The sequence below is a fragment of the Marmota monax genome, unplaced genomic scaffold (assembly GCF_021218885.2).
Source record: "Marmota monax isolate L192 unplaced genomic scaffold, Marmota_monax_Labrador192_F-V1.1 WCK01_AAM20220418_F8-fsc00006, whole genome shotgun sequence".
In the NCBI taxonomy this organism is placed as follows: Eukaryota; Metazoa; Chordata; class Mammalia; order Rodentia; family Sciuridae; genus Marmota; species Marmota monax.
The window spans coordinates 17,796,576-18,084,933 of record NW_026693712.1 but is presented as its reverse complement, the minus strand read 5'-3'; the positions used below and the strand labels follow the sequence as shown (position 1 = coordinate 18,084,933).

Sequence of the window (288,358 nt, the reverse complement as noted above, 5' to 3'; positions counted from 1 at the left end):
CACAACAGCTCATGTGGTCAAAATTCTGGGGGTCAGACACTAAATGTGTCATCCAGGAATTTAGAAGCCAGATTAAGGTGTAATAAAATTAATCATGAGACTTTAAAAAATTATTAAAAATTTGAGAGCATACTTGAGAAAAGAGTATTTTACTTATACTATTATCTAAAATAATGGCCACTTATAGGCATTTTAAAATTTTATATTTGTAATTTATAGTAGAAAGAATCTCTGTGTAATAATATAAATTAAACCCTTTTCAGATTGGGATAAATTTGTTTTTATTAAATATAATGTGATCAATAAAAATACATGGAGGGAGAGAGATGATGGCAGAAGGGAGTTCAGCATCAGTTCTCAATTCCACAACACAGAAAGGAGGTGGTGAATAAAAAGCAGAATTGAGAGTTGGGTGACAAAATAAATGTTCTAAGGTTCAATCCTACAAAGTCTGATACCTGGAGAGACTTGAGGATCGGTTATCAGAGTGGAAAATAAGCAGAGTTCCCTAACCCCTAACCTGAGGTGGGGGAGGGGCAACAGAGAGCATGCATGCATGCACACACACATACGGAAAGACTGTTAAGCACAGCCACTTAAGAACATTTGGAAAGGCAGACAAAACTTAAAGTGTGATAGAAACAACAGGAAGCAGATCAAACAGCTTAAAACCAAATATGAAAAAAAAGCTGTGCTGGGGACCTGTAGCCATTTTGTGGATCCCTCAGCCAAATAGTTACCTCCCTAAATCAACATAGCATTTTCCCATACCCAGACATCTGCAAATATAGCAGAGGGAAATCCTCTGCAGTGGGATCTCTTAAGAATCTGGCTAGAAAGAACTCCTAGAGGGGTCACTACTAGCTTAAAATTGCCAAAACCCCTCCCTCACCATGAACAAGGAGAGTGGTGTGGAGCAGACTTGTATGGGGAAGTATACCTAACCCAGTATTCTGCTCAGCCTTCTTGTAATCCAGGCAGAGGCAGAAAGCTCTGTGTAGCCTCTATGGGACCCAGGCAGAGATAAGCAATAAAGCAGCTTTGGCCCTGGGCAGAGGAAAGTGAATCTATCAGGACCACTCCAGCACCCAGTGACATTGGGGGGGGGGGAAGTACCATGGAAAGCCTAGGGACTGTTCCTTGATTTCACGGCTATATCAGCGGGAAACTGACTGAATTTCCAGTGAAAGAGACTTGGCTCCCTGTTTGTGTCAACCACCAACAGATGGCCACTGGGAGAAGTTGCCTGAGTACCCCAGGAAATGTAAACAGAAGGCAACTACAACCATAAACAGAGTTAAGGCATAAAATGCCTTATCCAGGGCAGCTGGGAATGACTGCTCCCAGCCTTATCCAGAGCCCAGCCTGATCCTGGTTACATCTGATGAATGAAAGCATTTGACATTGGCTGGACCTCACATCAGTCACTGTAAACAGAGGGAATTTGTGCCCGTGTTCATAACCTGAGGCAGTGGAAAATAGAACACAGGTAAACCACCTTATTTTTACTATAGCACCCCAGAGAGTGGCTTCAGTTCAGGGAATGCTTCTGTGCAAAAGAACACCCATGGGAAAACCACAACCAGAGGATCTATGCTTATAGACAGACACTATGCACTATGCCACCATGAAAAGGATCCTGTAGAGGGAAGGAGGTACATGGTGACTCACAACAATCACAGGGACACTCCTGAGTCTATCTCCTGAATTCCTGCACACAATAGAAACAAAATCTAACACTGCACCTGCTAAGCAATCAACTGCAGGCCCCTGACTTGACAAATCAGAACCAGCTTGTGGAAGGTCCACATCAACTAGGGAAGTGGTACCTGTTCCCCACTAATTCTGGAGGGATCCAGCCAAAGAGTGATGAACATATGCTAAAATTCCAAATCCCAGTGAAATCCAAACCAAGATTCATCAAAAATTATCTTCACTTTGGCATAGTTTACTACAATAACTTTAATATCAATTTTGGTCATATATGTCACTATTTAACTGATTGATAGTTGTTATTCTAACAGCTAACATTGTACCTTTAATATATTTGAATGTATTTCTTCTAATGTATAAATTAGAATTATAATTTAGAATTAAATTATTTTCTTTTAAAGCATAATTAGAATCAATATTACTATCTTTGTTTCCTAGCTCTAGTTTATAATTTCTCCTCTTATTTCCTATCCAACATCTTATATTATCTGCTACTACCTCAAATACTCACCATCCATCTATTGCTCCTTTCTTCTTTGGTGTGTATTATTTTTCTGTCTTTTTTCTCTTTCTCTCTTTTTTGTCCCTCCTTTAAGCCCTCATTTAATGTCATTCCAATTTTACTAAATTTAATAACTAAATTTTGATTTATTCCAGAATTTTACTACAAGTTTATGCCTGAATTTGAAGAACAATGGAGAATAATATCAACAAGCTTTTCATTTTTCATAAGGTTGAATTGTATGAGGCTTGATTCTGAATTGATTGTAGTAAATAATGCTCAGTGGCATCTCTCAAAGTGGTCCTGATATTGGGATCAGCAGAGATTACACATTGAGTCAAATTATCAATATCCTGATATCTGCCCAACATAAGGTTCTTAGGAGAAAGAAGCTCACAAAGTAGTACCTTGCTTAAAAGAAGAGGTGATAGCTATCCCAGTAGATGAGTAGACATACAAACAATATGAAAAATCAAGGGAACACACCATCCCAAACAGCCAATTATGCTTCAACAACTGACTCCATCAATACCACAGTTCAGGAAAGTTCAGATAAAGAATTTAGGAAGTTCATAGTTAAAGTGTTCTATAAGCTACAAGAAGTTATAAGGGGTGAAATTATAGGGAAAATAAAGGAAGTGAAAGATCACTTCAATAGATTCTGAAAAAGAATCAAACAGAAATCCTAGAAATAAAAGACTCAATAAACCAAAATTTAGAGTTCAATGGAAAGCATTACCAATAGATTAGATACTCTGAAGATAGATATTTTTGGCCTCAAAGACAAAGTATGTAATCTTGAAAATAAAGTTGGCCATAAAGAAAAGATGTTAAGAGGGGCTCAGAGGTAGAGCACATGTCTAGCATGCATGAGGCACTAGATTTGATCCTCAGCATCACATAAAAATAAAATAAAATAAAATGTCTTGGAAATAAGAACAAAAGTATAAACTAGAGCTAGGATACAGAGATAGTAACATTGATTCTAATTTATGCTTTAAAAGAAAGCATAACTTAATTCTAAATTATAATTCTAATTTATGCATTAGAAGAAATACATCCAAATGTGTTGAAGGTACAATGTTAGCTGTTAGAATAACAACTATCAATCAGTAAAATATTGATATATATAATCAAAGTTGATGTTAAAGTTATGTCCACCTACAACTAAAAATAATTTCTTTTAAAAAAAAGTTGAGAAGAGACAGTGACAAGAATTTTGAAGTATCATGTTCAGTCACAAGGCTGGGATCCTAATTAGAATAAAATATACTCCATGTTCATATAAATATGTCAAAATAGACTGTACTGTCATGTATAACTGAAAAGAATGAATAAAAATTAAAAATAATAAAAAAGCAAAAAAAGAGAAAGAAACCTGGAACATCAAGAGGCAATCGAAAATTAAGAATCATTGGGATAGATGAAAGCTCTGAAAAATAAGCTAAAGGAATGCACACTATTCAATGAAATAGTATCAGAAAATTTCCCAAACCTTAAAAATGAAGTGGAAATTAAAATACAAGAGGCATATAGAATTCTAAATATGCAAAGTCACAATATATCTATTCCAGGTACATAATAAAAATGTCTAACATACAGAATAAGATTTTTTAAATCTATAAGAGAAAAATGACTGGTCATATTTAGAGGTAAACTAATATGGATTTCAACTGATTTCTCAACCCAGACCTTAAAATCCAGGAGGGCTTGGAATAATATAAACCAAACTCTGAAAGAAAATGGATGCTAACCAAAAATATTTTACTCAATAAAATTAAGCTTCAGATTTGAAGATTGAAAAAAAGACAGCCTTCCATGACAAACAGAAGCTAAATGAATTCATAACCAGAAAACTTGCACTACAGAACATAATCATAATGAATAGTTCATAATCAGAGATATTTTATGAAGAAGAAATTAAAAAATAAAAATGAAAACCAGCATAGGTGTAGGGCATGGCTGCCTGCTTCCCAGTTTTGGGGCCGCACATGTGGCTGGGATGGCTCCTGACGATCAGCCAGGAGGCAGTGCTGTGGGTGGTGACAGAGGAGGCGGACCACCTCCAGGATAGGTCCAGAACTCTTCCTCCCTCGCGGACAGCTCGTGCCTTCCCTTACAGACTATGGGATGGGTGTACATGTGAACTTGCTCCACCCCTCTGACCTTTATTCTGATTGGCTTCTGTGCACTATATAAGCTGTGTGTACTTCCTTATTAAACGAGATCCTGCTTTGACTGTTCTCCTTAGCACATCTGATTGTCCTCTCAGGAGGGAGGGCTGGGTGTGGGTGGCCAGTCAACCGTTAACTCTTTTGACTCATCTTGGTCAGAGTGTGCTTTCCCCGCTTCTCCTGCCAGTCAGGAGAAGATGGGGGGCTAAAAACCCCGACACATAGGAATGAATTAAACTAGAAGAATAGCCAATGAAAGGAGAATTGAGTCCAATTTAAACACTAAAAATACATCACAATGACATGAAATAAACAGTATCCCTCCATAATAACATTGAATATAGATGGTCTAAACTCTTCAAACATAGATTTGCAAATTGGATTAAAAACAAGACCCAACAAAATGCTGTTTTCAGGAGACTCAAATCACATACAGACATCCACAGACTGAAGATGAAAGAATGGGAAAAGAGATACCATGAAAATGGTACTCATAAACAAACATGGGTAGATATTCTCATATCAGACAAAGTGGATTTCAAGCCAAAATGAATCAGAAGAGATACGGTCGATTTATACTGCTTAAGGGAATCATACCACAACAAAATAAAATGATTGTAAGTATTTATGCCCTAAACAATTGTGCATCTATGTGCATTAAACAATCTTTTTTCAATATTAAGGATCAAATAAACTGCAGTACAATAATATTGGGTGACTTTAACACACCTCTATCACCACTAGATAGATCATCCAGACATCAACTATATAAAGATTCTATAGAATTAAAAATATAACAGAAATCTATAGAATATTTCATCCATCAATGACTGAATTCACTTTCTTCTCAGCAGTACATTGAACATTTTCTAAAATAGACCATATATTAGGCCACAAAACTCTTTGGAAATACAAAAAAAAAAAAAAAAAAGGAAATAACACCTTGCATTCAATCAGATGATAGTGGAATGAAATTAGAAGTCAACCATAAGATAAAAAGTAGAATCCACTCTAATACCTGGAGACTAAGTAATACACTTTTAAATGATAAATGGATAGGAGAAGAAATTAGGATGAAATAAAAAATATGTAGAGATAAATGAGAATAATGATACAACATCAAAATATCTGGGACAGTATGAAGGCAGTTCTGAGAAGAAATTTTATAGCATTAAGTTCATAAATAAAAACATAGAAAGATACCAACTGAATAATCTAACATTATGTCTCAAGGCCCTAGAAATATAAAAAACAACCAAATTAGTAGAAGACAGAAATTAATTAAAGTCAGAACCAAAATCAATGAAATATAATATAAAGAAAACATTTAAAAAGATCAATAAAACAGAGAGTTGTTTTCTCAAAAGGATAAAGTTGATAAACCCTTAGCCAAACTAACCAAAACAAAGAAAGAAAATACCCTCAAATTAACAAAATTAGAGATGAAAAAGCAAATATCATCACAAACACTACTGCACTTCAGAGAATCATAGAAACTACTTTGAAAATTTATACTTCAATAAGTTATAAGATCTTGAAGATATTGACAAATTTCTAGAGACATATGAATTACCAAAATTGAACCACAAAGATATAAATACTTAATATATCTATATCAAGTAATAAAATTGAAGCAGTTAACAAATATAACTTTTATTTCCAACAAATAAAAAGAGACAAATCAGAAGAGATGGGGCATTAATATCTGAAATATAGAAGAACAGGACTGGATGGATTCTCAGGTGAGTTCTACCAGATTTTTAAAGAATAAATAATACCAATCCTCCTCAAATTATTTCATGAAAGAGAAAATGACAGAACACTGACAAATTTATCCTATAAACCCAGTATCAACTGATACTCAAACTATAACAAAGATTTAAAAGAAAGAAAAATTCAGGCCAATACCCTTAATGAACACAGATGCAAAATGTGTTAATAAAATATTGGAAAACTGCATAAAAAAGCCCATTAAACAGACAATGCACCATAATCAAGTGTGTTTCATTCCAGGGATGCAACATATGTTGATTCAACATACAAAAATCAATAAATGTAATTCATTGTATAAACAGACTTAAGTTTAGGGCTAAAATAATCATAGTATAAGGGGAAAACATTTGACAAAAAATTATTTTAATGTGGTGCTGAGGATTGAACCAGTTCCTCAAATGTGCTAGGCAAACACTCTACTGCTGAGCTACAACCTCAGGCCCCCCATTTATGTTTAAAACTAGAAATAGAAGGAACTTACCTCAACATTATAAGGGCTATATATGACCCAAGGCCAACTTATAATGAATGAATAAAAATAAGGAATTTTCTCTAAAAACAGAAAAAAAGAATTCTCACTTTTATCACTCCAATTCAACATAGTGCTTGAAACTCTAGCCAGAGCAATCAGGCAAGAGAAAGGAATTAAAGATATATGAATGGGAAAATAAGAGCTCAAATTATCTCTGTTTGCTGACAACATGATTCCATATTTAGAAGACACCCACTCAAATCCACTAGAAGACTTCAAGAGGTGATAAATTAATTCAGCAAAGTAACAGGATACAAGATCAACTTTCATAAATCAATTATGTTTTTATACACCAATAATGAACCTGATGAAAAAGAAATTAGGAATACTATCCCATTCACACTAACCTTAAAAAAAATAATAAAATACTTGGGAATCAATCTAACAAAAGAAGTACCTCTACAATGAAAACTATAGAACATTAATGAAAGAAATTGAAGAAAAACTTAAATGATGGAAAGGTCTCCCAAGTTCTTGGGTAGGTGGAATTAATATTCTCAAAATGACCATACTACCAAAAGTGCTATACAGATTCAATAAAATTCCCATCAAAATACCAATAATATTCTTCACAGAACTAGAAAAATGAGTGCTGAAATTCATTTGGAAAAATAGAAAATTCAGAATAGGGTATTTATTTTGAATATCCAGTATCTCTTCCCCAGAGAGTGCATAAATATCAGAAATAATCCTTAGCAAGAAAAGTAAAGCTGAAACATCCAATACTGGACCTCAAATTATACTACAGAGTTATAGCAAAAATAACAGCGTGGTACTGGCACCAAAACAGACATGAAGACCAATGGAATAGAATAGAAGACACAAAGACAAACCCACATAAATGCAATTATCTGATACTGGACAAAGGTGCCAAATACATTGATTGGGAAATAGATAAACTTTTTATCAAATAGTACTGGGAAAACTGGAAATACATATATAGAAGAATGAAATTTGACCCCATCCCACACCCTGCACAAAAGCCAAAGTGGATCTGAGACCTAGGAATTAGATCAGAAAATGCAAACTGATAGAAGTAAATGTAGACCCAATACTCCAAAGTGTTGGTAAAAGAACTGAATTCCTTAAAATTATAAAGCACAAGAAGTAAAATAAAAAATCAACAAGTGAGATGGCCAAATTAAAAATATTTTGCACTACAAAGGAAAAAATTATGCATGAAGAAAGCCTACAGAATAGGAGAATATCCAGTATCTGTTCCCCAGAGAGTGCATAAATATCAGAATGTACAAATAACACAAAACACTTAACCCCGCCCTAGAAAAAGATACAAATGGCCAATGAATATATGAAAATTATTCAACATGTCTGGCAACTAGGAAAATGCAGATCAAATCTACATTGAGATTTCATCTCACTCCAGTCAAAATGGCTATTATCAAGAATAAAAATAATAAATTTGTGAGCATGTGGGAGAAAATGTACACTCATACATTGTTGATGGGACTGCAAATTAGTACTCTGGAAAGTAGTATAGAGATTCTTCAAAAATTAGGACTAGAACTATCATATGCTCCTGCCATCCCACTCCTTAGTATATATCCAAAATATTTAAATTCAACATACTACAATGATTCAGCCACATCATTTTTTATAATGGTTGAATTCAAAGTAGTCAAGCTAAGGAACCAACCTAGGTGCCCTTCAACAGATGAATTGATCAAGAAAATTTATATACACACAATGGAGTATTATTCAGGCATAAAGAAGAATGAATTATAGCATTTGCTGGTCAATGGATGAAATTGGAGAATACCATGCTAAGTGAAATAAGTCATTTGACCCAAAAGCCAAAGGACTAATGTTTTCTCTGATGTAGAAAAGCTAATCAAAAACAAGGGGGATGCTGTTTTAGTTGGATTTTTCACTGCTGTGATCAAAAGGCAAGAAAAATTTTAGAGAATAAAAATCTTATTTGGGGGCTATGGTTTCAGAGAACTCAGTCCACAGAGAGTTGGCTCCATTCCTTGGGGCTTGAGGTAAAGCAGAACATCATGGAATCTTGGGAAAAGAGTAGGGTGGGAAAACAGTTGGGAAAATGTCAACAGGAAGGGTCGGGGAGGAAGAGAATGTTCCACTCAGCCAGGACAAAATATATATTGTAAAGGCATGTGACTAGGGGCCCACTTTCTCCAGGCTTAATCTTCCTGCCTATAGTTACCAACCATTTAGTTCCTAGTAGGGGATTAACACACTGAATAGGTTAAGGATCTCAGAATCCATATCACCTCTAAACTCTTATCATTTTACACAACACAGGTGGAGAAAGAGAGAAAGGAGAAAAGCAGAGTGGGAATTTCATCAAAACAGAGGAAATATCAGTAGCATAGATAAAGGCAATTAAAGGGGAGGAAGGTGGGACAGGAAAAGGGAAGAATAGTGGAATGAATCTGATAGATCTTTCATGTGTACATAAATATAGCCCTGTGAATCTGAACATCAAGTATATTCATAAGATGCTAACTTTTAAAAGTATAAATAATTGCAGAAATATTAATAAAATGGAGGGTGAGAAGTAGGGAGACAGATAAGGGGAAGTGCTGAGGAGTGAAATAGGACAAATTATATTCCATGTTTTTGTGATTATGTAAAAATGTATCCTGAAGTTACATATAACTAAAAAGAATCAAGAAAAAAGTCATTTGATCATAAAAAGAGAAGAATTAGGGATCACCACTAGTAATGAATATCCATTACCCCAGCGTTAGAGAACTCATACTGGTGGAAAAAAGAACAATAAATTAAGACATATATATTAGTGTCATTTAATTTAGTTGTTAGTACACCTTAGTGAATTTACATTGATGAGGTAAAATTAATGTTGAGAATGTGAGCAAATTTTACTGTTTGCATGTTAATACAAGTAGATTTATAGTAGTAAGAAATCCAATGAATATAAGGAATGCAGAATGTATTTAGAAGCAATTGAATCTATTTTGCAAATCAGAGAATTCATACTGGTTGTAAACTTTAGAAATTAGGAATTGGAGAATGCTTTTATTGTTTGTGGACAAATTACTCAATATCAGAGAATTCATACTAGTGAGAAATTGGATGAATGTAAAAAATATGAAAGAGATTTAAAATTCATAACTTACTATTTATTAGAGAATTCATACTGGTAAGAAGCGTTATGAATATAAGAAATACAACAAGTTCTTAATTATTTGTGCATAACTTACCCTATCTCCTAGTATTAAATGGATGAGATATTTCATAAATACAAGAAATGTAAAAAGGTATTTTTACATAATTGAATTCTTCTAAAAACTGGATAATTATACTATTGATAACTTTATGAATTTAAAGACTATGTAAAGAGTAACCAGAGAATTCATACTGGTGAAAAACTTGATGAATGTAAAAAATGTGAAAAAATATTCAGACTTGACTATATCCTCACTCTATATTAGAGAATTCATACTGGTGAGAATTCTTGTTAATGTAAGAAATAAAATCAAACCTTTTCTGTTGGAATAATTTGAATATAAAAACACTTTTAAATTTTTTGAATATTAAAAAACACTGTTTTTTAAAACCTCTATGAGTATAAGGAAAGTGGAAAAGCCTTTAAGGTGCATTGAAATGCAATTTACTGGAGAAATACAAATTATTGGAGATTAGAATATTCATATTTTTGAGAATGTCTATAAATGCAAGTAATGTGAAAAAACTTTTAGATATAATTTAAACCTTACTATATTTCACTGAATTTATACAATGGTGGAAATTATGAATGTATGGAATATGAAAAAAATCTCTAATTAGGTAAACATCGTGAAATAAAAAAGAGAACTCATACTGATAAATATCCTATAAATATGAGCATTGTGATGCAAATTTAATGTTCATGAAATTACTCAAATTAGTTTAATTTAATTTATATCAGAGAAAATTTTATAAATGCAAAGTATGGTTTGTCCATTTCAGAAGTCTCAGTGATTTCTTGAAATCATTCATTCTGTTAAGAAAAAACATATAACACAGAGAAAGTCCAATGGGCAAAACACACATATTTCTCCACATTGAGAAGTCTTAGCATAATTTAATTGAACTGAGCATATATTTACTTTTTATATTTGTTTGTAGAATATCATAATATACATTCTAAAAGAAAATTTGGAAAATATAGAAAATTCACATGCTACTTTAATCTCATGTCACTAAATGGCACATTTTACTAGGTACAATTGTGAATTACAGAGAGCACTGTGAAAAACATCTGATTTGGAATTAAATTTATACATTTGAGATGGATCTTATGGACGAAAAGTGAATTTATAATTCTGCTTCCCCAGTGGTGCGTTTTTCTCAATTTGGATGAAAAAGTTTTCAACTAAAATCTGGACTTTAATGCTGGGGCTGCTCATTGGGGGACTTTTTTGGCTCTGCCCACGTGACCCAGCCAATCGGCCTCAAGAGCAGGAGGATGGGGGGAGGTGGGGAGGCTTGTGGTTGAGAGAGAGGCTTGTGGAAAGCCGGTGTTGGCAGTTGAGGCTCTGAGGGTTTTTCCTGAGAGGCTGTTTTGTTTGGCGTGTGTGGTTCTAAAAATAAAGTTAGTTTCTTTTGACAAGTGGCTCCTGATTGTGCCCAGCCAGACTGCGGCACTTTAAAATTGTTTCACTAAATAAATCCTTAACTAAAGCAAATGGGAAATATGAGAACCTTTCAATGGACTCTTTTGTAGATCCATGAAGCTCATTCTACTTCCTTGCTTATATCTTCTATGCTTTCCTTCACTTCCTTCACTCCCAAAAACTTGCTTTACTTTCATGGATTACTAACTTTTAGTTCTCATTCTTAACTCAAATTGAGATAGAGGGCTCCATCGGGAGAGAGAAAAACAGATCCTGAGTATATAGAGCCCTGGATCTTCAAGAATGTTCAGTCACGCATGACAGTTTAGTTAGATGAACAAAACCTCCATGGTTTGCTTATAGCAAATTGAATATAACAAAAGCATAATCAGTTTAAATAGCATATGTTACTTAAGAGATAATTGCAGATGAATAATGGTCAGCCTATACTGGCTTCTCCCTGAGATTGAATTAAATCAACAATTGTGCAGATACATGAAAAAATAAGGGAACAGTGGGCAAGCACCATATTCCAACTCAAAGAATCATTGATTATCTAAAGCACAGGAATTGTTATTATTAAGAATAATATAAAAGAAAAAAAAAGACACATTGAAAGACTACACCTGTCCTGGAGGCTTGGCCATTCAGTGGGGGAGGAGAAACTCCTTCCTAGAGAATTGAAGAAAAGAAATAATAAATATTTCAAGAAATTTTAGCCTCCACCATCAGGTCAATAGGCATATAGCGTATAAAGCAAATTTACTATATAATGAACCAGTGTGACTAAAGGGCAGATCTGCACTTGCTGCTGGAATCATTTTTGCATTTATCATAATTGCTATTCAAAGTGGTGTAAGGGATTGATTAAAGCACTTTGAACAAGTTCAGTGGTTAAATACCCCAGAGTTAAATCTCTGGGTCCTCTGGCACAGAGATATAGTGCTGGCTTAGGACATATAGTAACATGAAAGCAGCCTACTATAAAGTCTTTATAAGACAGTAGGAGAAGGGATACATTTCAGATCATGGGCAAACATAAATGTGAGAAATCAAGGAAACAAGATGTCTCCCAAAGTTTGCAAACTCCTGCCGCAGTCTGGCTGGGCATAAAATAACTGAGCCACCATGAGGCACTTGTAGGTTCAAACAGGAACTACTTTATTGTCCGAACTGTCACCGGCACTCACTCGCACACTCCCTGGGGGAACTCTCTCTGCCCTCCACACGGCTCCGAGAGAACTCAACGGGAACTCTGCGAGAACTCAAAAGTAGCGGGCACCCGAGGCAGCAGGAGCCACCCTATTGCCAGACAGCAGGGGTCTATATACAACTGAATGCCCAGGCTGTTTCAATCCAGCATCATCCAGTCACAGCAATTATACACAGCTTAACTTAAATATCATCATCTTAATGGCTTGCTGGCATCACCTCTCAACCACTCCTTCTGGCAAAATGCCAGGTACCATCCCAACTTGGCTGTGGCTCTCAACATTTCCCCCCTTCTGTTTAATTAAACAAGCATGTGGCTTAGGGAATGTGCCTGTCTTAGGTTGTCCAATACTATATATGGTCCTTACCCATCATCGGATGAGCTGACCTCAAGGCGTCAGCCTCCTGTCTTAGGTTGGTACCATTGCAATTGGATCTTACCCATCATTGACTACCAGCCCAGCATACAGCCATACTTGTGGATAGGCCTTTGCACCAGTGGGGAGGTGAAGTTCTTTGCCTCACCTCTGTTGGCCCCCAAATTTTAGCTGAATGACCATCACAAGCAGAAGGGAGGAGGATACAAAATGCCACAACACCAAGCCAATTGACGGCTCCTTTTGGAAAAATTGTACCACCAATGACACCATCAGCAAAAATACCCTGGCACTACCACAAGTCGCTGCACCAACAGATAGTTCACAATGCATACAAGTGATACATAGTCCAGGCAAGTTCTGCAAGTAGTTCAAAGCAGAGGAATCTATTAATATGTCCATTTCCTCCCAAAGTAAATCAACTTCTTGATTGAGCATCACTTGTTGAGTTACGTTATTCATTGATGCATCAGTTTATACAGTTTGTTGTGATAGCTATCGCAGAAGTTGTAGTTTGGTTTTATCTTTGTCTTCACCGGCACTAGGATGAAGATAGGAATTATGGCAATGATGGCTAAAAAAATTATGTAACATTCCAGCAGGCATTAAAAGAAAGCAATTTTCTAAACAATTTAGTATCATGAATGGAATTAGATATAATGAAAAGGAAAGGTGAAAGTAAACAAACAGATCTGTTAACCTCCTTTTTTGTTCACATATTAAACAATCCTCAACAGCTGTTTACCCAATTTAAATTAAACCATTTAAATCACGTGAATAAAAAAAATTTGGATCCATTTTTTCATGAGCACTCCTCATATATGATATGTGGACATACACACATACAGACATACAACACAAAACAGAAGTGTGCACACATAATACAATACATACAACACATAACATAATAGTAAAGGCCTTGTAGCTTTTCACAGGTGAAATCCCCATTGCAATGCTCAAAAACTCCACAGTCAAAAAATAGAACTGATCAGAAAAACATTAACCTAGGTCTGTATGAGCTCAAAAACAAAATAGAACTTCATGATGTGGGAAAAGGCAATAATAAAATAGATATTTAAAAAAGCATTCTGGTTACCACCTGGGTTTGACTCTTCTTTTGATATCCCATCCTTCTTTCTGTAACTTGCATATGGGTTTGAAGTTATTCCCACAAGAAAGCCCCAAGGTTTTTTACATTTGAAATAGGCCTTAATGGTGTTCATTATTCATTAGCCTCTAGGTGTGGGAGAACCACTGTCACAGATGTAAGGATAGCTAAACTGAAGTTCTGGATATCAGCTGTTATGGATTTGAGCCAAATCATCTTCTTTTTGGTCTGTAGAAATTGCTTTAGTTAGTCTCTCTGGAATCCAAATTGGCTGCTGTTCTCCCTCCAGGCTTCAGGCGTCCCCTGCATGGGCCACCAAATGCCATAGTCTGACTGGGCACAAAATAACCGAGCTGCCATGAGGCATTTGTAGGTTCAAACAGGAACTACTTTATTGCCCGAACTCTCACCGGCACTCATTCACACACTCCCTGGGAACTCTCTCTTCCCTCCATAAGGCTCCGTGAGAACTCAATGGGAACTCAAAAGTAGCGGGAGCCTGAGGCAGCAGGAGCTTCCCTATTGCCGGAGAGCAGGGGTCTATATACAACTGAATGCCCAGCCTGTTTCAATCCAGCATCATCCAGTCACAGCAATTATACACAGCTTAACTTAAATATCATCATCTTAATGGCTTGCTGGCATCAGCTCTCAACCACTCCTTCTGCAAAATGCCAGGCACCATCTCAACTTGGCTGTGGCTCTCAACATCCTCCCAAGCATTGAATTCACAAATATCAAAGTGGATGAAATTTCAGATAAATAATTCAAAAAGTTGACAGTTACCATGATCAATGAACTAATAGAAGATCTAGGGAATAAATTAAGATAATAAATAGAAAAGGTGAATCAGTTCAATAAAGAGAGATTCCAAAAGAATCAAACAAAAATCCTGGAAATGAAAGACATAATATATTAAATAAAAAATTTTGTTGAAACTCTCTGAAAGAAAACTGGCACAGAACTGATTACACACACATCAAGGCAGAAACAGATTTATTGCCAAGCACCTGTCAAAAATGCTCTGCATGGGGCTGGGGATGTGGCTCAAGCGGTGGCGCGCTCGCCTGGCATGCATGCGGCCCGGGTTCGATCCTCAGCACCACATACAAACAAAGATGTTGTGTCCGCCAAATGCTAGAAAATAAATATTAAAAAATTTCTTTCTTTCTCTCTCTCTCTTAAAAAATGCTCTGCATAGAGAGAGAGTAGCAGCAAGTGAGGGACAGAAGCAACAACTCCCCTCGGGGGTTACTTTTTCTAGGCCAGAATAATGGCCGCCTGTTAGGAGCGGGTTTAGTTCTTGTGACTAGAATATAAAGCATCACCTCATTTAGCAGAAGGCAAGTTTCTGCCTTTGGGGAACAGAGATGGGCAAGTATTTATATCTTAAAGAGAGAACAGAGACCAGCAAGTCTCTGTCTCTCAAGGAGAGAACAGAGACTGGCAAGTTTCTGTCTCTCAAGGATGGGCAAGTTTCTATTTCTTGAGAATAAAAACAGTATTCATAAAGTAGGATGGGGAAAGGAAGATGGCTGTAGTTATGGCGACACTCTCACCAATATATTGAATCATGCAAAAGACAGATTTTCTGGACTTTCAAATACAAGGTATTTGTATTTGAACACTCATTCTACAATAAAGATAAAATATAAAGAAACCATTATCAGAATATATAAGAAATCTTAGACAAAATTAAGAGTGCAAACTTAAGACTCATTGGAATAGAAGAGGGATCTGAGACACAGCCTAATGGCATTGATAATCTTTTCAGTGAAATAATTCAGAAAAAAATATATAAAATAAAAAAACCTTTATGATACATTGTAGTTAAAAATGCCCAACATATGTAACAAGCAGTTTTAAAAAACTATTTTGTAATCTTCATTCACATGTCTCAGCTCCTAATTTTGACTCATTTATTTTAATATTGACTCTCTTCCTCTCTGCCCCATCTTTCTTTCTTTTCATAAACACACACACACACACACACACAATTTTCTTCTGAACATTTTAAGAGTAAATAATTTAAATCATGTACTTTTACCCTTAAAATACTTAAGTCTGTATTTCCAAAGGAGAAGAGTATTTGCCAGGTGAAGTTTCACATGCCTGAAATCCCAGCAACTCAGGAGGCTGAGGCAGGAGGATTGTACATTCTAAGCCAGGCTCAGCAACTTAGTGAGGCCCTAAGCAATGCAGTGAGACCCTGTCTCTAAATAAAATACAAAAAGGACTGGGGATGTGGTTCAGTGGCTAAGTGTCCTGGAGTTAAATCCCTGTGCTAAAGAGAGAGAGGGTGAGGGAGAGGGAATTCTTAGGTAACAACAGAACAGTTATTAACCTCAAGCAATTCAACATTGATGTAACTACTTTTATAGTCTAAGAATAAGAGCTTTAAAAGCTTCAATTGAAAAAAGTCAGCTCACAATTAGAGGTGTGCTTATCAGAATTACTTCCGAATTCTCAGCACAAAGGCTAAACTCTAGAAGGGCTTAGAAAGGTGTGTTTCAATCCCTGAAAGTAAAATGAGGTCCAAGCCATGAACATAAATAACAATCAACATTGTTATATCCTCCAAAGCTATCCTTCAGAATTGAAGTAGAATGAAAAACCTTCAAAGATAAGTGTTATGGTTTGGATATTATGTGTCTCCCCAAAGTTCCTATTAGTTAATGCAGGAATGTTTGGAGGTGAGTTGATTATGTTGTGAGAGCTATAATCTAATCTGTCCGTTTTAATTTGAATGAATGAACTGTGTGTTAACTGTAGGTCGATTGTGGTTGGAGCAGGTGAGCCACTGGGGGCATGCCCTAGAGGTTTATTTTCCCTAAAAACCCTTACTTCCATGTTTCTTGGCTGCCATGAAGTAAGCAGCTTTACACCATGGTGTTCTGTTTCACCTTGGACCAAAAACAATGGAGTTGACTTACCATGGACTGAATTTCTGGAACTGTGAACAAAAATAAACTTTTCCTCCTCTATGTTATTTTTGTCTCAAGTACACAAAAATGACTAACGCAAAAAATGGTGCTAACAAGTGGGGTCATTGTTATGAGTAACCTGACTGTCGCAACCCCTTGCCGGAAAGGGAAAACACGACACAGGATTCTTCTTTCAGCAGTTTATTCAGGCCTTGATTCAAGTATCATCTTCTAGTGACCCCCCACCGAGCGCCCAAGCACAGCCTAATAAAGCCTCCCGCATACCAATCCTAAGCTGCCACGTGGATCTTTCTCATAGGGTGGTAAGGGATTGCGTGCCAATTCTCCATAAAAGGAGTTGTTTATCACAGGCCACAGTGGAAGCCGGCGCCATCTTCTAATGGCGGCCACGGTCTAATTAGAACGGCTCACCACAGTTCCCCCTTCTGTTTTATAAAACAATGCAGGCGAAAGTAGAGGTCCTATCCCACTGTGCAGAAGTGGCTGCAATGTATGGTTCAGTCCTAAGGAGGGCCCTTCCCTAGACCTGGTCCCATATCAGCCGACGCCTTTTTTCGTAGGGCGGGGCATGGACGTCAAACCCGCATGCAATAGGACATGCTTTCCTTGAGGTCCATTGAGGGATCACTCAAGTGCAGTGCCTTGCCTCGCATCTTGCATCGTGACGACGGCGAGAAGTAGGATAACACAGGTAGCCTGGTAGTAATGACAAGATTTGAGTTGGCAACACAATCCCTAAACCCCAGAGGAAGGTAAAAGGTCTATAGCTGAGAAGAAAGACCAGTCCTGAAACCCATCTGCATGCAATGGTAACAAGACCTGCAGAGTGCAAGGGCTATTCAGCACTGGAAGAGAATAAGGAAGAGGACATTCCAATCCCAGTGCAATGTGAAACTAACTTGGGGTGCAATGGTCATGCCCAGAAATCACTGTTTAAGATGTGCAAGCCAGATTTGTGGAGAAATGCCATTTTCTAAGGCCGCAAGAGCCTTACAATCATAGCCTTTTCTTGTGCATGGCGAGTTTTAAGGCGACAGAGAAGCCACAAACAAAGTACAACACCAAAGCAACACATTGCCCCAAAAATGCTTATTTCCACCCATTCCTTAAAAAAGGAAAAGGCAGAGGATAGCCAACTGGTGAATTGACCCAAAGTCACTGGTTCGACACAGGTACTATTCAAAACAGCAATCTGAGTTAGTTGAGACTGGATCAAGTTTTCTGCTTCCATGGACCAGGTTCCGGATAGATACTCTCCGATGATGCGGGAGGCATTTCTGGAATCATTAAATCTGACAGAGGTTATACATAAATGTGCACGTTGATCAATACAACCCAAATGTACTAGGTCAGACAATTCCTCAATTTGAGCTTGAAGCAGATCTATCCTTTGATTAGCAGCCAGAATCCCAGATAAAATATGTTGATTAACTCTACTTTGAGATTCAAGTATGGTGGATGTTTGTTGAATAACCTGATTAATAGTGGCAGCAGTTTGTACCTGGCTGGCCATGGCTATTCCAGCTGTAACTGCTACAGCAGCAGATACCGCCACAGCTGTCACTATAGCTGCCGTAATTCCAAAATCTCTACGGGCTCTAATCAGTTCTACAATAGGAAAGGATTCTGGATCGGCAGTAACCGGGATCAGGACAAAGGTTGGAATTTTCATAACCACTGCCGTAGGCCAGGAGCCGTTCCAACACTCAGACAAATAGCAGGTAATATTAGAACAATTAAGCATCCCCTGTGATGTATCATTAGCCAAAAGAAACAGGAACGGAGATTGGAGACAGACTGCTGCGGAGGGTAATGTAGCATTAGATAATTGTGAATTATTTGCAGAAATTTTAAGCCTCCTACTTCACTCTGAGTCTTGGGTACTGCCAGAAACATTAAACAGCCAACTTTGGACTCCTCGTAATTGAGCCAAAGCGGAAATATCAGCTGTGGCTCCCTTTTCATTGGAAATCAACCATTGAAACCAAGACCAACCTGCTCCTATAGAGGAATTATTGTTGGAAGAATTATACAAGTATCTTTTAAGAGAGGGTGAAAGGGAGAAACCTTTAGCGACCTGATGTTTCTCCCAAGAATGATCTTGGCAAGGCGTGAATATTGGAGGGAAGCCATACTCAGGGGTGCAATAAGGAGAAGCCTTAAAATGAGTGGCATTATAGGTCTGATTAGAAGGAGACAACGGAATCAACACCTGGGAAGTAATGACCAAAGTGGTTATATTTAACTCAGATGTATTTGTCGGGACTCTTCTTGTCAGGCGTTCTGGAACCCACACCGGCTCCGTCCGGTCCCGGCCCCCGGCGGCGCTCGGCTTTCTCCGCAGCGTGAGCCCGCTCCGCAGCAGTGCAGGCAGGTCCTTCAGCCGTGGCCGCAGCGACGCCGGCGGCTGCTTGCGCTCCAGCTCGGGGGCGCTGGGACTGCGGCGCAGAGCGCTGTCCACTGCCGCCACCGCCGCGGCCAGGGCCGGGTTCTCGCATGGCGGCTGCATCTTGACTGAGCCCACTGCCATCCTCATGCCCAGACCGCGGCCGTGGCCCCGGTAGCTTCTCTCAAAAACATCTGCAAAGTGCTCTGCTTTACTTTAAGTCCTTTTGAACGTAACAACCCATCTAGGGCCAACAAAATTGGGCTTGAAGAAGTAACGCCCATAATGTTTTCAAAACTATAAAGAAAGTGAAAGTACAAAAATCCCCGCTCTCTTCCTTTTACAGGGGAGCGTTCCATTCTATGAATTTCCCGCTCTCTTCCTTTTAGAGGGGAGCATCCCTTTTCTCGTTCTCTCTTTCTTTACCGAGGAGCATCCCGCTATTAGCTTGCGGATTCCCACTTTACCTGGGAACTTACCGGTGCACCACCCTGACTGCTGAAAGTTCTGGATCCTGGGTTTGAGGAATATAATTCCCCATACGGGCCACCAATTGTTGCGACCCCTCGCCGGCAAGGGAAAACACGACACAGGATTCTTCTTTCAGCAGTTTATTCAGGCCTTGATTCAAGTATCATCTTCTAGCGACCCCCCGCCGAGCACCCAAGCACAGCCTAATAAAGCCTCCCGCATACCAATCCTAAGCTGCCATGTGGATCTTTCTCATAGGGTGGTAAGGGATTGCGCGCCAATTCTCCATAAAAGGAGTTGTTTATCACAGGCCACAGTGGAAGCCAGCGCCATCTTCTAATGGCGGCCACGGTCTAATTAGAACGGCTCACCACACCTGACCATGTGTTTCAAAAGCCTTTGTAACTGGTTTGGGAAAGTTTGAAAATGCAGGTTGGAGAAGACTTAGAATGTTGAACAATTCACATCAGAGCTCAGATGTTACATCCTAGCAAAAACTTGTCTACATTTTGCCCATGTTCTGAGACTTGGTGTGAGACTGAATTTAAAGGTGTTGAACTAAGTTTTAAGGCAACAGGGAATTTGAGCAGTAGCATGGATACTTTTATAAGCTTTTAGACAGTTTTTTAAAACCAAACTGTAAATTATTTTATTAACAATAGATAATACTAATTTTATTTAAAAACCATGAAGGGACTAGGTTGTGGCTCAGTGGTAGAGTGCTTGCCTAGCAGGTGTGAGGCACTGGGTTCAATCCTCAGCACCACATAAACAAACTTAATAAACAAAATAAAGGTAACGTGTTCATCTACAACTAAAAAATATTTGAAAAATAAAAATAAAATCCATGAGTATCACACTGGTAAGTATACAGCTCATGAATAACTTAAAAAAGTATTTCCCATTTTTAAAGGCAACACACAGTATACAAAAACAATGAAGCTGTAATATGAATGATTGATGTTTATAAAATAATATATATATAGTACAATATTAATGATATGATCAGTACATTTTCTATGACTCCCTTCATGTTTCACTTTCCTTAGAAAATGAATTTTGAACTTTCTCTTGTAAAATTAGTACAATCAGGTTATCCTTCAACATCAAATTATATTTCATCATGAGTTTAGTAAATTGATGACATAAAAATGTTTCATTTTTATATTCATCAAATATCTGCCAGTGATGAAAATAAGCATGTGAAAATATTCTGTAAATTTTACAGTATAGTCATCCTAGTTTTTCTATAGATGAGTCTTTTATGCTAATACTGCTTTGAAAATATTTATTGCTATTCAGAAGTCATGAAGCATAATCAAGTGTGTGTCTAGAATACTCAATAGCAGGACACTCTTTTGGAGTTTTATGAGCTGCCCAAAGAAAAATCCATGGTTCATTTGCTATTATTTGGTACATGTATCTGGATGGCATTCCCTCTAAATTTTGACAGAAAGTCCATTTAATTTAGAATTGCCTTAAATGTTCATACTTCCATACACCTTCATCTTGGCCTTCAGATGGTTCATGAATTTTGTCAGTATTGGAGGAATATTGCCTCTATGTTCTGTTGAATATATTGCTGGACAGCAAGTGTGCTGTCCATTTCCTCAAATGATTCATTTGGCCAATTATAGAAATCCCGAGCTTTGATTCCTCCTCAGCATTACTGTCCCTGCCACCATCACTATAGTGTCAGTCTCTTAGACAGACTTAGAGCAGAAATTAGAACTGAAGGAATAAAAAAACTTTCAGTATGAACGGAAAATGCATGTAAAACCAGGGACAAGGAAGACGTTGTTAAAGAGATTACAGTAACTAAAAAGGTGCTAAGTATCTTACACAGAGATAATTGGAGAGATGACTTGAAGCCATCTTTAGAATTTGAAAGACTATACTCATTTCAGACCCATGGATGTAGAAGAAAAAATTTGAGATGAGATCATGGGGCCTTGCTTACTTATGAACTTGTTTCATCATGCTCAGCCTTGCAGCCACTCAGAAGCTACTGAAGCCATGATTCCAGGGTCCCAGGTACTGAGGAAGCTGATATTAGATCTTGGCATCATCCATGTAATTCTGGTTAATCAAGAATGCAGAATGCTGGAGTTAGGGTATCATGAACACTTCCACTGAGTTTTAAAAGAAGAGCCTACAAGATCAGACAAAGTTTAGCAGGGTTGGAATCTCTGCCTCTGAAAGGGTAATGCATAAAGATGTGAAGGTAAAAATGAAACTAGAATGGTAACCTGGAGAATTAAGATGTGCCAGTAATATGGAATGAGTACAGAGAAAAGCTGCTGGCTATGAAGAGACGAGGCTAGAACAGAACCCATGGTGATACAACTAGCAAGGCCAAAGAGATAGGGCTGCCAAGCCTTTTGGAGAGAATATCTAACCATAATGTGCCATAAATGATATATGTGGAGTTACAGAACCTGTTTGCCTACCTGAGGTTCAGTCTTACTTTGGTTCCATCTTTTCTTTCTATACCACTGTTCCTCCCTTTGGAATGGGAATGTTTACTCTGTGCTATTCTATATTGCGTGTGAGTGTGTGTGTGTGTGTATATATATATATATATATAACTAGCTTTTGATTTTTTATAGGGGCTCATAGCCAAGAGTTTTCCTTGAGTCTCAGAGGAGATGATTAGGACATAGACTTCTGGGTAATACTGAAACTTTTAAGACTGTGGGATTCTGGAAGATAAACTAAATACCTTTTGCATTGTGAGATGGACCTGAACTTGGGGAGGCCTGGGGTGGAATACTGTGGTTTCAATATGAGATGTTATATATATATATATATATATATATATATATATATATATATATATATATATATATATATAAATGTATAAATCTTTGAATGTGAGATGATGAGATGATAAGAACTATAACCTTATCAGTTAGTTTGAATGGACTGACTTGTGTTAACTGTAGGCATATACTGGAAATGTTCATGTGCTCTGTGGCCACTTTCCCCTCAGCCATTTCCTCTTTCTCTACTTCTTGGCTGCCATGAGATGAGCAGTTTTCCTTCCCCACCATCCTTCTACCACCATGTTTTGCCTTACCTTGGGCCCAAAATGATAGGGTTGACTAACCATGGACTGAATCTGTGGACCCAGTGAGCCAAAATAACCTTTTTCTCTTTGACATTCTTTTTGTTGGTTGCAATGAATAAAGTTGGTTGCAATGATGTGAAGTTGAATAAATAAGCATTAATTTTAAAAATTTACGGGTTCTAAATCAGCATTATATAAAATACAATAAGGAATACCACACAGAAAAAATAAGTAAAAATTAAACTCTGAAGCTTGTTAATGGACAAGTCTCATTAGAAGAGAAGCTAAGCAATTGATTATTAGGACCATAATAAGCACTAGAAATAAAGTAGTACACATCTTTATACAATAACACTGATTTTATTTATTCATTTAAAAAATATTTTTTTAGTTGTCAATGGACCTTTATTTTATTTATTTATATATGGTGTTGGAGATTGAACCCAGTGCCTCACATGTGCTAGGCAAGTGCTCTTACCACAGAGCCACATCCCCAGTCCCTGATTTTATTATTTTATTGATGCATTATAGTTACACATACCAATGAATTTTGTTATATATCTGTACATGTACACAATATAATTTGGCCAATATCATTTGTCAACATTTCTCACCTCCCTCCCTGCCTTTCACCCCTTGGTCATTTTTATCTTTTGATCTCCCTTTGTTTTTTTTAGGAGATCAAACACCGCCTTTGTTTTCTTTCTTCCACTCTAGCTTTCACATATGACCTTAATCTTCTGAGTTTTACTTATTTTGCTAAATATGATGGTCTCTAGATCCATCAATTTTTTTCTGCAAATGCCATAATTTCATTTTTTCTTTATGGCTAAATAAAACTCCATTAAACAACACTGCTTTTAAAGGTCTCATCCCTCCACTTAAAATACAGACTGCTTCAGAGGGTTTCAAGGTCATTTTCCTGGCTGCTCCATGGCATGTGACCAAGAAAGCAGATATGCAGCTTCTCAACTAGGTGAGTTAACAAAAAAATGGGTGAGGACTTCATTGGAAGTTTAATATTGAACATTCAAAGCATATCAGGGACTCAGGAGGTTGGAAATAATAAAATAAGGAAGAAATCCCCAGCACCACTGCCATTGCTATGTCTGGAGGCACAATCCAGAGTGGTCCCTCCATAAGCACAGTGGAGGGATAAAGTAATTAAAAGAACCAGCATTTTTCAGAGGCCTGAAGTGTGTTTGCATATGGAGAGTTTATAAATAAAAGACATTGACTTACTAAACTTGAAGGCATGCTGCAAAATATCATTGGGTGGGAAAAAAAGCCACATCTCTCCCAGCTGCATGCAGAGGACAGAGGAAGGAACCATTTTGTAGCTGCAGCTCAAAAGCTGGAAGCTGGGGAGCTAATTTTTGACAAACCCAAGCTTCGCTCAAAATGCAGTCCTGGAAAATCCACACTGCAAAACATAGAGTGTGCCTAAGTGACCAGGATAAAATTAAACATGGAGAGAGTTTTACACAAGGGACTACTGGTTGTGAAAACCCACCCAGCTCTTCTCCTCTCCCTCAATTCTGGCTGCTTAAAGAACTGGCTGGGAGAGACCTGCATGGCTGGGAGTTCAAAAGGGCAGGGATGGGAGAGATTGAGTTTGAAGACTGAATCTGAAACCAGGAAATGCAGTGTCCACAAGTGACATAGTGGATTAAGATGGGCTTCTACACCACATGAGTGTAACCCAGGGGAGATCTCTGTCGTGGCGTCTTCCAGCATGGATGGGCAATTGCTGGGCCCTGGATGTACACTGATTTAAAATCTAGAGGCCAATTGGAATTCAGTGAAGATCCTGGAACATACTTAAGCCTAAACCCTGCCTCTATTGTTCTGCTTGCAGAATTGCCTTTTTCACTCAAGCAACCCCACCCTGAGAGTGAAGCAAGCATCACACTCCAGATGACCCCACCTTCCACTGCTGAGAAGAGAAGCTAAGAATTGTTTGAACTCCAACAAAAATAAATCTTTATCTTTCATTGAGATCTTTTCATCTCTTCTATGTTTAATCATGACCTTAATAGTTCATGAACATTTATACATATTCATATATTTTAAAATCATTTATAGCATTTTTGAAGCCAGTTATTTTTCATGGATCAGTATTTTGAGAACTAAGATGTTTGATTAGTATTTTCAGTACTGTTTTGTATCTCTCTCTCTCTCTCTCTCTCTCTCTCTCTCTCTCTCTCTCATTTATCTGTTTCTCTGGATACTCTTCTCTACATTTTTCTGCTAACAGCCAATTCTATTATTCTTCCTTTCACACTTCCTTTAATTTTTTACTTCTACCTTCTCTCCTCCTCCCTCATAATCATCATATATTACATCATTTCTGTTCTCTTCCTACTATTTGAAATTGTAAACCCTTTTACAAACTCACTGTTTTACTGTAGCCAATAAATGATCATTTCATTTCTGTTTATTGTGACAGTTAACATTCTAGATGTCACAGCAGGAACTATATAATTTAATGGTGCATATTGTTTGCATTCGTAGTTGTTATAATTTGTCACCCCCTAAACAGTGAGGTACTGGAAAATTTATATAAGTCCACAGTGTAGAAATTCTCCTGGTTCCAATCCATACTCTTAGATGGGATGACACATAAACAACATAAAACAGCAAAGGAATAAATCACCTCAATCACACCAAGATACTTCAATAAAAGAATTGATCAATATCACAGTGGAAGAAATGTCAGAGAAGAAGCTTAGAATGTACATAGTTAAACTGATTTGTGAGGTAAAGAATGATGTAAGGAGTGAAATCATAGAGAGAAAAACAGGATGTGAAAGATCACTTCAATAAAAACATAAAAATCCTGAAAAAAATAAGCAGAAATCCTGGAAATGAAGGAATCAGTAAACCAAATTAAAAATTCAATAGAAAGTATTGCCAACAGACTAGGTCACTTGGAAGACAGAGTTTCAGGCAATGAAGACAAAAAATAATGTTAAGCATGGAGAAAAGATGTTAAGAGACCATGAACAGAACTTCCAAGAAATAGAGGATAACCTGAAAAGACAAATCTAAGATTTATCAAGATTGTTGGAGGCTCAGAGACACTAACCATAGAAATGCACAATCTTTTCAATGAAATAATAACAGAAAATTTCTGTAACCTAAGGAATGAAATGAAAAATCAAAAGCAGGAGGCTTATATGACCCCAAATATACAAAATTACAACAGACACACACCAAAACACATTATTATGAAAATGTCTAATTTACAAAATAAGGATAGAATTTTAAAGGCTGCCAGAGAAAATAGCAGTTCATATTTAGAGGGAGACCAATCTGGATCTCAGTTGATTTTTCAACCCAGACTCTCAAGGCTTGGGGGGCAAATATATATATATATATATAAAAGAAAAGAGACACCAGCCAAGTGTTTATACTATACCCAGCAAAATTAAGCTTCAGATTGATGATGAAACAAAAACCTTTCACAATAAACAAAAGTTAAAAGAAATTACAACTAGAAAGCTTGCACTACAAAACATACTCAAAATATTTCATGAAGAAGAAATAAATAAAAGTGAAACCAGAAAAGGGAGGAACTACACTAGAAGAATAGTCAATCAAAGGAGAAACTAATTCATATAAAAACCAAAAGGAAATCAAAATGACAAGGAATAAAAATCATTTCTCAATAATAGCATTGAATGTAAATGACCTAAATTCTCAATAAAAAGATGTAAACTGATAGATTGGATTAAAAACAAGATCTGATAATAGGCTATCTCCAAGAAACTCACATCATATGCAAAGACATTCACAGACTAAAGGTAAAAGAATGGGAAAAACATATCATGCACATGAATCTTATAAACAAGCAGGGGTTTTTAGCCTCATATCCAGATAAAATGAACTTAAAGACAAGGTTAATCAAAAGGGACAAAGAAGAACATTTCATAATACTTAAGGGAATTATACATCAATAAGACATAACAATCATAAATATTTATGCCCCAAACAATGGAGCATCTACATACATCATACAAATCCTTCTTAATTTCAAGAATTGAATAGACTACAACACAATAATACTGTGGTGACTTTGACACCTCCTTCACCACTGGATAGAATATCCAAACAAAAACTAAACAAAGAAGCAATAGAACTAAAAAATATTGTTAATAATTTAGACATAATAGACCTATATAGAATATTGTATCCATCAATGAATTAATACATTTTCTTCTCTAAAATGATGCAAAGTTCTCTAAAATCCTTCTCTAAAATGATGCAAAATTCTTAGACCATATTTTACGATACAAAGCAACTCATAGAAAATACAAAATAGAGATAATTCACTTCATTCTATCAGATCATAATGGAATAAAATTAGAAATAAATGATAAAATAAAAATAGAGGCTACTCAAATGTAGTATAAGACAGGAGATAATTAAAACCAGAGTCAAAATCAAAGAAATTGAAGCAAAAAATTTTAAAAAAATAACAAAACAAAAAGTTGGTTCTTTGAAAAAATAAATAAAATTGATAAACCCTTAGCTAAGCTAATGAAGAGAAAGAGAAAACTCAAATTACTAAAATTTATGATGAAAATGAAATATCATGAAAGACACTACTAAAATGCAGATGATCAAACTATTTTAAAAATGTATACTCCAATAAAATAAGAAATCTTGAAGAATCAGCAAATTTCTAAAGACACATGACCTACACAAATTGAATCAGGAGGACATAAAAAATTTAAGCAGATAAATTTCAAGTAATAAAATTGAAAATTCTGTCAAATGCATACCAACAAAGTAAATACCAGGACTAGATGGAGTCTCAGCTGAGTTCTACCACATCTTAAAAGAAGAACTAATACCAACCCTCCTCATACTATTCCATGAAAAAGAAAATAAAGGAATCCTTTAAAAATTGTTCTATAAAGATAGTTATCATACTTACACCAAAACCAAAGACACATCAAGGAAAGAAAATTTTAGGCCAATATCCTTGATGAACATTGATGCAAAATTCTTAATAAAACACTGGCAAATTGTGCACAAAAACATATTAAAAAGATATTACACCATGATCAAGTGAGGTTCATCACAGGGATGCAAGGTTGGTTCATCACACAGAAATCAATAAGTATAATTCATCATATCAATAGGCTTAAAGATAAGAATCACATGATTATCTCAATAGATGCAGAAAAAGCATTTGACAAAATACAGCATCCATTAATTCAAAAGTAGTCCAACTCTCTATCATGTCAGCTTAAGAAGTGAATTCATCAACAAGACTCTGAAAATGCAAGAAGTAAAATCAAGAATCAATAAGTGGGATGGCATCACACTAAAATACAGCAAAGGAAACAATCAAGAATATGAAGAGAGATTCTACAGAATGGGAGAAAATCTTTGCCATATGCACCTCAGATAGAGCATTAACCTCCAAGATACACAAAGAACTCAAAATAACTTGACCCAGCTATCCCACTTCTTGTTTTGTACCCAAAGGACTTAAAAACAGCATACTACAGGGACACAGTTACATCAATGTTTATAGCAACACAACTCACAATAGCTAAATTGTGGAACCAATCTAGATACCCTTCAGTAGATGAATGGATAAAGAAAATGTGTTACATATACACAATGGAATAGTACTCAGTATTAAAAGAGAATAAAGTCATAGCATTTGCAGGAAAATGGATGAAGTTGGAGAACATAATGCTAAGTGAAGTAAGCCAATTCCTCCCCCCTCAAAAAAAAACCCAAAACAATTGCTGAATGTTATAAAGATACTGATCCCGAATGGGGATGGGGGTGAGCATGGGTGTAAGAGACGAACTTTAGATGGGGAGGGGAAAGGAGGGGACATGGGGGTGGGAAAGATGATGGAATGAGATGGATATCATTACCCTAAGTACATATGAAAACACAAACTTTGTGACTCTACTTTGTGTACAACCAGAGGCATGAAAAACTGTACTCTATTTGTGTTATATGAATTGAGTTGCATTCTGCTGTCATATATAATAAATTAGAATAAATTAAAACCAAATAACCCAACCAATAAATATACAAAGAAACTGTACAGACACTTCACAGAATAAATACAATTGGTCAACAAATATATGAAAACATGTTCAATATCTCTAGCGACTAGAGAAATACAAGTTAAAACTACACTGAGATTTTATCTCACTCCAATTATCAAGAATACAAGAAATGAAAAATGTTGGTGAGGATGTGGAAAAAAAGGTACACTCATACATTGGTTGTGACACTGCAAACTGGTGCAACAGCTTTGAAAAGCAGTATAGAGATTTCTCAGAAAACTTGGAATGGAACCACTATTTGAACCAGTTATCCCACTCCTTGGACTATACCCCAAAGACTTAAAATCAGCATAGTATAGGGATGAGGCCATATCAATGTTTATAGCATCTCAGTTCACAATAGCAAAACTATGGGACCAACCTATATGCCCTCAAAAAGATGAATGGATAAAGAAAATGTGGTATGTATACACAATGAACTATTACTCCACCAGAAAGAATAATCAAATTATGGCATTTGCTGGTGAATGGAAGGAACTGGAGAAAATTGTGCTAAGTAAAATAAGCCAATCCCAAAAAGCTAAAGGCCAAATGTTGTCTTTGATATGCAAATGCTAACACAATAAGGATGAAGGGAAGGAAGAATAAATGTTCATTGGATTAGACAAAGGGGAATGAAGTGAAGGGGGTGATGGGAACAGGAAAAACAGTAGAATAAATCAGGCAAAACTTTCCTATGTTCATATATGAATATATGACAAATGTAACTCCACATCATGTACAACCACAAGAATGGGAAGTTATACTCCATGTATGCATAATATGCCAAAATACACTCATTGTCATGTATATATAAAATGAACAAATTAAAAATAAATAAATAAAAATAAATGCAACAGTGGATATTGAATTCTCCCACTATTATTGTTCAATATTATGTCTACCCTCCCTTTGAGCAACCTTGATTCATATTTTGAGGCTCTATTATGTGTATTCATGGCTGGGCATGTGGCTCAAGCGGTAATGTGCTCGTCTGACATGCGCGGGGCGCTGGGTTTGATCCTCAGCACCACATAAAAATAAATAAAGATGTTGTGTCCACCAAAAACAGAAAAATAAATAAAAAAAAATGTGTATTCATATTTAATTTTTAGAACTTCAATATAGACTGAAACATTTACCAATATAAAATATTTATTTTTATCTCTAGTAACATTTTCATATTCAAGTCTATTTTGTCAGGTATAATTTAGTTAATTTAACTTTTGTATATCAGCTGTTTGCATATATCCTTTGCCAATCATTTACTTTCAATGTATTTTTATCTTTGATTCAAAAGTGTGGTCTTGTAGACAACATGGTTGGATTATGGTTTTTAAAAATTCCATTTTGTCAATTTCTGCCTTTTTAAAATTGATTTTAAAAAATAACAGCAGAATGCTTTACAATTCTTATTACACATATATACCACAGTTTTTCATATCTCTGTTTGAACATAAAGTATGTTGACACCCAATTTGTGTCTTCATACATGTACTTTGGATAATGATATCCAACACATTCCATTATCCTTGCTAATCCCCTGCCCCTCCCTTTCCCTCCAACCCCTCTTCCCTATATGGAATTCATCTATTCCTCCTATGCTCCCCCTCCCTACCCCCACTGAGTCAGCCTCCTTATATCAGAGAAAACATTCAGCATTTTGCCTTTTGAATAAATAATTTTATACATTTATGCAGGAAGCCATCTGTGAAAAACATGAGACCCTCGTCTTGGCATGGAAGCCAGGGAAGGATAGGCCTGGCATTGGGAATTTCTCGTGGCTCTCCACTCAATGCTCTTGACCTTCCCCTCTGCTATGCTAGAAGGGTTCCTCATAGTGGCACCGGAGATAGGCATAATCCATTAGGAACTAAACAGCCCAACTTTAACCTGTTTTGGAAATGAACATTCTATAGAATCTCTTTGATGTCTCCCAATATAAATAAAGCAGGCATTTTGTCAGAAGCTGGATCCTTGAGCTCAGCTTGCTCATCCTGCCACCACTTTTTAAAGTACTTTCTGTGCTCTATGATTTTTTTCACTATTCTATTTTTCCTAGCTTTTATTTCTCAGCCAGTTTATTTCACCAAGCAGAACCCCATGCCCACCGCCCAGAGGGAACATGGGTGGAACATTTATAGTTAGGGTAATTATGAATAAAAAGGACTTCTGCCATTTTGGTTTTTATTTTCTATATGTTTAATAGCTTTACCCTGCTCATTTATTCCAATACTGCCTTATTTTTTGTTTAGTTGATTTTTACAAAGTAATAAGCTTTGATTCTCTTCTCATTTAATTCTGTTTATATTTTTTAGATATTACCCTCATGAATAACATGAGAATTACATATAACATATGTTCTATTTTAGGTGTGTCCCCCCCCAAATTCGTGTGTTGGAAATTTAATTCCCAGTCCAACAGCATTGGGAGTTGGAATATAATAAGAGTTGATTAGGTCATGATAGATCTACTCTCATTAATGGATTCATGCTATAGACATTGGAATTTGTTAGCTATTTCAAGAATGGTATTATGTTTTGGATGTGAGGTGTACTTCAAAAGCTCATGTGTGAAACAATGCAAGAAGTTTCAAAAAAGAAATTATTGGATTGTAAGAGTCTTAATCCAATTAGTGAATTAATCTCCTGATGAAGATTAACTAAGTGGGAATTGAAATGATAGGGTGTGGTTGAAAGAGGTAGAAATTAGGGACCTGGTTTTGGGGTATATATTTGTATCTGGCAAGTGGAGACCTCTCTTTCTGCTTCCTGATCATAATGTGAGCTAATTCTGTTCCTCACACTCTTCCACCATGATCTTCTGCCTCACCCTGAGCCCCTAGGAATGAGTCAATTTTCTATGAACTAAGACTTCTGAAACTGTGAGACCTCAAATAAACTTTTCCTCCTCTACAATTGTTCTGGTTGGGTCGTTTAGTCAAAGCAGTGAGAAAGCTGACTAAAACAACTGGACTAATTATAAAAGTGAGTTTGACATACTCCTGCTTTTATGTTCTCTTTCACTTTATTCCTAATGGGATGATGTAGTATAAAGACTTTCTCAAGATGTCAGCACCTTGGTGATGGATTTCCAAGCCTCCAGATCCATGGAACAACTAAACTTCTATTGTTTATAAATTAGCCAGTCTATGGTGTTCTTTTAAAGCAAAACAAAACAGAGTAAGGCATTATCCTAAAATTATAGCCATCTAATTGATAGCGATAACAATTTAATTTCATTCATAACTCCTCCTACAAAGCTTTACTTAACCTTTATATCATTGATGTTATATATTATATCTTTTTTTTAATATTAGAGATTGAGCCAAGGCCTTTCACATGGTAGGTTAGCACTGAGCTGCATCTCCAGCCCTTTTTATTTTTATTTTGTTATAGGGTCCTACTGTTGCCCAGGCTGGCCTTGACTTTTTGATCCTCCTACCTCAACTTCCCAAGTAGTTGGGATTACAAGTGTGTGCTATCATACCTGGATACACATTATATCTTTATTCATTGTGTGTCCAATAACATATATTTATAATTATTTTATGTATTTGTACCTTGAAGACTATAGAATACAAAAAGTGGGTTTACAAACCAAAATTACAATAATATTTGCATTTATATATGTCTATGTTATTATCTTTCCTGGAAATTCTTATACCTTCATTCAGATTGGGGTTATTGTGCAACATTCTTTTATTTAAACTGAAGCACTTCTTGTACAGCAAGTTTAATGGGAATGAATTCACCCATCTCTTATTTATCTTGGAATGTCTTAACTCTCATTCATTTTTGAAGGACAGTTTTGCTGGATATGGAATTATTTTTATAAGTTTTTTTCAATATTTTAAATATATCATACCATAGCCATATGGCTTCCAATATTTTTTCAAATTTATGGTAATTTTTTTATTCTAAAATAACTCATCATGTTCAATGTACTTTATTCAAGATATCCTACTAGGCCAGAGAAGAAAACAATAACTTCCTTTGGAAACACAAACAACCCAGACAAGAATCCAGGAGCCATGTGAAATTAGAAGGTCTCCAGGAAGGGAACGTAAAATGTAGATGCAACTGGCTAAATGTATAGGAAGATCAGTAAAAATAAAACAGAAACAAAGAAGGAAAAGAAGTAATATTAAACATAATGAAAGGTCGAAGAGCACTAAGAAGCCTCAAAATTTCTTCAAGGGAGACTGCTGTTTCTAGGTTTAGAGGGCAGGAAGATAAAACCACTAGACAATGAGACTACCACAGTGAGGGGTTACCTTGTCTCAGGATTCCAGAACTTCCAAGGAAACCCAAGCAAGCACAATAGGAAGGCTGCATTCCTGGAGGTTCAGAGACAGATAACAATAGCAGAAAGGCCATTGCTGTGCTGGGATGATACTTACTGGGCAAGTGAACTCTTAACATGCCTGAGAAAGGGAGAGGGGGGGTAAGACATGTGTCATGGCTTTAAAAATTTTCCAGGGATTGATGTTGATTGGCATTTGACCCAGAGTACTGCCCATGGGCAAGGGTACAGCCTGAGTATGGGTAGAAAAAACAGCATCCTGCTCTCCCCCAGTTAAGCTTCTGTGAATCCTCCAATCCAATGCCTACCTCCAACTTTACCAGTAATCCCAAGAAGGTGAAATGTCTTAGGGACAGGATGTGTTGCTCTCTCAATAGTCTCCTGATTCTCAAAGTTGAAGGACAAGGAGTATTTGAAGTTCTGAAGTCTCTGTTTCTTTCCTTGCATTCAGCTAATATTTTGACAGAATTTCTTGAATTCCAAGAATGGAAATAGACAAAAACAAATAAAAAAGTGAGGGTTGGGAAGGGGGGAGAGAGAGAGAGAGAAAACAGCTACCTCTCCCAGTTTTAGCAGATTGTATCTGTGATATCATATTTCTTTACCATAGATAGGCTTGTTTTAAACCTAGGGACCAATCAAAAGTGAAACCTAAAATCTTCTCAGTACTTTTGTGTAGGTATTAATACGGATCTCTAAATTCCACATTATATGTAGCTGATTTAGAATGTCCTGATTTGTGTAAAAAGCCTCACTGCAACTTATCTTATGGGTGTTAGGTGGTCTTTTTAATGTCTCCATACATAATCTCTTGCTTCAGTAGTCTCTTGGTTTTTAATCAACCTGTAGCTTCCAAGAGCATTTCCTATCAATTTGTCCACCTATATTTCTAGTTAACAAACAATAAACACCTTGTGTTAGTACTTCTGATGTTTCCTAGAAGAGGCAAATTTTAAAAATTTGCAAATAAGTTTTTCTGTTCTTTCTGGTTCAAGGGAGAGAACTGGAAATTTGGATGCCACCTATTCAAGACCAAGTTTGATGCTGTACTAGGGAGTGGTTGGGGAAAGGACAAATTAAAATACCACAAAACTTTCTCACCAATTTGTTTCTCTTTTTATATTTTTATTAATTAAATTTATTTGAGCTAGTACATAAAAAATTAAAATATGCACACTAATGGGGTGGTATTATGTGACGTTTTGATACATGTAAACATTTCACAATGTTTAAATCTTGTTGCACATACTTTATCACCTCAAACATTTATAATGTCTTTATCGTGAAAACATTCAGGATGAATTATTCTTGATTAGGCATTTGCCTGGTTTCTGAAAACATTTATTTTCCAGAGTTGCTGTGAGTTTAGTTCAGACTGCTTCTGTGGTTTTTATGTTTCCATTGTGGAATGAGTTTGGATAGTTCTAGTCCGCTATTTTGTTGACACAACTCCTGATTTTATAATTGAAATTGTATTTGAGATAATTGTAGGTTCACATGCAGATATAATGAATAATTATCCCACATATCCTTGACCCAATTTCCATCATATAACACTTTGCCAATCCATAATACAAGATCACATTCAGTATATTGATTGTATCAAGATACAGGGCATTTCCATCACCACAAGGATCTTTCATATTGCTCTTTTATACCTTCACAAGTCTACTCAGGTCCACATCCCCTCCCAGACCCATCTCTTTCTTAACCTCTACAACCACTAATTATTTGTTTATTTCTAAAATGTTACAATTTTAAGAATGATGTATAAATTGAATAATACGATATGTGACCTTTTGGGATCAAGTGTATTTTTTTCATTTAGCATATTTATTTGGAAATTCTCCCAGGTTGTTTCATTTATCAATACTTTATTCCTATTTATCACTGAATAGAATTCCATAATATGAATGTTCCATAGTTAAGTTTTATCATTTACTCATTGAAAGATTTCTGGGATGTTTCCAGTTTGGGGATATTATGAATAAAGCTTCTTTTATTTTTTTAATATGTGTGTAAAGATTTTGTGTGAATGTAAGCTTTAGTTTCTTGGAATAAATGCCCAAGGATGCTATTACTGGATTATACATCAGGTGAATCTGTAGTTCTCCCCAACTTTTTTTTTTGGTACTGGGGATTGAACTCAGGGACACTCCACCACGAGCCACACCCCCAGCCCTATTTTTGTACTTTATTAGAGACAGGGATTCACTGAGTTGCTCAGTACCTCACTTTTGCTGAGGCTGGCTTTGAACTCAGGATCCTCCTGCCTCAGCCTCAAAAGCAGCTGGAATTACAACCTGAAGTTGTACATTTTTAAAGAAAATGTGATACTGTTTTATAGAGTGGCTTTGGTATTTTACATCCTTCCCAGCAATATTTGAGTAATCTAATTTCTCTGAAATTTTGATAGTTGAATGTGATATCTCATTGTAGTTTTCATTTGCATCCTCAGCAGCTACTAGCATTGAGAATACTTTCATGTGTTTCTTTGTCATCTGCACATTTTCCTAAGCTGTCATTGCTTTTTTACTGCTGAGGGTTTTTTTCAGTACTAGGGATCGAACACAGGAATTTCACCACTGAGCTACATGCCCAGACCTTTTTTATTTTCTATTTTTTATTTTGAGCAGGATCTTTCTAAGTTTGTGAGCATGTCCTCAAACTTGAGATTCTCCTCCCTCAGACTTCCAAGTAGCTGAAATTACAGGTGTGTGTCATTGTGCCCACTTGTGTGTATAAGACAGAACATTCAATCCTTCACTTTTGGAATCTGGCTTATTTCACTTATCATGGTGTTCTCCAGTTGCATCCATTTACCAGCAAATGTCATAACTTCATTCGTACTTATGACTGAGTAAAACTCCATTGTGCAAATAAAATACATTTTCTTTGTCCTTTGATTTATTGGTGGACACTTGGACAGGTTCCATAACTTGGCTATTTTGAAATGTGCTGTTATAAACATTGATGTGCCTGTATTGCCACGATATATGGATTTTTAATTATTTGGGATAAATACTGAGGAGTAGAATAGCTGAGTTACATGGTGGTTCTACTCCTAGTCTTTTGAGAAATCTACACAATTATTTCTAGAGTAGTTGTACTCATTTTCAGTCCCACCAAGAATGTATGATAGTATCCTTTTCCCCACGCCCTTACCAGCATTTATTATCACTTGTATTCTTGACAATTGGCATTCTAACTGGCATGAGATAAAATCTCAATGTAGTTTTGATTTGCATTTCCCTGATTACTCAAGATATTAAATGTTTTTTTTATATTTGTTGACCATTTGTGTTTATTCTTTTGAGAAATGTTTAATTCTTCTTCCCATTTATTGATTGGTTTTATTTTTTAGTGTTGAATATTTTGAGTTCTTTAAATATCTTGATATTAATTCCCTGTTAGAGGACTGCATGGACCTATTTTTATATTAATGTGTCATGTTTATCTACATGTCTACTCATCTGCCAAATAGCACATAGTCTTGAATACCAAAGTTATATAATAAAATTACAAAATAGAGTAAACTGATTATTCTTACTTTTTGTTTTTCTAAAATTGCTTTAGATACTCTAGTTCCTTTGTTATTCCACAAAAATTTTAAAATAATCACATCTACATCTATATAATATCTTGCTGGCATTTTGACAAGGATTATTTTAAATCAACATATCAATTCAGGGAAACCTGATGTCTATTTGTGACATGTTGAATTTTCCAATTCATGAATATAGTATATTTGTCTGTTTATTTGGATTTTTAAAAATTTTTCTTTCATTAACATTGTTTAATTTTCAGAATAAAACTCCTGTACATTTTTTGTTACATTTATTTCTAAGCATTATTTTTGTTTTGTCAATAGTATTGCATTTTTAATTTTTTGGGGGGTGGGCGGAACTGGGCTTTACAAATGCAAGGCACAAACTTTGCCACTGAACTACATCCCAGGTCTGCATTTTTAATTTTGATATCTATCGTTGTATTGTTAGTATGAGAGAAATTATTTATTTTTGTATGTTCATCTTGCTTTCTGTGACCTTGAAAAATTCACTTATTCTAGAAGATTTTTTCCCATTCTTGGTATTTAAAATATATTATATATTAATATATATTTTATATGTAATTGTATTATTTATAAATGGGGATATCTTTCTTTCTGCCTTATATTTCCTTTCATGTATTATTGCATAGAGTAGAATTTCCAACAGTAAAATGAGTAAGAGTGGGGAGAACAGATATTTTTGCTTTGTTGCTGGTCTTAGTATTCAGTTTTTCACAATTATTATATTGTCCACAGATTTTTCATACATGCTTTTTATTAGGTTGAGGAAGGTCTCCTCTATTGGTATTTTTTCTAAAAAATTTTAAGACAACTTGGTATTGCATTTTGTGAAATGTTCTTTTCTGCACTGATTAATGTAATCATATGACTTTTCTTCTGTTGCCCATGGTATGGCGAATTATGATGATTTATTTTCAAATATTGAACCACCATTGCATACCTAGAATAAAAAGTCCCATTTGGTTATGGTGTATAATTCTTAGAACTTTTACTTTTAAATCTGTGTTTATGAGAGGTATTCATTTGTATTTTTTTCCTTTTTTAAATACTGGATTTACCTATTTTGTGTTATAGTGATACTAGCCTCATAGCATGAATGGAGAAGTGTTACCCCCTTTTATATTTTCTAGGGAGAATTTGTGGAATTTATATTAAATTTTCTTAACATGTTTAATAAAATTTCAGTGAAATCATTTGAGCCTAGAGATTTCTTTTTCAGGAATTGTTAAATCATGAGTTCACATTTTTAGTTATGGGGTTTCTCAAATTATATACTTCATATTGGGTGAGTATGGAGGTTTTTGTTTTCAAAAGAATCAGTCCATCTCACCTAAGTTGTCAGATTTAGTACAGCATTTCTTTCCTATAGATATCTTCAGGGTTTGAAGTGATGCTCCCTGTTTCATTAATGATAATGCTGAACAATGTCTTCTCTTAATTTTTCTTTGGGAGTCTTGCTAAATATGTTAATTTTACTGATTTTTTCAAAGAACTGTCTTTTCACTTATTTGTTTTTTGTTGTTGTTGTTTTAAATTTTATTGATTTCTGAACTCTTCCTTTTGTGTATTTGCCTTTGGTTTGTTTCACTCTTCTACTTCTAGCCTTTTTTTAAAAAGTTTTTTTTTCATTGTAGACACAATACCTTTATTTTATTAATTTATATTTGTGTGGTGCTGAGGATTGAACCCAGTGCCTCACATATACCAGGCAAGTTCTCTCCCACTGAGCCACAACCCCAGCCCTATTTCTAGACTCTTAATTTGAGAATTTCTCTCTTACCAAAGATATTTATTTATTGCTTGCTATGGTGTCCATGTCCCCTCAAACCAATGTAATTTGTCATTGTGACAGTACTGAGTGGAATTTTAAGAGAGGATTAGGTCAAGAGCTTCTGATTTGCATGAATGAATTACTGCTGTTATCACAGGAATAGGTTAGTTATTTTATTTTATGTAGTGGGTTTCTGACAAAAATATAAAGTTCAGTTCTTCCTATCTCTGTTTCATATGATCACTTTCCCTTCCAACTTATGCTTTGGGATGACAGAGCATGAAGGCTCTCACCATTTATTGCCATTCCCTTGAACTTCTCAGCCTCTAGGACCATGAAATGAGCAAACTTCTATTGTCTATAAATTACTCAGATTGTTGTATTCAGTTATAGCAACAGAAAATGGACCGAGACAGCACTATAAATTTCCCTTTCTGCAATGATTTAGCTTTGTTCCACAGTTTTTGCTATGTTGTGTTTTAAAAAATCTATAACCAGTTCAATGTTTTTCTTTTCTTTCTTTCTTTTTAAAAATAGTTTAATGTATTTTAATAGCAAACTTACAGGAACAACACAGAAGACAGAAGACTACTTGCATGTAGGACAACTCAGAAAAATATAGTGAATGGATGGAATCTACTGTATGATAAAAATGCTACAAACAACATTTAGTTGCTGTCAATAAGAAATCTGCTTGTTTAAAAAGTCCAAATGCTGGCATTTTCCAGAAAAATTTAACAGTTGTTTTATAATTATTATAAAGTTGAACTGCTGAATTTGTTCACTGAAACATTTTGACTTGCATTTATACTAAAAATTTACACACAAATGAAAGGGAAAAAATGGCCAATGCTTGATTTCTGTCTCCTACTTTTCCACTCACAATTATATACTTAGGTAACTTTTGACCCCATGGAAAAAAATATCTAACGTTCAGAACTACCAATAACAGGAAAAAGAGGAAAACCCCCTTTTTTGAGAATGAAATGTTTTCCCATCATAGTGAATTTTTAAGCATGTTTTCCATGTATGAATTGTGCTAGTTGGATGTCTTTTGGCATAATTGTTACATGTTTGGCATGGATAGCACATAGGTTGGTGTCTTCAAAAAGGCCAACCAGATAGGCCTCACTTGCCTCCTGCAAAGCACCTATAGTGGTGCTCTAGAATTGCAGACCTGTTTTGAAGTTCTGAGCAATCTCTTTCACCAGCGACTGGAAGGTAAGTTTGCAAATCAGAAGCTCAATGGACTTCTGATAACATCTAATTTCATGGAATGCCACCGTATCAGGCCTGTAAAGATCAGGTTTCTTCACCCCTGCAGTAGAGGGCATATTCTGTGAGTGGCTTTTGTAGCAGTTGTTTCCTGGGTGTTTTACCTCTGGTTGATTTGTGGGCAGTCTGCTTTTTATGAGCCATGGTAGAAAGACTTCTTCACTTATCCCCCTTCTCCTTTGGCTGGAGTTCGGCAATCTAGAGATGGGACTGGCGTTAGAGAGCAATGGCTGCTAGGCGAGGCAGCTGTGAACACAACTGAAAGATGTCTCTCTCTCTCTCTCTCTTTTTTTTTTTGAGCAGTCCTAATACATGAATTATTTTAAAAGTATGCTCTTTAGCTTTCAAGTGTTTAGAGATTTTTCTTTTATCTTTCAGTTAGTGGTTTCTAATTTGATTCCATGTGATCACAGAATACACTCTGATTTCAAGTTTTTTGAGTTTATTAAGTTTTGTTTTATGATCTTGGGTATGATATATTTTGGAAACAACTCCATGGCACTTGAAAGAATGTATACTTTTTTGTTGTTGTTGTTGTGTGGTTCTATAAATGTCCACTTGCTGCTATTGGATGAAGGTGTTGCTGAGTTTTTCTCTATCCTTGTTGATTTTCTCTTAGTTGTTCTATCAGTTGTTGAGAGAGGAGTGTTGAAATATTCAATTTTAATTATGGATTTGTTTATTTCTCCTTTCAGTTCTATCATGTTTGCCTCATATATTTTCCATCTCTGTTGTTTAACAATATGCATTTAGGATAGCTACATCTTCTTGGAGTGATTTATTATCATTTATAATTTCCCCCATCTTTAGTAATTTTCTTTGCTCCAAACTCTTATGTGATAGATACTCCTGCTTTTCTTCAATAGTCGTGTGATGTATCTTTTTATTTAAACTTTCTTATATTGTTAATTTCAAGTGAGATTCTTATATATAGCAGATAACTTGGTCATATTTACTTTCTCAATCATTATTTGGTATATTTTACATTATTCACATTTCATGTAATTACTGACACATATTGGCTTAAGTATGTTATTTTATTTTTCTTTTGTTTTCTTTGTTCTTTTTATTATTTCATTTCTGTTTTCTTTTTCCTGCCTTTATGTAGGTTTCTTGAACATATATTAGAATCCCATTTTTATTTACTGACAGTATTTTTTGTGTTACCTCTTTGCATAGCTTTTTATTGGTTGCTGTAGATATTACATTATGTACACATCAGTCTACTGGTGACTATAAACTTTTGTTATAGTCCATGAGGTTCTGTTCATTTTATCTTCTTTTAGTCTAGTTTCTCATTTTACCAGTTAAAATAAAATTTAGAATATATAACTTCTTTACTCTTCTACCCTTTAGTTTTTTTAAGAGAGAGAGAGAGAGAGAGAGAATTTTTTAATATTTATTTTTCAGTTTTCGGTGGACACAACATCTTCATTTTATGTGGTGCTGAGGATTGAACCCAGCGCCCCACGCATGCCAGGCCAGCGCGTTACTGCTTGAGCCACATCCCTAGCCCAACCCTTTAGTTTTTATAATTTTTGTAAATGCTTTCTCTACTTTTCATTTAAAATCACAGGCAACAGTGTTTGTAATTTTTTGCTTCAATTACTAAATAATTTTTAAATCTGAAGAAGAGAAAATATTATTTTACTTACCTACATTTCTGCTTACTGTGTTCTTTCTTCCTTCTCTATCTCCCAAGATCTTTTATCATTTCTCTTCTCTTTAGGGAGTGATTCTTTTTTTAGTGATTCTTTTAAGGTAGGTCTGCTGGTGACAAATTGTCTTGATTTTCCTTCATATGAAAATTTTCTATTTACCCTTCATCTGTTACTCATACTGAGTCTAGGATTCTGACTTGACAGTGATTTTCACTTATTACTTTAAAAATATTGTGACACTTCTTTCTGGCTTTCATACTTTCTCATGGGAAATTCACTTAACTAGAATTGTTCTTCCTATGGGTAGGTAAGGTGTCCTCTCTACTGCTGTTCTCAAGATTTTTTCTTTGTGTTTTATTTTCAGAAGTTTGCTTATCATGTGTCTTCTTTATGTTTATCGTCTTTGGAGTTTACTCACCTTCCTAAGTTGTTTACCAAATGTGGAGAATATGTTTCTCATTCCTGAGTACTCTATCATCCTCTTCCTCTTTCTTCTCTCCTTCCATGACAATAATGACTAGATCTTTCATTATAGTCCATGAGGTTCTGTTCATTTAATCTTCTTTTAATTAATTTCCTCTCTATTGTTCAGATTGGGTCGTTTCTATTTTTCTATATTTTAGCTTACTCATTTTCTTTTCTTTTACTATTCCATTTTTCTACTGAGATTTCATTTTGGTTATTGTATTGTTTCTATTATAAAATTTGCATTTAGTTTTTTAATCATCTGTTTCTTTGCTGAGACTTTCTAGTTCATTGCCGAGGCTTTCTATTGCAATGGCGAATATACTTAAAACAAATAAATAGGAAATTAGGTTAATGAAAGTTGCAGAAATCTTTTTCATAGAACTCTAATTCTCTGGCATCTATTCAGTTGTCCTCATCTTATTCAGTTGTCCATGCGGGTATGTTCCCAAACCCCCAGTTCATTCTTGAAATCCTAGACAGTACAGGACCCTATATGTATTTTTTTCTAATACATACACAGCTATGTTTAAATTTAAGTTAGGCACAGTAAGAGATTAACAAAAACGAATAATAAGATAAAATTGTAACAATATACTGTAATAAAAGTCATGTGAATGTAGTCCATTTCTCTCTCTTTTACTATTCTTAGATCTTACAACCTCAGTATACAAATTTTTTATAACATCAAGAACTTTCTTGTATTCACTGAAAGGAATCAACTTATTGCTTTCCTTTGGAATATATGAATGGCTAGCAACATAACTCTTGCACTTCATTATTTTTTTTGTCCACATTGAGGATTGAACCCAGGGCCTTGTGCATGCTAAGCAAGGGTTCTACCACTGAACTACAACACCAGCCCATACATTAAAATACTTTGAGCACTCAAATGTTGACAGTGTTGTCTAAATCTATTTTTTGTCATTAAGCAGTAATCATTTTTATTGTGTGCTTTCTTTAAATACTATACATACATTAATTCAGCACTTAGAACAACCCTATATGGGAGAGCTACTCTTATCTTCATTTTATGGGGGAAGAAACTGAGGCATAGAAAGCTTAAGTATTTTTCCCATGGTCATACAGGTAATAACTGACAGTGCCAGAATAAACCCAGGCATTTTGGCTTCAGGGCCAATACTCAAACCAGAATATTATACCTGCACTTAGCTGATGTCTACTATGCATTCTGCACTTTTTTTAAAACAAAAAATGACCACAACTTACTGTCTGAAATCCATGAGCAACAGAACAATGGAGCAATTTATTTAAAATTCTGAACAAATTAAAAGAAATTGTTAATCAAGAATTGTCATCAAGGAAAAAATATATATTTAAAAACGTAAAAATGAAAACAAAAACATTTTTAATAAAACAAACACTGTGTGAATTTAGCACCAGCAGTTCTTCACTATAAGAACTATTCAGACAGAAGAAAAAAATGATACTAGATGAAAGCATGGGTCTATGTAAAGAATTAAATAGCACAGAAAATATATGTAGACAAACAAAATGTATTTTTTATTAAAAAGAATTCTTTAGCCAGGGTGCTGTGGCACATGCCTGTGATCCCAGCTAGTTGGGAGACTGAGGCAGAAGAACTGCAAGTTTGAGGCCAGATGGGCATCTTATCAAGTCCCTGCTCAAAATAAAATTTTAAAAAGGGACTGGGTGTGTAACTCAGTGGCAGATCTCTTGCCTAATATGCATGAAGCTCTGGATTTAATATCCAGTAAAATGCCCCCCCCACCAATTCCCAAGCAATAACCAAATATTTACAGCAAAAAATATGATAGCTATGAGATTTATAACATTTAGAGGCAAGATGTAACGAAACAATAACACAAAAATACTAGCAGGAAGGAAGGGAAGGATGCTGTTTTGAGGTTCTTATATTTGATGTCACCTGATATATATAGTTTTTGGAGATGCATATTGTAAACCTGACAGCTATCACTGAAAGAGTAAAACAGAGTTATAGTTAACAATCCAACAGGGCAAAGGTGTTAGTTTACTATTGTTGCTGCAACACATATTATTCACCTACCATACTCCATCCTAATCCCCAGTGATTTATACCCATCCTTTAAACAAAATATTTACCTTATCCCCATGTTGTGAAAAATCCCGCATTATAACGTTAGTACGAGCCCTCCAAATCTCATCTAGGTTTTATCAGCTCAAAAGTCCCAAATTTCATGATCAAAACCCCCTAGATTGGTATGGTGAGCCTTTGGGTACAATGCTAATTTTATTGATACTGGCAAGGAGCAGCGGCAAACGCCTATAATCCCAACTACGTAGGAGGCTGATCAGGAGGATTGCCTGTTCAACTTTGTCATCCCGTTTCAAAAATTTAAAGAAAATTTAAAAATTTAAAAACAGGCCTGAGGATGTGGCCCAGTGACAGAATGGTGGCCCTGGGTTCAATCCCCAGCAGTGCAAAAATCAACCAAACAACAACAAAAAAAATTTTAGGAAGTTTCCAAATTCTAAACTTCCTTCATTTTCGGAATAAGGGTATTTATGTATCTTATATTGCCATACATTTTGTAGTAAGGTGGTTTCATCGAACTACTATTGAAACACACAAACTGATATTTCTTTAAAATTTTTTTAGTTGTTGATTAGACCTTTATTTATTTACTTTATTTATTCATATGTGGTGCTGAGAACCCAACCCAGTGCCTCACACGTGCCAGGCAAGTGCGCTACCGCGGAGCCCCAGCCCACAACCTAATTTTTTTAAAGCCCCATTTTTTTTCTTTCATACTTTAAACAAAGATTTTGATTTCCTACGATGAAGACATAATGGATTAAATAATCCTTATTCATGTTAATATTCTTTAATATTCCACTCCCTGGCCCACCTGGGGTGCCAATGAGTGCAGAGCTCAGGACGCAGGTGGGCGCTACTGCTCTCTCAGCACTGTGCAGCCGATTAGCCCCGTCTCTTATCACGTGACCAGGGCGCCCGGAGTGTCCACGTGACCTGACAAAATCCAGACTTCTGTGCCTAGACTCCTCCGGAGTAGCTAGTAAGTATTCCAGGCCTGCGATTCCAAGACCGAAGGCAGTCTTGAGGTCCTAGCGCCCACCAGCGTTGCTAGGTAGTGGATAAAGAGAGTGGCAAGAATGTCTCAGCTCTGGCTTCCTTTCACGCCCCATGTCTTTTTCCAGTCTTCTGGCTTCTGTGTCCAGAGCTAGATTCTTTTATCCTTTGTGATGTCTGATGATATTCCTGCATCTTATCTCAGGGCTACTCTTTTTCCTTCGAGAAATCCCTTCTACCCTTCTCATCAAGACCCAAAGCAAACCCTGTTTCCTAAACCAAATAGGACCACTTATCTCTCACTCTTATCACCATCAGCCCAGAGTCCTGGAACATTTCTGGCCTGGACTATTGCTGCAACCTCGACTCCTTTGCTATCCCCTACTCCACTCCCCACCCAGTAATTAAAGCACCCTTAAAGAATGGTTCATGGGTCCTCTGCCACAAAATTGCTGATGGCTTCTTGTTGCTCTGGAATGACAAACTCTGGTAAGTGCCTTACCTCCTCTTATAGCTCATTTCTCAAAGGCCCCGGGATCTTCTTGCCTTGGAGCACAGCAGTTGACACAATGCAAACAGTCCATTTTAAATCCAGACACTACCAACCACCACTTCTACATTTTCCAGAATTCCTTTAAACTTTGTATGCCTCAATTTCCTCATTTGCAAAATAAGAATCATCAGTGTTACCCACCTCCTGGGACTCTTGAGAGAATTAAAGGAAAGAATTCAAGACCACCACTCAACCTTATTAGAGTAGGGGTATTGGATCATAAAACTTTTCCTCAAGAAAGCTCTTCCTCCATCTAAATGAGAAGAAGTCTCTTTATCCTATTTTTAAAATGTGTTGTGTTCTGTAATTACTTTTGAAATATTTATGCATTTTATGGGTGAAGTCTTCAGAATCAAGGCCATGCTTATCTTGCTCCCTGATGAGACTGACAACAAGCAGATGTTTGTTGCACACATAAATATGCAGCCTCTGTTCCTCCAGTGGTATAGCTATAATGTGGACTTCCAAGGACAGGGGGTAGGTTTGGCGAGCAGGTGGGACACAACTGCCCTCATAGTCTGTTATCAATTTCCATTAAAGTGCATTAAACCATCAATATGCCAGAAATTCTAACATTAGTGGAAAGAACAAAGGGAGGGATTACTGTTCAGGTCACCTGCAGGGCATGTTTCCTCTGACTAGGTTGGCCAGACTTGGGGAAACAGAGTAGTGACTAAGTGTGATGGACCTAAGACTGCTATGTTGCTCAAATTGGCTTCAAACCTGAATCTACTTGCCTCAGCTGTTTGAGAAGCTGGGATTATAGGCATATGCCACCTTGACTGGCCAAAGTGTATTCTTTTAAAAAATAACTAGTGAGTTTATTCTGACCACATTTTTTAGTCAAATTTTGATGTAATTGTGAGATTCTGATTATGAATTGCACTGAAGGTAAAAAGAGGTTTATTAATAGGTTATTCTCAGATTATTTCTTCTGAAAACTTAATCATTGCACTAGATTTACATTTTTCATTTTGATTGTGAACTGTTATGAGATTTTTCAGTTTGTGTACCGGATAGCAATTCAATATTCTTATAATTTTTGTTGAAATGTGATAATGTTTGATAATGTTTGATTTAGCTATGACTAAAATTTTGATGTTAGAATAAAGATCCAATTGATATTAATTCAATTTGGAATAATGACTTTTTGAAGTCAAAGTTAGAAATTCAAAACTTAGGTCATTATGTTATATAACAAGCAATAGGGGATATCCCTAAATATCTTCATTAAAACATTTAAAGTATCAAAAAATGATGACTTTTTTTCAACACTGAGGAAATTTTAAATGTATTTCAGAAATCTTTCTAAAAGTGTCATATGTAAGTCTTGAAACCCATATATTTATAAATACATATAAGTATAAATTTATCACTTAAATAAATAAGCTGTTCTAGAATAAAGTGAACTTTAGTGGTCAAAGTGCATTGTTTTAAAACTTCGGTATACATTTACTTATTTAATAATAAAACTATGTGAGCTGCTAAATCATTTTAAATACAATGATGTAATGAGTGGCAAAGCATATCCCAAATGTTCTCAAATTCAATTGTAATACGTTTGTGAAAATAACTAAAGGAAAATACTGAACTAACTTCAAAGGAAATTAGAAAATGTCCTAAATCTTTAAAAATTTTTTTTTTTTTAGTTGTAGATGGTTGCAACACCTTTATTTATTTTTATGTGGTTTGGAGGATTGAACCCAAGGTCCCACACATGCTAAACAAGTGCTCTACCACTGAGCTACAACCCCAGCCCCTTTCCTGGATCTTTAAAGGACTTAAATTGAAAATAATCTTATTGCGTAAATCTCAAATGAATATAGAGACTGTACTTTGAAAAAAATCAATGAATGGATGGAAAATTCACATTAGCCACATGATGTCGCTGTATACCACAAAGTCTAGTCGATAGAAATAAGGTACCCATCACTAAAAGCTTTTAAAGGAGGAAGCTTCATTTTGTCAGCATCGGAGAGAAGACAAAAACGATAAGGAGATACATGATTGAAAATATGAAATAAAAAAGTAAGATTGTTTAGTAAGGTGAGAACAGAAGGAAAGCGGTAGTGTTTTTGCAATGCTGTTTTTCAGGCGAGGAGGCCTGGGATACTTGCTACTGCTTCTCTTGCTTCTCTCGGTCTGGGAGACCCCGAGCAGTCAGCTCCATTACTCGGTCCCTGAAGAGGCAAAACACGGCACCTTCGTGGGCCACATCGCCCAGGACCTGGGGCTGGAGCTGGAGGAGCTAGTGCCGCGCCTGTTTCGGGTGGCGTCCAAGGGCCGCGGGGATCTTCTGGAGGTAAATCTGCAGAATGGCATTTTATTTGTGAATTCTCGGATCGACCGGGAGGAGCTGTGCGGGCGGAGCGCGGAGTGTAGCATCCACCTGGAGGTGATCGTGGACAGACCGCTGCAGGTTTTCCATGTGGAGGTGGAGGTGAAAGATATTAATGATAATCCACCGGTTTTCAGAAGCAAAGAACAAAGGATATTTATTCCTGAAAATAGACAGTTGGATTCTCGCTTTCCGATAGAGGGCGCTGATGATGCAGACATTGGTGCCAACGCTCTTCTAACTTATACCCTCAGCCCCAGTGATTACTTCTCCTTGGACATACAGGCAAGTGATGAACTGAGCAAATCTCTTTCACTTGAATTGAGGAAATCTTTGGACAGAGAAGAAACACCAGAACTTCATTTATTATTGACTGCCACTGACGGGGGTAAACCAGAACTGGAAGGTACAGTTCAGCTGCTGATCACTGTGCTCGACGTTAATGATAATGCCCCACTGTTTGAGCAAACTATATACAGAGTCCATTTATTAGAGACAACAGCAAATGGAACATCAGTGACCACATTAAATGTATCTGACGCTGATGAAGGTGTAAATGGGGAAGTTGTCTTTTCTTTTGGCAGTGATGTTTCTCCTAACATTCAAGAAAAATTCAAAATTGATTCTATTTTAGGAGAAATTAGAGTAATTGGTAATCTGGATTATGAAGAGACAAAATACTATGAAATCCAGGTAAAGGCAGTTGATAAAGGAAGTCCTTCCATGTCAAATCACTGCAAAGTTTTAGTGAAAGTGCTGGATGTAAATGATAATGCCCCAGAACTGGCAATCACTTCATTATCTTTGCCCATCCGAGAGGATGCTCCACTTAACACGGCCATTGCTCTGATTAGTGTGTCAGATCGTGACTCAGGTGCCAACGGACAGGTGACTTGCTCCCTCACACCCCATGTCCCCTTCAAGCTAGTGTCCACTTTCAAGAATTACTATTCTTTGGTACTGAACGGAGCCCTGGACCGTGAGACCATATCTGACTATAAACTGGTGGTGACCGCCAGGGATGGGGGCTCACCTTCACTGTGGGCCACCTCCAGCGTGTCAGTGGAGGTGGCAGACGTGAATGACAATGCGCCAGTGTTCCCGCAGCCCGAATACACAGTGTTTGTGAAGGAGAACAACCCCCCAGGCTGCCACATCTTCACGGTGTCCGCAAGGGACGCGGATGCTCAGGAGAACGCGCTAGTATCCTACTCTCTGGTAGAGCGGCGGGTGGGTGAGCGTGCACTGTCGAGCTACGTGTCAGTGCACGCGGAGAGCGGCAAGGTATATGCGCTGCAGCCCCTGGATCATGAGGAGCTTGAGCTGCTGCAGTTTCAGGTGAGCGCGCACGACGCTGGTGTGCCACCCCTGGGCAGCAACGTGACGCTGCAGGTGTTCGTGCTGGATGAGAACGACAACATGCCAACACTCCTGGCACCTGGGGTGGGTGGCGCCGGAGGCACTGTGAATGAACTGGTGCATTGGTCAGTGGGCGCTGGTCATGTAGTGACCAAGGTGCGCGCGGTGGATGCTGACTCTGGCTATAATGCGTGGCTTTCTTATGAGCTGCAACTGGTGGCAGGTAGTGAGCGCAGCCCGTTCCGCGTGGGTCTATATACTGGCGAGATCAGCACAACGCGTGCCCTGGATGAGGCAGATTCTCCGCGCCAGCGCCTACTGGTTCTGGTGAAAGACCATGGTGAGCCGGCACTGACTGCCACAGCCACAGTGCTCTTATCCCTGGTAGAGAGTGGCCAGGCTCCAAAGGCCTCATCACGGGCATCGGTCACTACTGCTGGCCCTGGAGTGACCCTGGTGGATGTGAATGTGTACCTGATCATAGCCATCTGTGCAGTATCCAGCCTATTGGTTCTCACGCTGCTGCTGTATACTGCATTTAGGTGCTCTGCGGCACCCACGGAGGATGTGTGTGTGCCTGGGAAGCCTACACTGGTGTGCTCTAGCGCAGTGGGGAGCTGGTCTTACTCCCAGCAGAGACAACAAAGAGTGTGCTCTGGAGAGGGCCCGCCCAAGACTGACCTCATGGCGTTCAGCCCCAGTCTGTCCCCAGGTTTGAACACATCAAACAGAAATGAACATCCAGAAGCAAATTCAGATCTTTCCGGTAATGTAAGTCAAACTTTTAAGCTTTGCCTTAAATTTTTTTTTTAATTAGATCTAACTTATCTAATGAGCTTTTCAAATGTCACTTTAAAAATATGTTCACGGTGTTCATTGACATTGAAACAAATCTTACCATTTAATGTAGATGCTCTATTAAATGTAGGTATGTGTTGAATAGAACCAGGAAACAAAAGCTCTAGGGGCAAACTATCATATACATTGATTTAAATGGTGGCATACTTTTAAAAATACTCCAACACTAAGTAGTGTTTGTGATATTTAACAGTATGTCAATGGGGTCGTATACAGTGATATTTTCAAATTTACTTATTGTCTTATGTCCCCTAGTGAAATGTCAAAACTCTTTACAGTTAATTGCAGGCCAATTATAGAAACCATCTGCCATCTCTTCATGTTGCTAAATTTCAAAGTGGGCAATAAACAGAATACTTTTAAGCCCATGAAATTTAAAATATATTTATTAGGTGATACTTTAAATTTGCAACTAAAAATTTACAATCACTTCATTGTCACTATGAGCAATTTCTTGTTGCCATTAATCTTGACTTCCCTGTGTCTAGAAGGCTTAATATTACATGAATTTGTTATTTAAAAGATCCAGTTAGGAAACACAGCACACCTCCCATTTACTTGCTAATGTTCTAAACCCTTAATTTTTACCTCATTTAATTGAGGTTAATCATCAGCAATGATTTTGCAAGGTGAAGCTTTATAGTTGAAGTGCTGAGGCTCAGCAGAACCGTATTCAGCATACTTACTAGATTTTCTTTAAATTTCCCGATGATACACAAAAACTTGTTTGCTCTAATACATTCCATTGCCTTTTATAAAACATGTAAGGTAGCTTACAAAGGAAGAAATTTGCAAAAGCAAATTTTAATAATTCTGCTAAAAGTCAATGTATAAAGATCAAGACAGAGGAGTGAGTGATTTTTCAAAAATCAAGCAGAGACCGAGTGCAAATTTTTACACCATCTTCCTGGAAGTGAATACAGAAATATAAAAAAAAATTAAAAAAGTACTCTATACCCATTTTTCAGAAGGGAAAAATATTTTCTTCCTGCTATACAATCAAGGAAGATTTGATTATTGATCATTATGTTGATCAATATATTTGTGCACTGTAATGGACAGTATGTTTTATAGCAGTTTTGCAAAATCACTTGATATATATTGGATATAGACTTCATTGAATTTACTAGTCTTTGAGCCCCAAGCAAAATGTTATGTTTTGTTTTCTATGTTTAATTATGGTTACATGAGTACCAAATAAAAATATCTTTGTTTACCAAATGTTCAAAGAAACATACAAAAATGTTCCATATAAGTTTCCTTATGAAAATATTCTAAGAGAAATTAATATAATTTGCTAGTTAAACTTTCACAAATTTGAGCTGGTACAGACCCATTGCTTAGAGAATTGTTAAGAATTAAAATGAAAGATGTTTCTTTATCTTTCCAAATACTAACTATCATACCTAGTCTTTTGTTAATCATCAGCAAAAAATAATAATAATTTAGGGTCCTGATGTCAAGAAAACATCCCATTTATTCTATATATGAGATAAATTTTTCAGGATTATCAAATTGGAAAAGATAGAGTTGGAAATCACAAAATAAAATTTCTTCCCAACTCATGCTATGTCCCCCTAACTACATTTGTTAACAGTATTAATGACCAGGCTTCGGATTAACTCTATGGACATTCAATATTTAATTATTATTGATTCAACAACCACATATTGAAAGCTAGCACAAACTAAGCCCCATTATAGAATCCTAGAGATGCAGCAATGGTGAAATAAGGTAGCAAGGTCCCTGGCTTCAAGGGGACAATATTCCAACCTATTTAAAATAACAATTGGGCTATAAAACATCTTGGATTTGATGTAATATTGCTTTGCAGTTTTCTTTGTCAAACCAAGGTGTCCATAGAAAAGGATCTCATTCTATTTGTGACTTTAAAAGATAAGCAATAAGTCTGAGCATTTTAAGTAAGCTTCTTTAGGAAAAAAGGCAGACTAAGACATTTTCTTTTAATAAAATATTGCTCAGAAAACTGTGTGTAGGGCTAGGGGTGTAGCTCAGTGGTAGAGCTTGCTTAGCATTCAGGAGACCATGGGTTCAGTCACCAGCACTAGAAAGAGAAAGTGGTGTGTAATTATCCTTGCTAAAATACAGCAGAAAATATCAACTAGTTGGAAAATGCCATGAAAGGGGCAATTAAATTGATTGAATGATTAAGAGGGATAGAATGAACTATGGTTTGAGGCCAAAATGAAAATCATACGTGGTATGTAAAGAATAAAGATATATTTTTTTCATTACACCAGAAAAACTGGGGCTAGTTGTTGACATTTAAAACTACAGTTTCACAACTCATTAAAGAATTTATGTAGTTTGAAAAAGCAATTATCTCACAGCACTTAAATGAGAGATTAACCATAAGATTATTAATGGAACTGAGCATCTTTTGATAATACCAGTAGCCTTTTAACGGCCTAATGGCATTCATTATATACCTTCACACAAATGCATTGGAACCACCCTCAAAAACAAAGTTTTAGATTAGTACATTATAGATCTAAGAACAGATAATTCCTTCTGTATTATAATGATTGTTGTAAAGATTAAATGTTTTCTGGGTTGGTTGAAGGCATTAAATTGGAGGTGAATCTCAAATATTAATCACTATTAAATCAAAAGACATGGGTCACTCCTAAACAAAATATATTAATTCATCTCCTATTCTTCATAAGATGAATCAGTTGCTTTATTTTCCTACTTTTCCATCTGGTCTTTCCTATGATTCATTTGTTACATTTACTATTTTAGTATTAAGAAGAGCATAGAATAATACAGATTTATGGAAATTTGTTCTTTAGTGCTTATTTCACAATATGTTTACAATTTAAATTAGACAATCATTTAGGAAATGCACTGATGATTTAAAAGTGGTCATATTCTTAAAAGTTGATATTATGAAGACTGAGAGCTTATTAGCAGATTATAATCATTGTTATATAATATAATTAATTTTGGTTAATCTTTAGTATCAAGGGCACTGCTTATTGTCTATCTGAAAAAAACTCGGCAAGGGTGATTGTGCTGTGCATATTGGGAAACACTGTATTATTATCATCTTTCTGTGGAGTCTACAACTTTCAAATGAGCCAATGGGAACAAAATATCACTGATTTCAGTAAAATCTTGATAAAATATGAATTTTTAATTTGAGATTATTTTACTTCAAAAATTAGTTTTGGTTTCATGATTATGATTTTAAGAATGGTAATTTATTTTCAAGCCACCTTGGTATGCTGATACCAATGCAACTTATTTTTTTTAAAGATTGATGTGATTTTTTTATATGTTTATTTTATTTATTTATTTTTATTTGGTGCTGAGGATCGAACCCAGCGCCTCTCACATGCTAGGCAAGTGCTCTACTGCTGAGCCATAGCCTCAGCCCCCCAATGCAACTTAATTTTTAGAAAAATATTTTTTACACTTCCTGAAATAAAAGGCAGAAAACTTGAGAAGATTTTATTTTTGTATGCTCCTTCTCTTAAAAATTATCATTCTGAACATTAGAATTGCAGTTCTATATTCTAATATAATAATAAATAATTAGAAAAGTGAAGTATCAGCCGAGGCATCTGAGACTGCTATTCAGTAAAATATACAAATAGGCGAGAATGAGAAATAGTTGTTTACTTTGGTAGCCACTATCAATATTTCTGTGCTCTTCCTTCTTTTTTTTTTATTTGTTGTTTTTAGGTATACATGACAGTAGGGTGTATATTGACATATCATGCATACATGGGGTGCAAACCATTACAATTTTGATCCTTGTGGTTCCTGTTCTCCTCCTACTGAGAACACTGGAAGATTTCACTTCTCTATTGCCTTAATGTAGTATGGTTATGTGATTTTCTTTGGCCAATGAAATGCAAGTACATGTCTCTTTCAAACAGTTATGTAATGGCCAGTGCAAGACTCTCTTCTCCTATTTTTTTCCTGTTGCAGCAATTACAGAAGCACAGGTTGACATTGATATTGAGATGCCATAAGAAACCTGGGATGCTAAGCCAACATATGGAGAAAAGCTGTCATAGGAGTCTTCTATAACTACAGATAACTTTGCAGGAGCATGAAATAAAATTTAAGAGTTTATTTGAGACTAAAAAATGAAACATTGAATGCACAACAATATATTAATTTGTGTTTCTGCCATTAAATTACTGTGAAAAGGATACATTTTAATACATTTAATAATTAACAACAGGTAATACAAGTGATAGAACATTATTATTGACATTTTAATCAATGCAGCTGACCATTAGGCAGATTACATAATGGCTTTTATGGAAAAAGTTTTCATTATGATTTCTTTTTTTATGATTTCTTTTTCTTATGTATAAAATGTAGAAGAAAATAGCAAAGTGAAATTTAAAATGGCATAGGAATACCTTCTTTTTTCTTGCTCATTATCCATTTTCCCTTCTTTTTTCTTCTGGGTCTTTGTAGTACTTTTGTGAAAGATCGGTTTGAAGGTTTATCAAGAGTGAATGCTCAGGCTCATAAATATTATGGAACTTGGTTTGTTTTGGTAGGTGCAAAGAGTACAGTTTCACTAGTGTGTATTGTATTAGTTTCCTTGGGTTGCTGTAACAAATTACCACATATTGGTGACTTGAAACTAGTGACTTAAAACCAGTAAAAAATGATCTGTTTTATATATAAGCCATTAAATGATGCTTTACTTTTTTTCCTTAAGTCAGTTTATGTAGGATTCTTTGTGAGAGTATGATTAATATAAATGTTCACTTCCATAGACAGAGTTAAGTACTTTAAGATACTGGATTCTAGGAAAAAGTTAAAATAGGGTTCCAGCACCAGGAAAAGCTAGTTTTTCTTTAATTTTTTTTGCTTTCCTCTAGGAAAATCACCCTTTATTATGGATTTTGAACATTGTCACAACTCTTGATTCATTTTGTTTTCATCTCCATGTTATTTTATTGTTTTCACATTTTTCCATGTGAAGGGACCAGCTAAGAATTACTAAAAGATAGTTTCAAATAATTAACATTAAAAAGATTAATTGTATTGTTCTTGCATAAAATTCAAATGTAACAGAAAAAGAAGTATCCCTAAATTAATAATTCAAATGAGAAACAAATAAATTATTAATGTTCAAACATCTGTAAACAATTCAAAAATAAAAATTAAACCACAAAACAGCAGTATACAATTGAGTAAAATACCCTTTGATACATATGTGCTTCCTTTGAAGAAACAGTTAAAAATGGTAGTATGCCTAAAAGAATTGAAAGCAAGATATTCAAGAGAGTTTTGCACACCTGTGTTTGCAGCAGCACAATGTACAATAGTCAAGAGGTGTAAGTAATCTAAATGCCCAAGAATGGTTGAGTGAATATACAAAATATAGTACATACACACAATGGAATATCATTTAGCTTTAAAAGGCTACACATGGATGAACTTTCAAGACATTATGTAAGTCAAATAAGCCAGTCCCCCAAAGCAAATACTGTTTGATTTCACTTATAGGAAATATCTAATGTAGACAAACTTATAGAAACTGAGTAGTATGGTGGTTACCATGGTGGGGTAGTGGAAAATAGGAGTTTTCTAATTGGATACAGAGTTTCAGTTTTACAAGATGAAAAATTCACAACAATGTGAATATATTTAACTACTGAACTACAACACTTAAACGTTGTTACAATGGTAAAAGTAGAAACTATGTTTCAGCCACATGATGTCGCTGTCTACCACAGAGTATTCTCTAAGAAGAAAAATACCTAGAGCCCCTTTGTTACTCCAGATAAACGGAACATTAACAGAAGCAGCAGGACTTGATCAGAGATTAGAATATTTAAAAATTTGCAGAACATGATCCTTTAATTTGACCAACTCACTGAGGATTAGTAATGGTGTCCTCTCTGCGAAGGGGTCGAGAGGTCTGGCAGTGTCCTCTGCTCTCCCTTCTGCTATTGGCAGCCTGGGAGGTGGGGAGCGGCCAGCTCCACTACTCGGTCTCCGAGGAGGCAAAGCACGGCACTTTCGTGGGCCGCATCGCCCAGGATTTGGGACTGGAGCTGGCAGAACTGGTGCCTCGTCTGTTTCGGGTGGCGTCCAAGGACCGCGGGGACCTTCTGGAGGTAAATCAGCAGAATGGCGTCTTGTTTGTGAATTCTCGGATCGACCGGGAGGAGCTGTGCGGGCGGAGCGCAGAGTGTAGCATCCACCTGGAGGTGATCGTGGACAGACCGTTGCAGGTTTTTCATGTGGAAGTGGAGGTGAAGGACATTAATGACAACCCGCCGGTATTTTCAATAACAGTTAAGACTATCCGGTTTCCTGAATCTAGGCTGCTTGACTCAAGGTTTCCTTTAGAGGGAGCATCTGATGCAGACATTGGAGTAAATGCTCTTATCTCCTACAAACTCAGCTCTAGTGAGTTTTTCTTTCTAGACATCCAGACGAATGATGAATTAAGCCAATCCTTGTTTCTTGTGTTGAGAAAATCTCTGGACAGAGAGGAAACTGCTGAGATTAATTTGTTACTGGAAGCTACGGATGGGGGGAAACCTGAACTCACCGGCACTGTTCAAATACTTATTAAGGTTTTAGATGTGAACGACAACGAACCGACTTTTGCTCAATCAGTTTACAAAGTGCAATTGTTAGAGAACACTACAAATGGAACTTTGGTGGTTAAATTAAATGCTTCTGATGCAGATGAAGGATCAAACGGTGAGATTGTGTATTCACTCAGTAGTGATATATCTTCCAGTGTACAGACAAAGTTCAAAATAGATAACAGCTCAGGGGAAGTCAGAACTAAGGGGAAATTAGATTATGAAGAAACAAAATTCTATGATATTCATGTCATTGCATCTGACAAAGGAACCCCATCAATGTCAGGACACTGTAAAATTTCAGTAAAACTTGTGGATATCAATGATAACACACCAGAAGTCTCAATAACATCACTCTCGCTTCCTATCCAAGAAAATGCTCCACTGGGCACCGTCATCGCCTTCATCACAGTGTCAGATCGGGACTCTGGTACCAATGGGCAGGTGACCTGCACGCTAATGGCCCATAGTCCCTTTAAATTGCTGTCTACTTTCAAGAATTACTATTCCTTGGTGCTGGACAGCGCCCTGGACCGAGAGACCATAGCTGATTATAAGCTGGTGGTGATTGCCAGGGACGGGGGCTCCCCTTCACTGTGGGCCACAGCCAGCGTGTCCGTGGAGGTGGCAGACGTGAACGACAATGCACCAGTGTTCGCGCAGCCCGAGTACACGGTGTTTGTGAAGGAGAACAACCCGCCAGGCTGCCACATCTTCACGGTGTCGGCACAGGATGCAGATGCACAGGAGAATGCATTGGTGTCCTACTCTCTGGTGGAGCGTCGGGTGGGCGAACGTGCGCTGTCGAGCTACGTGTCAGTGCACGCGGAGAGCGGCAAGGTATATGCACTGCAACCTCTGGACCATGAGGAGCTTGAGCTGCTGCAGTTTCAGGTGAGCGCGCGCGACGCTGGTGTGCCACCCCTGGGCAGCAACGTGACGCTGCAGGTGTTCGTGCTGGATGAGAATGACAATGCTCCCAAACTGCTGACACCTGGGGTGGGTGGGACAGGGGGAGTGGCGAGTGAGCTGGTGCCATGGTCTGTGGGTGCAGGCCACGTTGTGGCTAAGGTACGCGCGGTGGATGCAGACTCTGGCTACAATGCGTGGTTGACCTACGAGCTGCAAGTGGCGGCGGACGGTTCCCGCAGCCCGTTCCGCGTGGGGCTGTATACCGGTGAGGTCAGCACCGCGCGCTCTCTGGACGAGTCGGATGCGCCACGCCAGCGACTGGTGGTACTGGTGAAGGACCACGGCGAGCCGTCACTGACCGCCACAGCCACAGTGCTGTTGTCTCTGGTGGAGAGAGGCCAAACGCCAAAGGCCTCTTCAAGGGCATTGGCAGGCGCTGCTGACCCGGAGATGGCGCTGGTGAACGTCAACGTGTACCTGATCATAGCCATCTGCGCTGTATCTAGCCTGTTGGTCCTCACACTGCTACTGTACATGGCATTTCGGTGTTCCGTGGTGCCAACTGAGGGCGCCTGCAAGCCTGGGAAACCCAGGCTGGTGTGCTCCAGCGCGATGGGGAGCTGGTCTTACTCGCAGCAGAGGAGGCAGAGGGTGTGCTCTGGCGAAGTCCCGCCTAAGACAGACCTAATGGCCTTCAGCCCCAGCCTACCTCAAGGTCCAGACTCCGCAGAAGGGCAACCACTTTCAGAATCAAAATACTTCGGAAAGGTGGGTTTTTAAATTTCTTTCCAATTCTAGAATTTTCCATGTTTTATTCTTTAGGAATTCTACTAATTATTTAGATTCATAGCTCTGCCTTTATTTTGAATCATCATTCTACCATCCAACATTGATTATGTATTAAATATCAATAAAGAGCAATTTTTATTAAATTAGAGATTAATAGAACAACTTTCTTAAGTGTTATTTTTATTTTTATACTTTGGCTTTTTCCTAATTAAATCTCTCCATTAAGAAGGATGAAAACACACTTGAGCAAAAATTTACAATTTAACATTAACTATACATATTTGAATCTCTTAAAATTTTAAAATCAGAATTGGAGAAATTTTAAGTACATTATTACATAATATTTCCAGTTTATACGATCTTTTCATTCTATTGGAATATGTTTGGAATAAGGTTATATTTGTTCTGGACATTTCCTATATTGTTCTTTGGACCAATCATATATTTGTTTTTATCCATTCATGCAAAAGTAAGTGAGTTGCTTTTTCTTACCTTGTATTGGAAAGCATCATATGGGATTGGCCTGGTGAGACCTTTTCTTTCTATAATTGGAGAGTTCTCTAACCCAATCTTTGTGTTAGTGTTTGATTAAATCATCGTTCCAGTATCATTATCATTAGTCTAGTGCATGCAGGTCTTTCACAATACAAACTGGGAAGCTTCTGCCGGCACCTTACTGTGCCTGGGATTACATCACTGTGAGTTCACTCAGTTTCACCAGGTGACATTCATATTCTTAATGAAACTGAAGTTTCCCCAGAAGGTAAGGCCTGGCATTGGATGATTACATTTTCATTAGAATATACTATAATGGGTAATTGAAACACTGACCTTCCCCAGTAAATTGATAACTGAGAAGGACTCTTTTTGTTTTGTTTTGTTTCAAACCAAAGGGGTTAAATCTAAAACTGTCTTTTGTTATTTGGTTATCAGTTATTTGCTCTTTTTCCCAGATAATATGTGCATATTGATGAATCATATCATTAACTTCCACTAAGTGATCTTGGCCTCAGTCACTTCATAGGTAGTCCAGAAGTTTTATATGGAATATGCTTTTAAAGGAGCTGGGAAGTTTGGTGGATAAATCTTGACCTATAGTCAAGCAGAGTCTATGCCTACAGGAAACTTACCTACTTAGAGTTGATAAGTCTCATCATGCAAAGTATACATTTCCTGAAAATCAGAAAATTTCGTTTAAGGTTTTACAGAGAAAAATGAATGATTTGAACAAATGAGGATGAAGCTCTTCCCTGGGAGTTTTATCCTACCTAGAGTATTGCATGCAGAATATATGAGTGGTCAGGTGGAGTCTGTCCTACTGGAAGTCTGGTCATTATGTTTCTACTGTAGGTAAATTGTAACCTTTAAAAATTATATTCAGATGTACCTAGATCTCCAAGAGTTACAATCTATGGTTCAATAAATTCTTATTCTTATTTATATTTTTCTTGGTTAATTTGCTTAAGGAGATAACTAATAGAAACTATTCCCTGATACTTTATGCACACATTGGTCCAATCTTCTAAACTCATGTTCCTTTAACATTATCTTATCTTCTAATAATCAGTACTGGAGTCTACTCTGCTATAAATTTTCTGTGAGGCATTCCATCTTTCAGTTAGTGTAATTCTTAAAAGCAATGCAAGGCCCATAATATTACAATAAATTGTCAAAAGTATCTCATTAATATGAAGTCTGTGATGATATAAAATTTTAATTTTGTCTTTCATTTTCAAACTAACTACCACCTTTCAATATTCATCAAAGTTATATCTGGCATTGTAATATCTATACTTATTTTCTAGATCCATGACATTCACAAACAATTCTTTAAAGTTTACTTTCTTCTTCATGAGCTAGCACAATATAATCAGTTAGAAATTATGAAAGTTTTATGCTAATAAATATATTAATATAATGCTTTACTTATCTTGCTTGAGAAAGTTAATTTCAAACATTTATTCACTAAAATTAATTGATAATATATTCTATTATAAATATAAATGATGAACTATGAGTAAATTGTATCATGGCTTCCCTTTAGTAAAACACAGGAAACAACAACTTGAATGAAAACGGTTCTCCAAATTCTTAAATATTGAATTACATTTAATAATGGTCAGGCTATATGCAAGGAGTTGTAATATTCCTATTGTTCCTAATTCTCTACAATAGACCTTTACCAAAGAATTTTGTTATTTAACTTACAAATGCTCAGGGAACTCATGACTTTCACCAAATTCAGAGAGATCTTTGAGATATTTCATCACCTACTCTTACCTGTATTGACTGGTGACTCATGTTCGAAGGTTGCTTTTCTCTCTTTTGTCATTGGTTAAGTCACCAATTCTTTCAGATAAGAACTTTTAAAGCAATGGAAATCTAAAAATTCATCCAGAGTGGATTTTTTTTTCTGGTACTGATGATGGAACCCAGATATTCTCTACCACTGAGCTATATCCCCTACCCCTTTTATTTTTATTTTGAGACAGGGTTTTCCTACATTGCTGAGGCTGGCCTCAAATTTGAATCCTCCTGCCTCAGATTTCCAAGTTGCTGGGATTATGTGAGTGTGCCACTGTGTCCAAACAGAGTGGAGGCATTTAAAAAACAAAATTATCACATTTTGTAAATGCTTTAGTATATACAGGTAAATTGGAAAACATAAAGATGTGAAAAATTTAAAAACTAGTATGTTCTTATTTGTTGTGGTACAAGTATAACAAATATCCAATTACACAGTGTTGTCCTGCAATAGGAAATAAATTGACAAAACAACTTCACTGGAAAATACTGATTTCTTACATCTTTATTTAAATAACCGGTAAGATAGTTAACAAGAATATAATTCTTGAATAAGGGACATATGAGTAATTTATAGATAGCCTAGAATTAATAAATATAAGGGAACCTATTTTAAATATTGATAATTGCCATAATGATGTGTGTGTGCGTGTGTGTATACACACACACAAACACACACACTTTATGTATACAGACATTTTTACCAATGTTTCCTTTTTTACGTTGTGGTGGTCACAAATCTCAAAAACTCTGCTTTTTCCATAAACTGTAGTCTGAGAGGCTAAGTGATTAAAGGAATAGCATCTTAAATCAGATTGACATCCCACCCTTACACTAATAAAGTCATTCTTAAGTTACTTAACTACTGTGTTTGTAAAAAGTGAAGCACATTCATATATTTTTGATAAGAACACAAATAATAATAAATTCTGGCAAGAATGTGGGGGGAAAGGTACACTCATACCTTTTGGTGAGATTGAAAACTGGTGCTACCACTTTGGAAAGCAATATGGAGATGTCTCAAAAAAAACTAGGAATGAAGCCATCATATTACCCAACTATCCCATTCCTTGATCTATATACAGAAGAACTAAAATCAGCATGCTATAGTGATAGACAAATCCATATTTATAGTTGTGCAACTCAACAATAGCCAAGATAATGAGCCAGTCCAGGTGCCTGTCAATAGGTGAATGGATTAAGAAAATGTGGTATATATACACAACAGAGTTTTAATCAGTTACAAAGAAGAATGAAATTATGGCATTTGCCAGTAAATGGATGGAAGTTGAGAACATCATGTTAAGTGAAATAAACCAAACTCAGAAATTCAAGGGTCAAATATTTTCTCTTATATACAGAAGCTAGAGCAAAGTAAGGGGAAAAAAGAGTGAAGGAGTGTTTGAATATCATTAATATTGAAGGAAAGTCAGTGGAGTAAAAGAAGGAGACTGAAGAGGAGGGAAGAATGATGGGAAAGGGGAGGAAATGAGGAATAAACTTAACAAAATCATAGTATGTACATGTATAAATATACCACAGTGAATTCCACCTTTATGTATACCTATAAAACACCAATCAAAAATAAATAAATGAGAAAGGTAGACAAGTAGAGTAGAGAAAGGGGAATAGGGAAAGGGAAAAGAGGAGGGAAGGGGAGAGAACTGGGGACTGAAATGGATCAAATTAAGTTTTATGTATGTATGATTATGTCAAATTGAACCTAACTATTATGTAACTATAAAGCACCAATAAGAGGAAAAAATCCTACTCATATAAAAAATGCCTTTCTGAGAGGATATTTGTGAGAATTTAATGGAATGATTCCATTAAGACAAATATAACAGTGCCTGTCATGGGAAACATTTTCAATAGATGTTCATTGTTACAACAGTAAATAATCGATATCTTACTGTATGTTATGAATCGGAAAAATTGAAATTGATGAATTAGTATAAACTTTCTAAGGACAGCTTGATAAACAAATAATTGAGTGAGTACTCAAAGTATAATTGAACAGAAATTTAAAATTTTGAGAAAGTTCAATGGTCATATAAGGAAAAGAAGATAAATATATTTAATACTTACATATTTAGCCACATGATGTCGCTGTCTACCACAAGGTCTTTCTCCACAAAAGCAGTCCGCATTACGTATTCACGTTGAAGCCTTTCTTCATCATCTCTGAAGTATGGTGACGGTGGGAGTTTAAGAAATGAAGAGTAAAGAAATCAAATTATTGTTTTTAAATTTTGGATTGATGTAAGAGGAACCAAATATTTAGGAAAAACTGGCAATGGTGTTTTCCTGGCGAAAAGATCCTGGAACTCAGCGTCTGCTGCTCTGGCTTTTGCTCCTGGAGGCTTGGGAGGCAGGGAGCGGCCAGATCCATTACTCGGTTCCCGAGGAGTCAAAACACGGCACCTTTGTAGGTCGCATCGCTCAGGATCTGGGGCTGGAGCTGGCGGAGCTGGTGCCGCGTCTGTTCCGGGTATCGTCCAAGGACCGCGGGGACCTTCTGGAGGTAAATCTGCAGAATGGCATTTTGTTTGTGAATTCTCGGATCGACCGGGAGGAGCTGTGCGGGCGGAGTGCGGAGTGTAGCATCCACCTGGAGGTGATCGTGGACAGGCCGCTGCAGGTTTTCCATGTGGAGGTGGAAGTGAAAGATATTAACGACAACCCGCCAGTATTTCCCATGGCAGTAAAAAATCTATTTATTTACGAATCCCGACAGCTTGGCTCTCGGTTTTCGCTAGAGGGCGCATCCGATGCAGATATTGGAACTAATTCGTTGTTGACTTACAGTCTTGATTCCAGTGAATATTTTGCTTTGGACGTTAAAAGAAATGATGAGGAAATTAAATCCCTTGGACTGGTATTGAAAAAACTTTTAAATCGAGAGGACACTCCTAATCATCATTTACTAATATCGGCGGTTGATGCCGGGAAACCAGAACTCACTGGCACCACTCAAGTGAAGATCACAGTCTTGGATGTAAATGACAACGCCCCAGCATTTGAGAGGTCGGTTTACAAAGTCAGATTATTTGAAAATGCTCCATATGGTACCTTAGTAGTGATCGTTAACGCCTCTGATTTGGATGAAGGAGTAAATAAGGACATTGAATATTCTTTCAATACAGATGTATCAGCAGAGATTCTGTCGAAATTTCACTTAGATCAGGTTAGTGGACACATCAGTGTAAAAGGAAACATAGATTACGAAGAAACTAGGTCATATGAAATCCAAATAGAGGCGACAGACAAAGGAAATCCTCCAATGACAGATCACTGCACCCTTCTAGTGGAAATTGTGGATACCAATGATAATGTTCCTGAGTTGGTTATCAAATCATTATCGTTACCTGTTTTAGAAGATGCTCCACTTGGCATGGCCATAGCCCTGATCAGCGTGTCAGATCGTGACTCAGGTGCCAACGGACAGGTGACTTGTCACCTGACGCCACATGTTCCCTTCAAGCTAGTGTCCACTTTCAAGAATTACTATTCTTTGGTGCTGGACAGTGCCCTGGACCGCGAGACCATATCTGACTATAAGCTGGTGGTGACCGCCAGGGACGGGGGCTCCCCTTCGCTGTGGGCCACAGCCAGCGTGTCGGTGGAGGTGGCTGACGTGAACGACAATGCACCAGCTTTTGCACAACCCGAGTACACAGTGTTCGTGAAGGAGAACAACCCGCCAGGCTGTCACATCTTCACGGTGTCTGCGCATGACGCAGATGCGCAGGAGAATGCTCTGGTGTCCTACTCTCTGGTGGAGCGGCGGGTGGGTGAGCGTGCACTGTCGAGCTTCGTGTCAGTGCACGCGGAGAGCGGCAAAGTGTATGCTCTGCAGCCTCTGGACCATGAAGAGCTTGAGCTACTTCAGTTTCAGGTGAGTGCCCGCGACGCTGGCGTACCGCCCCTGGGCAGTAACGTGACGCTGCAAGTATTCATACTGGATGAGAACGACAATGCGCCAGTGCTGCTTGCCCCTCAGGTGGGTGGCGCAGCGGATACAGTGAGGGAGCTGATGTCTAGGTCACTGGGCGCTGGCCACATTGTAACTAAGATACGCGCGGTGGACGCTGACTCTGGCTACAATGCGTGGCTGTCCTACGAGCTGCAACTGGTGGCAGGTAGTGCACGAAGCCCATTCCGTGTGGGACTGTATACAGGCGAGATCAGCACCACACAAGCCCTGGATGAATCGGATGCGCAGCACTACCGTCTGCTGGTGCTGGTCAAAGACCACGGGGAGCCGGCACTGACTGCCACAACCACAGTGTTGCTGTCTCTAGTGGAAAGCAGCCAGGCGCCAAAGGCCTCAAGGGCCTTGACTGGCGCCGCGGGCCGCGAGGCGGCGCTAGTGGATGTGAACGTGTACCTGATCATCGCCATCTGCGCGGTATCCAGCCTGTTGGTGCTCACCCTGCTGCTGTACACAGTGTTTCGGTGCTCTGCGGAACCCAACAAGGACACTTGTGGTCCTGGAAAGCCCACGCTGGTGTGCTCCAGCGCGGTGGGGAGTTGGTCGTACTCACAACAGAGGCGACAGAAGATGTGCTCTGGAGAGGGCCCACCCAAGACCGACCTCATGGCTTTTAGCCCCAGTCTTCCACCATGTCCAGTTAACCAGGATAGAGAGGAGCAACTGGCTATGGACATGGATCTCTCTGCCAAAGTGAGTAATTTATCATTCTTTCCAAAGCGTTCTCTTTTTTTAAAAAAAAAATTCCTGTGTTTTCACCCCCTTGAAAACATGTTTAAGGTTAATTACACTACACTCTATTCTACTAATTAGCATTTTTCAGTTGCTGATTTTGTGATTAAAATGGTCAGATTCTTCGTGACTAAATTTTGAATGAAGAAATGAACAGTGAGATTAACATTTATATTGTTATTTTGTTTTGTTGATAAGTGCAGTAGCAGGATTATTTTATTGCTAAATGTCTGGGTACAAATAAATTTTTTTTCTTGGACGAATTTCATTATTTACAGAATTTACTCTAACTTGTGGCCAAGTGCTTCCTGCAGAATAACTATCTTTTACCTCTTTTCATTGCATCATGCAGGCTGGCCTACAACTCTCGGCCCTTCTGTTCCAGCCTCCCAAATCTCTAGGATTAGAGGCATGCACCGCTATGTTTGGTTATCTTCATTTTTCTCATTATTTTTATTAGCAATAATGAAAATATCGATATGAAGTGAAATTTTAATTCTTCTGTGGCATATTTAAATGTTATTTTAAAAAGAATTTTTAAGTTGGGCATGGTGATGCATTCCTGTAATTCTGGTGACTCTGGAGGCAGAGGCAGGAGTTCACAAGTTCAAAGCCATCCTCAACAATTTAAGTGAGATCATGTCACAAAATAAAAAAATTAAAGGTCTGGGATTGTAGTAGTGTAGAGCCCCCTTGTGTACAATTAGTAACAAATTGAAACCAATTGTCACTCAAAGATATTGTAGAGAGTCCAAAATGTAAAATAATTATGTCCCTCACTCCTCTCTTTTCCAACTTGCATTTTATTTTCAAGCATATCCTTTGCTGCCACTTGTTCATCAAGTATTAATCCAGCCTTGATTTAATATTTATTTTGTTAGTTCTATTATCATCCTGTTGTAAATAATAGGATCATCCAAAGTTCTTGCCTTGATGGATATGAGACTTCGGACTTCAAATTGAGCTTTCTTCCTCTTGAAATTCTTGACTAACAAGACTCTTTGAAAATTTTTTAGTTTTTTTTTTTCTTCTTAGAGATGTATTGATGCTATACTAAGTGAACAGTGGATAGGTATTTATTTCAAATAAATATTTTTATTCTGTTGCATTCCTCATCTATACATTTAAATATTTTTTAAATAAAATGACTGAGAATTGAATTATTTTCAATTTCTCCCAGTGTGCTTGATCTATGATCATTTTGTAAAACCCAAAAGTTGGGTCCCCAAACAGAGAAAGTACTCTGATTTCTGTTATGATTCCAAAAGTTGTTTTTTGTGGGTGTGGCTCTTCATAGAGGAGAACCCAAAACTATTTTCACTAGATGGCATTTTTTGTTTAGGCAAACACAAAGGAAATGAATTTAAGTATTTAAGCAGCAAAAAGTTTGACAATTGCTATTATCACTACCTCCTTCTGTATTGTTTATTTACAAAAATGTATAATACTGTATTGGGAAGATTTAATTGCTCATTAAGACTGGGGATGATTCAGAGATGATGACTGTAAAAAATTGGCATGAAAATCAAGCTAAAAGCCACGTTTTCCACATGGAAATTGAAATATATCTTAATTAGGGCAATTTCGTAGGGAAAATATTTTTGTATTATTTAGAAAGTTTTCAGAGTGCTTAAGACATCATATTTCCAGATTAATCTTATGATCACCTTATATTAATGTATTTTTTTAGGCAATTAAAACCAAACCATTTCTATTATCATAAATGTCTAGTAAATGTTAAGTATCTATTTTTAATTTTAATTTTAATTTTTTTAGCTGTAGTTGGATACAATTGCTTTATTTATTTTTATGTGGTGCTGAGAATCGAACCCAGTTCCTCACACGTGCTAGATGAGAGCTCTACCGCTGAGCCACAACCCTAAAGGAGAATTTTAAGAAAAAAAATTGAATGTAGCCAATTATCCTGTTTGACTAAAATATATGAGTACAATAGGAGAAAGTAGGAATCTTAGACACTGGGAAAAGTAGAGGTCTAAGTAGTCATCTAAGACATTGGAGATCAGGCAGGTATTTATAAACCATTAGAGTAAAAATTAGAATACTCTACTTGCTTATAGGAGGTAAATAAGTTACAGTCAATAACATTATCTGGAATACTTCATCACACAAGCTATTTACTAGAAGTTTCTTTTTTAAAAAAATTTAATCGAATTTGTTATATATGACAGCAGAATGCATTCCAACTCATATTACACATATATAGCACAATTTTTCATATTTGTGTTTTAACTAGAAGTTTCTACTTCCTTGTTAAAGCCCCCTTGAGCATTTGGCCCTTAAGTGACTCAAGGAAGATATTCAATGAAATTATGACAGTCTTTGAATGCTTCTTAAAAATATTTGCAAATTTACCTTTCAATGGCTTTGTCCTTGGAACCAATTTCCCCAGGTACCATTCACTTTGCTTCAACACCAGTAATGCAAGTACAAGGATAGGCAGGGTGTCATAATTAATAATAACCTCTAGAATGCCAAATAATACAAGGAAACTATCATGAATTTTCCTTATCAACACTTCACAATTGTATATTTTCAAAGTTTTCATTAACTACAGTTGGTTCTTTGTAAATACTTAAGATCTGTATAAAAAAGGATTTCCACTGTAGTAGAAGTTACTTCTGTGGTAAAACTAAGAATCACAATCAAATTTCTTTGGTGCAGAATGTGTACCTCAGTATTCTTGTTATCCCAAAATTGGAAATGTGTTCGGAGAAGCCCCTAAATAAAATAAGACCTGGCAATGATAGTAGTATGGGTTTCCGGAATCGGTACTTACGGTTTGAAGCCACATGATGTCGCTCTTTACCATAAAATCCACCTGACAGGAATAAGAATAAAAGGGAAAATATTTCTTCTTACTGGAAAGAAGCTGCATCCACAATCCGGCGTTTGAAAAATGGAGGATGCTGCTGCATGGAAATGACCAAACAGATTTTTCCTAACTTTGAGACAAGATTCCTAATCATAATAAAGCTCTGTACGCTTGACATGGAATTTTCCTGGGGAAGTGGCCCGGAATCCCAGCGCCTGCTGCTTTCCTTTCTGCTCCTCGCAATCTGGGAGGCAGGGAGTGGCCAACTCCACTACTCCATTCCCGAAGAGGTCAAACACGGCACCTTCGTGGGCCGCATCGCTCAGGATCTGGGGCTGGAGCTGGCGGAGCTGGTGCCGCGTCTGTTCCGGGTGGCGTCCAAGGACCGCGGGGACCTTCTGGAGGTAAATCTGCAGAATGGCATTTTGTTTGTGAATTCTCGGATCGACCGGGAGGAGCTGTGCGGGCGGAGCGCGGAGTGTAGCATCCACCTGGAGGTGATCGTGGACAGACCGCTGCAGGTTTTTCATGTGGAAGTGGAGGTGAAGGACATTAATGATAACCCGCCTGTGTTCCTGGCGACACAAAAGAATTTGTTCATTGCAGAATCCAAGCCACTTGATACTCGGCTACCACTAGAGGGCGCCTCTGATGCAGATATCGGAGTCAACGCTCTGCTCACTTACTCGCTGAGCCCCAATGAGTATTTTTCTTTGGAAAAACCATCCGATGACCCACGGGTAAAAGGTCTTGGGCTTCTATTACGGAAATCTTTAGACCGAGAAGAAACTCCGGAGATTTTTTTAGTACTCACTGTCACTGATGGGGGCAAACCCGAGCTGACAGGCACAGTCCAGTTACTCATTACAGTACTGGATGCTAATGACAATGCTCCAGTTTTTGACAGAACACTCTATACGGTGAAATTACCAGAAAATGTTCCAAATGGAACCTTGGTAATCAAAGTTAATGCTTCAGATTTAGATGAAGGCTCGAATGGAGATATTATTTACTCATTTTCTACTGATATTTCACCAAATGTGAAATCCAAGTTCCACATAGACCCAGTTACAGGACAAATTTTCGTAAAAGGATATATTGATTTCGAAGAATGCAAATCCTATGAAATTCTTGTAGAGGGCTTTGACAAAGGACAGCTTCCACTCTCTGGCCACTGTAGAGTTATTGTAGAAGTAGAAGATACCAATGACAATGTCCCAACTTTGGAATTCAAGTCCCTATCACTTCCAATCAGAGAGAACACTCCACTGGGCACCGTTGTCGCACTGATCAGCGTGTCAGATCGCGACTCAGGTGCCAACGGACAGGTGACTTGTCACCTGACGCCACATGTTCCCTTCAAGCTAGTGTCCACTTTCAAGAATTACTATTCTTTGGTGCTGGACAGCGCCCTGGACCGCGAGACCATATCTGACTATAAGCTGGTGGTGACCGCCAGGGACGGGGGCTCCCCTTCGCTGTGGGCCACAGCCAGTGTGTCCGTGGAGGTGACTGACGTAAATGACAATGCGCCATTGTTCGCGCAGCCCGAGTACACAGTGTTCGTGAAGGAGAACAACCCGCCAGGCTGTCACATCTTCACGGTGTCTGCGCATGACGCAGATGCGCAGGAGAATGCTCTGGTGTCCTACTCTCTGGTGGAGCGGCTGGTGGGTGAGCGTGCTTTGTCGAGCTTCGTGTCAGTGCACGCGGAGAGCGGCAAAGTGTATGCTCTGCAGCCTCTGGACCACGAAGAGATTGAGCTGCTTCAGTTTCAGGTGAGTGCCCGCGACTCTGGTGTGCCGCCCCTGGGCAGCAACGTGACGCTGCAAGTGTTTGTGCTGGATGAGAACGACAACATGCCAACACTGCTGGCACCTAGGACAGGTGACACAGGGGGAGCTTTGAATGAACTGGTGCAGTGGTCAGTGGGTGCCGGCCACGTGGTAACGAAAGTGCGTGCAGTGGATGCTGACTCTGGCTACAACGCCTGGCTATCTTATGAGCTGCTACAGTTATCCGGTGGCTCGCGCAGCCCGTTCCGTGTGGGTCTGTATACGGGCGAGATCAGTACAACCCGCGCCCTGGATGAAGCAGACGCGCCACGCCAGCGCCTGCTGGTGCTGGTGAAAGACCACGGTGAACCGGCGCTGACCGCCACCGCCACAGTTCTGGTGTCTCTGGTGGAGAGCGGCCAGGTGCCAAAGACCTCCTCCAGGGCACTGGCGGGCACTGCTGGCCACGACGTGGCGCTAGTGGATGTCAACGTGTACCTGATCATTGCCATCTGTGCAATTTCCAGCCTGTTGGTGCTCACGCTGTTGCTGTACACGGCGTTTAGGTGTTCAGCGGTGCCCACGGAGGGCTCCTGTAGACCTGGGAAGCCCACACTGGTGTGCTCCAGCGCGGTGGGGAGCTGGTCTTACTCGCAGCAGAGGAGGCATAGGGTGTGCTCTGGCGAAGGCCTGCCCAAGACTGACCTCATGGCCTTCAGCCCCAGTTTACCTGATTCTAGGGACAGAGAGGATCAACCACAAACTACTGGAGATTCCTTGGCAAAGGTTAGTTTATAATATCCTTTTGTTCAATCTGAATAGTCATACTCTTTTGCACTATCATTTTACTTCTCATAATCAAATTTCTCTCTATCAATTTTCTCTACTTCTGTTTATACGTTTCTTTTAACTCTAATGTCATGAAGCCAAGGCAGGATGGTGGGCTAGGTATTTGGGAGGCTGTGGTGGAGGAATCACTTGAGCCTAGGAGTTACCGCCTAGACAAGCCCAGGCATTAATGAGACCCAATCTCAAAAACAAACAACAAAAAAACAACAATAAATCAATAAAAAGGAAGTAAAAAAATAGAACACGAAGACCATGTACATTACTTTCTTTTTATTCTTCATTATTCAACATTCATATAGCTATAATTTCCAACATATTGTAAGGATTATATTTGCCATATTTTCAATGGTAATTAACATTTAGGAAATGTTTTACTATTTTTCACCTATAAGACATACACAAATATAGCCAGACAGAAACAGAACAATTCTATTAAATTTTCTGAAAGTGAAAATCAGTCATCTCCTTTCCTTAAAGCCCCTCACATACCCATTCCAAATCACTTTATCTTATTGTCCCCCAAATGTAAGCACACATTTAACAAATTGTGGTTAATTGTATATTTCCTGCAATTCTCTAAGGAGAACTGCACAAAATATTTTGTCTGTGTTTGTGTGTTCTTTGTATTTATCACTCATCATTGTTTATGAAGTCATCTGTATTGTTATGTAGTTGTCATTTATTTAACTCCATTGAAAATTATTTTATGAATATACTGTGAGTTATTTATTCTATAGTTGAGGAGCTTGCCTTGTGTTTGATTATGCCTACTCGAAACAATGCTATTCTTAAATATTTGTACATTTTTGATGTCCATCTACATATATCTCTCCTAAGTGTTTAACTAAGATTTTGGGTTAGTGTATCACAGAATACATATTTATCTTTAGTAAATGAGGACAACAAATTTTCCAAGTTGTTTTTACCTGGTTCTGGATGCTCTCTATCATCTCTATATTTGCCAGATTATTTTCATGTTAGTCATTTTACTAGGTGTGTTTTTTATTTTTCTCTTGAATTTATTTCGTGTTTCCTGAATTTGAAGTGAGATCGAGAGCTGATAATGTAGCTCAGTAGCATATAACATGCTAAACATAGTAAGGACTTGGGTTGTACCCCCAGCACTTTATTTAAATAAATAAAAATAAAAATGAGTTGTAGCACCTTTCCATGTGATTATTGAACATTTTTCTATCTTGTTTTATTTATTAGCTGTTAGATTTCCTACCTATTTTCTATATATTTTTTTAAATTTTCCCTTTATTTCTTCTAGGGAGCTTCCTTTCTTTTGCTGTTATTTTTTCTTAGATCTTTAAAAACTAAAAATATTCTGGACACAAACTTTATTTTGTAGTCTACTCTATGGCCTCTTTCTATTCTTTTAATTGTGTCTTTCAGTGAATAAAAATTCTTAATTTTAGTTAAGTTCAATTTATCAATTTTTCCTTCTTTATGTCATGAGCATAATTTCCTGTGTTTTATTTTATTGTTCATATTAATCTACAATCCATTTGGAATATTTTTTCATTGTTTTGATAAGGGGGAAATTTTTGTTTTCCTGAACTTTTTGCTGACTCCTAAAATGAGGATGGAAGCATTTCCATCTCTTACTTTTCTTGGAAGAATTTGAGAAGAATTGATGTTGATTTCTTAAATGTTTGATAAAATTCTCAAGTAAAGCACGTGTGTGCATTTGTGTGTGTGTGTGTGTGTGTGTACATTATAATACTAATTCAACCTCTCAGTTGTTATTGACTTGTTCAGCTATTCATAATTCAGTCTTGACAGGTTTTATATTTCTAGTAATCCGTCAATTTCCTATAAGAAATTACATGTTAGCATGTAATTGTTCATAGTAGTCTCTTATAACACTTTTTATTTTTGTGGTACAAGTCTTAATGCCACTCCTTTTATTTCTAATTTTGTTTATTTTTCTTAGTGTAGTGAATGGATTGTCAATTCTGTTGATCTTTTTGTAAAATCAACTCATTGTTGTTGTTTATTGTCCCTATTCTATCACTCATTTATTTATGCTCTAATCATTATTCTTCCATCTTCTTTGGGCTTAGTTTGTCCCTTTTTATATAATTCCTTAAGTTATAAAATTAGATTTTTAATTTAAGATATTTCTTATTTTTAATTTAGGTATTTATTGTTATAGGATTCCCTCTTAGTACTGTGTTTGCTGCATCCTCTCAATTTTTGTATGTTATGTTTTCTTTTTGATTTTAAAAATATATTTTCTAACCTCATTATTTACTTATTGTCTGACCCACTGGTTGTTCAAAAATTTGCTGTTTAATTTCCACATATTGTGAATTTTTTCAAGTTTCCTCCCACTATTGATTTCATTCCATTGTGGTCAGGAAATAGTATGATTTCATCCTTTTAAAACTTGTTAAGACTTGTTTAGTGATCTAATACATGATCTATCCTGGAGAATGGGGCATTGAAATATCCTACTTTTATTGTGTTGCTATCTATGTCTTTCTTCAGTTCTGTCAATGTTTACCTCATTGTAAAGGTGCTGAGATTTTGGGAAATATATTGTAAAATTGTTATATCATCCAGGCAAATTGACCCCTTTATGATTACATAAGAGCTCTTTTTGTTCTTGTCACAATTTTCAACTTCAAGTTTATTTTGTCCAAATAACTACTGCTACACCCACTCATTTGGTTATTCTTTGCATGAAATATCTTTTTCCATCCTTTAACTTTCAAGCTCTGAGTCCTTAAATCTGAAGTTAATCTCTTGTAGACAGAATATATTTGGAACTTATTCCTCATTCAGTTATTCTATGTCTTTTGATTGGGAGAGTTTAATCCATTTACATTTAAAGAAATTATTGATAAGGAACAATTTACGTTTGTCATTTTGTCAATTGTTTTCTGTCTTGAGTTATTTTGTCTTTTTGTTATCTTCTTTGGTCTTTTGTTAATTTTTTGTAATGATGAATCTTGATTCCATTCTTGTTTTCTTCTGCATATGTTCTATATGTATTTTCTTTGCAGTTATTATGGGTTTATGTAAAACATAGTTATAATGATCTATTTTAGATTGATAACATCTTAACTTCAATTGCAAAACAAAAAATTCCACTCTTACATGTTCCCTTCCCATCTTTGTTATTGATGTCCCAAATTACCTCTTTTAAACTTATGTACTAATTAACATTCTGTATATATGTATTTTATGTTTGTATTTAATTTCTATACCAGGTTTAAAGGCAATTTATGCATTGCCATTACAGTATTATAGTATTCTGTATTTGTTTATATATTTACCTTTATTAGTGAGATACTTTAACATGCTTATATGTTACTGTTTAGTGTCCTTTCATTTTATCTCAAAGAATTTCCTTTTAGCATTTCTTGTAAGGTAGATCTAGTGGTGATGAATCTCAGCTTTTGTTTATCAGAAATAGCCTTTGTCTTTTCTTCATTTTTGAATATTTGAAGGACAGTTTTGCTGAATGTAGTATTCTTGTCTGGCAATGTTTTTTTTCAGGAGTTTCAACATACCTTACTCTTTTCTAGCCTTCAAGATTTTTGTTAAGAAATTTGCTGATAGTCTTTTTGGTATTCCCTTTTGAATAATTAGTTATTTTTCTCTTGCTGCTTTTAAAATCCTCTATTTGTTGTTGACTTTCAACAATTTAATTCTAGTTTCCAGGTGTCAGTTTACTTTGGTTCATCCTATCTGAAGGCTGTTGGGTTCTTGAATCTGTCCATTTGAAGAATGTTCATTTCCTTCTCTGAATTGGGAAATTGTCACCCATAATTTCTAGAAATAAACAAGTTTTCTGCCTGTTTTTCTCTCTTCTCCTTTTGTGTGATGAAAATAATGCATATATTGGACCCCTTTTGGTGTCCCATAAGTCCCTTAGGTTTTCTTCACTCTTTTTTTTCCTCAAAAAACTTGCTCCCTGCCTGAGTAATTTCAAATGACCCATCCATGAGGTAACCTACTGTCTTTGATCACATCCTCTGTTGAATCCCTCTAGTGAATTTTCTCACTCAGTTATTGTATTTTTCAACTCTAAAATTCATGTTTAGTTTTCAAAAATTCTATGTCTGTTGAAATTCTCTTCTGTTTATGTTTTATTTTCTGGAGCTCACTGGCATCTTCATGATAGTTTGAATGCTTTGACAGGTAATTCATATCCCTCCATTTCTTTAGATTCTGGAAATTCTTGAAAGTCTTTTTATTATGCCATATTTTCCTGTTCCCTTCTGTTGATATGACCTTATTTGGAAAACAGTCATCTTTTCCAAGTCTTTCTGAACTTCTGTTCACCAGTTGTCTTGGTAGAAATTCTGTGGCTCTCTGAACCCTCTTCTGTGCATACATCTTCTTTGGATTTTTGTACATAATTCCTAGTTAGAGGGATTTACTGGTTTCTTTTGTCTGTAACTCATTCTCTGTTCACTTTGGTGTCTGTCTGTTATGCCATGAATGCTCTAAAGCCATAGTATTTGCTCACCTCTTTTGTTTGTTTGTTTGTTTGTTTTTGTTTGTTCTGAGTAGTCCCCAGGCATCTACAATATGTTGTGTTATCAGTGCCTTGATTCAAATGAGATATCTAGGCTGCCCACTGAAAAACCAGAACATTGGATACCTACTCCACTCTCCTCATTTTCTTATGAAGGAGAGTCTACTAAACTGTGTCAACTTCTATCTATTGAGTTGCAGGTCCTCTGGAATACCAACACACCACTCAGATTTTATTACTTTCAGCTGCCCTGAGACATCTAAAATTTGCAGGAATCCCTTAGCATTAGAAGACCTGTGAGACAGAAACCAGCCCCTTGGGCAGATTGTGCTGAAAAGTCAGAATGTGGGATGTATGCTTCACTCTTATTGTAGTTTTTCCCAGGTAGAAGATGGAAGCTGGGTGTTTCCTCCTGATTTAGTGGCACCATGCTAGGGGAGGAATATGGGGAGAAAGTCCCATAATTTTTTTTAACCAGCTTTAATATCGAAGTTTTATATTTGAAGTTCAGGAGTCTCTTACCTCTTACCTCATTTCTACATTTGTCACAATGGGAACTGTTCTGTGTTTTCTTTGTTGTTGTTGTTGACTTGGTATGTCTGTTAGTGGAGGGTGTAGGGATTCCTAAAACATCATCCTGCTTATGTCAAAACCTGTTAACCTTTAATAATATAATATATATGCAACACATATATAAATACATGATATATGTACATACATACATAATTTTCCTAGAGATTAAAATCCACATTCTGAAAAAAAAACACATTCTAGTCTTATTAAAACTTAAATTAAATCAATACTTTTACCATGTCAAAACAATGTTAAGGCCTTGAATAGTAGCTCTATTTACCTGTTCCTCACTTTCTTTAACTGGTATATCTTTTAGTTATACATATATAATGCATCATTATCATTGTTTTGTACAGTTAACATAAATTTATGTTTAGGCTTCTTTCTGGGTTTATATTCTTTTTGAAAAAGTTTTTAATTATTTATTTTAAAGTGACCTGCTGGTGAAGAAATCCCCAAGTTTTTGTTTGTGTAGATATCTTTATTTTTACTATCACTTTTCAAATATAGTTTTGCTGGGTATTAAATTATGGATCAGAAGTTATATTTTCCAGCACTTTGAAGATGACATTCCATAGTTGTAGTTGTTTTCACAGTTGTCTCCTTCTCCTCCTATTTTCTTCTTCCTTTTCCTTTTTCTTCTTCTTTCACTACTTCTTCACTATCTCCTTTTCCTTTGTAGTTGAGATTGAATCCAGAGGCACTGTACAACTAAACTACATCCTCCATCCCTTTTAATTTTTATTTTAACACAAAATATCCCTGAAATTTAGTGATATTAGTGAGCAATTGAACAAGACCCTGTCTCAACTGTCTCAAAATAAATAAATAAAAAGGGTTCAGTGGTTAATTGTCCCTGGGTTCCATCTCTGGTACAAAACAAACAAACAAACAAAAAACCCAGGCAGGCTTCAAACTTGTGATTCTTAATAGAATAGAACTATTCTATTTAGGTACAATGCACACATTTTAATACCAGTCTGTTGAGTCACTAGGATTACAGGCATGTGCCACTATACCTGCTCACAGATGTCTTTTGAGAATATGGCTACCAAGTTTATTGTTTAGATATTGTGCCTTTTTCCCTCTCTATCTACCTTCTATACTTTTTTTATTAAAAATTTCAACAGCTTTTCTATTATTAATGCCTAGTTTGCTTTATTTTTATCTTGCTTACACTTTTTAAAGTTTCTTACATCTGTGGGTTGATATGTTTTATCAGTGTGAGACAAAATTTAGCAGTCTGCCTTCAAATATTGCTTTTAACTCATATTTTCTCTCTTCTTTGACTCAAAGTACATGTATGTTAAATGTTTTCAACATATCCTTTATGTGTATTATCCCCCATTATTGTTTTTAATCACTTGTTTTTTTTTTGTTACATAGTATATATATTATTCTGACTCTTCTCTTACATTGGTAGTTTTTTCTTCTTTTAGTCCTTTATCAAAATCATCAATTGAATTCTTAACTTCAGTTGTGGCTTTTTCAGTTTTAAAATGTAATTTGCCTTTAAAAAATACATTACAGGTTTTTTTTGGTGGAGCTCTTTAATTTATTATGCATTTAATTCAAAACATTACTCATGATATTTTTGATCTGTCAGATCATTTTAATAATTGAATCATCTGTGTGTCTCTTTCTATTGTTTATTTTTATGACCCTCTTTATTGTTATGCCTAATAATTTTGAATTGAGTTTGGATATTGTGAATAAAAACCGTAATTGTTCTGGATGATGTTATCTTCTTCCTCAGCAGAACAATGAACTTCTAGTTATCTGCTAGATGTGGATTTAGGGTATTTATGATAGAACTTAACTTGAAATAAGTACTCTACCTCTTCTTTTTTGTTGGATACTATGCAATCTGGCATTACAAATATTTTCAACATCATATTTTTGTTTCTTTCAATTCACCTCCCCCATTCTATTTTATAGACCTACTTAAAATAAAACAAACATCAGGCTCAGGATTTGTACCATATTTGAAAAATCTGTTTCTTTCTTCTCCATTACTGAATCTCAAGAACCAAGATTATTGAATCTTTTTCCCTTTGATTACCTGGAATATTGAATAATTGCATTAGAAACTTTCCTCCCCCAAAGTTTCTATTTACTTTGGCTAGCATTTTTAAACTGAATGTAACCCAAGAGAAATCATTCCCCTCAATTTAATGATGAATCAACTGTATCCCCAAGACAAAACAAAACTTACCTGAGATCACATGCTTAAGTTTAACTCTTTGTCTCTTTGTCTAAGGACTAATTTTGAAAGACAAATGCTAGTGATAACTTAAAACATGGTTATAATTTAATACATTTAAAGATAAATCAAATGTCAAGAATCTTATTTTCTCCTGAAATATCTATATAATACCATGAATTATTTTCCCAAAGACATGCATGTGAATCCTTTTCTTCATTGAATATAGTTTTAAGTACTCAATATTTACCAGAAGTATTAAAACAATACACACATTATTAATACCATATTGTCAGTTTTACCTCTTAATACTTGATATTTACTTTTTTGAAAGGATATTTCATGTTTTATAAAACTTTCTACAATAATTTATGCTATAGCCTTGTCATTTCACATCAATTACTGCTCTGTAGACTATGACTACCAGGCATGGTAAGCTCAGTGGCTCAAGAAGCTGAAGTGGGATGGGGTCCGCAGAGGGGTGGGCGCAGAGGCAGGGTGGGAAAGTTCAAAGCCAGCCTCTTGCAGTGTAGGAAGTCCCTAAGCAACTTAGCAAGACCCTTTCTCAAAATAAAAAAGAAAAGTAAAAGTGGATTAGGAATGTGGAAATGTGGCTTGGTGGCTAAGAATCCCTGGGTTCAATCCCTGATACCAAATAAAAAACAAACAAAAAATAAAAATTAAAGAATGTGAGTACTGTCTGCTGATGTTATTCTGAAAAAAAACTTATCATTTTCTTTTTTCCTTCTATTGGGTATTAAAATATTTTAAAATTATCATGAATAATGTTCAATAAATAGTATTAAAAATTGATCCGTATTTTTATTAATCATCCTTTGTCACTATAACAAATACATGAGATAATCAACTTACTAGGTTTATTTAGATTTATGGTTTCAGAGGTTCCAGTCCAGGATCAGTTGGCCACCTCATTTTTAGGCCTGTGTTGAGGCAGGACCAATCATTGTTAGGAGTCTACTACATTCACCTCTGGCCAAGAAATAAAAAAGAAAAAGAGGAAGAAACCAGGGTCCCAGAATCCCTTTTAAAGTCATGTGCCGCCCCCCAGACCTAAATTTTCCCATTAGACCCCATATCTTAAAGATTCTTTACCTCCCAAAGTGTCACCCTGGGAAGAAAGATTTTGCTTTGTGGACCTTTAGGGACATTAAGGTAGTAACTATAATGATCTGAATGTTAAGGGAAAGTCATGATAATAGGGATAGTAATAATCTTACTAAATATAAAGGCAATGATAAACACATTTTCAAAGATTATAACCAAAACAAATTCTGTGACATTATTTTATTTCTTTACAAGATTGACCTCTGGAAATCAAATAACTTTCAGCTGACTGCATTTTCTGGTAATTTCTTATGTTTTCCAAGCTATATTTTATTATGAATTTCTTGGCACTGAGAATTACATGTTTTAAATGTAAAAGTATGCAGAAATATAATTATGGTTCTGTTAGTTCCTCTTGTCCTCACAGGTAAGGAAGATTTTGTAATGTTTAAAGAAATCTATGGAGTGTATATAAAAGCAGAATATTAAATATTTCAGTGAAAATGTTGGTGACATTTTCTTTTGGCTATATTTATTAAGCGAAATCAACTATATTGACTGAGTAAAATTCAAATGTAAGTTCATGCAAAAGAACAGTTGAGGGAATAATGGAACTAATATAGAAGTAAGCTGGTTATAAAATGGGTATTCTTTTCACATGATTACTTTTACTGTAATCTACACATCTGGCAAAGAATTGTAGGATTTTGACTTACTGAATAAATACAAGAGATATAATTACTCAAATTATACAGTAATAGAAACTTGGAGAAATGCTGTCTAGATATGTCTAATTTTAAAATACTGTCAGGGGCTGGGGTTGTGGCTCAGTGGTAGAGTGCTCGCCTCACATATGTGAGACCCAGGTTTGATCCTCAGCATCAAAAAAAATAAATAAATAAAATAAAGATATTGTGCCTATGTATAATTAAAAAAATAAAAATAAAAAATAAAATAGTATCAAGATGCTTACTAAAAATTGTTTTAGTATATACTAAAAATTGTTTTAGTATATTTTGACTTCTAGAAAATTGAAATTTCCATATCACAATTTTGAGTAAACACAAAAGTGGTGATATTATAAAAAACATAAAGAACAAAATTTTCATTAATTTGGAAACTAGACTTCCAAAAAAGGAACTCAGGAAAGGATGTCATGAAATGAAATAGTTTAGTTATTTTAAAAATAACATTAATAAAAATTCAGGACTAAACATTACAAATTAGAATAAAAATTTGTTTAATGAGTAACACAGAGGTAGTACATATCCTTTAAAATGATATGGAAAAATTTAAAGAAGATATCTAAGTAGAGAAAGAAAAATCAAAATTGTATTAAATGTTATTATGCCAGGCCTGGTGGTACATGCCTGTAATCCCAGCAACTAAGGAGGCTAAAGCAGGAGGATTTGAGGCCAGTTTGGGCAGTTTAGCAAGGTCCTATCTCAAAATAAAAAAATAAAAATAAAAACGGCTGGCCTGTAGTCCCTGTGATTGAGGAGGTGAAGGCAGGAGGTTTGCAAGTTCAAAGCCAGCCTCAGCAACTTAGCAAGACCCTATCTCAAAATAAAAAACAAAAATTAGAAAGGGCTTGGGACTTCGCTCAGTGGTTAAGACCCCCTAGATTCAATCCCCAGTACCAAAAATAAAATAGCCACTACTGCCACATCATGTCCACCACAAATATGGGAAATTATACTTCATGTATGAATGATATGTCAAAATAATAGTCTACTGTCACATATAACTAAAAAGAACAAATAAAAATTTTTTAAAAGATCAAAAGCATTTAATGATCTTTGATAACCTCAAAATATTTATTTATTTTGACAATTATATAGTAATATTAAATAAATAGTTAATGCCAAAAAAATAGCTGGTACTGGGAAAAATATTTTTATCAGTTGGAAATATATAAACCCTTAACTAAATAAAATAGAACATTGCAAATTACTTTAGTAGGGATTTGGGTGTCATGATTTCAGAAGTGATTTTTTTAATATTTTACTGATGTGCTTGTATTGATTCATTTCAATTTAGGTTTTAATATTTTGACTAGAGAAAGGAGATATACAGAGTCATAGAAAATATGTCACTGAAATTGGGTAATATTTGATAAATATTTGACAAACATAAGGTAAATAAAGCAAAACATGGAAAAATACTTACCCTTTCATCCACATGATGTCGCTGGACACTGACAAATCTTTTCTCCCTCCTCCAACATACAAAGCATACGGTGAGTACATTTTTAACAGGAAGGAAAAAGACCTTCCATTTGTGGCTCTGCTACAAAAGATCAAACAGGCGAGAGAATTGGGGAAAAAAAAGTAAATTTGGATTAAATTTCCAGAAGATATTTTGTGGCGATGCACTAGAGATTGGAGAAGTGCAACGAGATCGCGAGATTGCGATGCTATATTCCCAAAGAGGAAGTCCAGGATCCTGGCGCCTGCTGCTCTCACTGCTGATCCTCCCAGCATGCAAGAACGGGAGCGGCCAGCTCCATTACTCGGTCCCGGAGGAGGCAAAACACGGCACCTTCGTAGGCCGCATCGCCCAGGATCTGGGACTGGAGCTGGCAGAACTGGTTCCTCGCCTGTTCCGTGTGGCGTCCAAGGACCACCGGGAACTTTTGGAGGTAAATTTGCAGAATGGCATTTTGTTTGTGAATTCTCGGATCGACCGGGAGAAGCTGTGTGGGCGGAACACAGAGTGTAACATCCACCTGGAAGTAATCCTGGACCAACCGCTGCAGGTTTACCATGTGGAGGTGGAGGTGAGAGACATTAATGACAACCCGCCTAGGTTCTCTCGATCAGAACAAAGATTAAATATTTTAGAATCAAGAATGCCAGATTCGCGATTTCCGGTAGAGGGCGCATCTGATTTGGATATAGGAGTAAATGCAGAATTGAGATACAAAGTAAATCCTAATGAATATTTTGACTTGGATGTTAAAAGAAATGAAGGAGAAACAAAGGTTTTAGAGCTAGTTTTGAAGAAACCTTTAGATAGAGAAGAAACACAAGAGCATCGTTTATTACTAATTGCAACTGATGGAGGAAAACCTGAACTAACAGGTACAGTTCAGTTATTGATCAATGTATTGGATGCGAATGATAATGCCCCAGAATTTGATAAACCCATTTACAATGTAAAAATGTTGGAAAACACACCGAATGAGACTTTGGTTATTAAACTGAACGCCTCAGATGCAGATGAAGGTAGCAATAAGGAAATAACGTATTTCTTCAGTAATCTTGTTTCTGATAATGTAAAATCTAAATTTTCAATCAATTCTGATAGTGGTGAAATAAAAGTTAAGGGAGAACTGGATTACGAAGATTGTAACTTATATGAAATTAATATTGATGCTGTAGATAGAAGTGCATTCCCATTAACAGGACACTGCAAAGTAATAGTGAAACTCCTCGATGTGAACGATAACTCTCCTGAGATGGCCATAACCTCCCTCTTTCTGCCTATCAAAGAGGACGCTCCCTTGGGTACTGTCATCGCCCTGATTAGCGTGTCCGACCGTGACTCTGGTTCCAATGGGCAGGTGACCTGCTCTCTGACGTCCCATGTTCCGTTCAAGCTCATGTCCACTTTCAAGAATTACTACTCGCTGGTGCTGGATAGCGCCTTGGACCGCGAGAGCATATCTGAGTATGAGTTGGTGGTGACTGCGAGGGATGGGGGCTCGCCTTCGCTGTGGGCCACTGCCAGCTTGTTGGTGGAGGTGGCAGATGTGAACGACAACGCGCCAGTGTTCGCGCAGCCGGAGTACACGGTGTTCGTGAAGGAGAACAACCCTCCAGGCTACCACGTCTTCACGGTGTCCGCGCGTGACGTGGACGCTCAGGAGAATGCGCTGGTGTCCTACTCTCTGGTGGAGCGTCGGGTGGGCGAGCGTGCGCTGTCGAGCTACGTGTCAGTGCACGCGGAGAGTGGCAAGGTGTATGCGCTGCAGCCTCTGGACCACGAGGAGCTGGAGCTGCTGCAGTTTCAAGTGAGCGCGCGCGACTCTGGTGTGCCTCCCCTAGGCAGCAACGTGACTCTGCAACTGTTTGTGTTGGATGAGAACGACAACGCGCCAGCTTTACTGGGACCTTGGCAACAAGGAGCAGGCGGCGCTGTTAGCGAGCTGGTGCCGCGGTCAGTTGGTGCAGGCCATGTGGTGGCGAAGGTGCGGGCGGTGGACGCTGACTCTGGGTACAATGCGTGGCTGTCCTACGAGCTCTTGCCTTTGGTAGGTGTCGCGCGCAGCCCGTTCCGCGTAGGGCAGTACACTGGCGAGATCAGCACCACGCACACCCTAGACGAGGCAGACGCGCCACGCCAGAGTCTGCTGGTGCTGGTGAAGGACCACGGAGAGCCAGCGCTGACCACCACCGCCACAGTGCTGGTGTCTCTTGTGGAGAGCGGCCAGGTGCCTAAGTCCTACTCGCGGGTGTCTGTGGGCGCCGGGAGTCAGGAGGCTGCGGTGGTGGATGTCAACGTGTACCTGATCATAGCCATCTGCGCAGTGTCCAGCCTGTTAGTGCTCACGTTGTTGCTGTATACAGCATTTCGCTGCTCGGCGACGCCCACCGAGGGCCCCTGCAAGCCTGGAAAGCCCACGCTGGTGTGCTCCAGCGCGGTGGGGAGCTGGTCTTACTCACAGCAGAGGAGGCAGAGGGTGTGCTCTGGGGAAGGCCCGCCCAAGACCGACCTCATGGCTTTCAGCCCCAGCTTACCTCAAGGTCCCAACTCTACAGACACTGTGAGTCTTATTCACCCTATTCTTCCCTCTTAATTCTTGAACATGACATATTGCATGTTTTCTTCAATAATTTCTTTAGTTTTGAAAATTAATAATAAATAATTAATAAAATAATTAATTAGTAATTATTATATCAGCTTCTTGTATTTCTTATATTTGTACTAATTTATACTTAAAATTATATTATTTAAAAATTCTAGATTATTCGAGATATTTTTGTACTAATATGACTTGTAGTTAGTATTTTTATGTGATTTTACTAAAATAGACAACTAATTATCTTATTTGCATGTCGTATAATATTTTCAAAGTTTTTAGAGTTTAAACACATTAATTTTTAGTCTCTGGGAAATATTGTAAGGCATATTTTAGAGTTATCTATTCCAATGTCTCATTTTATGACTACACAAAAGTGTTTTTACACCACTCCATCAAAAATGCTTTTTTCCTTTCTGTTTAATTGCAATTACTTTTTTACTACACTATAAAAATTTAATTTTCTTTTGTCAGTCAACTTGTGTGGTATTCCTTTCAACTCTGTCTAAAAAGTTGACTTTGGTTACTAACTATGGATTTGTTATGTACAGCCTAAAATTTTAGGGTTAATGTCTCCTACTGAATAGGAGATGCATGTTTTATCACCTAAAAGTCTAGTAATACAAAAGAGGACAGGTATAATTTCCCTTCCACCTTCATCACAAAGCTTCTTAATATTCCTTATATTCCTTTTTCAGCACTTCAAACATTTCTATTTCTTGGTTATCCTTCTACAGGTTTTAATCTTTATACACTAAACATTCTTACCCCCTTAAACATGTAACATTAGTATCAATTTTAATCTTGTTTGGGTTGGGGATATGGTTCAGTGGGAAGGAGCTTGCCCAACATTCATAAGGCCCTGGGTTCAATCCCAAGCACTGCAAAAAATATTTTTTAAAAATCTTGTTTCCTCCCCCACACACTTTACAAGATGTCTTTGTGATCATTACTTATTAAATAAGGATATTTATCATTCTATTATCTAGTTCTATACTGTTCCATGTGTTTATATGATAATTATTTTATATGATAATTTAATTTTCCCAAAACTTAACATTGACATTTACTGGAACAATTATTTAATTCACCTTAAACTTGCATATTTTTCAATTTATAAATTATTTATATTGGTGAGAAATGATTGTGATCTCTTTCAGTTGCAAAATTCCTAATATATTTAGTTAGAAATTTGTGCTACTTATTGCTGCTTTTCATTTTTAGACTAATAAAAAAAAATGTATTCTAATGCAAACTCCTCTCATGAGTTTGTTGTTTACAAATAGAGTTGTTTACACAAAACTGTACATTGGAATGTACACACACAACAGTCCTTTTCATATAAAATAATGAGAAATGTTTCTTCATTTTTTGTTATAATTTAATTTTTTGCATAAGTGTTGGTTTAACAGAAATTATTACATGCTTCATACACTGAAATGTTAGTTCCCTGTTTTATTGAATTGCCAATTTCTCTTATTCTCACATGCATTTAATTTTATAATACCCTTCTGCCATATTAAATAGGTATTTCTAATATTTGAGGTACTTTGGGGAAATCTTAGAAATTGAGAATGGGTTCTTCCCACTCTTAACAACTGCCAACATTTAAAAAATTAAGTTAATTTTGAAATAACTCTTTAGCTTATGTTATCAATATTAAATTTTTCTGTGTGTGTGGGGGGGAAGGAGCTGCTTGTTTATAGAAATATTGACTAAGAATATTTTTATTAACATAATCTCCCTCTACCAGAATGAACTATTTGAATAAACAAAATAAAGACAAGGTATAAGGTGTTTATCAGGAGGTCAATATTTTTCTTTTCCATATCAATTTATTTTACATAATGAATTTCAGTATGGCTTATAATTTTCTACCTGGAGCCAACAATATTTATTAATGGTATCCCAATTATGCATTATTAAGCTTTGAGGAATTGCTAAGAATTGCAATGGAAAGATAAGTAAGATACTTAGCTTTATTTCATTTTTACAAGAAATTTAGTGTAGAAAGTACAATTAACTGAGATCAAAGTGTATAAAAAACAATGGCTACTAAAGAAAACCTTCAATCAGAAGACTTCAGATTAATGTATTTTTATGAAGACCTATCTTCACCTAAGTAAAAAAACCTTTCCTTTGGGGGGTTTTATTGATTAGCAAATGAACTCCTTGTTTGTTCAAAATAACTGCAATAGGAAATTTGTGAAAAAGACTGCAAAATGGATCCACATTAATTACATTAACAATTTTTTATGGAAGGAAGAACTTTGTATTACACTTGTGAGACTTAATGTATGAAGAATTATGGAGAAAGGTGGAGATGGTCACTTGCATTTGCGAAGTTTTATTGGTGACTCTAATTTTCTTCTTTGAAAAAGGAATTAAATCACCTTCACTTGATGACATTAAATGAATTAATGGTGAAGGTGATATTTGGGCTTGATTTTAATATATGACAACATTTTTACAGGTAATGTTAGAGATGTTAAATTTGCCTTGACCAAAGTCTGTATTGAGGAAGAGGAAGTGCAAGTGTTCTATACCATCTGCAAAATACAATTCATATTGGAGAATAATTGAAAGTAATTCTTGAAATATTGGGTTATGATCACAACATAGGTCACCTTGAAGTGATTCTCATGTCTTAGCATTTCTAGGTTCAGTAAAATTCAATGAAGAGTTGTACTTCATTCACATAGATATGGTGTATGTGAAAGTGAGGTGGACTGTGGGCAGATTTTTGAATAAGCCTGGTAAAGGGGAAGAAGTAATAATAAGTTACCATGGGTAACATAGATAATGTGTATACTATTATAAAAAAAGCATGGAGTTAGGGATATAGTTCAGTGGTAGAGTGCTTGCCCAGCTAGCAAAAGGCCCTGTGTTCAATGCCTAGTAGTATTAAAAAGATGAATTATTAAATTAATTTGTTTGGTATTAGAAATTGAACCCAGGGATACTTTACCACTGAGCTACATTCCCAGCCCCTTTTGACTTTTTTAAAAAAAATTTAAAACTGAGTCTTGCTAAGTTAGGGACTCACTGAGTTACTGAAGCTGACTTTGAACTTGCAATCCTCCCGCCTCAGCCTCCCAAGTCACAGGGATTACAGGTATGTGTAACTATGCTCAGAAAAAAAATGTGAATTTTGAATATTTGAATTTGGGGGTTATTAATGACTAGTCATTCTTCCACATTAAACAGATTGTATTCAAGGAATCAGCGTGTATGGGTGAAAGTGACAATCAGAAACAGAAAGGAAAGATGAAGATGTGGGTTTAGGAATACCCTAGAAAGATGAAGCATGGAAGAGGATGAGAAAGAACATTTAGAAGATATACCAGGAGGCTGAGGTTCAGAGAAAAGGATGAGCTCATTCTGGACAATGGAAGAATCAAGAGTAGAAAAATATACTGGGTAAAATTCACATTAGAATTTGAGGTGTTGAAATATATGGAATGAAAATATTTTAAGTGGGAGGAGTAATATAAGCTGCACAGAAATTAAGAAATGTCATAAAGAATGTTAACTAAAATTTCACCTTCTATTATTATATAAAAGAACCTTAAGATTATTGATATTTATGGTACAAAGAAAGAATGGACATCAATGATCTATGAGGTTTTAAATTTTTAGACAAAATTAGGTAATTTTAAATTATATTATTTCCCTAGAGCAATATATAATACATGTATATGTATGTATATATAATAACATTACTATGTTTTGTGACAGCCAGACATGGGCAAGTTTCTTATCCTTCCACACTTCTAACTTTCCAAGACTAGTTGGCATCAAATTTAAATTTTTTAAAGTGAAAGTTTAAAATTTTGGAAGAAAATTTGTATTTCTATGAATAGAGACTTTCCTCTAATAATAGAATCAGGAGAGATGACACTGACTTTGAAAATAATAAAGATAAGGATTTACTTTCAAAGTAAGGTAAAGAAAAATATATATACTAGCATTCTTTGATATTCTCTGTTTATGTATATTGTATATATCTATGTGTACATATAGATAGAATTACCAAAGGATGATACTTTAATCCATTGAATGAATCCATTTCTTACCCTTTGGAACCGCATGATGTCGCTGTCTACCACGAAATTACAAGTAGCCAGTATACAAAACCCGTTCGTCCTATTACTTCTTTACAAGACTGCTGAATGATGGCGGACTCAGAAGAATTGAATTAATAGACTTGGAAACATTCAGCATTTCATTTTTATGCTCAGAAGATATCTTCTAATGGAATTAACACAAGAAATATTTGACATGGATTTTACCACTGAAGGCAGACTGGGAATGCGATGTCTGCTGCTCTCCTTTATTCTCCTCATAGCCTGGGAGGCGGGGAGCGGCCACCTCCACTACTCGGTCCCCGAAGAGGCCAAGCATGGCACCTTCGTGGGCCGCATCGCCCAGGACCTGGGATTGGAACTGGAAGAGCTGGTGCCGCGCCTATTTCGGGTGGCGTCCAAGGACCACGAGGATCTTCTGGAGGTAAATCTGCAGAATGGCATTTTGTTTGTGAATTCTCGGATCGACCGGGAGGAGCTGTGCGGGCGGAGTGCGGAATGTAGCATCCACCTGGAGGTGATCGTGGACAGGCCACTGCAGGTTTTCCATGTAGAGGTGGAAGTGAGGGACATTAACGACAACCCCCCGGTGTTCCCGGTAAAGGAACAAAGAGTGCTGATTTATGAATCTAGGCTGCCAGATTCTCTGTTTCCACTGGAGGGCGCATCAGATGCAGATGTTGGATCAAATTCCATCTTAAACTATAAACTCAGTTCCAGCGAATACTTTGCATTAAACACGAAAACAAACAGTGATGAAAATAAACAAATTGGACTCGTGATAAGAAAATCCTTGGACAGAGAGGATGCTCCTGAACATAATTTACTCCTGATAGCCACTGATGGAGGCAAACCTGAGCTCACGGGCTCTGTTCAGCTGCTGGTCACTGTGCTGGACGTGAACGATAATGCTCCTAGTTTCGAAAGGTCTGAATATGAAGTGAGACTATTCGAAAACTCAGACAAAGGAACTGCAGTTGTGAGACTGAATGCTTCTGATCGGGATGAAGGAACGAACGGGGCAATTTCCTACTCTTTTAATAGCCTTGTTCCACCCATGGTTACTGACCAGTTTAGTCTAGATGCAAACACTGGAGAAATAACAATTCAAGGGAATTTGGATTTTGAACAAGTAAGTTTATACAAACTCCGCATTGACGCGACGGACAAAGGCCACCCTCCAATGGCGGGTCATTGCACCGTTTTAGTGAAAGTTTTGGATGAAAATGATAATGTTCCTCAGATTGCAGTGACGTCCTTATCCTTGCCTGTCCGGGAGGACGCTCAATTCGGTACGGTCATTGCCCTGATCAGCGTGTCAGACCGTGACTCTGGAGCTAATGGACAGGTGACCTGTTCCTTGACGCCTCAAGTCCCCTTCAAGCTGATGTCCACTTTCAAGAATTACTACTCGCTGGTGCTGGATAGCGCCTTGGACCGCGAGAGCATATCTGAGTATGATTTGGTGGTGACTGCGAGGGATGGGGGCTCGCCTTCGCTGTGGGCCACTGCCAGCTTGTTGGTGGAGGTGGCAGATGTGAACGACAATGCGCCATTGTTTGCGCAGCCGGAGTACACGGTGTTCGTGAAGGAGAACAACCCGCCAGGCTGTCACATCTTCACGGTGTCTGCGCATGACGCGGACGCTCAGGAAAACGCGCGGGTGTTATATTCACTGGTGGAGCGTCGGGTGGGTGAGCGTGCGTTGTCGAGCTACGTGTCAGTGCAGGCGGAGAGCGGCAAGGTGTATGCTCTGCAGCCTTTGGACCACGAGGAGCTGGAGCTGCTGCAGTTTCAAGTGAGAGCACGCGATGCTGGCGTACCGCCCCTGGACAGCAATGTGACTCTGCAAGTATTCGTGCTGGATGAGAATGACAATGCACCAGCACTGCTGGGACCTTGGCAACAAGGAGCAAGCACCGCTGTTAGCGAACTGGTGTCGCGATCCATTGGCGTGGGCCACGTGGTGGCGAAAGTGCGCGCGGTAGATGCAGACTCTGGCTATAATGCATGGTTGTCTTATGAGCTTCTGATGGCGGCGGGTGTAGCGCGCAGCCCGTTCCGCGTAGGGTTGTACACTGGGGAGATCAGCACCACCCGCGCTCTGGATGAATCGGACGCGCCACGCCAGGGGCTACTGGTGTTGGTGAAGGACCATGGAGAGCCAGCTCTGACCGCCACTGCCACGATATTGGTGTCTCTAGTGGAGAGCAGCCAGGCGTCAAAGGTCTCCTCTTTGGCGTCCGTGGGCGTAGCAGGCCAGGAGGTGGTGCTGATGGACGTCAATATGTACCTGATTATCGCCATCTGCGCGGTGTCCAGCCTATTAGTGCTCACGCTGCTGCTGTACACCGCCCTGCGGTGCGCAGCTCCGCCCACCAAGGGCGTGTGTGTTTCTGTTAAGCCCACGCTAGTGTCTTCTAGTGCAGTGGGGAGCTGGTCTTACTCGCGGCAGAGGAGGCAGAGGGTGTGTTCTGGAGAAGTCCCGTCCAAAACCGACCTCATAGCCTTCAGCCCCAGCCTTCCACCTTGTCCAGTTGGGGTGGACATAGGTGACAGCCACGATTTGAATGAAGATCATTGTGCCAGAGTAAGTCTAAATTTTCATAATTACTGTTTAATATGTTTTATTTTAAATTTATAATGATTTTCTGAAAGCCTAGGTTTTACATTTTTTTATTCTTAAAATTTTGATTCACTTTACTATATTTATATCTTTTTATTCTTTTCTTATTATAATCTCACTGGTTCGTTTTTAGTTTTAGTGGAGAGTGGGATTAGGTATTTACCAATTGTAAATCTCTTGATTTTTTTTCTCAAAATCAAAATTTTATTTGATATGTCATTTTCTATATCATTTTCCCTTTTTTTATGGTTGATTTCCTAGGATTTTGCCTTTTTGGATTTGAACTTCAGGAAAGTTATTCTGAATATGCTTTTACTTTGATCAAACATTGAAATCTCAACATCACTATGTCACTTATGTTTTATACTTTCTGGGTGTTTTTTTAAAAATATTTTTTAGTTGTTGATGGACTTGTATTTTCACTTATTTGTGTGTGGTGCTGAGAATCTAACCCAGTGCCTCATGCATGCTAGGTAAGTGTGCTGAGCCACAACCCCATCCCCTTCTGGCTGTTTTTTGTTTGTATTTTTGGTGTTGGGTGTCTAACTTGGGGCCTTCTGCATGCTAGGTTAATGCTCTACCACTAAATCCCCTTCCCTGCATTTTCCATTTTAAATTATTCTCTGCTGCTAACTTTTATTACATAACACTTTCAATTTATCTATTTTGTGCCAGAACTCTACCCATTATATGTTATTTTACATGATCTCTCACAGGCCATTTTGGTTCCAAGAGGCATTAGTGATCTTTAATGTTGCTCATTTAGGGATAAAGTACAAAACAGTGGTTATCAGATTGCATACCTGTGATGGATATGAAGGAGTGAATGAAGAGATTTCATACTTCAATAATGTTATTTAGCCCATGGTCATTTCTCAGTTTATTAATGATACAAATACTGTAGAAATAGTAATTGCAGTGAGTTTAGACTTTGATCAGAGTATATTAATACAAGATCTGCATTCCTAGGGTATGGCTCAGTGGTAGAGTACTTAGCTCACACAGGAAAGACCCTGGGTTCAAATCCTGAAAAACAAACAAAAAGAAAAAAAAACCACAAAAATCTCAATAAACAACAACAAAATAAAACAAAAAAACTGCATTCTTGTGACTTTGCAATTATCTTATTTGTGAATTTCATTTGGTGGGGTTCACTAAGTATTTTATAATACTTTTACTATTTTCTGTATAATTATTTCAACTACTCATTATTTATTTATATGAGAGGCAGCAAAGAGAAGTGACTAAATGTATTGAGCAGTGATACTCTTTTCCCTCGTCTAAATTTCACCACTACCATTTTTATGTTGTGCAACATTGGATAGATTATTCTTTTAGATCTCAGTTTCCCACTTACAAAAGAATAAGAGGGAATTGTTGTAATGATTTAGCAAGTTGGTAAGTATATGGCACTTATAACAGTGTTTACCAAGTCGTCAATGCTTAATTAAATTTAGTAATTATTATTCTGAAGAGGGAAATAAAAGCTTTTATGTCAGAAAGTTGTTATTATGAATTCCGTATCACTTTACTTGGTGTAAAGATATTTGTTATGGTATTCATGGGGTGGTCATAATTGCCAAATCAGAGATATATCTATCATTTTGAGTGCCATGTGTTACATTGAAGAAAATGATATCAGTTTTCAAAGATACAAATTGAATTGAGATTTTGACAGTGGAAAGCTTTTGAATTCAAAGGACATTTAAGATGCTGAACCCTCAGTGATTTCCTGAAGATTATTTTAGGATTTTCTATTGTTCATGTTTTTCAGGAAATATTAGACCTTCATAAACCCGAATGAAATATTTTCCCACATTTTAAAATTGTTCAATTTTCATTAAAGGAATGGATTAGGGTTTGTTCTCCCTGCTGTGTGCTCAGTTCTAATATTTAATGAAAGAAACTATTGAGTTTTCTGTTTTTTTTTTTGTTGTTGTTGTTGTTGTTTATTTGTTTGAGACTGGATCAAGATGTGTTAGGCTGGGATTGAATTTATGATCCTCATTCTCTGGAGCAGTTGGGGGTGACAAATCACACCTCAACTTGTCCTGCTCTGAGTTTTTAAAAAGGAATATATAATGATTTGTAAATACTTATTTTGCACTAAAGAGCAAAAAAGAAAAAAGAAAACTCCAAATTTCCCCTACTTAAGAGCAGCAAAATCAGTGCTTTTTACACTAATCAATAAAAAGCAAAATTTGTGTAGATGATTGTATCTAGCAACCTTAAAACAGTTTGATTTCTTAGGAATTAAAGAAGAACCACAACCATTGCTACTGAGTAAACATTTCTAAAAAGTTTCTATGCCAGTCTCTGTAATACTGTGCCTGCCAAGAACCACTGACTCAAAACCCAATCCCTGGCTTCTAGAATTTCATAGAACAATAAAGATGTGTCATACATAAACATGACTATAATAAAATGCAGAATATTGTAAGAGGTAGAGAAAGATAACTCATAGTATAATTAGAATTGAACAGAAAACTCTGCCTGTTTCCCTAAGCTGAGGTGAATCTTCCAGAGTCATGATGATTTTAGTGATTTTAAGAATATTGAGAATAATTGGTGTTCTTAGGAAGAGAAAAATTTAAGTAAATGAGTGCACAGAAAATCCCAAATATTTCTGAAATCAGGGAATTATCCACTTTGGTTAAAGCATATGATTCTCATAAGAGAGTATGAAATAAGGCAAGAAAATTAATGTGAGAAAAAATCTCTTGAGGGCTGGAGATATAGCTTGCCTTGCAGGCACAAGGCCATGGGTTCAATCCCCAACACCACACGCACACACACACACACACACACTCACAAATATCTTTGAGTAACTGGACAGAAATTTTTACTTTCTTTGAGAGTCATTTGGAAAGTCATCAGAAAGTGTGAAGCAATGGTAATAAAGGTGTTTCAGGAATATTACTGTAAGTATCTGGTGAGGGTGAATGAGGTTGAGATGGAAAAGGTTACACAATAAAATGGAGAGCAGCAATCAATAGAAACTCATTTAGGAAGACAACAAACATGGAAAGCATTAAAAGAAAAATGTGATTATTTTACCTGCATTTGGGAACAGGGTGAAAAATTTGAGAAAAGTAACATTACTAAGCAGATCTAAAAAGCCTTGACTGAATGTAATTGCTGGTCACATGGCAGATTAGCATAAATATTTAGTTAATGAAATGTTTATACATAGAAAGAAATATTGCAAATCATATTGGAGATGATAATAAAGGCATGTAATCATAAAACACAAGGCTTAGAAAGGATGGAAAGAGTAAACAAATATTGGAATCATGAATTCCTACATCAGAATATGTAAATTCTGATAAAAGGAGAAATTCAGTATATTTTTTCCTCAAAACTTACCCAAATACAAATTCTTGTCTTCATATACTCAAAAAATCTTGTAATAGTTTATTTTAATAAGAAAATTATCTAAGTCATTCACATACTCCTTACCTCCTTAGAGAAAAAGCCTAAATTTCCTACCATTAGTGCATACTTCAAACACTAAATCCCCAGATTGCAATGGAGTTTTCTTAACAGGTTATATGAAACCTAAGAATATGAAGTTTCCTGAACCAAAGAATTTAAATTTAGTATTATTTAAATGATTAGCATTATTTTTCACTTATATTTATCTTTATTTAAAAACTGTTGATAAAATTTCTTCTAAGGCATAAAAGCCATTATGGTGCTACCAAATATTCAAAAGCTACAATTATGGTCTCATTAAACATACAAAATTATAACTCCAAGATGCATGAAAAATATTGTTTCACATTTTAACACAATGAAGGAAAATATTCAGCGTTTGAAATACACTTTTAATTTTATTAGTAAAAAGCTAAATTTTATAATTCTTACTTACAATTTGGGCCACATGATGTCGCTCTAAACCGTGAATTGCTCTCCTATTCACCAAGTCATCCTTTATCCATTGGAAAGACGTTCTGCTGTTTCACTCTTTGGATGCAAAACAATGGCCAGCATATAAGGAGTGGAATGAAGTTATATTAAGATTCTTCTAAATTTTGAAGCAAGTCTCTCTGATGGGAATAAAAGTCAATAATTTGAAATGGTGGACCTGAGTGGATGCAATAAGGAGAGCCAACAACTACTTCTGTTTATGGTAATTCTAGCAGCCTGGGAGGAGGGGAGCGGCCAGCTCCATTACTCGGTCCCGGAGGAGGCAAAACACGGCACTTTCGTGGGCCGCATCGCCCAGGATCTTGAATTGCAACTGACGGAGCTGCTGCCTCGCCTGTTCCGGGTGGCTTCTAAGAGCCCTGGAGACCTTCTGGAGGTAAATCTGCAGAATGGCATTTTGTTTGTGAATTCTCGGATCGACCGGGAGGAGCTGTGCGGGCGGAGCGCGGAGTGTAGCATCCACCTGGAGGTGATCGTGGACAGACCGCTGCAGGTTTTCCATGTGGAGGTGGAAGTGAAGGACATTAACGACAACCCCCCGGTGTTCCCAGCCACACAAAAGAATCTGTTTATAGCAGAATCCAGGCCGCTTGACTCTCGGTTTCCACTAGAGGGCGCCTCGGATGCAGATGTCGGAGCCAATGCTCTGCTGACTTACAGACTGAGCCCCAATGAGTATTTCTCACTGGATGTACCACCCAGCCACGAGCAGGTAAAACCTCTTGGACTTGTGTTACGCAAACCTTTGGACCGGGAAGAAGCTCCAGAGCTTTACCTATTGCTCACTGCTACTGACGGAGGCAAACCCGAGCTGACTGGCACCGTTCAGTTATTCATCACAGTGCTGGATGCCAATGACAATGCCCCAGTATTCGACAGGACACTCTATACAGTGAGATTACCAGAAAATGTTCCTATAGGAACACTGGTAATTAACCCCAATGCCTCAGATTTAGACGAAGGAGTGAATGGGGATATTGCTTACTCATTCTCCAGTGATGTTTCTCCAGATATAAAATCCAAGTTCCACATAGATGAAGTGAGTGGGACAATCACAGTGATAGGACGTATTGATTTTGAAGAAAGCAAAACTTACAAAATTCAAGTAGAGGCAATTGATAAAGGCTTTCCACCACTGGCTGGTCACTGTACAATTCTTGTGGAAGTGGTGGACACTAATGACAATGCTCCAGAGTTGACTATCACTTCCCTGTCTCTTCCCATCTCTGAGGATACCCTGCCTGGCACAGTCATCACCTTGATTAGTGTGTTTGATCGAGATTCTGGTACCAATGGACAAGTGACCTGCTCTCTGATGCCTCATGTCCCCTTCAAGCTAGTGTCCACTTTCAAGAATTACTATTCGTTGGTGTTGGACAGTGCCTTAGACCGCGAGACCTTATCTGACTATAAAGTGGTGGTGACCGCCAGGGACGGAGGTTCACCTTCGCTGTGGGCCACTGCCAGCTTGTTGGTGGAGGTGGCTGACGTGAACGACAATGCACCAGTGTTCGCTCAGTCCGAGTACACGGTGTTCGTGAAGGAGAACAACCCGCCAGGGTGCCACATCTTCACAGTGTCTGCGCATGACGCGGACGCGCAGGAAAATGCTCTGGTGTCCTACTCTCTGGTGGAGCGTCGGGTGGGCGAGCGCGCGCTGTCGAGCTACGTGTCAGTGCACGCGGAAAGCGGCAAGGTGTATGCTCTGCAATCTCTGGACCACGAAGAGCTGGAGCTGCTACAGTTCCAGGTGAGCGCTCGCGATGCTGGCGTACCGCCCCTGGGCAGCAATGTGACTCTGCAAGTGTTCGTGCTGGATGAAAACGACAATGCGCCAGCACTGCTGGGACCTTGGCAACAAGGAGCAGGCGGCACTGTGAGCGAGCTGGTGTCGCGGTCAGTTGGTGCGGGCCACGTGGTGGCGAAGGTGCGCGCGGTGGACGCAGACTCTGGCTACAATGCGTGGCTGTCTTATGAGCTTCTGCCGGTGGCCGGTGTCACGCGTAGTCCGTTTCGCGTGGGGCTCTATACTGGCGAGATCAGTACGACACGCTCCCTGGATGAGATGGATGTGCCACGCCAGAGCTTGCTAGTGCTGGTGATGGACCATGGCGAACCTGCCCTGACCTCCACCGCCACAGTGCTGGTGTCTCTTGTGGAGAGCGGCCAGGCGCCCCAGGCCCCCTCCAGGGCGCTGGCAGGTGCCGCTGGCCAGGACGCTGCTCTGGTGGATGTCAATGTGTACCTGATTATAGCCATCTGCATGGTGTCCAGCCTGTTGGTGCTCACCGCGGTGCTGTACTTGGCGTTTCGGTGCTCCGCGTCGCCCACCCAGGACACGTGTGGTCCTGTGAAGCCCACTCTGGTGTGTTCCAGTGCTGTGGGGAGCTGGTCCTACTCCCAGCAGAGAAGGCAGAGGGTGTGCTCTGGAGAGGTGCCACCCAAGGCTGATCTCATGGCCTTCAGCCCTAGTTTGCCTCAGGCTCCTACCTCTACAGAAAACGTGAGTCTTAATTTTTTCCAACAATTTAATTGAGAGAAAGTATTGTCTTATTTTTCTTGTTAAAATCAACTGTTCATTTTACTGGTTTTTTTTTTTCTAATTGAAATTATGGATTCACCTTCCTCTTTTAAATGGTGGATTTCCAAAGTCATTTACATATCCACAGCTTGTAATTAACTTTTTTGACTTGATGATGAGAATGGAATCCAGGCTTTCCTGGGGCATGCTCACTCACCTCTATGGTGAGCCCCATCAATGTTTATAAATGTTATAAGTATTGAATTTTGGTATATATTGACATATTATTTATTTTTTTGTGTTGTACTTACCATAATAAAACACATTTCTATATCATCTGTTTAATTTTGCCTTTTATATTTAGTCTAAAGTTGGGTTATTTTAACTTCTAATTACACCAGTTTATTTTTTCTGCAAGCAGTTGTGTAGTACTGGCTTCTTTGTAATTTACTTTGTAGAAATGCATTTGCCATGTTGAAGATGAATTAAATGATACAGTTTAAGATACATTTAAAATACAGTTAAATAGTATACTGTTCCTTATTTGTATGGAATATATGCTCATAATCAAAACTTTAAGAAACTGAATTCCAAATGTAGTGGAAGTAGCCACTTCAAACACTAATCCATTCATTTTATCTCTCTGAATTACTTAAGTGGTTCCAGATTTTTTTTTGTATATTCCCAGGTCAGTCTACCACTTACTCTTTTGCCCTTCATAATTTTCTTCTTTAATATATTGTTTATGGTTCGTTATTCATTTTAAAAATCTGTATCTCATTTTATTATATGAATATATCATGATTTATTTATTAAATTATTTTTATGGAGATTTGTGGAATAATAGCTTAATTTTCCAAGCTCACATTAATTTGAAAACTCGCAAATAATATTTTGGTTAGTAATTAGTGCCAACATTCAGTTTTAGAATATCTTGGAATTTTTTTGTTTTCAATATAATTAATGGTAGAGGTATATCAACTCAAGATAATGTCTGAAAATCAATAGAATTATTTGTCATCAAGCAGTAAATTGTCATTCACAATAAGCAGATCAAATTTTCTGCTTTGTTGAAAGAATCAATTTTTGATCACATCTATAAATATTGTAGACTTTTAATAATGACAATTGTAATTGTTTTATTGTTTTACTTTTATTTCTTTTATTCTTTTTTTAAAGAGAGGAGAGAGAGAGAGAGAGAGAAATTTTTTTTAGTATTTTATTTTTCAGTTTTTGTTGGACACAACATCTTTATTTTTATGTGGTGCTGAGGATCGAACACAGCGCCTCGCGCATGCCAGGCGAGCCGCATTACCGCTTGAGCCACATCCTCAACCTAAATTTCTTTTATTCTTAAAAGTATTTATGTAGCTATTTATTATAGGGTACTGAGGATTGAACCCAGGGATTGTTTACTGCTAAGCTCTCTTCTCAGCCCTTTTTATTTTATATTTTGAAACAGAGTTTAGCTAAGTTTCCCTGACTGGCTTAGAAATTGTGATCCTTCTATCCCATTCTCCTGAGTCACAGGGATTACAGTACAGTTGTATCACTATGCCTGGAATATATGTACACTTAAAAAATCTTCCTGGTATTTTATTTAAAAAACTAAATAATCCTATTTTGGTAAGTAATAGAAGGTGATAGAGGATCTTATTCAACACCCCAACCTGTATTCACCAACCATCATTATTTTTTTGATACAATTTTTTTTTTTTAGAAATTTAAACTCTTTTACTTATGTTCATGTTATGGATTTTTTTTTGGTGGGGGGGAGTACTAAGGATTGAATCAGGGACACTTAATCACTGAGCCACATCCCCAGCCCCTTAAAAAAAAATTTGGGGACAGGGTCTTACTATGATGCTTAGATAAATTGCTGAGGTGGCTTTGAACTCTCAATCCTCCTGCTTCAGCTTCTCAAAACCATTGTGATTACAAATGTGCTACAACCCTTGGCAGATTTTTTTTTTTTTCTTGTTGGTGGAAAATGCTTTTTGGTGGATGGGGGTTCACCTTCGCTATGGGCCACAGTCAGCTTCTTGGTGAAAAAGTATTGCCTTATTTTTCTTGTTAAAATCAACTGTTCAATGTGCCAGTGTTCGCACAGGGTATTTATGTTGGCAGAAAAAAATCTATGAAGCAAAATGGTTTAAGTGAAAGGTCTACTTAAGCAAGCTACAGATATATTGAATATCATAAAGAATGTACACTTGAATTTTTCTTGTACTAATAAGTGAAAACTAGGAAATTTAATATTCATAGAATGAAGTAAAACAGAAACTTAACAATAATTTGCCAGTTGATAAGATGAAATAAAATTACATGATCACCTTGGTTAATATATCCTGGTGACCAGATAAACATAAACACAATGCTTCCACAAAAAGTGTGTAAGATAGTTTACATATGTCACTATACATTATTTATGACTTATGAAGATCATGCTTGAACATAATACTAATACATGCCAATATTGAAAATATTGAGAAAAAGTATTGCCTTATGAGGAAAAAGATTCCTGCTAAAACCAACTTAATGTAAAAATACATATGGCATAAACACACTTAAAATTAATAAGGTTAAGGGTCTATATTAAATTTGATAAAATAAAATATTTATTGCATAAAAGAACAATTATTGAGGAGTGAATTTAATAATGAAAACATTACCCTTTGGAGCCGCTTGATGTCGCTGTCTGACAAATTCTGTCTAGACAAGATCCAAAGACATTCCTGTAGCAGTATCTGTCTTTCAAAGCCAAACAATCGCAGATGCAGCGAAATTGGACTAAAAGCATCCAGATAATACAATAGTTCATCTTTATATCCGGACAATATTTTTCTGATAGGAACAAAACGAGTACTTGACATGGTATTTTCCTGGCGAGGAAACCCGGAATCCGGGCATCTGCTTCTCTTGATTCTGCTTCTCTCGGTCTGGAAGGATACGTGCAGTAGACAGATTCACTACTCGGTCCCCGAGGAGGCCAAACACGGCACCTTCGTGGGCCGCATCGCCCAGGACCTGGGGCTGGAACTGGAAGAGTTGGTGCCGCGCCTGTTTCGGGTGGTGCCCAAGGACCGCGCAGACCTTCTGGAGGTAAATCTGCAGAATGGCATTTTGTTTGTGAATTCTCGGATCGACCGGGAGGAGCTGTGCGGGCGGAGCGCGGAATGTAGCATCCACCTGGAGGTGATCGTGGACAGACCGCTTCAGGTTTTCCATGTGGAGGTGGAAGTGAAGGACATTAACGACAACCCTCCTGTATTCCCAGTAATGGAACAAAAGCTGTTTGTTTCAGAATCCAGGCCGCTTGACTCTCGGTTCCCACTAGAGGGCGCGTCGGATGCAGATATTGGAGCTAACTCAGCTTTAACCTACAAACTTAACTCTAATGATTATTTCATGCTAAGCGTGAATTTAAAGAACGAGGAGAATAAACAGGTTGAACTAATATTAAGAAAATTCTTGGACAGAGAGGATGCTCCTGAACACAATTTACTCCTGATAGCCACCGATGGAGGCAAACCTGAGCTCACGGGCTCTGTTCAGCTGCTGGTCACTGTGCTGGACGTGAACGATAATGCTCCTAGTTTCGAAAGGTCTGAATATGAAGTGAAAGTATTCGAAAACTCAGACAAAGGAACTACAGTTGTGAGACTGAATGCTTCTGATCGGGATGAAGGAACGAACGGGGCAATTTCCTACTCTTTTAATAGCCTTGTTCCACCCATGGTTACTGACCAGTTTAGTCTAGGTGCAAACACTGGAGAAATAACAATTCAAGGGAATTTGGATTTTGAACAAGTAAGTTTATACAAACTCCGCATTGACGCGACGGACAAAGGCCACCCTCCAATGGCGGGTCATTGCACCGTTTTAGTGAAAGTTTTGGATGAAAATGATAATGTTCCTCAGATTGCAGTGACGTCCTTATCCTTGCCTGTCCGGGAGGACGCTCAATTCGGTACGGTCATTGCCCTGATCAGCGTGTCGGACCGTGACTCTGGAGCCAATGGACAGGTGACTTGTTCCCTGACGCCTCAAGTCCCCTTCAAGCTGATGTCCACTTTCAAGAATTACTACTCGCTGGTATTGGATAGCGCCTTGGACCGCGAGAGCATATCTGAGTATGATTTGGTGGTGACTGCGAGGGATGGGGGCTCGCCTTCGCTGTGGGCCACTGCCAGCTTGTTGGTGGAGGTGGCAGACGTGAACGACAATGCGCCAGTGTTCGCGCAGCTGGAGTACACGGTGTTCGTGAAGGAGAACAACCCGCCAGGCTGTCACATCTTCACGGTGTCTGCGCATGACGCAGACGCTCAGGAGAACGCACGAGTGTCCTACTCTCTGGTGGAGCGTCGTGTGGGTGAGCGTGCGCTGTCGAGCTACGTGTCAGTGCACGCGGAAAGCGGCAAGGTGTATGCGCTGCAACCTCTGGATCATGAGGAGTTGGAGCTGCTGCAGTTCCAGGTGAGCGCGAGGGACTCTGGGGTGCCGCCCTTGGGCAGCAATGTGACTCTGCAAGTATTCGTGCTGGATGAGAATGACAATGCACCAGCATTGCTGGGACCTTGGACACAAGGAGCAAGTAGCTCAGTGAATGAGTTAGTGCAGTGGTCAGTTGGTGTGGGCCACGTGGTGGCAAAGGTGCGAGCAGTGGACGCTGACTCCGGGTACAATGCATGGCTGTCATATGAGCTGCTGCCAGTGGTAGGTGGAACACGCAGTCCGTTCCGAGTAGGGCTGTACACTGGTGAGATCAGTACCACACGTGCCCTGAATGAGGCAGATGCTGCACGCCAGAGTCTACTGGTCTTGGTGAAGGACCATGGAGAGCCGTCGCTGACCGCTACTGCCACAGTGCTGATCTCTTTGGTGGAAAGCTGGCAAGCTCCAAAAACCTCTTATAGGGCTTTAGCGGGTGCCGCAGGTCAGGAAACAGCACTGGTGGGTGTGAACGTGTACCTAGTCATCGCTATCTGCGCTGTGTCCAGTCTGTTGGTGCTCACGCTGCTTCTGTACACGATGTTGAGGTGCTCCTCGGGGACCGCCCAGGACAAGTGCGCGTCTGGGAAGCCCACACTGGTGTGCTCCAGTGCGGTGGGAAGCTGGTCTTATTCACAAAAGAGGAGACAGGTGGTGTGCTCTGGGGAGGTCCCACCCAAGACAGACCTCATGGCCTTCAGCCCCAGTCTTCCACAATGTCCAGAATCAGTGGATGTGCGTGAACAGCAAGATTTAAATGTTGATCATTGTATTCAAGTAAGTGCCTGTCTATTTAGAAATTTTAAATTGTATTCGTGGAAATTTTATAATTACTTCTAAGTTTATTTCACTTTTCTGCATATGATGCAATCAAAATTGAAACTTTTTTTAGTTTTAAAAAATACTCTATAAACTATCCTTATTTTTAAGGGCTCTCTTAATTTTTTTTTTTTTTTTTTTTTTTTTTTTTTTTTTTTTTTTTTTGGTACCAGGGATCCACAAGTTGTCCTTAGACTCAAATAATCATTAGATAATTTTTGGTACAAATATTAATTTTAGCCTTTTTACTATTCCAGTAATCTCTGAATAATATTCTAATAAAATGCTCTCATCCAAACATTTAAGCTTTCATGATTAGGCATTGGACTTTTAACCTCGTTTCCTAACCTATGCTTTGAAATATATATTTTAAATAATTTCTTGTTTTTATAGCACCACAAAAATTTTTGCATTATACTTATGTTTAATATGATTTAACTGGTAAATATCTATCAGAAAACTGGACTAGATAATTTCATTCTTGCAAGCCAAATATAGGATTTTCAAATCTTTGTTACAGAAAATTTTCAGAATGATCAGAACTCATTGGTTAATGTAGAAATTCTTGGTATTTTTCAAAGTCCAAGATTCTTTCCTTTTTCTCCTTCAAGTTTGCCAAGGCCTTAAGCATGTTGGTTAGTGTTCTACCACTGAACTACAACCCCAGAACAGTTCTTTTAAACTTCTTGTTCTTTTAGTTGGTTGTGTCTGTTTTTCTGTGCTTCTAGTGACTTTTTGGCCCACCTTGATATTAAATATCCATTATATTTTGACCATATCCCTTTGGAGAGATTAATGGAATTTGATGAAAGGGAATGAAAGGTTGCTGGGATCCCTTTGGAGAGATTAATGGAATTTGATGAAAGGGAATGAAAGGTTGCTGGGATTCTGAGTTCTTATGTTATAAACATACTAATTTGCTTATTTATCACTTACTTATGAATTTATGGGAATTTTCCTTTATGAAAGTGATCTTACTCTTACAATTTCTATTCTATGTCTACTTTGTTCTCAGGTATAATTTTACTGAATTCTCCTTCTAAATATTTACTTCATTTTACAAAAGCACTTTTCCTTTCCACCAGAAGCAAGGTTCTTTTCTACCATCGAGCGTAGCATTTGACAACTTGTCATTTCAGTCATTTTAGTTCTTTGTTTATCCAACTCTCTAATTGATATTTGAATTGTATTTGATGGGCACACTTTTTTCAAAGAAGGAATCTAAACTTATTTCTTGTATTTCTAATATCTTGGTATTAAATGCCCATTTCTATTCTATGTGCAGTACTGCTTTTAGCTATTTTCTGTTTCTTAAGTTGAAAGTCATTAGAGCTTAGTTGTTATATATAGTGGATTCTGGAGCTTCCTGGATTACTTATCCCCTCTAAAATGTTTTGTTTTTATGGATTCTGGTAAAAAATTGTTATTCAGTACATTGATTTTACATTTATGCATAATAAATGTGAATTATATCACCTAGAACTTTTTTTGTGCCAATCAAGTTAATATTTATAAATTTGTAATAAAATTTAGCAAATGCTAAGGACATAATAAAAAGTACTTATTATTACTTCCAAGAGGAAAAGAAGTTTGAATGCAAAAAAAACTAAAATGTCAGCAAAATTAAATAAAATGTCAGAAAGAAATTTTATTTTTATGTAAAATTAATCTTGTGAGGACTTCTGAAATTGACCCAAGACTAAATATTTTGAATGCTGTGTGGTAGAATTTGCATCATGTATGTGGTAAAATATTTTTGGATATACAAAAAGATGGCTTATCTTGGTATTAAATGCCCATTAGATTTTTATCTTTCTTTTGGAGAGAATGATGGGACATAATGGAATAGAATGAAAGGTTTCTGGGGTTCTGAATTCTTATAGCTTATTATTAACATAGTTTTTAATATCTTTATCACTTTATCACTAGAGTACTTCATGATGACATTTGTGATTTATTCCATACTTATAAGTTGCAGGCTGGAGATGTAGCTCAGTGGTAAGCATTTGCTTAACATTCATGAGACCATGGGTTAGGTTCCAGCACCAAATAAATAAATAACCCAGCATAGTTACAGTTGCCCAAGATCCTTCAGTGTCTGAGTAAGTATTTGAAATATTTCTGTGTTTCATTCAATTAATATTTTTCCCCTTTCTTAAAAGCACACAATAGTATTTTGATATGATTTAAAATAATTTGTTATAGTACTCCCAACAAATGAAATAAATTATTTTACAGCATTATACAATACATACATGCTTTCTTAGTAAGTAGAGAATATTAAAGCTACCAGTCTTCTTTAAACATTTAACAGGGTCCTTACACATCTCTAGAAACATGTCATTATGTTAGAAATTACCCAGCCTCAAACTTGAGATTTTGAATAAAACAAATAATATGAATTACATAATGCAATATGTTATAATGAGCACAAAAGAGGTAATGAAGTTGGAATTGAAATAAAATAATTCCCTGTTTGCGTCTTTGAAGGAACACTTGAAGGGTCATTGTGTTCTAGTGGTTTTTTACAAGGGTTGATTTCTACTGCAGAACACCAGAAATAATTTACAGTGCTGCTAAGGAGAAAACAAACAAAACCAAAGACACAGAGAAGCTTCAAATGACTGGAAACATGGAATGGTCTGCTTTATTTAAAACATGTGGATTGCATAAAAGATAATGTGAGAAAATCTGTATTTTGAGCACTAGAAGCAGTTGGGAGCTATCAAAAGATTTTGAGCAAAATAAATTCACACTGTTTCAGCAATTTGAAAGAGAAGACAAACTTGGAAGGTACTGCAGTGATCAAGATTAACAGCAATTGAAAGTGACTCTAATTGATAAGAATACAAAAGAAAATATAGATATTTAAAAACATCAGTGACTCAAAAACTTTCATGTACTTGCTTTCAGACTCAAGACTAAAATATAGATTTAATAAATTTGTTCGCACTTTGGAATGACAGACTAAAACTTATGACAGCTTTACTTATGTAGAACCTAGGCAGAAAAAGAATCCCACCTTAAGTCTAAAATCAGAAATTGCCCTAAGTGCTAAGGATGAACAATAATGAAATAAAAATGCATTAGAAAAAGACAAATGAAGCTCTATTGATTTTAATGAAGAGATAATTATTCACAAATGATAAGGATCAAAAAGAATCAAACTAATAGATACAGGAAAGAAACACACGAGTGGGAACAAATTTAGTAATTGCTATTAAGAGAAAATTAGGAAATTTTTTCCCCCAAAATTAAAACAAATTTTTTCTATTCTTAAAGTATTTCACACATATTAAGTTCATGAAATTACTTAAGAAAACTACTTCCAATATTTGCTCCCTGAGTAATTATCTTTCTGGGCTCCTAGACTCAGTAGCCACAGTGAATTACCGAGTTGTGTTACACTAGAATCTTAAATCTAGAAATATGGAATATTCTGAATTCCAGAACAAAACAATTTTCCAATTTAAAATTTGTGATCATTTAACTGATCATCTTGATTTATTATCACACAAATTCTGTTACTATTTTAATATTATGTGGGGAATTTTTTCTGGAGAGAACTACATTTATGGTCATAATGCATTTCTTAGATGATATTAAGTCTCGTCGTAACACTTCCTCCAGCAAGAAAAACGTACTCCTCTATTTCAACAATGATTAAGAAAGAATTCACAGAAGGAAATAAAATTTTGCAGGATAACGGTGCAATTTTCATTCATGAAAAATGTACTTACTCTTTGGGCCACGTGATGTCACTCTTGGCCGCGATATTCTGTTTCAAAGGGAATACAGAAATCCTTTTCCCCGTGGGAAAACCACACTCTCTTTTTCACTCACTCCGTGATGATCAATGGCGAATACAGGAAGACGGGACTGACAGAGTCAGTAGATTTCTCTTAATTTCGAGGCAATTTACATTAAGCAGAAAGAGATCGGGTATTTGAAATGTTGTACTCGGGTGGAAGCATCCCAGAAGGCCAGCACCTACTGCTTTCATTTCTGCTCCTCACAATCTGGGAAGCAGGCAGCGGGCAGCTCCATTACTCGGTCCCGGAGGAGGCAAAACACGGCACTTTCGTGGGCCGCATCGCCCAGGATCTTGAGCTGCAGCTGATGGAGCTGGTGCCACGCATGTTCCAGTTGGATTCTAAGAGTCACGGAGACCTTCTGGAGGTAAATCTGCAGAATGGCATTTTGTTTGTGAATTCTCGGATCGACCGGGAGGAGCTGTGCGGGCGGAGCGCGGAGTGTAGCATCCACCTGGAGGTGATCGTGGACAGACCGCTGCAGGTTTTCCATGTGGAGGTGGAAGTGAAGGACATTAACGACAACCCCCCGGTGTTCCCAGCCACACAAAAGAATCTGTTTATAGCAGAATCCAGGCCGCTTGACTCTCGGTTTCCACTAGAGGGCGCCTCGGATGCAGATGTCGGAGCCAATGCTCTGCTGACTTACAGACTGAGCCCCAATGAGTATTTCTCACTGGATGTACCACCCAGCCACGAGCAGGTAAAACCTCTTGGACTTGTGTTACGCAAACCTTTGGACCGGGAAGAAGCTCCAGAGCTTTACCTATTGCTCACTGCTACTGACGGAGGCAAACCCGAGCTGACTGGCACCGTTCAGTTATTCATCACAGTGCTGGATGCCAATGACAATGCCCCAGTATTCGACAGGACACTCTATACAGTGAGATTACCAGAAAATGTTCCTATAGGAACACTGGTAATTAACCCCAATGCCTCAGATTTAGACGAAGGAGTGAATGGGGATATTGCTTACTCATTCTCCAGTGATGTTTCTCCAGATATAAAATCCAAGTTCCACATAGATGAAGTGAGTGGGACAATCACAGTGATAGGACGTATTGATTTTGAAGAAAGCAAAACTTACAAAATTCAAGTAGAGGCAATTGATAAAGGCTTTCCACCACTGGCTGGTCACTGTACAATTCTTGTGGAAGTGGTGGACACTAATGACAATGTTCCACAGTTAACTGTGAAAACTGTCTGGCTCCCTGTTAAAGAGGATGCACAACTTGGAACAGTTATTGCTCTGATCAGTGTGACTGACCTAGATGCAGGCGTGAATGGACAAGTGACCTGCTCCCTGATGCCTCATGTCCCCTTCAAGCTAGTGTCCACTTTCAAGAATTACTATTCGTTGGTGCTGGACAGTGCCCTGGATCGCGAGACTGTATCTGACTATAAAGTGGTGGTGACCGCCAGGGACGGAGGTTCACCTTCGCTGTGGGCCACCACCAGTGTGTCTGTGGAGGTGGCTGACGTGAACGACAACGCACCGGCTTTTGCACAACCCGAGTACACTGTGTTCTTGAAGGAGAACAACCCGCCAGGCTGCCACATCTTTACAGTGTCTGCGCATGACGCGGACGCTCAGGAGAACGCTCTGGTGTCCTATTCTCTGGTGGAGCGTCGGGTGGGCGAGCGTGCGCTGTCGAGCTACGTGTCAGTGCACGCGGAAAGCGGCAAGGTGTATGCGCTGCAGCCTCTGGACCACGAGGAATTGGAGCTTCTGCAGTTTCAAGTGAGCGCACGCGATTCTGGCGATCCGTCACTTTGCAGCAACGTGACATTACAGGTGTTCGTGTTGGACGAAAATGACAATGCGCCAGCGCTGTTGGGGTCTGGGACGGGGGACGTGAGCTTAGTGGTGACCCAGCTGGTGCCTTGGTCTGTAGGTGCAGGCCATGTGGTGGCGAAGGTGCGCGCTGTGGATTCAGACTCAGGTTACAATGCATGGTTGTCTTATGAGCTACAGACGTCGGTGGGCGTCGCTCGCAGTCCCTTCCGCGTGGGACTGTACACCGGCGAGATCAGCACAACTCGCGCCCTGGATGAGACCGACTCGCCGCGTCAGCGCCTTTTGGTCCTGGTGAAGGACCATGGGGATCCAGCGCTGACTGCCACCGCCACAGTGCTGGTGTCTCTGGTGGAAAGCGGCCAGACCCCAAAGACCGCTTCTAGAAGCTTGGCGGGTACTGCCAGCCAGGAGGCAACGCTGGTGGATGTCAACGTGTACCTGATCATTGCCATCTGCGCAGTGTCCAGCCTGTTGGTGCTCATGTTGCTGTTGTACATATCATTTCGGTGTTCAGCGGCGCCCACCCAGGGCGAGTGCGGGTCTGGGAAACCCATGCTGGTGTGCTCCAGCGCGGTGGGCAGCTGGTCGTACTCGAATCAGCGACGACAGAGGGTGTGCTCTGGAGAGGTCCCACCCAAGACCGACCTCATGGCCTTCAGCCCAGGTCTTCCTCCGTGCCCTGGATCTGTAGAAGGAGTGGGAGAACCACCTGTTGTTTTGGACTCCCCTGGGAAAGTAGGTTATCTTAGAATTTATTTTTGTTATTTGTTATTGAATGATATTTTTCAGCTCCTGTGGTACATTTAAATATTCTTTTTCATGTTTCTATAACTCTACCAGACTTTCAAAGTAAAAGTTCATAGTTTTACTTTGAATCTCATAAGTTTGGAACATACTTTTGTTTTGACTTTCTTTTTAAAATTTTTTTTTTACCTTTATTTATTTATTTATTTTTATGTGGTGCTGAGAATCGAACCCAGGGTCTCAAATGTGCTAGGAGAGTGCTCTACCACTGAGCCACAACCCCAGTCCTGTTTCAACTTTCTTAATGAGAAACGTCCTAAACTGTATATTAAACAGGCATTATTATGTGTCAAATTAATTTTTGGAATTGGTATTATTCTGGATGCCATAGCACTTGACAACCATTCAGTGTTACAGCCAATGCAGTTGTTATTCATTCAGTAAGCATGAACACCACTCTATCATTTATTCTAAATTTACTCTAAATCATTTATTTCTAAAATTTGCATTGTAGTTTGGTCTAGTTTTATTGTTTATTATAAACTCTTAAGTTTGTTTTTGCATTTAATTCCTCTGAATGAAGACTTTCTTGATATGGTTGTTCAGCACTGCTCAGTATCTTTTACTGCAACAAGTAATTTTCTTAAAATCCTGGAAAACAATTTCTCTATTTAGGAATCAAAATGGCCACAATAATGATTATGAAAATTGAAGTAAATTTTAAATAAAATATTTCAGTTTCTTCTAAATCATATGCCTGAGGCATGCTTCAACACAGTCTGTTTTTTGAATTTTACTTCATTCAAAATGAATACTCCCTCAGCTCCTGTCATCAAACCTATGTCTATCAACACATGTTACCTTGAATTCAGACTTACACTTGTATATATTTGTCTTTGAATGTTTTTCAGGTTCCATGTGCCACTGATCTTGGGCTTAGGTATTGTGTGTTGTATGTAATTATGTGATATGAATTGAGTAGTGCTATAAATGTCATCTTTCCCCTCAAATTTCTTCTTGCCTCTTAGACTTAATGTTTTGAGCACTGAATTATAAAATTTACTCATTATTATTCATGAGTATATATTGATTAACTGGTAATTTAATCCTTTATGTTAACTTGATTATCCTCTTAGACTAGTTCTTCTCAAATGATAGTTACTAGATAGGACAAACTAAATTACGTCCTAAACTAAATTATAAACTTATTTTAAGATTCCAGATAATAGCTCAGATTGAACATTAGTATTGTGAATGGATGGATAATTCATTACATTTAAATGTATGCCTTATAAGAAAATAGGCACATAAGCTGATGGATCAAGTGATCCTCATTTCTGTCAATTTTTCTATTTATAAATATTATTCTACTGTCCAGCTTTTAATAATGACTAAAGTAATTTAAAATTATTGATATGTTTAATATATCTTTTATAAGCCATAACATTATTAAATTTAAAAAATCATTTGTAAAGGATACAATTTCTATTATATTTAAGATTTTTTTGGAAAAAGAGAAAACCTCAGGATTTTAAAGCTACATAGATCTCTTAGTGGAGAGTTTTGCTTTCTGAATATTTGATTCCAAGAACTTTGAGAGAGGAAAAAATATTTTTTTTACTTTAGGCAGTGTGACAAACTTTACTGACATTGATAAAACTATTAGATTACAGAACTATGTCTTTTTGGTATTTAAAAAATTAAATGTTACAGGGATGTAAGCTGTTGACTATGAAAGTAGAAGTGGTACATTTGTGAATTAGAATCATAAGATTCTTTTTGCTCATGTAAGATATAATAAAGTGAAACTTCTCCCCATACAATTGATTTCTTAATAAATGTACTTTTCTGTCTTCTTAGAGACAAGAAGCACCCTCTCAGCATGTCCAATAGCAATGATGAAAGCATTGTAGAGTGACACTATTCTATACATAATAATTTTTCCTGAGGACCCAAATTTGTTCTTGAGAATCATGAAAACAAATGTGGCCAAATTGAGGCTGGAGAGTAATTCTTACTAATGAAGCACTCATTCTCCTTAAAATGCTATCCCAGGCACTTAATATACCATAACTCACAACCCAATTTTTTACTGTTATATTATGAAAGTGGAAAGTGAAACATGTAAAGGTTGAATGGTTGAGGATGTAAAGTCACATTACTAGTAAGTAGGATAATAAAAATCTAAATGGAGAAATGTCTGATGTTGAAGACAGTAATCTCTCTACATTTTAGTGATGACTGGAATTTAGGAGTCGCAAACACCTCATGGGTAATTGATGCTTGTGATTAGTGTAAAAATAAGGTTCATTGAACTTTAAAATAATGACAAAGTGAAGTAAATATCATAACTTGAAGAGACCTACTATTGTCATCCAATAAAATGCTTCTACACAGTATGCAAACTTGAGAGCATTTGAAATTTAGCTAAGATAATCAAGTGGTTAAGGAAGAAATTAGTTCTCCGAAGTTCTGTGTCAAATATAATGTTGTGCCATGAATAAAGTCAATATTATTATATACAAGAGACTATTATAAGGGTTTGAAAGTCCAGATAAACACATATAGAAATAAGAGATGAATGAAAGAAAAGTTAAACTCATGGAATTGTACTTACGAATTAGGCCACCGGATGTCGCTGTTGTCCACAATATAAGTAGCCTTTTAGAAAAAAAGGAATAATCCACTGTCTCTCAAGGTCTAGGAAGTAGCTATTTTCTTAGATCTCAACCGTTTCTATAAAAAATGGAAGAAAGATATCGGATGGGAAATGTTCAGAGTATTCATAGACTTGTAAGACAAGAGAAAGGTAGGATCGCCAGATCCGGCCTTCCGGGAGCCCGGTGTCTGCTGCTCTCGCTTCTGCTCCTGACAGTTTGGGAGGCTGGGAGCGGTCAGCTCCATTACTCGGTCCAGGAGGAAGCCAAACACGGCACTTTCGTGGGCCGCATCGCGCAAGACCTGGGGTTGGAACTGGAAGACCTGGTGCCCCGCCTATTTCGGGTAGCGTCCAAGGGCCGCGGGGACCTTCTGGAGGTAAATCTGCAGAATGGCATTTTGTTTGTGAATTCTCGGATCGACCGGGAGGAGCTGTGCGGGCGGAGCGCGGAGTGTAGCATCCACCTGGAGGTGATCGTGGACAGACCGCTGCAGGTTTTCCATGTGGAGGTGGAAGTGAAGGACATTAATGACAACCCTCCGATGTTCTCCGTAACAGAACAAAAGATCTCAATACCCGAGTCTAGACTGCTTGACTCTAGATTTCCGCTGGAAGGCGCTTCTGATGCAGATGTTGGAGAGAACGCTATGATTACTTATAAACTCAGTTCAAATGAGTTTTTCATTCTTGATATTATAAGCAAAAAAGACAAAGGCAAGTTCCCAGTCCTTGTTTTGAGAAAACTGCTAGACCGTGAAGAAAATCCACAGCTTAAGTTGTTATTGACTGCAACGGATGGGGGCAAACCTGAATTCACAGGATCTGTTTCTGTGTTCATTTTTGTATTAGATGCTAATGATAATGCTCCTACATTTGACAGATCCGTTTATGAAGTGAAGATGTATGAAAATCAGTTGAATCAAACGTTAGTAATATGGCTAAATGCTTCTGACGCGGATGAAGGAATAAACAAGGAAATGGTGTATTCTTTTAGCTCTTTGGTCCCAGCCATCATAAGAAGGAAATTTTTAATAAATGAAATGACAGGAGAAATAAAAGTAAATGATTATATTGACTTTGAAGATAGAAACATTTATGAAATTCATGTAGATGTTACAGATAAAGGAGCTCCACCTATGGTTGGTCACTGCACTGTCTTAGTAGAAGTCCTCGATGAAAATGACAATTCTCCTGAGGTAGTTGTCACTTCTTTGGCTCTCCCAGTAGAAGAGAATGCTCAAGTGGGCACTGTCGTTGCCCTAATTAGCGTGTCTGACCAAGACTCTGGAGCCAATGGTCAGGTGATTTGCTCGCTGACACCCCACATCCCCTTCAAGCTGGTGTCCACTTTCAAAAATTACTACTCGCTGGTGTTGGACAGCACCCTGGACCGCGAGACCATATCTGAGTATGAGTTGGTGGTGACTGCAAGGGATGGGGGCTCGCCTTCGCTGTGGGCCTCAGCCAGCTTGTTGGTGGAGGTGGCAGATGTGAACGACAATGCGCCAGTGTTTGCGCAGTCCGAGTACACGGTGTTCGTGAAGGAGAACAACCTGCCAGGCTGCCACATCTTCACGGTGTCTGCTCATGACGCGGATGCGCGGGAGAATGCGCTGGTGTCCTACTCTCTGGTGGAGCGGCGGGTGGGTGAGCGTGCACTGTCGAGCTACGTGTCAGTGCACGCGGAGAGCGGCAAGGTGTATGCGCTGCAGCCTTTGGACCATGAGGAGTTGGAGCTGCTGCAGTTCCAGGTGAGCGCGCGGGACTCTGGTGTGCCACCCCTGGGCAGCAACCTGACTTTACAAGTATTCGTGCTGGATGAGAACGACAACGCGCCAGCACTGCTGAGACCTTGGACACAAGGAGCAGGCGGCTCTGTGAGCGAACTGGTGTCGCGGTCAGTTGGTGCGGGCCACGTGGTGGCGAAGGTGCGGGCGGTGGACGCAGACTCTGGCTACAATGCGTGGCTGTCTTATGAACTGCTGCCTGCGAAGGGCAGTGCTCGAAGTCCATTCCGCGTGGGGCTGTACACAGGCGAGATCAGCACCACGCGCTTGCTGGATGAGGCGGACGCACCCAGTCAGAGCCTGCTGATTCTGGTGAAAGACCACGGTGAGCCGGCACTGACCGCTACTACCACAGTTCTGGTGTCTCTGGTGGAGAATGGTCAGACGCCAAAGGCCTCTTTGCGAGCGTCAGCTGGAGCTGCGGACGCAGAGGTGGCGTTGGTGGATGTCAATGTGTACCTGATCATTGCCATCTGTGCGATATCCAGCCTGTTGGTGCTCACGCTGCTACTGTACACCGCACTGCGGTGCTCAGAGGCGCCCACTGAGGGCGCTTGCAGGCCTGGGAAGCCCACGCTGGTGTGCTCTAGCGCGGTGGGGAGCTGGTCATACTCTCAGCAGAGGAGGCAGGTGTGTTCTGGTGAGAGCCCACCCAAGACTGACTTCATGGCTTTCAGCCCTAGTATTCCTCCTGGTTCAGGTTCTGGAGATAGTGGAGTCCAACAGGAGATCTTTGAGAATGTGAGTACAGCAATACTGTGAGGTATTTCATTCCCGTTAATGCCACTGACATATTAGTTCACCAATTTATTATTGTAAATTCATTGTTTTCTTAAATTTGTTTTTGCCTTTCTCTTTAGATGGTTTATTGAAAGCCTACTGCAAATCTAGCCATCTTCATCACTTTTTACTACAGTCATTGAGAATATTTCTTAGGAATATTCTTCAGTTGCTAAATATAACAACAAAATAGCAATACTGAAATAGGATGAGTCAACGTTTCTTCTTGCTTTGGAAAGTTAAGTTTTCTAGGAAGAAGGCAAAGATCATGATGGGAAATGTAGAATACGGACAAGGCTCCAATCCACTTCTCAGTTTTCCAGCAATTTCATTCTTCCTATTCTAATTGGTGTCCTCCACTTCTTATCATGTTTATATATTCAAAACTACCACCATTTTATTTTATAATTTGAGTTTAAAACATGTTTATTTCTTAACTTTCTATATCTTTAAATTATCTGTCATTAAATGAGATGGGCATGTTTGAGGCAGCTTCGTTTTATATACAATTTTTTCCTTATAATCAATGGCATGCTTTTTTGAGATGGTCTTTGCAGTGGGTGGAGTTTTAGCCTTGCCTTTGGAGGTTCGTTTAGTATTTTGGGGGAGGGTCATTAATACTCTTGTATTATCAAACTCATTTTTTTCAAAGTCTACTTTTTTAGATAGACAATATTTTCCCCCTTACTAACATGATGTCAATTCTGCTTAATTATCTGTTAAACTCATTGCTACTTTCTTCCAGTTTAATTTATTGAGCTCTTCTACTTATTTTGAAGATTTATTTGGGCATGGATCATACTCATTTTCTTCCATTCTTAGCACTTGTCATGAGGCTGTACTGAAATATTTTAGGTAGGAAAATTAGCACTTGTGCTTTCAGTTTAAGAAATTCTTCGCATAAATGGTGAAGTGCAGTATTGTTGCCTGTGCTTAGCAAGATGTGTGGTCTTTAAAATGACATTAATAATTTAAGCATAGGAAGAATGAAATATCAGTAAAGGTACTTCCACTTGAGTACCTCATTGTTGATTACTCAGAATTTAACACAGTATACTCCAGATACATTTAACACAAAGTATATTTTGTTTTGGGTTAGGGTTGTAGCTTTAGTGGTAGAACACTTGTCTAACAGGCACAAAACCCTGGGTTCAATTATCAACACTGCAAGAAAAAAAAAATTGTGGTTTCAGCACCATCACCAAGTGAGTTGTTTTATTTAAAGAAATCCCAGAGAATTTGTAATTAAACCTGTAAGGATCTCTATTAAATAGTATGGAAGGTTAATTACAAATTTGTTCTTTTGGACTTCAATTACAAATGAGATACTCTTTGATTCTGCTGTGTGAATACATATTTGCATTTGGAAGGAGAGTCAAGTTATGGACAGGGTAAAGTCCAAATAAACACTTTGAAGGTGTTAGTGGCTATTTTCTGTTTTGAAAGAGGAACTTTAGGAGGATGATTTCCATGAAGATAAACATTAGGAAAATCTTTAGAAAAGGGATTAACATCACCCATGCCTTCATATATTATGCTTGAATCTCTCCATCTGTAGATGGGGGAGAACAAGAGCAAATGTTGGTGATTATATAGTAAACCACCATGTATAAGCTATTTCTATTTGTTGGGCATGGTGTGAAGGGCTTAAAATACATCTTTTGATTTAATCCTAATTCATTTATGATAATTTGTAAAATACTGTACATAGAGCTATCCAAATTTTAAATATAAAGGAATCTGAGATATTTATCTTCTCCAGTTCCCTTCAACTAGTACATAATGGAGATAATGTTCAAATGCATATCTTTCACAATCCAGAGCCATTCTTTTTTTAATATTTTATTTTTTAGTTGTAGTTGGACAGAATACTTTTATTTTATTTTTATGTGGTGCTGAGGATCGAACCCAGGGTCTCGCTTGTGCTAGGCGAGTACTCTACCACAGAGCCACAACTCCAGACCCAGAGCCATTCTTTTATTCATCATAATGTAGAATTTTCTTCAGTAAATCTTTTCTCTTTTATCAAATAGTGCTGGTTATGAAAGTTGAGTGCAATCTGTATACAGGGAAATCCTTCTTTCTGTTTTGCTTTAAAAGTCTCTTCATGATTATATTAATCATTAACTTTGTGCAATGCTATGATTGAGGTGGATATTAGGATTTTTTTGGTGAAAGTTTTTCTTAGGAGAGTTCATGATTATCACATGTTTTAATCAATTGCCACATTGACAGAGGCATTTATATTATTTAATCAGTAAATAATTAAGAATTGTATTATAAGAACTATGGATCAATTGTTTAGAAGTGATAGAGATAAAGAAGAGTTATTTAATACATGAGAAACATCATAGGCTGCATTTTCTAATATTGCTGCAAAACACCAAAGTCAAATATCACATAGAAGAGTGTGCCGCAGTCTGGCTGGGCACACAATCACGAGCCACCACACAGCTTGTAGATTCAAACAGCAACTCTTTATTCCCGAACTCACACCAGCCGTCTACAATCACGTTCTGGGGAAATCCACGTTCTCTGCCCAAATCCACTCCCACTGGGCTTCTATCTCCCAAAAAATACTGTCTGAATCCCATGAGAACTCAAGGGGAACTCAGGCAGCAGGATACACCCTATTCCCAGCAGGAATAATCTTAAACCTGGAACGCCCTAAACCCGATTATCCTAAACCGGGAACACCCTAATCCGCCCTGGTCCTTGAGCAAGGTCACCTACATTCAATGTCACTGCAACATGGGGTACGCTGCCAAGGAAATTGTCATACCTACTTGGCTAATGGCTCCCAGCAAGAGTGACCTTGTTTGTTCTTTGTCATGAATAAGGATAGTGTTTTAGACAAGTATAAATGATAATGTAACTTCAAGGATCCTGAACATGGTCAAAGGATTCAGAAGTGTTTACAATGTTTCATACTTCCTTAACAGCTTTAAAGGCATTGGTTTTCCATTAAAATCTTTAAATGTATGTAGGTCTTTCTCAGTTCAGCCTTCTTCAGTCTTATTGTTGGCTGAGAGATTTGTGCCAACTAAACAAAGGATTTGAAATTGTGTTTACTAAATAAGTCATGCTAGAGCAGAGTCAGCCTCATTCACTAGATCCTACAGTGGTTGGATATTGAATTTTAATGTGATTTTAAAGAGCTTCCTGAGGTTCTGTGAATAGCAACAAAATTAATTTCTGTATTTTATGTTTTCAAGAAATATAGCACTAATATAACATAAACTATGCATTCTAACTAGGACTAGCAGGTTACACAGGTAGCATTTAAAGCTAACCAAATTAATTTTGTAAAGGTCTAGAACAAAATTCCTTAGTCCTCAGTTGATTTTGCAAAGTAAAAGTTAATTAGGATAATGATATGACCTATTGGCATTAGCCTAGAGCCAAATATTAGGCTCATCCCCCCAAATGAGTTTGAATAGAGCATTTTTTCTCTCTGGGTGATTTAGATGGTGACACCTGAAATATTATAGCCAATGAAAAAGATGGATCATTGACTCACACACCATATTGAATGTTTCAATGACTTGCCATTTGCCCAGGGCCAGTTTGTATAATCACAAAATATCATATTATTGAAAATTGACACCTAAATTAACATCTGTTTTTAATTCAAATATATATTATCATCTATCATGAGTTAAATTTCTCATATTTATATCTCTATTTAGGAAGACACCTCATTGTGCATAACATCTCAATTTCCACTTCCCATAATTTCCCCTAAATGGAAATCTGTTACTTATTTTGTTGAAAAATAAAAAAATTGACATGCTTCAAATGTCATTTTAAATACACTGTTATCTGGTCAAATGTTGTATTTGAATTAAAAGTTCACATGACTGATGTATAATAGAATATGACAGGTGTATAATAGAATTCAGTGCCATAAAATGTGTATACTTTTTAAGTTTTAAAACAGAATTTCAATTTACTTTAATAAGAGTTTAATGTTATGACAATATTGGGAAAACAGTAAATATGAAAAAAGTGAAACAAAATCACAAATTAGTAGTAGAATGTATTTTTAAAGTCAAGAATAATGAAAATATCAACAAAGAAGTATGATGACCATTTTTTCCATAAGCCATTGCAATAATTTTGGGTTGCAGATGATCCATCAAAATGAACACTGAGGAAGAAAATAGCTTGAGCCCCCAAATTTGAAGGCAGCCTGGAAGATCTTGACTCTTAAAAAAACTATATAAAATTAAGCAACTTTATGTAACAAAATATTTAAGCTAGAATTTTTATTCTGAGTCACTTTCTACTCTAAACTTACATTGCGTCATCTTTTTTCTCCTAAATGGTTATGAGAAGACAAAGAAAACATAACCAAATAACAGTGTCAGGCAATGAAAACTCACATCAACAATTCTGATTTTCTGTAGTATATACACACAATGGAATATTACTTAGCATAAAGAAAAATGAAATTATGGCATTTGCCAGTAAATGGATGGAACTAGAGACTATCATGTTAAGTGAAATAAGCCAATCCCCTAAAACCAAAGGCTGAATGTTCTCTCTGATATAGGAACGCTAACACACAACAAGCAGGGGAGGGAAGAATAATAGTTCATTGGATTAGACAAAGGGGAATAAAGGGAATGGAGAGTGGATGGGAATAGGAAAGTATATTCCAGATACATTTAATACAAATGAATGAATCAGACATAACTTTCCTATGTTCATATATATGAATACACAACAGTAAAACTCCACATCATGTACAATCACAAGAATGGGATCCTAATTAGAATAAGTTTTACTCCATATATGTATGTCAAAATACACTCTACTGTCATGTATATCTAAAGAGAAAAAAATCCCATTTCACTTAGTATTCTATGAAATTCCATTTCCAAACTCTAAGCACATCTTCAGACACTCAGAGGAGATATATTAGAAATCACTTTGCTTGTTCTGGATGAATTTATTATTGAAATTCCCAAATTCTTCAATAACAAGCCATTTTAGTTAGTGTATTTTGATTGGATTGAGAAAACCAATGTTGGTGACTTGGAAATAGCAAAATGGTACAGGTATTTTTTGTGGTGATTTTTAACTTCATGGAGTTATTTCATTGAAAAAAATCATTTTACAGTTGAAATGATTATTTCTATTATATTATTCCTCCATTACTTAATGTTCCATTTGGATGTCTCATAGTATTAACAATGTAACTTATGTGAGAAATCATCTATGTAAAATTCATAATTCATCTAGGCCAAGGGACTTTTCCTTTGTAAATTCTGTATTTTAAATTAACAAACTTGAAAATACATTATTTATTTTTCTGATTATTTTCCTATTGTTCTGCAATGGCTATAAAGTCACTTGTAACAAGAAGACAGTTAAATGTAAATAATTAAGAATCAGAACTGAGGGAAAAAAGATATCATATAGTTAACAATAGTGCTTTAATATTTCAGTATAGCCAGAAGAGATGATTTTGAATGTTTCATCACAATGAAATGATGTATGTTTAAGGTGGTAGATATGCTAATTACCCTGGATTGATTATTACACAATATATACACAAATGAAAACATTCAATTGTACCCCATAAATTTGTACAAGTATTACATGTCAATTTTAAAAATTAAAAGAGACATGAGAAGGCATATTCATATAGATAAAAGCATAGTATGCAGAACATAAAGTCTGAAGAGTTGTTATTACTAAGATTTAAAGTTTTTCTTCGAGGGTGAGGCATGTAGCTTAGTGGTAGAGGGCTTGCCTAGCATACAAATGGCCCTAACTTCTGCAAAAACAAAAAACAAGCTCCAGTGTCACAATTATTTTTGAGTTTTCTAGCAGACCCAGTTACAAGGGAAGTTGGAAGTAAAATAATTCAATTTTGATAATATGTATTTTAGATTTGATAATATTTTTGTATGAGGGATAAGACTTTAGGTAAACATTAACTCTTTTTCCAACAGGTTTTTTAAATAAGTGAACTCTCTTTTTCTCTAAGTACTTAGATAAGTGAAATAATAATTTTATAATTCTAATTGAGCCATAGAAAGAATTTAAAATTGATGTTATTCAAGAAACAAAGTGCCATTTCCACATATATTTGATTTCAATACAACTTAAAATCTGAACGTTCCATAAAAATCACTTTGGAATTGTTTAGGAAAAAGTAAGGTAAAACATGAAAATTCTGGGGTGATGGATGCAGTGCACAGTACTCACAATTTCAGGCACAAGGTGTCGCTCTTTGCTTGAAAGAAAGAGTCCTCTCATGGATTGGTCTGGTCAGGCATTCCTCCTAAAAAACGACTCCATCATGTTGGATGCTACTATGAAAGGATCCTTCGAAACTTCTCAAAAACTCAGCGAGATTTTAAACCTGAATTGAAGTATTTGGTACAGTAAGTGTAAGAAAATCTTATTTTGGAAGCCAACTTCGTATGCAATGTTAGGTTTTCAGCGAAGGAGTTTGGGTACTCTGCGACTACTGATCTCGCTTCTGCTTCTGGCAGCCTGGGAGGCAGGGAGTGGCCAGCTCCACTATTCCATCCCGGAAGAGGCTAAACATGGCACCTTTGTGGGCCGCATCGCTCAGGACCTAGGGTTGGAACTGGAAGAGCTGGTGCCCCGTTTGTTCCGGGTGGAGTCCAAGGGCCGCGGGGACCTTCTGGAGGTAAATCTGCAGAATGGCATTTTGTTTGTGAATTCTCGGATCGACCGGGAGGAGCTGTGCGGGCGGAGCGCGGAGTGTAGCATCCACCTGGAGGTGATCGTGGACAGACCGCTGCAGGTTTTCCATGTGGAGGTGGAGGTGAAAGATATTAATGACAACCCGCCAACGTTCTCTCTCAGAGAACAAAGCCTGCTGATTTCTGAATCTAAGCAGCCAGACTCGCGATTTCCGCTAGAGGGAGCTTCTGATGCGGATATAGGCGAGAATGCTCTATTGACCTACAGACTAAGTCAAAATGAGTATTTTACTTTAGAATCACCAACGAATAGTAAGCCGACTAAAAGACTATCGCTTATATTAAAGAAGTCACTGGACAGAGAGAAAACTCGGAAGCTTAATTTGCTACTGACTGCCACAGATGGAGGGAAACCAGAACTCACAGGCACCCTTCAGCTCTTGGTCTCTATCTTGGATGTTAACGACAATGATCCGGAGTTTGATCAATTAGAATACAAGGTGAGAATGATGGAAAACATTGCTAAAGAAACTCTTGTGATAAAGTTAAACGCCACCGATCGAGATGAAGGAGTAAACGGGGAAGTAACATACTTCTTAATGTCAATTAAGCCCAATGGAAAACTCTTATTTACACTAGATGAAAATAATGGAGAAGTGAGGGTCAATGGAACTTTAGATTATGAAGAAAATAAGTTTTATGAAATTGAAGTGCAGGCCACAGATAAGGGTAATCCCCAGATGGCAGGTCACTGTACAGTCTGGGTAGAAATTGTAGACACCAATGATAACGCTCCTGAAATTACTGTGACTTCTCTGTCCCTCCCAGTACGTGAGGACACTCGGCCAACCACAGTCATTGCGTTGATAAGCGTATCCGACGGCGACTCCGGTGTCAACGGCCAGGTGACCTGCTCTCTGACGCCGGATGTTCCCTTCAAGATTGTGTCCACTTTCAAAAACTATTATTCACTGGTGTTGGACAGTGATCTGGACCGAGAAAAAGTGTCAGCATATAATTTGGTCGTGACTGCACGAGACGGGGGCTCGCCTTCGCTGTGGACCACAGCCATTGTGTCGGTGGAAGTGGCCGACGTGAACGACAATGCACCTGCGTTCCCACAGTCTGAATACACCATATTCGTGAAGGAGAACAATCTGCCAGGCTCCCACATCTTCACGGTATCCGCTCGAGACGCGGACACGCAAGAAAATGCGCTGGTATCCTACTCTCTAGTAGAGCGGCGGGTGGGCGAGCGTGCGCTGTCGAGCTACGTGTCGGTGCACGCTGAGAGTGGCAAGGTATATGCACTGCAGCCCTTGGACCACGAAGAGCTTGAATTGCTGCAGTTCCAAGTGAGCGCGCGCGACGCTGGTGTGCCGCCACTCGGTAGCAATGTGACTCTGCAAGTGTTCGTGCTGGACGAGAACGACAACACGCCTGCGCTGCTGCCTACTCCTGTAGGTGGCACCGTGAACGTGAACGAGCTGGTATCAAGGTCAGTGGGCGCCGGCCACGTGGTTGGTAAGGTGCGTGCAGTGGATGCAGACTCCGGATACAATGCGTGGCTCTCCTACGAGCTATTGCCAGCTGCAGGTGGCGCTCGCAGTCCATTTCGCGTGGGGCTATACACCGGTGAGATCAGCACCACGCGTGCCCTGGACGAGACAGATGCGCCACGTCAGCGCCTGTTGGTTCTGGTGAAGGACCACGGTGAACCGGTTTTGATGGCCACCGCCACAGTGCTGGTATCTCTGGTGGAGAGCGGTCAGGCGCCAAAGGCCGCCTCACCGATGTTTGCCAGCTCTGCTGGCCAGGCAGAGTCGCTGGTGGATGTCAACGTGTATCTGATCATAGCCATCTGCGCGGTGTCCAGCCTGTTGGTGCTCACGCTGCTACTGTACACAGCGCTGCGGTGCTCGGCTGGGCCCACCGAGAGTGCGTGTGGACCTGGGAAGCCCACGCTGGTGTGCTCCAGCGCGGTGGGGAGCTGGTCATACTCGAAACAGAGGAGGCAGAGGGTGTGTTCTGGCGAGGACCCGCCCAAGACCGACCTAATGGCCTTCAGCCCCAGTCTTCCACCAGGACTAGACAGAGAAGATGAAAAAGGAAGGCAGGAGGCAGGATCAAATAACCCAATACACGTGAGTTTTCTAAAAATTCCACCTATTCAGAATGTTTATGTTACATTATTTGGAACATTTGTTCACAGAAATTTTTAAAATGAGAACTCTGTATTTTGAATATTGTTTTAAAGAACAATGTCTGTTAATTATATATGTCAGATGATACATATATCCATTCTTTTAATAATGAAAAATCAGGTTTCTTCTTTTTAATGAATGTGCTCTTTCTTCTAATGTTTGATTAGAATACATTGAAAAAAGTTTTGAAGAATGCCCCTACTGTTGTTACTTGAGTACAAATAGTCACATTTTTTTTGTGGATTCTTTAAATTTACCAACCTTTTTCTTTTAACAGCATTTGCCTTGATATTTTCACATTATTGAATTAATTGGTTAAAAAAACCCTCGTGTCAGTGATTGAACCCTCTTCATTAGGTCTGAAATGATTTCCTTTTCTATAGAGCTTAATATCCATCTTAAATGTATAATCCTTCAAATAAAATTTAATTTTGCATCTACTTCTGTGGCAAAACCTATTTTTATATTATTTGAAGGAAAAAATCCAGCCTTGCATTGTAATATGCTGGAAATAACATCCTACAATGGAAATAATAAAATTGTCCATTCTTAATTTTTTTCTGTGAGCTGGCAATAGATTTATCTAGCACATATTCAAGCAAAACTCCCTGATTCATGTTTCTAAAGTAAACTAGGCAAGTAAAATTATTAAAATTATTCAAGCAAATCATACAAACTTGCTAAGGGCATATATGTTTATGATATCTGCAATATGTGCTTATGGGCATTGTTTCCTACATTTTTTGAATTTATCTAGAATTTAACTCCATTAAAGTGAACAAAACTGATAATTATCATTGTATGCATTTCACTTTTATTCCTTTTGTGGTACTGGGGATTGAACTCAGGGTTGCTCTATCTATCACTAAGCTATTTCCCTAGACCTACTTATTTATTTAAATATAGATAGGATCTTTCTAAGTTGCCAGAGCTGTACTCAGACTTGGAATTCTCCTGCCTCTGTCTCATGGATAACTGAGATTATAAGAATTTACCACTGTGCCTGACTATTTCACATTTTAACTGCTCTGTCTTTAAATGTCTTATCTCAGTATAATCATGTAAGAGTCTAGCAAAGATCATTTACCACTAGGAATTTCTTCTATTTCTGTATGGGTTTTTTTGTTATGAATATGGTTGTAGAATTCTTTGAAAATCAGACATGGCTGTTTTAATGTTACACATCATGTCATTTGGCATAATATTCTAAAGGAGTCCATTCTTGGAACTTGGATCAGGAACTCCTATATTTGTTTGTTTATTTCTTCTTCTTCAAAACTTTTGTATTTTAATATTAATTGGCTAGTAACATTAAAAGTAGGTAAAAGATATTTGAAATTGTATAAATATAATAAATATGAATATTAAGGCATACATTATTGCCATTTCCAAATGAAGTTATTTGATTAAGTTCATCTAAATTTACTTTTAAAAAGACATTGGAGAATTTTAGATTACAGTTTAAATTTTTGTAAACCATTACTTTTGCATCACATAAATAGCTGGTGCACATTTAGATAATTTCAAATTACCAGAAATAATTTTTATAGATTCAGAGTCATTCATATTTATTCTTACTGTCAGAGCTACATTCTTGGGTAAAATTATAATTTCACCTTATTTTTTAGTTCAGGTAATACTAGGATAACAGATTTTATTACCTGCTTAATAATTTAATTATGTACAACAATGTATGAGAACTACATGACAGTATTTTTTTTTTCCTGACAGTACCTTAGCAATCCAGGTACATTAAGATTTTTGAAATTGAAAATAGGAAATGAAACTTGGTGGTGATGTTTAGCAATTTAAATAATTAGTTTGATTATATCAAAATTAAAGTGGTTTTCTTAAGTAAGAGCCAGTTTTATAGTTATTTTATACTCAGAGGTTATTTTTTTCTGGTTATATAAAGGCCTCACACCTCACTTACCTTTATTGTTGTATGTAAGAGGAGTGGCAACAAATTATGGGCTTGAAGATTTGAGTTTGAATATTAATGAAGCTTTAAAATCTATGTTTATTTTTCTTATCTATTTTGTTTTCATGATTATCTTGACTTATTAAAAATTATGAAAGCTCTTTTGGTTCACCTTGAACCATAGTCATCATTTTGATTTTCTGAAGAGACTTATATTTTGAGTAATTACTAACTGATCTGTAGGGAAAGATTTATCGAGAAACCAACATGTTTGTTTCATGTTCACATTCTTTTGCCTTTGGTTGGTGAGATTAAGTGCCTTAAAACACTTCATGAGATCATTTGCATATTGGTCTGCCATTGTTAGCTTAGAATATTGTGAAATTTGACAGCTTGACTCATACATTTTCATGGCAATGCTTTATTTCTTCCAAAATAAAGCTTTCTAGAACTTGTGCTTTGCGTTGCTTTAACATGCTATGGGAATAAGAGCAGGTGTATGAAAAACCATCACATATAAACATCAATGAACCCCAAACAATAACATCGTTCATATTTATGATGAATTACAATATTCAATAGAGTTGTACAATTTATATATGTGAAATGTTTAGCTCATATAAATATTTATGTTTCATTTTCTTTACTAGATAATGGCATTCTTAACATCTTCCTAACATCTTACAATAAAGTATTTGGGAAGCACTTTATCATGAAAACAGTGTGAATTGTAAGCATTGTAAGGTTAGGAGTGATTATTCCCCATAATAGTTAAAGGGTAACTTCTTTTATGCCTTATTTTCAAAGGTTTTTTAAAATTTTATTTATTCTAATTTGTTATAGATGACAGCAGAATGCAATTCAATTCATATCACACAAATAGAGCACAAATTTTCATGTCTCTGGTTGTACACAAAGTAGAGTCACTCCATTAGTGTTTTCATATGTGTATTTAGGGTAATGATGTCTGTCTCATTCCACCATCTTTTCTACCCCCATGCCTCCTCTCTTCCCCTCTCTCCCCTTTGCCTTATCTAAAGTTCTTCTATTCTTCCCACGCTGCCCCCCATCCCCATTATGAATTAGCATCCTTATATCAGAGAAAACATTTGGCACTTTGTTTTTTGGGGGATTGGCTAACTTCACTTAGCATTATATTCTTCAACTCTATCCATTTATCTGCAAATGCCATGAGTTTATTCTCTTTTAATGCTGAGTAATATTCCATTGAGTATATATATATATATATATATATATATATATATATATATATATATATATCAAAGGTTATTTTAATGATAAACTTTGAAGCAGAAAATGTTTTCAAACTACAACATAGGCATTTTTGTTTCGTTGCTAATAACATATAGGTTAACTAAATAGGATCATTCACAAATGATCCATGAAATGATCCAAAATAGAATTTAGAGAGACCAAGAAATGGCTAACCCCAAAGAACTTCTCTTCTTTTTCTTGTATTTACATAATCAGTCACATATGTCGCTATACACTCAAAAGGTGAAGAAGGAAAATTCTGTCTGTGCACATAGTTACCAACCATTCACATATAGGGTCAACTCCATATTGACTGGAACGCAGGTCAGGAATTATTAAATAGGTACATAAAGGGTCATAAAAATCTCATGTATGCTCTCCTTTAAAACGGCCTTCACTGTCTGCAATGGTGTTTATAGAGTGGAGGACTGATTCCTGTAATTGCTGCTCTCGCTTTTACTCCTGGCAGCCAGGGAAGGGGGAACCGGTCAGCTTCACTACTCAGTCGCGGAGGAGGCCAAGCACCGCACCTTCGTGGGCGGCATCACGCAGGACCTGGGGCTGGAAATAACAGAATTGGTGCCACGCCTGTTCCGGGTGGGGTCCAAGGATAGCAGGGACCTTCTAAAGGTAAATCTGCAGAATGGCATTTTGTTTGTGAATTCTCGGATCCACCGGGAGGAACTGTGCAGGGGGAGTGCAGAGTGTAGCATCCACCCGGAGGTGATCGTGGACAGACCGCTGCAGGTTTTCCATGTGGAGGTGGAGGTGAAGGACAGTAATGACAACCCTCCAGTGCTCAGAGAAAAACAGCATAAGGTCTGAACCTGCACCTCTGGACACAGTTTCTTCTAGAAGGCTCTTCTGATGCAGATTTTGGCATAAACTCTCTCCTAACTTATACATTAAGTTTAAAGGAGCATTTTGCACTTCAAACAACAACAGCAACAACAAAGATAAAAGCACATTGCCTGAGTTAATTCTTCCGAAGTTATTGTACAGAGAGGAAACCCCCGAACTTAATTTATTGCTGATGGTCATTGATGGTGGTAAACCGGAGCTAACAGGATTGTTCAGATTGGAATAACCATCCTGAATGTGATGCCAACGCTCCAGAGTTTGATAAGCCTGGTTATAAAGCAGTATTGTTTGAAAATGTCAGAAACAACACTAGAATAATTCAACTAAATGCTTTGGATCTGGACGAAGGCCTGAATGGGGAAATTTCCTGTGAAATCAGAATGATTTTGCCAGTGAGTGAGAACTGCAAGTTTTCAATTAATCCAGGTACAGGTGAAATTAGAATCCACAGGGAACTAGATTTTGAAGAGAATAATGCTTATGAAATTCAGGTTAACGCCATTGAAAAGGGATTCCTTCCATGGTAGGTCACAGCTTGGTCCTGGTGGAGGTTCTGTACCTGAATGACAATATTCCTGAGAAAATGGTTACTTCACTATCACTCCCTGTGAGAGAGGATGCCCAAGTGGGGGATTAGCGGGTCTGACCTTGACTCTGGGGCCAACAGACAGGTCACCTGCTCCTTGTCATCCTACATACCCTTCAAGCTGGTGTCTACATTCGAAAATTACTATTCCCTGGTTCTGGACAGTGCCTTGGACCATATCTGCCTATAAAGTCGTGGTTACTGCAAGGGATGAGAGCTCGCCTTCAATGTGGGTTACCACCAGGGTGTTGGTGAAGGTGGCGGACATGAACGACAATGCACCGACTTTTGCGCAACTTGAGTACGCGGTGTTGGTGAAGGAGACCAACCCACGGGCTACGGACGCACATGAGAACGCAAGGCTGTTGTATTCGCTGGTGGGTGGGCGATCGTATGCTGTGGAGCTACCTGTCAGTGCACGCGGAGAGCGACAGTGGGGTGCGCTGCAGCCTCTGGACCATGAAGAGCTTGAGCTGTTGTAGTTTCAGGTGAACGCGCAGGACCCTGGCTTGCAGCCCCTGGGCAGCAAAGTGACGTTGCAAGTATTCGAATTGAATGAAAATGACAGTGCTCGCTCCCTGCGAAGTCAGGGGCGGGCATCCCAGGTGGCACAGTGAGTCAGCGTGTGCCTCGATCAATGGATGCTGGCTACGTGGTAGCGAAGTACGTGCAGTGACCCTGATTCAGGATGCAATGCGTGACTATCTTATGAGCTGCTGCCGGCGACTGGTGTCGCGCAAAGCCCGTTCCGCGTGAGGCTGTATACTGGCGAGATTAGCACAAGGCGCGCCCTGGACTAAGCAGACGCGCCAAACAAGCGCTTTTTGGTGCTAGTGAAGGACAATGGCGAGTCCCCACTGACGGCCACTACCTCCGTGCTTGTGCCTTCTCCTGGAGAACAGTCAGGAGCCAAGGGACCGGCAGGTGCTGCAGACCAGAAGATGGTGGTGGTAGATGTCAAGGAGTACTTGATTATTACAGTCTACGTGGTGTCCAGCTTCTTTGTGCTCAAGCTGCTGTGTTTGCCGCCCTGCGGTGCTTGGTAGAGCCTGCCCAGCGCGCATGCGGGCTTGGATAGTGCATGAGGATGTGCTTTTTCGAGGTGGAGGTCGGGTGGTACTCACAGGAGGCAGAGGGTGTGTTCTGGAGAGGATCACCTAAGACTGACCTCTTAGCTTTCAGTTCCAGTCTTCAGCCATCTCAAGAAGATTGTTTAAATTCTTCCAGGGAAGTAAGTTATTGATATCAATTATGTGTATGTTTCCCTGTAATAACTTGATTTTAGGTTATAACCATATCCTCTTTTTGTTATTCTTTTCTTCACAATGTTATCCCGTAAACCATGAAATGTCTACTGTTCTCTGGTCTGATCATTCTTTTCTTAAATCTTAAACCACTTATCACTTGTTTGCTTTAGTTTCACATAATTTTCATGTATCATCATATGTAATTTCCATGTATCATCTAACATTACATGCATCATTGGAAGATAATGGAAGCCCTATTGAAGTTCATAGAGAGTACTGAAGTTTAAAAGCAATCAAGCAGTTTTTATAAATTATCAAAAATTTATAGCAAGTTGTCTGCTAATTAAGAGGTTCTCAGCTGAAACACTTTTCCTTCTATTTTTTCATTTCTACATTCAGTAACAACTGTGTACATCTTTACTTATTTTCAGAAACAACATATTTAATTAACAATTATCTCAAGATAAGAGAATATGAAGAAATGTAGAAAGAAAAATAATGAACTTTTCTATACAATTTACATGGATTATTTTGCTTCTGCTGACCTTAATGAACTCTAAATGAGAGAAGCTCATATGTCCCAAATTCTGATGTTGATTTACAAAAATTTTCACAATTATATGTCACTTTCTTCATTCCAAATTAGTAGATATGAACTTTGTATAGAATTGTATATAACTCTTTAGTTTTTTGTTTGAAAATTTGATTTGCCATAAGCAATTTTGATAGATGTAAATATCATTAAAGTTAGAAAACCTTTGACTGTACATATGTATCCATCTCAAGCTGAAAGTCAAGATCTTTTTCTTAGTCATTCTTATTTTGAACATTCATGTGTTATTCAACATTACTTTAGGGAATGAGTTACATGGATATAATGAAGACCATAGATCACCACATCTGAAAATTTCCATTCTTGCCGCAGTCTGGCTGGGAACAAATCAGGAGCCACTGAAGCAGGAACAAACTTTATTTTTGAACTGCAGGAAAACACTTCACACAGCTCGGGGGAATCCTCCCTAAGCCACCTGGCTCCTCCAGGAACCCCCAGCCGGAAATATCTCTCCCGGAAATCCCTCCTCCTGCACTTCCCCAACCAATGGGAACTCTCGGGGAATCCCCAGAAATCCCCAGGAGAACTCAAAAATAGTGCAAGAACTCAAAAGTTGTGGCAGAGGCGGATAGTAATGCCTCGCCTGTCAATCAATACTGTTGGCAAAATGCCAGGGGCCATACAGACTCGGCAGTGGCTCTCAGCACATTCTCTCCTTTTTCTTGCTATCTATGAGTTATTAGCATTGAAAATAATAGTATGTTAAATTAAAAACTGACCAAATGTTTGATAACTCTTAAATTTATTTTTTAATTTGGTCATAAATTTAGGATTTCAGGCAAATTACAAAAATAATTAAAAGAATTCCTAAACTCATTAAACTTGATTCCTTAATTTTTCCTTATGTACTAGGGCCATTAAAATAGCCTCCTTGATCCCCATTCTAATTTCTCTGAAGGCTTAAATTATGACAGTAGAAATGAATGAAAAGAACCATGTACTGGAATTGGGAATATAAGATGTAGCTGTAGAGGATTTGCCTAGCATGTGCCAGGCTCTAGCATGTGCAAGTTTAATTGCCAGGAGTGGAAGTGGAAGGAAAGAACCATGCATATGGTAGCAAGGTAGAAGCAGCCAGATGATTGATGACTCAGTATAAATGATAAGAAAGATAAAAGTTGAAGATAACACCCCCTCCCTTTTCAATTTGGTCAACAGGGAGGATGTGATTGCTCTAAAAAAATATGCAAAACAGAGTTGGTAAAACAGTTCATATATGTTTGGTCATGTAAGGAATGGAGAGGAACATTTAAGAAAATGGTATTTTTGAGGTTTCAAGAGAACACTACTATGGCTGGAAGTATGGATCTAGAATTCAGAGGAGATTATAGAATAAATGCCTGAGGGAAAAATATAAATCCTTGAAAGGATAAAATCACCAAGAGAGAAACTGAAACATTTAAAAAATAATAATTCCAAGAAAACAATTTAGGTGGATAGTTGTGTTAGTTCCTGGAGCTGCTATAAGAAATGACTGGATGGTACACAACAAAAATCTATTCACTTTCAGTTTTGGAGATCTGAAGTCCAAAATAAAGGTGTTAGCAGGGCTGTATTCCCTCTGGAAGCTCTAAGGGAATACATCTAGGGAATATATCTGTTCTTTGCTTCTTTAAGTTTCTCATGGGTGGTGCCATTCCTTAGCTTGTGGCTGCATCATTCCAATCTCTATCTCCATGGTCACATAGCTTCCTCCTCTTCTCCATGTATTCTCTGTGTACATGTGATTGCACTTAGGGCCCACCTGTATACTCCAGGATAAATGTCTCCTTGCAAGATTCTTAATTTAATTACATCATTTGCCTATAAAGTAATATTCAAAAGTTCTGAGTCTTAAGATGTGGGTATATCTTTTTGAGGAACCACCATTCACCCAACTATAGTAGGCCTAAAATCTCAGGGAGAATAGATAGGCAGCTGAGATCAAACTTCAACTAAATGTTAGAAATTAGAGGTGAAGGAAAGGAGATAAACAAAAGTTTTTTCCCCCAGAAGTAGCATGTTTAAGTATATATGTTCATATACATATGTTTTAATAAAAACATATAATACAATTATTTATATATAAATTGATGCATATTTTAGTTAGAGATATTTGAGAATTTTTTTGTGTGAGAGCAAAGAAGCAAGTAAAGAAGGTGATACGAAAGACAAAACAGGAAGCAAGGGAATGAAGTGAAGATAAAAACATGAAGGAGATGAAAATGGAAAATAATATTTTTCAGATTATAGGGTTAGCATAAAAAGTGGGGACAGTTTTTTCCTGTGACTAATAGGGAGAAAAGTAGAGACTACAAAGAAAATTGTTGATATGAGAAGAGAGCAGTGAGTTCACTCTCTTAATAGGAAAATTATCCAAAAGTCCAGCAGTAGGAATAGAGTGGAGAATTGTGAAGAGAGAAGGACAATATAAAATAATTTCTGAAGGCAATAGGAAGAGTTTATTAGTTAACTTGAGGTCCAGCTGTAGAAAATGTGTAAGTAAACTTCTAGAGAATATAGTCATCATCATTAAATAACTACTTTTTACTGAGGTCAATAGGAAGAATAGAGAAAATGAACAGTTAATTGTGTGTTGGATGCTAAAGAATGTTAGAGAGGAGTAAGACAAAGTTTAAGAGGGGAAAGAGGTACAGAAATCAACCCAGATGTCATTTCCTACAGAGTTGTGCACAGAAATAAATATCAGAAAGATATTTATTAGAGCTATTATATATTTTTCATTGTGTTATTTGGCCTGGACCTAGTAATGATATCAATGGATAAAAAAAGATTCACTTCTTTTCCTTGCTTACGATGTCTTAACACCTTTGTCTTGCTATTGTCACTTACTTGGAAAGTCAGAATCAATTTAAATGGTAGTAAGTTTTTTCTTAGTGATGATGAAATGAGAAAGGGAGGAAAAAAGAAAAAGAAGATAAGTCTATTGGTTGTAGTTTAAATTCTATTAAATATACAGGAGGCTGGTTCTTTGCTGAGAGCCAAGGCCGAGTCTGTATGGCCCCTGGCATTTTGCCAACAGTATTGATTGACAGGCGAGGCATTACTATCCACCTCTGCCGCAACAGTTCTTAGCATGTTTTTGTCAAAGGGAACTTAAAACTTCAAAGTGTTGTTGTATTTAAATAGTCTTGAGTTCACTGTGTATTTACGCTCACACACAAGCTCACACACATTTGACTAAACACTTTCTTTCATATACAAACATTTTACCTACACGGCACAGTCATATTTGGATGAATTTATAAATATGGTGAAATAATTCAAAATCTGGTGTATCACTTACCAATATCCTTCGCATTCATCTGCTTTTTCTCCCCTTATGTGATTGTTATATTTCCATTTGGAATCAGTGGCCATTGTATGAGAAGGTCCCTTGAAAAATATTGCAGGAAAAGGAAATTGCAACCAAAGCCTTCAGGAATATGAGAACTAGAGATCCATTGCTCTCAAATGAATGTATAATATTCTCCCTTTAAAAGTTCTCCATGGAGGTTTTACACATGAAACAAATTTGTGGAAAAATTGAACACATCAACCCAACTGTCAAATAACATCCAATGCTGAGCAGCATACAACGATTTACTGTTTCTGTAAAGGTATATATTTAATCTCAAATTACATATTTGCGGCGAAAAAGTCGGTAAATGTGAGGAAAACGATACCCTACATCAATGGAAAATATGAAGACCTAGTCATTCTTACACTTACACATTCATGCGCATGGTGTCGCTCTTTACTGAGAATGTTTCTGCGAAGAAAGGCACCGTATCTTCCTCCAGAAAATTCGTCAGGTAGTGGGAAATCCGTTGCGAATTCTCTCGCACTAGAAGCTCATAAAACGGATCCTTGAGAGGAAGTTTTATGTAAGGCATTCTATATACTGTAGATATCTATGAATCCTTATGCGTGTATCATGCTATTTTCCTTGCAAAGAGACCCGGGAGCCCGGCACCTTCTGTTCTCGCTTCTGCTCCTCACAGACTGGGAGGCCGGGAGCGGTCAGCTCCACTACTCTGTCCCGGAGGAGGCAAAACACGGCACCTTTGTGGGCCGCATCGCGCAGGACCTGGGGCTGGAGATAACAGAATTGGTGCCACGCCTGTTCCGGGTGGCGTCCAAGGACCGCGGGGACCTTCTGGAGGTAAATCTGCAGAATGGCATTTTGTTTGTGAATTCTCGGATCGACCGGGAGGAGCTGTGCGGGCGGAGCGCAGAGTGTAGCATCCATCTGGAGGTGATCGTGGACAGGCCACTTCAGGTTTTTCATGTGGAGGTGGAAGTTAAAGATATTAATGACAACCCGCCGGTATTCCCTGAAAATAACAAAAGCATAATGATTGCAGAATCTAGACCTCCAGAAACCAGATTTCCACTAGATGGCGCTTCGGATGCAGATATTGGCGCAAACGCTGCCTTGACCTACCGACTGGATCCCAACGATTATTTCACTTTGGATTACCAAAACAATCGTGAACAAACGTCTTCGTTATCACTTGTGTTAAGGAAAACATTAGACAGGGAGGCAATTCAGGAACATAGTTTATTACTGACAGCCAGTGATGGAGGTAAACCAGAGCTGACAGGCACAGTTCAGCTGTTGATCATAATTCTGGATGTGAATGACAATGCTCCAGAATTTGATCAATTCGTTTATAAAGTTAAAGTGTTAGAGAATGCACTTAATGGAACACTCCTGATTAAACTAAATGCCACAGATCCTGATGATGGTACTAATGGAGATATAGTTTACTCTTTTAGAAGGCCTGTGTCTCCCTCAGTGGTGTATGCATTTAACATAAATTCCAACGATGGAGAAGTTAGGACAAAAGGTAAACTGGATTTTGAAGAAAAGAAATTATATGAAATATCCGTGGAGGCAGTTGACAAAGGGAATATTCCAATGACGGGTCATTGTACCCTTTTGGTGGAAGTACTAGATATAAACGATAATGCCCCTGAAGTAACCATCACTACTCTGTCACTTCCCATCAGAGAAGATACACAACCTAGTGCAGTCATCGCCCTGATCAGCGTTTCCGACCGTGACTCTGGTGCCAACGGACAGGTCACCTGCTTTCTGACGCCCCATGTCCCCTTTAAGCTGGTGCCCACCTTCAAGAATTATTATTCGCTGGTGCTGGACAGCGTTCTGGATCGTGAGACTATATCTGACTATAAGCTGGTGGTGACAGCGCGTGACGGGGGCTCGCCTTCGTTGTCGGCCACAGCCAGCGTGTCCGTGGAGGTGGCCGACGTGAACGACAATGCACCAGCGTTCACGCAGACCGAGTACACCGTGTTCGTGAAGGAGAACAACCCACCGGGATTCCACATCTTCACAGTGTCCGCGCGGGACGCGGACGCGCGGGAGAACGCGCTAGTGTCCTACTCTCTGGTTGAGCGTCGGGTGGGCGAGCGTGCGCTGTCGAGCTACGTGTCAGTGCACGCAGAGAGCGGCAAGGTGTATGCGCTGCAGCCCTTGGACCATGAGGAGTTGGAGCTGCTGCAATTCCAGGTGACCGCGCGCGACGCTGGCGTGCCGTCCCTGAGCAGCAACGTGACGCTACAGGTGTTTGTATTGGACGAGAATGACAACGCGCCCACGCTGCTGCCTCCTCGGGCAGGTGGCTCTATGAGCGAGCTGGTGCCACTGTCAGTGGATGTGGGCCAAGTGGTGGCGAAGGTGCGCGCTGTTGATGCGGATTCGGGGTACAATGCGTGGTTATCTTATGAGCTGCAGATGCTGGCGGGCAGTGTGCGCAGCCCGTTCCGTGTAGGGCTGTATACTGGTGAGATCAGTATCACGCGCGCCCTGGATGAGGTGGACGCGCCACGCCAGCGACTGCTGGTGCTAGTGAAGGACCATGGCGAACCAGCACTTACCGCCACTGCTACAGTGCTGGTGTCACTGGTGGAGAGTGGTCAGGTGTCAAAGGTCTCTTCGCGGTCGTCCACCAGTGCCTCTGGCCCAGAGGCGGCGCTGGTGGATGTCAACGTGTACCTGATCATAGCCATCTGCGCGGTGTCCAGCCTGTTGGTGCTCACGCTGGTGCTGTACATGGCATTTCGCTGCTCCGCGGTGCCCACTGGGGGCGCGTGCGGCCGTGGGAAGCCCACGCTGGTGTGCTCCAGCGCAGTGGGAAGCTGGTCTTACTCGCAACAGAGGCGACAGAGGGTGTGTTCTGGAGAGGTCCCACCCAAGACCGACTTAATGGCCTTTAGCCCGGGTCTTGCTCCAGTTTTGGGTTCTGCAGAGGAAACATGCCAGAGAGAAGGGCAGGCAGAGTTCTTGAAAGCGGTAAGTTCCTATTTTGAAGAATAGACTTTTTTTTTTTTTTTTTTTTTACATATTTGCTTTTTATTTTTGGTTAAAGAATTTTTGTAAATCCGGGATAATCTGATAATTTTTTGTCCTTAGATATTAAAATATATACAAACATCTTAAGAAATAGTCTTAACTAAATATTTTAGCCTTCTTGACAGTTGTTCATTTAAAATATCTTTAACCCCAATTTTGAGATTGTTTCTTAGGTTAATTTTAATTTCCCTGCTCTTTATCATCTTTAACAATTTGGTTATTGACATTTAGGTTGGATTATTCTTCATAGTGAAACCTGAAGTCACCACAATGAAGTGTCCAAAACTGAAATAATTTGGTTTTGTTGTCCTGTTAATAGTTTTCTATATTTATTATGTATTCACCATTTACAAAAATCCCACGTTTTGAGAACTTAAGCATTTTTTTAAAATGTTGTTTTAATGAGGCTAATCAAAATTTAAATTTTTGAATCTTTTTATTTAATTTACACATATGCCTACATACATGTATTATTTTAAAGTGCTTCATAACTTTTCATGGAAATGCCTCATTTTACAGTTCATTTTTCTTTCTTTTAAATAATTTCTTTTGGCACTCCTTTGTTGTCTTCTAGGCACATCAATGTTTCCCTCTCAGGTATCCCATAACAAGCTACTTGTGATTTTCCTTTCATATTTTTATTTGCACTCAGATAATTATTCATGAATTTACATTCATGTAGTGATTTTTTATTATTGTTTAGTTTTAAATATTTAACACGTTATGTATTTTAGATCTCTTTGTCACAAGACTTTTGGGAAATCTTTTATTTTAATTAGTTATGTATGACAGCAGAATGCATTACAATTTATATTACATGTATAGAGCACAATTTTTCATATCTTTGGTTGTACACAAAGTAGAGTGCTGGGAGCCATTAGCCAAGTAGGTATGACAATTTCCTTGCCAGCATACCCCATGTTGCTTAGTGGAAGGACTCGTGGAAATAGGACATTTTGCAGTGACATTGCATGTAGGTGACCTTGCTCAAGGACCAGGGCGGATTAGGGTGTTCCCGGTTTAGGATAATCGGGTTTAGGGCGTTCCAGGTTTAAGATTATTCCTGCTGGGAATAGGGCGTATCCTGCTGCCTGAGTTCCCCTTGAGTTCTCATGGGATTCAGACAGTATTTTTTGGGAGACAGAAGCCCAGTGGGAGTGGATTTGGGCAGAGAACGTGGATTTCCCCAGAACGTGATTGTAGACGGCTGGTGTGAGTTCGGGAATAAAGAGTTGCTGTTTGGATCTACAAGCTGTGTGGTGGCTGGTGATTTTGTGCCCAGCCAGACTTCGGCAGTAGAGTCACACCATTTGTGTCTTAATACATGTAAGTAGGGTAGTGATGTACATCTCATTCCACCAACTTTCCTAACCCCATGCCCCCTCCCTTCCCCTCCCTCCCCTTTGCTCTATCTAGAGTTGTCTAATTCACCCATGCTCCCCGCCCCAAGCCCATTATGAATCAGCATCCTTATATCAGAGAAAACATTTGGCATTTGGTTTTGCAAATGTGATACTATTAATAGCTGTGTGGTAATGATAGTGTGGACATATCACTACACATTCAGTTATTCACCTGGGGATGAGCAAACACTTTGTTTTTAGTGTTCTTTTACAAAGAACATGTTGTACTATCATTTTATGTATTTCCTAAAAACTGATACTTGATTCTCACAGTGGAATTGATCACCAAAGAGTATCAATAATTTTAATTTTGAAGTATGTTAATAGGTGGTTTTCTGCTGAGAGCCACTGCCGAGTCTGTATGGCCCCTGGCATTTTGCCAACAGTATTGATTGACAGGCGAGGCATTACTATCCGCCTCTGCCTCAACTTTTGAGTTCTTGTTCTCCTGGGGATTTCCGGGGATTCCCTGAGAGTTCCCATTGGTTGGGGAAGTGCAGGAGGAGGGATTTCCGGGAGAGATATTTCCTGCCGCAGTCGGCTGCAGCAAACTAGCGGGGGGTGGGGGGGTGGGGGGGTGGGGGGGTGGGGGGGTGGGGGGGGTGACGAAGAACTTGTGTACTTGATACAGCAGGAGTAGGAGCCGTTTATTGCAGGACAGGAGCAGTATTTATACATTCCACAGAGATTATCTAATTAGCATAAACTAGATACATCAGTCAACCAATAAGGAATCTCTACACTTAATGGCTTGCTTTTGTTACTTCTCAAACCACTCCCTCTGGCATTTTGCCAGGCACCATCCAGACTTGTTTACGAACTCTAACATTCCCCTGGCTAAATGCCAGGTGTTATTTTGACTTGTTTACAGACTCTAACATTTCCCCCTTTTGTTTAATTTAAATAACGACCATAGTGGTTTTTACAGAAACACCATAAATAACCTGCTACAAACAGAAAGGGAGGATACAAAATGCCACAATACCAAGCCAATTGATGGCTCCATGCAAGAAGCCCTTGGAAAAATTATACCAGCAATGACACTGTTAGCAAAGATACCGAGTTACAATTTGTTGTAGATTACAGTTTGTTGTCTCACTCCAGGTAAAGCAGTGTCTCAATAGATTAACTCACAGACCAGGTAAATCACAGTCCAGGTAAGTTCTGCAGGCAGCTAGCTTAAATCACAGTCCAAGTAAGTTCTGCAGGCAGCTAGCTTGATCCGAAGTCTCGTCCGGTTTTCAGCAACACTGGAAATTCTTCCACCCTCGTTTTCACCTGCACTGGGATGAAGGCAGGAACTCCGGCAATGATGTTAAAGAAAATCCTGTAGTATTCCAGCAGGTGCTAAGAAAACAACCTTCTGAACAATTTAGTACATTATCTCAAGATTTTTTGCATTTGAAATAAGCATTAATAGTGCTCACTACTCATCAGCTTCCAGGTGTGGGAGAACCATTGTAGCTTAGTTATTGGCATTGAAAATGACCAAACATCAGGGACACCAGTAGCATCTTCTGCTGGCTGTAGTGCCTGGGCAGCCCCAGATGGCCCTGGGGAGTGTCCCAGACTCAAACTGCTACTGGGCACAGGGAGCAAGAGCCTGCGAGACTGTGCCTCCTGGTCAGGTCTAGATTTGGGCTCCGGCAGTGGAAGAGCCAGCTCCCCGGCCAGGAGGCGGGGAAGGGCCAGTCGCCGCCACCTCTTGGAAAATCCTTGCTGCGCTGTGACCAGCTTGCACACTCGGCAGCCGCCTCTCCGCTTCACGCACCCTCCGGTAACGAAAAGTATTTAGTAATAGCCTTTTGCTGCAACTTTTTTCCTGATAATCCTTCTTCTTCTGAACTTTCTTTTTCTTTCTGACTAGAGTTCCTGGGCTTCTATCAACACATGCCCTAACTATTCTTGGTTCCACTGGGGTGCCTTCTTCCCTTAGTAATTTACTTCTCGCCCCTTCCATATTTTCATCACAAAGACAATACAATACACTGAGACAAAACAAGACACAAACATACTGTATCAATCTTCTCCATTTTCTCGAAATGGCCATTTTTCCTCTCGCCCTATCTGCCTAGGGACGAGCAGATTGCTCCCGTCCTATCTATGGACGGGCAGCTTTTTTCGTCACTTACCCCCGAGTGTCCCGGGGCTCCCCGTAACAGGCCACCATCTGCCGGAGTCCGGCTGGCTGCAGCAAAATAACCGGGGGGTGACGAACAACTTGTGAACGTTGATACAGCAGGAGTAGGAGCCGTTTATTGCAGGACAGGAGCAGTATTTATACATTCCACAGAGCTTATCTAATTAGCATAAACTAGATACATCAGTCAACCAATAAGGAATCTCTACACTTAATGGCTCGCTTTTGTTACTTCTCAAACCACTCCCTCTGGCATTTTGCCAGGCACCATCCAGACTTGTTTACGAACTCTAACATTCCCCTGGCTAAATGCCAGGTGTTATTTTGACTTGTTTACAGACTCTAACAATTTCCGGCTGGGGGTTCCTGGACAAGCCTGGTGGCGTTTGGGAGGATTCCCCAGGAGCTGTGTGAAGTGTTTTCCTGCAGTTTAAAAATAAAGTTTGTTCCTGCTTCAGTAGCTCCTGATTTGTGCCCAGCCAGACTGTGGCAGTTTTCCAAAAATTTTGTAGTACTTGAAATTTCCACCAAACAGTTAAGAGCATTCTTTTCATCTTATCTCCAGAAGCAATAGAGGATTTACTTTCTGTTGTTGTGATCAGTCTGAAATATCAAACAAATATTTTATTATTTGTTTTAATTAGTTATACGTGACAGTAGAATGCACTTATATACTTTGATGTATCATACATAGATGGATATAATTTCTCATTTTTCTGAGTATACATATTGTAGAATCACATTAGTCATACAGTCAACTACATACATGCAGTAATAATGTCTGTTTCATTCTACTATTTTTCTTATCCCCACATCCCCTGCCTTCCCCTCCTTTCATTTCTCTCTACTTAATCTGAGGTAACTTTTGTTTTTTGCATTACAATTCTTTTTTTTTTCATTACAATTCTTAATACACATAAATACCACACTTTTTGTAATGCTAAGTATGAAGTCAGCAAATCCCCCCCAAACAAATACCGAATGTTTTCTCTGATATAGGGAGGTTACTCATAGTGGAATTGGGAGGGAGAGCATGGGAGGAATAGATGAATTCTAGATAGGGAAGAGGGGTGGGAGAGAAAGGGAGGGGGCAGGGGATTAACAAGGATGGTGGAATGTGATGGACATCATTGTACAAAGTACAAGTATGAAGACTTGAATTGGGTGTCAATATACTTTATATACAAACAGAAATATCTGTTATTTTAATTTTAAATTCCTATATGTCACCAGTGGAATTGAGAATTTTATGTTATTTTGTTTTGGACTTCATTGTCTTTGATTTATCAATAAAACTCTTTACCCATTTTCACATATGAAAAAAATGTGGTTCTTAATTTGGGAAAATTCTTTGGACAACATAAATATTACCAATTTATCTGCTAAGTGCATCACAAATGTACTTTTCTCCAGTGTCATTTCTACTGATTTGTTTATAGAATATTTTGCAATATAAAAGTGTTCAAAATTCATATAGTCAAACATGTCTAATTTTTATTTTATGCATTTTAAAGTTTGAAGGTTAGTTTGAAAAGTCTTTCTAACCTCTGTATTGAAATTCACTGGGCTAGGGGTAAAGCTCAGTGGTAGAACACAGGACTAACATGCACCAGGCCCTTAGTTCTATCTCCAGCACCACAAATAAATAAATAAATAAATAAATATACACATATATATAATTCATTAATTAAATTTATTTAATAAACACATATTCAATGTTCTCTATATACTAGGGGTTTTACAGAATAGGAATATAGCTTTGAAATTCATTCTTTTTTTGTTGTTGTTAAATATAAATTTCTAGATTGGTGCCATTTTACTTTTGCCTGAAAATTTTCTTTAATACTTCTTGTGTTCTGGTACTGAATTCACTCAAATTTGTGAAAATTTTTTATTGCAATTTCATTTTTTAAGATGTATTTTTACTGGATATATAGGATAATTTTTGAAAGGTGTTATTCATTCCCTTGCCTCCTGGCTTGAATAGTTTCTGATGAGAAGATTGCTATTGTTTTTACCTTTGTTCTTTCCCCTCCATCACTTCTTATAGTGTCAGTTTAAACTATCCTTTTAACAAATGTCATTTTTATCATTGATTTTTGCAAATTGATCATTATGTTCTTTAGTCTTATTTTCTTTATGTTAGTCTATTTGGGATTTGTTGATTTTCTTGATCTGTGGATTTACCATTTTCACCAAATTTGGGAAAATTTTAACCATATTGCTTCAAATATTTTTTCTTCCTTTCTGCCTTTCTGTGACTCCAATTACACTTATGTTGGACCATCTGATGTTTTCTTTGTCTTTTCACTCTCTGTGCCTCATTTAAGATACATTTACTGGTATATTTTCAACTCCACTAATTTTTCTTTTGTAGTGTCATGTCTTCTAATCCTAACCAGTATATTTTGAAAAATTCAGACAGTATATTTCTTATCTCTGTGAGATTCCACTTTGGTCTTTCATTTTGTTTATCTCCACATAATATTCATCTTTTGATCTATATACTTGATTATATAAGTATATTTATTATAGATGTTTTAACACTCTTGTCTCCCTGTTTGAACGTTTTTCTCTGCTTCTTTTGATTGATCTTTCTTTTTGTGTGGATTGTGTGGATTTGCATGGCAGGTAATATTTGATTAGATGCCAGACATGGTGAATTTTACATTGTTAGGTACTGAAGTGTGTGTGTGTGTGTGTGTGTGTATGTGTGTGTTTTCCTTTAAAGTGATGGTTTTCCATCAGGGACAATTTTGCTCCTACCCCAGTAGATAATCTGAAAATACCTGGATACATTTTAGTACTTACAACTAGGGTATTGCTATAGCACCTAGTGATAGAGGCCAGAGATACTGCTAAATATCCAATAATTGCTGCTAAACATCCCACATAACAAAGAATTATCCAGATCAAAATATCAATAGTGTTGCTACTGGGAAATTCTGCTTTCAAGAGCATTGAACTTAATTTGACGTGAAGTTGAGTTTTTTGATACAATTTTTTTTTTCTTTCAAAGCTTGATTTTAAGCTTTGTTAGTGCACATTTAGGATAGCTTTTAGTATAAGACTAATTTGACCAGCTTTTAACATAATAATGCCTTAGGACACCACTTAATGCCCTGTAAAGTCTTAAGAAGTCTCTTTTCTCTGACTGATGGGAGTGCAAAATATTTCCAGCCCTGAATGAGTTCTAGGAATTATTCTGCTTACTCATTTGAAGTGATTATTTCCCTGGATTTGTGGAGTTTTACCCAATGCACATGCACATTACTACTATTCAAACAAATTTTGTAGAAGACCCCTCTGCAGATCTGTGGAGCTCTTTCTCAGTTCATTTTCTTATATCCTTCTTTGCAAATTCTATTTTTCTGGGCCTTGCTTAGCTTTGATTTCTTTATGCTGGTGCAGTGAGGCCACTGGGCTGTTTACTTTTCCCCCTTGCTATTGCCTAGTGTGATGAGGACAATCTTAAGGTTGATCTTATTTGTATTCTCTCTTGAAGATTGTAGCCTTCCTTACCTATTGTCTGAAAACAGTTCCTTTATATACTTTATGCAGTTTTCTTATTGTTTATCATGGTAGGATAAAACAGAAGTTCATACATTATTGTATATCATTGCAAAATGTCTGTCTACTCTGTTTGTTTCTTTGAATTTTAAATTCCAAAGAGTTTGTTATTAATATCAACAAACATTTTTAAAATCAGAATTTACTTGGATATCTTTTCATTAACCCCTATATTTTCAACCTTATTCATTACATTAAGTACATTCTTATGAAAGGATGAAGCTCAATATTGCTTTTGAAACTTAATATTATGCCTTTCTTTTAATGTAGAATTTAGATCATTCATGGTTAGTGTGATGCATTATATATGTATTATATATTTTATTTCATGTTTATTGGTTATTTTACTTTTTTAATATTTATTTTTTTAGTTGTAGTTGGACACAATACCCTTATTTTAATATGGTGCTGAGGATTGAACATAGGGCTTTGCATGTACCAGGTGAGTGCTCTACCACTGAACCACAACCCAGCCCTGGTTATTTTACGTTTTTGTCCTTTTTTATTTTCATGATTTTGGTGATTTACTAAAAAGGAATGCTTATTATCTTACCTCTTTTAATTTGGAAGTTCTAATATAGTTTTTGTCTCTAATAATGCTCATATTCTTTCCTACTTATCTCTGTATTTTAACATTATAATTGTGAATATAACATACTTATGGAAAAGTGATGAAATACACATGTATGGTTTAACACATATTTATAAGTCAGACATGCTATAATCTCAAAGAACTGGAATAATGCAAAGATTTTTTTTTTGGATGGTGGTGCTGGGGATTGAACCCAGGGACTTGTACATACTAGGCAAGCACTCTACCAACTGAGCCATATCCCCAGCCCTAATAACAAGATCTATTTTTTAACTCATTTAATCTCCTTCGAATTATATGCCATTTTATCAGGTTTCAAACATTAGAGGCCTAAATTTTTATTTTTTTATTCTTTAGTTGTAGATAGACACAATGTCTTTATTTTATTTATTTATTTATTTATTTATTTATTTATGTGGTGCTGAGGATCAAACCCAATGCCTCATACTTGCTAGGCAAGCACTCTACTACTGAGCCACAACTCCAGCCCTAGAAGACCTTATTATTTTAATTGTTTATACAATCAAGATTTTTTTAAATAAATGTAGAAAACAGGCTCAAGAAAGCTAAAAGTGGGTTTTTTGAAATAATCAATAATAATGATAACCTCTAGTGCAGTTGAACCAGAAAAAAAAGACACAGGAAAAAAAAATGATATCAAGAATTTACAAGGCTCAATTTTAGAATTTTATACAAAATTATATTTTGTTCCGGTGTAAAGAATCACCTGCTAAAAAATAAATGATTTTTTAAAATGAAAAACAAAAGAAGAAGAATTGGTCGGTGTGGTGGTGCATGCCTGTAATCTCAGTGGCCTGGGAAGCTGAGGCAGGAGGATCACAAGTTCAAAGCCAGCCTCAACAGAAGTGAGGCACCAAGCAAATCAGTGAGACCCTGTCTCTAAATAAAATACAAAATAGGGCTGGCTGTGTGGCTCAGTGGTCAAGTGCCCCTGAGTTCAATGTATGCTCCCCCTATAAAAATGATTAAAAGGGGAATGTCACTAGAATGTAGAAAATGCTAACATGTAGCCAAGAGTTTAGATTAATTGGGAATATACTCTGAAAAATGTCACCTGCTATAACTGACACAAGAGGAAATAAAGCTCTGAACAGTCCTTTGACCACTAAGGAAACTGAATTAGTAATCAGAAGCATTCCCACCAATAAAACTCTAGGTACAGATAATTTCAATAGTAAGTTCTATGTTCAAGTGAGAAATATTCAAAGAGTATATAAATCTTTGAGTATAGAAGGAGATGCCACTTTTATATTATTTAAGAAACTACCATAAATTGAATACTACTGGCAAAGAAATAAATCAGGAAGAAAAACAAGGATATGGAAGTATCACTCTGAAACTTAAATGCAAGAATTTTTTTAAACTTAACAAAGTAAATCAAGGAATATATAGAATGAATTATAAATTGTGATCTAATTATGATCAAATGTGTCTCTCCAAGAAAATACAGGTTCATTTGCCGAAGGAAAACCACAAATGTCATTCAATACATTAATTCTTGCAAGAGAAAAAACTCGCACATGCATACAACATTTGACATCAATTCTAATTTTAAAAAATTCATATAAACAATGACAGAGGCAATATATATAAACATTCAACTGGAAAAATCAGCTGGAAATAAATTTTTTTAAATTTCATTTGTTTTGGGTTTGGGTTTTGGAGGTTTTTGTTTTTGTTGGGGGGATACTTGGAATTGAACCCAGGGGTGCTCTATCACTGAACCACATGCAGCTGTTTTATTTTTTATTTTGGGACAGAATCATGTAGGTTGGTTAAGGCCTCACTAAGCTGCTAAGGGTGACTCCCAACTTGGATTCTCTTGCCCAGCCTCCTGAGTTGTTGCAATTACAGGCATGCACCAGTGCACCCAAAGGAAATGAAATTTTAAAAGATATTACACTTTAAACTATCAGGTATCTGGATATAAATCTAATAAAGCACTTGCAAGATTTCTATGGAAAAAATCCATCCCTACCCTGAGCCAATGAACATACCTATATTTTAGAGTAGAAGCTTTATGATTTTTGTCTTTTATACTTGGGAAAATCTCTTCTTTTTTTTACTGCTTTATAGTGTCATTCCTATGACAGATATACTGTTGATAATTATATGAGTCTTTATAGGTATAAAATCTATTTTATTAATCTTTTTGTCTTATATTAGTACCGCAAGTATCACATAGTTCTTATAACTGTAGTTTTTAATTAAGGCTTGAGAGCTGGTAGTATAAATCCTCCTACTTTGATGTTCAAAGGGAAGTAATTCTATTTATTTTTGCTGTAAATTTTAATTGACAAATAATAATTGTTACTATTTCTGGGTATAGTTAATAGTAATATACTGTGTTTCAAAATTGCTAATAGCTATTTTTATGGAATAGATTTATATTCTCCCCATAAAAATTAAATTGATGAGGTAGGTATGTTAATTAGCTTTTTTTTTCCCCCAGTAGTAGTAATTGAACCCACAGCCTTACACATTCTAGGCAAGTGCTCTACTACGAAGCTACAGCTCCAGCCCTTTTAAAAATATTTATTTTTGAGACATTGTTTTGCTAATTTTCTCAGGCTGACCTCAAAGTTGCCATTCTCTGTCTCAATATCCACCTAGAGGAAAACATCACATGGGCAGCAGGAAAGTAGCTCTATAGTAGAGCTCTTACTTAACTATCTTGAGGTCCTGGGTTCAATCCCCAGTGCTGAAAAAAATCACCTTATATTCCAGTTTTATCTTATCCAAGAATTGATAATTCTTGACCATCACTATTTCATTTAAACTGTGGTTTTCAAAGTTTCACATATACAAAAGAAATTCTAGTTGAGTTTTGAATTTTGATTGGTATTGAATTAAATCTATAGATCATTTTTTGTGGAGCTAATATCTTCAAAACATGCATTTCCAACTCATGAACATAGTATAGTCTCTTCTTATTTAGGTCCTCTCCAATGTTTCTCTAAAGAGTCTTGTAACTTTTTTCCATGCTGCATCACTGTAATATGCTGATTTTCAGTCCTTTGGGTATAAACCAAGGAGTGGGATAGCTGGGTCAAATGGTGGTTCCATTCCAAGTTTTCTAAGGAATCTCCATAACTGCTTTCCAGAGTGATTGCACCAATTTGCAGTACCATCGTCAATGTATGAATGTACCTCCCCCCCCCCCCACACCCATATCCTTGCCAACACTTCTTATTCTTTCCTGATTGGAGTCAGGTGAAATCTTAGAGTAGTTTTGATTTGCATTTCTCTAATTTCTAGAGATGATAAACTTTTTTTATATGTTTGTTGATCAATTGTATATCTTCTTCTTTGAAGTGTCTGTTCAATTCCTGTGCCCATTTGTTGATTGGGTTATTTGTTTTTTTGTTGTTAAGTTTTTTGGGTTCTTTATATATCCTGGAGATTAGTGCTGTATCTATGCATGTGGTAAAGATTTTCTCCCAATCTGTAGGCTCTCTCTTCATATTATTTATTGTTTCCTTTGTTGAGAATAAGCTTGTAGTTTGAATCTATCCCATTTATTGATTCTTTATTTTACCTCTTGTGCTTTAAAAGTCTTGTTAAGAAAGTCAGGTCCTAAGCTGACATGATGAAGATTTGGGCCTACTTTTTCTTCTAATAGGCACAGAATGTCTCTTCTAGTGCCTAAGTCTTTGATATACTTTGAGTTGATTTTGTGTAGGGTGAGAGATAGAGGTTTAATTTCATTTTTTAACATATGGTATGGATTTCCAGTTTTCTTAGCACCATTTGTTGAAGAGGCTATCTTTTCTCCAATGTATGTTTTTGGCACCTTTGTCAATTATGAGATAACTGTATTTATGTGGATTTGTATCTGTGTCTTCTATCCTGTACCATTGGTCTACATGTCTATTTTGGTGCCAATACCATGCTGTTTTTGTTACTATTGCTCTGTAGTATAGTTTAAGTTCTGGTATTGTGATACTTCCTGGTTTTCTTCTTACTAAGGATTGCTTTGGGACTCTTATTTTTCCAAATGAATTTCATGATTGCTTGTTCTATTTATATGAAGAACATCATTGGCATTTTAATAGGAATTACCTTATATCTGTATAATACTTTTGATAGTATGGCCATTTTGACAATATTAATTCTGCCTATCCAAGAGCATGGGAAATCTTTCCATCTTCTAAGGTCTTCTTCAACTTCTTTCTTTAGTGTTCTGTAGTTTTCATTGTAGAGATATTTTTCACCTCTTTTGTTAGATTGATTTCCAAGTATTTTATTTTTTTGAGGTTGTTGTGAATTATGTAGTTTTCCTGACTTATCTTTCAGAAGATTCATCACTAATGTATAGAAATGCATTTGATTTATGGGTGTTGGTTTTATGTCCTGCTACTTTGCTGAATTCATTTATTAGTTCTAGAAGTATTCTGGTGGAATTTTTTTGGATCTTCTAAATATAGAATCATGTTGAAGGCACATAGTGATTTGTTTGATTTCTTCTTTTTCTATTCACATCTTTTTAATTTAGTCTGTCTTATTGCTTTGGCTGCGATTTCAAGAACTATGTTGAATAGAAGTGGTGAAAGAGGGCATTCCAGTTTTTAGAGGAATGCTTTCATTTTTTCTCCATTTACAATGATGTTGGCCTTGGCCTTAGCATAGATAGCTTTTACAATGTTGAGGTATGTAACTAGTATCCCTAGTTTGTCTAGTGTTTTGAACATGAAAGTATGCTATATTTTGTCAAATTCTTTGCTTCATTTATTGAAATAATGATGATTATTGTCTTTAAGTCTATTGATATGATGAATTACATTTATTTATTTCCATATGTTGAACCAACCTTGCATCCCTGCGATCCCACTTGATTGTGGTGCAGTATCTTTTAACATGTTTTTGTATGCAATTTGCAATCTGATTGAAAATTTTTGCATCTATGTTCGTCAGGGATATTGGTGTGAAGTTTCCTTTCCTTGATGTATCTTTGTGTGGTTTTGGTATCAGGGTGATACTAGCCTCATAGAATGAGTTTGGAAGTGTTTCCTCCTTTTTGATTTCATGGAATAATTTGAGGAGTATTTGATGTTAGTTCTTCTTTGAAGTTCTTGTAGAACTTGGCTAAGAATCCATCTAGTCCTGGGCTTTTCTTGGTTGGTAGGCTTTTGATGGTGTCTTCTATTTTATTGCTTGAAGTTGATTTGTTTAAATTATGTATGTCCAATTGATTTAGTTTGGGTAGATCATATGTCTCTAGAAATTTGTTGATGTCTTCAAGATTTTATATTTTATTGAAGTATAAATTTTCATAATAGTTTCTAATTATCTTCTGTGTTTCAGTAGTGTCCACCGTGATAGTTCCTTTTTCGTCACAAATTTTAGTAGTTTGAGTTTTCTCTTTCTCTTTGTTAGTGTGGCTAAGGGTTTATCAATTTTATTTATTTTTTAAAGAACAAAGTTTTTGTTTTGTCATTTTTTAAAATTGTTTCTTTTGTTTCAATTTCATTAATTTCAGCTCTGATTTTAATACTTCCTGTCTTCTGATTTTGGTATTGATTTGTTCTCCTTTTTCCTAAGGCTTTGAGGTGTAATGTTTGGACATTTTTTTGTCTTTTTATTCTTTTAATGTATGGTATGAGCTCAATGCAATGAACTTTCCTATTAGCACTGCCTTCATAGTGTCACAGAGATTTTGATATGTTGTATCAGTGTTCTCATTAACCTCTAAGTATTTTTTTATTTCCTCCCCGATTTCTCCTGCTATCCAGTTATCATTCAATAGCATGCTATTTAGTCTCCAGATGTTGGAGTAGCTTCTATATTGTATTTTAACATTGATTTCTTGTTTTATTTCTATATTATTTAATATTGATTTCTAGTTTTATTCCATTATGATCTGATAGAATGCAGGGTAGTATTCTTTCTTTTCTTTTTTTTTTGTATTTGCTGAAGGTTCTTTTTGGCATAACATATGGTCCATTTTAGAGAAGAATCTATGTGCTGCTGAGAAGAGAAGAAAGCATATTTGCTCAATGATGGATGAAATACTCTAGTCTTCACTTCCCAAATGCTTGATTTATAAATTTGGCAACATAGTTGCTTTTCTAATTTCAAGATTTTCCATTTTACCTTCAAAGCTGACCACTTTCAGTTGTGCAAAGTATTCAACAAATGCAGAAATAAAAAGCAGCATTTTGAAATTAGTTGAGGTCAGTGCAGTTCTACTCTGAAATCAGTTTAGCTAAAGGAATCTGGCACTCTTGTTGAATGAAAACAGGAGATGGGATATGCCTACCATTTGACTTTGAGAGGATAAGCAAGATTTACTCATGATGCCTGGATTTGGGGTCAATTACCACATAAAAGTTCAAACATAATGTCAAATCCAAAAACCACGGAGAAAAGAGTTCAGTTCCCAAAGGAACAGAAAGAGCTTAACAATGTGAAACGTCATCTAGAATATATTGGCATTAAATTAGTACTGCTGAAACAATACATTGAGAATTTACTGTAACACCTGGAAGTTCCTTCTAATATACATATAAATTGAATTATGAAGCTTTTTATATAACCTGTTTTATGGTCTTATAGATTTCATGAACCAAATGAAAACTGAAATCTCCATTCCACATTCTATCCTTTATCTTGAGATAAAATATACTTATTTTCAAGGTAGAGTTTTAAGTATCCATATTTCTTATGCTTCATTCAAAGAAATCTTATCTCAATTTTGGATGTTATCTCTTTTTATCTTGTATGTGAAACTCCAGTAGATTTAATATCAGCATTCATCACCTGTGAAACCCTTCACATGTCCTTCAAACCAATTAATTTGGAATTCTCAGTGCTTTCTGTGCCAGTGGAATCAGGTGTGGAATTGGTGGATTTGATGCAGACCTGCTTTTGAATTTCTTTCACTATGCTCTTATCTTTTCATATCAAGAATTGCTTTCAAAATATCTGGCAGTATATTTTTATTTTTTAAAAGTGGTATTTATTTACCAATATTTTTGCCTGGGTATTCATGTTTTTTTCCTTGACATTTTCATTAATGTCATGTACATTTATGAAAATATATCTTGATTTTGATTATTCTGGGTTAGTTGTCTCAGACAGATACATCAGACATTTTCTGCAATATGCAGTTTCAAGTTTTATTTTCCTAGATTATAGATTTTAGTATTCTATATCATTACTTCAGATTTTTTTCCTCAAGGACTCCAATTACATATGTATTAAATACTGTATCTTTCTTTAATAGCTAACAGTTCTAAATTCTACTTAATTCTTTTTATAAGATTTTAATTATTTCTTATTTTCATCTTAAATTTTTCTTAAGGTATTATTCAGTGTTTATTTGTGGTTGTGTTCCTTCTAGTTTACTTTTTACTTCTGAAAAAATTCTTTTGCTTTTTAAATAATTTTTTTGCTAAATTTTCTCATCTTTATCATATTTATTTTTAAAACTCTCTTTTCTTTAGTCAGTCATCTCATAACTGAGTCTTATTTGTTTATTTATTAAATTTAAATTAGTTTAAATTATTATTTCAAATGATACACAAAAACATAAAAATTGTATATAGCAATGGGATACCATGGGAAGTTTCAATACACGTATATATTGTATAATGCTTGAAACAGAGTAAACATAATCTGTCTGCACAAATGTTTATCATTTCTTTATAGTGAAAACTTTAATAATCTCTTCTAGCTTTGTGAAATGATTAGTACATTATTGTTATCTACAGCCACCCTTATATGTAATAGCATATCAGAATTTCTTGCTTCTATTTAACTGTAACTTAGTACTCATTGATAAATCTTTCCCTGTGCCTCCTTCCCACCTAATCTCTTCAGCCTCTGGTAACCACCATTCTACTCTGAACTTCTATGAGAGCAACAGTTTTAGATTTTACATGGATGAAATCAAATGGTTCTTGTATTTTTTTCTGTGCCTAATTTCACTTAACACAATGATCTTCATTTCTATACATGTTGTTGCAAATTATAGGATTTTATTCTTTTTTTCATGGTTGAAAAGTACCCATTGTGTATATGTTCTATTTTTCTTAATCCATTCATCCGCTAATAGACATTTACATTTCTTAGCTATTGTGAATTGGGCTACAATGAACATAGGAGTGCAAAGGAAATGAATTATTGGTTTCATTTCCTTTGGATAGATTTATACCCAGTAGTGGGATTTATGGATTATATTATAGTTTTATTTTTAATGTTTTGAGGAACCTCCACACGTTTCCATAATGATTGCATTAATTTACATTCCCACCAATGGTGTATGCAAGAATTACTTTTTCTCCACATTCTCTTCAACACTTACTATCTTCAGTCTTTTTGATAATAGTCATTCTTACAAGTATGAGGTGATATCTCATTGTGGTTTTGATTTGTATTTCCCTGATAATTACTGATAATGCACATTTCCCCCATATACCTGTTGGTCATTTGTGTGTGTTCTTTTGAGGAATATCTGTTTAGATCTGTTACTCTTTATAAAATTGGGCTATTTGTGTGTTACTACTAATTTTTTTGTATATGTTTAACTCTAAGTATAACACTGCCTTTTCCAGACTATCATATAGTTAGAACCATATGTTCAACCTATTTTTATTACTAAGATATACCCATTTAATGTTCCTTTGTGTTTTTCCATGGGTTCATCACTAAATTTATTTTTACCAGTGAATAATATTCCATTGTATGAATATACCAGAGTTTGCTTATCTGTTCACCTTTTGAAAGACATCTTGGTTGCTTCCAGTTTTTGTCAATTATGAATAAAGCTGATATAAACATTTATGTGCAGGCTCTTTTCCCTACCTCCTTTTTTTTTGGTACTGGGAATTGAACCCAGGGTCACTTAACCACTGAGCCACATCCCCAGCCTTTAAATTTTTTTATTTTTATTTTGAGACAGAATCCCACTGAGTTGCTTAGGGCCTTGCTAAGTTTCTTAGGCTGGCATGAACTTGTGATCCTCCTATCTCAGTCTCCCAAGTTGTTGGGATTACAGGTGTTCACCACAGTACCAGGCTATGTGCAGGTTTTCATTTGGACCTACTTTCAAATCAATTGTCTAAATACTTAGGAGTGTAGTTGCTCAGTTTTATGGTAAGACCATGTTTAGTTCTGTACGAAACTACCAAACAGTCTTCCAGTGTGGGTATACCATTTTTTATTCCTGCCAGCAATAAATGAGAGTTCTTACTGATCTGCAATCCCTGTCAGCATTTGATATTGCCAGTTTTTTAAAATTTGAGGCACTATAATAGGTGTATGGTCATCATCTTACTCTTGATTAAATTTGCAATTCTTTATGTGTGATATTTTCATATGTTTGTCACCTGTATATCTTCTTTATTTTGGTGGTGGGGGGAACCATGGATTGAACTCCGAGTTACTTGAGCTTACTGAGTTACTTACTTACTGAGCTGCATCCCCAGCTCTATTTTGTGTTTTATTTAGAGACAGGTGTCTCAGCACCTCGCTGTTGCTGAGGCTGGCTTTGAACTCCTGATCCTCCTGTCTCAGCTTCCTGAGCCACTGGGATTAAAGATGTGCACCACCAAGCCTAGTTTATATATCTTTTTTAGTGAGATCTGTTCAGATCTATTGCCCATTTTAAAACTGGATTGTTGTCTGTTGAGTTTTTAGAATTATTTGTCCTTTATCAAATACAGGTTTTACATGTATTTTATCCCAGCTTGTGGCTTGTGTTTTCATTCACAAGCAAAATTTTAAAATTTTAATAAAGTCAAACTTAGCAGTTTTTTCTTTCAAGGATCATGCCTTTCATATTTAAAAATTCTTTGTCAGGACTGAGGATGTAGCCCAGTGGTAGACTACTTAATTAACATGCAAAGGCCCTGGGTTTGGCATCCAGCACTACAAAAATAATGAATGAATGAATGAATAACATTTGTTGCTCAAATTGTTTCATCTCTGGACATTAGGAGCTCTTAGCTGACCCCTTTGCTTTTAGTATATATTCTTACTTTATGGTACTACAAGATGCTTGAGGTTCATCTTGTATATTTCTTGTTCCAGTCTTAGAATCATGCATTTCTACAAGGAGCTTTTATTCAAAAGTAGTATTAGAAATCAAGATCTGAATATGAGGTGCACCCACTGTTACTATTGTGCTGTTGCTTCTAGGACCTCTCAGCTGACAGGAAGAGTATATGTATATACCACTGTATGCATATGCACATATCTACAAATATTCTTTTTGTAACCATCTATATTTATATCAAGATAAATGTGAGTTATATTGATATCTTCAACTCTAATACTTACCACATGGATCATTCCAGCCTCTTCTATATGTTATCTGAACCTTTTCACTACAACATTTGTCATCATCTCCCATTTGTCATCCATTTACTTAATTGTTCAATTAACTTAATTTATTTAAGTATGTATGTATAGTGACTTCAGAATGTTGTACTTCTGTGATAACAACTCTATTAACTGTAGTACAAAAATGTTCCTTTTCCCTCTAGTCTTATAAATCCCATCATTTCCAGAGTTGCTCGGGTCAGCACCTTATTACTCAACTTCCTTCACTGAGGTTATTTCATATATTTCTAATATTTTAAAATTTTATTTTATTGGTTCTTTTTAGTTATACATGACATTAGAATTCATTTTGACATAATTATACAAACATGGAATATATCTTATTGTAATTCAGACCCCAGTACCACTCCTTCCCCTTCCCTTTCTCCTCCCCCTACTCCCTTCCCTCTATTGGTATTTCTGCCATTTACCCATAATTATTTTTATTAATTAATTTCTTGTGGACGTACTTGATGGTGAAATTCACTGTGGTATATTCATATATGTACACAGGAAAGTTATGTGAGATTCATTCCACTCTTTTTCCTGTTCCAGTCCTCCCTCCCTTCCCTTTTGTCTAATCCACTGAATTTATATTGCCCCCTGCATCCCCTACCCTTCATTTTGGGTTAGCTTCCACATATCAGAGAAAAATTCAATCTTATTTCCCTTAGCATAATAGTCTCCAGATCCAGCTATTTACTAGTAAATGTCATAAAGTCATTCTTCTTTGTGGATAAGTAATATTCCATTGTGTGTGCATACCACATTTCCTTTTCCATTCATCTGTTGAAGGGCACCTATTTGGCTCCTAGCTTAACTATTGTGAATTGTGCTGCTTTAAACATTGATGTGACTGCATTACTGTAGTATGCTGATTTTAAATCCTTTGGATATATATACTGAGGAGGTGGGATAACTGGGTCAAATCTAGTTCCATTTCTAGTTTTTGTTTTGTTTTGATAATTAGGCTATTTTATTATTTTCTCAATTAAAATTATTTTTTTATAGGAAAGAGGTTTATTTTGGCTCATTGCCCAGGAACTCTTTTTAAATTTATTTTAATTGGCAATTATAATTAGCCTTACAAAAACTATTTATTTGTTCTAATTAGTTATACATGACAATAGAATGCATTTTGACACATTATACATAAAATGAGTACAACTTCTCATTTTTCTGGTTGTACATGACATAGAGTTACACAGGTCATGCAATCCTATATGCACACAGGGTGATAATGTATGATTCATTCTGCTATCATTCCTACCCCCATGCCCTACCTTATTCCCTACCTTTACTCCCTAAATCTAGTCTGAAATACCTCTATTCTTCCCCTCCTTATTGTGAATTAGCATCTGCATATCAGAGAAAACATTCAACCTTTGGTTTTTTGGGATAAGCTTATTTTGTTTAGGATAATATTCTCCAGTTCCATCCATTTACTGGAAAGTGCCATAACTTCATTCTTCTTTAAGGCTAAGTAATATTCCATTGTGTATATATACCACAGTTACTTTACTATTCCTAGTTTTTGAGGAATCTACATTCTGCTTTCCAGAGTGGTTGCACCAGTTTTCAGTACAACTAACAATGTATGAGTATATCCTTTCCCCCACATCCTTGCCAACATTTGTTGTTACTTGTATTTTTGATCAATGCCATTCTGATTGGAGCAAGGTAAAATCTCAGTGTAGCTTTAATTTGCATTTTTTTTAATTGTTAGAGATGTTGAACATTTTTTCATTTAATTGTTGACCATTTGTATTTCTTCTTTTAAGAAGTGTCTATTTAGTTTCTTTGCTCATTTATTGATTGGATTATGTAACATATTTAGATTTTTTTTTGCATTCTGCATTCCATTCCAAGATGGTATAAATATTAAAATTTATTCTTTGTTCTATCAAGTACTATAAATTTTGACAAAATCCTAATGTCTTGTGTTCACAATTAAAGTATCATGAAGAATAGTTTCACCTTGTACTTTACCTATTCAATCTTACTGTCCCCTACTCTACCTTGAACCCTTGGCAAAACTTTTATAGTTTTACTTTTCCAGTAACTTGAAATCTTATAGTAGCTTTTTCTGACTGAATTACACTTTTGATTTACCCATTGCTTTAAAAAAACCTTTTTTTTATTTGTAGGTGAACATAATACCTTTATTTTATTTATTTATTTTTAATGTTGTGCTGAGGATCAAACCCAGTGCCTCACAACTGAGCTACAACCCCAGCCCCTACCCATTGCTTTTGTGTCTTGACAGATCATTTCTTTTTGTTGATGGATACTATTCCATTGTATAGACATACCACAGTTTGTTTATCCATTCATATATTAATGAATATATTGGTTGCTTTCAGTTTTTGTTGACCAAGAATAAATCTACCGTAAATATTCATGTACATCTATACACTTTTTATTTCCTTCCCTTTTCTGTTTCAGCAAGTACTTCCAGAACAATGTTGGATAGAGGATAACCTTGCTTTGTTTCCAATCTTTGGGAAAAATTGTTCAGCTTCTTACTATAAGGATGATGTTAGCTATTGTTTTTTTGGTAGATGTTCTTTGTCAAATTCAGGTTGTTCCCTTCTATTCCCATTCACTGAGAATTTTATCATGAATTGTTGGCTCCTGTCAGGTACTTTGTTTGCATTAAATTGATTGATCATATTATTTTTCTCCTTGTTAATTTTGTAGATTACATTAATTGATTTTGAAATGTTGAGCCAGCTTTGGATATTGGGAATAAATTCCACTGGTTTGTGATTTATAATTTTTAATACATTAGTGGATTCAATTTGCTAATATTTTCTTGAGAATTTTTATATCTATGTTTGTTTTAGTTTTCCCATTGTTGCTGTAACAAAATACCACACATTTAGTGGCTTTTAATAACACAAATTTATTCTCTTGCAATTCTAGAAGTCCAAAGTTTAAAATTAAGGTGTAAGCTAGGCTTTATTCTTTCTGGAGACTTCAGGAAATAATTCTCATTTTCTTGCCTTTTTTTTAGCTTTTAGAAGCTGCCTACATTCCTTAGCTTGTGGCTGCTTCCACCTATAACTTCAATCTCTTGCTTACAAAATCTCATGTCCTACTACTGACTCTGTTTCTCTTGCCCACTTCTTATAGAGGAGCTTTGTGGTTACATAGGGTTCACCCCAGTAATCCAATATAACCTGCCCATATTTAAAATCCTTAAGTTAATCACAGCTGTATTCCTTTTACCATGCAGAGTACTATCTTCAGAAATTATGAGATTAGGACCTGAACATCTTCAAGGCATCATTATTCAATTTACCTTTACCAAGAATACTCTTGAAATCTGGTCTGTAGTTTCTCTTTCTTGTGATATATTTATCTAATTTTGTTATTAGTACAATGCTGGACTGATAGACTGAGTTAACAAGTGTCCCCTCTTCTCTAGAAGTGCTGCAGTCCGGCTGGCTGCAAAATTACTGGGAGGGGGGGGGTGACGAATAACTTGTCTACGTTGATACAGCAGGAGTAGGAACCCTTTATTGCAGGACAGGAGCAGTATTTATACATTCCACACAGCTTATCTAATTAGCATAAACTAGATACATCAATCAACCAATCAGGAATCTCCACACTTAATGGCTTGCTTTTGTTACTTCTCAAACCACTCCCTCTGGCATTTTGCCAGGCACCATCCATACTTGTTCAGGAACTCTAACATTCCCCTGGCAAAATGCCAGGTGTTATTTTGACTTGTTTACAGACTCTAACAAGAAGAGATTGTAGAGAATTAGTATCATACTTTAAATGTTTGGTAGAATTCTCCAGTGAAGCCATCTGGGCTTGGTGCTTCAAAAAATGTATGTTTTATTTATATATATATATATATGTATATATATATGTGTGTGTGTGTGTGTGTGTGTATTTTCAAGTCCTTTAATAAGTTTAGGGCCATTGAGATTATCCATTTTTTTAGCGATTTATGTTTCCAAAGAATTGATCCATTTCTCTAAATTATAAAAATATGGGCATAGATTGTTCATAAAATTCTCTTGTTATCTTTTTACTCTTCAAAGGATCAGTAGTGATTAATTCCTACATTTCTCATAGCACTAATTTGTGTCTTCTTTCTCTTTTTCTTGGTTAGCTTGTCTAAAAGATTATCAATTTTACTGATACTTTCAAAAAGCCAGCTTTTGGAGAATTCTTTTTGTTATTTGGAAATCCTTTTATTATTATTGAATTCTTAATTGCTTCCCTGTTTTCAATTTCATTGATTTCTACTCTAATTTTTGTTATTTCTTTTCTCATTGCCTTTGGCTTAGATAATTATTCATTCTTTTTCTAGTTTTATAAGGTGGAAAATCATCTTTTTGATTTTAGATTTTCTTTTATAATATATGAAGCTATAGTTTACCTCCCAAATGCTGTTTTCTCTGAACCCCACAAATTTTAATAAGTTGGATTTTCATATATATGTTATATATTTTTATACACACACACATATATATATATTCCTATTGACTTCTGTTACCCATATTGCTATTTGATGCATGTTATTTAATTTCCAAATATTGGGGAATTTTCTAGCATTATTGATTTCTAGTTTGATTCCATTTTGGTCTGACAACATGCTTTGTATGTATTTTTTCTAATTTTAAAGGTGTTTTTTAATGGCTCAGATGTCGTTCATCTAGTAAAAGTTCCATATGAACTTGAGAGGAATATGTGTTCTTTTGTTTCTGGTTAAAGTATTCTATAAATGTCAATTAGATCAAGTTAAGTGATGGTGCTATTCAGTCAACTTCATCCTTACTGATTTTTCTGTCTCCTTGATCTATTAGTTACTGACAAGGGGTTTCAAAGTCTCCAATTGCAATTGTAGATTTGTCTATACTCCTTTCCATTTGGTCAGATATTTCTTTGTGTGTTTGATTCTCTGTTTTTGGGTGCATAAAAGTATAGAATTGTTATATTTTCTTGGAGAAATGACATTTGATTATTATGCAGTGCTCCTCTTCATCCTCAGTAATTTTCTTTGTCCTGAAGCTGGCTTTGTCCAACATTAATAGGCTACTCAGTGTTTCTTTTTTTTTCTTATTCTTTTTTTTATTATTAGTTGTTCAAAACATTACAAAGCTCTTGACATATCATATTTCATACATTTGATTCAAGCAGATTATGAACTCCCATTTTTACCCCGTCAGTGTTTCTTTTGATCTGTATTAATAAGGAGCATTTTCTCCATCTCTTTATTTTTAACATATCAGAGTGTTTATACTTAAAGTGGGGTTCCTGTAGATAACATATATTTGAGTCTTTTTTAATCCACTCTGACAATCTGTGTTTCTAAATTTGTGTATTTAGACTATTCAAATTTAAAGTTAATATTGTTATATTTATATTATTATCAAATAGGTTCATAACTTTTCTATATATTGCCAGAGGCTTTTTTCTTTATTTTCTTTCTTTCCTTATTTCTTTTCTTTCCTTCCTTAGTCAATCAATCCTTCCTTTCTTCCTTCCTTCCTTCCTTCCTTCCTTCCTTCCTTCCTTCCTTCTTTCTTCACTCACTTCCTTCCTTTCTTTTTTTCAGTACTGAGGATTGAACCCAGAGGGCTTAACCACTGAGCCAGTCTTTTAAATTTATCTTTTAATTTTGAGACAGGGTCTTGCTAAGTTGCTTAGGGCCTTGCTAAGTTTCTGATGCTGTGCTCAAATTTGTGACCCTTCTGCCTCAGCCTCCTGAGTCACTGGGGTTACAGGCATGCACCACAACACCAGACTTTTCTTTGGTTTTAATAGAGCATTTTATGATTCCATTTATCTTATAATTATTTAAAATCATTTTATATGATTCCTAATTATCTTATAATTATTTTTAAAATGTTTACTAGTTGTCCTAGAGTTTATAATATACATATATAACTAATCTAAATCTACCTTCAAATAACACTGTTATGCTTCATGTGCATGACAGGTACATTATAATAAACATTTCCCAATTCCTTCTTTCTATCCCTGTGACATTGTTCTCATTCTTTTCACTTATGGATAAGCTATAATCACTCTCTGCATTATTACCATTATTATTTTAAACTGTCATCTTTTAGATAAATGAAGAATAGGAAAAGCAAAACATTTGATTTTATCTTTATTTGTTCTTTTTAAAATATATTTTTAGTTGTAGATGGACACAATATCTTTATTTATTTATTTAATTTTATGTGGTTCTGAGGATCGAACCCAGTGCCTCACACATGTGAGCAAGCACTCTCCCACTGAGATACAACTGCAGCTCCTCTTTATTTATTCCTTAGCAGTCTTTATTTTTGAATATCTGAGTGTGATTTATATGATTTTTTTCATTCAATTTGAAAAAATATTTTTTGATATTTTTTGCTGGGCAGATCAAAAGGCAATTAGTTCCCTTAGCTTTTCTTTGCCTGAAAAAAATGTTTTTCTTTTTATTTTATTGGTAAATTTATTGAGGTATAATTTGCATACCACAGAATTCACCCATTTAAAGTATACAGCTAAATGACAAATATAATCATTTTATTAATTTTTTTGATCATTTAATTAATTTTCACTATATTCAGTGTTGTGTAACTGTCATCCACAATAGATTTTTAAAACTTTTCATCACCTGAAATAGATACCTCACACCCTTTATCAATCACTCCTTCCCCAAACTTTCCACCTTCTAGATCTAGACAACCCCTAATCTACTTTCTTTCTCTATAGAATTGCCTATTCTGAACATTTTATATAAATGAATTCATTCAATACAAGGTCTTTTGTGACTAGTGGCTTTTACCTAGCATAATGTTTTCAAGGTTAATACATATTGTGGGGTGAATCTGTAATTCATTATTTTTTATTACTGAAAAACATTGCATTGTATGGAATGTATCTATTTATCTGTTCATCAGTTGGTAGACGTTGAGGTTGTTTCCATTTATTGGTATTATGAATAATGATGCTGTGAACATTTGTGTACATGTTTTTCTGTGGAAACATGTTTTCATTTCTCTTGTGTGTCTACCTAGGAGTGAGATTGCTGGAACATATGGTAATTATATGTTTAATATTTGGAGGGACAGCCAGCCTGTTTTTCAAAATGGTTTCACCATTTACATTCCCACCAAAAGTGTATGAGGTTTCCAACTTCTGTATGCCCTGGTCAATCCTGGTATTGTCTTTTTGCTTATAGTCACCTTCATGCATGTGAAAGAACATGACATGATGGGTCTGATTTTCATTTCCCTGATGTTTAATGATGTTAAGCCTCTTTTGATGTGCTCACTAGTTGTTTGTATATAATATTTGGGAAAATATTCAGATTTATGTCCATTTAAAACTTGGTTTATTTGCCTCTTTATTTTTGAGTTGTAAGAGTTCTTTATATTCTGACAGGTATTTTGTTAGATATAGTATTACAAAATATTGTCATTTAGTGGGCTGCCTTTTCACATTTTTTTTGTATTCTGAGGATTGAACTCAAGGACACTCAACCACTACGTCATATCCCTAGCCCTTTTAAAATTTTTAAATTTTGAGACAAGGTCTTTCTAAGTTTCTTAGGGCCTCACTAAGTTGCTGAGAGGCTGGCTTGAACCTGCATGGCACTGGGCCTTCCTTTTATATTCTTGATAATATTTTTACTTTTTAAAAAATATTTATTCTCTTAGGTGTAGATGGACACACACAATGCCTTTATTTTTATGTGGTGCTGAGGATCGAACCCGAGTCCTGCCCATGCAAGGCGAGCGCTCTACTGCTGAGCCACAATCATAGCCCCAAAATTTTTACTTTTAAAAACATCTTTATTGAGATATAATTCATATATATAATTTACCATTTAATTGTATAATTTCTTGGTTTTGAGTATGCCCAGTGAGTTGTGTAATTATCTTCACAATCAATTTTTAATGATGGTGCTGGAGACTCCAGGGCCTCACATATGCTAAGTACATGCTGTAATACACTCTCGTCACCATAATTAAATTAAGAGCATCTTTATCATCCAAAGAGGAAAAGTTACTGGAGAGAAATAGGGGATGATAGTGTTCTTTGAAGGAACACAAGTTTTAAAATTTTATGAAGCCCAAGTTGTCTATTTTTTTCTAAGCCACCACCAAATCTAAGACTTAGAAGTGTTATTTATATCTACATTTATATAGATATAAATTTATTTATATCTACATTTTCTTATAAGTGTTATATAGTTTTAATTCTTACATTTTGGTTCTTGATGTACTTTGAGTTTTTTGTGTATCGTGTGAGGTAGCAGTCCAACTTCATTCTTTACCCTGTAGAAGTTCAGTCATCACAGCATCATTTATTTTATTTTATTTTATTGGTTCTTCTTAGTTTTACATGATAGTAGAATCCATTTTGATGAAGTTAAACTAGCATAGGATATATCTTATTCTAGTTAGGACCCATTCTTGTGGGTGGGCCCAATAGTGGAGTTCACTTAGGTAATTTAATATGTGTACATAGGAAAATTATGTTAATTTATTCTACTATCTTTCCTATTCCTATCCCCTCCCTTTCTTTTGTTCCCTTTTTCTGATCTACTAAATTTCTCTTCTTCCCTTCCTCCTTATTTTGGTTTAGCTTCTACATATCAGCAAAAACATTTGACCTTTGGTTTTTTGAGATTGGTTTATTTCACTTAGCATGATATTTTCCAGATCCATACATTTACTGACAAATATCATAAAGTCATTCTTCTTTATGGCTGAATAATATTCCATTGTGTATATATACCACAATTTCTTTATCCATTTGTCTATTGATGGGCATCTAGTTTGCTTCCATAGCTTAGCTGTTATGAATTGTGCAGCTGTAAACATTGAGATGGCATCAAACTAAAAAGCATCTGTAGATGCTAACACACAATAAGGGGTGGGGAGAATAGAAGTTCATTGGGTTAGACAAAGTGGAATGAAGGGAAGGGAGAGCGAATAGGAATAGGAAATATAGTAGAATGAATTGGACATGATTTTTCTATGTTCATATATTAATACACAACCAGTGAAATTCCACATCATGTATAACAACAAAAATTGGATTCCAACTAGAATAAGTTATACTTCATGTATGAATAATATGTCAAAATACACTCTACTGTCATGTATATCTAAAGATAACAAATAAAAAATCATCTTCACAGAAAAAGAAACAATCAAGAATGTGAATGGAGAACCTACAGATGGGGAAAATCTTTTGACACCTATACCACAGATAGGGCATTAATTTTCAACCATACAAAGAACTCAAAAAAAATTAAAGGCAAAAAAGCAAATAATCCAACCAATGAATGGGTAAAGGAATTTAAAAGACCTTTCTCAAAAGAAGAAATATGAATGATCAACAAATATTGAAAAAATGTTCAACATCTCTAGCAATTAGAGAAATGCAAATTAAACTACAATAAATTCCAACTCACTCTAGTCAGAATGGAAGTTATCAATAATACAAGTACCCAAATGTTGGTGAGGTTGTGGGAAAAAGGCAATGCTCACCCTCTGGAAGGCAGTATGGAGATTCCTCAAAAAACTAGGAATAGAACCACCATTTGACCCAATTATCCCAACATATATCCAAAAGATCACAGCCTCATTTGCTAAAAAAAAAAAAACTATTCTTTCTCCACTGAATTGTTTGGAAGTCTTTTTTACAACTGGTTGCCTGATAAATGTCAGAGTTCATTTCTGGATCCCCATTTTATTTTATTTGTCTATATATCTATCCTTTGCCGGTCCCATACTTGTTTACTGTGGCTTTGAAGTAAGTTTTGAAATCAAGAAGTGTTATGCTACAACTTTAATCTTTTCTTTCTTCCAACATTTTTTTTTAGCTGTTCTGGGTACTTTGTATTGCAGGTGAATTTGAGGTTTGTCAATTTCTGTGAAGCAGTCAGCTTACTTTTGATAGGGAGTTTGTAGAATCTCTAGATCAATTTGGGGAGTGTTGCCATCTTAACAATAGTAAGTGTTATGATCCATGAACATGGAATGTTTCTTCAATCATATGGAATTTTTTTCCATTTATTTAGATCTTTATTTCAACAATATTTTGTAGTTTTCAGAGAATATGCTTTATGCTTTTGTTGTCGAATCTGTTTCTTAATATTTAATTCTTTTTCATGATATTTTAAATAGAATTTCTTTTAATTCACTTTTTAAATTTTATTTCACTTTTAATTTTTTAATTGAAACTTATGTATTATGATTAATTTTTATTTATTGAGATTATATTCTTATTTATATCATTTATTAGTTTTAGTAGTTTTTTTAGTTTTAGTAGTTCTTTAGTGCATTCTCTCAGATTTTCTATACACAGGATTATTTATCTCCAAATAGTTACAGTTTTAATCTTCCTTTGCAATCTGATTGCTTTTGGTTTCATTTTCTTGTCTAATTGCTCAGACCAGAACCTTTAGTAGAATGTTGAGTAGAAGTGGTGAAGGACTACAACCCTTAGTTGATAGGGTGAACACAGGTTTTTAATCTGTAATCATGCTCTTGCTCATGGGTTGTAAATAAATGTCCTTATCGAAAGAGGAAATTCTTTTGCTGATAGTTTGTAGAATTTTTTAAATTATGAAATGGTGTTGGATTTTTCAAATGTTTTTTCTGCATCTATTGAGACTATCATGTGGTCTTTGATTTTTATTCTGTTAATATGGTATTATGTATGGGCTGAATAGCCCCCCTACCAATTCACATGGTGAAGTCCTAACCTCTACTCCCTCAGAATGTGACTATATTTGGAGAGGGGGTCTTCAAAGAGGTAATGAGATCATTAGAGTGGATCCTAATTCAAAATAACTGTTGTCCTAAAGAGAAGAAAAGATTCAGACTCAGGCACACACAATGTAAAGAATGCCATGTGAAGATACTAGGAGAACATGTTCTTCTACAAGCCAAGGAGAGAATCCTTAGGAGAAACCAATGCTATCAACACTCTGATCTTGGAATTCTAGTCACCAGAAATGCAAGGAAATAAATTCTGTTGTTTATGCCACCCAATCTGTGGTTGTTTTATAATGCCAGCCTTAACAAACTTTGGTCCCATGAAGTGGAGTTTTATTGTAATAAATACCTAAAAATGTGGAAGCAGTTTTGGAATTGGGTAATGAGTAAAGTCTGGAAGAGTTTTGAGGTGCATATTGGAAAAAAGCCCACTAACCTGAAGAAACTCTTGGTAGAAATGTGGATGCTACAGGTGACTCCGGTGAGCTCAGTAATAAAAGAGACTGTAGACAAAACTTCTATAATTTTAGAGATATACATATATCATGAACACAATGTTGGTAGGAATATAAATATTAAAGATGTTTCTATTGAAGTCTCAAGTGGAAATGAGACACATATTATTGGAAACTGGAGGAAAGTAACTCCTTTTTATAAAGTGGCAAGAAGTTGACTTAGTTGTGTAACAGTGTTTATGGAAAACAAAACATAAATGACAAATTTGAATATTTAGTTGAGATTTTTAAGCCAACTGTTAAATGATTAGTCTGATATATCTTTGCTTTTTAGAGTGAAATATAGGAAGAAAGAGATAATTAAGGAAGACATTGTTAAGCAAAAAGGACTTGGACCAGGAATGTAACTCAGAGGTAAAGTGCTTGTCTCAAATGTATAAGCCCTGGGTTCAGGCCCCAGCACTTGAAAAAATGGAAACCAGAACTTGAATATTTAGGAAGTTTTCTATCTCATAAATAGCAAATAAATCAGAAAGCATCATTTGGAGAGATTACAACTGTGTGACTTATGGACCAATCAGCCATGTCAGCCAAAATCAGGAATAGAGATGGGATTATACCAGCAGAAATGCTGGCAGCCTGGATTCCAGGGGGCAGAGAGGGGATGAAGCAAAGAGAGGCTATTGGGCTTCTGAAATTGTACAGCACAACTATTGCTGTGAACATGAATTTTCCTCCAAAGAAAAGTTTGAAGAAAAGGAAGAATGACCCTAAATTGGTTTAGATGTTAACAAAGCTTCCTGTACCACCAGAGATCCAGAAGGTGCAGGGCTAAGGGAGTAAGGCTGCCACTCTGGAGAGACCAGAGGTGGCACCACCCCAATGGGCCCAGAGTGCAAAGCACTGAACCGAAAAGATTTCATTTTTCAGCATTAAAAGTCAGTACAATTTTGCCCTCTAGGTTCAGTTATGCTTGCCTCTTATGGCTAATTTTGTTTTATTCCTTCCTTTTGAAATGAGAATGCCTATTCTATGCCTGTCTCACCATTGTATTTCAGAAACAGAAAACTTATCTTGCTTCACAGATTCATAGCTGGAGAGGAATGTAATTTTGCCCCAGGAAGTATACCATACCTCACATCTCACCTATGCTTGATTATATTATATTTGGGACTTAAGAGTTGGGAGCCTGCAGTCAGTGTGTTATGGGTTAAATTGTGTTCCTCTCCAAATTCATTCTAAACCCAGTATTTTGAGGTAGGGTCTTTAATGAGATAATTAAGTCCATTAATTTAGACCCAAATGTAATACAACTAGTATCTTGTAGTAAGAGGAGATTAGAACATCAACTCACATATAAGGAAGATTACATAAAGATAAAAGGAGAAGATGGCCATTTATAAGTCCCAGGCAGGAGAAACTACCCCTGCTAGCTATTCATGGACTTCTAGCCTTCAGAATTGTAAAAAAATAATTTTTTTTATTCCTGGGATGAATCCTACTTGGTCAGGGTATATAATTAATTTTATATACTGCTAAAGTTTGTTTGCTGTTATTTTGTTAAAGATCTGTGTAACTGTATTCATAAGAGAGATTGTCTCTAGTTGCTATGGTTTGGAAGTTTGTGTCTACTAAAAAAATTGTGTTGAAATTTAATTTCCAGTGTGATAATATTAAGAATTGGGGTCATGAGGATGTGGTTTATGAGGGCTCCTCCCTCATCGATGGGATTAAGGCCTTATGTGTCAGAGTGGCTTCCCAGAGCATGAGGCCCTTTTGCTATTTTGCTCTTCTGTCATGTGAAGGTACAACATTCAAGGTTCCATCTTGGCAGCAGAGATTGGATTCTCACCAGACACTGAATCTGAAAGCACCTGGATCTTGAACTTCCCAGCCTTCAGAACTATGAGAAATAAGTTTGTTGTTTATAGACTATCTAGTCTCAAGTATTTTATTATAGCAGCACAAATGGATTAAGGCAATAGTTTGTTTCTGATAACTTTATTTGGTCTTAGTGTCAGGGAAATATTAGCCTCAGAATGGAAGCATTCAACCTTCTATTCTTTGGAATAGTTTGTAAAGAAATGTTATTGATACTTATTATTTTTTCAATATTGAGGATTGAATCCAGGAGCGTCTAACCACTGAATTACACTCCCAGTCTGACTGTCCTTCCCTCCCTCAGTCATTCATTTCTCCTCCTCCTTCCTTTTCCTTTTCTTCCTTCCTCCTCCTCCTTCTTCCTTTTTCTCTCCCCCCCTCTTCCTCCTTTTCTTCCTCCTTCTATTTCTTTCATATTGAAACAGGATCTTTCTAAGTTGCTGAGGCTGCCCTCAAACTTGAAATCCTCTTGTTCAGTCTCCTGAATGGCTGGGATTACAGGCATGCATTATTGTGACCATCTTATTTACTTAATATTAAATTTATTTAAATGTTTGTTTAATATTATACTTATTTAAATGTTTGGTGGAAACCAGGCTTAACTCCAGCAACTTGGGAAACTGAGACAGGAGGATCACAAGTTTGAGATCAGCCTGGGAAACTTAGCAAGTTCCTTCCCCACCCTCCACTCCCTAAAAATTAAAAGGACTGGGAATGTAGCTTGGTGGTAGAGCACCCTGGGTTCAATACCCAGTGCTACCAACATTTCAAAAAAATTGTTTGACAGAATTCATTGGTGATGCATTTTGGTCCTGAACCTTTGTGTATAGCTCTTTTTAACTAATTAATTCTCTTTGTATTTTATATTTCTTTTTTGCTTTTTAACTTGATTTTAGTATTACTATATTTGTAGGAATTTTCCATTTCATTTAGACTGCTCATTTATTGGCATACAATTGTTCATATAGTTTCCTTAACTTTCTTTTTATTTATTTAAGGTCAATAGTAATGTACCTTATTTCATTTCTGGTTGTAGTAATTTGAAACTTTTGGCTTTTTCTCTTGGGTAGTGTAGGTAAAGATTTGTTAATTTTATTGAACTTTTCAAGGAAGAACTTGTAGTTTCTTTGTCTTTATTGCTTTTTCTTACTCTTTTTCTCATTAAATTCTTTTCTAATTATTTTCTTCCTTGCTTCTCATTTGAGTTTACTTTTCCAATGTTTTAAGGTAGAAGGTTATGTTATTGATTTGAGCTCTTTTTAAAAGAATGTTGACAGCTATAAATTTCTAAGTCCTGCTTAAGCTGTATCCTGTAAGTTTTAACATGTTCTGTCTTCATTTTTATTCATCTAAGGTTATTTTCTTTTTAAAAATATTTTTAAATTGTTGATGGACCTTTATTTTATTCATTTATTCATATGCATATGCGGTGCTGAGAATTGAACCCAGTAACTCATATACGCTAGGCAAGTGCTCTACCACTAGGCCACAACCCGAGCCCTAAGGTTATTTTCTAATCTCTCTCTTGGTTTATTATTTGACTTGTTGGTTATGTTATTATGTATTGTTGAATTTCCACTTGTTTGTGAACTATCCATATTATTTTGGTTATTGATTTTTAATTTCACTCCATTGTGGTTGAAGAACATACATTGTATGATAGAAATCTTTTAAAATTTGTTGGTTTGTTTTGTAGCTTAGCATATATCTTATCATGGAGAATGTTCCATGTATAATTGAGAAGAATGTGTACTCTGTGGCTGACAGATGAATGTTCTATAGTTTTTACTATGATCTAAATTTTTCGTCTTCCCTTCCCACATTTATGTTGAAACCTAATATTCAGTGTGACAGCATGAAGCGGTCCTGCCTTTGAAAGGTGATTAAGTCATAAGAACACTACCCTCATGAATAGGAGTAGAGCTCATATAAACTGGGCCCTAGAGAGTTGCCTTGCCTCTTCTACATGTTGGGACACATCAAGAATATGACATCTGTGAAATGGAAAGTACATCATCATCATCAGACACCAAATCTGGTGACTTGATCACAGACTTCCCAGCCTCCAGAACTGCCAGAAATAAATTTTCATTGTTTTTGAGCTTCATAGCATATAGTATTTTGTTATAGCAGCCCAAACAGACAGAGCAGATATCTTTTTAGGTCTGGTTGGTTTTTAGTATTGTTCATGGATTTCCTTGTTGATCTTCTGTCTAGTTATCCATTGCTGGGAGTGGAGTATTAAAATCTCCAACTACTGTTGAATTGTCTATTTTTTCTTTCATTTCTATGAGTTTTTAGTTCACGTATTGGGGGTACTTTTTTAGGTATATGTATGTATCTAATTGTTCTGTCTCCCTAATTCACCCCCCTGTCATTATAAAATGTCCCTTTATATTTCTAGTAACATTTTTTTGTCTTGTAGATTGTGTATTGCCCTAATGCCTCTTATGTTTGCTGTTTCCACAATATATATTTTACCATCCTTTCTTATTTTATTACTATTATTTTTGTACTAGGGATTGAACCCAGGGGTGTTCAACCACAGATTCACACCCCCAGACCCCTCCCTTTTTGAGACAGGGTCTTGCTGGGTTGCTTAGGGCCTTGCTAAGATGCTGAGGTTGGCTTTGAACTTGTGATCCTCTTGCTTCAGCCTGCAGAGCTACTGGGATTACAGGTGTGGGCCCCTGTGCTTGGTTCCTATTTTTATTTTTCAATCTAAAGTTTGCTCCTATAGACAATATATAGTTGGATTTTATTTTCTTTAAAAAATATAGTCCAAAACTCTAAGAATTCTACTTTTTGTTGGATTATTTAATCCATTCACATTTAATGATTTTATTGATACACTTGGATTTATGCCTGTCATTTTCCTTTTTCTTTCCTATGTGTCATCATTCTCTCTTATTCCTATGCCTCTCCCTTTCTTATTTATTTATAGTGAGTATTTTATAATTTAATATTGCAATTCCTTTAATGTTTTAAAATGTATTTATTTGAGTTGTTTTCTCAGTAGTTCTCCAGAGTTTACCATACACATTCTAGCTTAGTAGTATCTACTTCAGATTTATATTAATTTGAGTGACATATAAAATATTATAAAATAAAATATAACTTTATTTCTCCTACCTTTTCCTATTATTGTTAACTCTGTTACATCTTTTGGTGGGTTGAATTGTGGCTCCCACAAAAGTTATGGAACCTGTGACTTTACTTAGAAAATAATCTTTGAAGATGTAATTAAGTCAAGGGTCTGGGGATAAGGTCATCCTGGATTTTTCAATGACTAATTCCAATGACAAGTGTCTTTATAAGAGGTAGAAGAAGAGAAAACACACACAGAACAGAAGGTCATGTGAACCTGGAAGAGGCAAGGAATAGAATACTCCTGGAGCCTCTAGAGGGAATACAGCCCTGCCAGTAAATGGAGTTTGGACTTGTCCCCTCCAGAACTAGGAGAAAAATTGTTGTAAGCCACCCAGGGTGTGATAATTTATAACAATTACTACAGAAAACCAATACTCATCTTTTATATATATAAAACAAACCCAACAATACATTCTTACTATATCTTTTAGACATGCTGAGAGAAAAAAGAGCAATATACATTTATAACATTTCTTATATACCATTTCTAGTTCTTTTCATTTATTTCTGTGGGTTTGAATTACCATCTGGTGTCATTTCCTTACCTGATAGAGCTGCTTTTCTACCCACCTCTTTTGCATTGTGGTTGGCAAATTTGTTACATTTCTGTTTGATGTCCAACAGCACATTTCTTTATATTGTTTCATACAATTGCTTAAGATACAGGTTTTCTATTTTACCTTCAAAGTGTGGCCCTCAGAACTTAAAGTCAGACTTTGGTTAATCAAATCAGCTCCAAGAGAGTAGATCTAATCCTTTTATTTTATATATATATATGTGGTGATTGAGTCCAAAATTATGTTTACTTAATATCCACGTTGTACTTGGGTTTTTTGTTGTTGCTATCCCAAATACCTGAAACTGGATAAGTTGTTAAAAAAAAAAGGGGGAGGGGGTTCACATTGACTTGAAGTTCTGGAGGTGGGAAAGTTCATGAATATGGTGTGGCATTTACTTAGTTTCTTGTGAAGCCTTCACAATGGAAAATAGAAGGAGAGTCCATGTGGTAAGAGAAAAAGAATGAGAGTGAAGGAAGGAAGTCAAGCTAGCTTGATAGCAACCTGCTCTCACAGTAACTAATCCAGCACCAAGAGATGTAATTTACCACTGTAAGACCAAGATGGGCATTAATCCCTTCTGAGGGTAGTGCCCTATCACCTAATCTCACAGGTTGCACATCTGAAAGGTCCTACAACTCTTAATACTGTTATATTGAGGGCCAAGCTTCCAACAAAATGAATCTCTGGGGAAAAAAACATATCCAAATGATAGCAAGCCATATCACCTATTTTTCATGATGAGTTGAAAACAAGAATTTTGTGTCTTTCTTTCTTTCTTTTTTTTTTTTGCTAGACGCAAAACTGTCAAACATGAGACAGTTCTAGACTTTTATATATATATATATATATATATATATATATATATATATATATATATATATATATATTTTAGCATTAGGTACTGAAGCCAGGGGCACTTTCCCATTGAGCTATATCCCCAGACCTTTTTATTTTTCATTTGAGACAGGATCTCACTAACTTGCCCAGGCTGTCCTTGAGCTTGGAATTCTCTGCTCCAGCCTCCTAAGTCTCTGGGATTACTGGTGTATGCCGCTGTGGTTGGTTTATACTTACTTGTTTTAAAACTCAAAAATTTACTGATTAAGAGCCAGCCTATATGTTTCAATTACATTTATATATTTACCTACATTCAAGCTTCATATTGGTAAGCACTCAAATTAAATCTTCCTCTGAGTTACTGATGAAGATTTTCTTTAAGTGTGGTTGAAAAGGAAGTCCTGAAATCACTACTAACCATTCTTCCTAATATCAGTTTGTTACATAATTAATGTGTAATTTGATATAAAATTCTCAACATTTTTCTGAAAAGTGTGTATACAATCTTATGCTATATGATGGTTTAAAAAATGATAAACAAAATATCAGGAAAGATACTTAAAAGTCATTAAAAGTAAATAATAATAATAATGTGACAAAGTACTAGCCAATTTCATCTTAAACATTAAATACAAGAATTATTCCCATAAAAATCATGAGCATATCAGGACACTTATTATAGACTTTATTCAATACTATCATGGATGTTTAAGACAACACAAAATACGAATACACACACACATGCATTATATTAGAAAGAAGAATAAAATATATTTAAATGATTAAAAAATGTCTAGGTAATACAAATTTTTACTTGCAAAATCCCCTCAAAATTAAAAAAAAAAATCCCAGAAAAATTGAAGGAAAAATAATTAGAACTAAGTATATTTCAATGAGAGGATTAGTTCAAAATATTAAAATCAGAACTTTCCCACATACCTACAATAACTAAACAAAAGTGAGCTTTTTTATCAACTATGGATAAATGAAAACATACACTCAAAAGTCTCTTTTCTACCATGACACTCAACAAAAATAACAAAAAGAGCAGCAGACAAAAAAAAATAAAACCACATCCGTGATGAAACTCCATAAACATTTGAATAATACTATGATGATTATGAAGATAATTTCCCAAGTGCCATGAAGATTGGACGAAGATGTGAGAATGCTGTGAAAATATACCTACCACTGGAGATTTCAGGAAGGCCTGGTAGATCGGTGTTTCCACGTGGAAATTCACACTGAGATGCAAAACCAATGACTCCTTGTTTTGGAACAAAAAGATCTAGGTAAGAGACCGAAGGCATGATTCTCGTAATCCTATGACTAAATAGGATAGAAGTCAGGGCTGAATGCCATAGTGAGCAGATGCATCATTATTTCAGGATTGAACCTAAGGATTAGGAAAGCTCAAGAGAAAACTCTGAATGACCAGTTGTCTTGCAGTTGCCAGTTCTCATCAGTTTGAAGACATGTAAAAGCTATGATACACACAAAACACTCTATCAAAATGGCAAAAAAAGATAATGTTTAACTTTAAATCAAAGTATTTGTTATCCATCTGATTACATATTCTACTTGCAAGTAGCTGGTCTTGGAAGAACTTCTCTCAAAGATAAGTAGTGCTCAAAAGAGCCAACATAGGATCTATATTCATATTGCAAGAAAGGAAAAACTATATACATGACAAATTACAGATGAGAATACACAACTGAAATTTTTTACAAGCAGATTTTTAACCAGAAGTCTTTAGCCAAAAGATTCACAAAACCTAATTAATCAATTATTTTAAGATTAAGAAATAAATATTGTATATATTTATCATATACAGCATGCTGTGAAGTGTGAATATATTGTGGAATGGTTTAATAAAACTAATTAATGTAGTAATTACCTCACATACTTTTTGCACTGATAGCACTTAAAATTTACTCTGCAGTTTTTGAGAATAGAATACATTGTTGTTAATAGATCTTTTGAATTTATTTCTCCTAACTGAAATTTTGTATCCTTTGACCAACATCTCCCCACTCCAACCCCTTTTAACCACCACGCTATTGCCTTCTTTTATTAATTCAATTTTGTTCGATTTCATGTGCCATCATCCCTGGGTATCTGTGGTATTGGATCCAGGGCCCCCACAGATTCCAAATATTATGGATGATTAAGTTTCTTATATAAAATGTGCATAAAACATATCACATCCTTCTGTATACTTTAAATCATCTCTAGTTTAATTATAATAACTAATGTAATGTAAGTGATATGTACATATTTGTTACATTTTATTGTTTACGGAATAATGACAAGAAAAAATGTGCATGTTCAGTTTAGAAGCAACTTTTAAAAAGTATTTTTGATCAGTAGTTGGTTGAATTCAGAGATGTGAAATCCATGGATATGGAGGACTAACTGTGAAAATGAGATCATATGATATTTATCTTTCCGTGCCTGGCTTATTTTACTTATATTCTCTGGCTTCATCTATGTTATCACAAATGACAAGGTTTCCTTCTTCTTTAGTATTCTGTAGTGTATATATACCGCATTTTCTTTATCCATTTACTCACTGATGACTCACTGATGGAGACATAGGTTGATTCCATATCTAAGCTGTTTTGAATATTGAACATGAGAGTACAAATTGTAGTCTCTTTGACATATTGGTTTCATCTTCCTTAAATATACACCCAATAGTGGGATTGCCAGATCATATGGCCATTTTTTCTTCAACTTTTTGAGGAACCTCCATGCTGTTTTGCATTACAGCTGTACTAATTTATATTCCTACCAACATCATGCAGGGATTCCCTTTTTTCCACATCTTTACTAACATCTCTTTCATCTTTGACAACAGTCATTCTAACAGATGTGAGATAATATCTAACTGTGGTTTAAATTTGCATTTCCCTGATAATTAGTGATTTTGAGCATTTTTCATATACCTGTTGACCATTGTGTGTATGTGTGTGTCAGGGGGTGGGGTGTGTTTTGAGATATCTATTCAGTTTCCTTACTCCTCCTTTTTCCCCCCTCCCAGTGCTGAGGATCCAACTTGGGGCCTTGCATATGCTAGGAAAATGCTCTACCTCTGAATTATGTCTGTCATCCCCTTTACTCATTTTATTTCTTCTTTAAAATTAAAAGTTTTTTAACCTACTGCCTAGAAGTAAAATTAGAGAAAATTAGAATATAAAAATAAATACAATTTGCATTAATGAACATTCTACTCAAAGTGAAAAATAGCAATAAAAATCATGTATGTAAGTCAAACTTCATCAAAAGCACAAAATAGTATTTGTTACTTTCATGAGAAAAAAAAAATGTGAACACTAAAAATATGTTAACACACACACACATTTTTGTCTCAAATTTTAAAATGCACTCAAATTTCTCATTCTTAATCTAAAACTAGTTATAACTTCCTCCAAAACATACTCATTTTCATTAGTACACACAAAACTCCTAGCATCTACTGGAAAGACCCACACTGATATGATTAAGCTTTACCCTGCATTTGCAGAATGACAAAGCACAGTTCATCATATTAAGAAGATAATAATTTTATTTATTTTGCCTATAAATAAGAAATTGGTAACTTGGACTGTCTTCTAATCCTTTATTCATTTCAAATGTGTTGTTTTCTTATCATTGAATTGTTTGAGTTCCTTATCTATTTTGTGTATTCACCTCTGAATATATGGTGTTCAATATTTTCTTCAGTTCTGTTTGGAAAACTTAATTTTCAATGGCCTCAGAGAATCTAGAACTCAAAACAGAATTCCAGAGTTTCAATGATAAAATGAAAAGCCACAAAAGTCATGAAAAGTGAGCTGGAACAATTCATTACATAAATGGAAGAGAAATATAAAGTCACCACAGAAATTAAGGCCATATTAGAAGCAGTAAAAAAGGTGAACAGGTTCTGCCTAGCATGTAGTCCAGAGCAAGAAGAAATACTTGAGAAATTTGAGAAAAATAAATGGGAAATGACAAATAATTTAGCAGAATTAGAAAAGCATAGATTTGAAACACAGAAAAAAAGAAATCCAACTTACTCCTAATAAATGTCCTCAAAAAGACAAAATATGTGGAAAAGGAAAAAATACCCAAAGGGACCATTCAAGGGAAAAAATTTGAAATACAAATAAACTTCAGATTTTTACTTCCAGCAATATAAATCTACTTTTGTCTTTAGCCTGTGATAACTCAGCAAATAAGCATTGGCAGTGGTTTGCCCTGATGGTCAGACTGCAATCTTGGACTCTTATCACATATAAAGTATTTAGAATGAATGGACAAGACATCTTTTTCTTGGAGCTGATTGATCTACCTGAAATATGACTTAAGTTCTGAGGGTCACTATTTGAAGATGGAAAATATTTTTATAGAAAGGTTTTTTTTTGGTCAAGTCTGACTTTATTTTTTTAATTTGTTATAATTAATTATACATGACAGCAGAATGCATTTTGATTCATAGTACACAAATGGAGCACAATTTTTCATTTCTCTGGTTGTATACAAAGTAGAGTCACACCATTTATGTCTTTATACATGTACTTATTGGTACATCATTAATAAAAATAACAAGTAAACATAACATAGAGTTATGTTTATATGTTTTATATTAGAATGTAAATTTACAAAGAAAGGTCCAAGACACTTTAGAAGGTATGTATGTCATAGAGAACAATTAGTTCCTTAGAATAAAAACTTGGCAAAGAAATTCTGTAGTGATTTGTTATTGGTAAAGAGTCTAAGATAAAAAAAAAAGAAAAGACTCAAGAGGATGTTTTATATCAAGAGTGCTTAGCTACTTTAGAAACTTGAGAAACAAAATTAAATGACACAGATCTCTATCTTCAAAGAACTCCCACTCTATTAGACTTGCTTTGGGCACTTGGTTAAACTATCACACAGGATTAAAGTCTGTTTAATGTGATGATGATTACTTTCCATAGTACCTAATATATTTCTAGGGAACAATCTTAAGCACTAAGAAAATTTTGTTTACAGTACAAGTATCCTTTTACACAAGTGCTTAAGTGGGTATCAGATTCAATATTTTCTTCTTTGGCTTTGAGATCTGTAATAAGAATGCATGCAATAGTACTAATCTTCTGAATGTATAGCTGAAGGCAAGTTTAATGGAAGGGCTTTATAATAATAGTTTGGTCAATAGAGCTTAAGCAGAAATTAAGATTATGATTTGCAGGCTGGGGCTGTGGCTCAGTATTTTGCACTTGCCTGGCACGTGTGAGGCGCTGGGTTCAATTCTCAGCACCATGTATAAATAAATAAAGGTCTATCAGCAAATTTAAAAAACCTATTTAAAAAAAGATTATAATTTACATACTTTCCACTTAAAATTATAAATGCACTTATGTAAAATCTTGGAAATACCTGAATTAGGAGAAACTGGAAAATTCCATAAAATGACAAAATGAAATATTAGCAATGCAAGGTTGAAATATTAACATTGAAAGTTTCTGCTAAAGAGACATTTTGTTGATTAAGGATTTTAATGTTCATCTGGTCATCCTGTCCCAAAAGCAATATTCTCTAGTCGTCTTCATGGGGGTATCCTTTCTCCTGAATTTTTTTTTTTTTTTTTTTTTTTTACAAATCCCTGTTTATTTGAATAAGAATGAAATGTTATACCTGGAGTCAGGGAGGCATATGGTGAAATAGATCTCACCAGGCAGGTGCTATTCTGTTATTCTTGACACCAATTAAATGCCTTGAAAACAGATGTTAGTGGCAGTTTAAGTGGGGCTATAGGAAAAAGGAAAGCTAGAAATCTTAGGAATATGTGAAGGATTTTTGTGGTAAATTTCCATAGTGGTTCTCTGTATGAGTATTTCCTTTTCGTCATACCTTAATTTTTGCCTACACATACTGTCCACCTAGATATAGTTTAGTATTCTTAAACCTGGTGTAAGAGGCTTCACTATAGGTCTAAAATTATGAGGTTTTTCCAAAAGTCAAATGCCATCTCTCCAAATGTATTTCATATGCTACTAGTGGAAAGAATAACTTTTAATCCCAAAGCAGTTAGCTTGATTAGTAGCAGTAAATGAAGACAAGGAAATGCAAATCCTAATCTTTGGCACTGAAGCCAATAATTTGTTTTGTTTTTGAAATTTGTTTAAGAATAAGTTCAATTTTTTGTGGGCTATTTCATATCCTAGTAAAGTTTGTTAATTGTGTCTACTCTTGTGGCTGAACCTAATGGGCAACATGTTTCTTGTTTAAATTTTGTCTGAGACTTAGTTCCTTAATTCACAAAGGCAAACTAATCAGGGTGCACTTACTATTTACACTGCCTTATGTTACATCCTATATATAGTTCCCTGGAAGAAACAGGGAATGGATTTGTGATGTACAGGGGAGGTAAATGGTTCTCAGTGGAACACTGAACTCCACTTTTCAGTGGGAGAGTTCCACTTTTGATCTTAAAAATAGAGTTCTGGAGTTGTCACCCTCCCCACAATTTAAATCAGCAATTTAAAAATATTACACAAATATTCAAACATAAACCAAAAAATTGAGAGAAACTGTATAATTAACCTACATGTGCCATCACCCAGCTTCAGTAATTATCAATGCTTTTAGGCAATTTTTAACCAGAAAATGTTCTGGGAGCTTTAGTTATTTGATCAGTTTTCAGTTTTTGCCTTTCAAAGTTTGATTCTTGGGGCTTTGAACTCTGCAACTATATTTAAAAGAGGATTTGAGTGAGGAATTCAGTCATTTCAGCTCGCCGGTCTCTCAGAAACTGGGTTTAGGTGGCAGGCGGAATTTGGAGGTGTTGTGGTTCAGAGATGTTTCTCACTGAACTGATCACCGTCGCGATTTCCGTGCAGAAGCCCGAATTGAATTGAAAGCGAAGTTGGAGAAGGTATTGGCATCTACTGCCTCATTGCTGTTTTTTAAACTATTCACAGAGAATGAATTTACAGAAGGTAGTTTCCTGGTCGCACTGTGGAGACTATCTCAGTACTTTCTTTCCCCTCCACATATTCTCACAACTTGTTTGGGGACAAGCTGTCAATTTTTAAGTTTCTGGTCTTGGGTATTTTTACTGGTTTATGACCTCCTCGGTTACTCTGAGCGTCTACAGCTGTCTGTACTCCCAGTAGGGCTTCTTAGGAAACGAGAAACTGAGGTCTGGCAGAAAGCAAGAAAAAACAACAAACAAACAAACAAAAACCCCACGTAAAATAGTAAGTAAGCCTTGCGCTGGCTTTGCTGCCTCAAAATCCTGAGTCTGGGGGAAGTTTGAAGTGGATACTGTTCCCCAAAGTGCCCTCCTTGTCGCCTCCATTGAACTCTGGGCGGCTCCAGAGTCTTAAGAGGGTGCGGGAGGGACTTCAACCCTCAGCGAGGAGCCTGGGAACAGCACCCAACTCATCACAGCACTGGGTTCCTGTTTCCTTAAGCCTAAAAGGCGTGGTCGGTCACGTTCACTGTTCCGCCTCTCACCGCCTCCGCCCCGCGGTTCTGCGCCGAGTTCTGCACTTACAGCGGGCAATACAGGGGGTCAGTGGGTCATAGGGACGGGGCTAGACGGTCGACTTGGTGTGGACTCAGTTCCACTTACCAGCTGTCTTCAGTAAGAGGTTAAGACTGGGGCAGTGTCAGGGCGTCGTCTTAGGAAACGCCCTTAATGGTGAGACTTGTTTCTCCCGACGAATTCCTCGTCCCACCCTGCGCCTGCGGCCAGAGCCGGGGGCGAGATCCCACCCCGCGGAGACTGAAGACGGCACTTCTCCGGCCCCGGCAAGTTTACTCGCCTCTGCTCCCCTAGGCGGCGCTGCGCTCCTCCGCACCCGGCCGGATCCTCTTTCCCAGACGGCTGCAAAGCCTTCAGTTTAGCAAACAGAGCTCCCAGCCGGCCAGCGCCGGGTAATTCCCGTATTCCAGAGGCCGAACGTGGGCCGGCGGTCGCTGCACTTCTAATTCGCGTCGGCCCTCAGAACTTGCTCCTCACGGTGACTTATGGTCTTAGGGAGTCCGGAGCATGGTCCCAGGTCACCGCTGGTGGAGCGTGGACGCCAAAGGGGAGAATGATGGGTTGGATGGTGGCGGTTCTATGTTTGTGGGTCTCCTGCGACGCTGCCGCCAAACAGTTGGAGTACTCAGTATTGGAGGAGACCCAGCGGGGCGTGGCGATAGGCAATGTCGCCGCGGACTTGAAGCTGCCGGCGTCCTCTCTGTCCTTAAGGAACTTTCGCATCCTCTCCCACCACCACGAGCCCTACTTTGGAGTGGACCTGGGCAGCGGTAACGTGGTGGTCCGAGAGCCGGCGGACCGCGAGCGGCTGTGCGGGACCAAAGCTTCCTGCGTCTTGACCTGTGAACTAATGTTTGAGGACCCTCTGGAGCTGCACAAGATGCGTGTTCACGTCCTGGATACCAATGACAACTCACCTCATTTTCCTGCCGGCGATGTGCAGTTGCACATCCCGGAGTTTCTGACACCCGGAGCCCGCTTTATTCTCCCTAATGCCCAAGATGCCGATGAGGGAAGCAACGGGATGCTCAGTTACAGCCTAAGCCCCAATCAGCACTTTCGCCTGGACATGGGGTCGCGGGTGGACGGCAGCGAATACCCGGAGTTGGTGTTGGAGAAAGCTCTGGATCGCGAGCAGCTTGCCACCCATCTGCTGGTCCTCACAGCTCAGGATGGTGGGTTACCTGTGCGCTCCGCAGACGCACAAGTCACCATCATCGTGGTGGACACTAACGACAACGCACCTGTATTTGAACGCTCTGTATACCGTACCAAGGTTCCAGAGACTGTACCAAATGGGACGGTGTTGTTCCAAGTTCGGGCCTCGGATCCGGATGAAGGCTCTAATGGTGAAGTCTGGTATTCCTTAAGCAATAGCACTCAAGCAGAGCTGCGACATATCTTTCACGTACATCCTAAAAGTGGGGAGGTGCAGGTAGCTGCTTCACTAGGTGCACCAGAAACGCTGTTGGAGGCATACATTGAGGCAAGGGACGAAGGTGCCTTCGGTTTAGTGAGCACTGCCAAACTGCTGGTGGAGGTGACTGATGTGAATGATCATGCCCCAGAGGTGGACTTCATGACTATCTCCAATTCAGTACCTGAGGATGCTGCCCCTGGCACAGTGATTGCTCTCCTTAGTGTAAAGGACGAGGATCTTGGTCCCAATGGTAGAGTCATTTGTAGCATGTCCAGCAGAGGCCCTTTTCAGCTGAAGGCTTCCTTTGACAACTACTACAGCCTTCTGACTGATGGGCTTCTCGACCACGAACAGATAAGTGAATACCAGGTCCTGATCACTGCCTCAGATGGTGGCTCACCCCCACTCAGCACCCAAAGGACCCTCACTGTGTCAATTGCTGATGTAAATGACAATACACCAAGATTTCCTCAACCACAACAAGAAATTTTTGTGGCTGAAAACAATGACCTTGGGGCCTCTTTAGGCCGTGTGTTTGCCCAGGACCCAGACCAGGGGAAGAATGGCCTTGTCTTTTATGAACTGTTGGATACTGTTAATTCTGAAGGGATGCCAGCCTCTAGCTTGGTGGCAGTAGAACCATCCAGTGGGGATATCACTGCCAAAACTTCCTTTGACTTTGAGAAACTCAGGGGATTTCACTTCCAAGTGGAAGGCCGGGATAGCGGCATTCCTCCCAGAAGTTCAATAGTGACCGTAAACTTGTTTGTGGTAGACAGGAATGATAATGCTCCAGTCATCTTGTTTCCCTTGCCCAGAAATGGCTCTATCCCAGTAGAAGCTGTGCCCCGCTCTGCCAGAATAGGACACTTGATCACAAAAGTGGTAGCAGAGGATGCAGACAGTGGTTCCAATGCCTGGCTGTCCTACCATATCTCTCAGGCTTCTGACTCTAGCCTTTTCAGAATTTCAGCCGATGTGGGAGAGCTCCGAACTGCACGCTTAGTTCTTTCCACTGATGCAGTTAAGCAGAGGGTGGTGGTAGTGGTTCAGGACCATGGAGACCCCCCACTTTCCTCGTCTGTCATTCTGGGTGTACTATTGAGCAATTCTGTGCCTCAAGTCCTTCCAGAATTTGAAGATGTCTGGGAACCAGGCGGGCAACTTTCTACCCGGAACTTGTACTTAGTAATTGCCCTGGCCTGCATTTCCTTTCTGTTTCTGGGGTGCTTACTTTTCTTCATGTGTATTAAGTTGAGCCAGAGCCCAGGTTATTGCTCTCAGAGCTGCTGTCACTCTTCAGAGGATCTGAGGTATGGAAGGAAGATGGCTTCTAATCATTATATGACATCAGCCACAGTAGATGTCACTACAGTAGAGAGACTAACTCAGACATATCTCTATCGGGCCTCTCTGGGACTTGGTTCTAATCATAACAGTTTGCTGTTGCATGGGGAATATAATGCTGCTGACCTGAGAAATCTGGCCACTGGGGTAAGACTGAATTTGCCAATCTCCTGTATTCAGATTCGGAATAGAAAAGGGGATCATACAAATGTCAATGTTATGGTAAGCAAATTTTATGGGATTTGATTCTTCTGACTGGGAGATGGCTGCTAGCTATATTCTGAAATGTTTTTTAGATGAATCTTTGATAAAATTTAATCAATTAAATGGAACACTTTTTAGCATACCCTATGCCAAGAATTCTGGGAGTATAAAAGTGTTTAGAAGATTATCATAAGCCTCAAGGAGATTATGTTTTGGTTTTGAGAAACAAGGGTAAAACATTAAAAGCTATTAAAATAATAAAAGTAATATAGAGGCCTAAATCAACAACAACAAAAAATGAAGCACCAGAGCATTTCTTGAGAAACATATGTGCAAGACACTCTGGTACCTATAATGAAGAATAAAAAATATTTAAAATCTTTGTATACTATAGCAAACTATCATGGAAGAGAAGACATTTATTCAGACCATTACAATGCATTATGAAAAGGTCACAATAACCACAAGAGATGTAAAAATGAATTGCGGTGGGTATTCCAAGAAAAGAGAGAGAAAGCATGAGAGAACAGCTGGATGGGGAGGGAAACAGAAGTGGCTTTGTGATAGAGATAGCATTTGATTTGTATCTTGAATGATATACCATTTGATAAAATGTGGCCTATTCTGTAGCTTACACTTTTCATGAATATCATTTTGGCAAAATATTCTTCATTGAGCAAGGCACTCAGAATATAGCTAATGGCTCCACAACAGTGTTTTGTCATTACATAGAAATTATAAGCATGTCTCAGAACATCTATTTGTACTCATATGAAGAAGAAAATAATATTGGGTATAGGACTTAACAACCTTTTATTTTGCATATTTATTAATATATTTTATAAAGAAGAAAAATGACTAATTTTTGTGTCAGAAGCATTTGTATGTTCAAGGGTGAACTTACTATTCAAAGTCCATTCAACTTGGATTTAATTTTCTTATTATTTTAGAAGCCAAATATACTTAGCAAATAGGTAAATGCCATATTTGAGATTAATGTATCTAATCAAAGATAAATGATTCAAATACTATAGTTTATTCATAGTGGCTCTTGGCATCTCAAAATTTTTTTGAATAGAGTCAGGAAAATACCTTTTTTTTTCTAGGAATTCTACACTATTACTTTCTGACCTTTCTCATAGAAATTATGGATACAAAAGAGAGAGAGGTATACAGAGATAAGGAAAGGAAAAAATGAAGCATTCCTTATTTTGCTCTTTTAGGCTATAAGGGGGAAAGGGAAAGTGGGTTATGAGTTATTCTCTCACAAATAATGATGCTAACTGGAAATAAAATAGATTCACATCCAGTATATTTTTGTAAACTTAATATTATCACATAAGAACCCAATCTGTAAGATATGTCTGGTAAATGCTTGCTGAAGGAGTTAATAAATAAATATGCAAATTTGTGAATTGAATGATAATACTGTTCAACATCTAGGGGAAATTTCACTTTTCTACTTTTCCTGTGTATATATAGTTAACAGTTTGATGGTCACTTTCAAATTATGTTGTTTCAGTGATTATTTTCTTCCTCAGCACATGTACTAATAGCAGAGTGATTTTCTGGTCCTAGAGCTAGCTCAGTGCTATATTCTGGGGCAAAGCAAAAGTCCAGTCTATAGATGTCAGTGACAAAGGGATCAATGGGGTCACATGTTATTTCATTGTGACATTTGCAGTGAGTGCTACTTACAGAATCTCAGTTAATTTTGAGGGAGAAAATGGGTACCCCCAACATAAACATGAAATATCAAAGCTATTAGTATATGAATACTTTTCCATCAAGAAAATTAACCATTTATTCCTTTTATTTTATTGTTTTCTGTTACAAAGTTGAGAACACTAGTAATGGCTTTGAAGTTTGGGAATCAGGAATTATTTGAGAAACACATTTTTTACTATGGGAAGGAAACATATATAAGTTATAGGAAGACTAATGAACCTGGAAGTTAGAAGGATAATTAGATACTTGAAAATATATCAAGTAACAGAAAAATCTTCACCACATTTAAAATCTTCTCCACATTTAAAAAGCTTTTTAGTTTTTATTGATGCATATTAATTATATAGAGTAGTAGGGTTTTACTGTGGCACATGCACATAAGATAATTTGATTGACTTCACTCCCCATTAACTCCCTTTTCCCTCCTTATCTCCTCTCCTTCCAGATCCCCTTACTCTATCCTAATGGTCTCCCTTCTATTTTCATGAGACCTTTTTTTTTTCTCTCTAGCTTCTATATGTGAGAAAAAATGTATGACATTTGTCTTTCTGAGTTTGACTTATTTTACTTAACATGATGCTCTTCATTTCTTTCCATTTTTCTGCAAATGACACAATTTTCTTCTTCTTTTATGGCAGAATAAAACCCTGTGATATATTTTATTTATTCATTACACATTTTTAAACTGCTATGTGTAATAAAAAAAATCAGAGATAGGCTTCTCATAAGTGCAGGGATATTATGCCATCCCATTATCTAGTTCAGCAATCCTTTCTCATCATTGTTGATATTTCACTTTTTTGATAGTCCATTGGTTTGCTAATAATTTTTAGAAGTCTGGATATTTCCATATAAATAATGATTTTAAGAATATAAATAAAACAACTTATGTACAGCTGAAGTATCTGTAGTTCACACAGACATTTATTATTTACTTCTTCCTACTCAATAGCATATTGATCCAATCTCGATTCTTTAGCAAAGAATGCTTGTTGTAGTATTCACGGAATGTCTTAATATCAACAGAATTCTAAAAATATTTATTGCTTGAATTTTATTAAACAAAGTTCCTTTGAAAATCATGAAATTTAAAGATTATGTGTACCTAAGTCATAGTCATTTTGATACATGTGTTCATACTTTGGTCAAATTTTAAGCTCATCCCTCATTTTTTTTACAGTGTACATTAATATAGTAAGTATAAATACTAAAAATTGTCGGTTTAAGAAATTAAAAAACATGGTTTTTATTGTATCTCTCCTACTAATAATATTTAAAAGATATAAACAAAATCGATCCACTGATGATTGTGCAACAAATAGACAATATGTGTCTTTTTTTTGTTAAGAGTCTTGGGTTGGGGTTATAGCTCAGTGGTAGAGCACTTGCCTAGGACGTGTGAGACCCTGGATTCGATTCTCAGTACCACATATAAGTAAATAAAATAAAGGTCCATTGACAACTAAAAAAAAAAAGAGTCTTGATGAGCAATTTAATTTTTTCAGTTTGGTATCTAAGATAGTAAGTACCTCATCAGAGGTAAGGAGGTACTTTCATTTACATATTAATGTAAAATTTACTTGTCATTTAAAATTGTTTGCATTGGAAAGTTATTTTAGATAATATATATTAATGTAGTCAATATATGTGAGATAGCATACAACTGGCCATGTTCAATATTCCACATGAAAGTTATAGTTTGAACATACCAATGTCATATTAGTGTATTGTTCTTCTTGAATTAAACCAGTTCATTTTTTTCTAGGGCCTATTGGATATAGGAGAGTTCTGCTCTGCAGTATCATTTGTTAAAAGTGATAGAATATTTTTGGCATTCAAGTTTTTTTAAAAAACATATATTCCACAAGTAAACTTTCCCATAGGTTAATGAAATCTTTCCTTATATCTATTTTGACTTTGAGGCTGATAATCACACTTAAAAAAACTTAGGAATACTGTAAGAAAGCTTGCACAGCATATAAAATATATGGAGATTTAAAAAGTTATTTAAATAGTATACCAGTGTTTGTTGTATAATAGAGAACTTCAAATTCATACTGAAGAATGAAAAATAGCATTATAACTTGAGTGGACAAAAGGAAAAATCTATACTTGGGAAACATGAGTGGCAAAATATTGACAACATGTCTGACAATATTAGTGACCTATTGATTTTTGTTGTCTTTAATATTTGCTGTTAGAGGAAAACAATAATATTCCAGAGACTAAATACATTTAATTGGGTTGGGATGAAGATGGAATAAATTGCTGAAAGGTTTTTTTCATTGCTCAAATGCATCTCATATGAATATATTGACTTTTGGCAGAACTCATATATGGAGCACAGCCCAGGATTCTGACTAAAGTATTATAGAGTGAAAGAAATTTGTTGGTAAGAATCATTCTTTAAAAATAAAGCAAAACAAACAAGGTGACCACTTCTTTCATTCTCAGTTTTTTTTTTTAATTTTTTATTGTGGGTTGTTCAAAATATTACAAATTTCTTGACATATCATATTCCACACTTTGATTCAAGTGGGTTATGAACTCCCACCTTCACCCCATACACAGATTGCAGAATCACATCAGTTACACATCCATTGATTTACATATTGCCATACTAGTGTCTGTTGTGCTTCGCTGCCTTTCCCATCCTCCACCCTCCCCCCTCCCCACCTCTTCCCTCCCCTCCCCTCCTCTCTCTCTACCCCCTCCACTGTATAACCCTGAGGGTCTCCTTCCATTACCATGCAATTTCCCTTCTCTCTCCCTTTCCCTCCCACCTCTCATCCCTGTTAAATGTTAATCTTCTTCTCCTGCTCTTCGTCCCTACTCTGATCTTAGTTACTCTCCTTATATCAAAGAAGACATTTGGCATTTGTTTTTTAGGGATTGGCTAGCTTCACTTCATTCTCAGTTTTAATCAATGAGCTAAGGGAATAGTTTGAGATATAAACAAATAAAAAAGATATGAAAAAGATAAAAACAACCAATTAAGATATCTTGGTGGGGTTTTGCATCTATGTTTATCAGTTTAGATTGGTTTATCATTTTCTTTTCTTATTAAGGTTTAGTATCAAGGTTATGTTGGCTGTATTGAACAAGTTAAAATTTTTCTCTTTCTATTTTTAGTCCTATTCTCTGCCCAAATTTGTTAATATTGGTGATATGGTTTTCTTAACTATCTGGTAGAATTTACTAGTGAAGCTCTCTGTGTCTTTGTTTATAAAACATATCATTTTCATCTTTCGTCTATTTCCTCCTCAAGCTATAAATGCAGAAGGCCATTATATATTCATCTGGAACTTGTTTTAGAATCTAGGAGCAGATTCTACTCTGTGTTGCAGAGAAAGAAAAAGGCCTTTTATTCTATTGCATCCCAAGTATTCTTGGCTGTTTCTAGAGCCATATGGTTGCCATGTACATGTATTCTGTTTTCATAGTGGAACCCAAATGATAAAATCTAAAATGTACTCTTTTAAACCAGGCACATATGGATCTTATTTTTTATTTTTGTTATATATGACAGAAGAATGCATTACAATTCATATTACACATATAGAGCACAATTTTTCATATTGCTGGTTGTACACAAAGTAGTCACATCCTTCATGTCTTCTTACATGTACTTAGGGTAATGATGACCACCGCATTCCACCATCTTTCCTACCCCTGTGCCCCCTCCCTTCCTTTTTCCCCTTTTCTCTATCTAGAATTCATTTAATCCTCCCCCCACCCCTAGCATATTATGGGTCAACATCCTTAAATCAGAGAAATTATTCTGCATTTGGTTTTTTGGGATTGGCTGATTTCACTTAGCATTATGTTCTCCAGCTTCATCCATTTACCTGCAAATGCTATGTTTTTATTCTCTTCTAATGCTGAATAATATTCCATTGTGTATATATACCACATTTTCTTTATCCATTCATCTACTGAAGGGCATGTAGTTTGTTCCACAGTTTAGCTATTTATTGTAAATTGTGCTGCTATAGACATTGATGTGGCTGTGATCCTGTAGTATGCTGTTTTTAAGTCCTATTGGTATAGAACGAGGAGTGAGATAGCTGGGTCTAATGGTGGTTCCATTCACAGTTTTCCAAGGAATCTCCATACTGCTTTTCATATTGGCTGCACCAATTTGCGGTCCCATGGATCTTAATCTTAAGCAAAGGCTACAGTTGTTTTGATTAGAATAAAAATGATGTTCGCAACAAATAAAAGCAACCAATTAAGATATATTGTGGGGTTTTGCATCTATGTTTAGCAGTTTAGAATGGTTTATCATTTTCTTCTCTTATTAGGGTTTGGTATTAAGGTTATGTTGGCTATATTGAACAAGTTAAAATTTTTCTCTTTCTATTTTTATTCCTATTCTGTGCCCATGTTTGTTAATATTGGTGATATGGTTTTCTTGACTATCTGGTGGAATTTACTATGAAGCTCTCTATGACTTAAGTTTTAAGTGTGGGAAAATTTAAATCATGAAATTAAATTCATTAATAATAGAATTATTCATATTTTTACTTTCCATGTTTCGTTTTTGTAAATTTAGTCCAAGAAATATGTTTTATAAAGAAAAAAAATTATTGGAAATTTCAGTCCATTACTGAAGAGAGTAGTTGCCCATCTGTGAATGGAAGAATAGGTAAAATTTCAAAATTTCTGTTTCAGGAAGATATTAGTTTGAACATGGCTTATGAGCCATTAAAGTTTCACTATCACTGACCAGAGAATCTGAAATCCTTAGGCAATTTCATCTAAGCTTTCAAATATCTTGGCATAAAGTGTGTATGTCCTTTTTGATCTTTATCATACCTGCAGGGTCTGTAGTGAGAGTCTTCTTTTCAATCCTGGTATTATTACCTCTCAGTTTTCACGACTGGACTTGAAATAGTTCATTAATTATATTAGTCTTTCCAAGGTAATGTTTGGTTTCTGGGGTTCTCTTTTTTATACATTTGCTTCTATTTTATTAATCTCTGCTCTTTCTTGTTCATATTCAGTATGCCATTTGTCTTCTACTTTCTAGTTCAGCTTACTGATTATAGGCTTTTGTCATTTGTAATGTATGGATTTAAAGCTGTAAATTTTCCACTAACAATGGCATTAGCTGCCTCATGCTAATCTTATTTAAAAATTTTAAATGAGATGTAACATACATAAAAGTTCATACATTGTAAGCACACAGCTTAATGAAGAATCCAAAGCTAACACAATCATGTAACTACAACAGAGGTAAAGAAATTGAGCATTACTAGTACCCTAGACATTCCTTCTAAAATGTAACCATCATCATGGGTTTCAACATGTAGTATATTGTAGTCATATATATAACATAATCGGATTAATCATATATGATCATATGCTGTGCTTCTATTTTCATGTTGGGACTTTTTTTCACTCAGAAGTATATTTGTGTCACTTATCTGGGCTGGTATGTGTAGCAAAAATTCATCCATTAAATTTCTGTATGGTTTTATTGCACAAATCCACCATAAGTTTTTATCCTTTTTCTGTTGATGGATTTTTTTCAAGTTTGTTTTTATTGTAAGCAATTCTGATGTAAACATTTTTTTCATGTCTTTTGGTACATATATATTTACTTTTTTTGATATATTGGTAGTAGGAGTTTCTTGATTATAAAGTATTTGTATGTTCAGTTTAATAGCTACTGACAATAGTTCCCCAAATTAGTTGCACCATTTTTTCCTCCCACTAGCAGCATTTGAGATTTTCAGTTATTACACATGCTTTTAATACTTAGTGTCATCAGCATCTTTAATTGTCATCATTATGGTGGTACGATTGATTAGTATCTCATTTATTAGTTCTCGATTTTTTTATCGAATGGTAATTAAGTACCAAACAGTTTGCATCAGTGACTACTAAAATGTTAATTCCATTCACCCCTCCCTTGCATTATATAATTTTTCAAGTCAGGTTTATTGGTCATTTGGAAATATTGGTTCACTGAGATATTCAGACCTTCTAGATGCAGATACATTTTACTATACAATATTTTTTAAAAAGCCCATACATTTGTTCATACTTCCACTGATCTCACCTGAAAATCTTAGTATTAGGATTCTGGAAGCTCACAGTGGTGGACACAAGTTTTCCAAAAGTGTAATTCACATTAAAAATCTTGAATTTATTATCTACAATAAATATTGTCAATTATTCCCCTTGTAATGACAGGTTCATTCCATTCATTTTTGAGAGAATATTTGTCAAATACTCTTATTTACACTTGATATTAGCAAAAAGGCCAAGAAGTGATGAATATTCACATCTAAATACCTGTAGTTTGTCAGTCTTTCTTGTCAGTAAAAATAATGTTCCATTAAAAAAAAAGTGCTTTGTTCATCCCACAACTCAAAACAATCACTGAGTGCTTTTCCTTGAGGCAGCTATCATTCTTAAGGATGCAACAGAAGTATTTTTGGCATACTTCCTATTTCCATTTCCTCACACAAAATATTTAAAAGATGTGTACCTAATTGTTGAGATTTATCAGTATAAAAATTAATAATATCCAATGCTTCATCAAAATTGCTTTTTGACATGACAAGATTGCTATTTTTCTTACTGCAAATGAGTACAATGATTACTACACAGCTTGGAGCTACTATCTTGACTCCATCTATCATGCCCAGTTTTAACCATCAGTGCCTTTACATCATCAGTGCAAATGTAAAGACAGTTAAAAAGGCAAATAGTGTTTTAGCATTATTTTGAACATAAATTGGAACTGATGTAGACACCCAAAGGATCTACAGATCACACTTTGAGAATCACTGTTCTATTATTCCTTCTTTCTTTATTAATGATAAAATTTCTGTCAAGGGAATAAACTTCTTCTCGACTTTTTGATTAACCTGAAGTATAGTTCACATAGGGAAGGCAAGATAAATACTTCTTTCCCTTCATTTTATAGTTTTGAAAGTAATCAATTGATTCTTTACTTTCCTACAAAAAGGACCAATGAATTTTTTACCTGTCACAGTTTCTTAGACTCAAACTTATTTGATAGGTCTCAATACATTGCATTTATTAATCTTATTACTCAAATTATGCTAACTTTACTAAGTGGGGTTCTGTTTAGATTAACTGCTGAGTCTCTCTGTGTGGGTCTTGTTTTGAACCTTTTATTCTGAAATAATTATAGATTCACACAAAGTTACAAAAGTAATACAGAGAGGTCCCAAGTGTTCCTCACCCAGTTTCGTCAGTGATGACATCCTGAGTCTTTTTTACTCTACTCTTGATAGTGTTTAGAACACTTCATTGCTTTCTGATATGACAAGATGTCCAAGTCAACTTGTATATTTCCTGTCCCAAACTTGCAAACAGCCATTCCATACTCATCTAACTTGTGATGTATTATATCTTTTAAAAAATCAATATCCCTTAATTTAGTAACAGAAAATACCTAGAGATACTGATATTCTATAACAATAAGCATACATATTATTCAAATCATATTTCTAAAAATCATCTCATACCAAAAATAATTTAAGGACTCTTGGAGAATGGCTGACTCCAGGTCTGGCACAGGAAATATACAAGGTGATTTGGACATCTTGTCAAATCAAAAAGCAATGAAGTGCTCTAAAAACTACCAAGAGTAATGTAAAATGTCATCATCAAAGGATGTCATCATCAAAGAAACTGAGTGATAAACACTTGGGACCTCTCTGTATTACTTTTGTAACTTTGTATGAATCTATAATTATTTCAGAATAAAAAGTTTAAAACAAGACCCACACATGAGAAAGACTCAGCAGTTAATCTAAACAGAACCCCACTCAAGTTCAGCTTTCTGAGGTTTTTACTTATTCAGTATTACATTTGTATCCATTTCTCCCATCTGTAAAATCTCACTTTTCATCTCATTTGTTATTCCATACTGCTTAAATGATGGACTTAGAAAATAATGCCAGCACTACTCTAACATGACTACTGTAATGTTTTAATATTTTTTTGCCATTCTTTCTATTTGTAAGGTATACCCCAGTAGACAGATACAATCAAATTACTGAATTTTAAAATCTCTTGAAATAGTTCCTCTCATGTATAAACCATCAATTTAGATATAATAATTATGTTCATTCAGTCCAAGTTGCTTTCAAATTTAGGCCTTGCTTTTTAAATTTAACTTTATTTTATAATTACGTGAAATATTTCCATGGTTCCAAAATAAGTTCATAAAACAAGATATATTTAGTCTAACATCTGTTGTTACATACAATACTCATTCTTCTCTACTTTGATTTTTTAGTTGAAGATATAAACTCAATTATGTCAAAGTGAATCCTAATGTTAAAAAGAATCAATAATATATATAAGCTCAAGATTACTCTATAAGTATTATATAGAAATACACCTTGCTTCTTAATAGTGTTGATTAAAGAAGTTCCCCATTTTAATGATATTCAATTCGTTGATATATTTCTTTTTACTTAGTATTCTTTCTATCCTTTTAAAGAAAATGTAGCATGCTTCAAGATCATGGAGACATATTTCCTGTTTTCTTCTAGATTGTTGCTGTCTGATAGAACTTGCTGACATGTAGAAAATTTTCTGTATCTGCAGATAGACCTGTGGCTACTGAGCATTGGAAATGGGTCTAATGAAACTGAGGGATCGATGGCTAATGTTATTAATTTTAATTAAGCTTAAATTAAAATAGCCACCTCTGGCTAGTAATGTAGTTCCAGAAACTTTCTTGTTTTAACTTGAAATTTAGATCTTGAATACCTGATACTATTTTTGAGTACAATATAAAGAGGGAGTCAAGATTTGTTTTTGTTTGTTTACGTAAATCCAGTAGGATTTTTTCTATATCTACACAATATTTAATAAAAGACCATCCTTTTCTCACTATGTACTCTGCAGTGCTCACTTTGTCATAAATTTTATATATATATATTTATGTATACACACACTCACATATATATATATATATATATATATATATAAACATTTATTCTGTTTCTGGATTCTCTATTTTATTTCATTAGTCTATTTGTCTATTCTTTTATTTCTCTTTTTAAAATTTGTTCTACTTAGTTGTACATGACAGCAGAATGCATTTCAATTCATCATATGCAAATGAAATGCAACATTTCTTTTTTTTTTAAAAGGGAGGGAGGGAGGGAGAGAGAGAGAGAGAATTTTAATATTTTATTTTTTAGTTATCGGCGAACACAACATCTTTGTTTGTATGTGGTGCTGAGGATCGAACCCGGCCGCACACATGCCAGGCGAACGCGCTACCGCTTGAGCCACATCCCCAGCCCCCTGAAATGCAACATTTCAATTCTCTGGTTGTACATGGTGTAGAGATGCACCATTCATGCAATCATACATGTACCTAGGGTAATGATGTCCATCTCATTCCACCATCTTCTTCTAGACCCATTAACCCCTCCCCACCCTCCCCCTTGCCCAATCCAAAGTTTCTCCATTCTTCTCATGCCCGGCCCCCATAATAGATCAGCATCCACTAATCAGAGACCACATTTGGCTTTTAGTTTTTTGGGATTGGCTTACTTCACTTAGCATGATATTCTCCAACTCTCTCCACTTACCTGCAAATGCCATAATTTTATTCTTTTAATGCTGAGTAATATTCCATTGTGTAAAGAAACCACGGTTTCTTTATCCATTCATCTATTATTGGGCATCAAGGTTGGTTCCACAGTTTAGCTATTGTGAATTCAGCTGCTATAAACATTGGTGTAGCTGTGTCACTATAGTATGCTGATTTTAAGTCCTTTGAGTATAGATGAAGGAGTAGGATAGCTGGATCAAATGGTAGTCCCATTCCAAGTTTTCTGAGGAATTTACACACTGCTTTCCAAAGTGGTTGCACCAATTTGCAGTCCCACCAACAACGTATGAATGTACCTTTTCCCACACATCCTCTCCAACACTTATTATTGCTTGTATTCTTAATAACTGCCATTCTGACTAGGGTGAGATAAAATCTTAGAGTATTTTTAATTTGCATTCCTCTAATTACTAAAGATTTTGAACATTTTTTCATATATATGTGATGATTGCTTGTATATCTTCTTCTGAGAAGTGTCTGTTCAGTTCCTTAGCCCATTTATTGATTGGGTTGTTTTTTTGTATTAAGTTTTTATTTTTTAGTTCTTTATATGGAGATTAGTACTGTGCATGTGGTAAAAATTTGCTCCCATTTGTAGGATTTTTCTTCACCTCAATGATTCTTTTGCTGAGAAGAAGCTTTTTAGTTTGAATCCATCCCATTTATTGATTTTTTTAGTTGTAGTTGGACACAATACCTTTATTTTACTTATTTGTTTTTATGTGGTGTTGAGGATGGAACCCAGTGCCTTGCATGTGCTAGGCAAGCACTGTACCACTGAGCCACAATCCCAGCCCCTCATTTATTGATTCTTGATTTTATTTCTTGTGCTTTTGGAGTCTTGTTAAGGAAGTCAGGGCCTAATCTGATATTATGAAGATTTGGGCCTAGGTTTCCTTCTGTTAGGTGCAGGATCTCTGGTCTAATTCCTAGGTCCTTAATTCATTTTGAGTTGAGTTTTGTGCATGATGAGAGATAGAGGTTTAATTTCATTTTGTTGCATTTGGATTTCCAGTTTCCCAGCATCATTTATTGAAGAGGCTATTCTTTCTCCAATGTATGTTTTTGGCACCTTTGTCTAGTATGAGATAACTGTATTTATGTAGGTTGGTCTCTGTGTCTTCTATTTTGTACCATTGTTCTACATGTCATTTTGGAGCCAATACCATGCTGTTTTTGTTGCTGTTGCTCTGTAGTATAGTTTAAGTTCTGGTATTTTGATGCCTCTTGCTTCGCTTTTCTTACTAAGATTGCTTTGGCTATTCTGGGTCTCTTATTTTAGTCTGTCTATTCATTCTGTGTTAAATATAGTAGCTTTAAATTTGCGTTGATATGCAATTATGTAAATGGTATTTTTTTTGTCTCTGAGATTAGCTTAGCTATTTTGGGCCCTTTGCATTTCTATATAAATTATGGAATCAGTTTGTTAGTTTCTACCAAGACTCCTGATTTGAATTTAATTGGTATGACATTGAATCTATAGAAAGTATGGGGTATGTTGTTAATATTTTATTTGGATTTTATTGAGACTACAAAAATATGGGTTTTTTTGACATATTGACAATATTGAGACATCCAATTTATTTACAAGGAATAATCTTCCATTTATTTTATTTACTATTTTTCTCAGTGTTTGTGTATGTTTGGAATGAGCTATCTTTTGACAACTAGCAAATAAAAGACATATTACGTTTAAATGAACAGTAACAGAGATGAAAATTGACATGTCAAGAAAAAAATAAAAGCCAGAAAATACTGGAATGACCTTCAAAGAGCTGAAGGAAAGTATCTACACACCTAGAATTTTATTTTATTTTACTTTTTATTTTTTTAAGAGAGAGAGAGAGAGAGAGAGAGAGAGAGAGAGAGAGAGAGAATTTTTTAATATTTATTTTTTAGTTTTTCGGTGGATACAACATCTTTGTTTTGTATGTGGTGTTGAGGATCGAACCCGGGCCGCACGCATGCCAGGCAAGCGCACTACTGCTTGAGCCACATCCCCAGCCCAAACCTAGAATTTTATACCCAATGAAATAGCCTTCAAAAAGGAAGGTAAAGAAAAATATTTTCAAATTAACCAAAGCTTAGGTAGAGTATCCCGAGCAGATCTGTACCAAAAGAAATAGAACATGATTTCTGTAAGTATATGGAAAATATTCCCAGGTAGAATTACAGAAATATTTTAAGTAAGAAAGAAGATGGTGAATATTCACTGATTAAAACAAAAGCACTATTTACATCTAATGAGTGAAAATCACTGGATCAGTGATAGTCTGTGAGCAAGAATTTGAAAGCATTAAAGGAAATAAAAGAGACAATAAATGATATAAAATTGTGATTTGGCAATTCTTTGTGTGCCTTCAGCTGAACTGTTCAATAAAGCAGACACTAGCCACATATAACTACTGAGTGCTTGAAATGTACTGCAAGTATAAAAGCAGTTTTGAAAGTTTCAAAAGGCAATTATGCATACTAGAATTAAAATGTAATAAGAACTGAAATATATGATAATAGTAATAAAAATATGAGTCAAGATCAACAGAATTAAAATGCTATATGTCATTTCATTTTCCTGGAAGCACTAGAACTAGAAACTATATAGACTTTAAAGTCAAGGATGTATGTTGTAGTCTCTAGGGTGATCCTCTTAAAATATTAAAAGAATATTTAACAAATAAGCTAATCATGGGGAGAGAGTAGGATAAAAGTTATTTAATGCAAAAGAAGGCAAAAAATTAGAAAAGGGCAATTTAAACATATGGGACAAATAAAAACAAATGACAGATTTAAATTTTTGTATGCCAGTAATTATAGACTAAACCCTCAAATTAGCAGAGATAGACCAGTTAGAAATTAAACACTCATATGTCACTTGCTAGAGACACACCTTTATTTCAAAGACAAAACAAAGTAAAAATTAAAGAGATGGGAAGAGATAACATGTGAACACATCAAAAAGAAATAATATAGCTACTATGTCAGTTATGGTAGAATTTAAGTCTTATGAATATAGATAGGGTAATTATATGATGATAAAAGGGTCAATCCATTAGGAAGATAAACTAGTCATAAATTTCAATGCAATATTATCCTCTTTAATTACATTAAGTAAAGATGGCTGGCCTCCAATAAGAAGTAGAGAAATCCATAATTAGAATGTGAAATTTTAACATACAAGGAGACAAAAGAAAAATAATAAGAATAAAAAATCTGGAATAACAGGATTAACAAGTGTGTATACATGGGTGTATTGAAAAACATTATTATTAGTGAAACATACTCATATTATTGTATGTAGCTGTATATCCTTCATTCCCATTGTATGATATTTTCAGGGTATGAGTGTTCAATCTTTGTAAATGTTCTGCATGTTCATGAAAAGATAGTATTCTGAAATAGCTTGTTGTATTGTTCTATGCAGCCATTAAGTCAATTTTATTAGTAGTATTGTTCAAATATTCTGTACTTTTTAATTGCTTTTGTTTATTTTTATCAGTTACGGAGAAAATTATATTAAAGTATATTGCTATGAATTATGAATTGTTTAATTCTTCTTGGATTCATTTTTTTTTGCTTTATAAGTTGTGAACCTTTTTATTTAGGTGTGTAACTAAATTTAAATTTGTAGTATCTTCCTGCTAAATTAAAACTTTTGGCATTATTTATTATTCATTTCTACTTCTGCTGGTGATGAACTACTATGGTTTTCTTTGCTTGAATAGTCAACAGTGAATTTTTTTAAAAAAATATTTTTAGTTGTGGATGGACACAATATCTTTATTTTGTTCATTTATTATTTTTTATGTGGTGCTGAGAATCAAACCCAGTGCCTCACACATGCCAGGCAAGTGCTCTACCACTGAGCCACAACCCCAGACCCGAGAGTGACTTTTTTCTTGTCATTTTTGAAATGATACTTTTTCCCTGAGTATTGAATTTTAGGTTGTCATTTATTTCCTTTTTGCTACATTAAAGCTATCTCCTCCTTATCTTCTGGGTTCCACTGTGGTTATTGTGCTGTTTTATTAATAGTTTATTATGTTTTTTTTCAGTTTTACTAATTTTAAACTCTTGTGTGTTAAAAACACCAATGTGTTGTTAAAAACACCCTTTGAGTTTTAAAAAACTTTTTTTGGTGCTGGGGATTCAAGCCAGGGCCTCTCATATGCTTGGCAAGCACTCTAGCACTGACCTACATCGCCAGCAAGTTTTAAATTTTGTTATTATGTTTTTCATTTAGAAAATTGTAATTATTATTGTTCAAACCTGCTAGGATTTTTTTTATTGTTTTCTGTTTCTTTAAATTATTTTAACCTTACCTTTTATTTACTTAACTATATTAAATCTCCATCTTACAATTCCAAAGTCTGAAGACTGCAAGTATGTTTCTGCTGTGTATTCTTTCAGCTGGTTCTTGTTTGCAGCTCCATATTTTCTGTGTGCCAGGTTTTCTTTGACTCGTCATGGTCATTATCCTGAAAATATTTGTCAGGATATCATGAGGTCTTTCCTTCAGGATCAATTTTTATTTACTTCTTCCAGTATCTGAATATATTGCTTGTAATACACTTTAAATCAAATTCAAGACTTGAGGGTCCCAGCTATTTAGACTATATATTTACAGCTGAAAATATGTAGGATGTTCAGTACTTAATTGTTAATGGGATTTTTTTTCCTTTCCTGTTTACCTTCTATTGCCAATTCAAACTCCTCAGCAGTTCTCTGAGGTGGTGAATAGATGAGCTTAGTTTTTATATACCATTAGCTGGAGAATTTAGTCCTTTGGAATTTCAGACTAAAGTAGTTTGTTTGCTTGCTTGTAGCACCTCAAATCTGTGACTTCATACATGCTAGGCAAGTACTCTGCTACTGAGCTACATCTCCAGTCCCTAATGTAGTTTGAAGATCCTGTAAAGGTCCCCATTTTAAATATATCCTGGTTCTTAATTTCTGTCTTCCTTACTCCATATTTATCTGATTTTATATCTAAGTTTATGTTGACATAGAATTTCCGAACAAAAATCAAGCTCAATATTCTGGTTTCCTCCAGAATTTGTCCCAGCAGTCCCCCATTATCTTGTCAGATCTCCAGGGCCTTTTAAGATAATTATCTTAATGTTTCATCCATAATACTTAGATACTTTCAGTAGGATGGCTGCTGTGAATAATTTAGGTTGCCATTATTTGATATTCCCTGTAATTCAGTGTTATCACTAGCAGACTAGCAACTAAGTCATATTGAAATGCCTTTTTTCAATTACTTTTTAAAATTTATTCTTTTTAGTTATACAGCAGAATGTATTTTGTCATATCATACATTCATGGAGTATAACTTCCCATTCTTATGGTTGTATATGATGAGAAGTTATGCTGGTCATGCATTCATACATGAACATAGGAAAATTATGCCCCATTCATTCTACTGTCTTTCTCATTTCCATACCCACTCCTTTCCCCCTATTTCCCCCATCCCCCCCCCATTGTGAGTCAGCATCCACATATCAGAGAGGATATTCTGCGTTTGGTTCTGGGAGATTGGCGTATTAAATGCTTGTTTAATATGGCTTAAAATATTTAAATTACATTTATTTTTTTAAAAAGAATGCCTTTATTTTACCCAAACCTTTTTAGAGGGATTTCTATCTCTAATTGATTTTGGGGAAATGATTCATAAGTAAGATCTACTATGAAATATTTAGGAATTGAACTGGAGAGCAAATGCTTTCACTTAAAACATTTGCATAAACTGTCTTTATTGAAGGTGATATTTGTAGCTTTACTTGACATAAAACCATTTCCCAATACCTCTATTCTAGCCATTCCACTGATAACACATTTTTTGAGCACAAAATATTCAAAGTATAGAGAGAAGTAAGAAATAATCAACATTATTAAAATATATTTAATAATACATAAGTAAACCATCAATTATAATCAGTCAGATGGAAAAAAGTTCACTCCACCTGGATAACTGAGAGGGGAGTTCATACCCCATATTGATGAATATTGATGAAGTGTGTTGTCTGTTGGAAAGCAGGGGCAGGCAGGGAAATTTTCCCAAGTAGGATATCCCTTTAGCAGAATATTAATGGTTGATCTGGGAAGCAAGCGGGGAGGGTAGAGTGGAGGATGAGAATTTTAGCTACAGTAGTAACTATAAATAAAGGTCTGGAGGAATGAGAAAGCATAGAAGGAATTAAAAATCATTTGATTTAGTCAAAGCATGCTATACATGTAAAAGCAAGTTAGAAACGTAGCTGTATAACCAATGTGATCCTGCAATCTGTACATGTGGAAAAATAAGAATTCATACCCCATTTGAATCAAATATATGATATGTCAAGATCATTGTATTGTCTTGAGCAACTAATAAAAAAAGTGGACCAAAAAAAAAAAAAAAAAACAAGGTAGAACTTCAGAGTTGATAAGTAAATGAGAATCAGACATAGAAGATTGTTCAATGAATGGCTTAGGATTTTAGAATTTATATTAAGAATATGGAGAGCCATTAAGAATGAAAAAAAATCTAAAAACAACTTTTGCATTAAATGGACATCACAGGCATTTCAGAAAAAAGAGAAGAAACTGTAATCCTAATGGCCAAGTATAGTCACAATTATGTATTTCTACGGCTCTTTTAAAAAATGTTTTCTATGCATGTTTTAAAACTAGCTGTAATCAATTATAAGTATATGGTATTTTATTATAAAATTAATTTATATTTATAAAATGGAGTAAAATTTTGGAGAGTACATTTTCATCTGTTTTTAATTTAAGGCCTTAAGTTGTTATAAAACATTTGTCAAGCTAGTTTAAATGACTATGTACAATTACGTAAGCTATTATAATTTGGATTGTTTCTGTATTTTAAAAATACCATGTAAAATGTAAAGTAAAATTATTTACATTAATATCTATGTTCCCTAAGAGTGGAAAATCATATATATAAGAAATCAAAGTAAGTTGATTCGAAAAATTTAAATTATCTTGCATCAAATCATATAAAAGTACCTGGGTAGATGATGTGCATACAAGTAATTGTAGTCTTTCTATTTGTCAGTGGTAAAAAATAAAATGGCAAAAAGTTCTCATTCAGAAAAACAATAAACAAAATATTTAAGAATAATTTTAATGAGAAATGTGAAAAGTATGAAATTTTGTTGAAAAATATTTAAAATCTTGCATAAATGTGGTAGCATGATATATTATTAGATGAAATATTACAAAGGTGTTTTTCCCAAATTAGCTAGATTTTGTCCTGTGTCAATAAAAATTTTAATGGGTTTATTATTTTTTAACATGATAATTTTTTTTCAAAAAAAATTGCCTCTAAGAATCAATATGCAGAAAAAATATTGACAAAATGGAAAAAAATTTAAGGTGTAGACATTCTATTATAAGAATAACATTTGAAAAAACATTATTATAGCAATGTTGGTTAGTATCCATGGGATAAGACCAGATTGGAGAAAGGGAAATGAACTACTGCTAAAATATCTAGACACTTGGAAGGTTTAAACTGAGGCTAGGGGAAAGGAATTGACTATGATATAAAGGAAAGAATCGATAGGGTTTAGTTACTAAATGTGGGGGTAACTGTAAAATAACAGAGTCTATCAAGATTCATGGAAAGGATGAGTTTAGTTTAGAAATATCACTAAGTGGAGATAGATAAGAGTTGAATTTGTTCAGAGAAGCTGTATTCTAAGATAGATTTTGAGTCATTTACATAAACATGATCCTTGGAGCTAGAGTATTGATAAAACGATAAACAATGCATAAAGTGTATGTGTGGTGAGGAGAGGGATAAGGTCAAAATCTTGTGGAATACATTATGAAGTCTGAATTCCATATTGAATCAGAAAGAAACAGTAGGAGATGCAGGGGGGAAAAAATCCAGGGAGGAGTGCTTTATCTAGATCAAAAAAGGAAGGCTGAAGATAGAGGGTTGATAATTAAAGGGATGAGGGCTGTTAGTGGTGTGAAGGAATATATTTCCTACTTTAAATGGTTTAATCAATGGTTTAATTATTTGAAGATGGTTTTTCTGATATCTGAAGCGATCATTTCAGATCGCTTTTGAAGATCATTTTTCTGATATCTGAAGCGATCATTTTTAAAAGAAGGGTACAGCAGAAGTACAATGTTGTATTCTATTCATTCTAACAGTATTTGTCATATTATTTTGTCTGGGAACATCTTAACAAGTTGGAACAATAATGTAGAGAATTTTGGGTTTTGCTCCTAAACATTTTTGTATTTTACAACTCTGCTGAACTCCACAGTGAAAAGTGCCTATTTCCCCATTGTTCTGAAGTGAGACATTAGAACTGTCCTTATTTCTCCCATCCATATACTCTGCTGTATAGTTTCTATCATCCCAGAAACATCTCTTTATGCTCTCAGTTTCTGATATTGGCTTATTCCATCTATAAATGATTGTGTGAATGATTTTAACCTCTCTACTGGATCTGCTTTGTAGTATTGAATGTTACAATTTTTTTTTTACTCAGAAATAGTTTTCTTCAGTCCCTTCTATCTAACCACATTTGGGGCTATTATGGAAATAATACTAAAATGCTTTTTTTATCAGGTCCAACAAAATCAGATTGTCTCTATTCTCAGTACCTAGGAGTAATGCAGATGCCTAGAAAATGAATAAGAAATGTAGCTTTCCCATTCCTGTTCTGTTGATAATTGGAAAATGTTATGCAATAGAAAAAATTACACTTGACCTCTTCTCATAAGAAAGTGGTATATTCTGAATCTCCACCAAAGCCTTTAAAACATATCTTCCTAAGGTTAATGACAGCCTGAGCCAGACAGTTAATTATTAATGTGCATAAGATTAAATGTATCTTCCTATCACCTGTCTTCTACCATTAAGAATTCATTTAAGTATTGGGAAAAGTACAGTTATGCTACATGCATACTGGTGTGTTATGAATTAAATTTTTTTCTTTTCTAATATTTTAAAAATTTATTTATTTATTCTAATTTGTTATACATGATATCAGAATGCATTTCAATTCATAGTACATATATACAGTACAATTTTTCATGTCTCTGGTTGTACACAAAGTAGAGTCTCACCATTTGTGTCTTCATACATGTACTTAGCGTAATTATGTCCATCGCATTCCACCATCTTTCTTACCACCATGCCCCCCCTTTCCCTCCCTCCCCTTGCTCTATCTAAAGTTCCTCCATTCTTCCCATGCTCCCCACCCCATCCCCATTATGTATCAGCATCCACATATCAGCGAAAACATTTGGCATTTGGTTTTTTGGGATTGGCTTACTTCACTTAGCACAATATTCTCCAACTCCATCCATTTACTTGTAAATGCCATGATTTTATTCTCTTTTAATGCTGAATAATATTCCATTGTGTATATATACCACATTTTCTTCATCCATTCATCTACTAAAGGGCATTTAGGTTGGTTCCCCAATTTAGCTATTGTGAATTGTGCTGCTGTAAACATTAAAATGGCTGCATCACTGTAGTATGCTGTTTTTAAATCCTTTGGGTATAAATCAAGGAGTGGGATAGCTGGGTCAAATGGAGGTTCCATTCCCAGTTTTCCAAGGAATCTCCACACTACTTTCCAGATTGGTTGCACCATTTGCAGTCCCACCAGCAATGTATGAGTGTGCCTTTTCCCCCACATCCTCGCCAACACTTATTGTTTTTTTTTTTTTTATTCTTAATAGGTGCCATTCTGACTGGAGGGAGATGAAATCTTACAGTAGTTTTGATTTGCATTTCTCTAATTGCTAGAGATGTTGAATATTTTTTCATATATTTGTTGATTGTATATCATCTTCTGCAAAGTGTCTGTTCAGTCCTTGGCCCATTTATTAATTGGGTTATTTGCTTTATTGGTATTAAGATTTTTGAGTTCTTTATATATCCTAGAGATTAGTGCTGTATCTGATGTGTGTGTGGTAAAAATTTGCTCCCATTCTGTAGGCTCTCTATTCACCTCACTGGTTATTTCTTTTGCTGAGAAGCTTTTTAGTTTGAATCCATCCCATTTAGTGATTCTTGATTTTATTTCTTGTGCTTTAGAGTCTTATAAGAAAGTCGGGGACTAATCTGAACATGATGAAGATTTGGGCCTACTTTTTCTTCTGTTAGGGATAGGATCTCTGAGTTAATTCCTAGGTCCTTGATCCACTTTGAGTTGAGTTTTGTGCATGGTGAGAGAAAGGGGCTTAATTTCATTTTGCTGCATATGGATTTCCATTTTTTCCAGTACCATTTGTTGAAGACTCTATCTTTTCTCCAGTTATGTTTTTGGTGCCTTTGTCTAATATGAGATAACTGCATTTGTGTGGATTTGTCTCTGTGTCCTCTATTCTGTACCATTGGTCTATAAGTCTATTTTGGTGCCAATACCATGCCATTTTTGTTATTATTGCTCTGTAGTATAGTTTAAGGTCTGGTGTAATGTGCCACCTGTTTCACTCTTCTTGCTAAGGATTGCTTTAGCTATTCTGGGTCTCTTATTTTTCCAAATAAATTCCATGACTGCTTTTTCTATTTCTTTGAGGAATGTCATTGGGATTTTTATTGGAATTGCATTAAAACTGTATAGTGCTTTTGGTAGTTTTTTGCTTTTGGTAGTATGATCATTTTGAAAATATTAATTCTGCCTATCCAAGAACAAGGGAGATCTTTCCATTTTCTAAGGTCTTCTTTAATTTCTTTCTTTAGTGTTCTGTAGTTTTCATTATAGAGGTCTTTGACCTTTTCGTTTAGTTGACTCCCAAGTTTGTTTGTTTGTTTGTTTTGAGGCTATTGTAAACAGGGTGGTTTTTCCAGTTTCTCTTTCAGAGAATTTGTCACTGATGTAGAGAAATGCCTTTGATTTATGGGTGTTGATTTTATATCCTGCTACTTTGCTGAATTCCTTTATTAGTTCTAGAAGTTTTCTGGTGGAATTTTTTTGGATCCTCTAAGTATAGAATCATGTTGCCAGCAAATAGTGATAGTTTGAGTTCTTCTTTTCCTATCCGTATCCTTTTAATTTCTTTCATCTGTCTAATTGCTCTGGCTAGAGTTTCAAGAACTATGTTAAATAGAAGTGATGAAAGAGGCCATCCCTGTCCTGTTCCAGTTTCTAGAGGAAATGCTTTCAATTTGTCAATATTTCTTCCATCCATCTACTCTGCTGTATAGTTTCTATCATTTAGAATGATGTTGGCCTGGGGCTTAGCATAGACAGATTTTACAATGTTGAGATGTGTTCCTGTTATTCCTAGTTTTTCTAGTGTTTTTAACATGAAGAAGTGCTATATTTTGTTGAATGCTTTTTTTTTTTGCTTCTGTTGTGATGATCATGATTGTTATCTTTAATTGTATTGATGTGATGAATTACATTTATTGATTTCCATATGTTGACCAACCCTGCATCCCTGAAATGAACCACATTTGATCATGGTGCACTATCTTTTTGATATGTTTTTGTATTCAATTTGCCAGAATTTTATTGAGAATTTTTGTATCTATCTTCATTAGAGATATTGGTCTGAAGGGTTTTTTTTTTTCTTTTTTTTATGTGTCTTTGTCTGTTTTGAAATCCAGGAGATGTTGGCCTCATAGAATGAGTTTGGATGTGTTCCCTCTTTTTCTATTTCATGAAATAATTTGAGGAGTATTAGTATTAGTTCTTCTTTGAAGGTCTTGTAGAACTCAGCTGGGTATCCATCTGGTCCTGGGCTTTTCTTGGTTGGTAGGCTTCTGATGGCATCTTCTATTTCATTGCTTGAAATTGATATGATTTTTGATGTGTCTCAACTTCCCTTCATCTTTTAAAAAATCAAATAGTCTAAATTGTCATGGTGCTTCTTGTAGCTCTGTGCAGAGAAAAGAGCCTTAGAATGTTGAGAACATAAGCATTAGTTTCTGCTTCTTTTATGATGACTCTCATAATCTGTCACTCTTGGGCTCACAAATATTTTCTTCAAACTAATTTTATCACTGAAAAAATTGTTTTATCTTCTATGTAGTTAGGAGTTAAAAAGTAAATGTTCAAGTTTTTAACCATGGTACTCATTATTTGACCTATGTAGATGAGCAGAGTGATAAATTATGAAATATTATCTATATGTCTGCTGCCATCTGCCTCACTTAGATTTGCCTCTTCTTTGAAGTATAATGTCCATTTTTATTCTATAACTGATTTATAAATTAATCAATATTTTATCTATAGTTCTATAGAAATACTCTATTGAAGGTTGTATGCACTCAGTGTGGTTTGAATTTTACTTTAAGAGGAGACAGGAAAGGGAAATGTTGGGGACTGAATTAGAGCAAATTATGTTCCATGTTTTTGTAATTATGTCAAAACAAATCCTAATGTTATGCAAAACTAAAAAGAACTAATAAAAATTGCAAAAATTTTGGGGCTGGGGATGTGGCTCAAGCGGTAGTGCGCTCGCCTGGCATGCTTGCGGCCTGGGTTCAATCCTCAGCACCACATACAAAGATGTTATGTCTGCAGAAAACTAAAAAATAAATATTAAAGTTCTCTCTCTCTCTCTCTCTCTCTCTCTCTCTCTTTAAAAAAAATTGCAAAAAGCTTAAAGTATTATAATTATTTTAATAAGATATCTAGCTTTAAAATTTTTTTTATCAACTTTGTTAAAGTTATTTTAATATAATCACATCTACTTAAATTATGTTATACAATGAGTTTTGATGGTTGCATGCATTCTTAAAAGCACCACTACCATGAAGACACAAAAAATTTCCATCACCCTCAAAGTGTCCTGTTGTCTGTTTTATTGTCATTCTTCCTTCTGACCCAGGGCCCATAGAACCACCAATTGCTGCCGTCACTATAGACTATTGCATTTTAAAAATAATAAATGGAATCATTCAGTGTGAACTTTTTACATCTGCTTTCTTTCACTCAGCATAATGACTTTGAGATTCTTTATGTTGTGTATTTTCAGTAGTACATTACTTTTGTGTAGTAGTATTCTATTATATACCATATTTTCAAAAATTGAGTCACTCATTGATGGACTTTTGTGCTGTTCCCAATTTTTTTTTGTATTCCATATTTTAAAAATTTGAGTCACCTATTGATGGACTTTTGTGTTGTTTCCAATTTTTGACTATTATTAATAAGACTTTTGTGTATTCTTGTGTACATATGTGTAATATATGTTGCTTCTCTTTTATTTCTTTAATACCTGTGAGTAGACAGGTTGGATTTTATGATGGGTATATATTTTAAGAAATATGCAACTGTTTTTCAAAGTTTTAACACTAGTTTACATTTTCACTAGAAAAATGTGGGTAAAATTATGCTATATCTTCACAAACACTTGATATTACTAATCTTTTAAATATTATCCATTCTAATGGGCATGAAACTAATATCTTGCTGTAGATTTAATTTCCATTTCCCTGAAGACTAATCATGTTATTATCTCATGTGTTTCTATGGTCTTTTATGAAGTGTGTACAAATCATTTGCCTTTGTAGGTTGATTAATTGTCTTGTTATTATTGTTATAAAAGTATGTATACAAGTCTTACATATATGTATTTCAGGTGTTTTCTTTTGTCCGTGGCTTATCCATTTACTTAGCAATGCCTTTGAAGCCCCAAATTTTAAGTTTTGATGAATGTAAATTATTCCTTTTTGTTTTATGATTTCTGCCCCTTGTGATCTACTTTAAAAAATAAAAACCTTGCTATCCCAGGTTTGAAAAAATTTCCTTCTTATAAATTTTCTCCTAGGATTTTTCAATTTTAACATTTAGATTTAGTTCTGTGATCCATTTCAGTTCATTTTTATAAGAGTCAAGGTTCATTCTTTTCTACTGAAAAATACAATATAAAATTGTTGCTGTTTGAAGATGACATGATCTTATTAAAAAGAAAACTAAATACTCCACCAAAAAACTGTTAAAGCTAATAAGTGAATTCAGTAAAGTTTGCAAGATGTAAAATCAACATACAAAACCCAGTAATGTTTGTTCACACCAATGAAAGATCTAGAAAAGAACTCAAGAAAACAATATTATTTATAAGAGCTACAAATTTAATAACACAGTTAGGAGTAAATTTAATCAAGGAGGCAATAGACCTGTACACTGAAAACCTGTACCATGAAACACTGACAAAAGGAACTAAAGACACAAATAATGGAAAGATAGCCCTGTGTTCATGGATTGGAAGAATTTATATTGTTAAAATGTCCTTATTACTCAAAGCAATCTATGGATTCAGTGCAATCCCAATAAAAATCCCAGTGATTTTTTTCACAGAAATAGAAAAATCAATCATAAAATTCATATACAGCTACAAAAGACCCTGAATAACCTAAGCAATCTTCACCAAAAAGCTGGAGACATTACACTGTCTGATTTCAAAATATACTATAAAGATACAATAAGCAAAATGGCAGGTTGCTGGCATAAAAACAAACACATAGATGGAACAGAATAGAGAGCCCAGAAATAAATCCATGCATTTACAGTTAATTGATTTTCAACAAAGGTGCTAAGAACACATAATAGGGTAATGACAGACACTAATAAAAGGTGTTGGGACAACTTGATATCCACACACAGAAGAATGAATTAGACACTTATCTCAAACCATATAAAATCTACTCAAAATAGATTAAAGACTTAAATGTAGACCTGAGATTATGACTATAAGAAAAAATGTTGGGTTAGGGTTGTGGCTCAGTGGTAGAGTGTTCACCTAGCAAGCAGGAGGCACTGAGTTTGATCCTCAGCACCACAAAAAAATTAAATAAAGATATTGTGTCCACCTAAAACTAAAAAAATAAATAGAAAAAAATGTGGGAAAAAGCTCCATGACATTGGTCTGGGCAATGATTTTTGGATATGACTCCAAAATAAAAAATAGACAGATGAGATTATATTAAACTAAATTTCTTCTGTACAGCAAAGGAAACAATGAAATGAAGAGAAAACCTGTGAAATGTGGGAAAATAATTTCAAACCATATATCCAGTAAATGGTTAATTTCCAAAATATGTAAAAAAATATAACTCAATACTAAGAAAACAAATAACCTAGTTAAAATGTATTATAACTCAATACTAAGAAAACAAATAACCTAGTTAAAAATGTACATCTGAATGTACATTTCCTAGAAGAAGATATACATATAGCCAACAGGCACAAGTGAAAAAGGCTCAAAAGCACTCATCTTCAGAATAGTGCAAATTAAAACCACAATGAGATATCATCTCACATGAGATAGAATGGTTATTATAAAAAAGACAAAAGATGCCAAAAAAAAAAAAAACTGTCATATGATTTAGCAGTCTGGCTACTGGGTATGTGGTAGAAAAAAGTGGTATGTTGAAGAGATGTCTGTACTCCCATGTTCATACAGCATTGAATAATAAAATAACTTAGATGTGGAATCAACCTAGATGCCAATCAGTGGATGAATGGATAAAGAAAAAAGGTATACACACACATTGGGATACTATTTTGCCTTAAAAAAACAAGGAAATCTTATCATTTGTACAGGTAAAAAATAAGCAAAAGAACATATGGTATACCACTTGTTGGAAAGACTAGCTCTTTTTATTGAGTAATCTTGGCATTTCTGTAAAAATGACTATATAAGTGCAGACTTCATTCTGGACTCTGTTTCATTCCTTTTATCTTTTCATTCTTTTGTCTATCCTTTCACTAAAAGTAGTTTGTCTTTATGCTATAGCTTTATAAAGTTTTGAAATTAGCTGTGTCAGCCTTCCAAACTTTTCCTACTTTAAAAAATGGACTTTGGCTATTATAGATATTTTGCACTTTCATATAAATTTTGAAATCAGCTTATCAATTTTTAAAAAATCTTGCTGTACTTTTTACAGGAAATGTGTTGAATCTATAAATTAATTTGGGAATAATTGACATCCTAATATTGATTCTTTGGATCCATGAACATATACACCTCTATTTATTTCAGTGTTTAAAAACCTCTTTTCCATGTTATGCTGTTTTCAGTTTTGGAGTTTTGAAAGTCTTGTTATACCTATTCCTAAATATTTCATGGTTTTAAAATTCTATTATAAATATATTAATTTTTTGCATTTTCCAATTACTTATTTCTACTATATAGAAACAGTTGATTTTTATATATTAGTCTTGTATACTGAGACCTTTGTAGTCACATTTTTTAGTTTGGGTAACTTATTTCTTAGGACTCATAGATTCCTTAAGATATAATAGTTAAAAAAAAACATATCATTTGCAAATGGAGCAACTTTACTTTTTTTTTTACAACCTTTATATTCAATATTCTTCTAATCACTATATTGCAATGGCTAAGACCTCCAGTATAATATGAAGTGTTGTGAGCAGGCATCCTTGCCTTATTCCTTATCTTAGGGGAAAAGTTTCATATTTCACCACTAACTGTTATGTTAGCCATAGATTTTTCATAAATGCCTTATTAAGTTGAGGAAGTTCCCTTTTATTTCTAGTTTGGTCAAAGCTTTCTCCTAAGTAGTTGAATTTTGTTAATGCTTACTGCTCATCTATTGAAATGAGCATAAGATTTTCTCCTTTTTTCTTACAAATAAGTTAGATTATAAATTTTTGTATGTTGAAAATCTTCCATTCCTGGAATAAACCAGTTTTAGTTAGCTTTTTAGCTGCTGTGACCCAATGACCTGACAAGAACAACATAGAGGAGGAAAAGTTTATTTGGGACTTAGAGGTCTAAGTCCATAAATGGCCAACTCCGTTGCCCTGGGCAGGAGGTGAGGTGGAACATCAAGGTGAAAGAGGATGGTGGAATAAAGCAGCTTGGGACATGGTACCAAGAAATGGGGGCAAGGAGTAGGGTGCTTTCATCATGCTTGCCACCACCTCAATCTTCCCTCATACCAAAACAATAAAAACAGAAATTCGCTCCATGTTGATTCCTTTCTTAAGTTCTGGTACCCTGCTCCCCCAAATATGCTTGCTTTTGTTCACAGTAGTTCCACTTTTTTCATGAGAGATAAGTTTCAAGACATTCTACAGATGCCTGAAACCATGTATGATACCAAATCCTATACAAACATGCTTGGAGATTTTTGAAGGGTCAGTTCCAGACTGCTACAATAAAGAAAATATTGCAATAAAAAGTGAGATACATGAATTTCTTGTTTCTCAGTGCATATAAAAGTTATGTTTACACTATTTTGTTGTTTACCAAGTGCTCAACAACATTATGCCTAAAACATAATATACATACCTTGATTAAAAATGTTATTGTTAAAAATACTAATGACCATCACAACTATTGGAAAAACCATGTTGATAGGCTTGCTTGAATCAGTTGTCACAAGTGTTCAATTTGTAAAAAACACATCATCTAGGGAATGCAATGAAAATAAAGAACAGTAGTACAAGGTATGCCTGAATATACTTTGCTCTTCCTATGCATACATACATAAAATTTAATTTACAAATAGGCACAGTAGGAGATTAACAATAACTTAAAATAGAACAATTATTACAACATATTGCAGTAGAAGTTAAATGAATGTTCTCTATCAAATATCTTATTGTACTGTACAGTATTTTCAGACCACAATTGACCATTGGCAACTGAAACTGTGGAAAGTGAAATCACAGTTAATTGGATATACTGGGTTTTACTGTATTCGCTAGAGCCCTTAGATAGTCATTTTATGTATTTTTACTTTATTTTTAATTGATACATAATAATTGCCATATTTATGGGGTTCAGTGTGGTATTTCAGTACATGTGTACAATGTGTAATGATGGAACAGGGTAATTAGCATATATATCACCTCATTTATTATTTCCTGTGGTAAGAACATTCAAAATCCTATCTTCTAGATGTTGAAATAAAATATACAATAAATTATTGTTAACCATGGTCATTTTACTCTAAAACACACTTTTACTATCTGATTTTGTATCTGTTATCCAATCTTTCCTCCTTTTGACCTCTGGAAGACCTATCATGAGCTTACTTCAGCTTCAGACCTTATGTTTTAAGTTTTTGCTTCAATATATCATTTTTTTCCAAGAATTATATTTAATAACTTCTTAATTTCTGGATGAAGAGTGGAATGAATGTGGAGAGTCATGTTATCAATGAATGTACATTCTTAAAGGTACAAATTTTAACCTTGCTGCACATATGATGAAATGATATAAAAATGCCATAATGCATTTAGTCAAGGGGGCTGAATTTCTCAGTGAGCATTTAGGTATTTGTGGGAGTCATATGAAGTAAATTATAATTTAAGACTTTGGTTAAGGAAAACCAAGTATTGCTGTGAACATAATTCTGTTTCTTTACACTATGAACTAAGAATTTTGGAGACAAATCAGAAGTAAGTGAACTAGCTTATTTAGCATTAATTGAAATTATAAATAGGCACAAAAATTTGGGTAAACATTTTAGCATGTCTAACTTTAATGTGAATTCTTTTAACTGAGCACCTCTCAGAATAAATGCATACTCATGTACATGCATGCACTTTTAGAAATACATCTAAACATTCAGTCATGAGTAAAAATAATTTATGAAATTTCAATACAATGTTATACATATACTATATATTAATATATTCTTTACTATGGAAGAGGCAGAACTGATATAGTAATGACATGAAAAGATGTGTATTATATGTGTTAAGTAAAATTTTAAAAAATAAAGTTGCATATAAGTGTGTAGAGTATGATTCCACTTTGGTAAAATATATGTGTGCATATTTATATGCACTTAGGTGAAAGTCTGGAGAAATATATAATTGTGAGTGATCTAGTTTACAGGGAATATGATTTTAAAAGATTTTAACTTTTATTATTTTTAATAATTCTGAATGAATTGAATTTAGTCTAAGTAGCATAGATTTTTTTTAAATATTTATTTTTTAGTTTTCGGTGGACACAACATCTTTGTTTGTATGTGGTGCTGAGGATCGAACCTGGGCATGCCAGGCGAGCGTGCTACTGCTTGAGCTACATCCCCAGCCCAAGTAGCATAGATTTTTAATATTGTAACTACGTAGAAGATGAAGAAAAATGAAAATAAATCACAGTAAACTAAGTCTGACTTAATCAGGGTTGTTCCTACCTTCTTAATAGGTTATTGGAAGTCTTTATTGACCCTTGAAAAGAATTACTTTATGCAATTTGATTAATCCCCCTTAATTCCTCAACTCCTGCTACTTTAAGGAGAACTAAAGTCCACATATCCTATGAGGCATGGCTGTCCAATGTATACTATGTGTATACTGATATATGATCCAATAAATATTTCATACACAGTTGAGGTTTTAAATGAACTATGATAATCAGATCAAAGGAATACTAGAGAGTACTGCAGAAAACCAGTCACAGGTGGCTATGATGAAAATTTAATTACAAAGGATATTGAATATCTGAGGGTGACAACTCTGTTACAATAGATGTAACACTGAAGTGAAAAGAAAATTTTATTTGGTTCCCCTTGAAATCGACTCTGTATTTCTAGGAAATTATCAAACCTCTCTGTTTTAATTTTTATATCTTAGCTAAAGTTATCACCATACTGTCTTTGGTTCACTGGATTTAATAGACAATTGAAAATAGATTAAGATAAAGAAAGCTCACAAATTATTAATTGTATTTGAGAGTTTCGTATATATTTTTTTCTGTTCTGGGCTAAAAAGCTAAAATTGGTACCAATCAAGATATATGGTTGTAGGTGTATCAAGCTAAATGACTTTAAGATTTTTTGAGACCATTAGTTCAGAGGCATTGTATAAGTAGAACCAGTGCCAGATTTTTCTTCTGAATTCTATCAGCTAAGTACAGTGTGCTTCCTTTGCTTATTATGAGAGAGAGAAAAAAAAATTGAAGACTCGGTAATTTCTTTCTCAATAATTTTAATAAAATGAGGTTTGCTAAGGAAAGGTTTAGTACCATTAGTATTTTATCAAAATACCTTAAAGCATCTTTTAATATTCATAAAACAGTACATTTTAGCCTGGCTAATTTAGAGAATTAATACTTTACCAACCTTATCATGTTGCAAGCATAGCTATTAAAGGAATTTTGTAACAAAATCTATCACAAGGAATACATGAGTGGGATTTATATCTGAAGAGTTAAAGTCATTTGTAAAACTTCACAGAATATTGTAGGTGGCAAGATAGTACTGAAAGAAGAGGTTAGAATATAAATAAAGATTTTTTTATATCATGATTTTGCTAAGGCCAACTATTTTTTAAAAACATACACAAATGATCCAGTTGAAATATCTAAAAAAGAAAGAAATTTGTAATTGTGAAAACAACTGAGATAGGGCTCCATAAAAATACTTAAATAGCTTGTGACCAATAAGATTCTTAAGCAGGGGTGCATGTGTAATGGGCAGATGTTGTATCAGACCACTAGAAACAGAGGCATGGGGAAAAAGGTTCCTAGAGAGTCTGAAAAATTTCTTCACTGTTTTGGAATCTCATTTCTTCATCAATACCAACCTCATTAGTCTTTTGTAAGGATTAAATGACTATATATATTAAACTGTTAAGTCTCAAGACATCAGAATACAAAGGGAACCCAAATAAGCCAATGGTACTCTAAATATATGAATGGGAACTTTTGAGAACCAGATAGGTTGATTTGTCTGTTTCAAGGCAACAAACACAGTAGGAAAAGAAAGTAGAAACTGGGCCTTCATCTAGACTGAGCTCAGGCCATATCTTGGAAAACAGTTCAAATTCAAAACACCTCAGCAATATCTAAATTTAAAATGCACACAAGCCCACACCCACACACATTGAAATCAATGAATGCTTTGGCTAAAACCCACTTGGGAACAAGGATGTTCTTTAGTGCCAAATTCTCATCTTATTTTATTCTGTGGCCAAAATTCTAAGAATTAGAGAAGTGAAACGGGGCCAAACAAGGTTTTCTATTAAAATAAGAGGTCCTAAGTGATGAATGGAAACTTGGAACAGATCTTAATGGCAATAGTAGAAGCCAGACTTTAGCTGAAATACAAACTTATGAATGTGGGGCACGTATTGAATCTTAAATAGAATATTTGTGCTTTTAATGAGTCAAAAGCTTAACCTAGACAGTGCTGATTCTTGTTCCAGAAGAGCTCAACTTGGTTCTCAGTTGTTGGAAGCTTGCTGCCTCCTTGTCTTCAGTCACTGATAAAATGTTGAATAGGATAAGACCAAGGATAAATCCCTATAGTCCCTGTTGTAATTCTCCTTCCAGGCTGATGAATTCCATTAATAAACACTCTTCGGTACTGTTCAACAGACAATTATGAAATCACCTCACCTTATAACTATACTGTATTGCTATCTTTCTTCATCTTGTCTTCATGAATATATAGGGAGACTTTATGTCTCCATGAATTCCAGAAGACTGTGTTTGTAGCACTTCATTTATCAATGATTCTACTATATCTAAAACATCCATTTGAAAAAAAAATTAAGCCTATGTTGTAGATTGTAAGTTAACAATTTTTAAAATAGTTTCTAGGAAGAAACTATTTTAAAAGTGCTCATAAACAATAATTTTGAAATCATTTATATCAAACTCAATGGCACTTTTTTTAAAAAGAGGAAATTTAGTTCTCTAGTCATATCTGTAGGATCTTGTAGTACCTTGGAAGATAATTTATCTGGTTACAGATCCTTGACTCATATCACTTTTGTGCTTTCTATTTCCTCATCAATCTTGAGGTTCAAGTTTTACGTAGCCATTTTCTTTGATGAGAAATGAAGAATGTGGCTAAGAGTCTAAATAAATCTTCACCTTTAATATTCTGTGAATCTTATTAGGGCTTCTCAATTGAGAATATTGATGGAGAAGTAAAGTTTGATTTTTATCTGTTATCCACCCCAAGATGTTAGCTATCTCTCCCTTTTTAATACTCACCCAAAGGTGGCTTGAGTCCCTTTTGTTTATTCTCAGCAATTTCTAGAAATCTCAGCCAAGTACCATCATATAAATTTCTCAGAACTAAAAATTTAAAGTATCTCTTCCCAAAAGCCAATTGCTAATGCCAAATATTGTACTACTGTATTCCTTCTGGAGGAAGGGAGATGTGAAAAAAACTCAGCTGTCATTTCATGTGAAAAATTTGGGGCACTATTTCTATAAATAATGCTGTAATTATATTGAAAGTATTTTTCTTGTGGCGGTGCCTGAAGATCAGGCGTCCCATCCATTGTTTTAACTAACCTTTATTTTATTTTTATGTGGTGCTGAGGATCGAACCCAGTGCCTCATGTGTGCTAGGTAAACACTCTACCGCTGAGCCACAACCCCAGCCACCATCCATTTTTGACAAGATGAAAAGTTTTAAAACCACTTTGGACTAGACTAAACTTTGGAGATGGCTATCTGTCTCTCTCTTTATATACATATATAGAGGGACATAATACCTTTATTTTATTTGTTTATTTTTATGTGGTGCAAGGCAAGTGCTCTACCATTGAGCCACAACCCCAGCCCTGTCTCTTTTTAATTATATAACAGGTACTCAGTCTGTGGAGCAACATAAATTCACAAATTAAAAATGAAAACTAGGCCCTTCTCTGTTTGACAGATACTCATAATTGTCATCCCCAAACCTGATCAAACTAATGAGCATGTCCTTTGGTCCTGTGGTTCTGCAAAATAAAATGATTTGTATCGATGTTGATAATAGAGAATGGAAATTTATGTGAATTAGGAGAGTTTACTGAGTGCCAGTATTTTTCTTGTAGCTTAATTCTATTGTGTTGTGATTGGTTTTGCTCCTGTGCCCAATGATCTCCTGAGAGATGTATTTTACAAATATAATTAAGAAATATAAGTAAGGAACATTATTTCAAAGTTCTTATCCAGCTTAGGGGAAAACAAACATTCTGTCTTATGGCTCTTCTTTAATCTTGTCACTTTTCTTATTATAAGCAAAGAATACCTTAATTTTATAACTTATAATTTTAATATAAAGTAGAAAAATGACCGCATAATACCTTTGGGCAAAACCCTTTCTAGGGTTCAGCAACTTTGTTAGTTCTCCCAGTTTGAAGTACTTTGTTTTATATTTTCATTTGACAGCTTTAAAGGAAAAAATTCATAGTAAAATCATTGCATGCTCTTGACCCTTCCTTTTGTAAGATGTGTTTTATCCACATACAGCAAAGTGGGAATGCCTGAGTTGCAGCAGCTGTTCTTGAATTTGCTAAAAATAGGGTCTGAAGAAGATGAAGCAATTAACATGTATTGAGAATTATAAGATTTCCAACACTGTGAAGGAGACACAAATATAAAACATGGCTCCTGCTTTTAGTTTGCTTTTAATTGGAGAATAGTAAAGTATTTGTATGAATTAAAGAAGGACACGTATTAGCATTCAGAGATAGGCTGCAGATTGTGAAAGAGAAAGAAAGATCCTTATGTTTAGAATAGACACTGTTTCATGGATTGGTGGGTTTTGAGCAGGACCTTGAAATTTACATAGGATTTGGAATGAGGAAGAGCAAGGAAGAAGCTATTTTATTTAAATTACATAAGCAAATTTCTGTTTAAAAAAATTGAATAGAGCCCTCTGTGCCTTGCTCTATGCTGGGTGCTGGAAATTACAGCAAGGCATTAGTGTTCATGTGCTGTTCTGGAATTACTCTGTACTCAGTTGCTAGGGTTATTTCTTTGTATCTTAAAAAAGTGAATCTCTTGTGAGGAAATAAATTCTCTGGAGGAATTCCTATGGAAGAAGTTCCTTTTACTTGGCAATTTAACAGGGGCTATTTGGGGGAGTTGTTTTCAAAATATAGAGTTGTTTTCAAAATATCCCCAACTTGTAGAATAAGTTGTAGAAACCATTGAGAAAGCTTAATTTTGGTGCACACTCATCTTCCCCATCATCATTGATTTCTTAAATGATATAGTTGCAGTTGCTTATCTGTGTTTATTATCTAAGGTACCATGCCACATGTAGATTATTAGCCAAGATGTTGTTTGACAATAAGAAATGGTTGCATTTAATCACATCCCAATTGGGCTGGGGTTGTGGCTCAGCAGTAGAGTGCTTGCCTAGTACGTCTGGGGCCCTGGGTTGGATCCTCAGCATCACATAAAAATGAATGAATGGAATAAAGGTATTGTGTCCAACTACAACTAAAAAATAAATACTTAAAAAATAACATCACCATCACAAATATCACTAATAATAATAATGCAATTGTCAGTCTGTATGCAATTTGTTTTATATACATTATCTTGTGTAATCATAATACTAGTTCTCTGAATTTTATTTAGTATGATTTCCCACACTTGAAACAAGTAAATTGAAACTTACATTAAGATACATGTCTGCAGTCACATAGTTAGTCATTAGCAGGAGTGTGGCTGACTCCAAATACTGCACTCTTAATCACCGTTCTATTCTGTTTTTGAGTCAGGTGTTCTGCAAGATCTAGGGGAAGGAATGCATAAAGGTGTGCTCAAAACACTAGTATTCATATTTATAGAAAGGGCCCTTTACCAACAGTGAGACCAATCACATTTGATTAGTTGGTAAGGTGGACAGAAGCCTCAGACCATAGTGTGAGGAACAAAATTATTGTAGTGCCAAAACTAGAATATACCATGTTTTTAGTACAATGTCTTTGAAAAGGAGGCTAATTGTGTTGGTTCTCTGTTTGCCTTCTCAGTCATTAAGGGAGAACACACTAGTTGGAGCTTATGATCCTGAAACATCAAAATGGACAACCTGGGAGGTGTCCTTGCTGGAAGATGAGGAGATTGCTGAAAGACAATTTGCCATTTTTCTCCTGAGACATGACATTTAGGGGATTCTGTTAAAAACATCAACAAGCCTCTGCCACTTTAATCTCTTCCTTAAGTGCCTGTGATCACTTCAGGGGCAGAGGGCCATACATGGTCAATACCCAGAGGCAGGTTTCTGAGCTATGGGCAGAGGTGGCAGTGACTGTGAGGGCTGGGAGGAGATGAGGGGAAGAAAGGTCACTTTTCCTGACAATTTACAACTTGATTCCACTTATAAGCCATTTGTTTTCAGAAATAAGTAATGGGTGAGGACATAGGCCAGGACTACAGTTTGTGCACTTGAGAGATTAAGGCTCCCTGAGATCAAATTACCACAGCAAACAGAGACAGAATTACTGAGGGATGTTTGGGGAGGATGCAGACAGAAGAAGGAGAAGCCAGAGACCAAAGAAAGGAGACAGGAATAGATTTTGATGGAAATTGCCTCCCACTCTGCACCCTTGAGGGAACAAAGAGGACAAATAAGAAACAGCAGTGCTAAGAAGAAGATGGGAGTTTCTCTGTTTAAAAAACAAAAATGGTTAGGTCATGCATGGAATGTTGTTAGTGAGTGCACTTGGGTAGCAGGAAGGATGTGCTAGTTCAGACCTTTGAAGTCTGGGTGTTAGGATTATAACCCTGGGTCTTTAACTGTCCCTTCAAGGAGGGAAGCATGCCAAATGTCAGCTTTTGCTCTGGCTTTGTTCCAGTCCTTAGCTAGAAAATGACCAACAAAGAAAATCTACAAATACAATGATGCTGGAAAATGAGGAAGAGAAAGGACATTTTAATGAGTGCTTTTCTGCACGTTGGGCAATAGATTTTAAACCTCTGTGGGAAAGATAAGAGGGCCTGTAAAGGAGAATATTCAGAACTGAGAAGCAGAGGCAATGACACAGCAGGGAAAGGCTTGCCTGCTCCTCTGCCTTCTCATTCAAGGTAGAGAATTTGTGTGTTGCTTCTGCAGCAATATAAGGGTAGGCTTAGGGACCCAGAGGCACAGAGGTTTATAGGAAACTTATAGAAGATGAGCTGCAGCCATTGAAATTGCTGGCTATTGTAAGATAAATCCCAGCTTTCCATATTTTGCTTAATAACAGATTTTTTTTTAACTGCAAAGCATTAATGGAGTTCAAATTCCAGCCTGGCTTAGAAGATCATGAGTAACACTCTTAATTTAATGGTTTTGTAGGCTCTTGAAGACATTGTCATCTATTAAAGAAAAAAATTAAAATCACTCTTGAAAGAAAATGTCTTGGGTGATAAATGAAAAAGATTTGGAGATTAGGGGAAGAAGCTCTTAAAATTTCTACCAATTTTTTACCTAGTGTGACCTAAACGGGTCAAATAAGAGGTTTGCCTACAGCTTCAAGGAGCTAATGGAGTTTTAAACACTAAAATATTGGTTATTTGCCAAGGTACACACTGAAAGTACCGCTTGACTAGGAGCAGAATTGAGTATTGAATCCCAGGATGCTAGTTTTAGGTTTGCTCCCAAAAGGCAGACAGCATTTGCTATCCCCTGCCCTTTGCCCTAGGAGTTAAACACTTTCTGTAGTACAAAAGAGTGTTCCTGAGACGATGTGGGGGTCAGTTCCCATCCCAGTGGCTCCAGAGCACCGCCCCTGCATTTGTGTCCTTTAAATGTTAGAGCAGCCACCCAGATCCCGGTACTTAGCTAAGGTTCTCCGTTTATTTTCCTGGATTGCGCTTGAAAATCTTTTTCAGGGAGCCGATAGCTCCTGAGTTCCAAGGTCTTAACTGCTTTTCACAGACTAATCTTACAAGACCTTTTAAGCTGGCGAGAGACCTTGGAGAGTGGATGAACAGGACCTTGGGGGCAGGGAGACAGGGAGTGGCCGTGTTCCCGCCGTCTGCTGGGATCTGGCGGGTTCGGGTGGAGGAGATGAGGCTGGAGTGGCTGGGCAGTCCGAGGTTGCTGTTCACCACTTCGGTGCGGAATTGGAGCTGGACTTGCTGAACACTCCTCCCTCTCCCCCCTCCCCTTCAGCTTCCTTTTCCCTCCCCGCGGAGCAGCTACGGCAGCAGCATCAGCTGCAGGAAGAGGAGCCGGGCTGAGCGACTGGAGAAGAGTAGAGGAACTGGGGTATGGGGGATCATCCGGGGCAGAGGGGCCGGGGCCCCTTGAGAGGGCCTAAGAGGGGAGCGGCCCCAGGCGTTTGGTAGCGCGTGAACTGTACTGGAGTCGGCGCTGGGCGGCACGAGCGGAGGCGGAGGCGGGGCCCAGGCGTGGAGCAGGGCTGGCTAAGCTGCTGCCTCGGGCCCTGCCCGGCTGCCTCCGCCGCCGCCGCCGGAGGCTATGGAGCAGGCTGGCACGAGACTGTGGGCGACAGAGCATCCACGACTCCGGCGGCCCCTGCCGTGGCTGCTGCTGCTGTCTTTCCTACTGCTGGTGGTGCTGCTGCCCGGCCCGGCGGCCTCCCAGCTACGGTACTCGGTGCCTGAGGAGCAAGCACCGGGCGCACTCGTGGGCAACGTGGCTAGAGCGCTGGGGCTGGAGCTGCGGCGTTTGGGGCCTGGCTGCCTGCGCATCAACCATCTGGGTGTGCCCAGCCCGCGCTACCTGGAGCTGGACCTGACTAGTGGAGCGCTCTTCGTCAACGAGCGCATTGATCGCGAGGCGTTGTGTGAGCAGCGGCCTCGCTGCCTGCTTAGCTTGGAGGTGCTGGCGCACAACCCTGTGGCGGTGAGCGCAGTTGAAGTGGAAATATTGGACATCAATGACAACTCGCCGCGCTTCCCGCGGGCCGACTACCACCTTCAGGTAAGCGAATCGGTGGCGCCTGGAGCGCGCTTTCACATAGAGAGCGCGCAGGATCCCGACGTGGGCGCCAACTCAGTGCAGACCTACGAGCTCAGCCCCAGTGAACACTTTGAGCTGGACCTTAAACCCCTGCAGGAGAACAGTAAGGTGCTGGAGCTGGTGCTGCGTAAGGGCCTAGACCGCGAGCAGGCAGCCTTGCACCACCTGGTTCTCACGGCTGTGGACGGGGGCAGCCCACCCCGCTCAGGCACGGCGCAGATCTCTGTGCGCGTCCTAGACACTAATGACAACTCCCCCGCCTTTGACCAGTCCACTTATCGCGTCCAGTTGCGGGAGGACGCACCCCCAGGCACATTGGTGGTAAAGCTGAATGCCTCAGATCCGGATGAGGGCTCCAATGGTGAGCTCAGATACTCCTTGAGCAGCTACACCTCGGACCGAGAAAGGCAGCTCTTCAGCATAGATGCCAGTACTGGGGAAGTGCGAGTGAGTGGGGCGCTGGATTATGAGGAGGCCTCCTCCTACCAGATCTATGTGCAGGCGACTGACCAGGGTCCAGTGCCCATGGCGGGTCACTGCAAGGTGCTGGTGGACATTGTGGATGTGAATGACAATGCACCAGAGGTGGTGCTGACGGACCTATATAGCCCAGTGCCTGAGGATGCTGCACCCAACACCGTTGTGGCCCTTCTCAGTGTCAATGACCAAGACTCAGGCCCCAACCGGAAAGTGAGCCTGGGTCTGGAGGCCACATTGCCTTTCAGGTTGAATGGCTTTGGAAACTCCTACACACTGGTGGTGAGTGGCCCTCTGGACCGGGAGCGGGTGGCTGCCTACAACATCACAGTGATAGCCACTGATGGGGGAATACCACAACTCACATCCCAACGGACACTGAAGGTTGAAATCTCTGACATCAATGACAATCCACCAAGCTTCCTGAAGGACTCCTATTCCATCTACATCCAGGAAAACAATTTGCCAGGAGTGTTGCTCTGCACTGTGCAAGCCACAGACCCAGATGAAAAGGAGAATGCAGAGGTGACCTACTCCCTCCTAGAGAGGGAGATTCAAGGGCTGCCAGTCACCTCCTATGTCTCCATTAACAGTGCCAGTGGCAGCCTTTATGCTGTCAACTCTTTTGACTATGAAAAGTTTCGAGAGTTTTTTGTGACTGTGGAGGCCCAGGACAAGGGGAAGCCACCACTGAGCAGCACTGTGACCGCCAATGTGTATGTGGTGGACGTGAATGACCATGCCCCTCACATTCTGTACCCTACCTCAACCAATTCGTCAGCAGCCATTGAGATGGTGCCTCGAACTGCCCCTGCTGGCTACCTGGTCACCAAAGTCATAGCCATGGATTCAGACTCTGGACAAAATGCTTGGCTCTTTTACCATCTAGCCCAGACTTCTGACCTGGACCTCTTTAAAGTAGAGCTGCACACAGGAGAAATTAGGACTACTAGAAAGATAGGAGATGAGAGTGGTACCACTTTCAATCTGACTGTGGTGGTCCGTGACAATGGGGAGCCATCACTTTCATCCTCTGTGGCCATTACAGTAGCTGTGGTGGATAGGGTTTCTAAAATTCTCCCTGACACTCAGAGACATGTGAAGAGTCCTCGGACATACTCTGAAATTACACTTTATCTGATAATAGCATTAAGCACAGTATCTTTTATATTTCTTTTGACAATCATTGTTTTGAGCATCATCAAGTGCTACCATTACACTGCATATGGCACTTCATGCTGTGGAGGCTTCTGTGGAGTGAGGGAGCGGTGCCCTGCAGAACTATACAAACAGGCCAACAACAATATTGATGCCAGGTTACCACATGGCCTCAAGGTGCAGCCTCACTTCATTGAGGTTCGAGGGAATGGCTCCCTCACCAAGACCTACTGCTACAAGGCCTGTCTGACAGCAGGCTCAGGGAGTGATACTTTCATGTTTTACAACACAGGGGCCCAGACAGGACCAGGGCCTGGGGGAGCCCAAGCAGCAGTGACTGACAGCAGGCACCTCACAGGCCAAAGTGGGCAGAGTGCTGGAAACCTGATTATTCTCAAAAACGATGTTGTTTCTCAAAATGAGGTGAGATAGTGTTCAAGGGGTATATTAAAAAAAGTCCTGTATTTTCACATGCCCCCTCCCGATATCATGTGGTTGGCTTTATTGAATTATTCACAATAATGACAGGTTATCTGATAAATTAAGTGTTAATAGTACCTCCAATTTGGTCATAATCTGCTGTTTCTTCTCTAGAAAAGTAGCACTAGAGAATTGTTTTACCTCCCATTTTTTTCACATGTAGGAGGACTTATTCATAAAGTTGTCTGAGAAGTGAAGATTAGTCTTAAATATTTGAATGTTAAAGTTCAGCTTTGTAGAGCAAAAGAGCAGGTCTGGGAATAAAGATTATGGTTTGAGAAGTAACATTGTGAAACTTAAGGAGAAAGAGCTTCTGTTGTATCCCCTATAGGAAAAGTTGGGTTCAAAAAAATCATTTTTTAATTCCATAGGAATGGTTCTTTACATCTATCTATCTATCTATCTATCTATCTATCTATCTATTTATTGAGCTCTGAGACCTCTAGGGGCTGGTGCAGTTATCTCTATTTGGGTGTTTATACCTTGGACTGTATGTAGTACAAACTGTCCAGTTAATCTCTGGTGATTGCACTGAATGAATGTGATAGGATCCTCTGGAAATGCACATCAGAGGTGATAAAGCCATAAACTATAGACCTCACCCTGAAGCCAGTTTCCTTTGGCCATATGATGTGGTCACTTTTCTGTAAGGAGGTGATGTTCCTCATGTCAGAGGAAATGAATAATGGTAAGGCAGAGAGATTATACATTTTTATGGTTGGGCAAGGGAGATATTAGAATGACTGAATTAGAGATATGAGGGAATGGTGAAAACCTGGACATGCTAGGATCAGGGAGGAAGAAAAAAAGAAATGTCCCCTAGCCACCCTTCTTGGCATACTCTGAATTCATTTTAAAAGGATATTCCTGCATTTAGTTAAGTTCAATCTGTAAACTTTTGATTCCCTCTTCCACTCCTGGAATTTTGATGAGATAAAGTAACTTTATCAAGCCCCTAATGTCTCTTAAGTTAAATGACAATACTTCAAAGCACATGTTCATTTTCTGGATCTAAAATTTGGTTTGCAATGAACTACAGAAAGCTTAGAAAGTGGATAGCTTCATGAAGACAGGTGTTAGTAATGTGCTAGTTTTAAGAAGTTATATAGGCAGATAGTTCATTATTGTGAAGAATGCACATAAATTATTGAAAAATGCATAGATGTGCAGGAGTGTGTACTATACTTGTCTCTGTATGCATGCTTGAAGTAATAGAGATTACTTTGTGGTACTGTAAATTTGGATTTCAAAAGACAAAATTTTGTCCCATACATAGTGATGAATTATCTTTTGAAACAACCACGTTCTACTTAGGTCTTTTAGAACTAGTACAAATTGAGTTAATAATATTTGTCTCTCCTATATTTTTGTAATGTCTTTTCATTGACATATTGCTACTTTTTTAATGTTCATATGATCACATTATAAGTTCTTCTTTGAGTAATATAATGCTTAAGCACAGAATTTTCTGTCCTTGATTGAGAGTAGAATTTCCCATAGACATTGTAGATTTGTTATCAGAAGACCCTGATGTTAGTCAATGCTGTGTAACCACAGGATGTAGATTGCAGATCAAGAAAAATGGGGGTGGGGGAGGATATCAAAGAGTTTCCAGAATTCTTTAGATGGTAGCTTTTGAAAGCATGTGAAAGGGCTTAGTTTTAAATAAGAATGCTCTAGACATTTGTTTAACAAATTCCTGCAAGTTCTTTGGGCTTTGGTTGAGCTGCAGGTGGTGAAGAGGCTTGGAAAGCTAGCCAAGCAAGCCTCAGTTTTGCCACCAGCTGTGACCTGGAGGCTCAGATGCGTGGCATTCTTACTCTCCATCTCATGACTCAAAGCTTGGGGCAGTTTGATACATGAAGTGTTTCTGTCTTACATGACCTGTATGTTAATAGGTACCTTGACATACAGCTCTTTAATCTAGGGAGAAAATTGTGACAGAAAATCTTGTGGAATTTTCTTTTGGAATTTTGCCGGGAGAGTGCATGGATTTAATAAAGGCAGATTTCTGCTAACCACTTCTGAAAATTCAACGAAGAGTCCCAAATTATTGCAGGTATAGGGAAGCAGTGAGTCACTTTGCTGTAGCAAGGCAAAATGGAAGCAAAAGTCAATTCAATTTTGAAAGTCATTATTGCTACATTAACTTGTTAATTTCCCGTGTTGAGCTTTCTCTTTCTTTACCTAGTTACTTTAAATGACAGGAAAGCCCTGAGGTGTAATTAATGTCACATGCCTACAATAAAATTGGGTGGACATTGAAAAGGGAGAGTGAAGGAATGTGTACTCACTGACCACCCTGCTATGTAAGAAATACTCTGCTTTGCAATGTGTATATGTGCGATTCCACTCCCTCCAAGTCATACATTAAACAAACATTTATCAACATCTAACATAAAAGAAAGCTCAGAAAGGTTAGATAACAAAGTTACACTGCTAATGGTATTTTAAGTCATTTTTTTTAAACTCAAAGACTCTGCTTTTTTCAATAGTAGGAAATGACAGAAATCCCAATGTTTATATTTTTTTGATATAGGATTGTCAAGCATTTAGTTTATCATTAGTTCACCCAGTAACCTAAACCAACTGTTTTTGGAAAGAGTAATTTCATGCATGGAAGCAGATAACAAAAGGGACAATCAGTCAATAAAATGTTACTCCCAGCTAATATATTTTTATTTGTTTATTTGCTTTACTATTGGCAAAGCTTGCTAGGATATTTTATCCCTGTTCCTCCACTGATCTCTTTTTGCTTAGTAAACATAAGCATTTAATACCAGACTTTAATCTTTTTGGTGACTTTACCGCCCCCCCCCCCAATTATATTATTTCATGAGTCACCTGTGCATTGAGGTTTTTAAAGCATCTGTATACAACAGGGCAGAATTTCTTTTTGGATATTTTTGAAAATTTGGCACCCTCTTCAGAGTCTTTGTGAAAAGAAACTGAATTTTAAGATAGATTCTATTTATTTGTGGTGCGAATGCTAATGAGTCACTATGAGTACTCTGGGAAGATTTGTTCAACTGCACCTTAGTGGGGCCAAGTGGCACAGCATGTGGAAATAACAAAAGAATAGTAGAGACAGCAAGTTTGGCATTCACTTTTTCTTATTTTGAAGCAATTTATAGACATCAAATTCTCAGTTATTTCACCTTAATTCCAGTTGTTGTGACCAGAAAGAATTAACCCTTTTTTCAGTGCCACCTAATTTATTTCTTCCTGGGACTGACTTCTCTATCTGCTGACTCTGTCCGGGAACACAGTTTACTCTCATTGTAAAGACATAATGGTGAACTTATAAAAATTGTACAATGGTTAGAATAGACCAAGAAATTGTATCTTTGAACTTCCATTCCAGTGTTCCATCCACTGATGGCCACTTTTTAGGGGGTGGGGTTGTTTTGTTTTGTTATTTCATTTTGGTTATCAGATTGCTTTTCTGAGTAAAGGTTTTTTTCTTTGGTTTGTAATATAATAAATTCTTCACATTACCTACTCCCTTGCTTTTTCTACAGACTGCTGAGCCAGATGGAATTATGGCTGAGTTCTTCTGCCTCTTCATTATGCACATATTATGACCGATGGAGAAATCTATTTAATATGACTTGAAAGTCATTGGCCTGCCCTTTCTTCTGACCCAGGAGTGAGCCACGATATGGGCATCTGGTCTAACTCAGTACACTGCAGGGACACAGCCTGGCATATAATATATTGTCTATTGGTGTGCTGCCTGCTTGACAGAATAGCAGCCAGTTCTGGATACTTGCCTTGGTTGGCTACCAAGTTTTGCTCTCAATGAGAGGTCAGAATGATGTCGGTTTACAAATGTTTGAGGAAAATTTGCCACCACCAGTCCCAGAGATTTAGCTGAATTTGATTGAGTTTTAAAGGTGTCTTTGAATGTGACTTCTCCAGGACTTCACCTGGATCAATGTTTCTGTGTGATTTATGATATGAACATAAATTTAGCTGATTCATATTGTTACAGAGTTGCGGTCTGCTGGGAAACTGAGGCAATGCAGAGACTCCCTTTTAAGCCCAAATTCTTATGATCAAGTTAGAAAGATTTTAGACATGTTTCAGAGTTATAGGCATGAGTTTATTAGAAGGAATAGAAAAGGGGACAGGGGACACTCTCAAGGTAGAGTGGATTCCCTCAGAGTGGAGAGGGATGGCACGCCTCTCCTGTCCTTCAGTTTTATTGGGATCCCAAGGAAATTTCCAGAGAGTCCTACCCAGGTTCGCCTCTTGACTTTTGACTGACAGTATGATGACATCAGATTTTGAAGTCCCCACTGCGATGTCAATGCTAGGTGACTTTGGCCCATGTTGACCAGTTCTAATTGGAACCTGTTCTTATAGATTTTATGGTGAGGGGGAATTAATCTTATTTCCCTGAGTTCTGGGATCTGGTTTGTGTATGTTACAAAAGTCTCCCCTTTCAGGGTATCTTGTATTCTTATTGACATTTTGGGGCCTACGCTTCTCCTGCAAGATAACAGTTTGTTTGTTGAGAAATGTAACATATCCTGTCCGCCTGAGCCAGTCAGGACTGCCGGTAAATTGCTTTTTTAAAAGTGAAAGCATGTGGGGGTCAGCACAATGGACCTAGTTTTTAGAATTTTTCCCTAAACCTCATGTGTCTGCCCCTTAATATGATAATATTTTGAGTATTATAATCTATAGTCATAAGTTTAAGAGGATTCCTTAGTAGTGTTTTAAATCTACTAATCTAAAAGTTATTTAAGCTTTTTTTTTTTTCTAAGAGTTTGAACTTGACCTATGTAAGGAAATATCTGACATTGCACAGGTGAAGAGAGATTTTAATTCCTTTCTGGTCATGCAGGATCAGAACTCTGGGCTCCAGGGAGGTATACTGCTCTGAGTGAGGGAGCAGCTTCTACGCTAGCAGGCCCTGCATCCAGAATTAAGCAGGCCTAGCACTTTCTGTTGTACTGAAACCTATTAGGTATGTTTTAAAGTCATGTTTATTTTATTTTCCTGGCTCTGTGGTTTAGGGTTGTAAATGACTATGTTCAAAGCAAAGTATTCCACCCAGAATTCTCAAATTTATCATCTTATCATTTTGACTTACTAGAACATCAGGAGGTAATATAGTAACGATTAGATGAAATATTATATTTCTTTTTGACTTAATGTACTCCTTTTTTACTGTTTTGCAACAAATTGCCAGGAATTAGTAGTTAAACTACTAATTTAGTATCTCACAACCCAGTACCATGTGGTTGAGTTCTCTGCTCAAGTTTTCACAACTCTGAAATCAACATGTTGGCTGGGCTGAAGAGCTGTATACTGTTTTGGAGGTTCGGGGGAGAAATTTAGGTCATTCAGATTGTTGGCAGAACTCAATTCTTTAGGGACTGAGATCCACTATTTGCTGGGGGGTCACTTTCAGCTTCCAGAAGTTGTTCTCAGGTCTTGTCCCATGGCTATCTTCAGAATTGGCGATGGAGAATTTTCTCTCACATGGAATCCCTCTCATACTTTATTCAAATCTCTCTGATTTCTGCCTTTGATCTCTGAACTCAGATTTAAAGAACTCATGTGACTAGGTTAGTCTACCTGGATGATCTCCCTTTCTTAAAGACAACCAAGCCACATTATGTAACACAATCAAGGGTCTAAGATCCACCACAATCACAGTCTTGTTATTTGGTACATCAGATGTGAGGTCCTGGGAGGATCTTAGAATTCTGTCTCAGTTTTTATCAATGTTCACAAAATATCACTATGAAAAATATTGTGGATATGTTCTGAATAGAGTCCTATTAAGAAGGAAAAGGAGATATTGTATGTAGTCTCAGGTCTGAGAGAGAAATATTTTGAAGGTATCAACGTAGATTTCTGTGGTAAAAAGTTAACATTATTTCACTGAGTATATTGAGTTAATGAATAAAATAGGGTGTTTTAGCCTGTTTTGCTTTAAATATGTCTTAGAAGAAGTGATTAATTCTTCTGTACTCAAATATTCTATTATATAAATCATATATAATACTATTGCAGGATATATTAATTAATATAATTCTGATAGAAACTCAAGTGAGTTCTTGTTCTTCAAGATGCTGCTTCATCCACATGAACTACTTGATTGAGTTTTTCCACATCTGGGGTTTTGTGAATATTGTTCTACTATAAGACTAAAACAATAGTAAATACTGGAGTTCCTTACCAATGGAAATCAAGTACATCCCAGAACTAAAGAATGGTTAGTGCAAGGCCTTAATATATATCTTGTGTCAGATATATTAGTAGTCAACTTTTCAACCTGAATTTTTCTAGAATTTAATTAAAAATTCTGGAAGAAACAATTATTACTTTTAATTTTGTATTTTTTAAAAAATAAATCACTATTGAGGAAACTTGGAAATAAAAAGGAGGAAAAAAGAAAAATATATGTCATTCCACATAAATTTATTTAAAACACAGACTTTTGTGTTAGAGGAACCTAAACATGACTGTTAGCCAAATTCATCACCAGTCAAGCAAACAATTTAATCTCTCTAAAGCTTTGATTTTTTTTCATTTTTGTAGCAAAAATATGATAATGTTGACCTTGCATGATAGTTCATTTTCTTAAAATATTTTAAAAACCTACCAGATTCCAGAACCCTACTAGGTTCTGGGGATATAGCTATGGATTTTTTAATATCTGAGGACACTCATATGTCATGTGAGTAAACTGCTTTCACAGAATTTATGGTCTGACAAAGAATTAGGATACATACAATAATATATGCAATGCTTATTTTATTGTCTAGTAGCAAATGGCTACTTAAAACATATTAATTTCTTTCTCTTTGCCTTTTCCCTGTCTGATCTTACTGCCATAGGAAATCTCATAACTATGATTCTCACAAATGAATCTGAGAAACATGTTGTTGCCAAAGAACTATTGTAGAAAATAGCAAGCAGCATGACAAATTAAATGTATCATTGAGGAAGTGAGATTGTGTAATGAACTCAGTTCCCATTCAATCCTGGTAGAACTGTGCCTTTCAGCAAAATGAGGTTGGTGATTTCATTCCAAAGATCAAGTTGCAGCAGTTTTCATCATGAATGTTAGCCAATCATGAAAAAAAAAAGTTGGCAACATTTACTTAACAGATGTCAAAATCTTTCTTGAAGGAAGGTTCTGTCAGCTGAAAAGCTAACTCTAGTGCTCCCAATGTCAAGGGGGAATATGGTGATGATAATTAATAAAAAGTATTTCAGTCATATTTTTATGTTTATAAATGGTCTGCAGGCATGCACAGGTCTGAATTTCCCTCCTCTTCCTTTACTCAGGAGTAATGTTAACTGGGTATGATTCAGATAAACTGCATAAGCTGGAAGCAACTGAAGTGTCTGGGGGTATAGCTCAGAGGTAGAGCACTTGCCTAGCATGCATCAAGGCCCTGGGTTTTGTCTGCAGCACTATAAAAATTGTTGCTTCTAACATTACTGGTAAAAGATCAGAGCACCTTTCATTGGGTCTGTAGATAGTTGTATGCTATTTTATATGGACTATCCCTAGCATTTTATGAACTTAAAAACCAAAAATAAAGCCATCTGCATATTCATATCTTACCAGCAGAGTAGAATAGGATCAGAGAGGGAGGCTGATTATGTGGGGACCTTTGAGATAAAGTATCCCAGAGTTGTAACTTTTTCTGGACCTTGACTTCGGCTCAATCTTTGAACACCTCAATCTAGCCAGTCCCAAATCTGTTGGATGGTTAAGATGCTCATCACTTCTCCTCTGGGTGTTATGAAGAAGTATGTTTAGGAAATATTTTTCATCCCTTAATTGTAAGAAGGAAAGGAACAAGAATTATCGATACTTTGAAATAGTATACAGACTATTTGGTTTTTGTCTACCAAATGTGTTAATTATAACTCAAAGAAAATACAAAATACAACCTCCATTCTCTCATATTTCTATTTGACTAGACTTCAATATTCAGTGACAGAGCCACTTTAATTTCTGTTCATGAAGAAAACATCTAGAGAAGTGTGCATCACAAGTTTTTCATAGTAAAATATGGGTTAATTGATTTAAAATAGTGATTGATTTTGTCCCCAGTGATTCTGAGTAGCTTCTAACCAGCAGTCATCAGGTGCCCATATCTTCTTCTTTGTCCCCTCCACTTTGACAGATTGTAGACGGAGGTGGGGAAATCCCATTGTACATGTGGTGCAGAATGAGTGAGGGTCTTTTCAGATTTCAGCTACTCCCTGTTAAGCAAAGTAATTGAGTGAGGAGGTAAGGCACTCAGAGAAAAGCAGGGAACAAGTACAGTTTTATGAATAGGATTAGGTAACAAAACAAGATCAAACTCTGCCATGGTTTGTTTTTCTCTCTCTAGTATTCGTCTTTAGTCAGTAGAATTGGCTCTTATCAGTTGCTGGTATTATGACTGGGCACATCCATCCTGGGTCAAACATGCTGCAGTCTGCAAATCCAGCAGCAGATTACAGTCCTCTGCAGTTCAGCCAGGCCAGCAGAACTTGTATAGTTGTGAGCACGGCGATAGCTAGAATTCCAAATTGAGGATATGCCCCTAATGGGGCCTTTGAGGGCAAAAGCAATGAAAGATTTTCCTGTCTGAAGGCAGACTCCCTTTCCCTTTGTGTTTTAGGATCACAGACCTTTATTGGCAAGGTAAAGCCAAAGCTAGCCCTCATAACGTTACTAAATGTGGTTTTTTATGACATTCAATCTGTGAGCTAATTTAATTTTCTCCTGAAGTGTTCTATATAGGGATATCATCCTAGAGTTGTACATGAAATGATTCTTTCAATATTTTTGTTTAGCTATCTGAAAATATTTAAGGGAACAGCGAATCAACTAAGAGCAACCCTGGGAAAATAATTGTTTTGCCGTTTTAACAGAAAACTCCCTTTGTGATTTTGCAGCCACGACAGCCCAATCCTGACTGGCGTTACTCTGCCTCCCTGAGAGCAGGCATGCACAGGTATGTATTTCCCTCCTTCCTTCACTCAGGAATATGTTAACTGGGTATGATTCAGATAAACTGCATAAGCCAGAAGCAACTGAAGAGACTGAGAAACTTGGCGGGGGGTATAGCTCAGTGGTTGAGCACTTGGCTAGCATGAGTTCTGTCTGCAGCACTATAAAAATAAGACAAACAACAATGACAACAAAAATTATGAACCATTATAGATGCTCTGTCAAGAATGCAATATTTTTTATCTTGATCTATTAGTTGAAACATTGGAAGTGATAGATGTTAAATGGTTCTCAAATTCTGGGAAATGAGAATCTTCTATAAAATCACACAGACAGATTTCTGTGTACTTTCACCAAAATTTTCTACAAGGATGTGTCAATTAAAATTTTTTAAAATTTATATAAGGAAGTAATTTTAACTTTCTTCATCCCTTTTACCTACACTTTCTGTTCCTCACTTTAAAAATATAGCTAATATTGATGCTTTCAAACTTCAGTATATTATGCAAGGTATATGCACATCTATCTTGTTTTTCTATCTCACATTGACTATTATATCCTGTTAACCACAGCAATTAATTGCTAGCTGGCTGTGGTGGTGCATGTCTGGAATCCCAGTGGCTCAGAAGGCTGAGGATCATGAGTTCAAAGCAGACTCAGCAACTTAGTGAGACCCTAAGTAATTTAGCAAGAAAAAAGGGCAGGGGATGTGGCTCAGTGGTTAAATGCCCCTGGGTTTAATCCTCAAAACAAAACAAAACAAATAATTGCTATTCTTGTTAATGTTCACCTCTGTTAGTGTCTTCTCCATCTTTTTGCAATCTTATTGTCATCAATAGCATAAACTTTTCAGAGGATAAACCACGTGCAGGGCCTTTATTGAATATCTGGAGACCAAATCTAGCTTATTTTAAATTAACCTAGAGTAACAGCATTACTCTAAGACTCAGATTGAATATAATTTTGCTTTTTCTACTTAGTCTTTTTGACAGTAATTGATTAACTACCATTATTCCCAGAGCTGATCTAATATCATGCTATGGGGTCAATTAAAATATTCATTATTTGTGAGTGTCTTTGGAAACCAAATGGGGAGGACCAAGAAGTTAATGATCACTATTACCCAAAGGATTTAATTTTAAAGAAGAAATAAAACTCCAAACGTAAGCCCCTCAAAATATCTGGGCAACTGTTAATTGAATCTTCACCAAACTTAGACCCATGTTTAAAGGGTGGGCTTACAGAGTATATGTAGAGTTAATGAAAAATTTGTTCTAGCCGATTAAAAATACATTAGATTCAAATAAATTAACATCCTCTCAAGCATTATAAATGAGCAAAAATCATTATTAATGGATACTATTTCTGAATCAGAAGCAATCAGAAAAGGTCTGAAAATTGTAGTTGACTTGGTAGGATGTCATATTGGAATCTGGTTTATAATTTGAGGCCAGAAACACTCATGCAGATGCCAGAACACTAAGTATCAGAAGGAATTCTTTATACTAAAAAATCCAATTTATGCTTTTGTCTGTATCTGAGCTATTGGTGGAACCACACAATAGATAAAAACATGTTTAAAGTACTGACTCTTACTCTTGAAATTGAATTAGTGCTTTGCTTGAAAAGTACCCAAACTATGAGATGCACCTTAAAAACTACATTTAAAATACAATATTAAAACATATTATATCCTTGTTCTACTTTCAAATGAAAAAAAAGCCAAATATTCTCCTATTTAGATTTCAATTAAGATATTATAAGATTTAAATAGAAGAAATGAAATAGTATAGTACATTGAACACATATTAGAGTTGTAAATTTAAATGATACTCATTTTTTTCAATACATGTGTTTGACCTCTTGGCCTTTCCAGCCTCAAATATCATGTAACTGCTCTTCTGAAAATTCTTCTTTGAGCAGAACTGGTTCCAGGATAGTTACAAATTTATGAATCTGATTGAGTCCATATAATTGTTGGTAAGATCCCAAAACATCTGAAGATTATATTTATACAAAAAAGGAAATTCTAGGTTGAAGATAAAGGGAATAGTAGTTGAAGGTGAAGGTCAGAGCTTAATGAATAAATTTATACTAGATATGTTGTTTGAAGTAAGAGAGTAAGAGAGCCTTGAACTTATAGTTGCCTTTCCTCATAATAATTAAAGTTTGCCTGATCTGTTGCGTCACATAATCCCTCAGCCAGTAGTCTAAGTTTTGTTTTAGTTATTTAATTTGCAAGATAAACAAATGTCTAGTTAAGAAGTGTCCTCTCATTTTGGTGAGAGTCTAGTTGGATATTGACTCTTAAGATCTTTCCTGTTTATTCTGTCCTTCATTCATTCATCCACACATATTTGAAGGTCTAATATGCATTAGCAGTACACACACATAAATGCAATGTTCTTTCTATCCTTGGACAGTTTTTGTTCTCTCTCTGCTTTGGACAAAATGTTAATACTACCATATTAATCAATCAAATAACCAATTTTTGTATAATATTACAGTTTCAGCAAATAATTTTAGTATTTTTTTAGTATTTTTTTTCCTCTTTACTATAGAGATCCCAGAAACAAGAGAACCTACAAGGGAGGATTGGCATCCTTGAGAACAAGCTCTCCTCATCTGCTTCAGCATTAAAATGTTAAAATGCCATTAGCCATCCAGTGGTTCTCCTGTTAGATTTAGTGAGTACCACATGGCATTAATGAAAACCAAAATTCCCATAAAGATAGAGCATATTTATTGCCAGTGTGGTACAGCAGGAAGTAAGTCAGTGATGATTATGCAGTTTATGTAAGGTGACTGCTCAGCAATAATTGCTGCAGTTCAAGCTTGAGAAGAATGTGTTAGTTGCAGCCCTGCCTCCATAGATGTAAGCAGTTTCCAAAGTGGAAGGAGAAAGACATTTGTGCTAACATATCTAACATATATTTGGGTCCATATGTTTATTCAGCTCTGTGCACCTGGAGGAGGCTGGCATTCTACGGGCTGGTCCAGGAGGGCCTGATCAGCAGTGGCCAACGGTATCCAGTGCAACACCAGGTAAAGAGCTGAGATCTCTATATTCCTGTTTGGTTTCTGGAAAACAATCAAATGACCAATTTTTGTAAGACCAAGAATGTTGATGACTCCTTTTTGATTCTTTCTTTCCTTTGGGGAAAATATTGATTTCTATACATACATAATTATTTTGATTTTATACTTATTATTTGTTAAGAGTTAAAAACAGCATGAGTGTGTGTGTGTGTGTGTGTGTGTAATGAAATTCTTTCAAAAAATGATCTGATACCTTTCAAATGCGTAGGCCATCCTAGCCACATAGAGATGCCAGATCTGCTTCTCCCTGCACAGCAATATCCTCCTGCAGACGGAATTTTATTACCTTGGCATTCACACTGCCAAACATGACCACCTCGATTTTTTTCATTTAGAGGATCAATGGGGACTGGTTCTTAATCTAAACTTTTAGGAAAGAGATTCTCCAGGTAGGGGGGCGGGGGCTGGGGTTGTGGCTCAGCAGCAGAGTGCTAGCCTCGCATGTGCGAGAACCTGGGTTCGATCCTCAGCACCACATAAAAATAAATAAATAAATAAAGGTATTATGTCCAATTACAATTAAAAAATACATATTAAAAAAAGAGATTCTGCCACATTAGGTAAAACAGTCAATGGATGAATAAATAAAGGAAAATTGCTTAAATTCACATTTCCTTATTCTTGCCCAATTACTAACGCAGTGTCATAAGATAAAAAATATGGCTTTTGCCCAACCCAGAAGCTTGGGAGGCTGAAACAGGAGGATTGTGAGTTTAGAGCCAGCTTCAGCAAAAGTGAAGCTCTAAGCAACTCAGTGAGACCCTGTCTCTAAATAAAATACAAAATAGGGCTGGGGATGTGACTCAGTGGCCAAGTGTCTCTGAGTCTAATCCCTAGTACCAAAATAAATAAATAAATAAATGATTTTTAAAATATATATATATATATATATATATATATATATATATATATATATATATGAAATATGGCTTTGGAGGCATATTATATATGGCTTTGGAGGCCCAGCCCTATGGCTGTTTTCAGAAAGGGAGGATTACTATTGGTAGAGACTAAATTATCCAACTAATTAATAATTATACTCTAGTTAATAATGGTAGTGAATTTTCATTATTTATTCTATGACCAACATAATGATAAACTTTTGTATGAATTACATTCATTTATTTCTCATGAAAATTATTATTACCCCCATCTTACAAATGAGGAAACCAAGGATCATGTAGATTTAAGTAACATCTCCAAGGTGACAGAATTAATAAGTAATGAAGACAGAATTAAACCATTGTTAGTCTAACCCCAGAGCCTGTGTTTTCAGCAACAAGGCAGATACTGTTTCTTCTTGTTAAATTTGTCTACCATAATCTTCTAGTAATAAACCATCACAATGATGATAGTAGTTACTAATTATCAAGACATAATATGCTTAGACACTGTGCCAAGCACATGACATGTTAGTTTGATTTATTCCTCATGACAATTTTGCAAGGAACTGTTTTAATTTTTTAATTTTTATATCTGTTTTAATTTAAAAAAAATATTGGAGATGCAGAGAGGTTATGAAATATATATATAAGTTCACACAGCTTATAAGTAGCAGAGGTAGGATTCAAACCCAAATTTGTCTAGCTCCAAATCCAAGTGTATATAACTTGGAGTTATTTTCATAAAATGGCTGTCTTGCAAGAGTCCATCCGAATTCAAATATGTACACATAACATATGTACATATATACATACATAACAAATGTACATATATACATACATAACAAATGACATAAGAATGTATGTGTAAAAAATTGTTTCCAAAGATAATCAGGTGCCTTTCAAATAATTAGGCTAAATAACATGTGCACCTAAGGAACTATTTTTACTGGCAACTGAAAGGGCTTTCATTGATTATAATCAGCCAGCATTTGCTATTTATGAATGTTGCACAATTCAACTGAAAGTAAGTTTTGTCAGAAAAAATGCATAAGTTGAAGCAATTTATTAGAGAGCTAATACTGCCAGATGGCAAGGAGAAGAACATAAAATAGTTCATTGAACAAATCTGCAACCCCAATGTCAATTTGAAGTGAAGAATTGATGTAGGAGAAAGAAGTTTGAGACTACCAAATGTTACAGGATATGGAGGCATCTGGAAAAGTGAGAGCTACTCAATCAAAGCAGCCACATGAAATCATGCCTTGCTATCCTGCTTTCATTTCAGCATTATTATTATTTTTTTCTCATAGGAGCACTGTAGGTCAGCCTGTTGAGGCAGGAACTGATTTTGAATACGTACTCCCTCTCATTCGTGATGCTGGCTGGTGTATATTTCTAGGCAAATAGGAAAGAGGAACTGTCTATTGATTATTTCATACACCTGGCCTAGGTCTCTCCTTCAGATTCAAAAGGATGTTTTTGACAGAAGGTAGGGAATGGGTCTCCATTGCTTACCTTTCCTACTGGTGACGCAGAAGTCACAGGCCTCATGAACCTTGATGGCTACAGGTCAAGTCTTCCGTTTACTCAGTGGTGATCTAACCATACTTTTCAACATGCTTCTGCGTCAACAATTGAAATTAAAAGGCTTTTCCTCTGCCTTCTATCCTGTCCTTTTGGTACTTCTAGATTTTAGGACTCAAAATAGGTTCTGCACTGTTTGGATGGAATATGGCATAAAGATTAAGAGGACGATTTGGTGTCAGTTCTGAGTTGAATTCCAACTTGCTTGATGGGTGAGCATAGACTAATTGCTTAAGTTCACACTTTCTTAATTATCCTTTGTTTAAATTGATTGTAATAAGAATAGCACCTACCTTATTTATTTGCCATGAAGACCAAAAAGAGAAAAAAAAAGGCTGAACATAGGACTTGACATATAACATTAATAAATATTTAATCTTATTACTCCTTTTTTTTTCCCTGCAATACTTTTGTGTAATCTGATATGGCCTTAATTGATAACTTGATAGCCAGAATTCAATAGTTCTCATTTGTAGGCCCCGATACAGGTCCTCTGAGGTAGTCTGGATCTCCCTGACATCTATTTAGTCCATTTATCCCTCGGCAGCCCCTCTGGAGATGAAATAAAAAGGTTGTATTAGTTGTGGCCTAAAGAAAAGGAAAATGTTCCCCAAACTTGGCCCAGCCTGCCTGTCTAGTTTCTTTTGTCCTTAGTACTTCATAGTGAGTGTGTGGTTGCTTCCGAATGCATCCTTACACTTGTGCTTGAGCCCTTCCCATGACCAGCCAGTCACTCATTACTGTGTTCCTATGGATACTTGTGAGGGTACTCCTGAGGGCTGTGGCTATGTGCATAAAGGGGGTGGAGCCTCCTTTTGCTCCAGTACTCATTTATGTGTATTTCTTGAAGTTGCTTTTTCCTCTTTTCATTCTTTTGCTTCATGACTAAACTGTTGATTTATTTTTACACTCTGTAAAAGCCTAGGATAAAGATGCCATAGTCTGAAGGGATCAGTGGAGGCATTACCAGGTGATGTTTTCTGCAGGATGAATACGTCAGACATTAAGCTGGTTAATCCTGATTACTGACCCCTTTCTCCAGCCTTACCTCTTGTGTGAGCAGACCTGGATCATGGGCTCCCTTATTTTCTTTCAGCTTCTCATGAGACTGAGCAAAGGAAGAAAATTAGCTAAACAGGGAATGCACAGAATATAGCTACAGCCTCCTTTTCAGTCAGAAAGAGTATTAAAGGGCTAGTCACTCTCTTTACAACTCTTTTTAACATTCTGAATGTGAATGCCCTGAAGAGGTTTTAATGAATACTCTCTTGTGATTAGTTCCTAGAGAGAATCCTGTGAGGTTATAAAAAGATGGTCCCTGCCTGCCAGGGAGCTGATCTGGCCACAGTGGGCCAGAATCTTTGCTATCTCCTGCTAGTTTTTCTAGGGTCCTCTTTCTACCTTTCATGAGATCTCAAGACTTACTTAAGGTAATAGTTACTTTTAGAGTGGGAGATATAGTCAGCCATCCATATCCTCAGGTTCCACATCCAACCACAGATGAAAAAAAAAAATGAAAAAAAAAGTGCATCTATACTGGACATGTGCAGATACATTTTTCTTGTCATTCCTCCCAAACAATATACTATAACAACTGTTTACATAGCATTTACATTGTATTAGGTATTAAAAGTCATCTAGAGGTGATTTAAAGTACACAGGAGGATGTATATAAGTCATATGCAAATACTTCACTATTTTATATAAGGGACTTAAATATCTGCAGATTTGGCCATGAGGGTCCTAGAAACCATTCCCCATGGATACCAAAGGACAACTGTAAGATGCAATTTCTCTATCTTCAAGTGTTCAGGGAATCCCAAAGCACACAGCTGCCAAAGATAACATTATAGTTTATGGATCAAGGCCTCAGAGGATCTGGGACTAAACAGTGAAAGATAATTAGGTAGGAGAGAATACTAAGGCATTGAGGCTTAGAGAACTTTAATTTACAGTGACTAGACAGTGATTCTTAAAGTACAATTTCCAGAACAGGAGTACCAGCAATACCTAGGAACTTGTTAAAAATGCAAATTCTGAAACCCTATGTTGGACTTACCAAGTCAGAAACTCTCAGCAGGCTGTACAAACAAGCCACCCATGTGACTCCAGTGTACCCTAAAGTTTAAAAATTCATCTAGAGTAAATATTCCTAATGTTGCCAAGTATCTTTGGAGGCCCAGAAACTGCAAGGAAGGCATCTGTTTATGATTCTTATGGGAAGCTGGGACCTTTCCCATACCAGAGAGATAAGTAATTGCTGAGAGCTGGAACTCCAGAGTCAGAATGACCTTCCTTTGAATCCTTGCTCTGCCCCTCAATAGTTGTATCCCGGAACCATTACTTAACTTTTCTAGTCTCAGTTTCTTTCTCTGTAAAATGAAGATAAGATGGGTATCTATCTACCTCATAAGAGTTCTTACAAGAATTAAATGGTATAATAATCACATATTACAGAATAACAAGTCTGTAGTAAATAATAGCTATTTTTATGATTTTTTTCCCAATGGATGAGTCTCCCTTGAACTTCAAAATCTAGATCCAAGTTGTTCTGAGTAGTCTCTGTCAGAAAGCTCTGTTATTATAGAGAATATATATATATATATATATATATATATATATATATATATATATATATATATATATATGTATAATTTACAGTGCCTCTTTGTTTCCATGGGGGATTGCTTTTTCCCTGATTTTCTACATTTCTTTATTCTGTGGAAGATGTACACAGTTTATGTGCCCTAGTTTTATAGAGGTTCATGCTCTTATTTGTCTTAGAGATTCCTGCCTCTCTAACAAAACCAGCTCCCCAAGGACAGACTCCATGGAGACTCCTCTGATTTTTTTCCCCAGAAAGAAACCATGTACCTTAAGATTTTTGGAAGCCATTTAGGAGCACTGTCAACATGAATTTTTCCATCTCATGAGTGACTGCAGCCTCAGGCCTTGTTGGAGAATTTAGAAAGCATGCTTTTCCACTAACCTGCTCACCCTAGACTTCTGCCGTTGTCATGGCAATGACAGTCCTGGGAGGTGTGTACATATCCTTATTTGGGAAAAAAAAAATGAGAACAGAGATTTTGTGAGTGGGGCAGCTCCCTCCTGTCAGTGTCCTCCACTCTCACTGTCCATCTGACAGCCCAGGAGGGCCAACTCAGCTTAGAAATCTCTAGCTGAGGAAAGTTAGTCCTTGTAAGATGCAATTTCACTTTCTGGTGGGGTGTGGAGCTCATATTTCTTGGAGTTCTCTATGTAGGTTATGATGAACAAAGAATTGGTTCTGGATTTGCCTGGAGGGAGGAAGCAAGTCTGATGTAGGAAGGGTACTTAGCATTCTGAATCTAGGAGAAGCCATGGGCTTAGTGAATGGAGCTTCTGACTTCATCCATTTGTGACTTTCTTCATCTTCTTCTTAGAGGAACACTGTTTTGTTCTTGTATTTCTTGTTTTCAGTGGGGAGAAACTTTATTGAATGACCGTGGTGGTGCAAGGCATTGTGCTAAAAGCCCCCTATGATTTCTTTTTTTCTTTCTTAAATTTTATTTGTTCTTTTTAAATATACATGATAGTAGAATATATTTTGACATATGTATACAATCATGGAGTGTTTTTAATGGTCATGTAAGTAAAGGACTGGAATTGAGATATCCATGTTTTTCTAAAATTAAACATATCAGTATAATAAATAGCTCCTGAGATAGTTCTTTCCCTATATACCTTGCATTTTCCTGCATCTCTCTCATTTCCTTTGTACAATTCTTCCAGGATTGGAAGCCCTGGACAGAACACAGAATTGGGCCGTGGTATATAATAAAAGAATTTCTTCCATAATAGTGGCCCCAAACAGAGAACATTAAATGGGGACTCAGATTTATGCTCCGGGACACAAATTTTAATGAAACACATGGTAAGCAGGAAAGAGCAGCAAGAACTGTTCCCTTATGCTACAGTTTCCTTCAAATCCTACACATGCAGAAATACAGGCCAATATAGGATAAGGAAATGGAGGATACAGGATAAGGAAATGGAGGAGCCTCATTGTAGTTCTTTTGATTATCATTGATCCCTTTACTGTGCCAACTACATGAAGTAATATAGTGTGGTCCCTGAAAACTTCACCCTCAGAAACAACTTTTGACTACATCTTAGAAATTATACATTTTATCCTTTTGTTTAAGAGTGTCACTTGGAACAGGAGAATTTCTGAATTACACTTCTAGTTCTCACAACAAACCATCCTTTGTAGCTGAATTTTTAAGCCCCTTCTCAGGATCAGGTTTCTGCCAGGGAGATCCTAGTGTCACAAAGAATCAGAATTTGTGGATGAGAAGGTCATTGTTTAGTTGGTGAAGGATATTCCTTCACCGAATTTGCCACCTGAGTCACCAAAGATGACAGGCTACCTGTGTGTTTGATAGCTTTGTGGGAAAGGTGAGATGGGGTGGAGTGTCTGCATCTCATTCTGTGGGAAAGATTGCTGGGATTGTTTAGAATCAATAGTCTTGGAACTCCTCTCGAGGAGGTATTTGAATAAGAAAACCTGCTTATGACCTGGGTTTAGGGCAGAGGAATACTAATAGTTTGTAATTCCTTTTAGCTTTGCATCTCTGGCAAGCCTTGCCCTGAGCCTCCCCTAGTAAACTAGAAATTAAAGCCTTCCCCAACAACAGCAGGGGACTTTCATGAAAATATTTTCTGAGAAACAGCCCAGATTCCAAAGGAACTTGAAAAATTCATCTTCACAGAAGCATTCAGCTTTGTGGATGAGAAGGTCATTGCCTAATCTGGAGAAACATATTCAGGTCAAGCACTGGCTAGAGACCAGAGGCCTCTAGGGAAAGGTCAGAAGATTGCTCATTGCCAGAAAGCCTGGAAATGAATGTGTGGATTGGAGATGAGATTTTCTGTGCCTCAGCACTCGGAGTCTCATTACTCACAATCAGAAAACGGAGGGGGTGGCAGAGATAGATGCTGTTCTGCTCTTATCTAAGTAAGAGCAAGAGCTTCCTCAGCAACAGCTCTGACTACAATGGTCTATCTCCCAGGGAGTGGGCTATGCAAAGGACAGGAGAAGTCAGTCCTAAAGAGGGAAGTGGGAGAACAAAGGATGTTTGTGCTACTGTTAAAACAGGAAATTGCGAGTTTTATTAAAAAAAAAATCTTTATACACAGAGGCATATTCATAAAACAGTAGAGTATGAAAAGGTAACTTTTAAGAACCAAATTTGGATCTACAAGAGAACAGAAACAATGAGAAATTTATCATTGCTAGTATTATATCCTTTGTCTGTTGAATACCCAGTCCTGGATCTCTCACATGAAAAAGCAACCAAATTTTAAAAATGAGTACATAAAGTCTAAATGAGCAAGTTCATTGTTGATGGATCAAGAAAGTCCATCAACTTGGTCTTGCTTCCAACAGTGGACCAATCCTGTGTCCAGAGCTATTTCTATAAGCAGCATCATGGGCCAAAGCTAAGTAGCAAGGTGACAATCCATAGATATTCCTCTCCTGTCTCTTTTGACTCTGCATCATAGATACATACTGTCTTACCCCAGAATACCCATAGTATCTCTGTTCCCAAACTCATCTGGAATCAGGTACCCTAAGGGTTGTATTAAGACTAGAATTCCCATCCAGTATGAGTGACTTACATTAGATGCACACTAAATTGCATGTCAGAGAGGCCAGATTTGGGGGGCTAAGAGTATCACAAGGTATAAACAGCTCTGGGGAAGACACCTTTGAGTCTGTGAGTTTCACTCTGTGTTTGATGGTGTGCTGATGTACCATGGACTACAGATTTTTTCGACTTAGCTAAAGCTTATTTGTGGAGATGGTGGGGGCAAGCAAGCCTAAGGAAGATCTTCTTTTCTTAAGGATGTGTGCCAGTGGGAGTGTCTTTGTTGGTCAACTTTTAAAGTCTTCATATCCTGTACTGTTGCCTCCTGTATTATAGAACAAGAGGAAGGAAGACTTAACAATAGCTACTATTTATTGAGAACTATGATAAGCACTTCACATGTGTATTGCATAGTCAAGCAACTTTAAGGGAGAAGTACATTGTTTCAGATAAGGAGATTGGAGCTCATAGGAATTAAGTGACTTCCTTACATTTACATAGCTAGTAAATGTGTTTTCCCCACTTAAATATTCCTAGTGTCAAACAAGATGTCTACACACACTGATTCTTAAGAAATATTTGTTGAATTCATGAACAAATACAATGACAAGGGGCAGTATTTGAACCCATACCTGCCTGCTGCTGAGCCCTATACATTTAACACATGACTATTACTTGTCCCACATGACAAGTGAAGGGAAAAGTTTAGTTGTGTCACTGTCTGAATTTCAGGCCAACTTTAAGGGTCTGTGTTAGTTTGACATTACTGCTATAACAAGTTACTATAAATTTAAAGATTAAAACAATACAAATTTATTATCGTATAGTTGGCAGGGCTGTATTTCTTCTGGAGACTCAATGGAAGGACCCATTTTCTTGCCTTTTTCAATCTTTAGAGACTCTCAGCATTTTTAGGCTTGTAGCCCCTTCTTTCATCTTCAAAGCGTGAAGTACGGCATCTACAAATCTGTATGCCCCTCTTTCACTTTTAAGGACACTGTGATTATATTGAGCTCACCTGGATATTCAAGGATAATCTCCCTATCTCAAAATCCTTAACTTAATCCTATTAGCAAGGTCCTTTCTACCATATAACATAATGTATTCACAAGTTCTAGAAATTAGGATGGGGGCATCTTTGGGGGATATTCTTCTGCCTACCACAGGATCTTTCAAGTTCAGGTAGCAGTAGCTCTGTGTGTGTGTGTGTGTGTGTGTGTACTACAGTAGAGGTGAAGGTAAAAACAGGTGCATATTAGGAGCAAGACGAGAGTATAGTGAGTATGGACTAGACTTTAAACCCCCTTTTAAGGCTACTAATTGTCAGAAATCTGGTGGAGACTGATTGGTCATTCCCTTTTCCCTCCAAATTTCAATTAATTAAGAATAGAGATAAGGAGCCAATCGAAGGATCAAAGTTAGCATCAGGTTTAGTATTGGTACAAAATGGCCTCGGGTATGTGATAGGGTCTCCGACTTCCAAACTGAAAAATGGCAGTCATCTCCCTTTGTGAGAAGGTGAGATGATGATATGATTATTATCAAATATAGGCTGAGGTAGAGCAGAGAAAGGGAATGGAAAATTAAGGTGGAAGAACAATGACTGTTGATGCTAACCTTGCCCATTTAAAAATGAAGCCCAAGGTCTGGGGATAGAGCTCAGTTGGTAGAGTGCTTGCCTCACATGCACAAGGCCCTGGGTTCAATCCCCAGCACCACCAAAAATAAAAAATAAAAATAAAAAAAGAAGAAGCACAATCCATTTAATATCAGGCTTTCAGTAATCCACACCCCCACCCCAATTAGATAAACCAATTAGATAAGCAACTCTTCCTGGGCCCAGTAATAAAATAGAGCTGATAGTTGTCCTCCTAGTACATTCCCCAAAGCATAAGACTACTGATTTGATGGGCATTCCTTTCTCTTTGGATAGAGGTGACAATGTGGAAAGAGGAGGAAAAGAGTTCCCACTACATTAGTATGTTAAGGACTGAGAGATACCACTGTGCACCAGGCTTAAGAACATCAGTCCAAGAGGTGAGAGGAGGCAGGAGAGGACAGAAGTCTTTGGATCACTCACAGGCCAGTTTGGAAGGAATTAATCATGGCACATGGTAGATACTAAAACAATCACTGTCCACAACGGATCCAAGGGAACAGGAAAATGTATGTTGCCTGCCTTGCATGCATCTAGCATCTGTGAGTGCAAATTAAATATATACTCAGAACTTCCCTGAAGTTGAAAAGAGGAGAATTAAGGGCCTAATCCATATGTACCTATGCATTGAGGGCCGAGGAGTAGGAAGTGCTTCAGCCAATATTATTAAGTCCCATCTGTTTTCCCCCAGTGCTGCTTATGTATTGAGAACAGGAGTTACAGTGGTTTGGGGCCAATTTTATGGATACATACAATACCTTGGGATTTGTCTGATTTTTAGTGGCATCTTGCTTAAAACCTAGTTTCACACCAGTTCCCTCCTTGAGATTCTAAAGGCAAGAAGGCACCTCTAAAACTTAGGGCCTCTCTATACTCTCCACAACTTGACACTCCACATACCACTGACAGTGATTGGGCCATGGATTCCATGAAGGAGCTCTCCTAGAGGCCAGCCTCCCCTGTGGGCCCCATGTGTCACTGAGATGTTAGTCCAACTACTGTCCCTGTCATCTACAGTCAGTGGGGCGGTGTTTAGTCAGTGGTCAGTTTCACTTCAATTTCCTTCAGTTAGACCAAGCACAAACTGATTTCTAAATTTGCCTTTAGAAAATCTCTTTAGGGAGGATGAGTTTTTTGGTATATCCTCTCCAGGTCTAGGGAATTAGAGATATAAATTAGCTTCTTTGGTCTTTCTCATGCAGTGTTACAACCTTGCCTCCAGGATAATAGCCCTCTAAATGGTTGTGATTTGAAGGGCACCAGGAAGATTCTCCCACAAGCCACTTCTCAGGCAGGTCCCTAGAACTCCATGATTAACCATCACCAGCAGAATTTTCTGTTAAAATCCTTATTTATTCCTTACCCCTACCCCCAACCCCCATAAAGAAGTGAAATATAAAGTATCCCGCCCAGGGGATCTTTCCTTGTCTTTTCTTCAATATAGAATGTGGTTGTACCCCTCTATATTGTCATCAAATCATCGTGTATTAAGTTCATACATCAGGCTAGGCTCTGTTCTAATATGAATAAAATATTGAAAGTAATATAGTTCTGTCTTCGTCTAGTGGATAAGGCAGAAATGTAAAGAAATAAGGTGGAAATTTGATAATGTCATAAGGACCACAGTTGTGTCATGCATAGGTAGAGCAATGTCAGAGAAGGAAGCTGGAACAAATTGCCAGGGCCTGTCCCTCCAGAATGGGGCCCAGGATTTGTCACTGTCATAAACAGTACAAACCTTATGTAAATAAAGTAAGCTGGTCCATCTTTCTCAAAAGGATCCTCAAAATTGTTTTCACAAACCCCCTCTCAGCAACCATGAATAATAAATGTGGTGGGAGACCAGAAGATGGAATTGGGAATTTAGGGGTTCAAATCAGATATATCAACTCACTAGATATTGTAGGATGTTGAGGGGGAGAGAGATCTGGGCAAAGGAAATAATACATGCAAAAAAAAAAAAAGTCAGAAGTGCATAATCTGGATGACTAGGAAGAGTACATCTGATAGATGGGGTGGGATAGGGCTGCTGGGAAATGAAACCAAAAAGGTGGACTAGAGTCAGATTTGTAGGGCTTTAAATATCCTGTTTAAAAAGTGAAGTTTTATTTGCTGGCAAAGGAGAACCACTAGGTAGGTTTGTTTTTAGGAAAAGAGATTCTTTTAAGATCCCTTAGCTTTATTGAACTTTGAAAAGCTACCTATGAGATGACAAGATGAGATAATACTAACAACTCAGTGTTTTTTTTTTCTCCCAAACCAAGAATTACAACTTTAAGTGTCTAGAAAGGGAGAATCAAAGGGGAGATAAATATAGCATTTTTTTTTTTTAACAAAAGGACAAGCTTTGAAAATGTTCTTAGGCAATTCTGGTGTGTTGGTGTGGGTCATGTCAGAGAAAATGTGGACAATGAAGGACAGATTTGTTTAAAATTTGCCTTATATTAGTTTCTTAAGAGAGGCAGCATTACATAGTGCCTCAAATCCCTGTTAATACCACCTAATAATTGTGCAAACTGTGCTCAGATTTATTAATGTGTAAAAGAGGAAAGAGTGTAGATTGTGTAATAATTAAATGAGATAATGCACCGGGTGCAGTGGCACATGCCTATAATCCCAGCGGCTGGGTAGACTAAGATAGGAGGATCCCAAGTTCAAAGCCAACCTCAGCAACAGCAAGGCGCTAAGCAACTCATTGAGACCCTGTCTCTAAATAAAATACAAAAAAGTGGGGAGGGGCTGGGGATGTGGCTCAGTGGTTGAGTGCCCCTAAATTAATCCATGGTACCAAAAAATAAATAAATAATGAGATAATGCATGCAAAATGCTCAGGACAGTTCTTAGCTTGTGGTAAACACTCAAAAATGTTATCTGAATCTTATCTCTACTCAATTTAATACTTTTGTCACTTAGCACCATGCCTCCCAGTAAGATGGAATTCAAAATGTTTTTGCTGGATTAAATGGATGGGATTGAAGTGTGTAGAGTTGGGGTGATGGTGGTGATGGAAAGAGTTTTCTTTGCACCTCGTTCTCTGTCTACTGCAGCATTCTGACAGCATCTCCATTTCATACGCTCAATGCAGAGATATCACTACTTGTCTTGAAATGGTAGCTCAAGGCTGAGAAGTGACACAGCAACACAGAGCCTGGGATTGCTGCCAAATTTTAAGAAGCACAGATTGTAATGTGAGAGGGGGAGGGTAAAGAAGAAAAGTTTGAACTAAACGAAAGCCAGAAGCTGTTTTACTGTTAGGTAAAAGGATCATGCCTCACATAGTTCCAGGTGGGGCAGGCAGTGTGAAACCTTTGGGAAGTTACTGTTAAGTGCTGATGTTGAAGGAGAGACCCAGACCCAGCAGAGGACTCAAGTCCAGGCAAGGCTGCCTTCATGAGGCTCCACATATAAAGAAGGCTCTGCTTGTCTCAATGTCACACAGTCACTGTCTTGAGGTTCTTAATTTGTTAATAAGCTCTCCCGCCCCCAGCACACCCCATTTTTATGTGTCACTCGATCCCACAAATTATGTAGGGGGTTCAAGCTATTTAGGGCATTTTGTCCTAGCTAGTTTTTGAGCCACATCAAGTTAGTGTTTCTTTCAATGCCTATCTCTCTCTATTTAAAAAGAAACAAAAATTAGGAAAAAAATAATCTGTTCAGAATTTTTAAAAAATGAATGATGCCTCATTACCTACTTCTAGCCATACTCCCCAGAAATAACTACTACTAAAGTAGTATATTTAGTAATAGTAGTAGTAGTACTGGGGGTTGAACCCAGGCATTCTTTACCACTGATCCACATCCTCCTACTTCCAGCTAGTGCTGTATGTCACTTAGCCCTTTTTATTTTTTATTTTGAGATTGAGTCTGGCCAAGTTGCTTAGGGCCTTGCTAAGTTTGCTGAGGCTAGTTTTGAACTTGCTATCCTCCTGCATCAGCCTCCTGAGCTGCTGGGATTACAGGCATGAGCTAAACCTCACCCTGCTCAAAATGGTATAATTCTATGCATAGTAGCATATAGCTTGTGTGTGTGTGTGTATGTTTAACACACACCTAAATTGGTATATATAGATCTGCTTTATTCTTCTTCATAAGGGAATAGTACTATGTTGTATGCTGATATTTTATTTATCCACTTTCCTTTTGCTATCTTCATATTTTAAACAATGCAGTACACATTCTTATACATATATCCTTATATCTTATCCATTCCTACTAGTACTTATAAAAGGTAGATTTCCAGAAATAGGATTACTGGGTCGTAGGCTATAAAAATATCAAATTGCCGAGTGCAATGGCCCACACCTCTAATCCCAATGGTTTGGGAGGTTGAGCCAGGAGGATTGTGAGCCTCAGCATCTGCCAGCCTCATCATCTGCGAGGTACTAAGTAACTCATTGAGACCCTTTCTCTGAATAAAATACAAAATAGGTCTGGGGATGTAGCTCAGTGGTCAAGTACCCCTGAGTTCAATCCCTGGTACCAAAAAATCATCATCATCATCATCATAATCATCATCATCATCATCATCAAATTGGCATTCTCTTATCTGCAATTGGATTACACTTATTATACAATTCCCTCTGCCCTCTACCTCCAGCTAGTGCTGTATGTACTTAACTCAGTGACACCACCATTAAGAGACTTAGTCTCCAGATAGAGAATACTAAAGCAGAGAGGGAAGAAAATTTACTTGAGAATAATAATAACAGCTAAAATATATTGAACACTTAAATCATGTACCATGTACTATTCTAATTATTATTCAAGGATAAACTCCTTCTAATCTGTTCCAACCCCAGAGATAAGGCTATTAGTAGTAGTAGTAGTAGTAGTAGTAGTAGTAGTAGTATTTTGGTAACAGGGATTGAACCCAGAGGCACTTAGCCACTGAGCCACATCATCAGCCCATTTTATTTTTTGAGACAGGGTCCCTCTAAGTTGCTTAGGGCCTCTCTAAGTTGCTGAGGCTGGTTTTGAACTCAGGATCCTTTTGTCTCAGCCTCCCAAGCCATAGGATCATAGGTAAGCACCACTGCGCCCAAGAAGGTTATCATTATTCCCATTTTACTGCTTAGGAAACTGAGACATCTCAGGTTTAATAAGGTTATGCATCTAGTAAGAGGGGGACAGGATCTGAAGTGGGGCTGTTTGACTTCTGACTCTGCCCTTAACCACTGCACATAAGTCTCCAGAAAGTTCAATGCCAGTTACTCTACCTTGTCTGTTCCTTAAAGCTATTATTGTATTTACTCATTTACTTGTCTTTTTCAACAGTGTAACTAACCTAATATTCACATTCATATTCCTAATTCCTAGCATAATGCCTAATTTATAGTAAATGATCAGCTTAGTTGAATGAGTAACAATGCTCCTGGGAGGTAGCTAGTGTATCCATTTTATAGATGAAGAAATTAAAAGTCATTGTTAATTCTGCTGTCATATATAACTGATTAGAATAAATAAAATTAAAAAAAGTCAATGTTAACCAAATAGTAGAAAATGGTAGAAAACAGAAGGGTGGAGCTGATATTTGAGCCCAAGTCTCCTTTTTTCTTTTTTGTCCTTTTTAGTTATATATGACAATAGATTATGCTATGACATAATTATAAAAGCAGGCAAAATAATTTGTTCTAATTCAGTCCCCAATATTTTATTTTCCCCTTTCTTCCTCCTACCCCCTATTCCTTCTCTCTACTGATCTTTTTGCTGTTTACTTTGATACCTAGTTCAGTGTATCTGCCTTTCACCCACTCTGGTGTCTCCTTCAGAGGCCCTGGAGCATAACTCCCTCCCTAGCAACCACTGCTAAACTGGAAAACTTCACAGCTGGATGTCCTCCATGACCCTTGAGGGAAAATAGAGTTCCTGGAAGTACTTTGTCTAGGAATTGGCTGTTGGGGTGGTGTGTGTGTGTGTGTGTGTGTGTGTGTGTGTGTGTGTGTTGGTGGGGGGGGTCCTAGAGGGATACTACATAGTGGTAATATCTATCCTTATTTTAGAGTTTCTGCATGCCAGGCATTATTTTCTGTAATTTAAGAGCCTTGTCTCTTTTTAATGCTCACAATCCCATTAGATAGATATTGTTATCATTGTTTTGCCTGTGAAAAAAGGGTGCTGAGAAGCCAAGTGACTTGCTTAAGGTTACCTTACAAATAAGTCCTTGTTGGGAAGCTGAGATTCCAGCTCAAGTCTGTGTGATGGGCAGAACCTACATTCTCAGCACTCTGTTCCCCAAAGATTATACAGAGGGGGAATTTTGAGAAGAAGCTATAAAGGGAAAGTACCCTCCCTAGATCCTGGGGGACCTTAACAACTAGGAAATAAGATAGAGAAAACCATGTAGCCTGAGCCCTGCTGAGCTACAGGGGTCATGGAAAGAAGAAATGTGATTTTCTTCTTTTTTTAAAAAGCTGACTGTGGAGAGCTATGAAGGTTTGAGACCAGCCATTCCAATGTTTGAATCTGGGTTCGCAGCACATGATGTCTTTATACTCTTAACCTAGAAATGGCAGAGTTATTTTGGGCACAAAGCGAGAGAGCTTTGGCTTTAAAAATATGCCAAGTGTATTTATCTCTTCCGCTCCAAGATTACTGAAAATTAGCCCAGCTGTGGCCTGAAGCACCAAACAGCCACAGAATCTTATTACAGATCAGCTCAGCCCACCCAAAGAGAGCGAAACACCCAAGAGTAGCAGCTCCAGTGGCTCTTAGGGAAGGGTATAGGATCAGCCTCCCGCTTGCCAAGCCTTGCTTGCAATCTCACTTACAATATCCTCCCCAGCTATTCTAGATTTCAAAATGCTGGACTGTGATTCCAGTTCAACTCTGTCTCCCACCATTTCCCCCAAGGCTTCACAAGAAGTAAAAAAAAAAAAAAAAAAAAAAAAAAAAGAATGAATGTATGAATGAATGAACCAACAAATGACAATTGGATTATTACTAAATAACAGTGGGACAAGAATTTTTCAGCTTTTTATTGTCAAAACCCTGTGCAATTCAGGGCAAATCATCTTGCTGTAATTCAAGCCTTCTGATTTCTTTCTTTCCTGCTGGAGATCAAATCAAGACCTGTGCCTGCTGGGCAAGCACTCTATCACTGAGCTACTTTCCCAGCCCCAGTCTTCAGATTTCTTACATATAAATTAAAATCCTTTAAATACATATTTAAATACATTATAAATTTAATTAATTAATTATAATAAAGTAAGTGTATTTAAATAAATATACATTGCCAAGTTCTCAATAAACTGCTTGACTCATGATGAGCAATCAGTAATCCTTAAACAGATAAATGACCTTTTTTTTGCTCTGATCTTGCGAATAAGAAAAATTGAATGAGGTTTTACTTTGTGTCAGACAGTGTGCTATGGACTCTATAAGGACAATTACATTTAATGGTAAAACAACCCTAAGAGATGGGTGCTATTATTATTTCCTTTATAGATAAAAACAGGCCCAGATACATTAAGTCTTTTGCTGAACATAATTTACTTGATGTACTGGGGCTTAAACCTAGATATTCTAATTACAGAGCCTAAGGTGTTAGAAAGAACAGGGAGTATATTTTTACATTCCTTTCTTTTCAGGGAAAATTCTTTCCATTGTTCACTGAAGCAGCAGGGAAACACTGGAAATGCTAAGCCAGGTGTTGGTAGCTCGCTTGCTCTCTCTCTCTCTCTCTCTCCCTCTGATTGAGGACAGGATTTGGATTTCAGACCAGGATTCGCCTGTGTTTTGTGGCTTATTACTCAGACAAGCTTTGCCCAATTCATAAAGGATTGGGAGGAGGAGCTCATCCAGTCGGTTCACAAACCCCACAAATGGGATGGGGGTGGGGAGGTAGTTGGAAATGTTTTACAACCTGGTGTTTCAGCGATTTGAGGGTGGATGGCTTTTGCCTTTGGTCAGGCTATGCATGTGTAACTCCACAATCTGTTAAATTCTGGGAGAGAGAGACAGAAATAGAGACATAGAGAGATTAAATGGTCGCTCAAAGCCAAAAGGTGCAAAGAAAATCAGAGCTGCTTGAAAGCAGACAGGGGTTGGCTTTCATGGTAGAGGCGACAAAGACAAGGAAAAGTAAAGGCGTCCTGTCCCCGGGCAGAAAGCCTCTGGCTTTTCATTTGCAAACGGAGGATCTGCAAAGCCTTCAGAGCCCTGATTCTTCCCTGGGCAGTCGGAGACTGCAGCAGCAGGCCCCGCACCAGAGAAGGAGCAGTCCAGGGGAGCAATCTGACTGGGCCGGAAGCGGCTGTAATCATGTAATAGCTTTTGCTAGCTGCACTGACTTAGCGAAGTGGGCGGTAGGCCGGCTCCAGAGTGCTGTCTGGCAAGACAGTCCCCAGCTTAAATCAAAATGATGGGTTTTCTGGAAGCTCTTTATTAACCTCCGCACTGAAATCCCAGAGATGGTAACAAAGGAATGAATGGGGAGTGAAGGGGCGGAGCTGAAACCTGGAGACTGTGCTGCGATTTTCCTGACTTGTCACTCCCTCATCCACACCCCTCCCCCCTCCTCCTCCACTCCTTTCCAACTGATTCTAGCTTAGAGGATCCTGCCTACCTCTCTGTGACTCCCAGACGATAACAAAACAGTTAATAACCATAACAATTGCTATTATTGTATTATGTTTCAGGGGTTTCCAAGGACCTTGCTGTACAGCTCAAGATTATCTCTTGACTGGAGCCTGCCTAGATTTGAGTTTTAGGTTCCACCAGTTAGTAATCATGTGACCATTTGTCCTAAGTCCATCAATAAAAGACATAGATGTTAACAATGTCTGTTTTATATGGTTCTAGTGAGAACCAAAAAGAGGAAACATGTAAATCAGAAAATTCTTTCCTGGTCTTGGTAATCATCTAGAGCAGTTCAGAATGGGGGATTCAGGGTGAGTTTTACAAGCGCGTCATTTGCTTCAAAATATTAGAACCTTCCCTGGCATTTGATTCCCAATCAGTCCTAGTCCTGGGGTCCAACTACATAAGCTCAGGCAGCCAGGCTTAATTTAACATGCAAGAGGAAAGTTAGGAATTTTGCCAAAAAGACTCCTGAGCAGGGCCAAAGTGCATTATAGGATTACATGAAGTGGCCAACTACAACTGGAGGGCAGTTTTTATAGTAAAAGATGAAGATATATGTGTTTTTTAATAAAACATGTTGTGCTGGGCTGTAATTCCAGCATCTTGGGAGGCTGAGGCAGGAGGATAACAAGTTTGAATCCATCCTGGGCAAGTTAGTGAGGTCCTGTCCCAAAACACAAAATAAAAAGGGTTGGGTATTTAGCTAAGAGATATAGCACACCTTAGTTCAATACCAAATACTGCCTCCCCCCCCCCCCAAAAAAAAAGTATGTTGTTCTGATTTTTAAAGTTTATTTTTACTTTTTGTTCTTAAAATTTTTGATACGTAATTATATATAATAGTTATAATAGTGAGATTCATTGTGACATTTCTATATAGGCACATAACATAATTTGGTCAATTTCATTCTCCAGTACTTCTTTTTTTCTGACTTTTAAATGTATCCCTATTCACTGTGAAGACATTGACCAATACTATACCCACCAAAAGAAGCATCACCATTTTTTTTTATAATTATGATCATACTCTACTAAAACTTTTTAAGTCCTATTAGTTTTAATCTGAATGTCTGGGAAGGGCTCTGCCTAAAGATTCAGATTCCCACAAGCTTGATGTCTGCCATAAATCCTCTTTCTAGGCTCTTATTTGGGTCTTGACTGCATCTCAGTCTCATATTTGAGGGTGAATGAAGTCCTGGGAGCACTGGGGAAGGGACTTAACAGGAGATCCCTGGAGGGAGGAAAGGAGGCAACATTGAAAAAAGAAATGCTTCCTCCATTGATCTTTTGTTGGGATTGACCTCCAGCCTGGATTCCATCAGAAATGATTTATCTTCCCTTCTCATCTTCTTCAGGAGGGATTATGTCCTTGAATCTGCCCCAAAGGCAGGACATTTTATAGGCAAAATTAGCCAGGGTTCTTCAATGTTTTAACCAAAAGGAACTCAGATTAGGAGGTCAGTAAATGCTGTTTCAGATCCTGGAGCTATCCTTTCACCTGAATGATTCACAATTGAGATGCTGCTGCCGAGCCAGCCCTCAGAGACATTTTGCTTAGACAACAACCAGAACATGTTAGGCACAATGTCTGTGAGGGACTGAAGAAACCACATCTTGTTCTGCTCTGTAGAAGCTGAACATGTGGAGGATGCACCTGAATAGATCTCTGATTGCTTCTTGGAATTTAGGCTGAGTCAGACTCATGCTCCCAGCAGAGGCTTGAGAAGCTTACTGGCATGTAAAAGAAATTGATTAACTCTTGACGGGCTTGCTGTGAGGGACTCCCTAGGCCAATAAACCTGGCCAATAATGTTCTTTAACTCCACAAAATGAAGGCATTTCTGAGCTCTGCATTTTTTGAATATCAGCCCTCAGACCTCAGGTAGTCCTGTATATAGCTGGAAAATTTTTCATTCTGGACTCTTGTGAGAGCAACTAGAGAACTGTGGGGTGGTGCTAAAGCCCTCTTTTAGGCACCAAATCAGAGGATCTTAACCATTTTCTAAAATATTTCTTTCTTTTTTTTCTTTTAATCTCAGTCTTTCAGAGAAAGGGTCCATATTTAAAGGTTAATAGGAAGATTTTGGTTCAATTGCAGATCTGATTATCTTAGACAAATAAAATTCAGCCTCGAGGAAAAAAATATATATCTATTGCCCCATCCCCAAACTGTTATGGTGTTAGTTCTGGCAGGATAAGCATGGTATAAGGGAAAGGGTTGGAGGGAGAAAAGAAAGCTGCTTATGCCTTCTCCCTACTGCATGCTATAAATTCACAATATCCTTATCTGGCTCTCCTAATCCCAAGAGCTGTGCCATATATAGTTAGCCATATGTGATACCATTTATGGAGCTCTTAGATTGTGCTAAGGATCAAGCTTAACACTTTACATGCATTACCTCAGTGTCTGTGGGGACTCCAAAAGTGCCATCAGTGAAGCGTTGTTTGGTCTGCTAAAGAGTAGGTGCCACTTCCACTTCTCACAGCAGTCCTTTTATTCATTTGTCCATGTTCAACCCCAGGGCTGCATACGATTTACCTATCCCAAAGAAAGAACATAAGGACTCATGGAGAGGGTTTGGACATTTTATTACTAATGCCCTCTTCAGTGGTGGCAGGCCGGGATACAATGAAGGGCTGCACCATGCCTATAAGCACAGGAAATATATAGGATAGTTGCACACCCACAGTGCAAGTGGGTTTCTTCAGATGTTTTATGATTACACCCCTTTACTTTATAACCACAATCATTCTGCTTTGATCTTCACCTGAATATTGGAGACAAGAGAAGTAGCCAGCTTCCCCTCTCCATTTCCTTCATTATCATTCTGTAGAGTCTTATCCAATTGCAAGCTTTTCTAGGCACTGATTAGTATTTAGTCTAACAGTCCAACAAATATTTATACACCTGTTCAGGCCAGGAGTTTTGCTAAACACTGGTTATACATTGGTGAATAAGCAAATATATTTCCTGCCTCTGTAGACCTTATGGTGATAAATACTACTAGGTGAAGGGGGTAACAGTTGTCTAGAATGGTCACAGAATGCTTCTCTGAAGTTATATTTAAACATAGACTTGAAGAATGAGGATTCATGCTAAAAATGGAGGGGAGATTATTCAAGAAAAAAAGAAACCATAAGTGTGAAGATCTTGAGGCAAAAACAAAAACAAAACAAAACTCCAAGAGGCATTTAAAGAACTGAAGGAAGGCCTGTGTGCTGGAGTATAGTGGTAAAAGGAATATGTGGAGATTTGGAAAATAAAAAATATCAGATTATTGAAGAGATTTTTATGTTGTATTAAGGAGTTTGAGGTTTTTTTTTTCTTCTCAAGGCAGTAGAAAGTCTGAATAATTTTAAACAGGAATGATCTAATCTAACTTCTATTTTTAAAGGATTTTACTGTACGTATGCTATACTTCCCTTTTTAAAAAGGGAGAAAGACTTAAAGGAATAAAGGTGTCTTGGGCTACTGTGTAGAAGATTGAAGAGAGGCAAAAACAGAACTATTGGTGTACTTTATTAAAGGGATAATGAGGTCCTAACAGAGTGAAAATGGGGAGAAGAGGACACAGACAAAATATATTTAGGAGGCAGAAAAGACAGGTGTTGATAATATATTATAAATAGAGAATGGAGAAGAAAGAAAAATGACTCTGAACTTCCTGGCTTGAGCAATGGGAGGTAAATAGGGTATCACATACAAAAAATGAAAAGGTTTGGGAAGGAGTAGATAAGAGGAATTGAGAGTTTGATTTCAAATTCCTTCAGTTTGGAATTTCCATGGAATTCCCACTTTGGGGATATCAGATAGGCAGTTAGATATATGATATTAGAACACAGAGAGATGTGAAATACAAATCTATTTCTCATTGGCATATTTAGATGGGATTTATACCCCTAAACATGGCTGAGATCTCAAAAGGAGAGAGTAGAGAGAAATTAGAGAAGCAGGTCTAGGGACAAACCTCAGGAAACATCAACACATACCAGAGGAGTATCCTGCAAAGGAAACTGATGAAGAATAGCCAGAGAGAAAGGTCAGGAGAAGGTTTTGTCTCTGGGGATCCAGAAGGCGGAAGTATGGAAGATCATTGAGCTGAAAGCAATTAAGATGTAGTAAATGCAGGAATTCTCTCTGTCTTCCTTCTGTTTTCCTAAAAGCTGAACATAGATTTACAAAGATAAAAGATTTCCCCCACCTTCTGCCAGGGAAAACAAAGGTTAGCCACTGAGGACACCATTGGATTCAGCTTGGAGGTGGTCCCAGCGGAGTCTATGTTAACAACCTTTACCAACCAGTCTTCGTCTGCCATTTATTTGCCTTGCCTCAAGCTGCTACCCATGGAGACTCAAAGTCCTCTTTCTTTGTTTTTTCACTTCTCTAAAAGCTTACTGTTCTTTGTTGCAGATGCTGTAAGCTGAAATTCAAAGCTACCTCTTTGAGAACTACTACTTCCCTGGGTGTTTCTTATGTACATATGAAACATACATGTTCATAAACTTGTTTGATTTCTCTTGTTAATCTGTCTTGTGTAACAGAGCTCTCAAGTCCAACTCAGAACCTATGGGTTATTCTTCTCCTATATGACAAAGAAATAGTGTTTCAGGAAGGAAATGACAAATGCTTCTAAGAGGTTGAGTAAGATGAGGACTAAAATGTGACCATTGATTTTGGAAATAATATAGTGAGCTTGACATGAGCGATAATTAGAGGACACTGAGAAGTGATAGGGAGTAAAACATGGAAATAGCAGATGGAGATAATACCAAACTGCAACTGAACATAAACGGATTATTTGGAAGAAGTTTTCACATCTCCACCAAAGGAGCAGCGTCAGATACATAAACACTGCTGCAATGTCAAAGAGTTCCAGGGTCATGACTCCTGGGATCACTCTGCCCTGACATGCCATTACTCTTCTGCTCTGACTCCATGGTATGTCTTCCAACTAGACTCTTGGGAAAGTCTTGTATTGAAAACCCCCATGGGTGCATAATCATTTCCCCTAGGCTCAGTGCAATTTTCTCTTCTTCTTTCAGATCCCCCTATCTTTCTCAAGTAAAATGAGTAAATTTTCTTCTCTGGAGTCCCACTATATGAATTCATTGTTGTTCCATGTATTAGACTGACTTATAATTGCTTGAGTGTATGTCCCAACTAGACTGTGACTACACTGAGGGAGGGGACTTGGTTTGGAAAGTGAGATTAGCTCCCAAGTTTTATCCAAACAAATAAGACCATTTTATAACAGGATTCCCTTCTCTTATGTGGTGCAGTATCTATCTATATTCCACTTTTTCCCATCTCTTGTTTGTTCCATCCCACCACCTCTCAAGATTATTACAATAGGATTAGGACTGACTAATTTGTTCAAAAGTTTATTTATGTTTTATGTAGAGTACAAATCAAAGTACATTTGTAGCAAAAGTTTTCTCTAATCCATGCACCAAAAGCTGCATTTTCTGTTTTAATCCAATATATTTCCTGTCTTGTATTTAAGTAAGTAAGATGAGTAAGATCATCATAATCATGTTGTTCGGGAAATTCATCACAAAGAATAAAAAATATGTTACTAGAAAACTAAATTCTTGGACACCCTGGTGAAAAAATCTCCCATCCTGCTGATTTCCAAACATTGGTCCTCCCCTCAGGTTTCAAGAAATAACCCACAATTTCTTGGGGACCCAGCTGTCTGCACAGCTTTTCTTGTTCTCTCCCAGTAGAATGGCTTTAAGGGCCTATGTTGACTCTTACTGATTTTTTGACATTTTGTCTTTCAGAACCAGAGGCAGGAGAGGTGTCCCCTCCAGTCGGTGCTGGAGTCAACAGCAACAGCTGGACCTTTAAATACGGACCCGGCAACCCGAAACAATCCGGTCCCGGTGAGTTGCCAGACAAATTCATTATCCCAGGATCTCCTGCGATCATCTCCATCCGGCAGGAGCCTACTAACAGCCAAATTGATAAAAGTGACTTCATAACCTTCGGCAAAAAGGAGGAGACCAAGAAAAAGAAGAAAAAGAAGAAGGGCAACAAGACCCAGGAGAAAAAGGAGAAAGGGAACAGCACGACTGACAACAGTGACCAGTGAGGTCCTCAAATGGAAACAAGCCACTTAGCCAGTTTTTGTAATAATGGCAAATCTCTTCCCATGTAGCAACTCCCTGCTCCCTTCTCCTATCAACATGAGCCCTCTTAGAGACCTCAGAAATCTGCAGAAAGTTCCCCTGTATATGTTTAGACCAAATTTAACAGGTTTTGTCTTAAAAGCTTTCCTAAGTCTGGTGTTAACTCTTTCTCTCCACTCTGGCTTGTTTTCAGAACCTAAAAAGCAGACCCAAGTTTCCTTTCTCCTCCGCCGCAAAGGAGAAGCATCCCAGTCCCGCCAGTGAGAGGTTGGACTCTCTGCCCTGTGCTCCGGGGATCCTGTCTTGATGACACTTGCAGGGCAGGCTGAATGATTTTGAGATTGAGCAGCTTGGGTGTTTGTGGCCACTGCAGATATTTCAGTGCCAGATATTGGCTGAGGTGGGTCAGATTAGACTATTTGCACAAAAAGGGCTGGGAAATAAAGGCAAGTAAACAGTGGGAGTTATCAGTCTGGAGGGGAAATGTGAGACTGAAGAAACCAGACTTTCTAAATTTTATAACTCAAGAGGTAGTGGCCAACCTCTAGCAGACAAAACTTTCCCCCACTGACAAGGCTTTAGGAGTCCCTAAAGTCTGTTTGCTGTGGTGTCCTTGTACCTAAAACCTGCATTATACGTACAAGCAAACAGTTCAGTGTTTAACAGAGGGTCAACCCAGGGCAACAGAAGCAGATCTGATGTGTTTCCTGTATATGTCCTTGTGCTCACTTTATTAAAAATTCTTTTGCACACAATGTTTATGAAAAGGCCAGATCCTTTTCCAAACACATATGCAAAAGCAAAAGAAAAAAAAGAAAACCCAACACCTCATTTTATGCTGTTTGTTATTTGATAGATTTATTTAAAAAAGAGAAAGTCTATAACTGTAAATCTTTAAAGAGAAATATGATGAATATTTCCCCTAAACTCCCCTCGAAAGAGAATTCAGTCTACAGCCATTTAAATGATCATTGCTGCTACAGAAGTGCTTTAAGAGAATTGCCTGAAACATCTGTATTATACCGGCCACCTGCCAATCACAGCTTTACTCTTTCAGGTCACTCTGGGGCTGCCTCTTGCATGTATTAATTACTAAATAAAAGGATCTTTCTTTCTCTTTTCTAAGAAAAAATGATGTGCACTTTGAATACACAACCTTCTCTAACCAACTATATCAAGACCCAGAAATTGAAGAAAAATACTGTTTTCGCATACATACAGTGAGCAGACTTTTCAATCCTCTAATTCTGTGACTTGTCTTGGTGTGCTAGCCTACACCTTCTCTTTGGTTTAGTTATCCTTTTCTATAACACTCTGAATTGCTAATCTTACTAACACCTATGATGTTACCTGAAATCAATCTCCCATATGTATGCTGTATGCTATTATAAGACTCCTGAAATATACTTACTCTGTGCTTGTGTATGTGAATGTTAATGCAACTATTACCTAGAGTGAACTTTAAGCTTTATTGTTGAATGTAATTCCATTATATTTCCTTTTGTACACCTGTGAAAAAGTGGAGTAGTGTTTTTTTTTAACCATTGTTAATCCGCTTTTGTGTATGAAAGACACAGTAAAATTTCTTTCTTAAATCAAGATACTGGTGATTCAAGGAATTTTATTTATGGTCAGCCAAGAGCTAGCTCTTGCCAAGAGTCCTGCTGGCAAGAGAATGGATAAAGCTGTTTTTTTTTTTTTTCTAGTAACAATTCTGGAATGAATACTGGAGATATTCCCTGAAGGTGTGCAAGCACAAATTTTACCAATCTGACCTCTTTGAAGTTGCAGAATGCTTGAAATTCTAATGCTATCTGGAATATCAGCTCATAGAAAATAATAAAATTTACCTTTACCTTAAATAACACATTTTAATTTTGTTATGTACAATTTACAAGTTTGATTATATTTAAAAGTTAATATAAAGGAAGTAGGAGTCTGTCATAGAAAAAAAAGGCATTAAATCTAAAAAAAAAAAAAAAAAACTAAAAAAAAACTGTCTTGTCTACTTTTAGCTTCATTCTCCCATATTTTGAAGGGTGTGTAACTTCAGCTCTGCAGGATTGCATGGGGTAAAACTTGTTGCCAACACATGTAAACCATTGCTACATTGTAGGTTGTGATCATTTTGCCCCACTGAAGCCCATGTAACTGACCTTACGTGCCTTTTGAACTAGGAGAATCGGGCTAATTTATTAATGATGATAATTATAATGTATCTGTACGGCACTTTTTAAATTTGTGAAGTGCTTTCCAATCCATGTTAGTTACTAGTCATTACAGCTGTAAGGATAAAACACGTCATGTGGATTCATTTTTAATTGGTGCTATTGGTATTTCCTCTGTTATTGCTAATAAATGGAAACTGGTGGTATGAAAGAAATGGTGGTCATTTCTAAGTATAAGGGTAGGAAAAATAGAACACTGATTATCATGAGCTATTATTACTGAAGAAGATTGCCATAGTATCAAACTTACTGTAACACCCTCTGGCGATTACACTGGTTTTTATGTTCATCACTGAGGTAAAACATCAATGGAATTAAAAACAAAACAAAACAAAAAAAAAACCTCTATAATATTATTAGAATGGGAAGCCAGGAGGATGCTGATTACTTCCCTTCACATTATTTCAGTCTTCTTAATAAGAATTGCAACAGACCAGGGCTGAGATTATAGCTAGTGGTACTCCACTTGCCTAGCATACATAAAGCCCTACGTTTGATCCCCAGCACTGAAAAAAAGGAATCACATCAAAATGTTTTTTTTATTACTAGAGCCCCTCCAGTCAGTTTGATCATTACAGTTCTTGTAGCTCTCTATAATTGGAAAGTCAAATAATGCCTTATAAAATCAACTTTTTGCTTTTTTAAGAGACAGCTTTATTTAGGAAAGCTAATACACATTGAAAAGGGAGAATGCAGGGCATCTCAAGAGAGAGACAGCTTTGAGGGGAAAGAAAGAGCTACATATTCAAGAGAATGTGGGCCATTTTGAGAGTGAGAAGCACCTGAAATTAACTTTTATTGAGCATAGAATATATGCTACCCTACTGAGTAGGTTCAGTTCATAGTACATGCTCTATAACAAATAAGTTATATTGTCCTTGTATAGTTCAATTTTTTATTAGCATAGGCTTTAGGTACAGTGGTTCTTAACCTGGAGCAGTCCCCCACTCCCCGACCCCTAGGGAGCATTTGATGTTTGGGGACATTGTAATCTTTATTACTTGTGGCGGCCATTGCTACTGGCATCTAATGGGTAGATACCAGGGGTGCTATCAAAAACCCTACAATACACAGGACAGCCTTCCACAACAAAAAATTTTCCAGCCCAAAATGTCAAGATTGAAAAACCTTGCGATAGAATGACAATATAATTTGTTTAACCCATGTTTTAAATGTTAAGAAGATACCGTTAATAATTACTTTAGGAATCAAGATTTAAACTGGAACTTTCCCAGGTAACTTGGAATGCTGAAGGATTCTAATTATAAACAAATTGTTAAGTTCTGTCAATGACTAGATGGGAACCTGGGCTAAATCACTACTTCTGTGTTTCAGCCTCATTTTCCTCATTTCTAAAATGAGGATAATTATAGAATAGATATTAGAGATTTTTGGGGAAAGTTTTAACAAGATAATCTCAAACTTTTTAACACAATGTTTATTGAAGTGCTCAATAAATGGTTGTTATTATTTATAGTCCTTTTCTTCCACTTCTGTACCCCTTTTTCACAGATAACAGCTATTAGACTCAGAACACTTATCCTATTGATTAAAATATGAATGAGAGATGGCAAAATGAATCAACATAGATTTGGCATTAAAATAGTTTATTTACTCCACTGTTTTGCTCATTCCTGGAGGGAAAAAAGTCAAGTCCGTTTCATTACTCCTTACCTATTTCCATCATGAATAAAAACCACTTCTCTAAGTGTTCAAGTGAACAGCATGTTTATAGGTGTTCCACCTCAATGATTAGTGATCTGAAAACCAGGGACCAAAAGGCTTGAAGTCATTCTGCATGTTCAAATGAACAAATCCCATGAGTCTTAAGTATAACATCAGGAAAGAGAAGTGTTACCTCCAACAACTTCTTTTTGGCAAATGGATAAAACGGAAACACCAACACACCTACATATTTGCCTAGAATCCTACAGGTAATAAAGGACAAGTCAATTTGCGTCTCTCTTAAGAGCTAGGGTACTTTGTAAGGGTCTCACACAATCAGAGTGCAGATTTACTCTTTAGAAGAACTGCAACTGATTTCAAAGGATGAGTCCCCTAATTAGTGTCTGGAATTTTGGCTAGTAGCTTTTAGGCTCCTAGGTAAAGATTCTAGTCTTAGGATGTTGTGGCCATGAATTTTACGTTTTTTAAGTTCAAAATCCCAAAGTACAAATGTAATTGAACAAAGACTTATTCTGGTGTTAAATTTTAAAATCAACAAAACATCAAGAGATACATTAAAATAAGTAAACAAACAAACAAAAAAAAAAAAAAAACTACAGTTGTACCTCATCAGGACTTGAAACCTTAAGAACTTCCCTAAAAAATAGCAAATTGAACATTCCTTGACCCTATATAATCAGGTTTTCATGTACTTCCTCTTGTTAAGAAAAAGCTGATCTTATTGTTTTTCCCCTGAATTAACTTGGCTGTTGACTGGCAGGATAAATCTTGTAACCAAGACGTCCTCTCTGATTTTATGTGCATGTACACACGGACACACACACACACACACACAGAGAGAGAGAGAGAGAGAGAGAGAGAGAGAGAGAGAGAGAGAGAGAGAGACTTTTATTATAATTAAGAAGGGGTCCTTGGTAAATGAGTATGGTACTAGCTTCCCTTTGAAATTGTACCTAAGAATGGTACATAACATTACCAGTTAGGTAAAATGTTAGTGGTTCTGATTTCTCCTGGGGTTGATTCATGGGGAAATGTCTGTTGAAAACTCTTTCTTTTTCCCTAAAAAAAAAAAAAAATCTATGAATTTGTCTTTGAGCTTAAGTTCCTCTGTGAGTGCACTAGTAGATTGACTTCTGTAATATGGAGTCTAGTTTTTACAATGAAATTAGAAAGTAAAAATTAAAGAAGTCAAGTGAAGAAATTAGGTAGTAAAAAGCACAAAGCCCAGAAATTTGTTAGGTTAGAAAATGTGAACTGGAGATCATTGATCCACAAAGAACATGAGCAATTTAGTCAACTACTCAACTACTCAGCCAGTATCTGGACAAAGCCGAAAAAATTGACAACTAATGCACAAACATATATGAGGACTGGTTAAACAACTCCTACTTTAGGCTTTGCTTCTGCTAGCCTTTCTATATTAATTGTATGTCATATTGGATTTTTATTGTAAAAGTAACATATGTTCTTTTAAATAAATCAAAGAATCCAGAGACATATAAAGAAAACCCACTCATCTCCTCACTCATTTCTTTTAGTTCCCCTTCACACAAATATCCATTGCTAACAGGTGTGTTTTCCCACATTTTTCTCTATGCATTTATACATATAGCATAAACATAGGATCAAAATAAAATTTAAAAAATTAAATAAAATTTAAAAATAAAAACAAAATAATGTCATAATTGTTACCATGTATATTTTTTTTAAACTTATATTAACTTGGAAACTTCTCCAGGTCAACTCAAAAAAATATTTTAAATTCCTGTATAAGTTCTATATGATGGTCAGATCATATTGCATTCAGCTTTTTATTTATTAAGGCATTTGGGTTACAGCCAAATTTTTGCTACTGAAAACAAAAGGAGTACTTATTTTCAATAATAAATTCAGTAGTTGAGCTTTATAAATCCTGGCTTACGTATATTTCAGAGGAAGTTTGGAAAGTCATTATGAACTTTATGTGACCTACTCTATAAAAGTCATATCCTTTTATCTGAACATACACTTGTTTTAGTAATCAACAGTGAACTAAAATTCTACTTATAGGTGGATGACGAAAAACAGAGACGAACATTCATAAGAAAGAAAAAGGTTAGAAAGATTTGTCATCATTTACCTACCCAGAACAACTTCATGGGAAATCCATTTCACCCCAAAATTTCTCCATCCAGTCACAGATTAAGATGCACATAGGAAAAACAGAAGCTTCAAATATAATTTAAATACTTGCTCAGACTTGTGATATTTTAATACCATTTGTCTGAACATTAGACATAAAGCATTCTAATTTGATTCTAGGTTGTTACATCTTGGCTGAGAAGTAGATATATGAGATTTGTATCTATGGAATGGATGATTTCATTTTAAGAAAATACCAATTGCTTACCAAATAATGAATCTGAGACTGCCAAATATCAAGGCAGTTATTCATGTGTCTAAAAAAAAATACCAATTACAAAACCATCTGCTTTAGTATATTTTTATACTAAATTATCAATACTGTTTTATCTCTCACACTAGTCTTTTAAGAATGACATTCCCAAGTCCTTTGGTTTATTCCATTCCCCATGGTTAACAGCACTCATTATTCAGACAAAGCACATATTTCTTCTCAGCTGTAGGAATTTTCCTGATTATCTTCCTCTTTGTTCTCCTCAAGGATAGGGCCAATTTTCTAGGGACTTTGGAATCTGGAATCTCCATCCTTCCTTTCACAACTTTCACAGTGGTACAGCAAGATAAGAGCTCAAGTCAGGTATCTGGTAAGCATCAATGGGTGATGCACATGTTTGTGAGTAGTAGCTGAGATAGAAAGGCAGTGCTAGATCTCACCTAGGGATGGTTAATTATAGGGTGAAGAAGAGGTCTTTTTTGAAAAAAAAAATTTAGTTGTAGATGAACACAATACCTTTATCTTATTTATTTATTTTTATGTGGTGCTGAGGATCAAACTCACTGCCTCACATGTGCTAGGCAAGCGCTCTACTACAGAGCTACAACCCCAGCCCAGGAAGAGGTCTTCTGCAAGCTGAGCCTACTATCATGATAAGTGAAATGATACAGTCTTCTAAAAAACAAAGGCTGAATGTTCTCTCTGATATGTGGATGCTAACATATAATGGGGGGGGGCAAAGGGAGTGGTGGAGAGTAGAAGTTCATTGGGTTACGCAAAGGGGAATGAAGGTAAGGGGGGGATGGGAATAGGAAAGACAGAAGAATGAATAGGATATAACTTTCCTACATTCATGTGTGAATACACAACCAGTAAAACTCCACATTATGTAGAACCTCAAGAATGAGATCCTAATTAGAATAAGTATAATATGTCAAAGTACACTCTCTTTCACGTATATCTAAAAAGAACAAATAAAAATGGGATACATAAATATAAATGAATAAATAGTAAAATACAGATTTCCAAAGTCCAGAACGTAGAAATTTGCAAGTGAAACATCTACAGAGAGGTACTGTTAAGTTTTGAATCTATTCTTTCATTCCTTTTTTGAGCATATATAACTGAATGGTTGAAAATACCTAATAAATAACAACTTCTCCCTTGTCCAAGGTATTGAATTAGTTGATAAATAAAATAGTGGCATAAAAACATTAAAATATTCATTTTATTAATTATTAAGATGAGCTAGAGAACACAGGTTAGTGTTAGTACCAAATGAGACTGTTAAAATTACCCCTGAATTTGTCAGATTTTCTATTACAGTATAAATAAAAAAGACAGTGTGGAGAAGGAAAGAACTATTATTCCCAGAAGACAACTCAATTCCAAGGAGGAAAAGAGGCAGAGCTGAGCCAAGTATTAACAGTTTATTCTTCCACAAATTGCCAAGCAAATAAATCACTTCAATCTCACAAGGTAGTGAACAGAGGGGTATGGAAAAGCTAAGAGTGTGATTGAGTATCACAAAAGAGATCATCAAGAGGTAGAATATGCATTTTTCAGTGTGTGTGCGCGCCGCGCACTGGGGATTGAATCCAGTGCTTAGTGCATGTGAGGCAAGCACTCTACCAACGGAGATCTGAGCTAACTTTTATTCTTAAAAGGGGAATACGTGCCAGGCGTGGTGGCACACACCTGTAATCCCAGTGGCTGGGGAGGCTGAGGTAGGAGGATCGAGAGTTCAAAGCCAACCCCAGCAAAAGCAAGGTGCTAAGCAACTCAGTGAGACCCTGACTCTAAATAAAATACAAAATGGGGCTGTAGATGTGGCTCAGTGGTCAAGTTCCCCTACGTTCAGTCCTCTGTAGAAAGAAAGAAAGAAAGAAAAAAAGAAAGAAAGAAAGAAAGAAAAGGAATAAATAAAACAACAGGAATATTAAACTTCTACATATTTCAAAATTGTAGAAACAGCTCATGAGAACTTCTACACCTTGCCCACTGTTGCAATTTGTTAGTCTTTCTTATTTTTGAAAATGTGATATGTAAAAGTTGTAATTTAATTTACATTTCTTTCATTATCATAAATTTGAACATTTTTCCATCTTAAGAATATTATTTGACTGGTCTAGCTTACAATATCAACTATTTACCAGAATACAAGATGACTTTAAACATCTGAGCAGCAAATTTGGCTTTGAAACTGTGTGAAATATTGATGGTGTTTTTGGCCCAGTGGATATATTAGATAGATTGCAGTGTGAGATCTCAGAATCAATGTTCAGTCTATATATTTGTGCAATGGATAATTACTGTAACAAATGCAGACTTGACATTACAGTAGAAAAAGCACAGTGCATTAGGCCTGTGTCCCAAGGGGCTTGCTAGATCAGGAGCTTGGAAACCATCAAACACTAGAGGCCAATTACCTTGACTCTACAGCACTAACCTTCATAATGACCAAACCAGAGAATGCAAGATTTTGTCTTCCATTTTTCTGAAAAGGAGCCCACATGTCACTGCTCCTGGTTCTCTGGGTACTTGAATGGAAGTAAAATTAACTTCCCAAGTAGCAGACCCGGAGTCAGATTTTTGTAGGTATTACATTTATTGAAAAAGTTGGGAATATATGTTAATAATACCAATAAAGTAAGCTTTGACACTAATGTGTAACTACATATCAGGAAAGATACTCAGTTAAAATACTTAATATTTGTAAAGAACTTACAAGAGCATCAGGCACAGAGGAAGCACTGAGCCATTTTTAAACAGCTGACAATATGGCGTCTGAGCCAATTTTCAGTGACTGGGAATCTATTTCTGTTTCTTTTTTCTTCCTTCTTCTTCCTCCTCCTTCCTCCTCTTCCCCCTCTACAATCAATCCTCTCTCAGTTACTTTCTTTTCCCCTCCACTGATTCTTTTATAATGCTCCTACTATTTTCCCTCTCCTTATCTGTTCTTTCCTCTTCTCCCTCCTTCTTCCCATACTAAACTTATTAAACTCTTTTCTCTCATTTTTTCATCTCTAGTGAAAGACAAGTTATAGTTGAAACTTCTGATAAAGAACTGATAAAATCAATTGACATTAAAGTGAGTCTATTTAATATTTAATTAGATTAAAATTTTTTTTCAATCTACTCTCTTTCATATAGAACATGCATATTTTGCTGTCTTCTGAGTATATTTGCATGGCTTAAAAGTAGTTAAACTGATATTCTCCCCTCACATTTTGAGAATTTGCCGCAGTCCGGCTGCAGCAAAATAACCGGGGGCGGGGGCGGGGGGGTGACGAGCAACTTGTGTACATTGATACAGCAGGAGTGGGAGCCGTTTATTGTAGGACAGGAGGGATATATATACATTCCACACAGCTTATCTTAATTAACATAAACTCGATACAGCAGTCGACCAATAAGCAATGCCACACTTAATGGCTCACTGGTGTTACTTCTCAAACCACTCCCTCTGGCAAAATGCCAGGCGCCATCCTGACTTGTTTACAGACTCTAACATGAATTTATGCTGGATATTTTGAAATTTATTTTTATTTTCAAGAAAATATGCACATATTGTGCAACTAATCAGAAAAGGAGAGTGTCTAGAAAAATCTGGTCACTTGCAGAAACAATCGTTCTCTTCTAATTGGGAAAATGAAAATGGCTTAATTTTGTATTTCTTTTTAATTCTTTCCCTCTCTCCTTGCGTATGGAATAAGAGAGGAAGAAGAGGGCTAAAAGGAGGAAACTTAGAAATACAGGTAGATTGAAGGCAAACAAAAGGGGTTTTACTCCTACTGTTTAAAAAGCATAGATATCAATTATATTAAAGAGATACTATAAATTAAGCCATAGAAGAACTAGAGTAAAACAAAGGGGCATATTTATTTAGCACCTGGTGAGGAGAATCAAAGTTTCAAGGCAGTAAATTAAAACACAAAAAATGAAATAGATATGGTTAAATAAGCGTCTTTTGTAATCCCAAAGTTTAAAAGCCATTGAACTGCTTAATTTTAACAGAAAATACAATGAAGGATAGTTTGTTATATAAAGAAATCACAAAAATTGATGTAAAAAATTCTCAGGCTCCAAGACAAGTGAACAGGTTGTTCACAAGGGCATTTTAAAATGTGGAAAATGATCAACTATCAACCTCAGTACTAATCAAAGGTTAAAACAAATAATTAGATACTATTTGTTATGTATTAAATAGGGCTGGGGTGGAGCTCATTGGTAAAGTTGTGTGCTTAGCCTGCTTGAGGCACTGGGTTTAAGATTTAGCATTGAAAAACAAATCAGTTTCTGATCCTTACTCGGATTCAAGCTAATATTCTCCCACTCTGTTTTTCATTCTGGGAACATGCTATTGACTTGATGTTTCTATCTTCTCTGCACCCAACCCATCCCTCCTTCTTAGGGAAAAGACTTTCCTAATAAGAGAGTTTGAAAGGATGAATTGGGTATGTACAAATCAACTCCATTTCCCTGCTTTCTCTTGGTTCAAATGACTCACCAGGAGCCACATTCTAATCCACTCCGCTGGTGGTGTGATGGGGGTGCCTAGTTTGGGTTAGATTCTAGAGGCTAGTATAAAAAACATTTTTTTCCTGAAGATGGAGCACGTTCCCTAAAATCAGATTTGTCAGTGATAAACATGATATTTTGGTCTTCATTTTATATTGACCACTAAGAAGGGTACTATTTTGGGGATCCCTTTCAAAATCTAATCCTTTATCATAGTGTACTCAAAACTTTAAAGATATTCAAAGCATTTTATCCATTTCTGAAAATCGCAGTTAAAGATTTATGCACTAATATCTTCATTATGTTTTTATTATTAATGATACATTAGCGGTTAATGCACCTATGTTGCATCTGCTAAAAATGTCATTGAAAGACAAAACTCAAGATGTAAAAGAATACATAGGCATCAATAATTAAATCAATATTTTTGTAGCACCTACTACAAGCCACATACCTTGCTATGTAAAGTGAAATACAAAGAAAAAAGACTAGCAAAAAAATATAATAAAAATTTATTTAAATACATTTTTATGGGATAAAATCTGATATCCTCTTTCTGATTGTATGCCTCTGTGTCTTTTTAAGTTAGAATGTGTGACTTTTATGCTTTTGCATCAATCCAGAGTTTATAGAGAACTTCTATCAACAACAAAACAAACGACCTACTTCAAAAAAGGGGAAAAAGCACCAGGTGCAGTGGCACACACTTGTGATCCCAGTGGCTCAGGTGGCTGAGACAGGAGGATCGCAAGTTCAAAGCCAACCTCAGCAACTTAGCAAGGTCCTAAGCAACTTAGTGAGACACTGTCTCTAAATAAATAAATAAATAAATAGAAATTTTAAAAATGGGCAAGAAGCCAAGTGTGGTGGTATACACCTGAAATGCCAGTGACTCAGGAGGCTGACTCAGGACAATTGCAAGTTCAAGGCCAAACCATAGCAACTAAGTGAGATCCTCAAGCAACTTGATGAGACCTTGTTTCAAAATAAAAACAAAAAAGGACTGGGAATGTAGCTCAGAGGTAAAGTATCCTTGATTTTAATTCTTAGTATTAAAAAAAAGGCAATAGACTTAAATAGACATTTCTCTGAAGAAGATATATAAGTGGCCAATAAGCACAGGAAAGCAAGCTCAACACCATTAGAGAAATGCAAATTAACATTACCATAGATATCAACTCACACCAATTAGTATGGTGACTATCAAAACAAAACAGGAAATAACAAGTATTGGTAAGAATGTGGAAAAATTAGAGCCCTTGTGCACTGTTGGTGGGAGTATAAAATGTTATGGAAAATAGTATGGCTTTTTCTCCAAAACGTAAAAGTAGAATTACTATATGATCCAGCAATTTCACTTCTATATGTATACCCAAAAGAATTGAAATCAGGATCTTAAATATTAATACACCCATGCAGTATTATTCATGACAGCTAAACATGGAGCCAGGCCACGTATTCATCAATGGATAAATGGATAAATAAATGTGTGTGTGTGTGTGTGTGTGTGTGTGTGTGTAAACTATTATCCAGCTTTTTGTTGTTGTTGTTGTTGGTGGTGCTGGGGATTGAACCCAGGGCCTTGCGCTTGCAAAACAAATACTCTACCAACTGAGTTAGACCCTCAGCTCCTTTATTCAGCTTTAAAAAGGAAGGGAATTCTGATATATTCTACAACATGGATGCTTTAGTCAACTTTTTCACTGCTGTGACCAAAAGACCTGACAAGGACAATTTTAGAAGAGGAAAAGTTTATTTGGTGTTCCTGGTTATAGGGGTCTTAGTGCATAGACAGCCTATTCCATTGCTCTGGGCCCAAGGTGAGGAAGAACATCATGGCAGAAGGGTGTGGCATAGGAAAGTAGCTCAGTATGTGACAGGAAGCAGAGAGAGCACTGCTCACCAGGGACAAAACGCATACCCCAAAGGCAAATCCCCAGTGACCTACCTCCTTCAGTCACATCTATCTTCCTATAGTTATTACCCAGTTAATCCATTCAAGTGGATTGTTTCACTGATTAGGTTAGGGTTCTCATAACCCAATCATTTTACCTCTAAACTTTCTTGCATTGTCTCACACAGGAGCTTTTGGGAGACACCTCATATCTAAATCATAACAATGGATGAACATTGTGAACATTATACTAAGTGAAATAAGCCAAACACACACACACACACACACACACACACACACACAAAAACCCAAAAAACCAAAACACCAATATTACAAGATTCTGCATATATGAGGTAGTTAGAGTAAAAATCAGAGACAGAAAGTAGAATGGTGGTTGCCAGGGTCTGTGGGGAGGGAGGAAAAGGGAGTTATTATTTAATGGACACAATGTTTCAGTTTACAAAGTGAAAAAAGTTATGGAGATGAAGGATGGTGATTGTTGCACAATGTTACAAATGCGTTTTAAAAATTGGTTAAAATGGGGCTGGGGTTGTGGCTCAGTGGTAGAGCACCTGTCTAGCACATGTGAGGCCCTGGGTTTGATCCTCAGCACCACATAAAAATAAATAAACAAAATTATGTCCATCTACAACTAAAAAAATATTTTAAAAAATTGGTTAAAATGTTATATCATATGTGTATTTTACCATAATAAAAATTGAAAAAGATTATACACCAAAATCAATTCAAGATGAAGTTAAACACATACAGTGAAAAACATCAGGGTTGGGGAGGGATGTAAGAAAACTATTAAAAGTAAGTGTGGAAGTCTGGGGCTGTGGCTCAGCAGTAGTGCAGTTGCCTGGCATGTGTAAGGCACTGGGTTCAATTCTCAGCACCGTATATAAATAAATAAAATAAAAGGTCTATCAACAACTAAAAAAAAAAGTGTGTTATACTAGTGTGTGTTATACTAGTTAGAATTAGTTTGGGTTAATATGTTTTTAAGACTCAAAGTCATTTAGACATGATGGAGGTTATATCCTCATAAAAAGATATATGATAGGGAATTGAGGCTGACAGAGTAGGTTTGTTATGTTATTAGAAATCTAGGGGCATATCGTCTATTCTGCTATCGTAAGCATGGGATGTCCCCATTGTCAAGGAGTTCTCCCATAATTCAAGATGGCTGCTAGATCTCCAGGCTTTTCAACAGCAAGAAGGAAGTAAGGAAGTCTTTTAAAAAGTTTCCTCAGAAGTTCCGCCTAACATTTCGAAATCATAACAGTGGATGAACATTGTGGACATTATATTAGTGAAATAAGCCAGTCAAACATGCACAAATAAACTCACCAATTTTCTTCTCTAAAAGGCAGAGAGAGAGAGAAAAAAAGAGGAAAGTCACATGGTCACATGTTTACAACTAGATGTATGATGTGACCAAATAAAAATTAGGGTTCTCTATTTAAAGAGAAGAGAATATTGGAGCTATAGCTTCTGCCATAGAATGGGTAATTTTAAAAAATCTCAAAGTGAACAAAGACCTTATAAGAAGGCAAAAGAGAAAATATTTATTTTGAATATATAAAAGTTTAAAATTACATTACAAAAAATACCATGAACAAAAGGATAAAAACTCAGTCATGAACTGCATTAGGATATTTTGGTCAATGACTCACCATATATACAATGATGGAGCTGAACATTTCTATATACCTAATATTTTCCAATACCTTTTCTATGTTTAGATGTTTTAAGATATACAAATGCATACCATTGTGATATAATTGCCTACATTATTTAGTACAGTAACACATTGTTCAGGTTGGTACACTAGGAGTAATAGGCTATGCTGTATAGCCTATTAGACTATTATATACCCTACCATCTAGGTTTGTGTAAGTACATTCAAAGAAGTTCACAAAAGAAACTCACCTAATGACACATTTCTCAGAATGTGTCACTGTCACTGACACATAACTATATAACATTATTCATATCATAGAAAAGAGACAATTTCTATGCATGTAAATTACTCCTATAAGTTAATATGAAATAGCACAAAAGAATAAAAAACCAACAGCAAATAGCAAAAAGGAGTAAATACTTAAAAGGATTAAACTTGAGGAATCACACGAAGCACAATGCATTTTAAATATTTTTAGAAATAAAAATAATGCAAATACTTGACAATCCATTAGAAACAGGCTAAAAATAAATTCTTGAACTGCCAAGAAATGGGAATAATTTTACTTTTAAAACTATGTGAAATTATTCAGAAAACATTAAAGGAACCCAATCTGCATGATCTACACATACTACAGCAGTTGATAGTTCTGATATGCCTAGAGTTACTGATGGAGTCAGGAATTTAACAGATGAAAACAGAATGTCCAGTTAAATTTTAATTTCAAATAAATAATGAATAGTCTTTTATTATAAGCATATCTCATGCAGTATGTCCAAGGCAATATTTGGGACATACTAAGAGGATTCTATTATTTGTTTTATCTGAAATGCAAAATTGGATTCATATACTTTATCTGATGTTCCTGGGCTCTACTACAGGCAAAATAAATCAGAATCTTGTGTTGTAGCCTGGGTATTCTTTTTTTTTTTTTTTTAATTTCCCAGATTAGAACCACCCAATGCATGCCCAGGACTGAGAATCACTGCTCTAGAAAATGTTAATTTTAGATGAATTAATTAGGTAAATTGGTATTGGCAGATTGACTTTAGGGGAATTGGTATCAAGGTGAATTAAATCCCTATTGCCATCTTAGCATGCTATTTTAAAATGTTGTTCATCTGTCTTGGTACATTATGTCCTTCTAAGAACCTAATTCACTTTGTAGGTATTATTTATAGGATTCCCCCTTTGAATCTGGCACCTGTCTCTGGTTCCCTTTTTTTCATCAGTGAGGTGTCACTGAGAGAAGCAGTTTACTTTTCTTGCCTCTTAGCTAAGGCCTCGCACTGAAGATGTGATATACTTTTCATACTGGAGGTTATAGTTGAAATATCTGGTTTTCACTCTTAAACAGTATTATTTTCTGAAGTCAGAAAAACTTCAGGTAAGAATAATCTCCTAACTTGTATTAGAGACATAACCAGAAGCAAATTTAGGCTTCTGAACCCTAATTAATTAAGTTAATTTAAGAAAAGGTGTCATGATGAAAGTCTCTGACTTTGGTTGATGTTTCTCAGAAAAACAGTTCAAACTATGTTTCAGAATTTTCCAAAGCATAATGCCACTTAAGGACACTTCTTTCTTCTTCTCAGTAGCTAATATACTATCTGTCTCCTCATCAGCTCCAAATGACTATGTGGCAGAGAAGAATGGGCTGTTATTTGATGCCAAATTGAATCTGCAGCGATTCAGTGAACTAAGACTAGAGTATTATTACAGTGACTCAGTATGTATCTGTCTGTTTGTGATTTTTAACATTGATAGCAAGCTAGACTTACTTTTAATTTCCTCCTAAATATTAGGATGTTTCAAAGTGTCCACAGTTACTGATTAGTCTATTGTGTTTCTGATCTTAGTGATAGAATGTAGGCAACTTTTAAATTTGAAGAAAAATTTCATCTGTGAAGTTCTAACTAAACTTTCCACATCTCAGGAGTACTCATTCTAACTGCAGGAAAACATGAATATTCTTCAGCACACTCCTAATTCTCAATCATCCTTGTTGCCCTTTGGTTCTCACAGGCCATTAACCCATGTGAGAACTGGCAGCATAGGTAGCTCAGTTATCATCCCAGTGTTCTCATCTCCTGAGAATCATGTGCTTCAGAAGTGGATTTGACTTCAAAAAGGGCAGAAAGTCAGAACCTTGATTCCTTTTGCTATGAATAATAAATATCAGGGTATGCAAAGAAACTCTCAGACTAGGTATCAACTGCCCCTTGTCCCTGATCTTCATATCTGCATTGGCACAGATAAAAGGTGTCTGTGCTTAAAGAAAGTCATCAGTTTTAACTAAGTAAGACCTCCAGAATTATGAATTTTTGGGCAAAAAGTTTTTAACCTCCTGCACCCATGTTATAGCCTATCACCACTATGAGTTTGGGCCCATAAAAATTAACTTCATGTTTTATGTCAGCCTCTAAAACTTCAGAACTACCCCATTATCTCTTTTACCTAGAGAATTACTCCCTTGCCATTTAGTAGATTTATTTTTCTTACGTTATTCCTGCCTCTCCTCAACTCCTGAAACCTTTCTACTATGTGCTGTGGTCAACCATTATCAAAATTTCTTATATACTCCACCTCTTTTCTGAAAAATGATCTTCTTTATGTAATTGAAACCTAGTTCTCCCTGAGTTCATTATTTCTATATTCATTTCAAAATGTAACTCTGGTTTCTCCTCAGCCTTTATACCATGAACCTAGAAATAAGAAATTCTTTTTCTTGCTCCTTGACCATTAGATGAACTCTCTATGCTCATAGCTAAGGCCACCTTTCCATTTATTCTCAAATATGCACTCAAAGACATTGCTTTTTATCACCCTATATTATCAGTTTTCTCCTTTGTATTGAATCTTTCCCATCAGTGTACAAGAATGTTGCTATATCTCACATCTTAAAATAGCCATCTATTGACCTCATTTTTCCTACCAGTTACTGCTGATTTCTCTCTTCTTTACAAAGATTCCTTGAAAGAGTTCCCCATACTTACCAGCTCTAATTCCTCTCCTAATCCTTCTTTTTTCAAAGTTTTAAAATAATTACATTTTAAAAATTAGCTCTCATAACTACTTTGAACATTCCATCAAATCCACCATCAAATCATGTCAAAATTCCCTTTGAAATATATAATTTTAACTCTTCATCTTAGATTATCTCTTCTTCAGCTGCATGATTTTTGTGATGAGCTCTTCTCCATGGGGAAGCAATTTATAGATTATTCTTCTAAATCCAATAAAAGATGAAGATACATATGTGACAAATATGGGCCTTTATCTGTAGGCATGATTTTCCAAAGTGAGTTAGCATAATGAAGAACTTGAGAAAATATATGTAGTGATTCTTTCAGAAATTTCTCTTCTGCCAAGATACAATATATGAACAGGAAAAATAAAATCCAAAAAGAGTTTTTAAGTTTCAAAATATAGGTTAATATCATAATAATTTTTCATTCTGTGCACAAATACTTACTGAACTTCTGCAATGTGCCACATATTGTGCTAAGCACTGACTGGATAAATAGAAGAGAAAGGACAAATGTTTTTGTGGTCTCATAGAAGTCATGGTAGAGTGGAGTAGTTAGTGAAAATGTAAAGAAATATGCAAAAATGATTTAAAATTATTATTACTGCTCTTTAAAATAAACATTATACTGTACTAAAGAAAGAAGGTAGATTGTGGAAGGCAGAACAATCCCCATCCCTCAGTATGTTTATATCCTAGTTCCCAGAAACTGTGAATATGTTATATTAGATATTAGTTGGGAATTAACATTGCTAATTAGCTAATTTTGAGATCACGAGATTACCCTGGGTTTTATATGGATGAACCCAATGACATCACAAGAATTCTTAAAAGTGAAGGAGAAAGGCAATAAAAAGAGTGCTGGAGTCAGGAAGAGATTTAAAGATGCTTTGCTGCTGGCTGTGAAAATGGAAGAAAGGTCCACAAACCCAGAAATGCAGGTGTCTCCAAAAGCTGGTTAGCACAAGAAAACCAATTCTCCCCTAGAATGCCCAAAAGGAAAGCACTCCTGCTAATTCCTTGATTTTATCCCAGTGAAACTCATTTCAGATTCCTCACCTTTGCAAGTGTTAGGTAACATATTTGTTTTGTTTAAAGCTATTGAGGAAATTTGTTAGAGCAGCAAATAGAAAAATAACACAGGAACTTTAGATAGGACAGTCAAGAAGCACTTCTCTAAAGAGGTATTGGCTGAGTTGAAGGATAAGATTGAGCACACTGTGCAAAGAGCTGGAGATAGCATGTTCCAGGTAGAGAAAACAACAAGCTTAAGACTGAAAGGAGATGGATATGTTCTAGAAATTGAAGGAAGATCAGAGTGGGTATGGCAACCGAGGAGGAAATAGTTAAGAAGAGACTGGAAATTTAGACAGGATTAATTTATGCAGTGCCTTATAGGTTATATTAAGGACTTTAGATTTTACTCTCAGTGCAATGGGAAAACACTAATTGTTTTTAAACATGGTAATAATATGATATTTTAGTCACACTTTCATCACTATGACCAAAAGACACAAATCTTAGAGGAGAGAGAGTTTATTTTGACTCATAGTTTCAGAGGTTCAGTCTATTGTTGGCCAACTCATTAACTCCGGGCTTAAGATGAGACAGAACATCATGATGGAGGACTGTGGTGGAGGAAAGCTGTTCAGTCATGACAGCCCAGTAAGCAGAGACAGCATGAGGTGCCAAGGACAAAATATAAATCCCAAATGCATGCCCCCAGAGACCTGCTTCCTCCAGCCACACCTTACCTGGCTACAGTTATCACCCAGTGAATCCATTCAAGTGGATCAATCCACTGATTAAATTACAGCTCTCACAGTCTGATCAATTTATAGTCTGAACATTCCTATATTATCTCAAGCATGAGATTTTGGGGGACATATCATATCCAGACCATAATATTCCATCCCTGGTTCCCAAAAGATGCCTATCTCACAGTGCAAAATACATTTAGTCCATTTCCAAGAGTCCCCATCATCTTAACAGTTTCAGAATTTCTCCAAAGTCCAATCTAAAATTTCATCTGAGACTCAAGGAAACTTTTTTTTTTAAGAAAAATTTTTAAATATTTGTTTTTTAGTTATAGGTGGACACAATATCTTTATTTTATTTTTGTGTTGTGCTGAGAATAGAACCTAGTGCCCCATGCATGCTAGGTGAGCGCTCCACCTCTGATCCACAACCCCAGCCCCTCAAGGCAAACTCTTAACTGTGACCCTCTGTAAAAATCAAAAGCAAGTTACATATATCCAACATATAACAGCACAGAGAAAATATTTCCATTCCAAAAGAGAGAAATGGGAACATAGAAGGGAGGGATGGAACCAAAATCTAGTTGGGCAAATACGTCTTATAGTTCTGTGTCTAGCATCTAGGGTATATGATGACACAGAGATATTGTCTCCAAAGGGCTTTTAAAGCTCCACCTCTATGACCTTGCTGGTTGCAGCCCACATGGCCTCTCTCTTGGCTTGTCCCTGCTTGATTCCTGCAGATTTCCTCAGCAAGTGTTCCACATTACTGGCATCTCTTCATCTTGGGGATCTCCAGAGCAGCTTTGGCTTCCTTCTCACATCTTCATGCATTTCCCTCTCAGGGAAAGCCTGAAGGAATTTCAACCCTGCTACAATTTACCTGACCTCTAAGACCTTCCTTTGAAATCTTGTGGAACACTCCATGATCCCCAAACTCCAGCATTCTACATTCCTGCAGCACCAGCACCCTGTGGTTGATGCCAAGGTCTGTTGCCATCTTGAGCAGTAGCCAAGCCTCCTAGGACCATGACTTCAGTTACCTCTGAGTGCCTGAGTGACCGAGCACAGTGGAAACAATTTTCTCTCTTTGCAGGCAGGGTGTCCCAATGATCTCTTCTCAAAGGAACTTTTACTTTTACCCTTTTGAGCCTCTTGCCAATTCCTGAGATGCCCTCAAGCCATCTTTCATTTTGTTTGGGGGTAAAGTAATTAGCATCTCATTAGCGGTTATAATCTCTTTGACAATCATAGCTCCTTAGCCCCAGTTTTACTCACACTTTTCTGACCCAAACTGCAAAATTTTCAAAAATCTTTTAACTCTGCTTTCTGCTCCTGATATCCCAGTAAACGTGGTCAAAAACCTGACAGTAATACCCATGCCACCCCTTGAATGCCTTGAAATTTCCTCTGTCAGATTGATTAGTCCATCACCTTTAAATTGAGCTTCACAGAAAGTCTCAGGACATGGCAAAATGTAGACAACTTCTTTGCTAAAATGAAACATGAGTGGCCTCTAGTCCAATTTTCAATAGAATCCTCATTTGCCTCTAAAACATCATGAGTATTGTGTGCACTCCTATCAGCATTCTGGTCTTCTGAGTTTCCACCAGTGCCGCAGGCTGGCTGGGCAAAATGGGGGGGGGGGGCGTGATGAACAACTTGTGTAGATTGATACAGCAGGAATAGGAGCCCTTTATTGCAAGACAGGAGCGGTATTTATACATTCCACACAGCTTATCTAATTAGCATAAACTAGATACATCAGTCAACCAATAAGGAATCTCCACACTTAATGGCTTGCTGGTGTTACTTCACAAACCACTCCCTCTGGCATTTTGCCAGGCACCATCCAGACTTGTTTATAGACTCTAACATTTGTCTGGCAAAATGCCAGGCGCCATCCTGACTTGTTTACATACTCTAACACACCAGAATCTCCCATTGAGCTCTGCTTATAACATCCTAAAGGTTTTCTAACCTGCATTTCTAAACTTTTCAAAATTCCTTTCAAATACCAGCTCTAGAGGCTTCTGAACCACTTGGTCAGGTTAGTCACAGCAATAACCCCTTCTTCTCAGTGCCAATCTCCATTTTAGCCAGTTTTTCCTTTCTTTGACCAAAAGACCTTACAAGAACAGATTAGGGGAGGAAATTTTTTATTTTACTTCATGGTTTCAGAAGTTCAGTACATGGTTAGTTGACACCATAGCCCTGGGCGTTAAGTGAGGCAAAACATGACAGAAGGGCAAGGTGGAGGAAATCAGCTCAGGATACGACAGTCAAGGATAAAATACAAACCACAAAATCACACCCTTAGTAACCTACTTTTTCTAGCCACACCCTACCTGCCTACAATGACGACCCAGTTAATCCATATCAGTATATCAATCCACTGCTTGGCTCTCTTAGAACTCTTGTAACCTAAACATTTCACCTCTAATATTCCTGCATTGTCTTACACATGGGATTTGGGGGACACCTCATATCCAAACCATAATACATGATTTGTATTATGTCTTTTTTAAAGATATACTTTTTATTGCAATATAACATTCATAACATATACAAATCATAATGTACAGCTCAATAAGCTTTATGGATCAAACATACTCAAATAACTATCACTCAGATCAAAACCTTAAAAATACATACTTGAATCTCTGAAACTTCCCTCATGCCCCTTCCAATCTTTATCTCCATCAAAGGAACCACTCCTCTCAATTTATCATCTTAACAAAGTTTTTCCAATGATTAAACTTATATAAATAGAATTATACAAAATGTTTCATTTTATTCCTGAATTTTTTTGCTGAAAAATTGTGTGTGAGATTTATGTATATTGTCTCATACAGTAACAGTTTTTTAAAAAAATTTCATTGCTATATATATTTTTTTAATATCCATAACAATATGTTTATACATTCTATTGTTGAAGTATTTTTGGATTACTTCCAGGTTTGACTATGAGGAACCTGTCTTTTTGTACACACATATGCATTTCTATTGAGAATATGTCTATGATTGTAATTACTGAACCATAGAATATGCTTATATTGAACTTTGGTTAATGCTGTTCTCAGAGTGGTTGTGTCAATTTACAATTCGCCAGAAATGTGTGAAAGTTGGAGTTGCCCCATCCTTTTCTACTCTTGAAAATATCAGCTTTAATTTACTGATTTTGCCACTCTTTTAAGTGGGCAAAGGCATTTCATTGTGATTTAAATTTATATTTCTGTTTTTAAGAGAGAGAATTTTTTTAATGTTTATTTTTTAGTTTTCGGTGGACACAATATCTTTATTTTATTTTTATGTGGTGCTGAGGATCGAACCCAGAGCCCCGCACATGCCAGGCAAGTGTGCTACCGCTTGAGCCACATCCCCAGCCCCTTAAATTTTTCTTTGATGATTAAGGATGTTGAAAACCTTTGCCTATTGGATATTTGACTATTCTTCTTCATTGGTTTGTTTTGAAAAGATTGTTCTGAATTCTATGCCGGGATTATATTAACCAATTTAAAGCACTTGTTTAGTTGTGGTACAATATGAATAAAGTTTGAAGTATTTATGAAAATTTTACAAGTGCTCCTTTACAGAAGGAATGCTACAGAAACACAGGCATGCTGCATAACACAATCAAAATATAATTTATCTGTTGTCAAATTATTACTGAATCAGATTATACTTTCTTAAAATTGTTGATTTATCCTCTTAATGTAACTCACTCTTGACCTCCCCAATATCAACTTTAAGAAAGTATTGGGCTGGGGATGTATCTCAGTGGCAGGGCAGGTACCTTGCATGTGTAAACGCCTGAGTTTTATCTCTGGCACCACACATACAAAAAAGTGTCATACTGTCTTATGAATTGAATTTATTAAAGAAATTGTGTCCTTTAAATATAAGTTCTACAATTTCTATGGAAATTTAATGACTGGGGAAGATAAAATGCCATTATGCATACAATTTAGTTTATCGGTCTCCAGAAAAAGATAACTTTGCTAGTTTTGAAACCAAGTTAGATGAATTCTGAGACATAAATATGTGGAGAAGAAAGGGCATACCCAATTAATGGGATTTCTGGTTCTTTGCCCAGAGAGATCTGCAAAATCATGCACTACAAGCTAAATTGCTCTTCTGGAGCAAGTGATTGTACAACCAGAATGTGAAGGGCTCCACCCAACAATAAATTAACTTTGTGCTGCATGCTTTATTGCTCTGCCCTGCATTCTGGTAGGTTTTCTTTCATTGTTTCTTTCTTGGAGCTGGCTTGCCTTGCTTATTCTCTTTTAAATATCACTCAGCCAAAACTCTTAGTCTTTGCTCTTAGACGTTCCTTCCTTTCTATTCTCTTTCCCTCCAGTTTTTATTCCTAGAGTTGAAAAAGCAGAGCCTTTCTGGTTATTGTTCTAGCACATAGAGTTATTAGCCCTGAGAAGTAAACTGCTTCTTTTCATTTCTTAAACCTTTATAGTCTATATTTGAGTTCTTACTAGGCTACTTCTGGTCCTTTCACTTTTCTTAAGCCTTTTATTCCAAATATTTATGGTTTCTGAAGATGGGCTGGGTTTCTTTTCATCCCTGCTCCTTCCTGCAACGACCACTGCAGTCCCCTCTGCAACCCCAAGCAAAGAGATGTGTCGGCAGAATGCAGTGCAGCCATAAGTCCAAGCCTGACAGGACGGGCACTCTGCCAAGTCTCGTGTGCTGCTCTCCTTCCACTACACCCTCCTCGTCTTGGTCTATATTTGAAGAGCTGGGTACTAAATTAATTTCCCGGGGGCAGATGGGGGAGGGAGGAAGAGGGAGTGTCTGAGGGACAAAAACTGCTGTCTACTCGCCCTCTGCTGGTTAAAGATCTGAATCATTGCTGCCAACAGATTAAGAAGGAGAAAGCAATCAGTAAAATGCGGATAAATTACAACTAAAACTCGGCTTAATTTAGCCTGTTTGCCAATCTTAAATAGATACGTGTTCGTCTTTAGCCTTATCTATTTCTCCAGCACTGAGATTTAATTAGACTTTGACTCTAAACCTTAGACTTAATTAGACTTTGACTCTAAACCTTAGTCCCAGGTAATATATTGTCCTATCCTGAATCCATCTTCATCTGCCCTTGGGTTTTTGCCATTCCAAACTGCGAATTAAAATCCCCCAAGGTATTCTTTTGTCTAGTTAGTCGCTAGGCAACTGGAAACGTGGTACCCAAACCGTCATTTATAGAACACACTCGTGCTTCAATCCGAAGTCTCTTTGCCTAAAATAGTAATTTCATGAGAGAGAGATAGAGAGAGAGACACTGTTTGTGTTCTTTGGAAAACGGGGAGGAAAAACCCGGTTCGTCCCCATGCTGGTTTCTCAAGAAAGCTGAAAGCTGCAGGCAGCTTTGTACAAGACAATGTACTCGCCGCCATAACTCACACAGACTCTTTGTACCGCCTTTGCTGTCTTACGCATTTTGTTGGAATAAACCAAAATGCGGAGTTGGGTAATCAAATGCCTGTACCACAGCAAGACAGCATTTACAACTTACTTAGATTCCAGTGGGTAGTGAGGGGGGGAAACCCACAAGATTTTGTTAATGTGGATTTTTATTTACTGTCAGCTGGTTCCTCCGCCAGTCTAAAAGTCCCAGATCAAGGGATTCCTACCACCCCTTCACTTTTGGCATTGTAAATTAGTCAGTCATGCGGTCCTTGGAGCCAGTTCGGATTGGCCAGTTCCCTAGTCGGGTGAAAATCTCTACAGCAAGTCATAAGACTAAACTGGGCGGTGTCGCTGTCCGTTTCTAGGGTGCTGAACTCAAGGCGTGGCCAGAGATTTCCTTTACATGACAGCTTCCGGTAGGGCGGGGTCGGGATCGCGTTCAGAAAAGCGGATCCACCTGCCACCTGGTGGTAGATAAGGAAAATGCAATTTGTAAAGTTCAAAAAGTATTGAGACCCTAAACTTTGAGGACACAAATTGGAGGTCTTGGGGGTTTTAAACCTCAACAGATAGTCTTTGAGAGATCTTCTGTTTTAAGAGTCATAACTGGGTACTGAAGAATGGAAATTTTCAGAATGGTGTTTCACTTCCACTTAAGAAAATATTTTACAAACACATTTAAATTTCTCCAAGAATCTCTTCCAACAGGCATTTTATTTTTAAATAGGTATTTTAAAATCATTTGTGTATATTGGCATTGATAAACACTTACTAAAAATTAAAACAATATATTTTATGGGAAGTAATGCTAAAGAAAGCTTTATCTTGTTATTCAAACACATTTAAGGCAACAGCACAGAGTACTGCTCTGGTCTCTGTTCCTGGAACATACAAAGTTGGATTATGTTTAGAAAGTGGTAAAAAGTAATAGAAATTTTAGGAAGGAAAACTTATTTCTTTCAACCCTAGTATATAAGCTATCAGACAATTGAAAATATAAAAACTTTGTGGCATGCTTTTTACTATTTTAGACTGTGCATTTTTACACAGTAATGATTAAGTCACTGTATATTTAACTTCAGATGAGGCACTCTTAAGTTGCTTTGCACATAGAGATTCTTTAATAAATAACAAGGAAAAAGAAGAAAAATGGTAATGACATGCCTCATTCAAATGTTTTTTTTAAAATAAAAAATACATGGAAATGCATATCTTTTTTTTAGAGGCTATGAAGTTAGAATTCCAACTGACCTTTTAATTTCTATATCTCTCTTCTTCCCAATCAGTTTAATACTATTTTTACCCATTTGAAACAAGTCATTACTGTATAACTGGAACATACAGATCATATTGAGCATTCAGATGTATGCATTATAGTATAAAATCAATTCCAGAAAGTTAAGACTGAAATGAATTTCCTTTTCAAACTAACTTATCATTTGCCAGCTAATCAGTGAATAGTTGATAGGTTTAAAAATATTTTTTTTCATTTAATCTTCCATGGAAAATAATAGTTGCTATTTCTCTTTTAAGGTTCAAAGCAAAATTTTATTGGCAAAAATATTAATTTCAATGAAATTTTAGGTATGAGTTTGTCCATTTAATTGCCTTTAATTATAAAATATATATCGACAAGAGTTTAATAAGTGGGAGAATTATCACCCTAGCCTCATTTTGGTTAAATTAAAAAGTTTTCAAACACTTCTGGATTTCATGGAAAGACACATATAGCCTCTACTACCAATAGAAAAACAAATAACATGAATAAGGGTGTGAAAGCCATCTGTCTAAAATAAGAGTGTAATATAAGTCTGGCTTATTAGTAGTATTGGTTTATATTATGACTTCTTATATTACTATGGGAGAGGGAAACATTATATGCACATGTACATGTTGAACAATAAGAGGCATTGTTATATAAAGCAGCAGATGGGAAATAAAGAGCAGCTGAAATAAACTGAGCTGCCTAAGAAAGTCTTCCATCCCCCAAAGCAACCTGTTCCTGCCAAAATGAACAAAAGAGCTCAACTGTATGAGAGGACACAATAGAAGAAAAGAATTCTGAAATAATAGTAAAGATTAAAACCACAGGTGTAAACCTCAGTGTTTTAAAAATACATTCTGTTCCTAAAAATAGACAGATTTTTCAGGCTTAAGAAGTATATGTGAAAGAAAATTAAAGCACCAATAAAATGATTATGATAACAAATATAAATATTAAAACTCAAAAACTATTTGAAGTTGGGAAATAATAAATAATAATAAAAGAAGAACAAATGGGGGAAGACACTCTAATACTCTAGTTAGGGCATTTTTTCCTGAAGCTACTGAAAATAATGATAAAGTTCTCCACAAAACAATTTCAGAATTATTTAAACCTATGATTTAGATGTGAGTAAATGAATAAATAGTATTTATGTAGTCATAAATGTTAAAATAAATTTAAATCCAAACTAATTTTATAAACAAGAAATGTAGCATCTCAAAGGACAGATTATAGGGGAAAAGTTTGTTATTCAGTGTTGGAGCTTTGGCTTGCTGAATACCTTGAACTAAAGGAGACTGGAAGACTTCAGCAGCAAAGTCTTTCTGACTTTCTCTTGTCCTCCTCTTTCTCTCCCTTAAAAGAATACATAGAAATGGGAATTTCTTTCTGAAGGCGTGTCATGGAAACTAGAAATCTTCTTCCCCAGAACAAGCCATAGACCCAGAAGTATAGCTCCAAACTCCTGCCTTTCTATGTAAGAACTGGTCATAAGAGAATTCTCTGACTTACCTTATCTAATGGTAGATCATACAATCCTCATTTCAGAGGGGTACTATCTCTCCCCTGCAGGAGGGAATACTACACAGAGAAGCCAAGAAGAATCGTGAAGACATACCTTTCTGGGTTTCCCTCCTCAGTCTATAACCATTAGACCCTTTTTGTCCAATAACATTTCTACACAAGTGTCCATTCTTCACCAAATGTAAGCATAAACCAGTTCCCCTCAATGTTAGATCATCATATCTGAAGCCCCCAATGTCATGTAAAACTTTGATTACATAAATTTGTTATGTTTTGCTATCTCTAATTCATCTTTTGTTATAGGAGTGTCAGCTATAACTTATGATATGTGAGGAAAGGTATCACATCTTTATGTTACTACACCACTATGAGGCCAATTATAATTTTCTGGTTTGCGTAAATGGATTTGCAAAATAATGGTACTTGGGTAATAGTATAATAATTCCAAAATTATTATATGTGTATTTTAAGATTCATATGAGTAAATATATTTATAGTACTAGAAACTTAAGGATTCTTACCTTGGTAAAATGGGGGACAGAAATGAAAAAAACCTATATATTTTGGGAGTGGGTACTGGGGATTGAATTGAGGGGCACTCAAACCCAGAGCCACATCTCCAGCCCTATTTTGTATTTTATTGAGAGACAGGGTCTCCACTGAGTTGCTTAGTGCCTCACTTTTTACTGAGGCTGGCTTTAAACTTGCAATTTTCCTGCCTGAGCCTCCAGAGCCACTGGTATTACAGGTGTGTGCCACTGTGCCTGGCAAGAAACCTATATTGATGGACTTAAAGCATAAGCATCATGATTTCATATATACATATGAATGTATATACACACTTAAACAATGTAGTTACAAGTGTGTACTAATTCAAGGCAAGCTTCATCCATGCATGTTAGAAACTATCAGTCTATGAAGTGTTTTGGGAATAGCATATTCACATAGTTTCAAAATTTGTCCCCAAAGATGACTAATTAATTTTAGAAAGTATTGAAAGGTAACTTTCCAACTGATAAAATTAATGGACATGATCATATAAGGAAACCACCAAATATGGGATAAAATTACATAATATGTTGCCTGATGTTATACATTGAGAATGACACAACATCATCTATGTGATGTTTTTGTGAAACATTTAACCTGAGTCTAATCAATAAGAAATAAAAATTTTTAAATTGAGGGATATGTTATAAAAACATCTCATTTTAAATTTCCTGAGTGCAACAATGACATTGAGGTTATGTGGGCCAATG

The 288,358-nt window shown here is 36.8% G+C and overlaps 4 protein-coding genes and 4 pseudogenes across 14 annotated transcripts; 6 read left to right on the top strand and 2 right to left on the bottom strand.

Moving 5' to 3' along the window:
* Nucleotides 1-20,820: 20,820 nt before the first annotated feature.
* Nucleotides 20,821-21,476, bottom strand: LOC124103712 (MOB-like protein phocein; annotated as a pseudogene).
* An 18,124-nt stretch (nucleotides 21,477-39,600) lies between these two features.
* On the bottom strand, nucleotides 39,601-40,188 carry LOC124103549 (uncharacterized; annotated as a pseudogene).
* Nucleotides 40,189-47,521: 7,333 nt separating this feature from the next.
* LOC124103711 (protocadherin alpha-1-like) lies at nucleotides 47,522-50,015 on the top strand. The gene is given in 2 exon segments (XM_046460426.2): nucleotides 47,522-49,945; nucleotides 49,947-50,015. Coding segments are annotated over 2 exon segments (2,334 nt in total). The 5' UTR covers nucleotides 47,522-47,680.
* Nucleotides 50,016-62,947: 12,932 nt separating this feature from the next.
* LOC124103771 (protocadherin alpha-C2) lies at nucleotides 62,948-261,287 on the top strand. 11 transcript variants are annotated; one of them, XM_046460479.2, is made up of 5 exons: nucleotides 219,886-223,085; nucleotides 232,065-232,123; nucleotides 235,076-235,164; nucleotides 259,341-259,442; nucleotides 259,882-261,287. In XM_046460479.2, the coding sequence occupies exons 1-5, from the start codon at nucleotides 220,524-220,526 to the stop codon at nucleotides 259,950-259,952; spliced, it is 2,883 nt and encodes a 960-aa protein (XP_046316435.1). In that variant the 5' UTR covers nucleotides 219,886-220,523; the 3' UTR covers nucleotides 259,953-261,287. The 11 variants fall into 11 exon arrangements, with proteins under 11 accessions (XP_058440261.1, XP_058440263.1, XP_058440258.1 ...); XM_058584278.1 differs by lacking the exon at nucleotides 219,886-223,085 and adding an exon at nucleotides 62,948-65,443 and having other exon boundaries at nucleotides 259,341-261,287; XM_058584280.1 differs by lacking the exon at nucleotides 219,886-223,085 and adding an exon at nucleotides 81,388-84,043 and having other exon boundaries at nucleotides 259,341-261,287.
* LOC124103541 (protocadherin alpha-4) lies at nucleotides 68,248-70,888 on the top strand. Its single transcript, XM_046460212.2, has one exon. The coding sequence runs from the start codon at nucleotides 68,417-68,419 to the stop codon at nucleotides 70,886-70,888; it is 2,472 nt and encodes an 823-aa protein (XP_046316168.2). The 5' UTR covers nucleotides 68,248-68,416.
* Nucleotides 105,086-108,952, top strand: LOC124103674 (protocadherin alpha-9-like). The gene is given in 2 exon segments (XM_046460404.2): nucleotides 105,086-108,773; nucleotides 108,775-108,952. Coding segments are annotated over 2 exon segments (2,349 nt in total). The 5' UTR covers nucleotides 105,086-106,502; the 3' UTR covers nucleotides 108,853-108,952.
* On the top strand, nucleotides 126,355-129,331 carry LOC124103671 (protocadherin alpha-12-like; annotated as a pseudogene).
* A 23,284-nt stretch (nucleotides 261,288-284,571) lies between the features above and the next one.
* Nucleotides 284,572-288,358, top strand: part of LOC124103705 (growth arrest-specific protein 7-like) — a 6,469-nt pseudogene continuing 2,682 nt past the window's right edge.

Excerpts from the sequence above, each read along its gene's own strand:
- LOC124103541 (XM_046460212.2), top strand. The coding sequence starts at position 68,417 with ATGGAAATGACCAAACAGATTTTTCCTAACTTTGAGACAAGATTCCTA.
- LOC124103771 (XM_046460477.2), top strand. The coding sequence starts at position 220,524 with ATGGAGCAGGCTGGCACGAGACTGTGGGCGACAGAGCATCCACGACTC. Across the intron at positions 223,086-232,064 it reads ATGTTGTTTCTCAAAATGAG|CCACGACAGCCCAATCCTGA; the intron begins GTGAGATAGTGT and ends GTGATTTTGCAG. Across the intron at positions 235,165-259,340 it reads GGTATCCAGTGCAACACCAG|AACCAGAGGCAGGAGAGGTG; the intron begins GTAAAGAGCTGA and ends TTTGTCTTTCAG.